Below are 288,358 nucleotides of genomic sequence, written 5' to 3'. Positions count from 1 at the left end.
TAGTAGCTTATTTTCCAGAAACAAATCATAAGTACTGAGTGGGTGGCCATAACAGCCTGGTCACCTGATTCTTTTGTGGAAGCGCTTTGTTCAGAAATTAAATGGTGGTAGCAGAGTTTAATTAGGGTGGGCCGCCTGCAGCATGGTGGGCAGAGATGGGACTCCTCTGCATTTTATTATTTACCTACAATGCCTGTAATTTACATTTATGTCATGATCCTTACCTGAGGATACCTATAAAGGCCAAGCAATCTGGCCATCAAAATGGTGTTAGTTGAACTGTAGTCTCCCACGATGCCTGCCACTTGAGACTTCATCTGGCACATGTAGTTTGGAACAGACTTTTGTTTTTGAGTCAGGATCCACATGGTGCCCTCCAGGGCCTTCGATGCAGCAGAGCAGGTGTCAAACAACCACAATCCCAGGGTGACATTTGGCAAGAAGCTGACATTCCTATTGATCTCCTCAATGGCAAACACCAAAGCCTGGAGCCACTGGTAGTTCTGGTAACCCAACCTGAAAAGCATATTCAGTATTTAGTTTAGACATTTACAGTAGTGGTAGGCAATGATTGAAAGTCTCTCTAGTCCCACACTGCATGGTATCCAGCTGTGTCTTTGCCCTCCACTGTCACAGACACTTCTGACATCTGTTAATAATGTTAGCCACACTACTACTGGAGGATGTCAGTTCAAAATATTAGTGAAAATCTATGCAAAAACAAACAATGTGATCCTGCAGAGACATCATCAACACTCCCTATGCCATGTACTTTGTTCTAGGACAGCTCTTTCACTGGCATACTGACCCCTTCTTCTGCTCTGTGCATACGCCTCATGCCATTTTGCTTTGGGGAGGAAGCCACACTCTTTTTTAGTGTCTTATGTTTCCCACCTATTTTGGATTTTCTCTATTTCATTTAATTGAGTTTTACTCAGTATATTTTTTTATAGGGATGTATAAATTTTACTTCCCTTAAATGCACCTAATTTTGATAATATCGTCTTTTATTATTCCGGTCTATTAACTTTGCTGTTTTTGTAGTGTGTTTGATATTTTAAAAGTATGTTCAGAATTTCTTTTTAGTAAATAAATGCAGTGATTCTATTCTGAATTTTAGGAGTTCACATATTTTCCACAAAAGAGTTTCTCACTCTAGCAAAAGATCCCCTCTTTCCCTTCTCCAAGTCTTCCCCATTTCCTTTGCTTCTGTCACCATCCTCCCTACATCTGCTCCCAACCTAACAAAACTATGAGCGTCGCAAGTTAGAGACAAATTCCAAAGGGACTTCTCTTCACAAAATGTGTCCATGCGGTGAAAGAGGAGAATCGGGAAGGGCTGAAAATCTGATCCTACCCTCCCTGACTAGCAACAGATTTCAGAAGTGTCAGGTGAGTGTTATCAGGATAGGAGCCAGGGGCAGTCATTGCTGTTCATAGACCCTCATCTGTCTCAGTCAACCAGAAGATACTCAATTGGACATTCGTGGCCAAGTGTGCACCTGTAGGCAAGTTGTAATCTGTTGGCTCAGTGGAGACATGTCAGGGGTCTACATATCTGTGAATATATGTGCCTGGTGCAAACATCACTCCGCCAACCACTGTATCAAGGGCCATAAAAAAAATATAATCTTAATGGCCAAACACCCAAGCCTGCTAGAGACTGCTCGAGCACTTCTGCACTTTATTTCAGCAGGAATCTAAATATCCAGGACTTAATGTTCAATAGGCACAAGACATAAGCCTAGGCAAGTCCAATATTAGGAAACAGAAATTGATGTGCACAAAGCACTTGCACTTTTGCGTTTTATACAATCAAATTGTGTTTGGCTTTTTGTGTTAGAAATGTTAAATCAATTTTAGCAATCACTTTGAAATTATGTCTTTTCATTGAATTGTTTTTTCTTTTAATTGAAATGATTTTAATTATTCATCAATAAGGCATATCATATTCATAGTGGCCAATCACCTACACTAACTAGTGATTTCCTAACTGGCTGGCTGCTATTTAGGTGGCCTACATCACCAGCAGAATGAGTTACACTACATCTGCCAGAAAGGTGTGCAGTGGATGGTTGGTAATTTTACATTGACAAATCAATTCCTGTTTTAACAATCACCATATGTGCTGAGAACAAATGGATGCCGATTGGCTGGTGTTGTAAAGTGCCCTTTTTGGGAGGTCATCCCCCCATTTGTTGCTGCTAGATGCTGTGGTAATTGATCTGAAAGTGTGCTGGATCCTGCTAACCAGGCCCAGCACCAGTGCTCTTTTCCTCAAACTTTAAGGGTTCGATTTCGATCCGGGGTGGACAGCTCTCCGAGAGCTGTCCATAGCCTTACCTTACGACCGACACGTCCCGGGAGCCGCTCCGTCTGAGCAATGAAGTATGATGCGCATAACTGACACAAATCCGACCGACACGTAGGCTGCCATTCAAGTCCCATTTTCCGTACGAGTCATAGCTCTGATCCCTGAACCGAGTCACCCGGAAGCAGTTCCAACAGCAGTTTACGACCATACAAGTACGATGCGCAAATCATACACGCTGGACGGCTCGCCATGTACAGCACGTCACAGCATACCAATGTACTGGTGCAGATGCAACATCACAAACAGGCAACCTCACACTGCACATTGGACACAACATGTGTGTGTGTGTCTCAGTATACCCAGGCAACTACACAACACATGAGGGGGGCTGAACCACAGTGAGACAGATGTGGACACAGTGCCATACAAAAGTAACCCATCAATGGGCCCCCCTTAGTGGGCAATCAGGCATTGTGAGATGAGAGGGAGCACAAACATTGCAGCCCTGAACCAGACAAGTGGGAACAGTCACACGCACATACACATGTCCCAATCACTGAAAGGTACCACCTAGGGACAACTACATGACATTGCGAACAAACAAGTGCCTTGGGGACCCCTGACTGTGTCCATCTGCGTCTGACAACATCATCACCACTCAGAACTGACAAATCTCAATGATGAAACACAAATTAACAGTAGTGTGTCATGCACCCACACATCTGGTAGACCATGGCAAAGTTGTGGGATGAACCCGTACCACTCAGCAAGCATCAACAACAGGAACATATCAAGGGAACACTGCCTGTGTATGAGAAGGAATGTGGACACACACACACATGCCCACACAACACACAACATGTGCCCTGGCAATGTGACTGAACAACAACCCTTCTTGAGGGGACTCAACTCCTGTGGAAGCTCAGCTGTGCCAAACATAGCCCCAGCAGGTCACAATCATGTCAGCAGACCACATGGTCAGTCAGCCATCAGTTACCACACAATGAAGGCTCTGGTCACAACAGCCTGGGTACGGGAGTGTCCCTTAAGTCATCTGCACATACTCAATACATATGTCCAGCAAGTTGCACAGAGGACCCAGTTGCTCCTACACCAATCATGCCCACATGTCCAGTGGAGATGCGCCCAAAGTCAGGGAAATAGACACATTGGACAATGGGAAGCACATCAAGTTTGCATGTGTGCAAGCCACAGATGTGATCATGCTAATGAAATGTGTACAGTGTCCACTAATTGCTAATCATGACACACCCATATAGCTGCAAGGATCATATGGATAATGAACAGATTAGGATACACATTTCATGTACCACATGGAGTACCTCACATCAACACCTCAGTATTCAAATTTTAAATACAGCATTACAACTGCCAGTTCATGCTAAACATCATCAACATGATATACAGCTAAATCAAATTCACAAGGATAAAGAAAAAAGCTTTATTCAGCAGATGACAAATTAAATCTCTGTTCAAACCTAAGGCCAATGGCCAGTCCATTATCAAATGACAGGAAGTGAAATTGAGTGACAACTGTCACACACGTTGCTTGCCTGCACTGCTAAGGACAGGGGACATCCCCTCAGAGGGGCATACATGGGGGCAGGCCAAGCACCGCAGGGACAGGATAAGGGCGCAGCAGAAGGAGGCAGTGAAGGGGTGGTGGATGTAGGAGAGTAACTGGCAACTGCAGTGGAGCTGACTGAAGTAGTGGGTGCAATCACAACTGTGGGGTCCAAGTCAGATGGGGTGTGTGCTGGCACAACTGCAGTGGGCAGGTCAGATGGAGTGGATTGGGTCCCCACTGCAGTGCCCAAGTCAGACGGGGTGGGCGTGGACTGCACTGCAGTGCTTAACTCAATGGGAGTGGAATGGGGTTCAGGTGAGGTCGGCAGGACAGAGGGGGACACGGTCCCCACATCAGTGGCACTATCTGTCTGACCAGGGGTGGAAGAGCAAGTGGCTGGGGGGAGCGCCTCAGCATTTTGGGGATGGTGTATCTGTGGGTGGAGGAACCTGGGGCAGGGTGTGGCAGGGTAACCTGTGGAGTGGTGGCCTGGGGGATGGAGGACGGAGACTTCGCTGTGCAGCTGCGGGGCGGGGTGGGGTCTTGCACTTCCGGATCCGGGGGGACTTGCGGTTGGGGCTGCAGTCTGACTGTGCCTGGGAGAGGGTGTCCAGGTGTGAAGGGCACTCCCCTCTGTGTGTGGGGACTTCCTCTTCCCCTTGTAATCTGGATCTGCTGGGTCGGTGGGGAAGAGGCCAAGGTCACAGAGGAAGAGCTTCTTGGGAGATGGGGTTGCAGGTGAGGCAAGGAAAGGGGGCTGGGAGGGAGAGGTATCGGAGGACTGCGGAGTGGTTGTGGATGGCTGTTTGTGTGTCTTCAAACCATCCCCTGTGGGTGTGATATCAGTCCCCTGCGCTTGCTTGTGTGCATGTCTAGACCTTGGTTTGGGTGTTTGTGTGCTGCCCGTGTCTGTGTGCTTGGGACTGGTAGGGTGCTAGGAATTTTGGGGGTGCAGGGGTAGGAGGGGTGCGGGACTGTTGGAGGAGGGACACTGCTGCCATCAGGGAGGAGACCACGCACTGATTGGTCCTCTGTAGGGCAGACATGCCCAATGAAATGCCCTCCATGAACGACACCAGTTGTGTCAACAGACTGGTGTGTGCATGGAGGACACTCAGCATTGATGTCTGCCCTACATGGATCTGTCTAAGTAAGTCCACAGACTCCTCACTCAGGGCAGCAGGGGACACAGGGGCAGGGGGTGTGGTGCCTGGCACAAAGGAGACATGCATCCAAACACGGGAGCCTCAACTGACCTCTGGGATGGGAGCCGATGGGAGGGTGGTGATGGTTGTGGTGGGAACCGTGGCGGGGACAGCCTCACTAGCTGGTGTTTGGTGGCTGCTGACACCCGCCTTCACAAGGGAGTCATCCTCCAAGCTGCTGTGGCCCTCAGCTGGGGAGGATGGTGCTGAGGACTCCTTGGTGTGGCTCCACTTGCCCTCCGTGCCACTGGCTCCCCCCGACTCCTCGCCTTCTGTCCCAGTCAGGCTCTGTGGCTCTTCCTGGTCCGTGGAGCTGTCCCCTCCTGTGGCCATGGATGTATATGTATAGAAATAGGAAAAAAAGGAACAACTTCAGTCACCTGCACCGACTGCACACACCTCAGTGAGTACATCGCATCACAGGGCAAGCCCTGGCATCATCAGCTGAACACTGCTCAAAGTACACACACAGTTTAGAATAAACCAATTGTCATTCTCACCATCAACCACGGCACCCATATCCCTCCTGGACTTTCACCCATATGTCTGTTGCATGCTGGATACTAATACCCCAATGTGCCGACATGCACCACCCACACATTTTTTGGACATGCAGGTGAACATGTAGGAGTATGTCACTAAACACACAGCACATCTCTTGCCACTGACTCAGTACAGGTGTCCAGATGAAGGGATGGGCAGAGACTCATTTCACATCCTTGTGATGCATGCCAACAACACACACTATGATGTTCCCATGTCCTGACAGTCAATGCCACAATGGGGTGCATGGAGCACACTTGGACACAATGCAGGATCACCCATAGCAAGTTACAGGCCATGGCACTGGCATGCGTGGAAGTCAGTCAACACTTTCTCCTATCACAGGGGCAGGGCATCCAGTCAAAAACAGTATGCACTGTGTCACAAACATAGCCCAGGGGTAAAGCATACTCTGCAGCTGACAAGTGCACATGCCCATCCCCTGCAAACAACATATCCCCGACCCAGAAGACCCCACATCCTAGAAATCAGACATATGAGTCTCTGCGAACACAACTCACTGTAAATTGGCACATCACAGTCTGCTGTGCATGTAACTCAGCTGCTTGAAGTGCACATTTGCATACACCATTGTGCACTGTCAAATGATTACACACCTATATGTCACACAGGTCTTGTCTCTCATAGTCACATCTCAGATGTCATGCTGACCCTCAAACTCATGAACACCCCAGTTTTACGTAACAGGAAGCCACACCACAATGACACAGAGGCAGACACCTGAAGGCACATGTCACTAAGCACAACCTGTAAGTTGATACACAGGAGTGGGATTACAGAGTGTTTCTAAATGCCCTTGAGTAGGCATGACTGCCCAGGTCTACGTGAAACAGTGTTTAGCCCCGGACAGTAGTCAGGTGGCTAAGCAAGTGTGACACACTTGATATACATACTCCTGAGCACCCAAATTGGAGTCCCCTGCTGCATGGGTGTCTTTGAAATACCCCAGCCACATGTGGCGAGTCAGAACAGAAATTGGAACACATATCAAGGGCGCACACAGATCCCATGTCAGATCCCAGGCATTAGGAAACCAATTGACCCACCCATGAAACACACAACAGAGTCACAGGAACAGATGCTGTCCGGAAGCTGAAGCATAGCTGACTGCAGGGACACAGTGTCCCAGTGACACAAGAAACAGACTGTAGGGGCCACACCTGTGGATCAGATGAGGATGGTGCATCACACAATTGAGGGACATTGGTATTGGACTACAAGACCTACGTAATGGGGAAGTGTGACCAAGCCAAAAGACTGCAATTAGCATGTCAGACATTGTACACAGATTAGGCATAAGACTTACCCCATCCTTGCTGCTGTCTGGCCTTCAGCTTCCCATCCAGGTCCAGGAAGATCACCACCAGTATCCGGAGCATGTGGGGGGGTCAGGGTCCGGTGTCCACCCCTCCTGTGAGGAGGTGACAGCTTCAGCTGGACCCTTGCGATCCTCCGGGTCCAGCCCCGAAGGTCCTGCCACCTCTTCTGGTAGTTGCAGATCCAATGCTTGTAGACCCCCACCGAACGAACAGCCCGGGCGATGGTCAGCCATATCTCCTGCTTCTGGTGGGCATCAACCTGTGAGGATGACAAAGTTAAAAGTCCATTAACACACAAGCCCCATATTTGTGCTGCACACATTAGGATATACATGGCATCATCACAAAGGGAAATGAGTGACACAGGTGGTGCACCCATGGAAAAGGAGAAATAGCCTGCATGTCTGACATGTTAACATTGCCTGGGAAGTTTAAGCTTGCACAAATGCTCTTTAGCTGCAGAACACCTGTCCATTACATGTACATACACACTTTGGGGAATGAAAGTACTCAGTGAGTAAGCTCGCCACTGGTGTACACACTGCCAGCACTGCTAGTCAAACAACATGCATAATTAGGAAGGCAGTGGACTGCACACTCACCTGCTCCCCTGGTTTCCCAAACAGCTTGCTGTACTGTGGAAGGAGCCCGTCCAGCAGGGCCTGGTTCTCCTCCTCAGTGAAGGCTGGGGCCCTCTCCAGAGTACGAGCCATAGCAGTAGCCAGAGGATGCAGAGACAGCAGCAGTGGTAGCAGGTATGTTGTCCAGTAGCATGTAGTGCATCGTTCAAATCTTCACCTTCACAAAACCCTAGGAATTTCAACATTGTTGTAGGCATCTAACTGAATTTCCAGTGCACAACTCGTACAAGTTTTGAATCTGCATCCGTCTCCATGACAGTCCAGAGCCAATGGGTGCGCCCGGCTCGGGTAACTGACTGTACAATGCGTATTTTGAAAGTACACATGCACCCGTCTCCATACGATTCAATGGCCAAGGCGTATGCCTGTCTGGGACCATGCCTACCCGACGCGCATGCTTGATAGTCACCCACGCCGGACCTCATTGCAGGCATTGGCAAAGCGTATGCACAGCTCGGGCATGACCCGTGCAATACGTACGCATTGTCACCCGCACCGGACCTCATTGCAGTCAATGGCAAAGCGTACGCACGGCTCGGTCATGACCCGTGCAATGCGTACGCATTGTCACCCGCACCGGACCTCATTGCAGGCATTGGTAAAGCATACGCACGGCTTGGTCATGACCCGTGCAATGCGTACGTATTGTCACCCGCACCGGATCGCATTGCAGTTAATGGCAAAGCTTACACACGGCTCGGTCATGACCCGTGCAATGCGTATGCATTGTCACCCGCACCGGACCTCATTGCAGGCTTTGGCAAAGTGTACGCATGGCTCGGTCATGACCCGTGCAATGCGTACGCATTGTCACCTGCACCGGACCTCATTGCAGTCAATGGCAAAGCATACGCACGGCTCGGTCATGACCCGTGCAATGCGTACGCATTGTCACCCACACCGGACCTCATTGCATGCATTGGCAAAGCGTACGCATGGCTCGCTCATGACCCGTGCAATGCGTACGCATTGTCGCCCACACCGGACCTCATTGCAGTCAATAGCAAAGCGTACACACTGCTCAGTCATGACCCGTGCAAAGCGTACGCATTGTCACCCGCACCGGACCTCATTGGTGTGACTATTTGATGTATTCTACACACAATTACTTGCCAGGGACACATGTGCACACCTACCACACTACAGCATTGGCCACACAGTGTCCAATGGCATGTAAGTCTGCATTCCCTGTGTGTTGGGGGGGCAACTTTTGGTTTGTTGGGTGGCACTTTTGTTCAGCCACTCCCAGGCTGTGCACGTGTTCATGCGGGCAGGATCCTTTGTGTGTTGTGCACATTACCACTGTGAAATGCAACTGTACAATTATGGGTATGAGTCATGGACACAGTTGCAGGTTGGATATGTTTCGGACATGTCACATACACCCTGAGTCCAGGGGATGATGGCATGTACATCACAGTGAGACCTGTAGCCACGATTCTGATGTACACCCACAGTCTATGTGCATGTTGTGTCTCAGATGTGGCTGGTCAAATGTGCCCAATGGGAGACAGTCTCCACATCCATGTGGTTTGTGCAGCAACCTTGATGTTGTGTGTGTGTCTAAGAGACATACATGTAGGGCCTGCAGAGACAACAGTGGCCACTATCTGTGGGACTTACACTTGCCTTGTGTCGTGTACGTGATACGCCATGTCATGCCAGTGTCGATGTGGCAATACAGGGACCCTGGGTATCTGCATGGCAAAGATCTGTGATGTCTAGGAGACATCAGGCCTCACGTTTCACTGTGGTGTGTGTTTGTAACGTCACTGCAGTACATAGGTAGGGTGACACAGCACAATGATTTGCTATTGCACTACCTGGGACTCATGTGGATATGTGGACTTGAGATGTGAGTCGAAGTCCATGTAGGTGACATATGTGTCCATGCCCAAAAGCACACGCCTCAGCCCATTGTGTACTGTCATGATGTACCATTTGATATTTTGCTTGGTCATGGCCACATGGGTGGATGAACTGACAATCTTCCTTTGTGCATCTCTGTACTGCAGGGCACCGGCTGTCCATAGACCATTCCTAGACCTTGCAACCATGCAGGAATGCAACTGCATCAGACGTTACCGCTTCACCAGGCCAGTGATTGAGGAGTTGGCGGAGCAGTTGGCGCCACATCTGCTACCTGGCCGGACAAACCCTACAGCACTGACCCCAGAGGTGAAGGTGATGTCATCCCTGCACTTCTTTGCTACTGGTACCTTCCAGTACACTGTGGCTACTGCTGGTCTCAAACAATGTTCAGTCGTGTGCTATGCGATGTCTTGGAGGGGATGTTGCATTTCCTTGACCGGTACATCAAGTTCCTGAGCCCAGGTCAACTGACGGACATTAAGGATGCGTTCTATACACTGGGGAGGATGCCGAACATCATCGGATCTATTGATGGTACCCATGTGGCCCTGGTACCACCACGGGCACATGAGCAGGCATACCGGAACAGGAAGCACTACCACTCCATCAATGCTCTTGTAGTATGTCTTGCAGACATGTGTATGGCACATGTGTGTGCACGTTTCCCCGGGTCTGCACATGATGCCTACATCATGAGGAGTAGTCGAATTGCAACGCAGATGTCACAGATGCCAGACCGGCGTGCCTGGCTTGTTGGTGTGTACTGACTGTTAACCATTGTGTGTGTTTAGCAAAGTTGTTTTCCACCCTCTTTCAAAACTCAGCTAATTGTACATTTGTTTGTGTGTAGGTGACTCGAGATACCCCAACATGCCGTGGTTGCCGACGCCCCTCCGTACCCCTGTGACACCAGCCGAGCTGCGCTACAATGAGGCACATGGTCGGAGAAGGCGGGTGATGAGGGGACATTTGGTCTCCTGAAGAGCAGCATCCGCTGCCTGGACAAGACCAGAGGGGCCCTCCCATATGACCCTGCAAAGGTGTGCAAAATTATCCTTGTGTGCTGCATGCTACACAACCTGGCAGTGCGGAAGAAGTAACCTCTCATACAGGATGATGCTGACCTACCTCCGCCACCTGTGGGGGATCCTGGCCTGGGCCACGATACCAGTGATGATGATGATGAGGGTGACGTCTGCACACAGCTCATCAACAACTTCTTATCCTGAATGTGAGTTTATAGGGTTGTTATGTCAATGTATTGAGTTAGCCTGAGATGTGTTGGGGCTGCTCTGTTCATGTTTGGGTGTGTCTGTGTGCTACTTGGCTGTATGCGTGCAGTGATGTGTCCTTTCAGGTGTTCTGTACTCCTCAATAGTGTCAAATTGCTAACTTTTTTCTTTGTAGTTTTCTTTTGACATGTTTTGTGCATGTGTATTGCATTTCACTCCTGTCCTGCTGTGCTTTTGACTGTGTCTTGTGTCTGTCCTTCCCAGGGTACTTTGACTGTTGTTTGGTCAACACTGACCCCCAACACCCAGAATCCAACACCAGTGTGGAAGTTGTCAATTCCCATCAAGTGATGTACCACACATCACTGAACTTCAATTCTCCGACACTTTGTGACCGTGTGTCCACTGTCACGCAGAATTACCTTGCAACTATTGTGGAATAAACATGTTGCTGATGTGTAATGAATCTGTGCTATGCCTTGTTATGTGCGTTGTCTGTCTTCCCACATCTGACTGACATTTGCGTACCTCACCTGTGGACTTGTTACCACTGACTGGGGTTGGTGTTGTGTCTGTGCATGCCAATGTGTTTCAGGTCAACATCATTGTGTGGGATGAGTAACATGGCCATGCTGAGTATGTGTTGTGGTGCCATAGTGGTGTGTCTCCCTCACATGTGTCACATCACCATGACTCACATAACGGTGGTCACATTGTTGTAGTATTTGGCATGCACTGTGTTGTTTTCAGATCAACATCTCCATGACACATGACAAGTTGGAATCACAACAGAGGCAAGTATGGTGTACTGGTGAGTTTATTTAAGTACATGTGTGAGGAAAGTGCACAGGATGGTGGGTGCTGTACATTGGGTTTTGAATCCAAAGTTCACAGTAGAGTTGGAAGTTTTGGTAGATGAAATGTCCAGAGTAAAGTCCACAGTCATCTGCTGCATTGGACCAACATGTACCCTCCATGTCATATGGGCGAGTTGTGTCCGATTGGACGAGGTGAACGGGTTGCGCACAAAGAACATTGTCCGGAACAGGTTTAGGGGCACTGGGGGATGTGCAGGGACATCTGCGTCTCACATGTCCCTCTTTTTCCTGGGGGGATCCTCAGGTGAAGGCCTCTGTGGTGCAGGGGACTCTCCGCCAGAGTCCTCCACCCTCCCTGTGGCACTGGCAGATGGTGTGGTTACAGACGTTGTGGCCACACAGGGAGGTGTGGACATGTGTGTGCTGATCTGGGGGAGGCATTGGAGTATTTTCCGATGCACCGTAGCAAGTGCATCCCACTTTGCCTCCATGCGGGCATGGTGGGCAGCCTGCTCCTGTTGTATGTCCTTGAGGATCCCCACTACCTGGCCAAATCCTCCGGTGCTATCCTGGTACGCATCTATGATGCGTGCCAGTTGGGGGTCATAATGCAGTCCAGACCCCTCTGCAAGGCCCACCCTCTGCCTCCCACCCCTCCCAGCACCCCTATCCACACGGTCAGGACCAGCGGCGGCACACACAGGTGACACTGGGACCCCTTGGGTGGTGTTGCTTGTGGTGTTGACTGTAGCTTCCGGAGGGTCCTGTGTCCCAATGCTGTTGGTGTTCTGTGGCCTTCATCTGTCCGTGTTGGCGGGGGTGCCCTGTCTGTTTCCAGATGCTGGAGGCGTGGATACAGGGGGTGCAGATGTTGGTGCTGCTGGTGCTGCATGATGTCTCAGCCCGGAGGTGCCAGGTTGTTCGTCGTCATCCGAAGAGGACAGAGACAGGGTCAAACCAAAGAGCTCAGTGTCCACCTGAGTCTGGGACTGGGAATCCTCTTCATTTGGTTCTATGTCCCCAGCACCACCTGTGTGTGGAAGAGACACGCAATGTAAGTTGGGTTTCTACAGGCATCAATGGTTCACACACATGACATTTTCTACTGTACGAACGGATGCCTGCCTGTATACTGCTTTGTTCCGGGTTGTCACGGACAGAGATTGATATTCTTTCTCTACATTGCTCAGCCAATATGAAACATTTCAATGTGCATGTCAAAGTGTGTGCATGCCCAGCTCATGGATAGATTTTCTGTACATGACCATTACTACTCAAGGGCCATCACGTTGCTGACACAGGTGTGTCATCCCTGTACACTTGTGAGATTTAACAGGGACATACGTGCTATTCCTTTTTAAATTAATTTTTTTTTTTATTAAAGAGTATCATGACACAGATATCATTCATCACAATGAGAATGTCACAAGAGAAAAAAGAAAAATACAGACATCTAACCACAACTTTCATCATCTACATCATCTGTATCATAACTCTTAATTTAACAATTTTAACCCTAAGGGCCCTCCCTGAAACCCACCCAACCCACCCTTGAGGGCTGAGGACAGGAGATAAACATAGGGAAGAAAAAAATAGAATTTTTTTTTTTTTCAATTAAACCGTAAATCAATTATTTCAATGAATTCATAGCCACAAAACACAATATATACAATATACATGATATATATACATTATCATCATACTTCACTAATTTCAAGAATCATTGATTTGCACGATCCAGCCAATTAATCAAAGGTGCCCAAATCAATTCCCCATTTCTGCGGGCCCTTGGGCCTCTCTTTCTGAAAACCAAAAGCTCCCACTTCCCAACATTTATAAATTTACTAAACCATTCATGTTCTGATGGAGGGGATGGATCTAGCCAAACGGTTGCTAAACATAATCTAAGTATAGCCATGGAAACAAAAAATAACTTTTGCTATGGGAGCGTCATATCCACATTGGTTATCCCTGATATAACTGCCTGAGAAGAAAGTTGAAGCGTACGGTGAAACAATATCTCTAACCATCGTTCCACTTTGTTTAACAGGGGAATTAAATTAGGACAAGAGGAGAACATATGAATAATATCAACCGCAAGCTCACCGCATCTGGGACAGTTAACTCCCATAGTCCCGCCCCATTGATGTATGCGCTGTGGGGTTATATACAAATTATGCCAGGTTTTAAAGCATTGGACTTGGAGATTTGCAGATAAGGTGGAGATATAACTAAGCCGTAATGACTTTTCACAGACCTCCTGTCCAACATGCAATCCTATATACCATTGGCCAAAGTGTTTATCTAAGTCATCTTTCCTTCTTTCGTTGATCATTTTATAAATTTAGGATATTGTGGAATGCCCACCTTTAATAGCCTCAAGTAACGAAAAAGAAGTCCAGCTAACAGTCTTCCGAGAGAGAAAATCCCGAATCTGTAGAAACTTAAAAAAATGTTGATTATCAAGATTAAATTTCTGTTTTAGATATTCAAAAGTCATTACCCCATCATCCGAAACTAAGTCCCCTAGCTTGTTTACACCATGGGCCCTCCATTGTCTAAAATATCCATCAGCAAAAATTTGTGGCAAGAGAATATTTCCATTAACTGGATTGTATATATGTATTCTACCTATATTAAATAATTTCAGGATAGAGGTCCAAATTTTGAAAGCGGCTAATAAACCTTTAAACCTCACACGTTTAAAGTATGCAAAATCTATATGCTTAAATAAAACCCCTGAAACTTCTTCTCCATAGACAAGTTTATATATTGAATTCTCCCGGTCCTCAAAATCAAGACAGTCAAGCAGCACAGAAATATGTCTCAAGGTGATAGCCCAATAATAGATCTGAAAGTTAGGCACAGACCAGCCACCCCTTTCTCTTGGTAGCGTCATAAATTTAAAGGCTCGTCTGAGTCTTCTTCCTGCCCAAAGAAACCATGAGACAATACGTTCTATTTTTTAAACCATATTGAATCGAACAAAATAGGGATGGCTCTGAGGAGATACAATATCTTTGGTAGAAAAAGCATCTTTACAACATTGCATCTCCCCATGAGTGTTAGGTGAAGATTATTCATCCTACGGGCATCTTTTTCGATCTTACACAACATAGGATTAAGATTAATCTCCACAATTACTTCTGGATTTGAATTTATTAGAATTCCAAGGTATTTTGCGGTCTCAGTAACCCTGGAGTCCACCATTAAGATCTTATCATTACAAACAATTTGGGTTTTGGATTAATTAAGATGATAACCAGACAATTTGCCAAATTGAGATGTCAATTTTTGAATTTTCAACAAAGCCAGTTCGGGCAAATCTGTTAAAATAGCAAGATCATCTGCATAGCCTAATATTTTAGTTTCACCACCCTTGGATCTCACTGGACTGATCAAATTGTTCAAAATAAATTTTTTAATTAAAGGATCTATATAAATGGCAAATAATAAAGGAGAACAGGGACAGCCCTGTCGAGTGCCTTGTGAGATATTAATAGTTCCCGACTGGGTCCCCATAATTGAAATTTGCGCTGTGGGTTGTCTATACATAATTTGTATTGCAGTAATGAATCCTTCTCCAAAACCATAATGTCTCAAAACCGCCCATAAAAAGTGCCAGGAGACCCTATCAAACGCCTTCTCCGCATCCAGCAGAATTAATGCCATAGGGTCCCCTGAAACGCTCGTGAAGTCAAATAATGTGATTGTACGACGAATGTGATTGATTGTCTCCCGTCCTGGGACAAAGCCATGTTGATGAACAGAAACCAACGACTTGATCACATCAGAGAATCTCCTAGCGAGCACCTTTGCATATATTTTAACATCGCTGTTGATAAGCGTAATTGGACGGTATGATCCCATGTCCGTTGGATTTTTATCTTTCTTTAGAAATGTAACAATTCGGGCCTTCTGCCAGGACTCAGTGGAAGATTCCCCCTTCTGCACTTTCTTAAATAAAGCCAACATAACAGGAGTAAGTTGAAGACGAAATATTTTATAGAATTCTCCTGGCAGATAGTCTGGACCAACAGCTTTCCCCCCCGGGAGAGAATCTATAGCTTGCAAGAGCTCTTCCATACTTATTTCAGCCTCTAATACATCACGTTCCTCCGGAGGTAGTGTATCAACACCTACCTCCCGCAAATACTCTTGTATTTCCACCTGATGCATATCATTATTGCTAATATCTTCGCTATACAGATGTTGATAAAACTTTTGGAAGGCAAGCAAAATATCCCCGTCCCCGGGCACCAAACCAACATCTGGATCTTGGATATTTTTAATACGCGTAGCTATTTCTCTCTCTTTGATTCTTGAGGCTAACAAATGCCCTGCTCGCTCACTATTTTCGAACATTTTAGATTTGCTGGCTGCCTTAGCCTGAGAAAGTTCGGTTATGGCTGATTTCGCTAAAATAAAATGGGTTTGAGCAGAGTCACTATCTCCACTCATCCGTATCTGAGTAACCAGGTTCTGCTCTGCTTCTGCCAGTGCTGTATATAATCGTTGCAGTTCGGCCTTTTCCTTCCTTTGAGATTCCCAACCAAACCGTGTTGTTTCACCCCTTACCCCTGCCTTTAATGTATCCCAGACATTCTGAATACCTGTACTATCGATATTTTCGTCCAAAAACCTAGTGATCCATAAAGACATATTATCAATATATTCTCTATCCTTAAGCAGGGCACGGTTAAACGTCCAGATGTTAGTTTGAATCCTACAGATCAGTGTGTTTATTTCAAGCAGGAGCGGATTATGGTCCGACATTACTCGCGGAAATCTAGTAATACCAGAACCTTGAAGTAAAACGGGTGAAACAAAGAAATAATCCAACCTTGAGCATATTCTATGAGGTGCAGAGAAATATGTAAAGCCGGGATCATCCGGATTAAAGAAAGCCCATACATCCGTTAAGCCATGCAAATCTATTAAGTGTTGTAAAGCACGGTATACCCTAGGCTTTCTCCCAGTATATACACTCCCTAATTGATTTAAGGTTCCACACTCTATATTGATGTTCAAATCTCCGCATATAATAAACGGGGATGGCCAGCCTATCAACTCTAAGCTAAGCCAATTAACTATGGTAGGGTCATCCAAAACAGGACCATAGATAGAACAAAGTGTAAAATTTTTGCCCTGAAAATTACCATAAACTATTACCCAGCGACCCAAGCTGTCCGCAGCGGAGCGGGTGATATTGACCTTTCCTCGTCTAGCTAAAATTGCAACACCCTTAGTCTTAGCCTCAAGTTTAGTCCAAGATACAAGCTGGAATCTCTCAATCTCCAAAAGTTTATGCTGACTGGATTCGACATGCGTTTCCTGCAGACAGAGAACATCTGCCCGCAGGAAGCGCAGATCTTCCCTTAACCGGCGTCGTTTGGACGAATTATTAAGTCCACAAATATTTATTGATACAATTCTTAAATTAGCCATACAGAAGAAAAAATACATCCAGTAGCCATTTCTGGACCCCTTGCACAAGTTCAAATTTAGTTGAGTTATCATAAAAATCGGTTCCTGACTCCTCCCAAAACCAATCTCCGTCCGCAGCCCCCCACCCCTCTAAAGCTCTTCCCTCCCCCCCAAACACAGGCAAAATAGGTCAATGGACCCATATGATGGCTTCCCTTGCCCGAGTGTCCCAAGGTCGCTCCCCGCCTCTAAAGTCCTTAATTCAGCATACCCACAAAAAGAGAGAAAAAAAGGAGAGAGAAAGAACCCCCTGTCTAATGCGCTAATTAAATCTTTAACCTTCCCCAAGTCCTTTAAGATATTCCTCAGCCTTAATCTCTGATGAGAATACCTCGCACCCTTTTTTTTGAAAGGGAGTAATCAGGGAGCGGAGTTGCCATCTCCTTTCCACTGTTGCATGGCAGAAATCCGGGCGAACAAAAAAAGTATGCCCTTCTAAAGATCTTTTGGCATCAGGACGAGCTTTCTCAAAAAATAGCTTGTCTCAATAAAAAGTTCCCAAAGAAAATCAGGATTGCTCTTGGTTCAGCTCCCGACTCTGGGCTCTTTTTCAAAGTTAGGGGAAACCGGTGGACTCTCTGAATCTCCGAATCCCATGACCATTGAGAGAGTTCTGGAAAGGCAGCTTTAAATAATTTCAAAACAAAACCTCTAATATCTGCCCCCTCTACATTCTCTTCTATTCCTAATAACCTAAGGTTATTTCTTCGGAGTCTATTCTCTGAGTCCTCGAGTTTCCACATTATATCAGCCAGTCTATCATCATTTGATGTGGTTTTAATATCAGTCTTTTGTAGGCCCGCCTCGAGATCGACAATTCTTTCCTCCAATGCCGTAGTCCGGGCAATGACCTCAGAGCATGCTTTTGTGTTTCTTCGAATTGCGCCCTGAATCTTCATTGTAGCAAGTTGAGCCCTTTTATGTTCTTGTCGTGCCTCCCCCTGTATTGATTTTAACAAGGCATAAATTGCAGAATTAGAGGGAGGAGAATTAAATTCCTCATGATCTTCTCTTTTTTTTTCTTTTTTGTGAGCACTAGGTTCCTCTAAAACTGCCAAACTCATTGCAGCCTGAGTATAATCCCACTGAAGTTTATTACTGGTTTCAGAGCCATCGCTGTCTTCGTCCTCTAGACCATGCTTTGAAGCAATTTTAGGATTATTACCTCGGGTGGAGGCCTTCTTAGAAGTGCTCGCCATTCGCGGGGGGCTATCAAACTCGCCACTTGAAGTTGAGTCATCGTTAATAAACCCTCCCTCAGACTCAATATCTGACTCTTCTGCCACAGAAAAGAAGCTGTCCCCATCGATCAGTTCCAGCAGAGGGCCCTTGTTCTTTTCTAGCCTCCCGCCAATGGGGGTTTGAAAAGTGTAGGAAGTTACAGCAGCGTCATTTGACCCCCCACAGGTTTCTCTCTGCTAATTGCTTCATCGCTTATTTGAGGAGATTTAGCATTTGGTAATTCCAAAGAACGTTCAATATTAACCAGATCCCCAGCAATTTTAGCGTCCCCTTCATTATTTTCGGTCACCACATCCAGAGAGCCTTCATTACCTTCCATTAGAGAACCTGCAGTATTTATTACAGATACTGAAGATACCTCTAACTGATTTTTAGCTACCCTGCCCTTTCCGGCAAACATCCCAGGGACCGTTAACATTTTGAACAGATCAGAACTGTCCGTAAAAGCTTTAGCAGGGTTGTTACAGGGCGGTCTCTCAAAGGCTTTGTCCGCCTTATCTCCTTGCTTCCCTCTAGCCAAGGCGGCTTTGTTTCCACTCACCGCTGGAATCCTTCCCACCGGCTTCCCCAGCTTCTCAGACTTGCCCGTGGTGTCCGCTTTGTCAGCGGCAGGATTCCTCTTTCCCCCGATACCAGGACCAACCACCGGCAGCTCTCCTGTCAATTTTGCTGCTGCAGAGCTTCCGCCTTTGCGGATAGGCATTCCGACAGACGCGGTATCCTCGTTCCTCCCTTCCACCGCGAACCACACCCGCCAGGCCCTCAGGTGTGCGCGGCTCAGAGAAGCAGAGAGTACCCGTAGCCAGGGCTGGCGAACACGAAAAACGGTGAGCATGGTTTTTTTTTCCCCCTCCTTCTTGATTTAGGACTGTTAAGGAGAGATAACTGGCTCCTTCAGTGGGCCCGGGTCAGGTCAGCGATGTATAGATCCGAGACAGACATGTCTTTTTAGCCCATAGACGAGTATGCGAGTATGCGAGTAACAGCTGTTCAGATCAGACAGAGGGAGCGACCTTCACTGGTATCAAGCGGCCGCCATCTTGCCAGCACTCCTCCCATATGTGCTATTCCATTGGGGATATGTTGTACTATTGGGGCATGTGTGGCTGCAGTGTTTGCTAGTCTTTATGTGCCACATTGGTGTATTGGTACGACATGGTCACAGTCCGGAATGCCTGTGATCGCTTTGGAGGAAGTGTTCTTTTTGCAGTGTTCCTAGTTCACATCTCATTTCATAAAAGTGTTGATGTCACCATCGTTAATGAGTCTGGTGCTGAGTTTTGTACGTGCATTTGTGATTTGACTTGTCAATGTCCTCCATGGTGACATGGATTGGGCAAGGTAGCACTCTGGCTTGTCAATGCTCATGACAGTGAGGAACGGTGGTGTGTGTGTTGCAGTTTGGCTGCTGTGAGTAGCATGTCTCCTCCAATGCTGTCCATGTTTGGCCTTGTGTCTACAGTGCTTATGTCAGTGAGTGGTGTGTTGTGTGAAGGATGCCTATGTTTCAGCACAATGTAGGAGTGGAATGCAGTTCACAACAGCCCGAGTGTAAATGCGAACATGCTATGGTGTTGGCTATATTGGTGCGTTCATTCGATTCACTGTCAGATGTCCCTTGTCAATGATGTATATGTGAGTTCCTGTGTGTTTCGCACAATGTACCATGTATGGCTCTACACATATGCAAGACACTGCATCTCCAGGCAATGATTTGGGACATATGGTTGCAATGGCTGTGTATGCGACCGGGTTTTGTTTGGGCAGTGCATATGTGTGATTGTCAGCCACATCATTTCTCAGGTCCAGTGTCAGACATCCTGTCAGTCCCTTCCCACTCCCTGTGAGGCAGCCATGGTTCACTGGGAGCTTGCTGGGCCATGTGGGTGGGTGTGGATTATCTGTGACTGCAACTCCCATCATGCTCTTGGCTACAACCCCCTTCCCAGCATGCCCATACTTCCTTCCTCTTGACTCTGCTTTCCTATGAGGGGCTGTGGCAGCAATGGCAGGATGGCTGACTGTGAGGTCCTGGTGTTTGTTGGTGCCCAGTTCCCAACACGGCCTTGTGCTCCCCACAACAGAGCCCAGTGTCAGACATCCTGTCAGTCCCTTCCCACTCCCTGAGAGGCAGCCATGGTTCAGTGTGAGCTTGCTGGGCAATGTGGGTGGGTGTGGATTGTCTGTGACTGCAACTCCCTTCATGCTCTTAGCTACACCCCCCTTCCCAGCATGCCCATACTTCCTTCCTCTTGACTCTTCTTCCCTGTGAGGGGGTGTGGCAGCAATGGCAAGATGGCTGACTGTGAGGTCCTGGTGTTTGTTTGGCTACAAGTCCAAGGAGGGCCCCTGTGCTTCACACAGTAGCACCCAGTACGGTGTATCTTTTGCAGATATTTCACTGAGGTGTGGGTCAATGCATTCTACCCAGTGAGTTGTGTGGAGTTTGTGTTGAGGAGGTGTGTGTCGACACATGCTGGTAAGTATGGTAAGAGCTGTCAGTCCTCCTTCCCACCCGGCCAGACATCCCACCATGAAACGTGCTTCCATTGGAGGGCGTGCAAGTTGTCTTTCAGGGTGTCAGTCAGTGGTGTCCTGCTTCGGATTTGCACACAGCCCCTACCAGCGCCTTGTGCTCCCCACCGCAGGACACAGTGTCAGCCATCTTTTCATTCATTTTCCACTCCCTGTGATTTGGGGATGTTTCAGAGAGGTCTTGATGGGCCAGTTTGGAGGGTGAGCATTATCTGTGACTACATACCCCATCATGCTTTTGGATACACTCACTTGCATACCCACTATACCTTCCTGTCAGTCAACTGCACTGTGAGGTAGTGTGTTTGGGTTGGCAAACTGTCTGACAGTGTTTATTTGGCTTAGTGCCACTGCCTTGCTCTATTTGTTGGTAGGTTTGTACATGTCATGATACAGTTCCAAGTCACTATGAGTTAGCATGTATTGTGTTTGTCTGATTAGCATACACATATTGGGATGATTATCTATTGGTTACTGTGGCTTTGCTAACGGTGCATGGTTTCACTGTCCCCTTGCCACACAATGTTGAGTATGTTGTTTGTGTACTCACCAGGCTCTGGTATGTCTGCTAGGCCATGGACGCTCTCTGGTGGTAGGATGTCCCGCACCTTCTCCTCCCAGGTCCTGAAGTAGACTGGTTTGGCAGGAGGGCCGCCACCAGTGTGCTGACTCGAGGCGTGATCCTTCTCGATGAGTTTCTTGACCCTCCTGCGCACGTCATAATATCTGTTCTGGATATTATCCTTTGTGCGCAACGTTGGTGCTTATGCGTACTCCTTGTCCACAATCCTCGCCCACATCTTTGTTTTCTGTGACATGGGGGGTCCTTTGGACCAATGTACCAAACAAATGTGGCTCTACTCTAATGATCTCGTCTACCAGCATTTCTAACTCATCATCTGTGAACTTTAGATTCTTCTTTGGGGGCATGGTGATGGCTAGAGGTGGTGAGTGATGTGTGTGTGAGGTTGCAAGTGTGGGTGAATTGGTGTTGGTTTTGTTAGCTGTATTTGTGTGTGCTTTTGGTGAGGTGCTGGTGGTGTGTGAGCTGTGTGATGGGTGAGTTGTGAGTGTGTCTGTGGTTGCTGTGTGATGGTGTTTGCTGCTGACTGTTGTCTCCTATTTGCAAAGGATCATGGTAGTGATTGATGTCCTATATATGGGTGGAGTTGTGGGTGTATCTTTGTCCCAGTTTTTTTGGGGGGGGTATTTATTGGCTTTGTCATTGCTTGTTTGGTCCTCTTTTTTCTCTTTTTTCCTTTGGGTTTTCTAGGCATGAAGGAGACGTTCATCTGACCAAGACGGTCGCTGTTGTTGGCTCGTGCGTGCTTCTCTGCCTCGTTCACGCTGGCTTTCTTCTGTGTTTCATACACGTCGGTCGTGGAGGTCTCTGTTGCTTGAGGGCCCTGTTTTCTGTGCGTGTCGGTCATGTGGCTTGGGCTCCGTGCGAGTCGGTCTGGGTTTACACCCATTGCATTGCATTGTGTGGATCAGACGTCGTGGGTACGTGTCGGACGGATACAAGGGGTACCAGGGCTGCAGCATGTATTGTGCCACCTTGAATGACCTGAGTAAAGTCGAGGTCTGCAGGTCTGCCATACCAGCCCTGCACGAGCAGCTTGCTAGCTCGAGTATGGCCCTGCGTAAACCATGTGTGACAGAGTCACCTCACTGTATTTAATATATGTCAGTCATCCCTAGGATAGGCCTGCTATAGCCCAGGAGGCAGGGTGCATTATATAATATGGGTGGAAGTGTATGTATACGCTTATACTGCCCTGTGGTAGCATTCCAAGCATACTTCTTCAGCAAGTGACCGGTGGTCCATAGGATACTATGGGCTGGCATTAGGATATTACCTACATGTACATCTCCATGATGGCTGGACCCACTTCTTTGGTGTTTGCTATCAAACATGGTGCTTTGTAACCCCCAACACATGGGTGGTGTCGTGGTTTAACCAGCGTGTACTCAGGTGGAACTTTAGACAGTGTCCACCTAGTTTAACCAGTGTCATCATGCCTTGGTGGCTTTTTTCAAAGCTTTGCCACCAAGACAGATGTCCGACCTCATGCTGGGAAGAGTGTGCTACTTCCAGAGGTGAGAGGCAAAGGGCCCGTGTGAGCAGGAGGTGAAGCATTCGCCCACACAGGATGCATAGTGAATCACACTGGTGTGACAGCGAGCTTCAAAGGCTTCACTTGCACCACTAGACAAAGGAACTGTCCCCTACTTGAGGACAAGGCTACTCCCTTCGTCAGGCACTGTTTTTGGTGGGCAGGTGGGAAATTAACTACGCAGGAGGTGTCCACCTCCACAAGGGTGACCACACCTCTAAGGGCTGGCAGCTGAGGTGTACGACTGAGGATGGTTTTAGCCATCTTAAATTTAGTCTTAAAAAGGTTTCTAACTAGTTTTTGTGACATACACCGACAGGATGTTGTCACTACTGGGGTGAATTAACTGCAAGTCCTCACACCCACTAATACCCCAGACATCAGAACCTCAGATTCGAAGTGATACAAAGAAGATACCCATTTCCATGAAAAGACAGGAATCCATAAAGATAGGCACTAAGCTCTGCACCTGAGGCAGCCACTCTGCACCCGCTGGATTTTGACTCAACCAATGCAAGAAACCGGTTACAAACGGAGGGTGAACCCCTCTGAAAACTCCAGACTTCACTAGAACTCCCTTGGACTAGAGGAACTATTCCCCTGAAGTCGGCAGGACCAAACCACAAAGTCAACGACCTTGAAGTCTTCCACCTCGAGCCACCCGGTGTGCCTTGGGAAACTGGCTTCTGGGAACTGTAGTCCTGACCCTCAGTGAGGTTGAGGTTCTACAACTTTCTCCTGACCCTCTGAGTAGCGATTTCCTCAACCAGAGTGCTTTCAGGTACCAAGGCTTGTTTGTGGTCAGTCCGACAACTGTCTGCTTTTTTCAACAGTTCAAGACAAGAGATTCATCTGCTAAAATGACCAACCACTCCTGTGGCTCCATTGTAATGATCCTGCATTTGTTTTTACCCTCTCCTGGTACTACTGCCAGCTCTTCTGGTTGCGGATCCAGTTCAGCACCATGGATAGCCAAGAGCACCTTGAGCCAGTTAGATTGGATCTGTCTGGAGATTCCTGGTCTAGGGCCAGCTCCTTGCTCTGTTTTCAAAGAGTTTTGCTCAACTCACCCCTTAGGTACCTTTTGCTAGGGTAACACTGCAAATCTGATTGACAGCTCGGTTTGACAGCTGAAGTGCACCTCTTTACCCCACTCCCCTGCGCCAGGTAAAATTGTGCTAGCTGTGAAATGGTCTTAGGACTCCTGAGACCTTAACTCTGAGTGGGTTCCATTGAATTCACCCTCTAAAGTATCGATTAGATATGTGTGTTTTTCCCATTGACCTCAATTTAATGTTTTTCACATTGCAAAGTATTCTTTTATTTATCGCTTGAAAATTGATAATTCCGGTAATACTGTATGTATTGATTTCATTTTGTTGTCTAAAAATATATAAACATCAAAGCTATTTTTCTAAATTGGTGTAGGATTTCTGTTGAGTCGTGTTAATTACTTATCGTCCATGTTGGTGATATTAAATGCCTAACACATGTTCCTCTAAGTACCCTGTCTGCTCTTTGTCACTCTACCAGGACTAAAATAAGGTGTATTGAGATAATATCCAGGATCCACCTTTGTGTATTGTGCTAGTATTACATGTTAATGCACCCCGCCATACACATATTACTTTCACCTTTCAACAGCTGGGATAAGGCTCAAGAACACACAGAGCACCTATACAAGAGATCCATAGACTCATAGAAATATTTACTCGTTAGTCCACTGCTGTGAATCATTCAGGTTCAAAATTGAGTCCAGCAGGCTTATCTAGAATGGCACTGGGGGAGAGAATGTTTCCAGAAAGAAAGAGTAGAACATGTGCTTGTGTGTTTTTTTAAGAGGTGGTCCTCAAGGGTAAGCGGGTGGATGTTGGGCATTCTAATACATATTTTCAGGAAGTTGTGTTGCAGTAAACCTGGGGAGGGCATATTTATGGGCCCCTTGTGCAGCCATAGCATCACTTTTTGTGAAGCTCCGGTGGGGCAACCCCTCCAATCATATATATTTGGCCATGCAACGCCACTTTCCATGGCTTTGAATGGCCTCATAGATATGGAGTAAGCAGCATAAATCACAGTGTTGCCTTACTGTGAGCTAGCAAGGCATTCCATGGGCATTGTGGTGGGTGTTCCCATGCAACATCCATAGATTTTAATGCTTCCTCAGATTTACAAGACCATGTAAACCTGGGGAAGTGCCAAAACCTTACGCCTTCGGAGGTGAGGTGTAACAAGGAGAAATAACTTTTTTTCTCATTGTCTTTTTCCTCTTTCTATGTGTGCTGCAGGAAAATGCCTCTTTGGGGTGTTCTTGTGCAGGAAGGTGCCCCTTCCTGCACTTAGAGAATCCTGCTGACAACACAGATAAAACAGAAAGGTTTGACCCACCTATGGAATTATATTAACACACTATGATCTTCCAATAAGTGCAAGAGGAAGGCGATTTCAGAGGCAGCCTGGATACGGCATGTCAACTCACAATATTGCAGTGAAACCCCAGGCATTACTGAAGCTCCCAGTCGGTAGTCAAACGAAAACACACCGAGGGAAACCCGTGCTCTGACTACTCCCTCCCAGGTCCAGAGATTTTTGAAATCCATGAAAAATGATTGAGCCCTTGGGCCCAACAGTCTCCCAGCTACTATATTCAAAAGTGCTCTGGAAGATTGGGCCAAGCTGCCACCTCCTCTCTATAACCACGTTTTCACCATGGAGAGGCTTGACCTTATGCCCAATATTTAAAAAGGGGACCACACGCTTCCTTCCAATTACGGACATATTACTTTATTAGAAGTAGAGGCCAAGGTATATGCTCAGTGCTTTCTCGCGTTATTGGAAGAATAGGTCACGGAAAATAACATCTTTCCCTATTTCCAAACGGGCTTTAATGCAGCCACCTCCATAATTAACAATAACACTGCCCTAGCCATCCTGAGTCACCGAGCAACCAAAGAAAGTAGTCTTCCTCTTTACTGCTATTTTATATACTATAGCACTGCCTTTGACAAAGTGGCTCCCAACACTCTTTGGCGGAAACTAGAAGCTTGGCGATTCCCGGGGACCTGCTTGGAGTTCTTATTTCCCTGCACAAGAATACTTGGGTGTGAGTAAGAACAGGCCCTTCAACCGTTTCTACAAATTTTTTCACCACAGAAGATCTGAAGCAAGGATGCGTTCTTGAACCCCCTCCTGTTCAATCTCTACATGGCTGACCTTGGAAAATTCTTAGAGCCAAGCAGTCTCCTCCACAACTGGGCCACTCGAAACTGCACATCTTCCAATACGCTGATGACCTCGTAATAATGGACCATGACAAATCTGGTCTCCAATGCGACCTGAGCAGGCTCGATGATTACAATAAAGCCAACTCCCTTAAAAATAATCAGGACAAGACCAAGGTCCTGATTTTTGGGCACTGCCAAAAAAAGAAACTTTAATTTGGTGAATTGGGCTCACCAAGATCAAATCCATACCCAAGTATAATTACCTGGGGGTATGGTTCAGCGAGTCCTCTAGATGATTAGTCCACCTAGCCATCCTGAAAAAGAGAGCTGGAGCCATAAAACATAGCTTGACAAGTCTTAACCAGACTTTGTCCAGTGCCTCAGCCACTCCCATACTGAAGTGGTAAGAGCCACTTGTCTTACCGCCCTAAGCTACGGCATCAGGCCTTCCCAGAGGCGAGTGCAGCCAGCCTGCACACCGCCCAAAATATGACTCACAAGGGAGCTCTTCAGCTCCCCAAATACATATGTAGGGCAATATTACAACTCAAGCTAGGCCTTTTGAGACAATCTCTTACAAGCGAGGCCGACATCATGAAATTCGATTTTGGGGTATTAAAAGCCACGGATGCAACCCTTAAAGCCCACCTAAAAGAAACCTTTGAGAGTTCCAGGAACCCATGGAACCGACAAACACAAAAGGCTATCAGTCATTTACAAATTGATGAACCAGCACTAAAGTTGGACACCATCTTCTATGCTGCCTGGAAAATGGTTATAAACAAGCAGGTGACAGCAGGACAAACGGTCATTAAAAACGTCAACTATTGTGTCTGTTCTGAATGATTCTTTTCAGCCAGGGATACTACAACCTTACCTTTCAGAAAGCTTAAACCCATTGGCTTGCAGGAATATTATGTTTCTGCGCCTCCTAGACCTGCGTACCATAGCCTTTTAACCAACGAGCCACACGTGGAGAGGAGGTGGCCTGCAGACTATGCATCTACAGGATCGAATCATGGCCCCACTTCTTGTGCTGCTGTCCTTCTCTCGATACCCCCTAAAAAGGGGCATCCACGCATGAGTGGAGGCATCAGCAGTTTGTTTCTCTCAAACAGACACTGAAATGCTCACAAGGTGTGGAAAATATGTTAGAATCTCGGAAGATCTACTGGTCCTTCCCCCAGCACTTTGCAAATCGGTAATCCTTTCTCAAAACTTGATAAATGATTATTTTATGGTGTGCCCCAGAGCTTTATCGACATACGAAATCTCTTTATACCTTTTTATCTTGATTCAATGGTTTTATTCTCAATAGGGACATTGTCTAAGAACACCTTTTACGAGTAATGATTTTATCCTAAATGTGATGTCGAGCATGACAACTGCTTTTAAGGTTGTATTGGCAACACTATTATTGCAATGGTTCAAAGTAACTGTGCAAAGAAATTAATAAATTACAATTACAATTACACAGTTTCCTTTGCACAAAAGATGCACGGGTGCCTGTGTTGGCGCCAGGGCAGGGGGAAAGAACAGGACAAATACGGTGCATTCCTGCCCTTTCATTTTGACTGAGGGCAGTGCAGTAAGGTGACTTGCTGCACTGCCCTATTCTAAATCCCCATAAATGAGGCCAGGGGTGTTTGTGATTGTTTCCAGGAAACATAACAGCTGGATTCAGATGGTGGAAGTGTTGGTTTCCCCAGAATAGTAGAAACAGAATCGGAAGCACCAGGTTTACAGGGTAAAAAATGTTGAATTTGGAGAGGGGAATGAATAAAATGGCTCCTTAAAGAGGAGACAGTAAGATGATTGTCCATTGGATGGAGCTGTGTGTCCGTGCTAACCCGTTTAACAAAATCATAGGTAATGGCTTCCAGATCAAATCCCTCCCATGACTCTGGACTCCCTCGTGCTTTCACTATAAAATGGTAAATATGTAAACACTCATCATTTGTACTCAAGAAACTAGGAGAAAAAAGTATTCTTCTCAAAAGTGGACTAGCAGAATTCACAATAGCAGCCAATACTGTCAAGTTTCAATCTATGTTCTGTTGTCCCTTATTCACGTATCCAATCTCCCCAAAATGTTGGAAAACTAGAAATAGTGGGCCTGATTCAAAAAAAAGTTTGCTATGAGTAGCTGTGACTTACTCTTGTAATACTCCAACCTTACTCATGATTTTTCGAAAGACAGCCAGCAGTAAGCTCTTCCCTGAAAAGAGCTGCATAGTGATTTGTCAATTGCACTACATGCATGTACCCACTACATAAATGTTCAGGCTGAAATTCTTCTACCAAATTGTTTTATGGCAAATAGAAGGTGATTGCCCATACTGTATTTATTTCTCTAGGTCCCCCTGCACAGCAGCATCTTCACCCCAAAGAATACTATCCTGTTTGCAGTGATCTACAGGTGAGTCCTTTTTGTACTATATACCCATTGCTGGACTGGCGACATATGGGATGAACTCCAGCAATGGGTAGGTGATATTTTTCCACATGTATCATGCATATGTGTAAATTCGACACGTGTAGTCGAAATATACACACATGCATCAATAGATACGGAAACACATTGCCCACCACCACAAGACCGCAGCAGCCATACTGCAGGCCCTGCAGTCAACTTGTGATACAGCAGTCTAAAGACCACCAGTGTTGTGGGCTACTGGAGGCTGCCAAACTTGTAATCAGGCCTATAAAATCAAAATCACAAATATTGTCCTATATAAATATCGAGACAAAAATATTGAACACATAAAAATTGTTTTGCTATGCTTATAATGTAAATGATAAAAAAATGTGAAAAATATATTTGTACACTAATATCAAATACAAAATTTATATAAATTTAATATATGAGAATACTTTAACAATATATATGAAGGTTACAATTATTTAAAGAAATACACACATATCTATGTATGTATGTAAGTTTATTTACATATATATATATACAATTTAAAACTAGTATTAAAAGAATAATTTTAATGTATGTTATAATTTTACACAATAAAGTAAGAGAGGTAACAAATAAACTGGAAACAATTTAAAGAACATATCAATTACATTACACATAAGAAAGTCAACAACATAATGAATTACATTTTACTAAAAATAAATTACATATTGCAAACATTACTAATTCAAATTTTAATTAGACTGAAACATCATACTTATATAATTGTAAACAATATAAACAAAATTGTATGAATAATACATATACTATTCACTCTCTAAGCTGTGCAACAGTAGGGAAATTGTTGGTTTCAGGAAGGGTAAAATGTAATAGTGCAACACAAAAAGATGATGGACAGAATGTTGAACATTGTCAAACATTCACCCACAGTCACTGATCTGGGTTTAATCCATGGTTATTTTGCTCACCACGCCACCCCAGTTCAGACCCTCATGGGAACAGTCCAGATTGAACTGCCAGGCCATGTCTTCCCTGGGCAGGAATCAAGCATCCTAGGACCAGTTCCGGGCTTTCAGCCCTCATCAGCCAGGATAGCTTGACTCCAGTGGCGTAGTGAGCACGGGACCCACATCTGGGCAACCACAACCCACACCAAATATATAACTTATTAAGTAAATTAATTACACCATTTACATAATTAATTATCGATTAAACTATATATAATATTTGAAATTAATCATTACTTAATTATAATTAAATTACTTCCCACCCTATACCCCTACAAACCCCACAATCTACACGTAAAACTTAACTTTTAAAGAATTATTTGCACAATTTACATAATTAAGTATCATCTAATTTAATTATTATGAATTAAAAATTAACTAGTAATTGTTTATAATCAATTTACTTCCCGCCCTGTACCCCTCAAAACCCCACATCCAGCTACACTACTAAAAATGAGTATAAACTGCAAAATTAAATTTTAAAACAACTAAAAATGGCTGAATGATATTGAAAAACAATAACAAAAATTATGCAAACAATTTATAACATATACAATTAACATTTATACTAAAATGCATAAAAATAATTAAAAAACAATATTATTAACAACAATATTTTTGTCGGCGCAGTCAGCCCCCTCCCACGTGAGGTTGTGCCGAGACCTAGATAGTGCCATGACGGCGGAGAGGGTGGTGTGCGCAAACAGAGGTTGCCCCCGGAGATGGCAGAGAATCTGGGGGAAATGGAACGCATTTAGAGGCAATATATGCGAACCCCCTGTAACGGACTCAGAGTCCGAGCTGAGCGAATGAAATAGAGCCATCATCATCACATAGGGTTCAACTCGGTGAAGGGTGGGTGTATGAGCGGAGGGCGACGGGTGGTGGATATATAGGCTCGGATATACCTGTATGACAGTTTCACTAAATGTCAGAAATTGACTAATATGACAGCAAAATGTACCACACGGCTGTACCATGTAATGACGAAAGGTGTACTTTTGTTCTCTGTTTGTATTAATAAAAATTGTTTTAAAAAAAAAAAACAATGTTTTTGTCAATGATATTACCAACATTGATATTTTTAACATCGATATTAACAACATCGATATTACTTACCTTAGAAAATCAATATTCTTGTCAACAATATTTTTGCACACAATATGTCTGCATCACGATATTTACAACATAATATTTCTGCTTCTCCATATTTTGTCTGCATACCGCACTTCCTTGGTGTAAATGAATAGAAATCACAGGCTTTTGAAAATGTAATGAAATGTTTAAAACAAGTGTTATTATTATTTTTTTTTAAGTTCTGTTGACTGGCATATGTTTTTATGTGGAATGATACAAATGCAGGTTGCGGAATCTACAATATTCTTTACATATCTGGCTTCCTCAAGATCTGAAGACAGCAGAGAATTGCGCTTTTTCACATCTAGTGACTCACATAGCACACAGGAAGAAGAATGGTCATACCAGATAATGATTAATTTAATGCAGAAGACCTATTTTTTGGGACAGGGGGCAGTAGGAATATCGATTCACAAAAATGACAAGTTTTGCACCAGCGAGACCAGGTACATTTTCTCACCAATGTTATTACAGCAGTGAGCCCTTATCCTGCCCTTAGCCCATCAATTGCCCCTTAGCTGATGTTCAGAACCAACAGACCCAGATGGATTGTGAGCACTTAACAAATTATGTCAGTTAGTCATTGAGGTGCTAATGGAAGGGCAATCAGTGAACACATCAGAAAAAAAACATGCTCTTTGAACCTGTTCATTTTATTTTCATTGTGGCCTGTTTTGTGAGCCTAATATCCATCAGGCACTGACAAAGCTACCGATATGTAAAGCAAGGGCACCCGCTGCAACCATGGAGACCTGTCCTCGACATCCATGGCCGGTTGACTATCAGTGATTAAATACGTTCTGTTTTCAGAACCAAAACATTTAGGGGCCTATTAGGATGGCAGGCGGACTTTAGTTCACCCACCATCCTCACGGTGCTGGGACCTGCTGCCAGACATGCAGCGGTCCTTCCCCGCTGATTAGGATGCAACCGCCACCCTGGCGGTCGCATTCCGCATATTTGACATTGCGGAGGGTGTTACTTAGAACATCACCTGCCGCAATGCCAAATCAACATGTTGTGTATTCCCATGCACAACGTGGCAGGCACCACGCATTGCCTGCCCCCTTGTACTTGGAATTGCAGAGGGGTACCATAAGTACCCCCCAAGTGCACCCCCCACCCTCCCTGGGGGCCCCACCAGCCTTTCCATGGCGGCATTGCTGCCATGGAAAGGCCTTTAAAACCGTACATTATAATATGGATGGCGGTGCCTTCTAGGCACCGCCACCATATTGTGCCACAGCTCCACCCAGCCGGCAATCGGCAAGTTGGGATGGTGGGTGGATCTCCACCGCTGGGCCGGCGCTGGCCATCTGCCCGCCATCCTAATGACCCCATTAATTTCTACTCATTTGGTATCTGCAGGAGTTTATCGATACCCAGAAGGTGACAATCCAGCCCAAACTGCCAGGCCAGGTGTGTCTTTTGTGTGTCTTTTGCAGTACCGGAATATACTGTCATACACTGATTGTTTTGTAGCATCTGTGGGGACCACATTCCATAGGGAAACCCATACATTGACTTCATTTTTAAGTTTGAAACGTTCCAAACAAACATATCAAAGTTTCTTTTACAAGATGCGTATTTGCCTATATGAGAATGTCATTGTCCTCTTTATGACAAAATATTTGGAATGAAACCATATGTTCCCATTGATGTTTTAGCTTTATGGCCAAGGATCTACATATTAAAGTGTTCCTTACACTGAAGAAAGACACAAACCAGGTTGTGGTGACATCCCTACAAGTAATTAATTATTCTGTTTAAATTACAAAATTGCAAATACGAAATAATCTTGATCTGGAGCAGAAGGATTACCTGAAAATTTTGCTTGACCAGTGAAATAATTGTGTATTTTGACCTCATTATGACATCAGAGCATTTGGACAAGTCAAAGGTTTGGCAATGGAAAGGAGGGAATTTATTCTAGTTAAAACATTTCAAGTGCAGTCAATGGTCCTAATTGAACAGCATCAACTAGTTTCAGTGTGGAACTGGAAACAGCTTGAATGTTTTCTGTTTGAAGGTGGTTTGTTAGTAGGTGCACGTGGTGCAGATTGGGGTGTACAAATTCTTCCTACTTCCACGGATAGAGTAATTTCACAGTTACACGCACATACACTCATCATACACTTGGGCCCATTTTACTAGCATACACTCGAATACTCTATCAGCACTAAACCTGTGGAAGAAAAAAACTCCTAAACACCCTGCATCTACACTGAGGTCGATAAGACCTAATTGTTACTGTCCTGAGTCATGATCTAAACAATTTATACAATAATAATCAAAATAGAGTACTCAATAATTGACAAGAAATAACCACCAACACTGTATTTAAAATTATGGTACTTTATCTAAAATTAATCAAAGAAATTCAATCAGAGTAAATCATTATTCTCATAATTACCTATTCTAGCTAAATGTCAGAATGGGTCAGGACAGGTCTCTCAGTAGAAGTCTCCCAAGTCGCCGTCCTTACAGCATCGATCCTCACCAACGCAAGTTCGGAAAGAAGTGGCCTCAAAATCCAAATGCAACGACCACAGACCCTCTCTAGTCTAGTATATTTATAATGAAAATTACAAAATAATAGCAACATAAAATGTTCTTGTTTTCCGTTGAGCCGCTGAGCAGAGCGAGCAGGAAAGGATGTAGCATCGCTACATTTGGAAAATCTCCGCTCAGAAAAATCACAAAAATAAAAAGACGGAAGAAGGAAACTCTAGGTTTACAAATGTTTCTTTTTCATTCACGTTTCCTCGGAACCAGTGCTGCAATCACAAAGTTCATTGTGGCTCCCTTGTCCTCCAAGGACATTTGGACATTCGCCCAGAGCTGCTGTCCTCACGGAAATTTTTAAACCAGGCGAAGACTGTGGTCAGATGACTCTCGACCATGTTCAGCAAGGCCTTTTCATCAGAGTTCGACTACTCAAATGCAGGCTTTAAACGGCAGCCATTTTTAATAGGCCAAAACGTACCATCTTAATTAAAAGAGACAAAAACAACATTACCACAGCATAGTGATTAAACAGTGTTAACCCCACTAATACCCTTATGTGTATGTAATTATCTAGCCTTTGCAACACAGAAAAGCATTAGCACACGACATTTCAAAAGCGTTTTGTGCTTTAAAACAAACAGCACTCAGCAACATTTATTTAATAAAACATGCACATTATTATTAAGCAACATGAATGCATCCCCACGTGTAGTTTTCTCTTGTTAATTCGTATTGATTAATCAGAACATTTACACAAAACAAATAATTAATAATTACAAATTAATATTTTTAATTATCGACAAATAGACAAACCAGAGCTTAAAAACCCAATAGATTTTCAACAGAAAACTCTGCTCCAGCAATCCCCCCTTTGGTGATATTATCACCAAATAAACAACCCAAAAAAAAAAATGTTGTAAAATGTAATCCCCATTTTAGGAGAAATTGGAAATGTATTTTTCTCCTTACACAATACTACACACCAGACACCCTTTCATCATCCCTCTTTGTTTCCAAGTAAACACTCTCCCTCAATTCTTCTAAATCTATTTCTTGTGGTTATCTCTTTTCAACCTTTTATTTCTCTTTTCAATATTTCTTTTGATTAATTTCTTTTTCCCTCCCCTGTTTTTACAACACAAACACACCAATCTCAGTATCAATAAAGCAACAATTATACAAGTCAAAGGAAACAATATCTTACCTATAATAGTACTACCTATTTTTGCAATAAAACTCTTAACAGCTATCACCTTATTAGCTAATTTAGTCCAGATATTCTCAGCTTCTAGTGGTAGTAATTCTTCATGCAAATCAGTAATATTTTTGATATAGACCTTCAGGTCTTTGCTTTCGTCTGGAATGTAAGTGCAACAATGTTGAACTTTCAGCATTCCACAGACTCCACCCTCCTTGGCCAATAGAATATCAAGGGCAAGTCGATTTTGCATAGACATGGCACGTACGGCAATCAATTCCGTATTTACCAAAAGAAACCCTCCAGCGGTACTTGTCGATAAGCGATCCACCACTGTTGACAGTTTCCGAATTCCATATGCATTTAAAGAAATTCCCACTGCTGGAATTAAAGCACCAAAAATATCACCAACAATTTCGGACCAAGTTTCTCTCTTAAAACGTGTTAGTAAATTAATATGTTCTACATCTTCTATTCTATCTATATGAAAGATCTTTGGAAAGACCAGGCCCACATAACACGTGCCATACCAATGGTCAGGAAACCTGTAATAAGCCTTGTTCCCACAAACATAATACACTCCTGGGAAAACTGGATCCTCTCCTCCCTTGAAACCCCATCCTGTCGCAATGAAGTATGTATCATGACACTCACTAGTCCCAACAAAATATGTATCATATTGGGATTTCTTCCTTGTAATGCATAGTTTACCCTTCTGTGGTGCATCTAGAGCTAAAGTTGGACTAGCCCCATTTTTCAACTCTTTCCCCATCTCAATGTCCCAAATTGTCTCACTCACTTTGTATTTCCTTGCCTTTTCATGCATGCTCATTCTCCTTTCTTCCACCATATTTAGGAAAGCCTTCTCCTCTTCTTTCAGACTACAAGTTAAATTATTCTTAAAAATGTAATCCAATGTTAATTCTTCTTTTTCAATAAAAATCTCACCAAAAATGTTAGCTTCTTTAGCTGGATTCAGCTTTTTGTTCATAGGCAATTGCCCAAAAATGTTATCTTTGTTAGACATCTCATAATCTATTTTCCCTAACAGATAAAAAACACTACTTAACACACTACAAGAAATTCCATACGTAGCTGGTAAATGGTGATCAGTAACACCCTCTGAAACGGATGCAGGTAACTGCATACATACGTAGCAATCCCTCACTTCCATTGTCTTCACATATTAGTACAACAACTTTGAAAAAACATTACTAGAAAAATCATTAATTGACCTATCTTTATGCATATAAGTATTACTAATTCTAGTTGGAACTACTTTTTGTGAATTCTTCTCTACATTAGTCTCATTCTCAGCATGTATTTCAAATGTACCTATTGTAACTCTAAATGTAACTAATAAAGCTAAAACACCCCATAGTAGCATTAATAATCCAGTAGAGCAACAACACATTCTACACCATCTTTTCAAAAAGGCACATCTACTTTGATTATTCTCTATGTTAGCCATTTTACTACTTTGACCGTGTCTTTTGACTTAGCCTCTACTACTCCACTTCTGTACTACTCTTTATTTCTGGATTACTTCAGACAGCTACATTTCAGACTTTCTCCTTTTCACTTTTCTCCAAGTGATTTCTTCAGTTCACTCAATTTGGATATTCATCACTTTTCACTCCTTCTTCAGCAACATCAAATTGTATCAGATCATCAACAACATCCTGTGCATCCGACTCTTCTCCAATGTCAGTCAAGATAACTTTTAAGATTCCAACAGATTTTTCCTTTTCCTCAACCACTTTTCTCAAGATCCCCTCCAGATTGTCTCGATTCACTGTTTCTTCTTCTTCTCCTCCTTCAGACAGTGCCACATAAGACCATTCCGGTGATCTGTACTTTTGGTTGGGTCTCCTAATTCTCTTTTTCTCCTCGGGTTCTCTTGACTCCTTTTGCTCCTTTCTTTTTACTTCATTTTGACTCGACACCTCATTCACTTGTTCAGCTTTCGAGGTATTTGCTCTTATCAGTCTGTATCTCAGCCTCTTTACTCTGTTGTTAGGCCAAAAATCTCCTCTTACAACCTTTTTCGGTCTTGTTTCTGTATTATTTCTTTCTCCAATCCAAGTTCTCTTTCTCAGAACTCAACCTTCTGATTTTTCATTCTCACTTTCATCCGATTCTGTTTCAAATGCCTCTTGCTCTTCAGCAGTTTCTTTCGCTCCACAGTCTTTTTCACCACTTTTTGAGACCTCCCTATTTCTGTCCCTCCTTGGGTCTCCGACACGCAATCTTCTTGCTGTCTACTTGTCCCTTCACCTAGCTTATCAGGAATGTTCCCTACACCTCCTCGGGGGTCTTCCGCAATCTGTCCCTCTCTATCTTCTTCTGACCCTACTTCTTCAGATATAATCACAAGTGGTTCTTCAATCTCCTCCTCTTCTGATTCAGGAGTAGTTTCTGTGGAACTGCTCTTTTCTCTTCTTTTTCCTCCACTGCTTGTTGGAACTTCAGGCTCTCTTACAGAATCTGATCTCTTTTCTGAGACTCTCAATGGTTCTCTCTCTGATTTTTTCTCACTGGTTCTGTATCTTCATCATCACTGGAATCTGACTCTTCAAAATACTCCTTACCAGTCCCATCCTTTGGGTTTGGAACTCTCAGACTATGACTCGCATGTACCCAGTTTTTCACACCAGCACACTTCACTGCAGTTGTCGTAGTCAGAATGACTTGTCTTGGCCTTCCCCACCTTGGAACCAAGCAATTTCTTCTTCTGTGTACTTTAATCCTCACCCAGTCCCCTGGACTCTGATCATGAGCTTGCTTCTTCTCAAGTGTGGTAGCTTCTTCTCCAACCTGGTGAAACACAGAATGAACTGCGTCAGCCAGGTCTTTACAGTAATCCAAAATCATGTCATCAGTTATTGTCATCAATTTATTGACAGGTACAAATGCATGACGCATTGCACGTCCCATCAAAATCTCATGTGGACTCAAACCAGTAGTTCTATCTGGAGTAGATCTAATAGTCATTAGCACTAGAGGCAAGACATCAGGCCATTTCATTCCAGTGGCTAAACACATCTTACCAATCCTGTTCTTGATCGTGCCATTTATCTGCTCAACAACGCCAGAAGCCTCTGGCCTGTATGCACAATGTAGCTTCTGCTGTATGCCCAATGCTTCACAAATCAAACTCATGAGCTCATTATAGAAGTGTCCACCTCTATCAGACTCAATCGTTAATGGAAACCCGTACCTAGGAATCAACTCTCTTAACAGTAACTTTGCCACTGTTATTCCATCATTTCTCCTAGTTGGATAGGCCTCCACCCATCTTGAGAACAAACAGACTACCACTAGAACATACCTCAGTCTGTTCACTTGGGGCATTTCAATAAAATCTATCTGCATTCTCGTGAAAGGACCACCTTCTCTGCCTATCGTTCCCAGACTCACCACTGTCTTTTTCCCAGTGTTAAATTGCTGGCAAATCAAACATCTCTGACAGATGCTCTCTGCAATCGTCCTGAACTTTGCATTGTACCAAGTTTGTTTAAAAGACCTGATCATCGCATCCCTTCCCAAATGTCCCTGGCCATGATACATCCTTGCCATTGTCGACAGCATAGAGTTAGGCATGACTGGTCTGCCATCTCTATAGACTCAAACATGGTCTGTTTCTCTTGGGGCACAACCTGCCTTGATCCAGTCTTTCTTTTCTTCCTTTCCTACCTCATCCTGCAACTGTTTCACCTCATCCCACGTTTCTAGGACATTAGTAAACATCACAGAATAAAAAGACATTTCTCCTTCTCGTTCCCTATTAATTGAATGATTGTTTTTCGCGCAATATTGTGCAATGTCGTTAGCAAATCTGTTGCCAACAGTTACAAAATCATCTCCTTGTCCATGAGCAGCACATTTCACAACTGCTAATTCTTTAGGCAGCTGTATCGCCTCAAGTAATTTTCCAATCACTTCAGCATTCTTTATCGGAGTCCCACTCGACGTCAAGAAACCTCTCTGCAGCCAAAGTTGGCCAAAATCATGCACAACTCCAAATCCATACTGACTATCAGTCATCACAGTCACTCTCAGATCTTTCCCAATTTCACAAGCTTTCGTCAATGCCACCAATTCAGCAACTTGTGCAGATTTCACTCCTTTTAATGGTGATGCTTCCATAACTTCTGAAACCTTGCACACTGCATATGCTGCACTCAGCACACCATCATCATTCCACAGACATGATCCATCCACAAACAGCACATGATCACTCTCAAATAATGGAAGATCCCTTATGTCTGGTCTCGGTTTTGTACAGTAATCCAGCACATCCAAACAATTGTGATCATCTTCTGTCTTCACACCCACATTTTCAATATCTGGCAACAATGTCGCTGGATTTACATTCACACATCTCTCAAGAGTCACATTTGATGCTCCCAGAATGACTTTCTCATATTTAGTCAGCCGACTATGTGACATATACTGAGTTCTGCTTCTTGTCAAAAGAATTGCCACATTATGAGGTACGAATACCCTTACAGGATATCCCATTATGATTCCCTCACTTTGTTCCAGGCTTCTGCATGTTGCAGCCACAGATTTCAGACAACCTGGTAAACCCACAGCTACAGGGTCAAGTGTCGATGAGAAGTACGCAATAGGCCTTCTCAGTAATCCATGCTTCTGAATTAACACTGAAAGTGCACATCCATTTCTCTCACTGCAGTACAACTCAAACTCCTTTTCATAGTCTGGCATACCCAAAGCAGGGGCTTCACACATTCTGCTCTTCAGCTCCTCAAATGCTGCCATTTGTTCTCCATCTAGTTCCAATGGGTCTTTTACCTCACTTTTTGTCAGCTTAATCAGTGGTCTTGCTATCAGAGAAAAGTTACTAATCCACTGACGACAATAACCCACCATCCCCAGGAACATTCTCACTTCCCTCTGGGTCGTTGGGGCCTTCATTCCCCTGATGATTCTAATCCTGTCATCAGTCACCTTTCTCAGACCTTTTTCAATATTGTGTCCAAGATAATGCACCTCTTTCTTGCAAAATTGCAATTTGGCTGGAGATACCTTTAACCCTCCATCTGCCAGATGATTTAGTAAAGCTATGGTATCTACTTCACAAGCTTCACGTGTCTTTGATGCCACGAGTAGGTCATCAATACACTGCACTAGTACTGAGTTTTCAGGCATAATCAAGCTCTCCAATGATTTTTTCAATAACTGATTGAATATCGAAGGACTCTCTGTATACCCCTGTGGGATACGACACCATGCTAAAATACGCTGGACAAACCTAAATGCAAAAATCGGCTGGCTGTCATGATGCAATGGAATCGAAAAGAAAGCATGACACAAATCAATCACTGTGTACCACTCAGCATCATGTGGAATCTGATACAAAATCACTGACGGATTTGCCACAATGGGACAACATGCCACCACAATTTGATTAACTTTTCTCAAATCCTGTACAATCCTGAACTTCCCATTAGGTTTCTTTAGCCCCATTATCGGGGAGTTACACGGGCTACTCAATAGTTCTCTCAAAACTCCTTGCTGAATCATTTTCTCAATTATAGGAGTTATTCCTTCAATTATTTCTGGTGTCATTTTGTACTGAGGAATGTTAGGATAAGTAATTCCCTCTTTCACTGAAATTTTCACTGGATCTACATTATTCATCAATCCCACATCCTCTCCAGTAAAATCCCAAACTGTCCTTTTCACTGTGTCTCTCAGCTCTTGAGGCAAATCCTCCGGATCAAACACAGCATATGCACCAACCAATTCACTCTCTCTATTTCCTAGAGTCATTCGGTACAAAACATCCTCATCTGGTGTCTCAAAAGCTATTCCATCCGGCGTACAAAAAATTGTACAGTTCATCTTACATAACAGATCCCTGCCTAACAGGTTCACTGGACTAGTGTCACAGACAATAAATCTGTGCATGTCTGAAAATGTCCCTATTTGTACCCTTACTGGTTCAGTAAGACGTGTCTTGATTTGTGTATTGGCTACACCAACTACTTGGATTGCTTCATCCGAGAGAGGAAGATTTCTAATATCTGTTGACCTGACAGTTGATCTTGTCGCACCTGTGTCTACTAAAAAAGTAACACTTTCTTCATTTATTTTCCCATCTACAAATGGTCCTGCCTGGTCTATTTCTAGAGTTGCACCAAGTATGCACTCTTCCTCCTCTCTTCGGCACCGTCAATAATCACTTTCAGACTCACTCCTTTCATTCTTTAACAAGTACTGCTGTACCTGGTTAGAACGCCTTTGTTTGTTTACCTGCTCATCATTGTAGAATCCTGAATCCTGATTGTACTTTTGTGACCCTCTATTCTGCGGCAAGGGCGGTTTTGGCTCTTGACTCTGCTGTCTCACAACCTTCTGTTGTTGCTGCTGTTGATTATTCCCCTCGTTCTGCACCTGTTGATTTAAGGTTTTACCCTCATTATTCGCTAATGGTGGATTGGTACATTCAGATCTCCAATGTCCCAGTTGGCCACAGTTGTGACAAGGGAACTTCTTCTTTGCTTCCTCAAGATTCCCCTTTCCTTTCCCTGCATATCTGGGCCTATTCCCTGAATTATTTGTCTGTTCCACCAACTGTGCTTCTTGTCTCTCCGCAACCTTCACTTGTGCCCACATTGCTTTCTCTTTCAGCTTTCTCTGTTTTGCTTCAATTTCATCACTGAAGTACTTTGCATGTCTCAGAATCTCATCTATTTTCTTACTCTGCCAATCCACTGTATGCTCACGAATTCTCTCACTAATCTCAGGTCTCAGGCCATATACAAATCTGTATACAAAATGACTCAAATCTTTGTCACCCAGGTGCTCATCCCCACTGAATTGTTTAAAAGCCAGTTTCAGCCTCTCATAAAAAGCATGAACTGATTCTTTTGCTTCCTGATGTGTTCGATCTATTTTAACCCAGTCTGTCTCTTTTGGAGGTACTTTACTTTTCAGGTATACGATCACCTGCTCATACTTTCTCATTACCTCTGGATCTGGTGCTCCTGTTCTCTGATCTCTTGGATATTCCTCAGTAGGCCAACTTACAACTATTTTACACTCAGCCCACAAGTCTGCTGGAACAATTATATCAAACAGACTATTCAGGTCAATCCACAGCACTTTTGACAGTTTCACAAACCTGTCTACCTGCCTATACCACTCGACGGGCTTTTCTCTCAATCGAGGGAAATCATTCATAAATGATAAAATATCCTGTCTGGTCCATGGAACATGTACATATCCACCTCCAGGTATTTCTCTCATAGGATAAGCATCCACTGTTTTCTCTTTTTCTCTCACAGGAAATGCTGAATAAGTCCTGTCCCCTGATTCTTCTCTTTTCTTGTACCACCTATCCTTCCACTTCTCTACATCACCCCATCTTCGCAACAATGCGACCATTTCCTTAATCTGTCCTGTTCTACCAGCACCATTCAGATTTTCAATGTCTTTGTCTGTGAAATCCATCCTGTAAGACTTCTGCAAAGCTTTCACTTTATCAATGTCAACTCCCTGCTCATTCGCTACTGCTCTTAACCTGTCATGTGTATTTCTTGCTCTCCAGGTGATGTTTTTGCACATAAATAACAGTTCACCATCATGATGATTTTTTAAAATTTCTGTAGGAATTGTCCCTGCAACAAGCTCCTCTAATTCTACACGTAACCTAGCCACATCAATTGCCTGTGAATCTTTATCCCTCTTTTGAAGGACTTTCATCCAATCATTCAAATCTTCAGCTGTTATTTCAGTAGTTTTTCTCACTGGAACCACTTTCTTCTGCGGTTCTAAAATCGGCATCCCTGAACAACTAGCTTCACTAGCATCTAATCTCAAATTAGATTGTACCTCTAATCCTTCACTACATGTATCATGTCTGGATTGTCTCAGATCACTACTTTCTGTCCTTTTCCCTGAATCTCCTGAGGGACCAGCCAAACTTGTTATCTTATTCCCAACATATGGAATCACCAAACCATTCTCACCTGTCCTCTGCTTATCAAAAACAGGCATAACCGGACCTATGGTTACAGGCACCGTAACAGCTTCCAGATTCTTTGTCAGCTCTATAATCTTTTCAGTCAGCTCTGATGTAGTTCTGGCTAATTCTCTCGTATTCTCGTCACCACATCGATTCTCTCTCTCCCTGAAAGGATTACCACTTCTTAACTCAGGTGTCACATTTTCTGTTTCAATAATACGCAATGTATCTCTTATCGGAGAAACAACTGGTGTGCTCTCCTCTGGTTCTGGTCTATATGGAGGTGGTCTCTTGTAAATCATGTCATTCAAGACCTCATCCTCATACTCATTAACTCCATATCTCCTCACTTCTGCCTCAGGAACCCTTTCCACACCCTTCCTTTCTTCCATCTCGTCAACTGTTCTCATAGGATATAATCCCTCTGACATACTAGCATCTTGCCATCTCTTCATTCTATCATTATGAGTTTCACGATCATGCCTTCTTCCAAACATGTATCTGTAATTTCCTCCAGACCTCTGCTTTTCTCGCTCATGTACTTCCTCTTCCCATTCTACTAAAGCCTCAAACTGTGTCGGCCTTGGTCTTGGGTCAAGACACAACATCTTTTCCCGTAAATTTTTCAACACGGCCAGATTAAATGAACCATGTTCTGGGAATGCTAGGACACCATCTTCCTTTGTATACCTTACCCAATTCTCCAACCATATACAGGTATGATACCTATATCTTGCAGCCATGAAGGATGCAGGCGTTTTCGTTGGAGGTAACAATTCACCTTTTCTTGTTTTAACATCTTTATCCTTGTCAAACCATCGCTTTATTTTTCCAAACAAAGATTTTTTCTTTTTCTCTTCTTGGTAATACATTTTAACGTTTACCAAAACTTTCTAATCCCTTCCGTATTACAACTGTACAATACGATTTTTCATCCAATAACAGCGCGACTCACACCAACGCACCAATCCTGGAGCGTTTACGTCACTCTGTACCTCTTCCAATCCTTGCGCGGCTCACACCAACGCACGAATCACAGCGCGAGCACTGTACTGATCTAGTATCCAATCAGAGCGCGGTCTGTTTGACGTCAGCAGTCGCTGCAGTCGCTCCTACTCCTGTCTCCTGTCACTCGTCTACCCCTCCTTTACAAAATTTCTCAGTAGACTTTGTGTCAAATTCTACAAAATCTATTAGTTACAACATATAAACATCTCCATTGTCTGCTTCGCTAACCATAGAATAGTAAAGAAAATCTATTTCACAAGAATCCCGTCTTTCACTCACTTCTGTTCCAGTACGGAATTAATACTCTCGTTGACACAGTAGCACATCCCTCTACTCTGCCCTTCTAACATGCATTCATTAACTGTTTCCTCTAGGACTGATCCAAAGAGTTTTACAACCAACTAAATGCTCGTACATTCACGCACATTCATACAAGAAAATGTAGTACATACACACAGAATCCTTCCCGAGAACAGCGAACAATCTGTCCCGCTACAGAATTATAATACACGTTAACCAAGTAGCTTTCCTCTGCCCAGTCCTTCAAACAAGCTCAGAAAATACCTATTACTTCTCCCGCGATAAGCTTTAACGGTGAACCTTACGGATCCCTGGGACTTAGGACCAGAGTTTCACAGATAACCTTCGCTACCATACGCACTCCTCAGAAATATTTCTAATAGTAACATACGACGATGTCACTGATTCCGAACCCAGACAATATGACGCGCAACTTCAATTGTCACACGTTTTTCCTGCATACGTACAGGACCAACAATCCCGTCTTTCCCGAGAGCAGTATATACTTCCCTCTGCCCTACTACGGAACTGCCACCAGCTCCCAAGTTCCAGAAGCACTACATAAAACTCAACACGACGACTCCAACATATAGTATGAGTACATATACCATCATCAATCAATAATCAATAAATCAAAGCCAATGTACAAGCAATCTAATCAGATCAAGACAATAATCAATAACCATCAAATTCTGCTACCAGGAAATTGGTGCAGATTGGGGTGTACAAATTCTTCCTACTTCCACGGATAGAGTAATTTCACAGTTACACGCACATACACTCATCATACACTTGGGCCCATTTTACTAGCATACACTCGAATACTCTATCAGCACTAAACCTGTGGAAGAAAAAAACTCCTAAACACCCTGCATCTACACTGAGGTCGATAAGACCTAATTGTTGCTGTCCTGAGTCATGATCTAAACAATCTATACAATAATAATCAAAATAGAGTACTCAATAATTGACAAGAAATAACCACCAACACTGTATTTAAAATTATGGTACTTTATCTAAAATTAATCAAAGAAATTCAATCAGAGTAAATCATTATTCTCATAATTACCTATTCTAGCTAAATGTCAGAATGGGTCAGGACAGGTCTCTCAGTAGAAGTCTCCCAAGTCGCCGTCCTTACAGCATCGATCCTCACCAACGCAAGTTCGGAAAGAAGTGGCCTCAAAATCCAAATGCAACGACCACAGACCCTCTCTAGTCTAGTATATTTATAATGAAAATTACAAAATAATAGCAACATAAAATGTTCTTGTTTTCCGTTGAGCCGCTGAGCAGAGCGAGCAGGAAAGGATGTAGCATCGCTACATTTGGAAAATCTCCGCTCAGAAAAATCACAAAAATAAAAAGACGGAAGAAGGAAACTCTAGGTTTACAAATGTTTCTTTTTCATTCACGTTTCCTCGGAACCAGTGCTGCAATCACAAAGTTCATTGTGGCTCCCTTGTCTTCCAAGGACATTTGGACATTCGCCCAGAGCTGCTGTCCTCACGGAAATTTTTAAACCAGGCGAAGACTGTGGTCAGATGACTCTCGACCATGTTCAGCAAGGCCTTTTCATCAGAGTTCGACTACTCAAATGCAGGCTTTAAACGGCAGCCATTTTTAATAGGCCAAAACGTACCATCTTAATTAAAAGAGACAAAAACAACATTACCACAGCATAGTGATTAAACAGTGTTAACCCCACTAATACCCTTATGTGTATGTAATTATCTAGCCTTTGCAACACAGAAAAGCATTAGTACACGACATTTCAAAAGCGTTTTGTGCTTTAAAACAAACAGCACTCAGCAACATTTATTTAATAAAACATGCACATTATTATTATGCAACATGAATGCATCCCCACGTGTAGTTTTCTCTTGTTAATTCGTATTGATTAATCAGAACATTTACACAAAACAAATAATTAATAATTACAAATTAATATTTTTAATTATCGACAAATAGACAAACCAGAGCTTAAAAACCCAATAGATTTTCAACAGAAAACTCTGCTCCAGCACACGTAGGTACCTACAGCTAGTTAATAACACAACAAATAAGGTCCAGTCGAGTCTATATAATTTCATCCTTGCTCAACCCTTAGTAGCTTGGCTGAAGAGCAGTCAGGCTTAACGTAGGAGACAGGTGTGGAAAGCATTTACTATCACCAAAAGAGTAAATAAGTAAGACACAATACGCAGTAAAACTCTAACTACTTCAATTTATAAACATAGGGGCATATGTATCAACATCTCCATTTGCGATTCTCAAATAGCGATTTTTTGAGAATCGCGATTTGAGAATTGCAAAACGGGATGTATTTAAAAAATTGCAAAACTTTTGCGATTTCTTAAAATTCCTCAATTGCGATTAGCAAATTGCGAAATCGCAATTAAGGAATACCTTCCCATTCATTCCTATGGGTTAGGAGGCCCATAGCAATGAATGGGAAGTCCTTCTCAATTTGCGATTCGCTATTTGCTAATTGCAAATTTAGAATAATTTCAAAGGTGCAAGGGTGTCATGATGACACCCTGATGCACCCCTGAAATCAGCATCTGTGCACATATGGCGCACATACATGCCCTAAGGGCATGTATGTGCACCACATGGCACTTTGAAATATGCAAAAAAGTGCATATTTAAAAGAAATCGCAATTTACCACCAACTTGAAGTTGGTGGTAATTTGCGATTTCTTAAGGAGAGATCGCACAACTTGGGTGCGTGTTACAATGCATTTAAGAAATCGCAATTTGCGATTTCTTAAATGCTTACGTAAACTTAAGAAATCGCAAACTTAGCGATTCCTTAAGATTGCGAGGCTGAAATGCCTCATACATCTCCTTTTGCGATTTTATATTCGCAAACGCTGTTTTTTTTTATTCGCAGCGTTTGCGAATTCAAAATCGGTTGATACATATGCCCCATAGAGAATATTTGTATCTTTATAATGACATCAAAATGACATAAAGCCAATGTAGAGAACCGGAGATATGAATTTTTAAAGATGAAATGTAAAAATGTGCTTCCTAGCTCCTAAATGTGAAAAGTGTCAACTGCAGCTATTTAGTTGCACTTAACTGGGACCAAGTCAAAGTTTCAGGCTGACAATGAAGAAGCATGGTTTGGATATGTTAGGTGGTTAAGGGCTGGCCAAGTGCTTACCTCCACATTTAGTCACTTTTTGGGAGCTTCTTCTCTCGAAATCGAGCAGTCTCCTCAGCAATCCTGCTTTTTTTTTTTTTTTGCAGAGTTTTATATAGCGCGAACTTGACCCGAAACCAATCAGGTATCAGAGCGCTTTACATAGCACCAGTTACGTTACCTGAGGAAACACATACAGGGAGATTAAGTGATTTGCCCAGAATCACAGGATGTTCACCGTCGTTACCAAGACTCGAACCCAGTTCCCCAGGTCCGAGGTCGAGCGCCCTAGCCGTTATGCCAACTCCTCAGCTTTCACTTCTACAATGGCGGTCACCTTCAGCACGCACCCTAGTTTATATGTGGAGGTCTTTGTCTTCATTGTTGATGTCAAAGAGCTCCAAACCAGAGCTTTAAGTGGGGCAAACCTGGAAGCCAGGTCAAGTCGCGGTTCGATGACGTTGGCTTTACTCTTGTTATGGAGGTCAGTGAAACTATGGAGCTTTTTCCAAAAAGTTGTCTAAACGTTCTCAAACATCTATATTTTCTTCCAGAAGGTCTCTTGGGGTCTTTGAGGGTCCACAAAACTAGTCAAGGGTCCAGAAGCTCTGAGTTGCCTCTTTGAGGTTTGGGACGACAATTCCCACATTGTACCTGCACAAATCCAGTAAAGTCTTGCTGAACTGGTCAGCTGGGCTTGTCCTTGATAGAGTTTATGCAGGTGATTTCTTTCAGCTCTTTTGGTCCTGCTGCTGATCAGGCAGTCTACTCCTTAATCTTGGAAGCCAAGCAAAGTCCTCTTTTGTGACGCCAAGAGTGTGCAGCAGGTGCAGTTCTTGTGAGTGCAACCCTCTCTTTGTGCAGGCCAGGACTTCAACAGGGAAGTCCTTCTTCTCAGGTCTTCAAGCAGGTGCTGAGCAGCTTTCTCAAATTTATTTTAGTTTCTGGGCTGGCAAGAGGGGGCACCCCTAACCAATTGGGTTCAAGTTTACACCCTTTCTTATGACCACCTCCTTAAAAGTGTTTCATGTATTTGTACCAGAAAGCACTCCTCACTTAAAATTAAAATGGTGAACATCTCTTCTGGGAGTTCAGGTCTGGCTAACCCAACTCACAGTTGTGGTTAACTTTTTCCTTCACCCCCTTTCCAGCCCCTCCCAACCCCTTCCAGCCCCTCTCCAAATTCAATTATAGGGGCTCCCACCAGGCTGGGGAGCAGGAAGGGAGTGGGTCTGGTTCCTGTACGATCTGTCTTTCTCCCTTTGAAGACCATCTTGGCCATCCAGCCTCCTTCCTGTTCTGGCATCTCCCACCAGATGGCTCCTTTGTTTCAGCCAATGCCATTAATCAGAAGCATCTTTGCTCAGCGTGTCAAATGCTAGGCAATCAGAAGAAGCTGCAACAGGACTGCTTTTGGTAACTTCAGTAAAGCAAGTTCTATAACTACTTTCCTGCAATAGTAATAATACATCTAATCCTAGCAAGTTGTTGGACTTTATTGCAACTATTACTTCGATACATTTAATTGTTGTTCTAACTCACTCCTGTAAAATGTTAGGCATTTTTATAGTTTAATAAAGCCTTCCAATGTTAGCCAATGGAGCTAGCACCATGCAATAGGGAGATAGAAGTAGATCGTTTCCCCTCATCAGGGCATATGCAACATATTTTATAATGTCCCTGCTTTTAATTACAAGGCACCCTACTCTTTTGGCACCTAGAGCATACCTTAGGGGTGACATACAGTGCTTAATTTGTAAAATATGAAGTCCAGGTGCCCAAATGTTTGTTGGAGGCCACACCCACTTCCTCCGGCTCCACCCACTTCCTTCACTAGCTCCACCCACATCCTCAACTGGCACTGCTGAAAGTCAGATGTAATACCCAATCTGAATTTCAGCAAGGGAGCCTTCTCCTGACCTGTAAAATGTTTGAAAAAGAGTAAATCAAAAGTGTATTTAAAGCACAATTTTGGAATAAATTAGCTAAAATGACTAATGCATTGAAATGGGACACGTGAAATATTCCAGTGCTCTATGTGCAGATTTGGGGAAAGAACAATTCTGGGGTAAGCCATTTTTAACTAATCTAGTCTAATTAGTCTAATTGTGTGTCATGAGTTAAGCAAGCACTCAAGCCCTAAACCGGGGAAATGACAGAAAGCATGGAAATATCACACATAAGCACGTAGGCCAGAAAGCATGGAAATGTCACACATAAGCACCCATGCAATAACCCATGGAAATGTCACACATAAGCATCCAGGCTAGGGCTTGGCCATAAACCGTGGAAATGTCACACATAGCATAGGCATCCATGATCCAGGCCATAAACTGTGGAAATGTCACATATAGGCATCCAGCCGGGGCGTGTACATATGCCCCATGATTGTCCCATTCCCTCAGATCTACAGATATTTGTTTTTTTTGGTTCTGTTTGGAACAGGTTGGTTCTCTCTTGTGTGTCTGTTCCTTGTATTGCACATCAACCGAGCATCAGCTCTATATTGTACACTCTAGATATATTGGCTGACCCAATATCCCTCCTGTGGATGGGAGAACTCAACTTGATGATCCCTAGCGGTCTTACATTCAAGAATCACCCGATCCCACAGAGTACTAGATGTTCCTCGCTGTTCCTGCAGTGTCTAAAGACTAGATTGTCCCTTCATCCCAGGATCTGCCATATCTGTCAACAGCTGCAAGTGAAGCCAAATCAGTTAATGTCAATGCTAGTCTGCTGGTGGGATTTCAGATGTTTCTGAGTTTCAAGATCAGCATATGGTCAGTGCTAGCCCATACCAAGGAATACACACCCATCGGGGGCTCAAGATCAGCTTATGGTCTGTGTTAATCAAAGTGTATTTAATGCTAGCCCTTAACAAGAGATCTGAATGCATCTGGGAAGCAAGAGGACTGAAAGGTCAAACAGGTGCAGATGCATCTAGGGGTCAAGAAGACCCAATGGTCAAAGCAAGTCTGTGGCGAGGAAAACATACACATGAATGTGGGAGCTCAAGGTCAGCTAATGGTCAATACCAGCCCTAGTGAAGAGCACAGGTGCATCTGGAGGTTTAATTTCAGTTTAGACAAATCCTAAACGGCAGAGGGTGTGCGGGAGTGTCCAGGTGATCAAGCTCACTCTTTTATTAATGCTGAACTGTTTAACAGTGCAAGTGTATCGGCGTGGGGATGAGCTCAGTTTACACCAATCATCAAATGCAGAAGGGGGGTCAGATGAAACTGAGGGCTCAAGCTCAATTTATAGTCAATGTAAATCTGTAGAGAGGGTGCAACAGTCTGAGCATTTGATTATCACTGCCTCCCCCTTATGTTTCCATCGCATCTGCCTTTAGGGTTGGCTAGATGTTTAATTCTGCCTGCGCCTCTTCCCCGTTTTCGAAATGTTTGTTGCAGGACAGGTCCACTAACCCCAACAGGAGTGAAGCGCGTTGGCCTAAATGAAGCACCTACTCAATCGAGTTAAACACGATATAGGTACACCTTTCTCAGACTCCTTCACCGACACATTTTGCTTATGTTTAATGGTACTGCAAGTCCTCATAAGAGCACCAGCTGAGTTGGTGCAACGCAGGAGAAAAGTGCCCTGAAAATGCTTTAGACAACAGTTCACTAAAGACGCTCAAGACTGAAAAGCTTGACAGACCAAACACCAACCAGGAGGAACCATAGCATGGGTGCGACAAACTTGCATCCGGCATGCTCTTCTGCTCTGGAACAGATAGGGAGTTCTAGGACTTAGCTAAGCCAAACTTTTGCTAGGGTATTTTTTATGAAGAATGATTTCAAAGCAAGGTTAAATGTTGTCATCTGTCCACCCGCCTTCTGCAGGGCAGCCTAATTCGCTCATGGCCCAGCCTACCCATATGGCTCACTCACTGTCACTATAAATAATACTTTCAGAGAGACACTATTATAGAGAAAAAACTGGTTAGAGAAATACTATCACAGATAAATATCTGAATAGAAACCTAAACAATTTGGTAACGTCAGAAAGATCCCTAAAGCAAAACTGCTGCAACAAATTCCTTTACACTGAAAACATTTCAGTCACTCTCCCCTAACTTGACCAGTGCTAAACCTAATTCAGTCCCCAGCATTACAATGGAACCTAACGCTAACTGTTGCGTGCACACAACTGCTTATGGCACCCAAAAAAGCTGCTTGTCTGACAGGAATTATTGCTTTACTTTTTTCAGCGCAAGCTTTTTTCTATGTATTTAAAGCCAGCATTAAAATGATGATGACAGTCTTTTTCTGATTTGCTATCATTTGGAATTCTCCGACCAACACTAGTTTTAAAGGTAGGGTAAGATGATCTGCCAGGTATGTATGTGCACAGACTTACGCATCATTTGTGCCTGCAATGTCAGTAATCTTGTAGTCCACACTTTGCCTTGCCTTCTGCCGCCACATTGCTGGTTGGAGTTCATGTTTTAATGAGGAATGGTTTCTAGTACATTGTTCCTCCTAAGAGTTGAAGAGTGTGGGTGAGTGGGGTGAACAACATGCTAATTTTACAGCCACAGTTTCTGCACTAACATAGCTTTTTTGCTTTTGTGGTGGAACTCCCCAAAATAGTGAGTGCATCGCAAACTCAATTTTGCTGCAAAACTTCAGTGCTAAAACAAGTAACGTCCGTTCTTTGTTGTGAAAACACACTTCTGTGCTACAGTCAGTATTTTTTGTCTCAAATGACTCAATATCCTTCAGAAGTGAAAGGTTGGGGCTTCTGAACGTCATTTTAAAACTCAGTTGTAAAATGCAATCTCTCAAAAGTGGTCATGCACAGCCTTACCATGCCAGTCATTTCACGGAGAAAAATAATCACTTCTTCTAGTGCCACCATGCAGAAGATCCGCCTCTGAGGAGGCGTCCGTGACCGTGAAGGTTCAGGTCAACTTGGAGAGAGAGGCCTTCTTTCCATCTCACCACTCGACGAATATCCTGTTCACTGCTCAGGGTTTGGCTGTGCATACATATAGTAAAGTGAGGCTAAGGCAGCATCCTTACCGCGCACCATTAAGTGGTGCCAAATTGCAATAAAAGTGCAAAACCGGGGGAGGGGGGTGCTCTCTAGCAGCCGCGGTGCGTCCATTGGGGCGTAGGGGCGTAGCCCCACCAGCCCTGGACCCGCGTTAAAGAATTAAAATAAATCAAGTTTTAAACTCGAAATAATTAATTACTTACCATTTTACACGGTGCCGGGCAGCACCCGACTTTATCGGGAGTGTGCAGGGGGGGGGGGGGGGCGGGCCGGGCTGGCTGGTGACGTCTGTGTTTAAAAAAACGTTTTTATCCCCGCATGTATGCTTCGGGCAGCAACTTGCCCGAGCATGCGCACCCAGGCCGGCCCCATTAGCTAGTAGGGGTGGGGGGGTGCAGGACCTGCTGGCGGCAGCGCTGGCAGCAAAAGGGCGACAGGGCGAGGAGTCACTGTGCCCTCCAAGCCAATCCTGGTGCTGCATGCAGCGCCACTGCGCCAGGATTGGCCGGTCACCGCAGGGGCGGGCAATCCACATTGGATGCCGAGAGCGTGACGTAAGTAACGGTCGGGTTCACTAACTTCACTCTGTCTCCACTCTCGACTGACTCGTGCGCGTCGCTGCCTGAGCCCAGCCTCGTGGTCGTGAGGGACGGTGTGTGTGCTGTGGCTACTGCTTGCGCAGGACCTTCATTAGTTCGTTCCCATAGGTAAGATACAAGTATTTATTATGGGAGAGAGTGAAAATGAGCCGTGAGGGCCGGGGTGCTGTCCGGATGTAGAAGTATGAGGCGGTGAAGGCAGGTTGGTTATAGGCCTGTGAAGGGACGGTGGCATGGGTGAGAGCCTGAGGTCTGCCAAGGGGGTGACCTAAGTGACAGCGGTCATCAGAAAATATATGCGGGGGCTGTTAAAATAGTGCTTGCTAAATATATTGAAGATGTATATATGTGTAAGCCCTTTCACGCTCACTCAGTTCCTCACCCATATCCCCCTCCCATTGAGTTTTCAGTGCCAAAAGGTGGGTGGCTCGTGGCTGTGCATGGTAAAAGTGGGGCATACAAACGTGAAATAAGTTTGCGCACTCCCCCCATGTCCGTCAGTGTTTGATTTAGTTCATGTGTCTCCGGCTCGTGTGGGAACCCTAGCCAGACCAGCAAATGCGAGGAAGCAGATACCTGCAACATCCCATTTAGCACAGAAGTCTGCATATCCCACCATCCTGCTATCTTCATATTAGTCCCCCGAGCAGTGTGAGCCACTTCCTTCCCCCTTTGCCTTAAGAATACAGGTATCATGGGGCTAATCACAGTACACCTGAGGACTAATTGTTGCATGTAGATATGCTCCTCATTTTCCTCCCGTGTTGTGCGGTCCCGGAAATTTAACAGTGTCCAAATTTGTTCTGGTAGGGCCATTTTGCATTTGTCCGTTGCCATTGGTAGCGCCATAAGCTTCCATGGCGGGCTCAGGTGAGCCAGCATTCCTGCTACCCCCCCCCCCCCCGAACAATGGTATTGTGTGTTGAAGGTGAGCTGTACAGTAATAAACCCTGAAATTCAGGGCCTGTAGTCCCCTGATGTCCCTTGGGAGTCGCGGAACCTCCAGGCTGATCCGCGTCCTCCCATGCCCCCAGCATAGCAGCCTAAGTAACTCATCCAATTTCCGAAAGCAGGACTCTGAGATATGCATTGGCATGTACTGTAGTACATGTAACACTCATCTCGCTTATGGCTATTCATCCCATTAAGGACATCAGGAATCGCAGCCATTTATGCACACTCCTTTCTGAGCTTTCAAAAGTACTCCCACATTTGAGGCATAGGTCTCGGACGTGTCTGAGCTCAGGTAGATCCCCAGGTACTTAACAGGTGTTTTCTGCACATTTGTATTAGACAAGTTCATCTCCTGCAGCCTTTGCCACCTGTATGGGAGAGAGAACTGACTTGTCGGCATTCAACCAGAACTCCGAGTGAGCCCCAACCTCTAGCAGTGTCTTGTAGTGCTCCCCATGTATCTTTTTGGTTTCTCAGTGTCCGCAATATGTCACCTGCATACAGCGGGAGGACCTCACGCTTGCCTCCCACCAGGGAACCTCTGTCTGGAGATGGACTGGGATTGAGGATGGAGGTTTGCAGAGCAGACCTCAGTGAATACTCAGCCCCTCCCCAGTCACGCGAAATAGATTTCCAATTCGGTTTCCAGCAATGTCTGACTTGGAATTTCCCATTCTCCTCGGTATAAATGGGGGAATGGTGATTGATCCTTAGCTCTGAGCAATTACTGTGGAGGTGAGATGAGTGAGTCTGCAATTACTGCTATTTAGCATGTTATGAGCGATGCAATGTGTGAGGTCACAGGCATGGCAGGGACGCAAGATAGATTTAGCTCAATAAACTGTAAAGGGTGATTTTCAGTGGCTTTTCCATTTTTGCGCGTAGTTTTTGTATTATTTCAACACCTAACTATAAAACCACTTTAACTCACGAAAGGCAAAGACTAAAATGCATCATAAGTCCCCCGCCCCCACCCCCCTCTCCACCGCCCTGTTAACAAGTGCAGAGCAATTTACGCAATGGGTACATGACATCTATTCTTTCTTTATTTTTATGTTTGTCCCTTGACAGTGATTAATAATTGTGCATACTTCACCATATGTGATACATCGAGTAGTGACAATTTTCATCCAGAGGAACCCCGCACTTCGTATAGTGTTTAAATTCTAACCCATATGCTTCCTCCTAATGAAGAGTACAGTAATTGATACCTAAAATAAACAAAATATGAAGACTAGTAAAGTGTGATCGAAATACAAAAACTGCGAATATAAAATAAGACTGAGGTGTGTAACAAAACACGAGGATAAAACACCCGAGGCAACCCTTCTTTTTAGGGAAGATTGTCTATTTAATACACCATGCATGAAAGAACTGACCACCGTCGCCATCTTGCCAAGATTGTTGTGGGAAGCAGAGAGCTGGGCTGCTGTGCCCTAAAACACACTGTCGCAGCTTCCGAGCCTGCCTTTATTGTTTTGTGAATTGTAATGGGTATTGTTAATATTAATGCTTATTGGAGCGTTATGTTTTTTCCCCACAGTCTTTGTTTCATTACCCTACTGTTTCAAAAATAAATTGTTATCTTTTCATTTTCAGCACCTGACAACCTGAAACATTACCGCATTTTGGGGCAATTTTCCAGCAAACAACAAGAGGACCCCAACCTCCTTTGCTGCTCTCTCACCCGACCCCGGCTACAACCCAGCAAACACCAGTGTTAAAGGTAAGGCAACTGATGCTATATATTTTTTTACATCGTAGTTAGAGCATGTATGTCATGTGGTCACTCTCAAGGCCCTCAAGCAGTGTCTTTCAGTGCCTCCAGCAACACTATGGCACAGAGAGGCAGGAGGCAGTACGGCTCTATTTTTAGCAGTCATTTGAGATGTATTAGGATAATGCACAATATATATGTATAATGTATTTATACTGAAATTTGATATTATTGCACTGCACCTTATACGTTGTACTTTGATTATTGACAGGTTTCTTTAATATATATATATATATATATATATATTGGTAAGGCCAGCAACACCCGACACCCCATCATGAATACAGTACAAGAGCTGATTACAAAGTCATTCCAGTCACGGCCACTTGAACAAAAACTGAAGTTAAAAGAATTGGGACCTCATCAGCCTGAAATAAACCTACAGCAAACTACCCAGGACAGAGGAAAAATGTCAAAACGTACATTCTCAAATGCCTGGTACACAAAAGCTGATTGGCTTACAGGCTGCCCTATACGCAATTCTCTGTTCTGCTTCCCCTGCTTGCTGTTTGGCGGTGACTTTTCTTGGACACGGCAAGGAATGGTCGACCTGAAGCACATCGCTGAAAAAATAAAGAAGCATGCGCTCACAAGAAATCATCTGGAAAACCTGACAAGACTGGGAATGTTGGGGGAAGACGCACCAATTGAGCAGCAGATAAATGATGCGTATCGCAAATCCATTCAAAAACACAATGAAGCTGTGGATAAGAACAGACAAAATCTATCCAAGATCATTGATTGCATTCGTTTCTGTGGTGCTTTCGAACTGGCATTGCGAGGCCATAATGAATCGGAAACTTCCTCAAAACCTGGGATCTTCCGAGGCCTAGTGGATTTAATGTCAACCATAGACCAGGATTTGGAAAGACATTTAGCACATGCTACAGTCTTTAAGGGCACCTCTAATACAATACAAAATGACCTCCTTGACTGTATGCTCGAAATTATAAGAAGCCATATTGTGCAAGAGTTGCGAAACACAGACTTTGTGGCTATTCAGGCTGATGACACCACTGATGTGTCCACTCAAACACAGTCCGTGTTAGTGTTTCGGTACCTTGACAGTGACAGAAACATTGTGGAAAGATTTTATGGCTTCACGCATTTAAGTGACTCTAGTGCAGCAACCATCACTGAAGCAATACTGTGTCAACTGGACTTAATTTTCCCGGACCTGCCTCAAAAACAAAAGCTTATCGCACAAAGCTATGACGGTGCATCCGTAATGAGTGGGAGCCTTAGTGGAGTTCAGAAGAGAATTCGAGATGTGTACCCTAATGCTCATTTTGTGCACTGTTACGCCCACCAACTCAATCTTATTATGCAACAGGCGGTATCAAAGATCAGAGAGACAAGAGTCTTCTTTCAGGATATCGGAGCCATAGCAGCATTCTTCACACGTTCCCCCAAAAGAACAGAAGCCCTTCATGAGATTGTGGACAAAAGCGTACCAAGGGGATCCTCAACTCGTTGGAACTTTCACATTCGTACAGTCAACTTAATCTTTGAACAGAGGGAGGGCCTTGAGAAATGTTTTGTCGCCATAGCATCCAGAGCAGACTTTGATCACACAAGTCAGAATGAAGCCCATGGCTTTATTAGAACACTACAAGACAAAGAGTTTCAGTTCTTACTGTTTTTATTTCATGACATAATGATTCCTGTTGATGTGTTATACGATCAGTTGCAAAGAAAAGACCTAGATACTGTCTCTGTGAAAGCCAATACATCTGCATTTGTACAACAGATTATGAAAGTGAGAGATGGGGTTGAAGATTTAGAGAGCAAACTGCCGCAGCATTCTGTTTTTGCAAACCGCAGACAAAACATCACCTCTCTGGTTCGAATTGGAAAGGAGATATGTGACATTGTAATTGTGCAGGCGAAAGAACGCTTTTCGTTCACAAAACATTTGGTGAGTGCGACTTTATTGCAAGGTAAAGAGTTTGCACAATATGATGAATCCTTCCCTGAGCGTGCTCTGAATCAGGCTGTGGAAGCGTATCCTATGCTCAAAAAAGAGCAGCTGAGAACTGAGTTAACTGTACTCTACGGAATGCCTGTGTACCGGAAGGCCACAAGCGCCTTGACTTTGCTGAGTTTAATTCATAAACTGCATATGGAAAACTCACTTACAGAGACAGTGACTTTACTAAAAATTGTGATTACGACTCCAATGACAACAGTAGAAGCTGAACGATGTTTTTCAGCCTTAAAGCGCATAAAGACATTCCTCAGGAACACCATGCTAGAGGAAAGACTAAATGCTTTGGCGATGCTATCTGTAGAGAGCAAGCTAGTCCAAAAGATACCGGACTTCAACATGAAAGTAATTGACAAGTTTGCTACACTGAAAGAGAGACGTGCGGATTTCATCTACAAAAAGTGAATGCTGCTACTTGTTTGAATACAAAAAATTCTGATTGAGGTAAGAAATGCATTGTTATCTCTGTTTTTAAAAGTTTTGTAGTGTTTGTTCTATTTGGAGACTACACAGATTTGCTCACCTTTGTTCACTGGCCGGACCTGTCTCCCGCAGGGTGAACGATTCGTTGCTTGTGTTGCCTATCAAACCTTTCCCCTTGGCAAATTGCGAAAACCTTTATACCAGTGGTTCCCAAACTGTTTACTCCTGAGGACCCCAATTGAGTCACCACTGGAAGCCGGGGACCCCCAAGCAATTTGTATGACTTAAATTTCAAACATTAAAACAGTAATTCGAAAACAATAAACACACGTGTGCACACAAAACGGATACTCGAATTACTAAGGATTTTAGTATTTTATATTGAAAGAATTAGCAAAAAACAGGAGGGTTAGCGCTGCATCTCCATGACTAACTTTTAAATGGTTGGTTTTATTTTGCAGTATGAGACTCCTGCCAGGGCCAGACTGGAAACCCAAAGCAGCCCAGGCAAATGTTTTCAGACCAGTCCCCATACAGTGCACACCTAGTGCAGTGAGTGCGCCTGACCACTACAAAGGGGGCTTTGGGAGGCTCTCCCCCCAAGACAATTTAGGAAACAATGGTGCAGTCTACAACAAATGTATCATTATATATTGAATTGTATCAGCTTTTAAAGAGTAGTAAATGATGACCTTACTATGCACCAGGATATGACAATCTTTGTTGGGGTTCTTCAATGATTCCCATATTATCCTCCTCCAACAGTGCCTCTCATCTCTCCATAGCCCCTCTGTCACATGTATTTCATTTGTTTTATAACATCTCTCATACCATTGAAGGATGTCAGAGCACCTTAAATCACACACATATAGGGGCTGATTTACAAGCCCCTTGCGCCACAGGTGCGTCACAAAAAGTGATGCACCAGTGACGCATTTTAGTGCCCCATATTTCCAAGGCAGGAAAAGCAACCCTGCGTGACTTTTACTGGTCTTGTAAATATGGCCCAATTGCACACAGCACTTTACGTGAAAGGGACGTTCCATGAGTGTTGCTGTGGGTGTTCCCACGCATAACCCATGGAACCAGACACATTTCCAGATTTACGAGGAATCGTAAATCTGGAAATGTGTCTGAATGCTACGCCACCCCAGGGGAGGCGTAGGGAGGGGCAACTTGGAGAAATTTATTAATTTCTCCTCTTTCTATGCATGTTGCATTCTGCAGCACGCATAGAAACAGGATATTACCTCTGGTGATTGTTTATGTACAGGAAGGTGTCCCTTCCTGCACATAAACAATCAGTAAAACAATGACGTTTTGCAAGTTCTATGTGTGCTAATGCAGCACACTTAGAAGTTGAAAAACGCCATTTCTGATTGTTTACATGCAGGAAGGGTTACTTCCTGCACATAAACAATCTCCCCACGACACAGGCATCCTTGCACCATGGTGCAAATGTGCCTGTGCAGGCGTATGGCAGCAGTTTGTGCGCCAGCACAGGGGGAAGCACAGAGATGCAACATATTGTTGTAAATATGTCGCATCCCTGTGCTTCGAAAGTGACTCAGTGCGGCGCAGCCAAATGGCTTGCGACACACACAGTCAATTTTCTTGCAAATCTGCCCCATGGAGACAATGATTCATACGTGTAAATCAGTGTATAGAAAATGTTACATAAGGCAAATGCGACTACAGGGTGTAGGATTCACATGTTATTCATACTGGTAGGCATTTTTAAAGAGTGCTTGGTCTGGAGAAGCACAAACTCAGGATTCAGAACATAACAGTGGTTAGCATTGACTTTAACAATAAAAATGTATTTCCACCCAAATAAACCTTTTTAGCAGGATTAGGATAATGAAAGACTTGAAACAAACATATGTTTCTAACTTGTATCATGCAGCTTGCAAGCAGCTCTTTGATGACAGTTTATAGGTCACTGTGCTAGATTACTATTGTCACTTATGAACTGCACAGTAACAAAAGAATCTGTGACTAAAGCAGTAACCCACTAACCTAGGCACATAAAAAATGTTTTTCAAAATGCATGGTACACGTTCTTTGCAGTAGGCATATTAACCCTCTGTGCTACATTAGATAAGTCAAAGCTGCCACTTGACACAACTCTCATCTCTCTCCAGCAGGTACATTAATCACCGACGTAATCTTGACACTTTTATTGTTGCTGGAAAACTGCTGATTCTACAAGGAACTTTTTTGTGCTTTTAAAATTACTGCCTGAGGACCCCCCTGGGAATGTGACCACAGTTTGGGAAACACTGCTTTATACCATTTATATTTGGGGTACTTGCGTGGACCTATGTGAAGTGTGTGTACAAAGTTCAGCTCAACCAGAATCACGGTAACAGCGCATTGCGCTGCCTCTTTTATATTCAGTATATTGTAAGACTGTTTTTCTTCCCCCGCCTTTCCTTGTTTTGTTTCCCTGTTTTCCCCTTGCTTGCCATTCGTTACTCTAGAGTCTAATATTCAGTATGTTGTAAGACTGTTTTTCTTCCCCCGCCTTTCCTTGTTTTGTTTCCCTGTTTTCCCCTTGCGTGCCATTCGTTACTCTAGAGTCTATTCTAATAGAGTCGGAAGGCCGTAGGGGAAGACTGTGGACTTTTCTTCAAGTTCCTGACGCTCCTGCGGAACGAGCCTGGCAACCATTACACTGCTGTGCAACTTCTTCTACTCTTAGAGCTGAGATTTCCATGAGTCTTATAGTCTGAATTCAGCACCTGAGCATAATAGGACAGAATGTATGAAGCTCTGTGGTAATACTGAATAAGCAGCTACCTATGTTATGCCATCTATTAATGTAATAACTGCACTTTCACAATTGCTTTATTAACCTTCCTGCTTTCTCAAATTTGCTTGAAAATGCACGATTTTTCTTCTTTTTTTCCAAAATTTTCTTGGGGGTGGTAACCCCCCAAACCCCCCTTTTGGGGTTCGGGCTCGCAAGCTGCGCTCGCTCGCTACGGTGCTGTATGCTAATTCGGTTGCGCCCCACCACTTTCAAATCTCACCCACCGCCCCTGCTCTCTAGCCTGGTGGTGCATGGCTAACCCTAGAACAGACAGGCATGAGACTGGCATCTGTGCTGGCACCATTTGATGCAAGAAATCAAAGTAACCTCCTGCAGAGACATTTAGCAGCAGCAAGCTATTTTCACAAGGGAGAGAGTTAACAGCGGGCATTTAGACTCTACGGGTTATGCTAATTAGTAGTTCCCGTTTTTTTTTTTTGCACTACTCCTGACTAGAAACAAAGCTGAAATGGTGCTTGCTCGTGTTTTAGGTCCTCTGCTCCCACCAACTTTGATCAGGTGATTAAACAGCGAGAGTAAAATTTTTGAAAAAATGTAAATTGAAAGTGCCGGTACCACTGATGGACATTATTCCCTATTATTACCCTGGCGCCTAATTGGCAACAAATAGCTCACTACCTGGTACCTGCTATAAAGTGTGATTTGTGCCAGAGAGTTTTTGCACTCACACTTTACACTGGGGTCTCAGTAAAGCGCTATGTGCACTGCAAGTGCTAACATATTTCACAAGCCACCTGCTGCGCTTTAAACTCGGAATGGAAAGGCGCACTTGTCAGCAGGTAAACACGAAAGGGTTCATTTTAGCACCACTTCTGAAGTAACCCGGCACGCACTATGTTTCTTGTTTTGCCCGGCGCCGGTCGCATTCTTGCTCGGGTCTCAGTTCAGATCTTCCTCATAATAATACATACAGTAAAGCAGTGGTCGAAGTGGGGAAAAAAAGTAGGGGAACTGTGGGCAGAGAATCAGAGGGCGGGAATAACCTGAGGATTGGATCAGGGGGCGGCTTGAGAGGTGTGGCCAGGATGCGCAAAACATCCCAATCTTTAGTATTTGTTTGGCAGTTCACTGACCAGTTACAGCTTAATATGTTATTTAATTTAACCAATGGATACACGTGATTATTTAACGATTAATATGAGTCATTGACATTAAAATAAATTCACAAAGTGGGATAGGTTTCTAAATACAGAATGTCCCAAATATGCTGAAAAGTGGAAGCACAAGCCATTTGTTTCTGAGCCACGGAATTTCTGTCATCAGCAATATACACAGAGACAATCAATTTTACATGTGTAAATCACTGTACAATATATGTTACATAAGACCAAGGACTACAAGGTGTAGGAGTCACATGAGAACCATACTAGTAGACAGTATAGTTTAATAGTGATTGATCTGGAGAAACACAAACTCAGAATATAAAACTTAATACCATGATTGGGGGTTCTCTTTAATAATCATAATCGATTTCTATCCAAATGAACACTTTTTGCAACATTAGGATAAACAAAGGCTTAGGGAAAAAACCATAACGCTCTAGTGTATACCTTGCAGTTTGTATTCAGCTCTTAGATGACAGTCAATAGCTCACTGTTCTTTGTTAGGATTTTAACTTATAAACTGCAAGTAACAAAAGGATCTCACTGACAAAAGCAGTAACCCACTGACCTATTTACATTATGTGCACTTTGTGATGGGCATGGTCCATTTATTTGCAGCAGGCACATTAACCCTCTGCGCTATCTTTCCATGAGTCAAAACTTCCACTGGACAAAACTCTGATCTCGCTCTAGGAAGAAGTTTTTTCACCGGAGTTATCATGACATTTTTATAATTGCCGGAAATTGCTGGAGGCCAGGAAAGAGGCAGCGAGTGCATTTTAAACCATACTATACTTGCAAACATGATGGCCCCACCCGAAGTCAGTGCCCAGTGCGATTGCCCCGCCCTAGAGCCGCCCTGCTCAAAGGCCCTGTGACCTCAGTGACAGAGTCACTGCTGCTTCCTAGGCCTGTCCGCAAGACTGGAGATGAGCTTCAGTATGGATTGTGGTGGACAGGCCTTCAAGGTTGACCCACACTTGCCACCACTAGGGTCAAGCTGCTGGTGCTAAGACACCTGGGTATCCAAAGTCTTGCAAGGCCTTCTAAGGTCTGGCACGGGAATGTGCTCCCTCAGGAGAATGGTCTGGGGGACTGGTCATAAAGGCTGAACCTGGTTCCCCCAGTTCTAAATTCGGCAGCTCTGACCACAGTCCTACATCCACTTCCCCGCTGAACACCATACTGCCCCACTGAGAGAAAATCACACTGCCTTCAACTACAATCCAATTTGACCTGCTATAAACAACTGGATGCAACTCAATTCAAATTACGCACTAGGCAAGAGCAATATGCTGCCTAAAAGAAAAAGTAACAACATCCTGGAAAAAGCAAACAATCATAGGGTATGAAAGATTAAATAAAGCATGTGAAATGTAAGCAGGAACAACATGGTGAACTTAACGCTTTTACACTCATTATTCAGAAATCAACGAGTATTTTTGCCTGAAAATTTAAGGACATAACTACAGGGCCCAGAAAGGACCCATTTCAATGTCCACTTCTCAAATGCTTACAAAACGTTAGCAGTATGGTTTGAAAAGACCAAATTAGTGAATTCAAAGCCGCCGTACACATTTTGTTTTCCAATCCTCCCATCAACGAGGTATTGCAGTACCTCCAACACTGGTGCACTTCCCCACCCGGGGAAAACAATGCTGTTAAAAGAAAGACAAGAAAACAAACGTAGCGCTTCACTGGCAAACTCTGTAAAGTGACACTAATGTGTTTGAACACTCTGTCTTGCTTTTAGGTATTTATTTTCATAATTTGAACCGTTCATTTCCGAGGCTGCATGTTGGAATAGAAAAATGTCAAAAACGGCATTTCCAGGACATTTTTTGCATCCATTTCACAGGGGTACAAATGAACGACAGGAAGAAAGGGTGAGAACCATTTCTTGAGTCATGGATTTGGTGAGTGAGGAGGGGCTAGACAGAAAGAGAGGGAATAAGAGTAAGAAAGAGAGGGGGGAAGGGAGAGGGGCAGGAAGCAAGAGACGGAGACATTTCTTTTCCTTCTCTGCTCCCTGCCCGTCCCTGAACAGTCACTAATGCCGAGCCCTCTCTGCCGGCCTTGGATATTTCTGAGGTCCAGGGATGCATGTTCAAAATAAAAAAGTAGGGGAACGGAATGTGTAGAATTAAAGAAGTAGGGGCACACCGTGCCCTGCTGATCCCGCCCACTTCGACCACTGCAGTAAAGTCACAACGCTCGAGAAAAAGCAGCGTTGAATGGTTTGGTTTTCATTTTTACTTACAGGTTTACTTTGCTGGTGGCACTGCCTTTCTTTTTAAGAGGCCTGCTAAATGCTGTTGCTGCTTCAATAACAGTGCCTGCCTTGACGTCGTGCTGAACTCTGGCTGCAGTGACTCGTGCGGTGTGTGAGTGCCGGGGCATGGTCACATGCAATTTAATTTGAAATAAAAGGTTACACAGGCTGCTGTAGATTGCCCCTACCCATCACATGACCAAATACAGCCCAGGCCCGCCCACCAGCAACACTGAACCGAAGCAGGCCAGCCAAATATGAATGGGTGATGTGGAGGATTTAATATCGGCACTGTCAAACTCTCTGAATGAGCAGGCAGCATAGCAACTCTCTTCAACAGGAAGACTAGTTTGAATAACACTGCAGTGAGTCAGTTATTTACTTTGTATGACGGCACATGCAGTGAGTTTAATAGCTTCCTGCTTCATGTGAGTTAAAGTTGGCAGTAGCGGTGTAGACCCGGCCCTGACAAATAAATGCTGGTGCTAAGCACCGGAAAGCACCCGCACAAATTAAGCACTGCATATGTAATTAAAAGGTAGTTTTAGACTTTGGAAGTACTTTTAATTCTAAAGTGGAATTTGGACACAAAGCAGGGTGGGCTTTAAAATGACAGCAGAGACCAGGGCCCCTAAACTACATGCCCTACCATATACTAGGGACTTACAGGTAGGTTGTCAGAACCAATTGTAATTACACCTAATTACCTTATACCTTTTAAACAGAGCACTGGCCTTGGGCCTAGTTAGTCGAGCCGAGGGTACAATGAGAGTCAGTAACCACCAGTATCAGACAAAAATGCGGAAACAAGGTTGACTTTCTCACATTTTCCATTGCAGGTCAAACAATGCCCAAAATCAATGTACTCTTCATTGGATGTAGTTTAATCCATTTGAAATTGGACAATTGGAATCTCCACCAACAATAACAAACAGTGGGAAGAGTCACTCAATGGCTTTCAAAATATTGATCTACAACCACAACTGACATGAGAAAGATACATTTTTTCATCACAATATTATGGCAAAAATATTGGGTATATCTATACTCACCTATATGCCTACCTTGATGATACAATGGCAGTTGATATTGTTGATATGATATTTAGCAGGTAGCCATTCAAGCACAAATGACAGAAGAGTCTAATACTTATCAGCATAGTAAAACAACAAGAATACAGCATAACTTACCCGTGACAAGTGACTCTGGAAGGTGCTGAAGTGAAGGGCAGTTCGGGGAATATCCGCTGAGTGAGGATTGGAATGACTGCTCCGATGAGGACATCGCCAGGAAGGATAACCCCACTGGCATCTGGCCTGGTGATCTGACAAGATGTTTCTACCCTCTGATTGGCCAAAAAAAGGATCAGGCATGACAGTAGAATGTCCAGAACTTGCATCTGAGCTGAGAGCACTGCTGGCATCCTACTTAACAAGGATAGGCTCGACAATTAAAAGGAAGGCATTGCGCGGCAAGCTCTTTCACTAGAATAAAGACAGTGTTTTGTGCAGCTCTTGCCAAAATATTGTTTGCCTCTAAAACTGGTCTCTAATATGGACTACTCCCAGAAATCAAGGTTAGATCATTTGTGATGTTCAATGCTTACAATATTTTTATATACTTAGTTGTATTTCCTGGAATTTACTTCACTAATGCTAATTATTTGTCATTCTCTGACAATTACCTGCTTTAGAAGCAGCCCTCATATGACTTGCAGTTTACTGCATGATGTCCCTGACACACAGTCTTGGCTGCTCTACTCCAGATATGAGGTTCCTCTGCTTTTATAGACATCTGTCTCTGGGAGACATGTTTACATTTCCCTCAATTAGATTAATTAGCAACCCATTACTGCCTCAGAGAGACTGACTCCTAGATGCTACAAGGGAAGGAAACAATTAACTGCAGCTGGTTATCCAGGGAGAACATGTGTGGCTCACATCTGGACACGGTTCTGTTTCCTTTGAAACTGTCACCTTAGCAAAATACCTATCCATTTCATGCAAATAATATCAAGGAGTGTCCAAGGTAGAATAAAAAGGATTGGAAGCCCTGACAGATTTTCAACATAGAAACCATTTGATTAAGTTATATTTAGATTCTCTGTGGATATCCTGAAACTCCAGCATGGGTTCACCCCCTTCCTGATCTTTTTAGGAAAACTGGTAGACACTGGGCCACTTTATTAGACATTTATTCTGATACAAGAGCCACACCGGAAAACCACCATGCTGTGGATGCGTATTTATTACATGGTGTCCAACATAGGCAAGGGAAGGCCAGTTCTGTGCCAGATTTCCAGTACTACCATTGTTTACATCACTGGACTTCATGTAGATTCATTTAGATTTTTACTGATTCACTGAAAATGTGGCATAATATTCTTGGACTTTTGTTAGACATTGTATGTAGAAGCCAACAGAAAAAATCGCAGTGATTGAAAAAATATGCATATATTATTTTGCAGAACTTCTAGAAAAAGTGCTATAAAGAACAACATAAATCAGAACACTAATTCCCTCTTCTCTAATTCAAAACAGCAAAGTTTTATACTTCCCCCATTGCATGGATAGAGTTATGGATTCTTCGTTGGCAATGTGAATTGTGTAGTCTCTGAGGTTGCTACATTTCTACCTGCAAAGATTTGACTTACCGCAACATGAAACAGTCCAGCTGACTGCCATCTTACATATGCCCCTATCTTTGACAACCTGTCAACACTCTAGTTTTCTTTTAAGGAACAGAGATCCTTATTTTTGATTGTGCAACATGATTGCCTACAAAGGGGGAGGGTCAGGATATAGCATGGGAGGGTCCCTGGGAAAGACCACTTTCTTTCGTGTCTCCCCTAGCACAACCGGGTATATAGGAATACATGGAGCAAGGGAGGGCTAGTAACGGGGGGCCCAGGCTTCCCGTGAGAGGTCCTATTGGGGGAGAGGTCACAGTGAGAGGTGGGAAGGGATGAAAGAAGGGGGAGGATTGAGATAAAAGAGAATATTCTTTATTGTCAGTTTAGGTAGGTAGGCCTGTGTGTCCAAGCTGGAGGGGAAAAGTGGGACTTGTATGATGGCACATTTTCCTACTAGTAGAGTATGGTGTTATGGTGTCATTGTGTGCTGGCTTCCAGTTGCAGGAAGAGAGACCAGATGGTTTAAAAAATGGCGTCATTCTTTTGGAGTTTCCAGAAAATTTCTCATAGGACACTACCCTCTTCATCTTGGCTAACAATTCATTGTGTTTGGGTAGGTGAAGCTTGTGCCACTTGCACAGTATGCAGAGCTTCGCTGTGGTTAATGTCATTAATGGCAGCCACCTGTCATGGTTTGAGATCAGATAGGTTTGTATAATTATGTAACATGATCAGGTTTCTCTGTCGTGGGGAGAGGAGGTCAAGTACGAGGCTGAATGTGTCGTCCATGTGGTCCCATAGTAGGAAGATGGCTGGGCAGTCACATCAGATGTGTGTGATGTCGCAGTCCGGTTGTGCACATCTTCAGCATCTTGAATGATGGCGTAGGCCTGAGGCCGCAAGCTTCTGAGGGGTCCATTACTAATTTTATACCTTCTTCTCTGCAACACTAAATCCATTTCAGAGGTCCTTCGCTAAACGGGTATCTGACTTCGTGGAACTGTCTTCGGCTACAGCTCTCTGCTTCATCCCACTGAAGGTTTTCAACTTCCATTTTAGTGATTAAGTCTGAACATAGAAATCTTCTCCACGGCTTCGACCCAAGGCCTTCCGGCGACAGGGCTCCCTACTCAGAAAACTGATGCAGCCTTGCTCCATTGAGCTTTACCTTCTCAGACATTTTTCTTCAAGAATTTTTCTAAGTCCGATGATAATCGCTGACCAGGCCCAATCCACTTCTTGTATCCAAACCTCGCTCCATCTTGGTTGGTTCTCTCACAGCTAGATATCCGTGGCTGGTGCTTTGATCCTTTATGTGCTAGTTTTTACTAAAAACATAAAAAATTAGTAACTCTGGTTCCGCTGATTGTTTTTCTGTGATTTTGGTGTCAAATATTTTATAAAAAGTTACTCTATATCTCTAAATATATTTTACTGTAAGGACAGGTTCAACATTAACTTTTTTACATGTCCTCCCTTCAATGCCAAACACCCTTCCTTTGAGAGCAATAAGGCCTACATAGGGGAGATATTAATTTGTGAAAGGGATGTTCAGGCCTGGTAAAATAGGTTGTTTTGACAAGCTTAACTTGCAGTTTGAAGCTGCTGCAGGCAGTCTACCTTTGTGCTACTACCTGGCAGCACACAACAGTTGTTTCTCAGGTGCTGCCCGCACTTGTACGCACATGCCTGTGCACATATGTTCAAATGTAGCCAGCCCCATTCCCATTACCATAGCAGCACCACAGCCCCCTTATCTGAGGTGGCAGACACTGATGGTAAACCCGCTCCATCTAATTACCATTAAATTAACATGAGTGAGACTTAGGTAGCGAGAGTCACTGGCAGCAAAGGTTTTAAAACCAGGTGATTAAAAGCATAAATTCCTGGTTGACTAAATGGGTGGAACCCATTTTCAACAGCCACCTTCTGAAGGATTTCCAATACTTAATAACCTTTTCTTTTAACATCTTCTCAATTGTTGTGAAATGTATTCCCAGCTAAAATAACCAATACATCGATTGAGCATGATAAAACGCTCTACTTCCTCAAATTTTGAACTTTCTTTACGGTATTCAAATTTTATCACCTCTCCTTTCTTATATTTGTAAGTAAGTTCTACTAATACCCCAGACAAATTTAATATTCATTGTACATCACTGCAAAAAGGTTAGGTCTTACTTTCACACTAGGCAAAATTGAGGAAAGATAGACGGAGAATCTGCTTGGTCGCAGGTTGGTGATTTTGTTAACATACATTGCAGTGGCAATGAAGCATGGCCTGCTGAAGATTCGACCAGCTATAGCTGGTCTCAACTTGGTCTGTGCAAGCAGGGGACTCTTGCTACTTTTCCAAAGGAGTATGGACATATGAAGGTGTCACGCATGTTCTTATGAACACATTGAGTGACCCCAAAGTATCAGACATTTTCATCAGGCATTTTATGGGGCATTGGAAGGCAATGACTGGGCAGGTTTTAAATTGAACACCTTGCCCTTTTCCTGCCTACCTCTGCAGCAATCATGTATTGATGTATCTGATTATGTAATACAAAAATGTTGTCTATTCCATTTGAGTAATATTATTAGGATAATTTTCATAATCTTAGAATTAAAGTCAAACAGAATTAAAATAAAGACAAAGGTTATGCCATCTTACACGAATGAAAGCTAGTTTGCTTTCATAGCCACTATTATCTAATTAGTTTGAAACCTTTACTTACTTTAAGGAATTTCCTTAAGATACCTGTAGCATTTAAACCAAAAAATAGACTGCAAACCCACTTTTTGAAATTAATGAGGCCTCTTTTGTCTTCCATGTACCAGCTATTAGGTTCCAGATTAAGGCACATAACCAAAGCATATTGTACTAAGATCTGATTGACAGTGTCTTCAGGTTATCAAATTCAAAACCTTAGAAATATTATCCCCTAAGACTTTACCTACAAATAAATCACATACATATGTACTTCCTCGATGACGGCGCCCTACACCTCGGAAATCAAATGACTTCTATTTTGATATCCTGGAATCAGTACTGTAAAGCCCTTTACTGAATTCCTATTAATAGATAGGGATCTATGTTGATGTCGGTCGGAAAGCCTCCGACTGCAGGTCGGAGGCTTTCCAACCAACATCTTCGGTTTCACTTTGGACCGCTGCATTACAATGCTGGCAGTCGAAAATGAAACCAACCAGTCATTCCGGCTGGATTTGATAGGGTCAAGGAGCCTGTCGGCCAGTTGGAGGCCCCACAGTATTCCCTGAAGTCTGCATTTCTGCTATCAGGATTATGATGTCAGTTTCTGACAGGCTTTCCATGTTGGGCTTTCTGACAAGGAAAGCTGGTTGGAAAGGGAATTTGGGGGCCCCACTCCTCCATGGCCTCTGCTTATGAGTCGAGGGGTCACCTATGAAGCCCCCCTCTTAATCCCTGCACCGTGGGCAGGCACTTTGAGGTGCCTGCCACGTGGCCCAGGGATTAAAAGAATCTCCCAATGTCCGAGGGAGCTTGTGCTATGGCTGGTTTACGGCCGCAGCACAGGCTCCCATAGAGAAATGGGAGTATGCAACCACAGCATGTGCGGTCGCATTGTAATGGCGGTGTTGGGACCGCCGACTGGAGGTCGGTCATTCCTGAGACCACGGCTATCTCCGGTGGACATGAGTCCACCCATCATCGTAATCAGGCCCATAGTGTTAATCTTAGAGGGACCCAACACCCATGGAACACCTCCCTGGCACCCTCCCAGATACTATAGCTTTTCTCACCATTCTAGTGACGCCTGACTGCATACCTCCCACACCAATATCTGTGATTTGGCCTGACTGAGGTTTCCACCACCAACCACCCTCAAGCTTACAGCTAGTTTTTCTGTCACCTGTAATGTCTCCTTCCCGTCTGTAGTACATAATATGTTTCATCGTCAGCATGCACTGTAATGTTGACCTGACAGCCATACAAAGGACAAAAACAGCAGCGTGGTTGTGCCCCCCTTCCAGTTTTGTCTGTAGAGATAAAGGAAGCCATTGTTCAGCACTCTTGCCTGTTATGAGGCGTAGATTGGCTGAACCCAAACATGAAAGGTAAAACCTGTGTTCATCCTCTGAGTCGCTTTCCGTAGGAACCGTTAGGATACCCAGTCGAAAGCCTACTCCCATCTAGCAATGTGATTGCTGCTAGGATTGTATGGGCGGTGATGTCTCATTCAATCCATACTTAAAGTGTGAAGCCAACGATTCTTGATCCACCACCTTCCTCTCAGTCAAAATATTAGAGCATAGTTTTAAATCAGAAGGCAACTAAGATATAAATTGATATGAATGACAGTCCTACAGGCATTTTTTTCCTTTTTTTAAAAAGAAAGAAGTTGTGGCTCCTGTTCAGGATGCAAGCATGTTTGTAACCATAGTTGTTTTTTTGTTTTTTTTAATAATAAGGAATCCTATGTTTCTAATGGTATTTTGCATATCTAAGCTCATATTTAAGGGGGTTGGTCTGATTTTCTTACTTAAGTATGTAAAGGCAAATTTGTAATTAGGCTAGGAAAATTCACATAAGTCACAAATTTCGCATTGCATGAAATGAATTAAATGTCTTAGAATTTGTGAAACTTTTGTTAAATGACCATGCACCTTGAATAAAAAGTTTGAAGAAATATTTGTGGAGGCTCGACCCCACAGAAAATGTCTCTGCAATCTAATGTTTTTTCTTTTTAATATTTTAGTCTGCTGGGCTATTGCTGCCAAATATATTCATCCACGACTTCTTACGGTTGGTCTGCTGTCGCAATTGACTGGCTTTCACTACATTCATTACTATAGAAAGTTATGTTTCATATAGGTACTCTAATATAGGTCCAGGGAACATCGTACCCTTTCATCTACATCATCACCCCTACATTTCACATGAATGAGCCTTTTAGGGACATAACGCCTTATATGGGCAGAACGCCTTAGGGACAGAATGCCTTATAAGGATTGAAAGCCTTTTATGGACTAAACCTTTCACCTAGTTCCATGCAGAGGGAGGGTGTTTCCCAATCAATACTGCTTGGACGTCATCCTTAGTACATATGAATAATTTATGAGGATACTACCCATTGGGTATACTTCACCTTCCTCCTATCTCCGCAAAAGGTTTATCCCATATGTCATCCTCATACTAAACAATGGTTAACACACGCACAAGGGACAAAGGAATTCTGTATAAATACAGAACCTCTTGCTCTCAGTAGTTGGAGGGAACTGAGACTTCAAGACCAACACACAGACCAGAGACGCTGAGGCTCCTGCATGCAGTCGCTCCAGCTGACAGTGGCATAAACATCCCTTGCTGGGTGTCCAACTCGAGACCAGGACGAGGTCCCACACTCTCACTATTCAGGTAATGGGGTTTCACTAAATCCTAGCGGGATTCTTGGCTCCTAGGCTTATTAGCTCTTTCGCACCTACTCACATGCTAGGTACACTTAGGTACATCTAGACAGGCATCGTAGGAGTATGCACTTTATTTTATAAATGCATTTTACATTAATGTATTTGTTCATGAATATTGCAAAATGGTAGAACTGTACTATTCCTTTTTATTCACTGTACTGCTGATCCTATATTTCTGCTACTGTGTAACTGTTGTAGCAGCACAAATATTTTACACTGGAAGAACAATGGTGCAATGACTTCTTATTATAAACACGCTCAACTGTTTTTCTGTGTAACTCTCTAAGACCAAATGAGCAAGCACAAGTGACTGGGTGAAAAGTAGTATATTGTTTCCACGAGTCTGAGCAATCAGGATTGTTATGTTCTGAGGTTGCCAAAAACTAATCTCTCTGATAAAAGGAGATTCTAGTGGCACTGTGAGCTAGCTAATGCAAACAAGGCTAATATACGTGGTGGGGGTGCACAGAATCAGTCTACCACCTGACCCACAGTGTACGTTATCCAAAAGCGCAGGTCCTGTAGGGGTACTATAGGAACTACACTACAAGGATGTGAGTGTTTTTCCAGAATAGGTATTAATTGTTGTCAAAGCTTAAGCTCATATGTCCTTTCCGAACTACTGGACTTACCCGAGAATTCTCTATGCTGTAGTTTAGATCTTCAGTATATTCAAGAAAATATGGCCAGGTACACCCTAAACCCCCTCCTCCCCATAAAAGACCCGTGACAGGGGAGAAGTTTTTGGAAGGCAGGGGGCGTGACACCCCCCGGCCATATTTAATTTACAAAATTAATAAACATTATAATTTCACTTTTACAAAACACAGCAGAAAATATACTTGACACAGATTACAATTGACAAGTACAGATATCAAATGGCGAACCTTAACACAACTCTAATACAAAGGTTTCCTGTCCATATCTAAATATATCTTTAACAATCTTTACAAACTTTATTTTCTGCGTACCTAAAGGGGCCTACGGCAAGGTCACTAACTGGTGTCAGATCCTTATCAAATTATAACCACGCCCTCCAGCCAGAGTGCGCATGCGCAGAGGGCCCGTTCACCGTGAGGTAACTTCCCCCCCCCGGTTACCCCCGTACGCTCTATACCTGATCTCCATAAAGGGGCCCTTGCAGCCGTTGTGCACGTGCAGAATGGCCAATCAGCCTAGAGAAAGCGTGACTCCCTCCTCCCCCGCACCCAACTGCCCCTGGAGTTCTAGGAGAGACCACTTGTCCCTCCCACTTGGGCGACACCATTCGGGAATGGCGCCGCCCTCTAAGGACCTTAAATTTACTGCTCATCAATCATGACCTTACCGTCACAGGCTAGCATGGGCTAGCATAGTTGACTGACTATCTAGCCCATCCCCTGCGACTAAGGCCCCGCAACCATGCCAACATATTCTCCAGGAACACCTCGTTGCCTATCTGGGATAAGTGAACACCATCTTTTAAGAAGCACGGCTCACCCCTAATGCATCCATGGGCGATGGTCTGTAAGTGGGGAGCCCTGAAAAGTCTCTCAAGCTTGTTGTTGATTCTCCTTGCAGAGTGATTCAAAGCCTTTACAGATTCACGCCCTCTCCATTCGAATCGGGGTATCATCTGAGACCACCCAATAGTGCAGCCCTGACAAGTCTTAGCTAACCAGCCTATTTCAGTGACTATCTTTTCCAACAACCCTCTTCTTCCCAGTCTTGCTAAATCATTCCCCCCCAAGTGCAGAATGACTATGTCAGGGGGTGGACCCCCTTTCCTTAACAGGTCCAGTATGATACCCCTAAACCGATCAAAACATAGCCCCCCTTTTCCATGACATGCTACTTCAAAACCTGCCTGCCGCGCTCTTTCCCTGTAATCACCTGTAGAAAAAAGGTTAGACAGACGCCTTACATATGAATGGCCTATGATCCACACAATCTGAAGCGTTTCCTTTCGTGGTGATGATATCCGTGTTGCCGATTGTTGCTGGTGCAGTGTCCTGAGTTTCTCCCCTGCGTGACAGGCTTGAGAAACTGTAATGGAAGCAGAAAACAATGCGTCAGTGCTGTGTGCCTCTCACACTCACAGCATGTGTAGGCGCACATAACGTTTGTAACAATTGGACACCCATCTCCCTATCCTCTGTACGTCGCTGCTTGATAGACCCCTGGCCGTTGCTTCGGTGGCAGCCCCTATCCTAAAGGAGTGGGTACCAAAACTCTCTGGATTCTGACCTGCCTTCAGAATTGCCATGTGCAACACCCTTTTAAATTGAAAGCGTGTCAGCGGGACCCCATCCGCATGGATCAAGAAAGGCCCCCCTACGTTAAGTGGTCTAACCTGTAAGTAGCTCTCAACGTGTGATACAGGACAGCCTGGGTAACCCTGTGCCCGGTGGAGAACCACCCCATCACCCCGCGCCTCCTGATCGATCTTGGACTTCCTGACCGATATTAATAGGGTATCGGCCCTGACCTTAATGCATCGAAACTGCAGGCTGCCATGTATGTCTGGTTTGTTTTGAGCCACCAACTCCCCAATACGAAGAGCGCCGTAGAAGGCCAATGAAAAGGCCACAGTGAATAACAGGACTTCCCCTGATGTGTTGCAAATTGCGGGGAGGGCTGCTAGTATGGACGTCAGAAGCTCCACTCCAATTGGCTGCCTTGTGTCTGGGGCCGACCCCTGGAGGCTTTGCGACCCTTTTAGAGCCTTCCTTACTGTGAAACTGTTAGTGGGGTCACCCCTGTCGCTGATCTGAGCGAAGAAGGAAATCGCTGCCACCTGTCTCCTAGCTGCGGCCGCCGAACGCCCGTTGGTCCTTAAACAACCTAAGTATGCAATGAATGCTCCCGTGTCGTGCCACCGCTCAGCCCACCCCTCACCCAAGAAAGAACAATATTGCCAGAACGCCCCTTCGTATGCTTTCCTGGTCCTGGGTGCTAGACTCGCTGCCACGAGGTCTGGTAAGCGGGGGCACCAATCTGCCAAAGTCGTTCTGGGAAGGGGGTGGCACACTCTGCCGCTGCTGGGAGGTTAGCCCTGAACACCTGCATCTTAAAGCGAGAAAGTGCGTCAGCCGCATGATTAAGTACACCAGGCACGTGTTTCGCTCTAAATTGTACATTCAATTTCGTACATGTCAGAACAATCTCCTTCAAGAGGCAGAGAATCATCTTACACCGGGCTGCCTGCTGGTTGATGCATTCAACCACGGTCATGTTATCTGACCAGAAAATCACAGATTGCCAATGTTCCCTGTTAGGCTGCTCTCCACCCACCACGTCGGCCAATGTTGAGCCACCCACTCGGTACCGAGTATGGCGCCAAATCCCTCACTGCCAGCGTTGTCAGTCATTAAACCCAACTCTGCGGACGCAATGGGTGGACCGGGCCACACTACCCTGCCATTGAAATCCTGCAGGAATGCCATCCAAATCTGCATGTCCTGCCGAACCTCAGCTGACAGCCTCGTGTGGTGATGTTTTTCTTTGAGGCCAGTCATGGTTTGGGAGATGAATCTGGAGATGGGTCTAGCCATTGGAATGACCCGTAGTGCAAAATTGAGTTGCCCTACTGTCTGCTGCAATTGATGTAGTGTGACCTTCTGCTTACCCAAGCATAGTTGTAAAGATGCCCTGAATTTGTTGACCTTGTCCAAGGGTAACCTAAAACACTTCTGAATAGAATCCAGCTCAATGCCCAGGAACTCTATTGTAGATGCTGGGCCAACCGTCTTCCCCGGAGCCAAAGGAACCCCCAAAGCCTGCATGAGCGCGCAAAATTCCTGCAGCGCACACCCACATTCCCGGGAGCCCCTTGACCCCAGGATAAGAAAGTCATCCAGGTAATGCATGACCCACTGGTGCCCTGTCTTCTGTCTGAAAACCCATTCCAAGAATGAACTGAATTTTTCAAAATATGCGCATGAAACAGAGCAGCCCAATGGCATACACATATCCATATAAAAATTTCCTTGAAATCTAAAACCAAGCAGATGATAATCGTCCGGATGCACCGGAAGTAACCGAAAGGCTGATTCTATGTCTGATTTAGCCATCAGTGCTCCCGGGCCCAAACCCCTGAGGATCTCCACTGCTTGGTCAAATGATGCATATTTCACACTGCAGAACTCGTCGTTAATAGCATCATTCAGAGAGTTACCCTTGGGAGCGGACAAGTAGTGTATGAGTCTGAATTCCCCTTCTACCTTCTTGGGAACTACGCCCAAAGGGGAGCATACAAAGTTCTCAACAGGCACAGACATAAAAGGGCCGGCCACCCTACCCAGGCGCAACTCCTTGGCAATCTTTGTGGAGACTATGTCCAGATTGGTCCGAGCGGAGAGTTGGTTCTGGCACTCAGATGCCCCCACATAATTAGGAGCTGGTATCCTAAAACCGTCCCTGAAACCCTCCAACAGAATTCTTGCTGTCAAGTGTTGAGCCATGGAGTCAGTGCCGTCACATCAATGGGGGAGCACGCATTGAGCGGGGACCCCACCTCCCTCCTGTCTCTTCCTGCCCTTATCCTTTGATCTTTTAAGACATTTAGATTCAGGGTGGGATGGGTTGGCGCAAATGGAACACGCGTGCTTGAACCTGCACTGACCCTGTGGTCTGGTGCAAGTCCGCCTGTTGAAGTCCCAGCACGTCCCTTTCCTTCCACTATTATTGCTTGAACTCGTGGTGTAGCTTGTGTTACCCTGTGACCGAAAGGGCTGAAAAGGCTGAGCTGGCTGAGGGGACTGACTCTTTATGTTTCCATGCCCCTCGCCACCAAAGAGATCCAACCAAGATACTGTGTAAATTCGGTCCCATGACAGGGTTGGGTCCGCTGCCTTAGCCACCTGGAAATTTTTGTCATACACTAACCACCCCCCGCCCGCAAATTTTTCATGGGCCAACACTATGCCATCTGCGCCTGCAAGTTTGGGAAACGCTCAGCTGTGACTGCCATAAATATGGAAAAGGCTCTAATCCAATTAAGTAAGTTCTCTTCCACCCTATATTTCTGCATCTCACTAGCCCATTCCCTTGGGAGCATGTAATCTTTGTTCTTCCTGACTCCTCCCTTTCCCTCTCGCAGATCAGTAGCGAAAACATATTAATATATTCACCAGCCCAAATTCTGTTTTTCAACTCCTGCGACACATGCCTGCCCAAGAACTCACGCTCGGAGCTGATCTCGCCCACACCCAACATTGGCAATGTAGGCAGTTTACCTGTTACCGTTGTCCCTGGTGCCTCCGGTGGAATCACAGTTGTCGCACTGGGGACTGACGCCCCTTTGTTCTCCAGAGTGGCGGTACCCCCCCCTGAAATGATAGGTAACGAAGCGACAGGCCCAGTAATGATCTGCTCCTTGCGCCCTGCATTGAACTCACACACAATTCGCATTGCTTCTGCTAACGCATCGGTACCCAACTCCTTTACTCCCACCGCCGGGGCCAAAATGCCTGCCTTCCCCAACCAAGGCAGAATTGCCGCCAGATGTGACACTACATATTGAGGGACATCCCCCCCCACCGGTGGTGCATCCCCCCCAAAGGTATTGGTAATGGGACGGGGCCCGGGGTCGCTGGGACTGGCACCCCTTGGGGGGCGGGTTGGGGCACTGGGACCACAGGAATCACCGGCGGCCCTGGATGCAGGTACCGGTGGTGCTGTTGCCGGTACTGGTACCAAGGGGCTCCCTGGGCCTGGTACTGGGACAGGGACAGGGGTAGGTGACCCCTGATCGTTGCCCCCTGGGGTCTGGGGGGTGGGTGAAGGTATTCCCTTTGTCGCGCGCTTCTTGGTTCTCACCCTTTCGGGGATTGCTGGAAAAGCAGTCTTGGGGGGCACATGTGGGCGCCTAGGCCTCTCACCCTCCTGTCCTTCCACCTTCTCCCTGAGGTTAGCAAGATCCTGCCCCATCTCTGTCACCTTCCGCATCATCTCTTCCATCAGCCTCTCCATACGTGAGCTCTGCTCCCCCCTCTTAGCTTTCCCTGCCATAGGGCAAATATATCGCAATAAACCACCAACCACCCAAAACTTAACTTAACTTGAGCCTACTGTAGTCGCCCAAATGCGTACGGAGGGTAGCCCACGCAGATTGCTTAAGATCAAATCTTGCACCAATATGCTTAGAAAATTCACACACCCTCAAACCCAGCCAACAGTTATAGAACCAAACGTCTGCATTGAGCAATATCTGTTCACGAAACAATTGTTTGGCAAAATTGGCATACGAAATAATGATATGTCATTGAACGTGTACAATGGACATCAGGGAGTGATTGGCAACAACTCGAGCAACTCCAACAACTCCAGCTCTCTACTATGATGCGCCGCTTTGACGCTACTTAAATGAGGGCGCGAGGAAGAAAAAGGGGGATCTTAAGAACCCCGGGCCGCTGACCCAGCAACTGCGCGTTCAGTAAACAAATTAACGCACTATTTCTCTACCTTGGCAAAGGCAAACCAATGCCTACACTTTAGACTGAGGAGATAATGGCATTGAAAGACCAGGGCTTGCACCACCTAACCTTCCGAGTAAGAATCTAAGACCTTAACCATTAGGCCAGAGCGACTCTGTCCGTGCGCATGTAATCTTCACAGAGCGCGCGATGTGGAACGCCTAAACAAAACCACGATGCACTTTCGTTGATCGAAACCGGAGGGGTGAGCACCGTTACCGGCCTTGCACAACCCCAACCGGGTACCTCAATCTGGACACTCCTGCTTCGACCCCCGTGCGCGGAAAGCGGCTTCGCCGATTCGGCCGATCTCCTGGCAGCAAGCGACGGCTCCCTCTCCCGGCCTCTGACGCCGCCGGGAGTTACCCTGAAGTCGACGGCTTCCCCTCTTCCGGCCTTCAACGATCCGAGGCTTCGCTCGAAGTCTGACGCCCGTCCTCGCTGCAGGAAACCGACCTGTAAATAAAAACAAAACAAAGGTTAATGCCTCCTAGCAAGGCTTGCGGGGGGCAAGCTGGGGAGCCAGGAACCAAAAGGCGGCTTCCCGGGCTCCCCAGCCCTTTATACCCCTGGACGGACGAGATCCTATTGGCGCGACCCGGAAGTGATTCCAATCACTTCCGGGTCACGCCCACGCCCGGGACCTATGAGGGTAGAGGGGGGGGCGAGGCTGCCGCGTCACTAGGGTGCGCGAAAGGCACGCCCCCCCCACCATTGCGGAGGGGGCCGGCTCGACCGCCATACCTTTGGCGTGGCCGATGCCGGCCCCGCCGTTCTATTATATATGTGATTGAATTGACATTACTTGTGATGAACCCTATAACTTGACTTTTATGGTGTCCAAAAATATCCTCACATTTTATTGGTTAGATGGGCTTTGTCTCCTACTTTCACCTCATGTGTGACCACCAGGAATTCTAAGTCACCTGTGAGTTAAAATATTGTTGAAGCGCTGTTTCCGAGAGCCATGGTGATTCCAAGTAGATCTTCATGGAGCTGTGGATGGCGTGGAGCAGAATAAAATATATAACTCCTTCAATAGGATGGTACTTCCTTCACAAGTAGGCCTAATATTCCCCTTATATGTTTTACAGTAGCTTACGTGTTCCATGCAGTCCATATGGAATGGTATCAAGTTGAGTGTTCAATGTACAATTCAAGTTGAAACTCACCAAGAATGGGTTACCCCAATCTTATAATTATAGTATTGTTTCCTAATAAAATCCTGGCTCCTCTACAAGAGAGGCACACAAAGAGCAACTAGCATAGTGTGTCAAATCTCTCCAAGTAAGCTCTATATTCCACCCTCCAGCTATATCTCCCTTAGATTGTTCAGTAGATTACCTCTCTACAGATGTAGAACCACACTCATAGTAACTACACCTGCTAAAGCCCATGGCTCTTAAGAGTGTATTTACTTCTGCTCTATGTAAGAGCACCTGCTAAAGTCATAAAATATCAAGGGAGAATGCTTTTGGTTCACGGTTATCTTTTGTCCTTTCAGTTTGGAATTTAGGGCCTTAACATTCCATGTAAAAGACATTAATAATGTATGGGTTTATTGTCTGCCATTTTCTGTTGCATAGCATCAAAGTTAAAGTTTCATGATGATTATTCTTAATTTTTCTCCATACTGTCACCTTCAATCCCACCAACCACATGATTTCCTTCCCCCTCAATGCCACCTCTGGGCAACATCATCTTCCTCACCCTTTGAAACCCCTGTCGATTGACGTCAACCACACCCTGTAAGCACTTCTGAAAAGTGTGCACGTTGACCCATAAAAAGTAGAGTAGGTGGTTCATCCGCATATCTAATTGTTCTGATATGTACACTAGACTCAACTACCTAACCTTCTTCTACAGGACTGTATTGCATTTCAATGTAGTCTGATAAGGACCTATCACTTTTTAGGATAGATATGCTCATATAATTTTTATCGTCTGACTAAGTCAGTTTGCCAGTAATATTCTGGTCGCACTATAACTAAACTTGCTGTATACCAATTAATACTAACATGTTTAAATCTAAACTAAGTTCCTAGCAATGCTGACTCCTTAAGCCACATGAAGTCTAAAGCTTACCCCCTCTATAAAATTGACAAAACAAGAGAGCCACATAAAACCAATGAAATATGCATCCACTTCCCACCATATTGCTTCAAGTACCCATTCTTGTAATGGAGGGGAACAGGCATGCACACAATTAACTTGAAACAATACATATATTTTGGCTTTCCTGAATCCATTTACGAGGTGCCTTGCTGCACTCTCTTTCTCGCTTCTTTTACTTAAGGCAGTAGACAGATCGGCAGTATGGATACCTTTCAGCCTCCATGCTTCTTTCAGTATAGGCTGTAATTACTTAAACATGTTAAAGATCTCTACCATTCTCGGCAGGTGGATTATTAGTAGAAGTAAGCATGCACCTACATCTAGCAATACGACCACCAACATAATATTAAGCACAGACAGGGTCTCAATAAATTATTTCCTTGCTCAACACTTGGTAGCTGGCAAAGGGTAAGCAGGCATACCTTGGAAAACAGGTGTGCAAAGCATTTAAAAACAACAATACATTAAAAAGTAGGACACAACACACAATAAAAAATCCCACACCAATTTATAAAAATAGGAAATGTTGTTAACTTGAAAACAAAACGACAAAGAATAAAAAGTTTCTAGTGCCTAAAAACACACGGTGTCAACTTGGGACATCTGATCACTCTTGATCGGGTCAAAGTCAAATTTTGAGGCTGATCGTAATACAGCCCTGGTTGGCTACACTTAGGGGCTTATTAGGATGGAGGATGGACCGCCACCACCGGCCATGCAGTGGCGGTCCTTCCGTCCTCTGAGCATGATTTTCCCCCGCCAAATTAGGATGGCGGGTGGAATCTCACTGCGACCGTGATGGTCGTAAAGACCGTCCACCGTGGAACCACCACAGGCAATCCTTACGATTGCCTGGTGGAGCGGTCTTCATTAGTATAATGGCGGCCGGACCTAGCAGGCACCATCTGCCAAATTACGATGTTGGCTGTAAACAGCCTTTCCATGGCGGTGGAACCACCATGGAAAGGCTGGCGGGGATTGGGTTTGGGTGCCTGTTGTGTGCCCCCCTTGTGTTGGGGGAGGTGAGGGTGCACTTGGGGGGTACCCATGGTACCTTCTTACATTTCACAGCAATACCTGGCAGGCACCATGTGGTGCCTGCCAGGTAGTGCTGTGAAATGCACAACATAGCATTTTAGCATCGCGGCGGGTGCTGCTGTCAGCACCAACCGCTGCAATGCTAAAATGTAGGATCCGACCGCCACGCTGGCGGTCGCATCCTGATCCGGTGTGCGGGACCGCCTCATGCATAAGGGGCGGTCCCGGTTCACACTGACTTCAGTACGTTCACCATCCTAATGAGCCCCTTAGTGGTTGGCATTGGTTAAAAATGTACCTTCAAACTTAGAAACTTTTCTGGACTATTTTCTCTTGTCGTTGAGAAAGGCTCCTCTTCAGGTCGGGATTAGAGTCAACAGTGGTGGCTTGGCTCAGTCTGAGGCCTTCGTGCTCCAAAGGAGGTGCTTCCTGAAGTTCCTTTGAGGGTTCAAAGTGTCCACAAACACAATGTAATGTTCAGAATCTCCGAGTTGCTCCTGGAAGGTTGGAACTTCCATTCCCACAATGCACCTGGCCAAATCCTTTAACGTCCAGCTGTAAATGGTCAGCTGGGTTCTTTTTGCTGGAGATGATGCAGATGGAGCTCTTTTAACCTGTTGCTTTCAGGGAGTCCACTCCTTCTCTTTTCAAAACAAGGCAAATAACTGAGGGCTGTTGTTCCTTAGTGTGCAGCCGGTGTTGTCATTCAGATTGCAGTCCTCTTGGTGCTGGCCAGGTTTCCAGCAGGGCAGTCCTTCTTCTTCTTGGAGTTTCAGGCAGGGAATCTGAGCCGATGTGCAGCTCCCCCATATTTATCCAGTGTTCTGGGTTGACAAGCAGGGGGAACCGCTGACCAATGGGGTCTAGCTCGCCACCCAAAAATATGATAGCTTCCTCCAAAGTGTGGCATATTCTTGTTTAGCAAGGTGCCATACTTTCAAATTCAAAATGTAAATACGTTCTCCTTGGGTTTATGATCTGGCTAAGCCAACTTACTGGTGTGGCTCATTTCCCCTAACAAATTCCTAACATTTCTTACTAATTCCATTCCGTGGCTACCATCTGGCTGGGTGGGGGTGGTACAGGACGAAGGGATAAGCTTCACTTGCATCCTTACTCTCCTACTCTCTTTGAAGACCAGTTTGTTCACCCAACCCACTTCCTGGCCTCTTCCTTGCAGCTTCAGATCTCTTGCCACCTGATAAGCTCTGTCTCTATGCAGGCCACTTACCACCTCATTAAAACAGTTTGGCTCAGCCTGTCAGGTTTTGCCAATCAGGTGAGGCTATTAGAAGACTGGATTTTGGCTCACAGAAAAGTAAGGTCCATTACTTATTTTCTGTACCAGTTATGATAAATTAAACAGTGGCAAGCTATTGGAATTTTGATTACCAATCTTTTCAATCCTTGAAATATTATTTTATCTCACTCAGGTCAACAGGTAAACTTTATTAAAGTACACTCATGTTAGCCTATGGAGTTAAAATGCTTCTATGGGGAAAACACAATTGGTAGTGTTTCCTTCATGAGGGCATAAAAAACATATTTTAAATGTCCCTGCTTATTTTTACATGGCACTCTACCCATGGAGACACCTAGGGTAGACCTTAGGGGTGACCAATATGTAAAAATAAGGTAGTGTATTAATTTGGAAGTACCTTTAAATCCAAAGTAGAATCTACATATAATTTCAATTTAAAAGCAGCTTGCAAAGCAGGGCTGACTTTTAAAATGACAGCAGGCAACACAGTATTTCTCACTTAAGTGCATGGCATCTGCTGGGCCTTTAAATCTACACACCATACCCTATACTAGGGACTTAAAGGTAGGTTGGCAGAACCAATTATAATTTCACCTAATTTCCATATGCCTTTTAATCAGATAACTGGCCCTGGTTAGCAGGGCCCATTGCACAGTCATACCTAGTCAGTGAAACCAGACGAGGCTGCTGCAGGTAAGAGAGGTGAGGCGGTTGGGCAGGCTGGGGGGATTTCGGGAGACGACCACAACGGAAAATGAAATAAATAATACATTTTCCCTTGTGGCCATCTCCCAAATTCCCCCACAGCTGGCCCCACTGCTCTTACCCCCTGTGGCTGCAGCTGAGTGAAACTGCTCTCCTCCTGTGCAGCTCCACCAGCTGAGTGCTGCCCCTAAGCGCGCTTTGATCTCTGTGTCAGGGTGTTCGAGGCCCTCCTCCACCGGCAGGCTCCCGCATGTGCCTCATCCTTGGTGGTCCAGTAGGAGAGCATTCTGCTGTTCTCCTGCTCAGCCCTCTGTCTTTCTTCTCTGCCTTTTTTCTTTTTGCCTTTTCTCCTTCTCTGTGCCTTTTTTCTGTTTTGCCTGTTTTTCTTTTGTTACTGTTTCCTTTTTCTGTGCCCCTTTTTCTTTTCCCCCACACCTCCTTTGGCCTTTTCCCACTGCTGCTGCCCCCGCAGCCACTCAATTGCGCCATTCCCGCTCCCTGCCTCCTGCCTCCCAGCTGAGCACCCTCACCCTACTTATTGGCAGCTGCAGCATGGCAAGAAAAGCAATTTCGCTGAGCTAGTCAGTAAAACTGCTCTCCTCCCACGCAGCTCCACCAGCTAAGTGCTGCCTCGAGTATGCTGTGACCTCTGTGTCAGGGTGCTCAAAGCCCTTCTCCACCTGCTGGCTCCCACGTGCGGCACATACCTGGTGGTCCAGTGGGAGAGCATTCTGCTCTTCTGCTGTTCTGCCCTCTGTCTTTCTTCTAGGCCTTTTTTTTCCTTTTCCCTTTTCTCCACTATGTCATTTTTTCAGCTTTTGCTGTTTTACTGTTTTCCCTTTTTTACTGTTTCCTCTATTTGTGCCCCCTTTTCTTTTCCCATATGCCTCCTTTGGCCTTTTCCCGCTGCTGTTGCCCGCGCTGCCCCTCCCTTCTCCCTTGCACCTTTCCTGCTCCCTGTCTCCTGTCTCTCACCTGACCCACCCTCCCCCTCACCCTACTTAATGACAGCGGTGCAGCAGGCAATCCGCTGGTGCACCGAAGTCGCACTAAATGCAAGCACATCTGCGCCCCAGTGCCCTGACCGCACATATCGTCAGGAACCCTGGCCTCCTGAACTGCCTCTACTACGACTCCAGCAGCATCCTCAATATCAACCGTGGATGCAAAAAGCTCTCAACTCTTAGCAACACCCATGGGCCTCTCTCCTGCTTTCACTGCCACACCACCTTCAATCATCTCTGAACACCACTCAAACTGTTCAACTGCATCTTCCTCAACATACGGTCCCTCCACAAACATGCCACAGAGATCTGCAATTTCCTTGACTCTGCCTGACTGGACGTCATCTTCCTAATGGAAATGTGGATGAATGCCAGCCCAGCACAAGTCACCGCCATCGCCATCTCCGATGGCTACAAGATCATCCGCAAGGACCGCTCCAACTGGCCAAGAGTAGGCATCACCATTTTCCACAAAAGCACCCTCTGCCTGACCACCCACCCAACAACACACATGGAGCACCTGCACAGATCTAGACAACCTGAAAACCACCCTCCGTGGCACCCTCATGTACAGACCACCCACCCTACACTTCATTCACCAATGCCATCATCGACCTCATCACACCCCAGGCCCTCACATCCACATACTACATCCTACTCTGAGACCTCAACATTCACCTGGAAAACCACAACAATCCGAACACCTCCTCCTTCCTAGAGAATTTTGAGAATGTAGGACTGAAACAGCTAGTCACCGCCACAGCGCACACAGCAGGGCACACACTCGCCCTCATCTTTGCCACAGGAAACAGTGTCTCCTACAGCCACACCACGGAACTTCTCTGGACGGACCATCACTGTATCCACTTCTCCTTCAACAAATCCAACGCAAACATGCATGCCCACTGTTTCCCCCACAGAAGCTGGAACAAGGTCACTGAGGACCAGCTCACTACCTCCCTCAACAGCACCTCACCACCATCAACTTCTGATGCCAACACTGCAGCACACAACCTTCACCAATGGATCGCAAACTGCACTGACACCCTGGCCCCCCTCAAGAAAGCCACGGCAAACACATCAAGAAAGCTAGCTGGTTCACGCCTGACCTCAAAGAATCCAGACGCTCCTGCAGCTGACTCGAAAAGACATGGAGGAACCACAAAACCTCGGAAGCCCACACCGCCTTCAAAGCAGCCACCACCGCACACCACCACCTCATCAAAAACACAAGGAAGAAGGCCCTCCAAGATAGAATCAACACCAACGTAACCCAACAACAAGGAACTCTTCACCATCATCAAGGAATTTGCCAAACCCAACAGCGAAACCACAGACACTCCATCCTCCCAAGGCTCTGCAACAGACTAAGTACCTTCTTCAACCACAAGATCAAGACAATCCATGTCAATTTTGAAACACAGGACCACCCCACCCCACCGCACCAGCAGTCTCCTAAACAGTCGCCCTGATAGACCCTGCTCTGTTAGACCCCACTCACCATGGATTTCACCTTAAAGACCATGAAAAGCATCCACTCTGTAGAACCATCAGACCCCTACCCACGCTGCATCTTCCACAAAGCTGCCCCCACCATCGCACCCGAGCTACACCGAACCATCAACTGCTCCCGATAGATCGCCTCCTTCCCTGATGACTGGAAACACACCAAAATCACCCCTTCGCAGATCTGACAGACCTTACAAACTTTAGGCCCATCTCCCTGCTCCCCTTCCCAGCCAAAGTCATTGAAAAAGCCAACAACCAACTAACCATCTTTCTCAAAACAAACAACATCCTTCACATCTCCCAATATGGTTTCTGAAGCAATCACAGCCCAGAGACTGCCCTCCTTACTGCCACCAATGACATCCACCCCCTCCTTGATCGGGCCAAAACTGCAGCCCTCATCCCCCTCGACCTCTCAGCAGCATTCAAGACCATCTCCCACCGCACCCTAACCACTAGACTACACGTCACCGGCATCTGCCACAAGGCCCTCGACTGGATCTCATCCTTCCTCACAAGCAGAACACAATGGGTCAGACTTCCACCATACCTCTCGGAACTGACAGAGATCAACAACGGGGTGCCCCAGGGCTCCTCTCTCAGCCCCACCCTGTTCAATATCTACATGCCCCCCATTGCAACCATCGTCAGGAACCCCAGACTCAATATTGTCTCCTACTTCGATGACACAATGCTGATCAACTCCCTTACCAATGAACCCAATGCCACCAGGCACAATTTCCAAGAAGTGATGAAAGCTGTCACCACCTGGATAAAGAGCATCTGCCTTCAGCTCAACTCAGATAAGACAGAAGTCCTCATTCTGAATTCTACCCCCTCCGCATGGAATGATACCTGGTGGCCCTCTGTGCTAGGAACTTCCCTCTCCCCGACAGACCGCGCAAAACCGGGGCATCATAGTATACGCATCACTCACTATGGACCGCCAGATCAACTCAGTATCCTCAGCCTGTTTCAATACCCTCTGCCTGCTGCAAAAGACCTTCAGATGGATTCCCAGAGAATCCAGAAAGACTATCACCCATGCCCTCATCAGCAACAGACTCGACTACGGCAATGCACTCTACACCGTTGTTACTGAGAAAAACCTCTGCAAGCTCCAGAACGTCCAGAACACTACAGCCAGACTGGTCCTCGACCTCCCTCAGCATAGCCACTTCACTTAATACCTCCGTGAACTCCACTGGCACCTGGTAGACAGAAGAATAACACTCAAACTCCTCACCATGCTTACAAGACCCTCCACAGCACTGGACCAGCATACCTGAACAGCTGCCTTTCCTCCCATACACCCAAAAGACACCCCTGCTCTGCTCAGCTCACCCTGGCCACCGTCTCATAGATCCGCAAAACCAGAATTGGAGGAAAGTCCTTCTCCTTCCTCGCTACCAAGACCCGGAAAACCACATTCCTCCACCTCAGACTATCTCCCATGCTACCGAACTTCAGGAAGGACCTCAAGACCTGGCTCTTCCAATGACTCCAATACTTAGATGGATCTGCTCCCCATCTCCCCCAGCACCTTGAGACCCTCACTGGTAAGTAGTTGCACTTTACCAACCCTTGGTTGATTGATTGATTGATTGAGAGTCAGTTACCACCACTGACAGTCAAAAAAGGATTGTGATTCAGGCAAAAAGGATGAATTTCTCACAATCATAAACTCCGGAGAATTTTTTCATTCATCATTGTGAATTTATTAACTACGTTCAGCAATCGGAGACTTGTGCCTGAATTCCTACATCCCCATTTGACTAAGGGGCCTATTTATGAGAGGCCTGTGCCACCGGAGCATCACTTTTTTTGATGCTACAGCGGTGCAATCCTCACAACCAATGTGACTTTGCATGGCCTCATAGATATGGAGTAAGACAAAGCAGAGCAAGTCACTGCATTGCCTTACTCTGCACCAGGGAGGCATTCCATGGGTGTTGCAGTGGGTGTTCCCACGCAACACCCATGGATTTTGACACTGCCCCAGATTTACTTAATCATGTAAACCTGGGACAGTGGGTCTTAAGCCTCATCAGATCACAGTAACAAGGAGAAATATTTTAATTTCTTCTCATGTTTTCCTTTGCCCATGTGTGCTGCATTCTGCAGCACACATAGGAAGAGGAAAATGATTCTCTGGATTGTTTTTGTGCAGGATGGTGCTCCTTCCTGCACATAAACAATCCTTCATGCAACACAAACATGCAGGGTTCCTGTGTTGGTGATAGGCCGCAAATTATGTGCCAGCACAGGGGGAAAGGACGGGAATGCACTGTATTTTCTACATACGGTGCATTACTACCCTTTCACATTGGTGCAGGGCAGTGCTGCCCTATAACATTTCCCCATAAATAAGGAGGGCCAGATGTACTAAGGTTTTTTGCGGGTGCAAATGGGTTTTAGACCAGTTTTGCCCGCAAAAAATGTGTGGCCCATGTACTAATCCTATTTTGCGAGTCGCAAATCAATTTGCAACTCGCAAAATACAATTAGCGACTCACTATTAGGAAGGGGTGTTCCAAGGGTGTCCCTTCCTAAAAGCAACTCCTTAAGCTATGTATGACTGTTTTGCGACTGCAGTTGCAGTCGCAAAGCAGTCACACTTTACCACCCTTCACAGAAAAGTGGTAAACCACTAGCAAACAGGAAGGGGTCCGCAGGAGACCCCTTCCCCTTTGTGAGTGGCTCTCAAAATATTTTTTAAGGGCAAGCAACTGAAAAGTTTCATTTTTATTTTTGAAATGCATCCTGTTTTCATTTAAGGATAAAGGGCTGCATTTAGAAAAATTAAATCTGCTTTATTTAAAAGCAGTCCCAGACATAGTGGGCCACCATCCCTGGGAGCGCCAGCCATTCACAATGGGGTTGCAAATTGCTCTTGCTTCATTGATATGCATAAGGCATACAATTTGGGACCCCATTGGGAATCACAAACAGTGTCTCAGACACTGTTGTGCATCCCAATTTGCGAGTCGCAATTTGGGAGTCACAAATACGATGCAATTTGAGACTAGCATGTGTGATCTTTGGCAAAAAATGTTGTATCAGTTATCAGAATGATACACATTTAATACATTTTGCACCAGGGAGGCATTCCATGGGTGTTGCAGTGGGTGTTCCCACGCAACACCCATGGATTTTGACACTGCCCCAGATTTACTTAATCATGTAAACCTGGGACAGTGGGTCTTAAGCCTCATCAGATCACAGTAACAAGGAGAAATATTTTAATTTCTTCTCATGTTTTTCTTTGCCCATGTGTGCTGCATTCTGCAGCACACATAGGAAGAGGAAAATGACTCTCTGGATTGTTTTTGTGCAGGATGGTGCTCCTTCCTGCACATAAACAATCCTTCATGCAACACAAACATGCAGGGTTCCTGTGTTGGTGCTAGGCAGCAAATTATGTGCCAGCACAGGGGGAAAGGACGGGAATGCACTGTATTTTCTACATACGGTGCATTACCACCCTTTCACATTGGTGCAGGGCAGTGCTGCCCTATAACATTTCCCCATAAATAAGGAGGGCCAGATGTACTAAGGTTTTTTGCGGGTGCAAATGGGTTTTAGACCAGTTTTGCCCGCAAAAAATGTGTGGCCCATGTACTAATCCTATTTTGCGAGTCGCAAATCAATTTGCAACTCGCAAAATACAATTAGCGACTCACTATTAGGAAGGGGTGTTCCAAGGGTGTCCCTTCCTAATAGCAACTCCTTAAGCTATGTATGACTGTTTTGCGACTGCAGTTGCAGTCGCAAAGCAGTCACACTTTACCACCCTTCACAGAAAAGTGGTAAACCACTAGCAAACAGGAAGGGGTCCACAGGAGACCCCTTCCCCTTTGTGAGTGGCTCTCAAAATATTTTTTAAGGGCAAGCAACTGAAAAGTTTCATTTTTATTTTTGAAATGCATCCTGTTTTCATTTAAGGATAAAGGGCTGCATTTAAAAAAATTAAATCTGCTTTATTTAAAAGCAGTCCCAGACATAGTGGGCCACCATCCCTGGGAGCGCCAGCCATTCACAATGGGGTTGCAAATTGCTCTTGCTTCATTGATATGCATAAGGCATTCAATTTGGGACCCCATTGGGAATCACAAACAGTGTCTCAGACACTGTTGTGCATCCCAATTTGCGAGTCGCAATTTGTGAGTCACAAATACGATGCAATTTGAGACTAGCATGTGTGATCTTTGGCAAAAAATGTTATATCAGTTATCAGAATGATACACATTTAATACATTTTGCACTGCATTCTTTTTGAAAAACGATTTAGAATAATTCATAGTGAAGTAATAGATAAGAGATTTGTTGCAAATATATTAGCCAGTAGAAAAATAAAAAGGCAATTCAAAACATGTTTCTGGAGGCATTTGTTTTGAATAATAAAAGTACATTTTCTCATACACAAATTGAAACAAAGGATGAACATGATGCAGAGAATCACAAAGAGTACAAAACTAGGGGAATTCTGCTTTCCTCAGCCTGATACACACGAAGGAAAGAGACCACATGTCAAAGACGGCATTCCATTATGATGCAAGTTTGTAGGTTTAACTCACTCCAAGGACGTTTCACTACCCTGCTCTCAATATTTTTGAACTCCCGAAAGGAAGTTAAGGAAGCACCTCTTGAAGTTTGGAGAAGTTTGGAGCATCTTTTGGAAAAAGTTCCATAAGGAAACTGACCAGTTGACGAGAGTCAAGTCGCCATCTTCGAACCGTGACCCTGCCCGGATTTCAGCTTTGCCCTGCTAAAGGTTTTATAGCTCAAAACTTCTAAGATTTCACCAAGGCCTCGTGCTGAGTCAAACCACTGTCGTCAACTAAAAACCCAGGCTGAAGAGGACCCTCACTCAAAAATGAGGGAAAATCCTCCAGAAATGTTTCTAGGTGTGAAGGTAAAATTTTGATTGAGGCCTCTCGCTTAGTGTATCCGACCAAGGCTCCATCACGGTCGGTCTCATACCTTGACTTTGTCCCGATCAAGTGCGACCAAATGTCCCAAGTTGGCGGTATATGTTTTTAAGCACTAGAAAGTGTTTATTATTTAAAAATGTATAACTCCAGATCCCTACACTGGAGTTGTTTCTTTTTGGTGACATTTTAAAGATAAAAATATTTCCTATTTTTTTATAAATTGGTGGGGGATTTTATTATTGTATGATGTGCCCTACTTTTTTAATGTATTTTTGTTTTTAAATGCTTTGCACACCTGTCTCCTAAGGTAAGCCTGCCTGCTCGTTGCCAGCTACCAAGGGCTGAGCAAGGGAATACATTATTGAGAACTTGTCTGAGCCTTATAGTGTGTTGGTGGCCTTATTGCCAGTGATAGGTGCATATGTATCTCTACTACTAATACACCTTCTAACATTTGCTGGCAGCTGTGGGATACATACTTGTGTTTAAATTACACCAAACAGTAATAAAGTTAAGGTCTTTCAAAATCCTCTACATTTTGATGTGTGTATTGTCAAAATTGAGACTAAACTGTTTTTAATTACATTTTCCAAATTGGTCTATGTCTGTATGCAAAGTTCTTTTGACCCAAAAGGGAGACTATGGAGTTGGATCTGGCTAATCTAAGTAACCTCACAGTTGCTGAGCTTTGGGGAGAGTGTAGGGCCAGGGGGCTATCTGCTGCTTATAGAATCTGAAAGACAGAGATGGTTAGGTCAATTAAGGCCTGGGTAGAGTCCTCTCCACAGAATAAAGGGGAGGTGGAGTGGGAGGAGGATCCATCTAACAACCTCCAGGAGGAGGGAAATTACAAAAAGTGTCCCTTGCCTCTAGTACCATGTCGAGACACTCAGCTAATGGAAGGAGGGGAGGCTTGCCCACAGAGGACCCAGAGAGGGCCCAAACAAGGCAGGAACGTGAGGCTCAACTGTCATAAATAGGCGTACAGAAGGAGAAGCTGGACCTTGCTAAGAAGAAGTGAGTAAGGGAGGAAGAGAATAGACTTGGAAGTAGCAAAGTAGAATGAAATAAAAAGATGTCCATGGCTGGTGGGATTGATCCTAGGGTTCAAATGCAGATGGTTCCCCCATATGCAGAGGGGGTGACATTGATAAATGGCTGACTGCATTTGAAAAGGCCCTTATGAGAAGGGTCCATTCCAAGACCCAGGTTTCACTCTTGTTAGAGTTGATCCCAGTAGTTGTTAGGGATAGACTTCTGACCTTCAATGAGGCAGATGCAGAATCATACCCACACATCAGGAAATGTCTAGTCAGGAAATTTGGTCTCACCTCAGAGCAGTACAGAGTGAAGCTCAGGGTCACCCAGAAGGTAAATACACAATCTAGAGTGCACTTTGTGGATACTTTAGTGAAAGTGCTAGAGGACTGGATTCAAAGGAACCAAGTGAGTACTTATGAGGCGCTGTACAATTTATTTATTAAAAAAGCATATCCTGCCGTCATTGTACACATGAGAAGATATGCCAGCACTTAGAGGACACTAAGCTGTCTAGCTCTAGGGAGCTGGGGAAGGCAGTTGACGAGTGGTAGAGATCAACAACAGGGAGGTGATCTGAAAAAAGGAGGACAGGTCTCCCCAAGGGTAAAGCCCAGGGGAAAAAGATAAAAAACCAAAAGAGTCTTTATAAGTCCCACATAAGCCTACACAAGGAGGGGGGCCTGGTCCCCTCCTACTTAAATGGGAGAGGATATTAAGAGAAGTCTTGGGACCCTGCAAAGGTAGTAAAGGGCTTTGATCCCTCAAAGGTAGGGAGGTGTTTTAACTGTTATCAGTCAGGGCACAAAAGAGGAGATGCTGTCTGCACAAAGAAGCCCCCCACTGGTGGGCAGTCCATGGGGATCGTCAGTATAAGTGTGGGGATGGAAGTTATTCAAGAGATGGGGGAAGGGTTCACATAAGCAACCTTCGTTTCCCTGGGTGGGGTAAAAATTGCAGCCCTGGCGGCCTTACCTCCCAGAATGTAGAGGTATAGGCAGCAGTTTATAATCAATGTGTCAGAAGTGGAAGCGCAGAGAGATTCAAAAGCCAGTGTGATCATGGTCACAGTAAAAAATGGTTTCTCGAGAGCAGATCATATTTGGTGAGTAACCTATGCAGACAACAGAACCAAACTCTATCCCATGGTAAAGCTGAGTTTGGAATGGGGAGGTGTGACAGGCCTTAAGAAGCTAGTCGTGTCTCCTGTACTCCCAGCAGAGTGTCTACTGGGAAATGATCTTGAAGTGTAAGACTGGTCAGGCATGCAGAGAATGGTCCATGCAAGGATACTGGATCTCCCTGAATGGGTATGTGCTGTGACTAGATCACAGACTGCTAAGAAAGGAAATGCTGGACAATTGGACCCTGAAACAATGGACCAAACATCCAATGACAAGAGAAAGGGCTCAGGGTCTGAGGAGCCAGCCCAAAGAACTTCAGAGGGGCAGGAGGAATCTAACCCTGTGAAGGAGGATCTGACCTGATAGGTAGGAATTCCACCCGGTGCTAAAATGACCCTGGGAAGGGGGGCTTTCAGCCCCATTCCCCTAATAAAAATAAGTAATCTACAAAATGCTGGCCCTGGGGAAGCTACCAGAGGCCCTGGCCCCTTTCTCAAACAATCTGCAAAGGGTCCTCCTGGCGCATATATTGTTGGGGAATGAAGTCCCCATAGCTGCTAATGGTCCTTGGGTGCCAACAATGCCTCATATTACCCCAGTAAGTCCCACGCACTTGGATTGCTGAGAGGTTGTTGGAAGCCCTACCTTTCATCACACTCTGCCAACATGCTTTCTAGCACACTAATAACTGGGTGATGAAGTCCCCTTGGCTCCAGAGGGTCCTTGGAGGCCAACAACCCCTCCTGTTACTTCTAGTAAGTCCCACACATCAGAATTGCTGGGAGGTCACCAGATGGTCTGCACCCTTTCTCCACCATCTGAAAATGTGCCTCCTGGCCCACTACTGATTGGGGGATGGAGTCCCCTTGGATTTTGAGAGTTCTTGGGGGCTAACAACCCCTCCTGTTACCTCCAGTAAGTCCGACACAGCAGGATTGCTAAGAGTTCTTCGCAGGCCACACATCATTTATCCACCACTCTGCAAATGTGCCTCCTGGTACACTACTGGTTGGAGAATGAAATTGCACTTTGGGTGCTGAGGGTTCTGGGTGGCAAAGAACCCCTCCTGTTACCTCCGGTAAGTCCCAGACAGTGGGATGCTAAGAGCTGGTTGGAGGCCCTGTCCCCTTTCTCTACCACTCTGCAAATGTTACTACTAGTTTAAAAAAACACAAAAAAATTGAGTAAAAAACAAAGGTTACAGAGACATTACAGTTGGAAAATAGAATTTAAGAAACCATAGAAATTCACTTAAAAATAACAAATGTTACATGGACGATATTGTTAAGCCCAGATTTCACTCATACAGAACCATAGAAATTCAGCAGTTATAGTTACCTGAGCGAACTATAAATTATGCCCCTGCAATGCACTGTTTGTGACCTCACATATTACATCACTCATGACAGGTTCAGTGACAGCCTTTATTACATCACTGATGACATCTCAAATGACATTACTGATGACATCATCCACAGAGCCACTCATATATCCACTCATACCCCAATACAACCTCTATTCCACACAACCACTCACATATAGATTCACAGACCCATACTAGTACTCACACACCCACTCACTCTACCATAGAGCAACTCAATCACCTACTTACTCAGTCACTTATACAGCTACTCACACTATCATATACTCACCCATAAAGCCACTCACACAACCAGTCACTTGACCTCACAGCCACTCATGCAGCTATACACTCACCCATACAGCTACTCACACACCGACATATTCACCTATGTAACCACTCAAACACCCATGCAGTCTTGCAACAAAGCCACTCACTCATCATACAAACACTCACTCACACACTCACTCACACACCCACATACCATCACAATCACTGGCATTCCCATTCACACATACAGACCAGCACTCTCCTATCTGCTCACTCACCCATCCAGTCAGTCACACAGATACTTACTCTCCAATACAACCATTCACACACCAACTCAAACAAACATTTACTCACCATAAAGTCACTTACCCAGTCAGTCACTCCTACAATCATTCACACACCCTCTTACTCACCTATACAGTCACTCACACAGCCACTCGCTCACCAATATAGGCACTGACACAACTATACACTGAACAGCATAGTCACTCACATACCAACTCACTCACCCTGACAGCTACTCACATACCCACTTATGCACCCTCACACATCCTTATAACTACTCATATTCCCACTCACACACCCACACAGCCACTAATATGACCACTCACACACCTGCAGACCTAGTCAGAAATCCACTCATTCACCCATACAGTCACTCATGCATGCACTCTCATACCCTTATAGCCACTGAGACACCCACTTACACACTGATACAGACAGTCAGATCACACATGTTAGAGATAGCATCATTCATTAGTAGCATAACTAGTATACTAATCTAACTTATGTAGTGGGTTAGTATACATGGTTAGCATCCATTAACTCTTAAAACCACTTTCACTCACTGAGTGATGTCATCAGGACATTTGAGATTAGGGGTGGGCGGCAAATTCCGTTTCGCTCACGGAACTTGAGAAATGTCTGCATTTCCGCGTTCTGCGTGGAACGCGAAAATGTCGAAACTTCTGCGATCCGTGGCGGAACATAATTCGGGGGGGCATGAGGTATTTTTAAACCTCACCAGGAAGCACTTGCAGGAGCCAAAGTGTCCACTTCTCTGCCTCCCTGTCTCCCTCCCTCCCTCCCTGTCTCTCTTTCTTTCTGTCCGTCTCTACCTCGATCTCGATCCTACTGACTTGCTGGAAAACTTCCTCCATTTGATCTCCAGTGAAATGGATCCAAAATCGAATGAAACTCTGTTGCTGGAAAAGCAAACTGTGGCTAGTTAGAAGAACTGCAGATTTTTGCAGTTGTGTGCTCCTGGACAAATCGCCCTTTTGCCCTCAGCCTTTTCATAGCTGCCGAAATCGGGAGGGCATTAAGACATTCTGCCCAACGATAGGCGCTATAGTAAGAAAAATTGGCATCCTGGCCGTTGTTTATTTGTTTAGTTGATTTTGAACTGAGAAAAACGCCTGGAAACCTTGCTTACTGGTATTTTGCAGCGCTACAAAGTCATTGCAGGGTGAGGGGCCGGTGGTGAGTACGACATTCAAGTGAAATGGAGGCGTGAGTGGGCGAGTGTCTGTCTAGCAAGGGTGGCACCTTGTTAGCTGTCTCTTTTTGCAGAAAGATAGATAGACAGTGACACATGTTCTAGGCTCTTTATGTTCTCTGCGTAGAGCTCGACACGGATGCTGAGATTCGCAGGAGAAGCAGAACTCTTTGGCAGGAAGTATTTTTTGCAGACGTATTTAGTAAGTGCGTGACTCCCGTTTCCAGCATTACTTCTGCCCAAAGACAGGGAGGCAGTTCAAGAGTGGACGAGCTAAAACAAGAGAGATAAGGGCAGGGAACTCCGCGCTAAGGGCAGTGAACCACAGGGTGAGCTGAGAGCAGTGCATTAAGAGCTGTTCGTGGTGAGCTTAGGACTGTCAACTAAGGGGCAGTGAGCTAAGTAGCAGTGAAACAACAGGGGTGAGCTGAGGGCAGTGCGCTAAGAGCTATTGGTGGCGAGCTTGGAACTGTCAGGTAAGTGGGCAGTGAGCTAAGTGCAGTCAGCGAAGGGCAAAGAGTAAAGGGCAGTGAGCCAAGCGCTACAGGCAGTGTGATCACAGCGAGCTTAGAACTATAGGGTTGTGTACTAAGGGCAGGGAGAGTAGAGCTGTGGGTGTGAGCTAAGGGTAGGGAGTTTGCAGGCGGTACTTTCGAAGGGTGCAGCAAAATCTCTGAGAGAAGGAAAAATTTCGCGTGTTCGCGGAGATTTATTACCGTTTCGTGGAATTTGCAAACAGCAGGTTCGCAAATTCTGCCCACCCCTATTTGAGATATCATCAGTGATATCACTGACCATGACATGAGTGATGTAATATGTGAGATCATAAGTAGTGCATTGCGGGGGCGTAAGTTATAATTAGCTCGGGTAACTAGAACTGTTGAATTACATATGGTTTTGTAGAGTGAAATCTGAGCCTAACTATAACGACCCTGTAACTCTTGTTTTTTTCAGTAATTTTCTGTTTTTTATCCTATTTCCGAACTATAACGTCCCTGTAACCTTTGTTTTTTTCAGTGAATTTCTATGTTTTTTTTAAATGCTATTTCCTAACTCTAAGGTACCGCTAACCTTTGTTTTTTCATTTGTATTTCCTAACCATAATCTGCTTCCTCTGTGACTGAGTGTGTGACTGACTGCATGAGTTTCTCAGTGGGTGTGTGAGTGAGAATTTTAATGGGTGTGTGAATGTCTGTATGGATCTAAAATATAAAACTACAATTTTGATAATCAATTTTGACCTACAAGCTTGGAAGATTAATTATAAATATTAAGTTTGAAGGATTCCTTACGTAGGAAAGTACATTGTCTATGTCTATGCATGACTTTCTTTTTATTGTAGGTGTGTACTAGCAATTTGAATTTGACAAAGGCTACTGTGTATATACACCAAACTTCGTCACTGGTAATGAGAAGAAAAGGAGGCACACTCACATTGCAAATTTCATTCAGTTTTTATTATTCACAAGGTGTGTTAATCTCTATTTGTTTAAGTCCTCCTAGGACCTTGTCAAGTGAGCTAAACGAGTCCTTCTTTCCTTTTTAGTGACCACTTATATATCTGCATTTATCCATTCAGTTGTTGATCAATCCAATGCAATTTGTTTTTGTATGTCATGCCATTTTTAAAATGGTCACTATTTTTCAAAGTTATTATGAGGCATAGCATCATGTATTCATTTACATCCCTTCCATGGGCCAGCGTTCATACCTGCTGTATGCTTTGTGTCAATAAACAATTCATTACAGCTGTAACTGTTCCATGTTGCATAGCTTTCAATGAAGACAGGACCACTAACCTCTACATTCAATAGGAGGTGGCAGCTCTCGCCCAATTTCACATCAAAGCACAATGGCACTTTGTGGGCAAGATAACGCTCTTTGTCATGGTGGTGCAAGCTCCAGTGGCAAGCCACGCCACTTTGACATTCACCAAACTCCGCCACTGGCAGAGGATTTTGTATTCATAGGACTGCCACCCTAGCTGATATGCTGGGGTGGAAATATTTTACAGCTTAAGAAGTTATAAAGACCAAAACAATGGATAGAGTCTGTAGATTTATGGTAGGCAAGCAGACAGTGAAGAATGGCCTGGATGTTTTACAACTGCCTGGTTGTAATGACCGAGGAACTTGGGAGAAGCTAAGAAGATAGAGAATTGTGCTTGGCATAAATTTTTTAAAAATAATTCTGTGTAATTAGATCAAATATTTGTAGAAAAGAGCTTTAAAGAGCTTCAGTGTGAGCAGGGTGAGCAAGGACACACCTGCCAATTGCTCTTTTGATTAGATATTTATTCTTTGCCAGATACGATATACTGCAATGAAAAGTAGCTACACAAATCTGAAAGACAACTTTGAGAACTAGACAAGCTGGAACAGGCCAACAAGTAAAAGACAGTTTTACTTCTGTAGAGGATTTAAAAAGCTAAATCTAATCCTTTGTATACAACAAGCAGTACTGAATGCAATAGCAGGGTACGAAATTAAGGAAAGAGATCAGCAGGTTTTCACTGTTAATTAGGAAATGTTAATTGCAATTACTCAATCAACATTTTTGAGACATTTCCTCTTGTTTGCCAAAATATTCTTAGTATTCTTGTCCGGTCTTAGCAAAATTATGTAACACTTTGGAAAAAATATACAGGCAACCAAAGCAAAACTGGATGACAAGATGGCGAAAATCTCCATGGCAACCATGTACTTGCCCTTAGTGCTGAGATAAGCTGGAATGAATGAGAGCCACACGCTTAGGAAGGCAAGCATGCTGAAGGTGATGAACTTTGCCTCGTTGAAGCTATCAGGCAATTTTCTGGCAAGGAAGGCCACTATGAAGCTGATGGCGGCTAGAAGTCCAAGATATCCCAGCATGCACCAGAAAGCAATTGGAGATCCTTCATTGCATTCAACTATTATCTTTCCTGGCTGAGAGTGGGTATTATAGTCTGAGAACGATGGCAAGTGACTCAACCAAGATACACAAAGAATAACTTGAATGAGTGTACAGATAGTTACAATCATATAGACCAACTGGAGCCCAATCCATTGCTTTAAGTTACTTTTGGGATTGATAGCCTTAAAGGCAACAACCACCATAATGGTTTTAGCCAACACACAAGAGACGCAGAGAGCAAATATTACCCCAAAGGCAGCCTGACGGAGGAGGCATTTCTCTGAACTTGGGAAGCCAATGAAAAACAAGGAGCTGAGGAAACAAAGAGCAAGTGCCAGTAATAGAAGGTAGCTGAGAAATCTGTTATTGGCTTTGACGATTGGGGTGTTCCTAAAATAAATAAATAGTGTCAGGATACCAGAAGGTATTGAGGAGAGACTGATGCTAATCACTGCTAGGGTGGCTCCTAGAGGTTCTTCGTACGACAGAAACTCTATAGTCTTTGGGATGCATCGGTTGTGTTTCTCATTGGGCCACAGGTCCCAGGGACACTTGGAACACTTCAGAGAATCTGCAAGAGAAAGTGAACAATAATCTGGCCCTGCATCACCTTCACCATATGAGTATTTGCTGGATGATCAGAGATGCTAATCTACTCACCAGTTTGATTGCTTATTTCTTCCAGTGGACATAGGATACACATGAAGCAGCAGTCAGGCTCACCTTTTTTTGCTGCTTTCCAAAAACCAGGAGGGCAGCTGGGACTGCACAGAGAGAGAGGGACCTGTGTGATTAAAGAATAACATTAAATCATCCATACAAGTGTTAATATAAACTTCTCGCAATCATTTACAAGTGAAGCCTTCATTTTCAGTTATTTTGTATCCCCAGGATTTTCCGGTAGTTATATTATGAGTAGTTATACTATATAATACTATGTAGTAATACTACTTCTAACCCTCTACTTCTTATATTAATAATAATAATATTAATCTTAACAATGCTACTACTAGTACTACTACTTACTGCTTACAATAATAATGATGCTAGTAATGCTACTCCTACTACTATTATTAATAATAACAATAATCATAATAATGAGAAGAAGAAGAAGATGAAGAACAGCAACAACTTGATTTATATTTAGCATTTCGTATATACTCCAGCATAAATGCTTTAAGTAGACTCCAACATTGCCTTCAAACAATATATTATTGAACAATTTCGTCTGGAAAAATCATTGCAAACATACTCACAAGCACATACCAAAAACAGACTCCATGCCTCAAAAGGAAGAACATGACTCAAAGTCTCCAATGAATACCATTCAAGTTCATGCCAGAAAATATCTGAAATTTTACACACATGTATAAAGCCACATTAGGTTATTTGAGTTAGAGCTTTCCACCCTCCAGATAAGCAGGTAAATGAGAAGGGACATATGTGAGAAAGTTGAACTTCTACAGATAAAAGTTGTGACAAGCATTTGATATGTTGGCTATTTCTAGTAACTCTATAAACACAATAATATTGGCCTTTTGCATTTACACTGAAGGAGAGTCTCAACATGTGTGATTGTGGTCTCAAATATGTAACTCATCTGTCTTTTCCATTTCTCAAATCTTTTACTATCCTGTCTTTCCATTGTCTCTTTCACAAAAGCCTCAATTCTGTCAGTCTTTCATCTTTCACTTACCAGTGACTTTCCCACCTCTCTTATTCTTCCTTGCTCTCTTTTTTCCTTCTTGCAGTTCTGAGCATGTTATTATATGACATAAATTCAGCCTTCGGAGAACTGAGCAGATGGTGGTTGTGATAGATCTTGAATAGTATACAGATATAGGTGTATTTGCATTGGTTTCATTAATGGTCTATGGATAAGACTGCCTCATGACTCTACTTTGTTTCATTGTGCAGTGCACTGAGACTATATCAGTAGAGTGGTACCTTAATTTTATGCCTGAGCTATGACATTGAAATACGTCCATCCAGTTGTATATCGAGGCAAATCAATGCAAATGTTCTTAACCATCTGTAAACTGAATGTGCTAGATGAAGTGTTTGACAATTCACTCAAACATTATCCCTCAGCTCAACTCATACTAATCACCATGCCACATATAATAGCATGAGTCATATATATGACATTTGCTGCTTAAGAAAAAGCTTTGCTACACAGTCACCTTTTGTAATATAAAAATAGTGCTTACTACCAAAATGCTCCTATTGAATGTTAGGCAAGAAACATCAAAGTGCATGTCCTGCAAACACAGCATCAGTGGTTGAAAGAATTATCAAAAGGGTGGCACACTTTATTGATTAGACATATGACAGGAAACTCTGTGAACCACCATCTACTTCAATGGTCATTCAGAGAGGACTGTTGGCCTTATTTAAATTGTGTGGTAATCGAAAATCCTCAAATTTAAAAAAAATCTCTAAATGTGGAGTAGAATTCACTAGCTGGGTTTTCTCACAATATTACCCATATGATAGAGCAAATTCATTCTTAATACTGTTCTTATGATTAGGGATTTGGAGTGAAGAAAGGTCCTATGTGTTACTCAGGGGATCTTTTGCTGCTCCTTCAAATTCACAGTGGCAAGCTCAATGACTTCTACCTCCTCACATATGACAATAGTGCATGTGCTCTGTTAATGCTTTTTGTGATATGGATTAAGACCGAGGCTCTATGTTGCAGGGGTCACCATATTCACCCTCCTTTAGATCAGTGTATCTTCTGTCAGCTCACTGGTCTGTAGAGGACCTACTGTGCTGATAGAGATATGACTCCAGTAGCAAAGCAAGTCTTTTTACCGTTTGCCTGCTATGAGGAATGGTCAACCAGCCTCTCTTCCTGGGTTTTTGAATTGGTCTGCCAGTATCAGAACCATTACCCATCCATGTGTGGTGTGGCTGTTGGATGCATGTACACATTGGTTTGTGCATAGATTTGAATGTGTGTGACAGAGGTGGCCATAGCCACACTGGAATCCATCATGTATTTGCTACATTCTAGTTGAAGCTAAGATGGCTGATTGGAGAGAGAGTCCAGACAGAAGATGTAAATTGCAGGGCTCCATCCAGAACATTTCAGAGATCCTTTATTCTGGGTCACACTGAGGAGTGTTTAGGAAAGAGAGTGAGGATGCCTTTGAAGCTCAAGGTTTTTTCCATGCCCTTTCCTGACTCATTGTTCTCTGGAAGGGCTAACCCTCACAGGATAACAAGTGGGACAGCCACCCTAGCCTAACTTGTCCTTGCCTTGGTGCATTTGACCTGGGTTTCATATGAGAGCTGCCTGTAAGCTCCACCCCACCATCCTGCTCACACCCTGTGACAAAGAATTTGACTGCATCAGAATGAGTAGAATAAACAAAAGGACAGAATTTCCCAGAAACGATTTCAGAGCTGCCTGTTGGATTACACAACTACTGTTTTTAACTTTATTATAAATAGGGGATAGAAACGTCTAGACATTATCCCAATATTTCTCCAGCAAAATCCAAAGTGCCACACCTGTGCCTGCAAAGAAAATCTTTTGTGCACCAGGATCGGTGCATTTACCACTAATTCCCACTGTCAGGTTTGGGACCAGAACCTGTGGACATTCAATAGCTTGCCTCAGATCCTGCCTTTGAGGGAGAAGATGACCAAGGGGGATTGACAGGGCCCTTGCATGAGCAGGATTTTGCATGGAAGAAGATAGTAAAGGTACTGAGGTGGAGAGAAATTGTGATGGCCTCTGTGACTCAGCGAGGATCTATACAAGACATGATGGCAAGTGAGGTCCGGGTGTCCTTAGTGTCACTCTAGAGTATGTTGTATCTTGGAAGTGCCTGAAAACTCTGGGCCTTACTGAAGCTCCATGAAGTGTATGGTGGACAATTTCACAAGAACTAGAGACTGGAACTGCATGGCACTGAACAGTTATAACAGCAGTTGCAACAGAATGACCTCTGACTGGAGAGAAGATGATCTTTCTTCTCAGATAAGGGCATTGTTTGACTCATCATTCCCCCTTGAGTAGGCTGCAAGCTATATGTGGGTGGGTGTTGCTGTAAGTGCTCCATAAAAGGCCCAGCAAAGCAAGGTCACTGACACAACAAGTGACAGCTTAGGTCAGGATGAGGGACCGATCAATCAATCAATCAGGCGTTTGTTAAGCACGCCTACTCACCCGTAAGTGTCTCAAGGCGCTGGGGGTAGGGGGTTAGCAGGCTCTAGTCCATCAAGGGGGGGTCTGTCGAAGAGCCAGGTTCTGAGGTTTCTTGCGAAGATGGTGAGCAATGTTGTCTGTATGAGGTGGAGCGGCAGGGCGTTCCAGGCTCGGGCCATGAGGAAGGAGAAGGAGCAGCCTCCCGATCTGGCCTTTCAGGTGCGGGGGACCACAACATAGGAGAGCTCGGCAGATCGTAGGGGCTTGTGGGGTACGTGGAATTTGAGTCGGCTGTACAGGTATGCTGGTCCGGTGTCGTGAACGGCCTTGTGGGCGTGGGTGAGTATCTTGAAGGTGACTCTAGCTTCGATGGGGAGCCAGTGGAGTGTGCGCAGGTGCTGGGAGATGTGGCAGTGTCTTGGTAGGTCAAGGACCAGTCTTGCGGCGGCGTTCTGGATGTTCTGTAGCTTGCGAGTAAGGTTTTTGTTTATTCAGGCGTAGAGTGCGTTGCCGTAGTCGAGTCTGCTGGTGACCAGGAAGTGAGTGACGGTATTTCTGTGTTTGAGGGGGATTCATTTTAAGGTCTTACGTAGGAGGCAGAGGGTGTGGAAGCAAGAGGACAAGACGGAGTTGATCTGGCGGTCCATTTTGAGCTCGGAGTCCAGGATGATTCCCAGGTAACATGTGTGGTCCGTGACGGTGGGCGGGCTTCCGAGGACGGGGGCCACCAGGTGTCATTCCATGCATCTGGGTTTGGGCCCATGATGAGTACTTCTGTTTTGTTGGTGTTTAGTTGTAGGCAGCTGTTTTTCATCCATTTGGCAATGGCTTCCATGCCTTCTCTAAAATTGTGTCTGGCGGTATTGGGTTTGTTGGATAGGTAGAGGATGAGCTGGGTGTTGTCTGCATATGACACAATGTCGAGTCCATAGGTTCTGACGATGGGGGCGAGCGGAGCCATGTAGATGTTGAATAGTGTAGGGCTGAGGGAGGACCCCTGGGGGACTTTGCAGGTGGTAGGTTTGGGTCGGAGAGCAATGGGGGAGTCTGACCTGCTGCGTTCTGCCAGAGAGGAAGAAGCAGATCCAGTTGAGGGCCTTGTCTTGGATCCCTGCATCGTGGAGTCTGCATATTACGGTGCGGTGAGATACTCTGTTGAACGCCGCTGAGAGGTCGAGGAGGATGAGGGCTGCTGTTTTTCCTTTGTCCAGTAGTGTGCGGATGTCATCTGTTGCAGCGAGGAGGGCGGTTTCCGTACTGTGTTTTTTTCTGAAGCCAGATTGGGAGGAGTCGAGGATGTTGTGCACTTCGATGAATGTGGCGAGTTGACTGTTGATGGCTTTCACTGGGAACGGGAGCAGAGAGATGGGTCTGTAGTTTTGGAGGTCGGTGGGGTCCGCCGAAGGTTTCTACAGGAGGGGGTTGACCTCGGCGTGTTTCCAGTCGTCGGGGAACGTGACGGTTGCCAGGGAGCGGTTGTTGGTGTGGCAGAGCATGGGTGCGATGGTGTCGGCAGCTCTGTTGAAAATGTGGTGGGGCAGGGGTTCGTGGGGGCCCTGGAGTGGATTGACTTCATCCTCTCCTGTGTGTCTTCGGTGGTGAGGGCTGTCTAGTTGTCGATCGCTGTCATCAGGGTGTCGGGGGTGGTTGGTGAGGGTTCAGTGTGTTGGTTGTCTTCGTCGAAGTTGTCGTAGATGCTCTTGATTTTGTGGTGGAAAAAGGTGCTGAGTTTATTGCAGAGGTCTTGTGAGGGAGGGATGTCGGTGGACTCGCTGGTGGATTGGGCGAACTCCTTGATGATGTTGAAGAGTTCTTTGATGTTGTGTGTGTGAGTGGAGATTCTGTCTTCAATCACTTTTTTCCTCATTTTTCTGATGAGTTGGTGGTGGGCGTTGGTGGCGGCTCGGAAGTTGTTGAAGGCTTCGGTGGATTTGGTGTTCCTCCAGGCCTTTTTGAGTCGGCGGCAAGTGCATCTGACTCTCGAAGTTCGGTGGTAAACCATTTGGCTTTCTTGGCGTGGGTGTTTTTCTTGAGGGGGCTATGGTGCTGGCGCTGATGGAGATCCATCTGTGCAGGGTTTGTGTTGCAGTGCGGTGGTCATCATTTTCCGAAATGGTTGGGGTGGAGTTGCTGAGTGATGAGGTTAGCTGGTGGTCAGTGATTCTGGTCCAGTTTCTTCGTGGGAGCAGGTGCAGGTGCCTGTGGATGGTGGGTGTTCTGAGGGTGAAGTGGACGCATCGATGGTCAGTCCATGGGAGTTCGGTGGTGTGGCTGAAGGTGATGGAGTTATCTGTTGTGAAGAGGGGGTCGAGGGTGTGTCCTGCTGAGTGCGTGGGTTCGGTCACGATTTGGTGGAGTCCAATGTTGTGGAGGTTGTCCAGGAGGGATGTGCTGCTGGGATCCAGTTGGTTGTCGAGGTGGAAGTTGAGGTCTCCCAGTAGGGTGTAGTTGGTGGACGCGATGGCATGCGGGGAGCTGATGTCTGTGATGGAGTTGGCAAAAAGTCCACAGGGTCCAGGGGGTCGGTAGATGAGGCTTCCTCGGAGGGTGGTGGTAGGGCTGGTCAGTATCTTGAAGTGAAGGTGTTCCATCAGGTCTGTCGGCTCGTCAGGGAGTGTGCTCAGGCAGAGGTTGGATTTGTGGACGATGGTGATTCCTCCTCCCGGGCGGGTGGGGCGGTCCTTCCCGGAGATCTTGGATCCTTGGGGAATGGCGATGGCAATGTCCAGTCCCGAGGTGGTGTTGGTCCATGTTTCGGTGAAGAACGGTACATCCGGGGTGGGGCTGACGAGGAGTTCCCACATTTCACTGGTGTATTTGTGGAGGGATCGGACGTTGAGGAGGATGCATTGCAGGGTCTTCGGTTGGTTTGTGGTTTTGCGGGCGGGTTGTGCCGGGTCCTTGGTCTTGGCGGTGCTGCAGGTGTGCCGGCAGCGGTGACAGTTGAAGGGTCTGTGGGTGTTGGCTGGTGATGCTAGTTTGCAGTTGTTGTTGCGTCATGGGTTTTGAGCGTGGAGTGCCACTGGCTCATGGCGTTGGCGTTGAGGAGGTCCAGGGTTCCTGGCGCTGGTCGCGGACAGGCGTAGACGAGCTTGCCTTTGAAGCACCAGCAGCGCGGGCGCGCAGCGGCCACCATTAAGTAGGGGTCGGGGAGGGCTGGACAGCTGGAAGGCGGGAACGGGGAGCTGGATTGGGCCGGTTGCGTTGGTCGTACTGGGGGGAGGGGTCGCAGGGGCAGCAGCGGCAGAGAAAAATGGGCAGAAAAGGCAAAACGAGAGGAAAGAGTGGAAATGAGGCAGTGAAAGGTGCAAGAAAAGTGGGGGAAAGACACAGAAGGAGAGTAAGAGGGGAAGATTAAATCAGTGAAAAACTAGTGAAAATGGAGTAAAGACACAGAAGGGGAAGTGAAAGGAGGAGGTTGAAATCAGTAAAAAGCGAGTGAAAACAGAGGAGAGACACAGAGGGGGAGTGAAAGGGGGAGATTGAAATCAGTGAAAAATAAGTGACAATGGAGAGAGAGAGAGCGGAGCGAGAGAAAGGAGACAGTGGTCCACTGGACCACCAGGGATAAGGCGTAGGTAAAACCTGCAGGTGGAGGAGGGCCTCGAACACCAGCACTCAAGAGTGCAGGGGCTCAGGGGAAGGCCTCTCTTGATGGTGGAGCTGCGAGGGGGAGATCAATTTCACTGACAAGGAACAGGTGAGCCCCACTCAATAGTCATACATGTAGGACACCTTCTCAAGCAGTGAGCCCTTCACCAATAAACTGCAGACAGTTTCTGAATATGTGTGAGGAGCACTTGCCAGGCAAGAGGCAACTTGTGAGTAAAATTCAGAAAAAACAAAAAGGACCCTGTATCCACATTAAGTTCGTAACAATGGCGTGCCTTCTACCACACCTTTGGTTGTGAAGGAGGCAGTTGCAAACATAATATAGAACTCCGGCATCTGAGATTGCAATATGTGAAGCATTTTGAAGCCAGGATTCAATAGCAATTAGTACTTTAAAGCACTCATTATGAGTTCAGTGAAATTTGGTGAGGGGATAACTGGGGGTCCAAATCTCCACGTCTGGCTGGCATCCCTGCACCTATATCCAGTAGTTATGAATTATGAGGAACGAACCTAGGAGTCCTAACTGTGTGTTTATCGCCATTTTGTAGGGAGTAAAGGGCCAAAATCTGTTTCTATTTACAATCTCCCCGAGCAGGTGGTAAATACGTGCAGATTTGTTTGGCTGGCAGTGCAAGTTAATAAAGTTTGTAAAATGCATTTTATAACCAATTTATTTTGATCATATTTGATTTCATTAACTACTATTTTAATGTTAGCATTGTTTTATTTATTCTTTCATTACATTATTTTGGTGTTTATATTTTCTTCAGAAATAGGGAATTCATTGTATTGATTTTGTTTTTTATTTAATAACTTATTATGTATTACTTTTTTTAAACATTTACTTTTTTATTCCTATAGTATTTTTTAATTAGTATATGTTTTAATATTTATTATTATTATTTATTTCATGTTTTTTTTAAATGATTAAGAGTTGGAATGGTATATATAAATCTTCCAAAGTCCAACACCTTTCCTTTTTTTTTTCTTATGTTGGAATAGGAATAGTAAAATAACTCCTCTGAGGTCCAACATGTTCCCTCATTTAGTTTATATTGGAGTAAGAATAGTAAATCTCACCCCTCCAAAGTTTCCTTAATTTTGTTATGCTGAAGTACGAATAGTAAATCTAAATAATTCCAAGACTAGTATCTTGTGAATTATTGCTTACACTAGAGTGGGAATAGTAAATATGACCCCTCCAAAGGCCAACACTTTCCGAATCGTTGTTCAGACTGGAAGTAGAACGGGAGTTTGACTCCTTTGATGACAAACACTTTACTTTTTAATTAAATGTTACATTTTTCTGTATCTTAGTTCAACGTTTTTACTCAAGTGTCATATATCCACTGAAAAAAACAAGGTTATAGGAACGTTATAGTTAGGCTCTCACAAAACCAGTGAAATTCAGCATTTATAGTTAACTGATCTAACTATAACCTGAACTAACTATAATGTATGCCCCCTGCAATGCACTGCTTATGACCTCACATATTACATCACTCATGAAATGGCCAGTGACATCACTGATGACATCACGGAGGACGCCACTGATGACATCATCACATGACTATTTCCATACATGTTTCTCGGGCTTACAGATATATACTAAGCTGCAGTATAAGCTAAATTACTATTCCTTCTGTACTTGTATTTAGCCATGCTATTTCTAGCATATCTAATCTGTGTAGCTTTGTGACTATATGTATTAGTGTGTGAGTGGATGTCCAAGTGACTATATTGGTCTCTGAGTGGTTGTGTGAGTTCCTGTATGGATGCGTCAGTGGTTATATGAATAGCTGTATGGGTGGATGAGTGGCTGTATGAGTGGCAGCATATGTGTCAGAGTGGGTGTGTAAGTGGCTGTATGAGTGATTGAGTGGCTGTTTGGGTCTGTGAGTGGTTGTATGGGTGAGTGAGTAGCTGTTTTAGTAGCTGTATGAATGGCTGCATACATGTCAGAGTGGGTTTGTGAGTGGTTATATTGCAGACTGAATGTCTGTGTGAGTGGTTATAAGGGTGGGTGCGTGTGTCTTAGTGGTTGTATAGATGTGTGAATGGGCATGTAAGTGGTTCTGTGGGTGTGTGAGTAGTTGTATTGCTGAGTGTAAGACTGTCAGTGGCTGTATGGGTAGGTGAGTGGGTACGTAACTAACTATTGGTGAGTGAGTGCTATTATGAGTGGCTGTATGGGTGAACATGTGGGTGTGTGAGTACCTGTATGGATGACTGAGTAGCTGTATGAGTTTCTGTATGGGTGATTGAGAGGGTGTGAGAGTGGCAGTATGAGTGAGTGGGTGTCTGTGTAGCACTATGTATGAGTGATTGATTGTGTGAGTACTGGTATGGGTCTGTGATCAGCTATGTGAGGGGTTGTCTGAGAGTGGGTATATGAAAGGTTCTATGAGGTGTGAGTCAGTGTGTTAGTGGGTCTGTGGATGATCTCATCAGTGATGTTATTTGAGATGTCACCAATGATGTCAGTGACCATGTCATGAGTGATGTAAAATATGAGGACATAAGCAGTACATTCGTGGGCGTAAGTTATAGTTAGCTCAGGTAACAATAACTGCTGAATTCCTCCGGTTTTGTACGAGTGAAATCTGAGCCTAACTATATATCCTTGAAACCTTTGCTTTTTTCAATGAATTTCTATTTTTTTTAATTCTATTTCCTAACTCTACTGTCACTGTAACCTTTGAATTTTTAAGTGAATTTGTAAGATTTCTTAATTTTAAATGTCCTAAGTGTAACCTGTGAACTTGAGAGTGTGACTGAGTGTCACAGTGTAGTGTGAGTGGGTGTGTGAGTGTCTAAGTGGGTCTGAGAGTGGGTGCATGAGTATCTGAGTGAGTACTTGAGTCTCATAGTGGGTCTGTGAGTGGATCTGTGAGGCTGAAAGGGTCTGTGAGTGGGTGCATGTGTCTGTGTGGGTCTATTAGTGGATGCATGAGTGTCTAAGTGGGTCTGTGAGTGAGTGCATGAGTGTGTGAGTGGTTGCATGAGTCTCTGAGTAGGTTTATGAGGGGGTATATGAGTGTCTCATTGGGTCTGTGAGTGGGTGCATGAGTCTCTGAGTGGGTATGTGAGTGTGTGAGTGAGTTCTCCATGCTTCTGCTCTGTTTTTCCTTTTGTGCTTTTTTCTGCCTTCTGTTTTGCCTTTCCTGCTCATTTTTCTCCCCGCTTTTTTGCCCTGTTCTGCTCTGTTTTGCCTTTCTTGCTCATTTCTCTAACCTCTGTTTTGCCTTTTCTTCTAATTTTTCCGCTCTCTGTTTTGCTTTTTCTGCTTGCTTTTCTGGCCTCTGTTTTGCCTTTCCAACTTAAATGCCTCCGGGACCACCACCCTCACTGGGGCTTTACTGATATTAAGGAGGGAGCCTTGGGGTCCCCCTCCAATTAGCTATAAGAGCCCCGGGGACCACCACCTCCCGGGGACTTCATTTTAACCAAAGGAGGGGGGCTGCACACCCCCCTTTGGGGCTTTCCTATGCCCTGGGAACCACCACCTCCCCTGGGTTAACTTAAAAATGATGCGGGGGCTGCGGGGACTGCCAAGGACCTGGGGACCTCTACCTCCCTGGAGCCAAAAGTTTTATTTAATTTGTGTCGACTTCAGCATTGGGGACCCCATCTCCCAGAGCCTGGTCACAAACAAATGATAAGGGCCACATGAACTCTCCCTCCTGGGTTTCCATATACCCCAGGGACCACCATCTCCCCGGGGCTATCTTAAAGTTTTTACGGGTGGCTGCACGTGGACCCCCCTGGCCCTGGGGACCACCACATCCCCAGCGCCAATAGCTTTATTTAAAGTGGGAGGGGGGCGATGTGGCACCCCTCCCCAGACTAATGTTTTATATATATATATATCAGACAAATACTTTTATCCTGTCTGGGACCGAGATGTGTAGCATGGAGGTCCCAGACAGGAAAAGATTAAAAGTGTCTCCCACACATATGGAGAACATTCCACACTTGCCTCTAATATCTTTTTCTGCTTTTTTGTAATTTCTAGATCAAAACCCCATGCTTTGGAGGTTTATCTTTGGAAAATATAATTGTGCTGACTGATCTGTTAGGCTGCTGTTGCATCGCGGGCCAGCATTCACTATTTTTTTAGTTGAAGTGTCCATTGCTATGTCCAAAGAACCAGAGCTAGCATTAAAACCCCACCATTAATGTTGCACACCTAATCATGAAGGAATGCCATAGGTGATCTGGGCAGAGGCAGTGGTGTGAGTTTACCACAGAAGCAGTTCCAAAAATAATTTTTTTCATGTCTAGTGTTTAAAAAGCATAGAAACTGACCTCCCACATGTAAGTGATTTGCTATCATTTTAATAATCTGTATAATGATCATTCTAATATAGTGGAAATAAAAGGGCACATATTACCCATTTCCTAATACCAAAACCTGCCCCTGTGCATGTTTGTTGTAAGAGAACCCTAGCAGTACAAATGTGATGGGCGTGGTATTCACATTAAATAGAAAAAAAAATGTTCAAGAACCGAAGAATGCAAATCTTTTTTAGAAACTGAAATACATTAATCTAAATGTTTATGGCTATCCTATCACACGAAAGAGAATGGCTTTGGAAAATTTCTGCAGTTGATAGCAATTTAAACAAACACCAATTTCTCTCATTATTTGAGCCTTCTTCACATATTAAGGTATGAACATAAAGATGGTTTACTTGTAGTTCAAGATATCAAGAGCTCTTGAGATTTCAAGCTCCTTGGAACACTCTTCAAATCTTTTGAAATATTTTGAATTGACTTGCAGAATTGCCTGGTGGCTGAGTGGAATACTGCATCCCCTGAAGGTATCTATGCTGACCTCATGCTCACCGATTTAAATCTTGGTCGGCCCTCCCAGCCTTTATAAATACTTTGAGTAGGATAGCAATAATCTTTGATCATTTAACACAAAGCTGGCCTTCATGGTAAAAATCTGGTTTACAAATGTGTGGGTTCTCTTATTGAAATCCCTTTGGGACCCTTGCATTTTTTTTATTGTTCAGTTACTTAAAGCCATTAAAGATTAAAACACCATAAATTTCATATCCATAACCTTTGAGGCATTTACATTTATCAGTAGTACTCCATAGTGAATCAAATAATATTGCTTCGATTGTGAGGCTCAGGAACCAATTTACTTTGCAGCCAACTCCAATGTTGATGGTTATATTTAGAGAAGAAAGAGAATTGTTGTTAAAGGAAAGAGAAAAAAACAATTCAATAGATGATGAGTACAAATTGCAAAGAGCGGAATAGCAGTAAATCTTTGCCAGCAGTAGTTAGCTGCAAAGGCCAATTGTTCCATTTTAAACTGAAGAATAGTTTGGCTCAGTGTGCCTTCAATAAATATATAAAAAAAACTCAGAGTACGCAACACAAACCTATTCCCATGACACTTTAAAATGGGAATTTCATAAACTGGTCTCACTGTAAATTAAACAATAACATTGGTGTGGGAGGCGGACTCATTAAAGCGGGGTTCAGCAAAGTACACATTTCTTAACACATTGAAAGGTCCTTAGGCAAGCACAATGACAACGTACCTCAACAGCACTTCTGGCTGGCCATTCGTTTGAACCAAACCCACTATTCTTAGATCACTTAACTGGACAAGTTTGCCTCTATGTGCTGTAGGGTTGAATGTCAGGTCCACGTAGGCCTTTACAATGCATGCCTCAACAACGCAGCTCAAAGCATGAATGCGTCTTTATAAAGCATTCTTTTTCCAGGCAAGTCGCTACAGCGAAAGCACTGGACTTTGAATACTATAATTTACTATTCCAATTCCAGTCTACGCAACAGTAAGGAAAGTGTTGGACTTAAAGCACAACATCAGACCAACAACGTTTTACTTAAGGCAAGCCATTGTAACAACTTGTATGGTAAAAGAATGCATTGTAAAGACACATTCGTGGTTCGTACCTCGTTGATAAGGCAATGCGTGGTTCAAGCAATGATGTAATGGCTGTTTCCTGTGCTGTAGAGAAGACACTCCATTATAGAAGGTGTTTGAGCTTGTGACTGATGCCATAGCACGGGTTGTGTTCTCTCTTCTTTATGATGTTTATTAACAGCTAGGGCAACAAACTTGACCAATGAGATATTCAAAGTGGTGTTTTCCAGGATTAAGTGTGTAAATAATGGCCTGCCAGCACATACGGATGCCTAGTTGGTTCCATTCTGTCCTTAGGAGTTCTTTCCATTCCTCTGAGAGAGCAGGGCATCTCCAAAGGATACGCTGGAGCGATTCCTCATACACACTGCAGCCCCACTCATGTTATTGCTTCAGAAGAACTGGCTAGGTGTCTCAGAAATGGCCAGTACCATTAACTAAGAACTATAAACTTTCATTTTTGGTGTTTAGAGTACATGCCTCAGCTGGGAGGAATTGATAAGTGCCAATGACTGACTATACTTTGCCGGAGTGTCCATAGCAGCCTTCCATAGCAGCCTGGCATAAGAAAAGTCATACTTGCCTTATGATGCTTTGCTTGAAGGCGTTTTGGAACACATGTGAGGGTCAGAGCACTCTGGCATTCAGAAGGTTGCAGCATTCCTCGAAGCACAGGGAGTGAGGTTGTCTGGCATTGCCTGATTGAATTTCATTCCATAGTGGGGTCTCCAAACATCTTACCCAGGCAAGTCCAACATGACCGGAAGCAGAGCACTCACGTAGGAGTGTGGCTGCAGGTCAGTGTTAAAACGCTAATTCTGTGATATCCTGCACGCAATAGAAGTTCTGAGACATTTTTAACTTTTAATAATCTTGCTGTTTTGCACGTGTTTTTATGACATTTGTGACCTCTTGAACGGATGTATTTACTTTGTATAAAATATCACTGTGATTAGAGCTGTGTTCAGTGCTCTAGGGGGGGCGGAACACTCACTTCCGCATCTCACAGCGCCGGGTCAGCATTCTAGTAGCTGAACCCGGGCGGGGGCATCCTATATAACACTCGCTGATGCGACCGCGCTTCACCGACTTTAGACCGGAAGCAGAGCACTCACGTAGGAGTGTGGCTGCAGGTCAGTGTTAAAACGCTAATTCTGTGATATCCTGCACGCAATAGAAGTTCTGAGACAGTTTTTAACTTTTAATAATCTTGATGTTTTGCACGTGTTTTTATGACATTTGTGACCTCTTGAACGGATGTATTTACTTTCTTGCTGGAGGCTACTATTAAACTAGCGAGTGCCTCAAGCAATTTCACAATCTTAGGAGACCTTAACCTCCATTTTGATGCGCCCCTGGCCACTAATGCCGTCGAGCTCTCTAATGATCTCTCCTCTCTTAATCTACCCCACTTAATTAAAAAACCTACTCACATTGGAGGCCACCTGATTGATCAAGTGTTCTCTAACTTACCGGATCTGGAGGCGAGTGAATCCACCCCACTTCCCTGGACAGACCACTTTCTCATAAAACTCCTTTGGTCTCCTCAAACAGTCAGGCCCAAGATACAACCATCTTGGACACTTGGACGCCGCTGGAATAAGCTTTCTATGGATAAGTGGTCTCGGGAACTGGAAAAAGGAAAACCTACCATATCCCTATGTCCCATTTAGGCTAACGAGGACTTCAACTGTTGGATTGAGCACTCACTTAATACGGTCCTGCCTAAAACTAGGATAAAGAAGCCAGTAGGGACACGAGATACACCTTGGTTCACACCTGAACTACGTGTCCTCTAGCAGCAATGTAAAGTCAAAGAAAGGCAATGGAGGAAAGACTTCCTACCATTAAAAAAACAGGAATACAGACTATCTATCAGCACCTATAAAAAAGAACTCAGGAAAGCCCAAGCCTTATACTATGAAAACAAAATTCTAGCGGCACCCAATTCCTCGAGAGAAACTTTTAAGATTATAAAGAGTTTTCTTAAAGTCCCTCCGCCCAGAGCAGCCCCCGATATTTCAGGCGAACAATGTAATAAACTCGCCGAATTTTTTAGCAATAAAGTCCAGCTTATTGTAAAATCTCTTCCGATTAAGATAGAGGAAGACCCCTCACCTATTTGGACCCTCAAACAGATCTCATTCTGAAAGATTTTCCTTTGGTAACCCAGGAAATTTTCGACTCCCTATGGACCACGCTAAAAAGCAGCTCCCCAGCTGATCCAGCACCAATGAACATTTTAAAGCAAGTCGCTCCCATTATAGCCCCTCACATAATAAATCTGATTAACATCTCTCTTACCTCTGGAGTAGTTCCACCTGGGTGGAAAGAGGCGAGGGTAAAGGCTTTGCTAAAGAAACCCAACCTGGATCCCTCTGACTCAGGCAACTATCGCCCCATTTCTCTCCTCCCTGCCATTAGTAAGATCACTGAAAAACTCGTAAATGGAGCGCTGTCAGGTTTTCTTGAAGAACATGGCCTCCTCCACCCCTCCCAGACTGGCTTCCGCCCACGCCAAGGTACCGAGACGGCGCTTCTAGCAGTGATGGAGGAAAGCAAAAAGATCCTGGATTCTGGAGGGTCAGCTGCCATTATTTTCCTTGACCTGAGCGCCGCCTTTGATACGGTGAACCACCGGACTTTAATCCGGCGGCTAAGGAACATTGGTATCAGGGGCACAGCACTCCACTGGCTATCCTCCTTTTTGGAGGATAGAACCTTTCAAGTTTTCAATGACAATGTGGTTTCCAAATCCATACAGCTGCCGAACGGGGTGTCTCAGGGCTCCTCTCTTAGCCCAACGTTATTTAACGTATATATGTCTCCCCTGGCAGCTAAGATAGAACCCTATGGCATCCGCATTATTACCTATGCTGATGACACCCAGCTAGTGGTTGGACTCACCCAAACTAACCAAGAATTCCACACCATCCATGCCTGCCTGAAAGACATCTCAAGCTGGATGGATGATTCACAACTCAGGCTCAACGGTAAAAAAACTGAGATTATGGTTTTGGGTAACTCCCTTCACTACACTCCGACCAAGTTATGGCCACTATGCATGGGCCCAGCCCCCACTCCAAAATCAGAAATCAAGAGTTTGGAGCTATGGCTGGATCAGGACCTAAGCCTAAAAACTCAAGCTAGGAAAACAGCAGCCCTCTGCTACGGCCTACTCAAAATGGCCCGAAAAGTTTTACCTTTGCTCCCTCCATTGGCTAGGAAAGTAATGATTCAGTCATTAATTTTTTCTAGGCTGGATTATGGGAATGCTCTGTACCTGGGCTCCCCCCTCTCAGTAATCAAGAAACTTCAATCGGTACAAAACAGCGCAGCAAGACTCTTATTAAGAGTCCCCAATAGACTGTCAGCAGTACCGGCTCTTCGAGCCCTTCATTGGCTCCCAGTGCAGGAACGTATCAAGTTCAAATGCCTATGCTTAGTGCACAAAGATATGCAGGGACTTGGTCCTCCATCTATCTCTAACTTGATTTGCCCATACAAAGCCAATCGTAGACTCAGATCAGATGATCTGCATCTGATTGAGGTTCCCAGGATCAAGAAGGCCAGAAGTGGCGGCAGACTTTTCTCTTACAATGCACCCAGACTCTGGAATGGCCTGCCCCTTCATCTACGTACCACCCCTGATCACATGTCCTTCCGGAAACAAATAAAAACGTATCTCTTTCCGTAAGCTCTGTCTTCCTCCCTCTATTGTCGGTACTAGCGCTGGGATGCTTCCGGGTAGCCATGCGCTCTACAAATGCTTTTCCATTCCATTAATCAAATGCAGTACTTTAAATGGGCAAGTATTGTCAGAAGCTGAGTAGTGCACTTCCTTACTTTGAAAAGGAGAATACCAGAATTTAGGAATGGGTCAAGACTCTCCATGAGAGACTACAAGCACTTCTCAGACATGGAGCAAAACTTTGAGGGCCTCATTAACAGGCTTGGGCTGACTTTTTCTCACACTCCAAAAAATCCGACTCCATTGAGTTGTAACTTATTGGGTGAAAAAAAAATCACGTAAACACCAGTGTTTCTTCTATAATGGGAATTAATTAGCAGATTTTGATGCCTAATGCACCAACATCCCCACATGTTTCTTCCAGAAATGTTTCTCCCTATACATTTTGGCAGGGTTACCCTCCAGAAAGTTAACCAGGGATAACTGTGGGAGTGTAGCGGCAGCTGCCAACATTATAATCCCTCTATTTGCAGGTAACAGAAGTTACAGCACACACAGGAATTATACAGATCACTCATAAAGAAGGCATACATGAAGGAGCACCAGAACATCTTAATAGCAAAGAGATACTGTGGGATATTGTGTACCTGCATTTCTATATTTAAATATTAAAAAACACTGATCAGATGTCAGCCATCTCACACATCCCTAGTGTAATACACAATCAATGCTTGGAAGAGAAGAACGCCATCTAGTAGGTGACATAAGAGGGCTACGTTACCCAAGGCTGGACTGGCTGGGCCGGGTATTAGGCATGTCCCTGGGAGGCTTGAAGGTTAGGGGGCTGGTTTAGTTAGTAGGGGCAGTTTTGTAGCAGTGCAGCAGTTTTAAAAGCACTGCAAATTCCCTTGAATATCTAGCAGGTTTCAGGTAACAATAAAAATGTCAAGAAAACTCTGGTGATTAATGTGCCTGCTGAAGAGATGTGAGAGTTTTGTCTAGTGGCAGTTGTGACTCATCTGTGCAGAGGGTAGATATATGCCTGCTGCAAAGAACGTGTACTAGGCATAGCAAAGAACAGTAGTTTAAGTGCATAGCTCAGTGAGTTACTGCTTTGTCACAGAGATTCTTTTGTTACTGTGCAGTTCATGAGTTACAATCGTAATCTAGCACAGTGAGCTATGACCTACCATGAAAGAGCTGCATGCAAACTGCATGGTACAGGTTAAAAAGTTATGTTTTTCCCTAGTCTTTCATTATCCTGATTTAGATAAAAAAGTTTTTTTTTTGGTAGAAGTGAATTCCGAATAATAAAGTCAACCCTATCCATTGTGTTATGTTCTGGATCCTGAATTTGTGCTTCTCCAGACCTATCACTCTTAAACAATACTGACCAGCATGAATGAAATGTGAATCCTACACCTTGTAGTCTCCATTGCCTATGTAACATTTTCTATTCACTGATTTGCACATGTGTGATTCATTGTCTCTCTATGTGTGTTGATGTAAAGTACTCCAACATCATCCACTGTTATGAGAGGAGCTATAAACTAAACTAAATACATGGGAGAGAGGGGCTATAGAGAGATCGGAGGGTAATAATGAGGCGATTATTGAAGAGCCCCAACAAAGATTGTTGTATCCTGGTACACTATAAAGTCATCATTAACTATGCTTTAAACTAATACAATTCAATATATAATGAAAAATGTGTTCTAGAATGCACCATGTTTTTCCAAATTTCCTTTGTGGGGGAAACCCCCCAAGCACCCTTTGGTAGTGGTCAGGCTCACTCGCCGCTCTCGCCATGCACCGTACAGGGGCTGGTTTGGCATAATTTCCAGGGCTGCTTTTGGTTCCCAATCTGGCCTTGGCGCTACTTCTGCCATTTTGATAGATTCACGCAGAGGTGGCATACCTGAGTGCTCCCATCTGCCCAGATGATGGAGCTGGCATTGATGATGAGTTTCTGAGTTTCAGTCGAGTCGTACATGCCCACCTTCACATGTCGAGTGGTGCCCATTGTATCTCGCTGCCAATTCACAATGTCGTACGATGCCGGCGGATTGCCGTGACGATCAAACGAAAAGTCAGCGCCATCGGCAGACTGAAAATGGACGTTATGAACGTAGTGGAGAAGCTGCAGGGTGAGGGGGAGGGCAAAGAACATGCATCAGCATCAGAATAAATGAAAGCTACAGTATTGAAACATGGCAATACAATATATAAGGGATAAGTCATTTGCTACTGGTAACTTCTTTTTATCTCCTGAATCAACTCGGCATTTGGAAACAAAATTGCGATTGGTCACAATGAGCCCTATTAGCTTACAAAAGTTTTTCAAGTGTGCTCAAATTTTGGGTGATTTTGGGTAAATCATATATGAATGCTGTATCAGAAGGTCATATATATTGTATGGTCATATGATCATAGGAAGTGCAAATCCAATGTACAGTCTGCTCCTGTCAATAGTATATCTTCCATACAATGTTTAATTAAATAACTAATCCAAATATGTATAACATTCTACTTTTTATTAAGTCAAAATATTTGCATATATTTGCTTGAAACATGCTCTTATCAGGTACACTTCTATACATTGCTGGATTTCCATCACTCATCTTTATACCAGATTCAGATGCTAATCAGTTTAAGACCTGTGGAAATGTAGGATTCCCAGATGCATTCTTTGAAGAAGAAGGTACGTTTATAGTTTGACCAGGATTTATGTGTGAATCAAGCTTTGGAGGTGGTGACATTCATAAATGTCCCACTACCATTTGCAAAGAACATCCAGAAAAGAGTCTCCAACCATGTTAGATCATCACTTTAAGGACTACAATTTTCCTAAGAGTAAGTCTGCTGTGACTGGGTTATACCAACACAATACACAGCTGCATTCCTGTCTGTATGTGGAACTGATGAGCATGTCTCCTCTAGTGACTGCAGATGAGCAACTGTTCTGGTAGAGGTGATGCTGACAAATGTATTAGACCCAGATTTACTACTTTTTCATATAGCGCTTCCCAGCAGACACATTAACTGCACTGTGTTGGACAAGGAAGAAACTCAGGACCGACCCATATTTGCTAAGATTGGCCTCCTGCTGCTGTGTGTGATGCACAGCCTCACAACATGGCACAGAGATAATTCTGCGCTATCTACATAGGATTTGAACTGAAATCACAAATCCTACCCCTATTCATGCTTGGAAGGATCCAGTGCATTGCATGTATGCCGTGAACTGTAACTCACAAGCAATGTGATGTTTTTCAATTTGTTTACATCTGTCTCACGTAGGGGTCAGTTTTTTATTTACAGCCTGATCTGTCTGTTTTAAGATTGGGCTTTCGTTCAGAAACTGTGGGTATTTGTTTTTTTTACCTAGTTAATACCACCTTGCTTTAAAGCATTGCAAAGCCAGGTCTGGGTGCGGCCAGGACGATGGAGGGGGTTAGGTGAGACCAATGTGTCCTGGCCTCCAATCCTGGGCCCCTTACAATGATTGTGAACCTCCGCCTCTCTTGAGAAGCATTATCCAACCTCTATGGAGGTGGAATAATAGGCCGGTATTCCCGATGAGACAAGCTGGTCAACTTCATTAGGTCATCCCCTATTAGAGGGAGACCCAAACCCCCAGACAGGTGCATGCCACACTCACTTCTGGTCCTGACGAAGTGTTGCCCGACTTAGCGGCCTACAAGGCACGAAACATGTTGACAACACCCAATTAGAAACTATCCTGGTACTTGATGACCATATGATAGCACCACTCTTTTTAGTGAGACCTGGTATCTACTCCCTATAAAACTTTGGGGCATATTAACAAGGCGGCGATATGAAATTATCGCCGCTTTTGCGTCCGTTTTCGGGCGAAAAGCGGCGATAATTCAATCACCTTATCAGCAAAGACACACTATCGCGTGTCTTGCTGACTTAGCGCCTGTTTGCAGCACGCCTCCGATCGCATCGCTAATGAGATGCAAAGGAGGCGTGCCTGACAAGACTCCCTTGGGAAAATATCACGAAGGCAGCTTCGCGATATTAACAAGGGAGGGTAGCGAGTTTTTAAAATCGCGTTAAGTATGCCTTAACGCAGGAATTTAACGTCTGTTAAATTCCTGACTAAGGCATACTTAACATGGGGGGTGGATTTTGTGGCTAAGACCACAGGCCCTATCATCTAGGATATCGCCGTTTTCCACCATGGAAAACAGCGACATCCCAACTATCTCTGGAATTTTTATCGCCTCGGCGATGCGCGTTGTTAATAACGCGCAAACCGGGCGATAAATTCCAGAGATAGCCGGCGATAAATATGCAAGCGCTAAGCTCGCTTTGCGATATTTATCGCCGGCCCTTGTTAATATGCCCCTAAGTTCTTTGGATACCAGAGCCAATTTTAACCGCCGCTCACACTTTTAACTACTTACACTCCTCACTTGCATCCATCTTGACAGCATCCACAGATCAGAAAGATCTCCGACAAAGAGCCCCCAGGCCCATCGGGCATTGCAGCGCCAGCCTGATGAGGAGCGCCCAATGATGAAGCATGACACCCTAATGGGTGTGTGAGGGCTCCAAGATCTGACTTACAGGTTTTCCTACGACAGGACTATTAGCCACATTGGTCTAACTTTAGGAACGCCCTTTGGCTAAAGAGGAACTAACCCCATCTTGAGATTCATGGTATTTTTCCAGGGACGAGCTTGGGTTTAGGACCTCGTTAAAACATTTTGCTCTTTCTTCCCTCTTTTGATTTTTGCAGAAGAACGAAAACCAGCAGAAAAAAACCATACTTAAATCACGTGTGTCTGTTGAAAAACACAAACACTTAACATATCTGCTAGCAACCAGCGGATCGGAGCCAGCAGAGTCAGTGAAGCTAGCGGAGTCAGGGGCGGTTCTTTCCAGCCCCCCCTCGGCCCAACAGTAGGGTTTGTACTGGCTTCGAGGTTTCGAGGCCCAGGCAGTCTGCACCGGCTCCAATTCTTCAGCTCTGCATAGCGCAACAGCAGGAGGTAGGGAGGTGATCGGGAGGGGCCCTGACAGCAGCGGCGTAGCAGCCGGCAAAGTTTGAGCCGGGTGCTGCAGAAGCGGCCCAGCCAGGTCTGAGTGCGGCTTGCAGCGGCTCTGAAAGCTCCTGATCGGGCCTCCCCTACTCTCCCTTCGCTGTTTCCCCCCCAGGTACCAGGATTCTTTTAGGCGACTCTTCTCAGGCTGGTGCTCCTCCCCCTCCTGCAGGCCCTTCCTCTCAGGAACTCCTTGTGTTGGAGGGTGAGGGCTTTTCCCACATTACAGTGGGTCCTCAAACCCCAAGCCACAGCGCTGGGAACCAGCTGCACAGCCATTCTATGACCAATGGGTAATGACCCTTCGCAAAACATGCGGACACGTGGATTCAGTGCCCACCCACCACTTCGCAGCATCTGGTCTTGTTTTCTGGCAGGGTGGGAGCAGAATTGAGAAGACTTCGCCTCTCCTCCCAAAACCTTAGGCGGAGTATGAGGTCAGGGAAAGAAAGGCGGTCAGTCACCACTGTAATTAACAAAAGGAAAAGGAAGAACAAAATGCTGAGCGAACCTAACAAGGCCCAGGCTAAGACAGGAGCCCATGACATAACGGACCATACTATTCTGGTAGAGATTGATGGGGATGCACCAGCGAAGATAACAGAAACTGGCTACCAGCCCAAAATATATTCAAAATTCTCATTTGTGAAGGACGGCAGAGTTGTACTGAATTCTGTAGTAATGAACTCAGGGGGCTCCATCCCCACTGCCCCCAGAGGTAATTGGTCAAACAGAAACACCAGCAGCAACAACAACAACGACAAGGGACAAAACATGAAACAAGATCCAGTCAAGAAAGCACGAGTCACAGAAGGCAATGCCGGAGATATAGCGCATGAAGGGGAAAGGCATGAACAGGCAAGGGGTGTCCTAAAATACGTCCATACAAACAGCAAATGTGGCAGCAAGTACATCGACACCTGGCACAGATTATGAAGGCGCCACATTTCCATATACGCAAGAAGCCCCAAAGACCCAAGGACACCGCTGGAGCCAAAAATCACAATCATCTCTAACTTGCGCTCAAAGCCTTATCAGTCCCAGGATCCAAAACCTAATATGCAATGTGCAAGAAGCTCAGATATCGCTTTAAGTAATCAACGGAGAAGGATCCCGTCTGCCTGCTAGCGCTGACCCTCCAGCCCAAGCTCAAAACAACATCAAAGATAAATAACAAGAGGACTGGAAAGAAGAAAAGGTAATCAACAAAACCATGGTTCCAGACCCGGATACAACAGATTTACAGCCAGAAAATGTACATGAAGAAATGGACTGAGGCACAGAGATGACAGACACCAAACAAGCATAAAATTTAAAAGCTGAAACAAGCAACACATCTTACTTTACTACAGAAGAGTGGGAAAAGTTGGTAGCCTCATACTCACCTGAGGCACCCCTGGACAAAGACAACAAAACTCAGCGAGGTATGGAAACTGAGGACACTCCAATTGAAGCAACAAATGTATGGTCATACCTCCTAAACACTATGCAGCTCTCAATAACAGCTATGCAGTACCACTCAGAATAAATGGATATTGAATTATCCCTTCTCAACTTTCTGGTGATACACGTCTGAAATATTGATAGCAAACTGACTTAGATGAGCATCCTCATAAAGAGAGCCTAAACTGAATCTCAAATAATCCAACCGAGTTGCACCTGCTTTACAATCATTGACAAACTCTCAATATTACCATCACTGATGGGGGAGCTTCTCACCGACTTAAAAAAGACAAAAAACACTGCAAGAACGGAAAACCCAACCAGCCAAGACAAAAACACTGAAAGATTAAACCCTAGCAGAGGAAAACAAGGGTGTCATTACTAGAGAAGGGGACCGAAACAGAAGCACAGTTGGCACATCAAGCACAGTAGGGACTGAAGCACACTTAACCCCGGAGCAGATAAATCCCCAGAATCATGAAGAACCACAAGTCACAGGAACTAATTACAGCAGTTACTGGCAGGAGGAATCTAAGATATTTCTGTTCATTCCGGAGTATGAATCAAAAGGCAGAAGAGACATCCTGACCAGAGGAAACATCCTGAGATTACTAACTTCCATCAGCAACCTGGCTGAGGTAGACTCACGTGATCTGGAGTTCGTAGAATTTGAAGACCATAAGCATCTGTCAGCGCAAGAGATAATAAAGACAACCTAGGCCACACAGGAAATAGCTGCAAAAATTATGGAGGAGGAAAGCCAATTAAACGCCTGGGCGATCCGATTAAAAATGTAGCAGAAAATCGGTTATCCAGAGCCTCTGCTCCGAGACCGCAGGAAGTGCAGGCCCAGAAATATGAACAACGCAGAGAAAACCCAATCGGTGCTTAAAGGGGCTCACAGCACCTCAGTCTTGGCAACAGAGTCCAATACTTGGAGCCCTTAGCAAGCAGGCAAAACCAACAGATGAAACAATTTTTCCTGGATAACAAGAACTATAAATAGTCAGACCAAGAACACCTGACAGGGCATGAAACAACTCAAAAAAGACTCTCAGTTGAGACTCTGCTCCAGGAACATGAATGGACTAGGAACCAAAACCATGGACAAGGAGCTTCTGCTGTATTTTCAACAATTTGATCTCATCTTACTTATTTCAAGAAACCTGGTTGGATGAACCATTTCAACTACAAGGCTACAAATCATACCCTCTTCCGGCATGTTAAAGTGCCAAATTTGGGCACTTAAGTGGAGGTCTTACAACCTATACCTCAATCAAGTGCATAAACACTGTTAAGGAACTGGCCATCAAAACGACGGCAACAAATGACATAAAAGCAATTAAGTTGGATATAGCAGGTCTCGACAATAATCAAGAAATCAATACTCATAAATATCTATCTCTATCCACGCGATTGGAAATCTGGTGCGAATCTCCTGGTAGCTGAGCTGACGAGGCTACTCACAGAAGAGGTAACCTTGTACCTCATTGTCTCAGGCTATTTCAATATGCACCTCTCAGGGCCTTTGGACAGGGACCAACCAGTGGAAAAACTCCTTTTGGCATGGGGTTTTTCGCACCAGGAAGTTTGCAAGTGGAGCAAACAAACCAGGCCAACTTAAGAACTTCTTAAGGACTTAGAAAATCTGAGTATGGTAGCACTAAATGGACGTTTCTTGGGAGATTGCCCGCCAAAGGCAACTTTTCACAACGCTTCACCAAACACAAAAATAGATTACACCTTTTCTTCAATACAATTTTTCCACAAAATTGCAGACTTCTGGATAGGAACATCAGACTACAGCGACCACTTACCACAAGATCTTACATTGGACTCATAAGGGACAGCACCTACCCATCCCATGTATGGTGTAAACAGTCAATTGCAAAAGAATCAAATGCAAAACACGCAATCTGGAAAAATTCTTGGCTGAGGCAAAAACCCTGTGAGAGGAAAATAAGTTACTGAACATAAACATCTTAACATCTTAAATTCACTAAAAGCCTCGGGAAGCTCACACCAACAAAGAAGCAACAAGTGGAACATCAGGAGTAAACGCCCAACAGAAGATACACATCATGCCTTCTAGCATGCAAAGAAACCAACTCTCAACAATCCAAACTACCCAATTAAGGCGAATAAAGAGAGAAATAAATAAATAGAGCAGTATGAAAACTTCCTCAAACGGGTCCAGATGATAACACTCAAAAAGAATTAGGGTTGTTTAAAATTAGCAAGAAGAAACTCATCTGGTTAGCAAAATGAGAAAATGCAGATAAGGCATGGGCCAAACTTCTATATAATGCAAAAGCCAATAACAGCTCCAGATTCTGGCGCACAATGAACTGTTTACAGAACCCAAGGGCCCCTGGAATCAATTCTCACCTGACCAACGTAGCCTGGGCTAACTGTCTCTGGCATCATTTCAACAGCGAACAAGATGAAATTGTACACGATGTTCAGGGGAGCGTAAGATACTGGCCGGGTCAAGGAAAGCAAGTTGGGAAGATTAAGTAATCCTTCTCGACTAAACGGATTGTGAACAGAATCACAAAAGGCAGAGCAGAGGGTGAGACGGGCCCCAATGTTATACCACCAATTTTATATAAGCAAGACCCGGTTTACTGGTCGGCAGCATTATTGCAATTTTTCAGGCATATTTTGGGAGCAGAAAGAATTCCAGACTCCTGGAAGGGATCAATCATTTCCTCTATTCATAAGAAAGGCAGCAAAAATTAAGCCGAAAACATACAGGCTAGTCGCATTAATAGATAACAATGCCAAATACTACGTGGGCCTTCTACTGGAAGAACTCATAGACTGGGCATCCGAAACTGCATTATTCCCATCAATCAAACAGGATTCCAAAAACTTATGGGGATATCGACAAATATACTTGCCTTATCGCTTCTAATCGATTCCGTCAAAAACATCAATAAAACGCTTTTTGTTTGCTTCATAGATTATACATCTGCCTACGATAACTATCTAAAATGAAAATCTCTCCAAGATTCCTGTCCCAGTTGATTTTACTCCATACTGGCACATATATACCAATAAGGTTGGGTGCCAGCGATTGCATATCCAGGAGAATACCAACAACTAAGGAACTGAAGCAAGGTTGCGTCTTGGCCCCAGCACTGTTTAACCTATTCATGTCAGATCTCTCATCTGAACTAGGCAACTGCAATCACCACGCTCTGAATTTGGGAGGTTTCACCCTCTCGAATTTAATTTATGCTGACCACCTCATACTAATAAGCTGTACACAGATAGGCTTGCAGCACTTGATAAACAAAACAAGCAACTTCTCTGCCAAGAATGGAATTAGTATAATCAGACAAATCCAAAGTGATGGTAATAAACCAAAAAAAGACCACACACCGGTATCGCTGGGAATTGGGGGGGACTCCAACTCGATACTGTAGAAGAATTTAAATACCTGGGCATTATATTGGACAGCAAAGGCATGTTCTTCCAACAAAAAGCAGCCATAGCAGGTGTTGTAGGGATTCTGCGTATGCTCAGAACTATGCGCAGGAAACCAGAACCTCAGAGAATTGTGGTGTACCAGAAACTCCCCTCAGAACTAAGAACCCCTTATCCGACTAGCTTAGTGTCACATTCGTTATCCGAGATTTAGCTCGGCGGTCCCAATGTATAGACAACCCAGAACAAGCGACTTAGTTATTCTCAGGAATGGTGGGAACCCGAAATACCCGTTTGCACATATATATCAGTCCACAACAGAATAACTAAGACACAGTAAAGTTTAAAGAATTTATTCATAAACCTCGAGTCCTGTTAAACAATACTTTGGCTAACATAAGTAGACAAATGGTTAAGATCATTACCATTAACATTGTTACAATACCATAGAATATAAAAGGAGCGATCATATTATAATGACAGTGGAAAATAACCACCCTCCTTTCTCTAGTTACTAATAAAATATTATTAGACTATTAGAAGGTCTCATAGGCTTGCATAGGGGACCCCATACCGTATAGATCAGCTCAGATGTATCACATCACAGGATCAGCTCAGTGTTCTCTGCAACAGCTCTTCTATCGAATGCTCTAACAATATGCTGCGCTGTGATATTAAAGCACAAGACTTTCTGGTATTTGCAGCTACGTGCATGTTGTGACTAAACAGTGGTACGATCACCCTGAACACAATCAGCCGGCACCGTCTAGTGTCCTAGAACAGTTCTTTACTCGATGTACAGACCAAGGGCACTAGCAACTGTTAAGGATGTATAAATAACATTCCCTTGAGACAAGAGCGAGTCTGCATTTCTCAAAGTAATAACATGTAACAACAGTGTCGGGTGCAAAGTCAGCAAAAGCAACAAGATGGCTTTCTAACAGCTAACGCGATTAAGCTAACTTAGCACTGTAAATAGGGAGTGGCCTTAATCCACGTGACATCCCCCTTTGATCGAACCACTGTTTAACCAGGGGCGAGTAAGTCTACAGAACGCAGAGTTCAAGATCAATGAAGCAGACTAAAGAGCTTGAAGTGTGAGTTCAGTAAATCAGAGAAAGAAGGAAAAAAATATAAAAACACAATCCATCGTTTGTGTGAAGGTAAAAAAATTAACTCCATGCAGCTTGTCGTCAGGCAGTTAATGTTGGAAAGTATAAGCAGCATATGCGGCTGCAGCTTCCAGTAGCAGATCATTTGAGTCATCAGCAAAATTGGCTGACATCCAATCCAGCAAAGAAAAAGAACACACGTGTTCCACAGGGAATTGAGCATCCAGCACTCCACGTGGACAAGAAGCAGGCATCTCGATGTAACTGCGTGTCAGGAAGTCAATGGCTGCTTTCTCTATATCCCATAACCCAAGGACTCCTTGCGCCGCACCCAAGGCCATAAACCCGACTCCAGAACAGTCAAACTCATGTACCACTAAGGGATACATCAGTTGATCAAAATCCAGGTCCGGTGACACCAAGTTTGACAGACACATATTCAGAGCCCATTGGAACGGACATTCGAGGCAGTGAAAGACAGGCTGTATACAAGTGAAAAACGGGAATCTGAAGGATAATCCATAAGCGATGCTCAAGGTAGCCAGCGGTAAAGTCCCATAGGCTTCCCACATTCGGCTACGCAGATGGAACATGTTGAAGCCGTGGTCGAGAAGCGCAAGTCGTGCAGCCATAGCGTAGTGCGCAGACCAACAGCAGTATGCCAGCAATTAATGCGAGAATCAGAGGAAACCCTCCGAAAACCCCAGAAAAAATAGAATGAAAAATAGCTGGTATTATACCAAAAATAGACTGGAAAGACGTCACAAGGCCAGAGCCTACAATTTTAAAAAAGTGTACCAGACCAGTCGTAGAAGAAGCATTGAAGATAGTGTGTATTAGTGTGCCAAAATGCAGGGGGAGGTCAGTATTCAAAAGCGCTTGAACTTCCGTGCGAGTGTTCGCAACTTGAAGGAGAAATGTTTCTCGTGACGAAGTCAATGCTACCTCCTTTTGAGACAAAAGAGCCCTTATTCTGCTCATCCTATTGAACTCTGCTTTCAAGGTTGGAATCGTCGGCCAGATGGATATATCAAGCCGGCCTTGCGGGGGTGGGAAAAGCACGTTATTACAGCAAACTACTCTTCGTGAAACTGAAACAATATAAGGAATTCCAGCTAACATCCCACAGCAAGCCTCACTATTTAAAAGCAGATAACTACCATTAGCAAGCAACGTAAATGATGGCGTTATAACTTGTACAGGAATGCCCTTCAACACGCAAGCTAAATTAGGGGCATTCATGTTACATGATCCATGTAATTGGATATGTCTACACACTATCGAATGATCAGGAGCAGTCGTACACTCCTCACCCTTCAAATAAACTTCTTTGCCGTCTCTCTCACATCGATATGTAAATGGGAGAGACCAGACCTCATGCAAAAACGCAGAACCAAGTTTTTCAAATCTGCCTAATGCATAATGTTTCATGCAAGAACTAAACTTATACATAGAAATCGGTAAAGTTACCATTCCATGTACGAGCCAAACTTTATAATCCGACTCAGCAACAGAAAAAGGCAAAGGTTCTAACTTTTCTATACGTAATAGGGAATATGTAGCATCTTTCATGGACATGAATTGTTGTTTTGCTGACAGATTAAATGGGCGGAATAAAGACGAAACATTCATGTAATCCCATGGTACTTTCCCCGCCTTTAACGTCTGCAAAGTCCAAGCAAATTGCATAATCGATCGTAATTGATTTTGACCATGATACAACACAGACACATCGTCCTGGACAATATCTACAACAGATGAAACAATGTTATCCAATGTATATATTCTTGAAGATAAGGTATTAATACTATTATCTATTACTGCCAAAACTTTTTCCATATTGGCTTGGTCAATAGCACGGAGCCTGGAGGCAGCCTCAATTTGTGACAACTTCCAAACCTCGTTGTAAACAGCATACACCCATCTTTTGGATCTTCCTAATGCGGGACCCTTAACAAAATCATTCAAATCAATGTTGTCATGCAAACGTGACAAGTGAAGTTTAACAGAATCTAATGTGGAATGTTGTAACCATGTCTGACATAATTTACCAACCGAGTAAGTAGTGACAGTATGTGATGACAGAAAACGTGGGTCTACTCTATCCTGTATGTACCCAGGATTTACTCCCAAAAATCTACGTTGACAGGTGTCCGAATTTTTCTGCCATATCAACCAACCAGTAGGGTCCAATGCACTAATATTGAAGGTGGAATTGGAAATAAAAGACTGCAACATAGTAAGGGACATATCTGTGTGATTCTCCCAACCAGGATAAGCTCCCAGATCCGGGATCGAGGGGGACTTTAAGTTTTTAGAGATAGCCAATCCAAAACAGGTTGTCTGGAAAACAGTAGAATTTAAAAACAGCATGTGGTTAGGGATCAGGCAGGCATGATGTAAAGCTTCTGTACCCTGCACCTGCCAAGATTTAGTACCCCAAACTGATTTGAGATCAATAGCCTGTTTCCAAACGTCATACCCACCAATTGCCAAATCATCCATGAAGGATTTAGAAAACAACAATTTAGTGTGGGTCAAACGCACCTTTGAAACAGGGTCATTATTAAGCTTAAAATAAAAAGAAGCATTATTAGTTACACTAAAATCTGAAAAATATGAAAACTTTGCGATCAATGTTTTTGAACTTCCAATCTTTGGGGCCGGGCAATGTTCCCACTGTGTAAAGTTAACCAAACTACGAAATGAGTTTGCCCTATGGAGAAAATGTGTGCCATAATGTTGATAACAAAATTGCTCTGCATAGTTCTCATTATTCAAATACAAATCCTCAGCATCAAAAGCGGCATAGTATTTTAAATCAGAAAACAGTGTCTCTATAGTTTTAACATCCCAATCATCAGATCGAATGTCTTGCTTTACCACATCACCCATAGAGACACGATATACAGACGGCACATTAATCACTTCCGTGGGGCCATGAATTTTAAATTTAACAGCATCCCATGCTATTCCATCACGGACAGGCCAGGCGGTGATATTAACAAAGGTCTGGTCCCTCTTCATGATGTGCGATGATGAATGTGGGGCCAAAGTTCCATTAATTAATCCAATCGTAGAACGTTCATGCAGGTAGTGTCCATTTATCAATCTAAAAAACACCACCACAAAACCAATGGACATGAACAAAAAAATGCAAATGAGCACCAACCAGATGTAAATCCAGGGGGGAACCAAAAATTGTCTCTTGAACCAGGCAAAAATTGTAGAAAATTTGGAAGGGGCAGTGGAAGTCAATGATTCAGTTCCAAAGGAAGAATTAGACTGGACAATGTCAGTTGAATGCAAAAGGGGCAATGGGACATCAGTAGGATATGAATATTCAGCATCATCAGGTAAAGCACTATCCGCAGGTGAAACAGCAGAATCAGAAAGTACTTGCATTTCAATGGCAACCTCAGGTACTACGTCAGATGGTCGCACCACAACAGCACTGCGCATCATTGAAGGGCAAGAAACTGAAGGTGTCAGACTATGAAGTATCGGCCACCCTGTGTAGCTTGACATTGTCAACCGAAATGTACCTGTTGTCTCTGTGACCAGGAAGGGGAGGCAAAACAATTGTGCGGGTACCCTCAACTCCAAGCACCGGCACTGGTGCACGATAAGAGGGTCCAAACTCCTTCTTCTTCTCCACCTTCTCACGGACCAGATCACCAACTCGGGGTAGCCAGCCGACTACCGGAATCTGCAGTCCAGCCTCGGTCGCAGAAGACACGTGCTCTTTTGCTAGAGTATCTCTTGTTTCTTGAAGATTCTGTAAAACAGTACAGTGGTCATCTAAGTCAAAAGGCGCGGCCGCCGCCGCCATGTCGAGACCCTCCAGGTCAGGGACAAACATTCGAACTCCGAAGAGCATCATGTACGGGGTCCTCCCACCCAGAGACCTTCTAGGGAGATTATTAAGTGCACGTTGGACGTCATACAAATGGGATAGCCAGTTTTTGCCAGTACCTAACACCCGGGCCGTCAATGATTGCTTTAGGTCACGGTTCATTCGTTCCACAACACTATTGCCCTCAGGCCGATATGGAGACGAAAATTTGACTTGTACCCCCAAACTTTTCATGGCTTCTTTGTAAGCCTTAGAGGCAAACGCAGGGCCCTGATCAGAGTGAAGGGTGCCACATGCAAAACTCCCTATAAAGACACGCAATGCTTTGATAACAGTCCTGGCGTCAGCACTCCTTTGTGGCCACACCCAAAGAAAACGTGTGCACGAATCTACTGCAACCAAGATATACTTGTACGCAGTGTCTGAGGAAAAAGGACCGCAGTGATCTAAATAAACACACGCAAGTGGTTGATTAGATATATGCAGCTGCGTTTGTGGTGGACGTGCCACCGTTGATGGCTTAATTTGTTGGCAAATTCCACAATTTAGGACATAAGTCCGTGTATGTTTGTACAAACCGTACCACCAATAACGCTGTTGCAACAGTGACACAGTTGCGGACACTCCGGCGTGCGCTGACGCAACACCCTCATGCGCAGCTTGAACCAAAGCAGGTCTGCAGTCCGAATTGGGAATAACCCTATCCCCAACTTCATTAATCCTCACTAACGGGACGTTATCAGGACTTAAGTGATAATGGTATCGAGAAGGGAAACCTCTAGGGAAGTTTGTCCCAGTCTCTGTTGCAGCAATAGCTGCCAAGATGTCATCATCTATTTTAGTTTTGGATCTTGTAACTGCTGCTACTAAGTATGTTGCCACTGCTGTTTTAGCTGCCTCGTCAGCCAAACTGTTACCGACAGCATGGACACCAACTCGTTGGTGACCAAGAGTGTGAATAACACTCACAAGGGGTAGACTGCCTTTTAGTTCAGCCACCCTAGCCCAAAGCGTTTTATGCTTTACTGTGCTACCTTTTGAATCACGAAAACCATTCGTGATCCAAAACAGCAGATTGTCGTTGTAAGATTGTACACAATAGTAAGAATCACTCACTATAAGAGTTGTGACTTTATAATCAGCAAACTCCAGTGCAAGCACCAGAGCTCTAAGCTCCGCCAATTGTGCGGTACAATCACCCAAAGTCTGCGTATGCACCGCATCCTGGACGAATTCTCCATTCACGAAAGTACCAACCACAATTGCGCAAGCCGCAGAATAAGCGTGCCTTGATCCAGTTGCGGGTTGCGCAGACCCGTCAGTGTAAATGACACAATGGAAGTCCTCCAACGGGCGCAATGTAAGTGGAGCCGGATGAACTAATTCATACTCCAAACTCTCCTGAGTCTGAAGTCCTGCGTCAAAAATGTATTCGACATCAGGTGAGGCTAAGGAGGTCGCCCATTGTATCCACCGTGGATGCAAAGCTTTAGAATTCGGCACACTTGCTTTAGTGACTGCCTCTAGGGCAGGAAATGGAGTTACCACCATCATGCGTTTCCCCTGTGATAGCGCCCGTTCTTTCAGGATTGCCATCTGAACTGCTGTCAAAACCTTTTCGACAGTGGAGAAACGCATTTCAGCCGAAGTATATAAATGAGACTTGTAAGCAATGGGGACTGTATCGCCTTCATTGTAAGTTAAGTACGTGAACCCCTCAGCACACGGCACAATTCTAATGACCAGGTTTGTGTGGTTATCACGAGTTTGTAAATATATCGCAGTAAGAAGGTCAGACTGCAAAGAGTGTAATGCAGCTGAATGTTCTGGCAGCCAGCAAGATTTGATAAAAGTAGGTTGTACCAAGGCATATAGTGTCTTGATACGCTGGGCATATTCAGGAATGTAGGTACGACCGAAATTCAGAAAGCCCAGCAATGATTGAAGTTGTTTCAGTGTCGTAGGGATACGAAGGCGTGCGCATTTCTCAAGGAACTGCGGAGCCAAGCCTCGGCCCTCATTGTTGAGTTCGTACCCCAAGAATAAAACTGTGTACTCGGCAATGTGGGACTTCTTAAAGTTAAACTTGTAACCAAAGTCCGCAAACATACAAATTATGTTGTCCACGCGAGCAAGGTGAGGAAGCAACTCGTCATCTGTTAAGTAGATGTCATCAACGTACGAGTATGCCTCTGGGTCTACCATCTCTAAGAGAGAGACCACACGGGCAGCAAAAACTCCCTAGAAGGTCTCTTGAATACTTTTTGTTTACCACCCGAAGTAAAAGCGGTCCACTCATAACTATGAGGGGATATGTTATGGCAATAAAAACCATTGGACAAGTCAAGTGTGGTTTTGAACCTTTTTCTCACAAGACTATCAACGAGAGCCGAACTATGGGTATTTTGCACCGCACAATTCCGGCAGTGTGAGTTTAAGTGCCGGTAATCCAAAACTAGGCGGTACTATCCGTCAGGCTTCGTTACAGTGAATAAAGGATTATTCATGGATGACACACACGTTTCAATTACACCCTGATATTCCAATTGTTCAAGGATAGCCGCGACGTGAGACCTAGCCTCACGTCGCATAGGGTATTGGGGTTGTGGCTGGGGGTCGGACCGCAATGGAAAATCGTGGAGGGTAGAACTTTTATCCCACCCCACCTGATTACGATACAACGCAGGTGCAAGCACCCGCGCCCACTCCTCGGCTAACTTCTCAGACTCCTCCCTGGGCACTACGTGTCCAAAAGAAGGAAGAATAACTTCTTCCCCCCTTGGAGCGTTTAGAACGAAAGCCGGGGGCCAATCTTTCTCCGCCAAAAGTATATCATAGGTGGTCGTTAGATTATCCCAAAATACCGCGTTAATTTTTCGTTGTATGTCACCCTCAATATTTAGAACTACGTCAAATAATCTCTCAGGGGGGGCTACGCGAGTATCAGCAGTTTCTACTGTTACATAGATTTTAGTTGCTGTCGCCTCCAGAAATGGACGCAGTGCTCCCCGCACTACTGTAACTTCCGCCGCGCTGTCTAGCAGCGTCAAAGCCCATTTCATGTTCAGAAGTTGCGTCCGCACCATCTGAGGCATACTTCGCTGAGATAGCAGCAACTTTCTTTTTCTGAAACGGAGGACGCGGACGTGCAGAATCCTCCTGCTTGCTTTTTACGTCCGCTTGTCTGGGTTGCTCACGTCCTTGAGCACTCCGGCCTCTCCCACGGTCTCCTCCACCAAAGTGTGAAGCCGCTGTTTCCTGTGAAGAACGAGGAGAGCGCTGGTCAGGAACCTGAAACCTTTCAGGTGATTTAATACGAGAACGATCACGCAAATCATAAGTGCGTTCAACATACGCCTGAACTGGGGACGCGGAACGAGTCTCCTGTTTCTGTTGCTGTTTATCCTGTTTTTTATTTCTCCAATTTTGTTTTGGAAAGTTGGGTTTATCATCTTTTGTAGACGAACTCACTTTAGCATGCTGTACTACATCAGGAATCTTGATGACGGGTTTCACGCCTAGGGCACTACGTCCAACCATCCTATAGGCTTTTGCAATAACTTTTGCAAACTCCCTCGGCTTATCTTCATCCGCAATAAGCTCCATCATGTTTCCTACTTGAAACTGCATGGCATCTCCTTTGAGATTTCCCATGATCATGGAACATACTACATCGAAGTTGTCGATAAGCCGCATTCCCAACTCAATAGCTGCTTCCGCCCCATGGTCCTCCTGGACTTTCTTGATAACGGAAGGTAGTACCGACATAGACGTAGTGCCGAAGCACTTCGAATAGGTCGCTGCAAAGACCTTGCCCCAATTGTCACAGTCGACAATGTCTGGGACTAGTTCTTTTGGCAAAGTAATAGTGAGTATCCTGTGTTTATCCACAGGACTAGTGTTAGGAAACACGGCTTCTAGTTGATCGAATTTCTCTGCAAGCCAATAAGGATACTCATCCTTATTCTGGGGGCGCTTGCCAACAACCGCGTTTACCATTACAGGACTTATCACAACCGCATGATGGTGATCAGCCCCGTGTCCCGCCACTGTAGGTCCCCCCACCTGTACAGTGCGCGACACATACTGCACTAACGCCCTATGGACCGTAATCAGGGTCGTGTGCAGTACACGTAAGCTATCCACTCCTACCGTCATGTAGCGTGGATGAGGTGTATGTCCGGCCAGCACCGGCCAAGTAGCTCCTTCAATAGACAAAGGACCCAGTCTCGCCGGGGCGACCGTGTGGGGGAGGGCGCCATTAAACCAAATAGTGTGTTGCCAGGTAGAAATAGGAATTTCTAATGCCATATATGGGGTATAATGTAGAGGCACCTGAGTAGCAGTGTATTTGTGGAACGTTTTATCAACGTCTTCCACAGCCTCAAAGGTAACCCAAGAGTAAAACAACTCATAAGGGTAAGTAGCACTTGCACTTACGACAAATACCACTGCCAGCCCGTCATCGGGTACCCCGTACGTCCTCAAATGAGCACGTAGAGACACCCTACTATGAGCGGGAATTTCTACCGCCATAAGGACATAAAATAAAAGATACAACGAGATCTTTAGTAGCACTTGGGCTTATATTAGTATAACCTTTTTTATTATCAAGCTTGAAAGAACCTATAGCCTAAAACCTAGGTAGGTTAAGCCGTCACTCCCGTTATCCGGAAACCAGAGTGAGGGCGTTGTGGACTAATAAAAAGCACTACTAAGGCATCTCAGATATTAAGACCAAACGTTAGGTGCGCCATGTTGTAGGGATTCTGCGTATGCTCAGAACTATGCGCAGGAAACCAGAACCTCAGAGAATTGTGGTGTACCAGAAACTCCCCTCAGAACTAAGAACCCCTTATCCGACTAGCTTAGTGTCACATTCGTTATCCGAGATTTAGCTCGGCGGTCCCAATGTATAGACAACCCAGAACAAGCGACTTAGTTATTCTCAGGAATGGTGGGAACCCGAAATACCCGTTTGCACATATATATCAGTCCACAACAGAATAACTAAGACACAGTAAAGTTTAAAGAATTTATTCATAAACCTCGAGTCCTGTTAAACAATACTTTGGCTAACATAAGTAGACAAATGGTTAAGATCATTACCATTAACATTGTTACAATACCATAGAATATAAAAGGAGCGATCATATTATAATGACAGTGGAAAATAACCACCCTCCTTTCTCTAGTTACTAATAAAATATTATTAGACTATTAGAAGGTCTCATAGGCTTGCATAGGGGACCCCATACCGTATAGATCAGCTCAGATGTATCACATCACAGGATCAGCTCAGTGTTCTCTGCAACAGCTCTTCTATCGAATGCTCTAACAATATGCTGCGCTGTGATATTAAAGCACAAGACTTTCTGGTATTTGCAGCTACGTGCATGTTGTGACTAAACAGTGGTACGATCACCCTGAACACAATCAGCCGGCACCGTCTAGTGTCCTAGAACAGTTCTTTACTCGATGTACAGACCAAGGGCACTAGCAACTGTTAAGGATGTATAAATAACATTCCCTTGAGACAAGAGCGAGTCTGCATTTCTCAAAGTAATAACATGTAACAACAGTGTCGGGTGCAAAGTCAGCAAAAGCAACAAGATGGCTTTCTAACAGCTAACGCGATTAAGCTAACTTAGCACTGTAAATAGGGAGTGGCCTTAATCCACGTGACACAGGAAGAGGGACTGCTTTGGAGGTTGCATTGAAAAACATCAAGCCTGAAATAAGTGGCCCAAGCCTTACCCCTTTACTACAGGTGATTCAAACGAGGTTCCTCCCCACTATCACCTACGGAAGCGAGTGCCTAAAAGGAAGAGATGCAGGCATTCTGGACAGCACGGTGTCCAGGACAATGAGAATAATATTTAACCTCCCACAGTACACATCGCCGGCACAAATAAGATTAGAGTTTGGTTTACAAAAGCAACAAATAGCACGCAAGGGTTTCTACGTTAAATGCTGGCACAAAATAAAGGGAGCGGATTTAGGGACATTGGATGCGTACCTATGGAACAAGTTAAGTCAGAAAAAAGACAGCGCAGCCATGACCTATTTACAAGCTTCACTAGTTTGTTTGGCCTTACAGGAACCTTGGAATACCATTGGGTCCCTCAAAAGCTTCAAAGAACTTGTAAATAAAAAGTTAAAAATAGTGTCCCTTGTGGAGGAGAACGCTGCATTAAAGTAGAGGGAGCACAGCTGTTTCATCACACAGAGCTTTTCTAGATTCTCCCCCTACCATAGTTAGGTGCAGGCTTTACTAGAACAAAGAAGGAAAAATACCTGCACCTGAGGCTAGGCATTCTGCCATCAATCCTGCATCTGCCCCCATGGAAACGGCCACAGTCAACATCACTGTGCAGATTATGCGCAAAGGCAAAAGAAGACGTGCTACATTTATTGAATAGAGGAGGAATGATGAATCATACTAAGACCTGCCCTGAATAGAAAACAGATAAGAACTTATAGGCAGGCATCGAAAGCATGCTTCCAAGAAGGGGATATCCAGCTAGTTTTTTGCCTGGTCCGATTCATGGGCGCTGCAGGGATAAAGCTAAACACCAGCATTTAGCTGACTTATTGAACATAAATCCTCGGTCTCTGCTTCTGTTAAAATTAACTACAAGTGCAGGCTAAAGGTTTTATTATGGACAATTTAGATATTGCTGCTTTACATAATTAAAGTATACAGCAAACTGCAATCTCTGGCACACGACTAAAGGTTTTAATATAGACAATTTGCATATTGTTGTTTTATACATAATGGCCTCATTTAGGGCCATATGTAGGTAATTTCTATTTACCGATTCCTAAATACCGAATTTTACTGATTCGGTATTTAAGAATCGGTAAATAGAATGTAGGTAAAAAATCGGTAAATTTTACCGATTCGGTAATATCCGTTATTACCGATTCGGTAATATTCGTTATTACCGATTCGGTATTTACCGAATCGGTAATAAGGAATACCTTCCTAGTCATTCCTATGGGCCTGGAGGCCCATAGGAATGAATGGGAAGCCATTCACTATTACCGATTCGGTAAATACCGAATCGGGAATAGGGGGAGCATATTCAAGGGTGGCAGGGTGTCACATTGACACCCTGTTGCAACCCTGAATTGTGCATGTGTGCACATGTGGCGCATATACATGCCCTAAGGGCATGTATGTCTGCCACATGGCATTTCTAGAAAATCACACAATTGCTTTTTAAAAGGTATTCGGTATTTACCACCAACCTGTAGTTAGTGGTAGCCTCCTACATCTCAATTGCCTAAATACCGGTCGGTAATGAGAAATTTACCGATTTTCGGCCGTTACCGACCGGTATTTAGCTACCTACATATGGCCCTTAGAGTTAAATTATGGTTTTATGAATTTGAAGAGAATTTAACACGGCTGCTTCTCTGTCCAATGGTTTTAAGTAATCATGCAAATAAAGATTTTTTTACTTACTTACAAATAATAAAAAAATCTTTCTTATCCTTAAAGCCTTGTTTACATTTTAACAAGTGTTTATGATTATTTTGTATATTTTATTTCTTAAAGTGAATTCTTTTGAATTTTTTAACAGGTTTACAACGGCTGCATCACACATGGTAATGCAATTAGTGATTGTTCAAAACTTCATCACTCTTCAACAGGTAAAAAACATTTCAACACCAATCAGTCACATTCCGGATGACCACATAAGAAATTACCTCACTAAGGGCCTTATGTAGGTGGGCTGGCATTTACCACTTCATAAATACCGAATCATACCGATTCGGTATTTATGAAGTGGTAAATGCAATGTAGGTAATGAGTCGGTAAATATTACCGATTCGGAAAAATTTGGTAATTACCGAATCGGTATTTACCGATTCGGTAATGAGGCATACCTTCCCATTGATGGGAAGGTATGCCTCATTACCGAATCGGTAAATACCGATTCGGTAATGGGGGAGCACATGCAAGGGTGGCAGGGTGTCACATTGACACCCTGTTGCACCCCTGATTCGGCCATGTGTGCACATGTGGCGCACATACATGCCCTAAGGGCATGTATGTCTGCCACATTGCACACTTAAACGTGCACAAAAATGCTTTTTTTCACCTATTCGTCATTTACCACCAACCTTTAGTTGGTGGTAAATAACGAATCCCCACACCCACCACACACTCCCCCTACATCTCATTTTATGATTCGGTATTTACCGAATCGGTAAATTTACAGAATCGGTAATATTACCGATTCGGTAATTTTACCGATTCGGTAAATACCGAATCATGAAATTCTCCCCCTACATCTCAAAAGCCAAAATACCGGTCGGTAACGGTATAATTACCGAAAATCGGCCGTTACCGACCGGTATTTGGCTTCCTACATGAGGCCCTTAGCCACTTTACTGATTTCACCATGAGAGTTAATGTGTTTATTTATAGCCACTCATTTTGAAGAATACATATTTGCAGAGGAGAAAGAGGAGTTACAGGTAAAGGATGAATAGCTTTGGGGTGTTCAAGGGAGCAGTCATTGTCATATGCCACTTCTCAGCCAAAGTGAGATTTGACATGGTTGCAGACTGGGAGAAGAAGCTTGATTCCCATACAACCCACTCCTTAGCTATCCCTACCTATGTCAACATTCTGACTGTGCTCCATTTTATAGCAACTGAGTCTTTCTGGAGGGTCAACTCTGACTATGTGAGCATCTCACAGGCAAATCAGCCTGGATGCTTGCATCAGGCGCTCCGATACATCAACAGAAGAGTACATCAGTTTATCACCATGGCATAGTCATTGGTGAAAAAGCAAAGAGTCGCCAGGGAATTGTATGCATTTGCCCACTTCTTTCATGTCCTATGTGGCATTAACTCCACACACTTGGCACTTCAACCACATCAAAACAAAGCAATATTGTTTCTACAACAGACTCCACTGATAATCCAGCAATGTTCAAGCTGGCTGTATTGCCAGGGGATGCTTCAATGATGTGCAGGCAGCCGTTTCTGGAAAAACACACAACAACTATATCTTGCATGTTCCCTTAATGGTGGTGATTGTGAAGAAATGTGGCTCATTGGTAAATAACAGCATCTTACACTGGGGCTACTTGTGCATCTCGTGAATGGCATCACAAGTATACTCTTTAATCACTACAACACAATATACACTAACTACCCAGCCACTCACTGCATATATGTAGACATTATTCATTACATGTAAACTAAAGCCCCTTTTTAAGATATATCATGTAATTGTTGCAGGTGATGCAGGGTATGCTCTCTCTCTCCCCTTCTCCTTACAGCCTACAGATGTCCAGCCACACTTCCTCAACAGAGCTGCAATTGAGTACCCATAGGTACACAAGCCATTATTGAGCACACTATTGGCATCCTTAAGTTGGGATTCAGAAGTCTTGGCCATACGGGGGTGTGGGGCGGTGTCCTCCCTATCCCCAATGACACCACTGTATAGGAGAGTCCTGAGAGTAGCATTCTTAACCCTCCATGCTCAGCTGGAAGAGTTTACACAGCAGACTGGCAGTATGTATTATTTGTATGGTCACCTAAGAGGACATGGTGTTTTGTTCTGTGTGCAGTTAGAACTTTGTTCTAACCTTCCATATTGTATTTTATTTGTGTTATTTGTGTTTTATGAAAGGGATGAAAGTTTAAAAATACTAACATGTATGTAATATAGTAGTTTTGGTTGGATTGAATGATCTTAACATGACATAATGGAAATAGTTTCCACACTTTATCTTTTCTGACAACATAACAGTTAAAACACAACTTTACATTTAGTATATGTAGCCATTCCATTTTGCCAAATGTTATTTATTGGGGACATTGAGTACCTTTACCTTACTCTGAAACCATTGTACTTCTACATGACATATACAAACTTCACAACATTTGTAAAATATTTTTTAAAAGCTTTATACAAAAATCAAAAATAGGAAATTCTTTAGAAAGATTTTTTGCCTTGTAAAAATACTTACTAAAACTAAAATATGAGCCCCCTACACACAAACCTTTCCACTCCTTTCTGTGCCTGATTAAAATTAATCTATTTTTTATTAATATTTAGCACAGTTTGAAAGCTTGTAAACATTAATAAAGAAACATTGACTTGCTAAAGCTTTGGTAAAGAATGCACAATGTAATTTTATGTATTTGTGGCTATTGCATCCCTTTTCAATAACGTTAGCTTGATATGCAGTATTAAACATAAGAATGCAAAATAATTCTACTTTTTTTTTTTGCTTTACTTTTCACAGGACTAGGTGCCAACCATCACCACAGCAGGACCTGGAGCACATAAACATCCTTAACTACAAGTTAGGCATCATGGTTATCCATGGCTTATGGAAATGATGAAGCTCATACAAGCAGGAAGAGTGTACCTGCTCAAAGACAAACAACATCAGTTACAAAAAGATTCTTTGTGGAGACTGTAGAGTCAACTGTGGGGACAACGGATGTTGTCCCTACCAGCCAGGAGGAGGCAGATGTTATGGCTCCTGCTGGCCTTGAGTAAGATTAACCTGTGGTGGCAGAATTGCAGGCCTTATTACCATCTGGCCCTGCACCCATGCCCCTCCTTAACCGCAGAGCCCCTATACTATCCAGGCCGTCAGCTGCACCTTCTGCACAGCCTTCTTCACTTCCTCTAAATTCCTGCGTATACCAACACCAGCAGTCGGGGGACATATTTCCCCCTTTGACACTACAGAGCCCTCACCTGTAGACCACTACTTTCACCCAGACTATTCCTCATTGGCTGCTATCAGAAAGGTCCTGATACCAGTCAAAAAGATTCAGGGATCAATTTCTCTAGATATCCATTACTTACCTAGAGAGGATCAGATATTCCAAGAGTCGGTTGTGAACAACTCAAAATGATATGTAGCCTCATACCTTCCTTGCTAGCACATCTAACATCTTGCATGCCTTCGCAAGCCAGCCACTTCTCTTGTCCCATCTACTAATATGTCTTGCATTCCTGCTTTGCTACTGCCAGCCATTTAACATCCACAATGGAGGAGGGCTTTAAAATCCCTCTGGTAAGTAGTGAAACAGAAGACAGTCAAGACATTTCGTCCCCAAACCAGAAACTTGACCACAACACCCCCTCTAGCTTGGGGCATGGCTTGATTGTAGGATTGGACAATAGACTTCTTTGTTGAAGTTTGTATTTTGTTTTACACATTTAGAATTTTTCTGGACTTAAAATAGGCATTTTGTGTCAAATTAGCTTCTCGATATATAGTTTGCTTCCTTGACATTTCCTAACATGTTTTTATTATTTGCCCACTCTGTCCACGTTTCGTTTATCCCTGAAAATCTAGAATCCATTTTATTTCATTTGACCCATCCCTAGCACAGTCTGTTTTTACAAATCATTATTTTGTATTTTTTTTTTTAAATAGTCTGTATATTATATAGACAATATTTTCAAACCTTAATGTCTTTCTTGCTTTTTATAAGAATGCAGATTAATGCATTGGATGTCATGCAAAAGAAAAGTTTAACAGCAGTAAAGTTACTCATAGGTGTATGAACAAATTTGAACATATAAATTTACCTTTGTGACCAGGTTTAAACTAAACAAATTTTAGGAATATTAAAGTTATAGTTATAAATTTCATTTATAATCTATCCACCACCTTCAAATTATTAGTATTAGCAGGCCTCGTTACTGTTGTACACTACAGTAACATTGTTTAATCTTTATGTGCATCCATTAGCAGACGTGGTGGAGAGCTATGGTCTGACACTATTTTCATATGCAGATGACACCCAAATTATAATCTTGCTGTCATCCCCACAGAAGCACCAGGCTTACATAATTAATTGTGCTCTTAAACGGATTGCCTACTGTATGGATGGCAATCTGCTTGAATTGAACAGTGACAGAACCGAGGTTTTGATCGTGGGTAGAAACCCTCAATTGTGGGGCCGGGAGAACTGGCCTGCTTCTTTAGGTTCTGTTCTTACTCCTTCTATCAAAAGTGAAAAACCAGGGGCTCTGGCTTGATGCAACTTTGTCTATTCGCCCTCAAGCTGCTATAATAGCATCCACCTGCTTTGCAGTTTTGAAATGGGTGAAGAAGATTATTTGGATTAATCCTCACTCGGCACTGAGAATACTAATTCAGTTCCTCATCCTTTCAAGACTGGATTATGGGAATGGTCTCTATCTGGTTGCGGACAAGGCGGCTACCCGTCATCTCCAGGTGTTGCAAAATTTGGCAGCTAGGCTTCTTACTCGACTTCCGAGTAGAACTGCTGCCTCCCCCATTCTCAGAGAGCTACATTGGCTACTGATCAGAAAAAGAGTGTCATTTAAAGCTCTTTGCTTTATGTTTAAAACTTGGCCCAAAATATATACAAGATCTGGTCTCTCCTTAAATTACTTCCGAAGATTTAAGATCAGCCAACCAGGTTTGATACTGTGTGCCCAGAGTCTAAAGGGTATGATCAGGCGGATGTTTTCCTGCTTATTTAGGGCTGAAACTGTGGAACGCCCTGACTCAGTACATAAGAAACTGCACTTTGCTAATGCTGTCTCACAAACTTTTAGAAACATGGCTCTTCTAAAGGTGGTATCTTCAGTAGCTCCTTGCAGTGCTCAGTGCTGGGAAACCCGATGGTCAGCTGTGCGCTTTACAAATGTCAAATAATAATAATGCTAATTACACACTCTTTTCAGCTTGCTAACCAGACAACACTAAGTATAACTGGCCACGCTACAATGCACTGTGTTGTGACTAATAATGTCATTTGAGAAGTTATAAGTGTAGGTATGAATGATATGATTTCACTTACTATAAGTGATTTACTATGCAAGGGTATAAACAAGGCATGGAAAAGATATCAGTTATAGTTACTGTAGGATGGCGAGTGAGGTGACACAACTATGTTCGGAGGAGCGCAACTTATAGTAATTTGAAGGTGGTGCGTTAGTTATAAATTTAAGTTATAATTTGAATTTTTCAATTTTTGTAGCCCAGTACAGTGAAAGAGAGTTTCATAGAGTGGAGTATTATAGAGTGGAATAAAGTGGAGTTGAGTAGAGTGGAGTAACATAGTGTACAGTGAAGTAAATTGTTATACAGTGCAGTGGTGTGCTGTGTCATATTGTGGAGTGGAGTATCATTGAGTGAAGCAGCATATTGTACAGTGCAGTGGCATGTCATACAATAGAGGTGAGTATTGTACAGTGCAGTGTAATCAACTTGAGTGTCATGAATTGGTGTGTGATGGAGTGGAGTGCTGTAGAGTACCATAGAGTGTAGTATTGTGTTGTAGAGCAAGTTGCATAGAGTGGAGTTCAGTGCAGTAGAGTGTTGTATAGTTCAGTGTTGTCGAATGCAGCTTCATGTAGCAGAGTGGCAGAGAGTCTTGAACAGTGCAATGATGTATACTGGATTATCATTATTTGTACTTAAGAGAACTCAGTGCATGGTAGAGTGGCGAGTTATAGTTAATGGTGTCTGGTTAGCGAGTTGAAAAGAGTATGTAACGAGGTCTGCTACTTAGAATAATTTTAAGGTGGTGGGTGAATTGGAAATGAAAGTTATAACTATGACTTTGAAATGTTTAAAGTTTGTGTACTTTAAGTCTGGTTTGTATAGGGAAAATACATTTCCCTAACCATAATTAAGCTTAATGTTTTATTATTTCATTGAGTTTGAATGTTTTTTTAAAAAATGCTTTCATAAAATGTGTTATAAGCAGTGTCGCAAGTGAAGAGTTGTTATGTGGAGTGTTGTGCTGCACAGTGGAGGAGAGGGTTTTAAAGTCCATTTTCTTAGACTGGAGTATTAGTGATTGTAATTGAGAGGAGTAGAGTAGAGTAGAATAGAGTGTAGTAGCGTATTGTACAGTATAGCAAAGTCTTACATAGTGTAGTGACATGGTGTCTCTTATACTGGAGTCAAGTATAGTAGACTGGAGCAGTGAGTTGTACAGTAGAATGTTCTGTCAAACAGTAGAGTAGGGCGTCGTATACTGTCAGAAAGGAGTAGGGTGTTTTAGAGTGGAGTAGATTGAAGTAGTGTCATAGAGTGGATTATCGTCAAGTGGAGTGTCATAGATTACAGTAGATGAAAGTGTTGTATAGTGAAGGGCAGTGTCATATAGTGAAGATGGTATTGTAGAGTGCCATAGACTATAGTACATTGTTGTAGAGTAGAGTTGCATACAGTGGAGTAGAGTGTCGGACAGTGGCGGATTACAGAGCAGAATATAGTACTGTGGCGTAGAGTATGATGAAGTGTAGTAGAGTGTAGTACAGTGGAGTGGAGTACACTGAAATTGGGTATTGTAGAGAGAAGTAAATTGTCATAGAGTGGAATTGCCATAGACTAAACTGGCAGGGAGTGCATTAGAGTAGACTGGCATAGCACAGTTGAGTAAAGCGTCTACACTGGAGTACCGTGTTGTCATTGGAAAGTGATGTAAACTACAGTAGAGTAAAGTGGCAAACAATCTAGTTGATTTTTCTAGTATGCAGTGGTGTACAGTACAGTGTTGTAGAATGTGGTACAGTGGATAGGCAGACAATGCTATTGAGTACAATGGCATTGAGGAGTGTAGAGTGGAGTGATATACAGTGGAGTAGTGGAGAAAAGTGGGGTGCACTGCCAGACAAAGAGTTGCGTACAATGTCATATGGTGGACTACAGTATCATAGAGTAAAGTGGAGTAGAGGGAGTGATATGCAGTATAGTATAGTGTTTTACAGTAGAGTGAAGGGGTATAGACAGGAGTAAAGTGTTGAAGAGTATATTGGTGTGTTGTAGAATAGAGTGACACAGAGTTGAGTGTATGGTATAGAGTAGGTAATAAACTATAAATTGCAGTGAGGTTTCATACATTTGAGTGGAGTGCTGCATCATGATGTGCCAAAAGCTTCCCAGCTTTATTCCTGCCTTCATCGTAGCACTGTTTAATGTGCAAGAGGGCATACTCAGCTTGGTCATAATCCAGAGCCTTGAATTGCTTTCACGCAGTGGTAAGTTGGAGCCTGGCTAGGACCGAGCCTGTGCGACGATGAACCCCTTCCAATTCTTTAATTTGTAATTCCAAGTGATCCCTTTTATCTCTCCTATCCTTGTTCAGTGTGGCTGCTATGGCTAAAATCTGCCCCCTTATAACTGCCTTTATTGTGTCCCAGAGCAGGGAAACAGGGGTTGAGCAGTCATCATTAATCGTATGGCCTTCCGGATATTTTTTATGTGAGCAGTTTATGGTTGAGCCTCCATTTTTTCTGACATGTGGGTTCCCCAGCTAGCTGTAACACAAGGGAAATTGAAGAGTGGTCAGAGTGATCTGCCGCCCCTATTATGACCTCCTGAGTATTCCATATGACACGCAGGGATGTCAAGAAGAGATCTATGTGTGCATAGCTTTGGTGAGCCGCTGAGAAAAGGTGTATTCCCAAGCGGTGGGATAGCAATGCCTCCAGGCGTCCTCCAAACCGATTTCTCTAAGCCCCCGCTTCATAGATTCCAAGAGCGAACCAGAGTGTACATCCGTTGCATGGACCTATCCAGACGGGGTCAGGTACTATGTTGAGATCTCCTCCCAATATAAGGTCCTCATCCGGAGATTCTAGAATGGTAGTTAGCGTTTCCCCAAAGAGTGTTTCCTGCTGTTCATTTGGACTGTATATGGAGGTGATAGTATAGGTGCGACTACCCATTCCTACCCACAGCCCTATTATTCTACCCGGCATTTCTGCAGGTGTACTTAGTACCCTCCCCGTGAAGTGTGTTGCTAAGAAGATGGCCACTCCCACCCTCTTCTCAGCTACAGAGGAGAAGTATTGTCGGTCAAACCTCTTCGACCGGAGGCGTTTCCAGTCAGTTTGCATGAGATGAGTCTCCTGCAGTAGACACATGTTACAGTGGGATCTCCAAGCAGTACTAGGAGCATGCGTCTTTTGGTAGGTGAGTTCAGGCCCCAGACATCAAAATTCAGTATCACTACCTTAAGGGGAGCCATGGGAAAAAATCAATACATTGCCAAGGGGTGTGTCGGGCCAGACTTATGGGGGGGCCCATGACATCCCTCCCGCAACCAGTACCATAGGGGGAAGGCGGTGGTTGTCAGTGACATGAGGACCTGACTCCTCTTCTATCTCCACCTCATGAGAACTAGGATAACAATCTGGTGCTGCCAAGGGGAGAGAACTGCAATAGCCTTGGCATTATTGCCCAGTGTGCAGGCCCCTGTGTTAACACCTTTCATAGTTCTAGTTCCCTTGGAGTACCCAAGAAATATGTCCACCAGGAAGAGGTTCCCCTGTGACTTTTGGAAATTACCACTGTGATTCTGTGACCTTTTTAAAAGCAGCTCTTCCTGTGTCCCCAGAATGTCGAGCTGATTCTCAGTCTCTAACTGTGGCGGAAGTGCTTTCAGGTAACCCAGAGGTAGAAAGAAAGAGAAAAGATCAAGAAACATGAACAAGAAAACAGCCCTCAGACGGGCATTGGTATCTACATAGTGAATGGGTCCATATGGCCGGCAGTCAGTCTTCATCTAGGTAGGGGTTAGCTCCATCCACCAAGGCCGATTTTGTATTTCCCCAGGGGACTCACCAGCTCCCATCGGTTGAGCGTGAGCGATGTGAGGGATGCATTGCTTTTGGTTCAGTCATTAGAGGTCTCCCCACTGCCGTCTCAATTCTGCATTTGAAGAAGGAGGGCTTCTCTTTCTTTCAGGCTTTCAAACTCGTAGGTTTGTAAGCGCTTTTCCTTGCCGGTCCCACACCACCTTCCTGGTTTCAGCAGTGTCTCCAGGGTCACTGCATCTTCATTCTGATACTACAGAGTTCTTCCTTCCTCTAGGTTGACCCAGAACACTTCCTGTGCTTCTTTTAGAGACCGTATCGCATGTCTCTCCTTGTTCCAGACAAAAGTCCATCTGAATGGATGCACACAGCTGTAGTGGAATCCTTCCTCTCAAAGGTAAGCAGTGGCCGGTTTCAGGGCTTTGTGCTGCTGCAGAGTGAGGGGAGAGAGGTCCTGGTAGATGCCCACTTCAAGCCCCTCAAATGGATGGTTGTTTTATCTCAGGTTGCATTCATAATGACTTCTTTCTGTTTGTATGAATGAAGGCATGTGAGGATGTTTTGTGGTTGGCTCGGGCCTGAGGCTGGTCTTCCAGCTCGGTGAGTATGCTCCAGGGTAATCTCCTTGTATCTCACTACCAGTGCAACATGCTGGAAGTGAATCACCAATCCTCCAGTTTCCTACCATCAGCCTGAAGCGGCACTCCCTTGATGCGAATGTTGGACTGTCTTCACTGATTTTCAAGGTCCTTAAGGTGGAGGCAAAGTTCTTCATTGTGATCCCGGAGTGCTAACAGTTCCTGAGCATGTCGGAGAGCTCCCCTTCACTATGGTCCCCAGACCTCTCTAGAGAGTCCATGCGGTTGCCCAGTTCCAGGATTTCCATTCGGATCTGCTTTATGTCGGAGGTCACATCCTGCCTTAGACCCACATAGTCTTCCCGGAGGGTGCAGAAGAGTTGTTCCAAGAATTGACGAGTGATTGGTTCCTCTGTGTTCGAACATGTGGTGTCTGTGTCTTTCTCTTGGGGAGGGTCTGGCAACTGATCAGAGCCATTTCTGTCCGCTTTCTTAGTGCCTGGTTTTTGTAGGAGATCTTTGATAGTGGCCTCTTTCTTTGTACGGTGGGACATCATCTCAAGGGGGCTAACCGGCAGTGGGGCCAAAAGACCCTCTCTCAGTTAGCAGGGTGAGTCTGGGTCACTAGTAGAACAACAGAGGGTATCTGTTCACCTATTAAAGTAAGAAGTACGGACTCAGGTTGCTATTTCCTAGATGGGGTAAGGAGCACGCAGCACACAGTCTCTTTTCCCTATTAATGAGTGAGGTCCCTCTACTCAGGCTCTTCACCCAAAACCCCATAGTGTTTCATTAATTTTGGGGGTCCTACTGTGGCTAGTAGAGACCCGGTGCTCAGTTCCTCGATTGCCTTCGGAGAAGAATGTTCTTACCGCCCTCACAGGTTCCTGCAGTCTTCCTGCTCTGCCGCAGTGGCCCTCACCATCTCCCAGTCAGTGCAAAATTGGGCCTACCTTGGACTGGCCCACGTTGCTGCTTCTAGAGGGCTGTACTCTGCAGGCCTCCTGCATGGATATGAAGGAGGTTCCGGGCCTCCACCAGGAACTTCGGTGTCCCCAAGAGTCTCCTGGGCAAGGTCCCTCACCAGGTGTCCACATCCCAACACAGGGCTCTAGCCACACAAATGTTCTGCCTCCAACTGGGGCCCACTCAAGGCCCGACTTCAAAGATGGCCACCGAGTCTCAGCGACCTCTCGTGAGTGAATCCCGGTGTATCCGTCCAGACTCAGGTCGTCCCCGGCAGTCGGGACCCAAGTGTTGCTCCAAAAGGCAATCTGGCACTCTGCCACACTGCCCGGGGTTCCAGTTTGTGCTGGTTGACTGTCTCTTTGGGTTGGGACAGCAGCCCACGTCAGCTCGGCAGCTCAACTGGCCACCTCCGGAGATGCCAGTCTGTGTCTCTGCCGCACGGCTCCGCCGTCCATCAGAGATCAGAAAACTCATGTCTGAGTCAGGATCTCTGCTTCCCCAGCATGCTGGGCTCCAGAATGGATGTGTTGTAGCTATTTATCGGCCATGGCGAGCGGTGCTCTGTGGTGTTGTTGTTACTCTGCCGCCATCTTGGCCACACCCCAGGTCTTTTATTTAAAAGTTAAATTGCATAGTGCTTCAGTTCTTCACCTCTGTGGCCCACCCCCAGTCTGGGTCATAAATCTGACTGAGCACTGATCATTATCAGGCACGGCTATTTGCAGCCTGATGATAATATGGAAAATAAACAATTCCTTCCGTTAACTTTAAAAGGAAAATGTGACCCTGTGCTTATTTAAAAATTAATTCAAGGCTTCAAGCTAGTCTGAAGGTGTCTGGGAACTACTGGTAGCTCATGATCAACTGGTTGGAGACGCATGGTCTGGTGGGATCATATGGGGCGAAACAGAAAAAAAGAGACCGGGTTATATTAAGGTTGTCCAATAGGTAATATTATTATTACATGGTTAAAGAAATGCTGTGAAGTGATTCGCTGCACAACTGGATATAGCTGAGATTGTGCTTGGTGGTGTGGAGGAGAAGAAGGTCTCTTTGACGTGGGCTCAGCAGAGGTGATTTAACAGATTGGTGCCTTCAGATGCAATAAAGAAACAATTTCAAATTTAGGTAATTAAAAATGGTTTAAGTACTTTGCTGAGAAGTACACTTTTGTTATAAGCTTATTGTACATCATGTTTACTGAGTGAAAAGATGTTCGTAGAGGTGTAGGTTTGTCAGTATAGTTTTTTTAAGTTCACTTTAGAATGTAGAGTTATGTCAGCAGACATTTTGTACAAATATGAAGTGTTCACTCTGTATACAGTTGTAAGTAAAAAACACAGTGTTTTCAAATTATAAACCAAAGTATATGGGCACCAGCAGTCAGTCCAGATTGAACTATCCACTCCGAACACCATGATCTGTTTTCTACCCATTCACTTTAAGCCAGTTCTCCATCACTCACCTGCTAATCTCTGGTATACAAGCCCTAAACCTTTCCACTACCTCTGCCCAGTCATTGAAGATGGGAATGATGATCTGGGTGTCATCTGCATAGGATGATACCTGGAAACTGAAAGAGTGTATCAGTTTTGCCAGAGGGGTGCCATACAAGATAAACAGAGTGGGGCTTAGGGATGACCCTTGGAGAACCCCACAGGGAAGCTGAAAGGGAGCTGCTCTGAAGTCACCGCAACCAACAGTGATTGATCTGTCATACAGGAAAAACTCCCACAACTTAAGGGCCATATCCTTCAGCCACACCCGGCCTGCCACAGCTTTTGCACCAACAGCGATGAAGATATAGTGTCAAAGGCTGCTGACAGGTCTAGCAAAACCAGAATAACTGCACCTCCCTGATCCAAGTGCCTGCAAATAGAATACGCGGTGCCAATAAGTGCCGATTTGGTGCTATGATTTTACCTGAACCCATTCTGTGAAGGGTCCAGGAGTTCTTGATCAAGGAGATATTTTGCTAGCTCCTGGTTTATATACTTCTCCAAGAACTTTGCAGGAGCAGGAAACATAGAGATCGGGCACAAGTTTTTCAGATCGATGAAGTCACCATCAGGCTTCTTTTTCAGGGGGTATTAACTGCCTCCTTCCAGCCCTGTGGGTACATCCCGGTCTCTAGGACCTCCAAATAGATATTCCCCATAGTTTCAGGCATGAGGTCCAAAACCAACTGTAGGACCCTGCATGGATGTGGCTCATCTGGTGAGACTGAGGTGGTACCATTTAACAGGGTCTTGATCTTAGACACAGGTAGTGGGGAGAACCATACTAAAAAAAGTGGGGGGTGAGATGTTCTAAAGCTGCCTGTCCTTACCACAGAATGACTGAATACCAGCATAAATGGGAACATCAGCAGGAGCTGGGAAATCTGTGTGGATCTTCATAATTTTTTATTTATAGAACTTGGTTACTTTGTTACAAAACGTCTGTAAGTTCTCAGCCTCTAGCAATGTTGGAGGTGACATGAGAGTGTGTAATGTGTTGAAGAGTTCTTTTAGGACATTAATGGCTGACCTTATCCTCTGGGAGAAGTATGCTACTTCTGCTTGTTTGATTGCCCTTTTGTATTTGAGAGTGAGGTCCCTAAGTGTGAGTTTCTCTTTCGGCTCAAGAGACAATTTCCATTTCCGCTTCTGCCTCCTGCACTGCTTTTGGAGATTCTCTGAAAAATATGGGCAGATGGTTTCTCCCTACCCTTTGCTCATACTCTTATCAGGGGGGGGAAATCTCTTCTACAGCCAACCAAACCCAATTATTAAAATTCTCTACAGGTAAGCACAGACCCAAAATGTCCTTTTCCTTAAATTTATCCAGGGCATGAGCGAACTCCCCCACTATCTACCACTATATGTGTCCTACCACTATGAGTGATAGAACACATACAGAGCACTGCTCTTAGCAGTGCTCCGTATGTGTTCTACCACACATAACTCATGGACCTTAAATGAAACCAGCCAATGATCAATCCTGACTAACTGTGAGAACTCACTTATAATCAAGGTCTCTTGACTGGAAAAATTCCATCTGGTATGTGTCCTGCTTTATGAGTTGAGAACTTGACCTATTGGGTGAAGCTAAAACTGAGCACGAAATCCCAAAAATCTCTGGCGTCCCAGTCCTGCTCTTCGTCTAAGTGAAGATTGAAGTCCCCCAGAATAGTAAGGTGGTTACAAGAAATAAAGCGCTCAAGCACTACGTGCCAATTAGAAGTTATAAGCTTTTTTGGATCAGGTGGGCAGTAGATCACCAAACCCTTCAAACTTACTGAATTCTTATTTTAAATTTTGAAGTATCCTACCTTGCAGCCCTCAATGGATGTGTTAATGTGCTCTAACGTGCAACTCAGTTGTTCTCCAACAATAATGCCTAGGCCTCCCCTCTCCAAGCAGTTCTGTTGAGTCTCACCACACCACAACATGGTGGTGTGGTGATAGCAAAATCAGGGCCCGACTCCTCCTTGGCCCAGGTCTCCATGACGAACAGACAGCCCAACTGGGGTGTCTCAATCATCTCACTAATTTCAAGGCTCTGTTTAATCAGAGAGCGGGCATTCAAAAAAGCACAGCAAAGGGATTTCTGGTCCCTAAGACTTCCCCAACATGCTCTTCACAAGAGTTCCTGGGGGAGTTGTATCTTAAAACATCATTTCCTCCCATAAGGGTTCCAAATGTCCAGTTACAACAGTCACCACAGCACCACCCGCACCTCAGATCTAGCGATTCGACTCCCTCACATCTTACCTTAGACACTAGAGTATGTCAGGCGATGGAAGCACCTGAAGAGCTCTCCAGTTCAGCAGCAAGAGTTAACTCTACTTAAGCTACTCTTTGTGGATGAATGGATCTTAAATGCCTCCACATTCCTGTAGTGCTTATACTGTACTGCTGCGTAGTTCTTCCCAGCTGAACTCTTTTTTACAAAATTCGCACATGAGAAATTTTCTTGAGAATTATTTGCCACCTGGCCTCATATAAAAAAACTGCTACAACAAAGATTCTTTGACAGGCCGGGTGGTTGACATGTTGCAACTGCACCAGGCTGCGAGTCAGAATCTGAAGAAGACATTTCACCTTTGCCAAAAAGAAAATAATTGCTCAAGGGAAACAGAGCAGGCCAAGAAGGTCTGCTCCCACTAAAGTCCAATGGACACATGATGCAAAAAGGATGTAGTCTTCATTTTTCAAACAACACATTCATATGAATTAATGACAACCCTTCTTTGGGGGTGTGGTTTCTCTTGCAATCCTCTCACAAGGGACCTTTTATTATTCCAGCTTTTCTTTTGGAAATGTGTCAAACAGGAGGCTCTTTTACAGGTTCAGCAGTGTGTGTTGCTGGAACTCCTTTTGCCTGCTCATCAGAGTCAGAAGAAGTCATTATAAATGAGTGAAGTTGGTTGTTTTGTTTGTTTTACAGTTGAAGTGGGTAGACAAAATTGGAAGGCGCACTGCTAGATTACTGTTGGTAAAAGACCTATACCTGAAAAGACAATAGTTTCCTCTCTGCCTGGCCTATGCTGTTACTATTCACAAATCTCAAGTATGAAGTTTAGATGCAGCAATGATAAATATAGGACACACAGTGTTTAAAGAAGGTATGTATTTTGTTGCTTAATCATGAGTGAGGTCGTTGTCAGGGTTGTAGCATCTTGATTTTGATGAGAACAAAGCCAATGCTCACTCATCATGTGTGATAGAATACAATTGTTTGTGAGGGCTGTATGCTCCTCATTTCAGCTGATATCCTGTTGTTGACAGCACCCAAAAGCTCTGAGAGTGTAGATTTTTCCAAAGTTTCAAAACTAAGTGAAGTATCTACAAAGAAATCCAAAGAGGAAAACATTTAAAGAATTTGATGTGATAGAGTTTCAATTTTTTAACATTTCTGGAGTTTCATGTTACTGCAATGTAGTACTTAAGGGCCGATTTCGATGTTGGGTGGAATTCCTTCCACTCAACACCGACTCGAACCTGGGACTGACTGACACCTGGTCAGTGGTACCGCCCTGCCTAATTTAGATGAAACGAATCACTGTTCAGTTGCATTCCTACATTTCACTATGGAAACATTCATTACGGCCATAAACTGCCCATAATGCATGCTCCCATAGGGAAATGGGAGGGGTGGTTCATCCCTGCAAAGGGGGCATAAAAGGTGCCTCCTCAACCCTTAACGAGTGGCCGTGCACCAAATGGGGCCCTGCTCTTGGCCCCCAAACACTCTTTCCAACATGGTTTCCATGTCAGACAGGCTGGCATGGAAACCATGATAGAAACTGTGCATTGTAATTTCAAGTGGGGAAAGGCCCATCCTTGAGATTACTGGCCAGCCTTCGACTGGCCGAGGGGCTCCTGGAGCCCATCGTAAGCCAGCCGGAATGTCCGGCTGGTTTACTTTCCGACCGCCTAGATCATAATTAGTCGGTCCGAAAGTAAACTGAGTGCCCCATTATGATGCAGCCCTGAAGGCTCCGACCGTCCGTTTGAGCCTTATGGGCTGCATCATAATCGGCCCCTTAATGTTCTATTCCATCTACAACCAGTGGTTGAAGAAATTCTACAAAAAAAGGTGAAACCTTTATGTCAAGCTTTGACAACTCAGTTCACTTTAGTACACACTGAAAACCCCACGTGTAATTCAACCTTATTTATATGTAATACAATTGATCACCGTATTGGTGGTACACAGTTCACTTTGAATATACAACAAGATGCCCAGGAGTTCTTCTTAACCCCTTCGATGCTCATGACGGAACGGTTCCGTCATGAGCATCGGTTGGGCTGTGCTCATGACGGAACCGTTCCGTCATGAGGACAGCCCCTGGGGGAAGCGCTGGCGCTCCCCCCCTTGTGCCTCGATCTTGCCCCCCTTTACGTGGGTGGCAGCGGAAGAGCTTCCGCTGCCACCCCCGAGCCCCCCCGAGCCCCCCCACGCTTTCTGATGACGTCAGCGCGCACAGCGCGCGCCGGCGTCATCAGGAAGCGTTGGACGCGCTGGAATCCATTTCTTCCAGCGCGTCCAAGGCAGCAAGAGGTAGGTTCCCTTGTCCGGTGGGGGCCGCGGGGGTGATTTCTTTTGTATTGAGGCATCGGGGGAGAGGAAAGAGTATTTCCTCTCCCCCGATGTCTCAATACTGGGCATTCCTGCTCCACGATCGCGCACAGCGTCGCGATCGTGGAGTAGGGATGCCCCACTAGACACCAGGGATTTGTTTATTTGAATTTGGGAAGCGACCCCTTAGGCAAGGGTCGCTTCCTGGGGGGCAAAATTTTTCGAAGTCTTTTCTGCCCCCCCTGGGGACAGATCGGTTCGCTTTCTGCGCGTTTCTGCCCCCAGGGGGGGCAGAAAAGCCCACTAGACACCAGGGATTTGTTTATTTGAATTTGGGAAGCGACCCCTTAGGCAAGGGTCGCTTCCTGGGGGGCAAAATTTTTCGAAGTCTTTTCTGCCCCCCCTGGGGGCAGATCGGTCCGCTTTCTGCGCGTTTCTGCCCCCAGGGGGGGCAGAAAAGCCCACTAGACACCAGGGATGTCGTTTATGCTATGTAGGAAGCGACCCCTTAGGCAAGGGTCGCTTCCTTGGGGGGCCCAATAATTCGAAGACTTTTCTGCCCCCCCTGGGGGCAGATCGGTCTTCTTTCTGCCCGTTTCTGCCCCCAGGGGGGGCAGAAAAGCCCACTAGACACTAGGGATGTCTATTTCGTTATGTAGGAAGCGACCCCTTGGGCAAGGGTCGCTTCCTTGGGGGGCAAAATAATTCGAAGACTTTTCTGCCCCCCCTGGGGGCATATCGGTCTTCTTTCTGCCCGTTTATGCCCCCAGGGGGGGAAGAAAAGCCCACTAGACACCAGGGATGTCTTTTATGTTATGTAGGAAGTGACCCCTTGGGCAAGGGTCGCTTCCTTGGGGGGCAAAATAATTCGAAGACTTTTCTGCCCCCCCTGGGGGCATATCGGTCTTCTTTCTGCCCGTTTATGCCCCCAGGGGGGGAAGAAAAGCCCACTAGACACCAGGGATGTCTTTTATGTTATGTAGGAAGTGACCCCTTGGGCAAGGGTCACTTCCTAGGGTGGCAAAATAATTAGAAGACTTTTCTGCCCCCCCTGGGGGCAGATCGGTCGTCTTTCTGCCCGTTTCTGCCCCCAGGGGGGGGCAGAAAAGCCCACTAGACACCAGGGATATAAATATTATTGTAGGAAGCGACCCCTTGGGCAAGGGTCGCTTCCTTGGGCCCCTAAATTTTTTGAAGACTTTTCTGCCCCCTCTGGGGGCAGATCGGTTTTATTTTTTTGCCGTTTCTGCTCCCATTGGGGGCAGAAAAGCCCACTAGACACCAGGGAATTAGTTCAATTAGAAATAGAAGTGACCCCTCGCTTCCAGGGTGCAATTTGTTATATGTATTTGGCTCACCCGCCCCGGGACTGAGTAGCCTTTTTGTTCCTGCTGTTTTCTGCCCCACCTGGCACACAACCCGATTGACCATTTGGGTAGTGACATGGCATGTTATAATGTTTATTGTTATATTTTTTGTGATTTCCAATTGTAATGTTTTTTTTTGTTTACTTTTTTGTTCTAGGTGAAGGCTTTTCTTCTTTTCACGTTGACGTTTTGGTACTGGTGGTTCTGCTGTTTGTGTAGTTTGGTAAGAGACTGTTTTTTTGTACAATGCAAATGTGTTTGATTTCTCTGCCTGTTTTTTTTTTGCAAATGGTGTAATAATAGCAGTATGTTGGGTTTTTGAGTGTCAAAAACTTTTTGCATTGGTGCTCGATGTGTATTTTGTTGTCTTGTGAGTAATTTGTTTTTTTCTTCTTTCTAGTTTGATATCGTTGGTCTTTGCTGTGTCACTGCAGAGTTTGTTTCTGGTGAGTGCAGCTGTCTCTTGTAATTGGATTGTATAGTTTTTGAGTACATTGATCTTTGTGATAAAAGGTACACATTTCTTTACTTACTTGGTTTGCACATTGTTGGTTGTTGTTGACTTGTTTGTGCAGTCTTCTATCTTAGTAAGTATAATGGCTAGCCGCAGGATGACTGCTCAGCAGGTTGTTGGTTTGCTGTTTGAGTCTTCCTCTGATATTGGGTCAGAGACTGACTCTGCTTCTGAGGGAGAGGAGGCAGGGGACGATTCTGGCAGTGAGTTTTCTCTCCGTATGGGGTCATCGGATGATGAAGATACTCTTAGTGCGGATGAAGTGCCTGTGTTAGAGGAGGAGACTGATGTGCCGATAGTGCGGCAAGAGGCATCTGGGCTGCAGCCTGCGGCTGCAAGGCTTCCCGTTGGTGTAGTGCGGCAAGAGACATCTGGGCTGCAGGCTGGAGCTGCAAGGCTTCCCGTTGGTGTAGTGCGGCAAGAGGCATCTGGGCTGCAGGCTGGGGCTGCAAGCCTTCCCGTTGGTGTAGTGCGGCAAGAGACATCTGGGCTGCAGGCTGGGGCTGCAAGTCTTCCCGTTGAAAGTGATGACCTCTGGGTTGCCCCTGGCATGGTGCAGCCGGAATTTCCAGAGTTTACTGGTGTTCCAGGGTCTAGAGTGAATACTGAGAACTTTTTGCCTGTAAATTTTTTTCAGTTGTTTATGGACGATGTGTTTTTGGCAGAGATTGTTGAGCAGACTAATTTGTATGCCGAACAGTTTTTGAGGGACAACAGTGCCAGTCTTAAGCCACACTCTAGAGCTACCCGGTGGACTCCCACAAATGTTGAAGAGATGAAGAAGTTCTTGGGTTTAACTTTTTTGATGGGCTTGCTAAGGAAGCCATCATTGGCTTCATATTGGTCTAGCAGTCCCTTGATGGCAACGTCTATTTTTCCGGCAGTCATGAGTCGTGACAGGTATTTGCTTCTGCTTCGGATGATGCACTTTGTTGATAATGGTTTAGCGTTGCCACGAGATCACCCTGATTGTGACCGTCTTTTTAAGATTAGGCCTGTCCTTGATCACTTTGTTGATCGATTTTCTGAGATTTATGCCCCTGGTAGAGAAATTGCAGTGGATGAGTCTTTGGTGTTGTTCAAGGGCCGCTTGGTTTTTAGGCAATACATTCCTAGTAAGAGGGCACGCTATGGAATAAAGCTGTATATGCTGTGTGACAGTAGGACTGGATATGTCTCTAATTTCAGGGTGTACACCGGTAAGGAATCTAGGTTTAACCTCCCTGGTTGTCCGTCCACTTTTGGAGTGACTGAGAAAATTGTTTGGGAACTTGGTAGAGGATTTTTTAACAAAGGCCACCATTTATATGTAGATAACTTCTACACTGGTGTGCGGTTGTTCAGGGAATTGGCCAAAGTGGACACTTTTGCTTGTGGCACAATCCGCTGTAACCGTAAAGGTTTTCCAAAAGAACTTGTTTGTCAAAAGCTTGTGCGGGGACAGTGCAGTGCGTTGCGTTGCCAGGAGCTTCTTGCTGTGAAGTTTACAGACAGGAGAGATGTCTACATGCTGACTTCCATCCATGATGAAAGCACTGCACCTGTGACTGTTTGGGGTCAGGTCGCTGAAGTGCGCAAACCTGTGTGCGTTTTAGACTATAATAGGCACATGGGTGGTGTTGACAGAGTAGATCAGAGGTTGGAACCTTACGCTGCTCTTCGTAAGGCTTACATTTCGTACAAGAAGTTGGCTATCCATCTTTTCCACTTGGCAATGTTTAATGCTTTTGTTGTGTTCCAGGATTCTTGCCCTGAGTCAAAGATGACTTTTGCTAAGTTTCAGGAGTCTGTAATAGGCAGCCTTGTTGTAGTGGAACAGGCAAGTGTTCCTAGAGTTGGACTGGTGGAGGATGTTGCTAGATTGAAAGAACGCCACTTTCCAGATCACATTCCTCCCACACCCGCAAAAGATTTTCCCAGTAGGAGATGTAGAGTCTGTTGGCGAAGAGGTTTGTGGAAGGAGAGTCGTATGTACTGCCCCGATTGTCCCTCTCATCCTGCACTGTGTCTCCCTGCTTGTTTCAGAGCGTACCACACGCGAAAAAACTTTTGGGAACATTCATGAGTGGTAAAGTGAACTGGCTGGTCTGTATTCTTTGGAAAATATGATTCTGTTTCAAGGTTGGTGTTAGTGAAATGTATTTAGTTGCTGATTTTCTGTTAGAAGATTTGTATCTATTTGCAATTTGTTTTTTTTTTTTTTTTTCTAAAAAAATCCAAAATGTGATGGTGGTGTGTGTAGGCTTGCACTTGGCTGTTGGTGTGTGTGGACTGGCACTTGGTTGGTGGTGTGCGTGGAATGGTGCTTGGCTGACAGTGTGCGTGGACTGGCGGTGTGCATGGACTGGCGGTGTGCGTGGACTGGTGCGTGGCTGGTGGTGTGCGTGGAGTGGTGCTTTGCTGGCGGTGTGCGTGGAATGGTGCTTGGCTGGCGGTGTGCGTGGAATGGTGCTTGGCTGGCGGTGTGCGTGGACTGGTACTTGGCTGGCGGTGTGTGTGGACTGGTGGTGTGTGCGGATTGGTGTTTGGCTGGTGGTGTCCGTGGACTGGAGCTTGGCTGGTGGTGTCCGTGGACTGGAGCTTGTCTGGTGGTGTGCGTGGACTGGAGCTTGGCTGGCGGTGTGCGTGGAATGGTGCTTGGCTGGCGGTGTGCGTGGACTGGTACTTGGCTGGCGGTGTGCGTGGACTGGTGGTGTGCGCTGACTGGTGCTTGGCTGGTGGTGTCTGTGGACTGGAGCTTGGCTGGCGGTGTAGGTGGATTGGCGATTGGCTGCCGGTGTGCCTGGACTGGCGATTGGATGGCGGTGTGCCTGGACTGGCGCTTGGCTAGCGGTGTGCGTGGACTGGCGTTTGGCTAGCGGTGTGTGTCGACTGGTGCTTGGCTGGCTGTGTGTGAGTAGTGACTTTCTGCTGGTCACTACACACACTGCTAGCTGAGTGCCACTCCACGCAATCCTTCAGCCTGTGTAGTTGCTGTGTCTGGATTGTGGGCGTGTGAAAGTGATGGGCCCTTGAATGGCGCTGTGTGCTGGTGTGAGTTTTGTTATGTGATGGGCCCGCGGCTGGCGGTGTGAATGGTTTTGTATGTCTCACACGTATGAAAGGTGTATGAATGGCCTGTAAAGAGGTTGGTGCCTTGTCGTGGCTTTACAGCTCACGAGCTGTGAGTCAATGGTTCAGTTTCTTGCCCTTTCAATTATTACCAGTGCATTTCATGTTTTGTGAAATCACTTGCTAATACAATTTTATCTACTGAACCATCACTCACCCTCGTGCCAAATCCAACCAGTATGTGTGTGTGCTTGCGGGTTAGATGGCTGTGCAGTAATATTTGTCTTTCTGAAGCAGGGTGTACCTTGTCCCTTTTTGGTGATTTTTGTACTGTGTTGCTTTTGTACCTGGTGGTGCGAATGGTCTTGTTTGTATCACGTATGAAAGGTGTGTGAATGGCCTGTAAAGTGGTTGGTGCCTTGACGTGGCTTTACAGCTCACGAGCTGCGAGTCATTGGTTTGGTTTTTTGTGAATTTAATTATTGGCAGTGCATTTAATTTTTGTGAAATCTCTTGTTAATAAAATTTAATACACTGAACCATGACTCGCCCTCGTGCCAAATCCAACCAGTATGTGTGTGTGTTTGAGGAATAGATGGTTGTGCAGGAATCTTTGTCTTTAGTTTCTCTGCCAAGGTACACTTTCCATGTAAGAATAACCCACCAACTGTAGATATTGTCGAAAACCCTTGGGAGTTCATGGTGATGTCTCTCTAGTGATTTGAAAAATATTTTTTATCCCCATTGTCCTGTAAACCTCAAACTGTCTGCCACATTTTCTTTGCAGTATTATTCCTAAATTCTCACGCTGTAGTAACAATAGTTAATCTGGTTTTGCAAGGGGGGTTACTTTGGTTTTTTGCCCAGGGCTCGGCGGCCATCTAGGGAAACCTTTCAAACCCACGCATTTCTGAAAACTAGACACCCGGCGGCTTCCAGGGAGGTATGGCTTGCGTGGATCCCCCAACGTTTCCTTACCCAGAATCCCCTGCAAACCTAAATTTTTGCCCAAAAAATCACTTTTTTCACACATTTTGGGGTGGGAAAGTAGTGGCATTACCGGGCTCACACAAATTTACCACCACCCAGCGTTCCCCCAGGTCTCCCGGTAAAAATGGTGCCTCACTTGTGTGGGAGGCCCAAGTACCCGCGGCAGGCAAGGACAACAAACGTAGTGAGGCGACATCAAGATGGCCTATCGCCAAACCACCTGGTTTTGCAAGGGGGGTCACTTTGGTTTTTGGCCTGGTGCGCGGCGGCCATCTAGGGAAACCTACCAAACCCAGGCATTTTTGAAAACTAGACACCCGGCGGCTTCCAGGGAGGTATGGCTTGCGTGGATCCCCCAACGTTTCCTTACCCAGAATCCCCTGCAAACCTCATTTTTTGCTCAAAAAATCACTTTTTTCACACATTTTGGGGTGGGAAAGTAGTGGCATCACCGGGCTCACACAAATTTACCACCACCCAGCGTTCCCCCAGGTCTCCTGGTAAAAATGGTGCCTCACTTTTGTGGGAGGCCCAAGTACCCGCGGCAGGCAAGGGCCCAAAACGTAGTGAGGCGACATCAAAATGGCCTATCGCCAAACCACCTGGTTTTGCAAGGGGGGTCACTTTGGTTTTTGGCCCGGTGCGCGGCGGCCATCTAGGGAAACCTAGCAAACCCACGCATTTCTGAAAACTAGACACCCGGCAGCTTCCAGGGAGGTATGGCTTGCGTGGATCCCCCAACGTTTCCTTACCCAGAATCCCCTGCAAACCTCAATATTTGCTCAAAAAATCACTTTTTTCACACATTTTGAGGTGGGAAAGTAGTGGCATCACCGGGCTCACACAAATTTACCACCACCCAGCGTTCCCCCAGGTCTCCCGGTAAAAATGGTGCCTCACTAGTGTGGGAGGCCTAGTACCCGCGGCAGGCAAGGACAACAAACGTAGTGAGGCGACATCACAATGGCCTATCGCCAAACCACCTGGTTTTGCAAGGGGGGTCACTTTGGTTTTTGGCCCGGTGCGCGGCGGCCATCTAGGGAAACCTAGCAGACCCACGCATTTCTGAAAACTAGACACCCGGCAGCTTCCAGGGAGGTATGGCTTGCGTGGATCCCCCAACGTTTCCTTACCCAGAATCCCCTGCAAACCTCATTTTTTGCTCAAAAAATCACTTTTTTCACACATTTTGGGGTGGGAAAGTAGTGGCATCACCGGGCTCACACAAATTTACCACCACCCAGCGTTCCCCCAGGTCTCCCGGTAAAAATGGTGCCTCACTTGTGTGGGAGGCCCAAGTACCCGCGGCAGGCAAGGGCCCAAAACGTAGTGAGGCGACATCAAAATGGCCTATCGCCAAACCACCTGGTTTTGCAAGGGGGGTCACTTTGGTTTTTGGCCCGGTGCGCGGCGGCCATCTAGGGAAACCTAGCAAACCCATGCATTTCTGAAAACTAGACACCCGGCAGCTTCCAGGGAGGTATGGCTTGCGTGGATCCCCCAACGTTTCCTTACCCAGAATCCCCTGCAAACCTCAATATTTGCTCAAAAAATCACTTTTTTCACACATTTTGGGGTGGGAAAGTAGTGGCATCACCGGGCTCACACAAATTTACCACCACCCAGCGTTCCCCCAGGTCTCCCGGTAAAAATGGTGCCTCACTTGTGTGGGAGGCCCAAGTACCCGCGGCAGGCAAGGACAACAAACGTAGTGAGGCGACATCACAATGGCCTATCGCCAAACCACCTGGTTTTGCAAGGGGGGTCACTTTGGTTTTTGGCCCGGTGCGCGGCGGCCATCTAGGGAAACCTAGCAAACCCATGCATTTCTGAAAACTAGACACCCGGCAGCTTCCAGGGAGGTATGGCTTGCGTGGATCCCCCAACGTTTCCTTACCCAGAATCCCCTGCAAACCTCATTTTTTGCTCAAAAAATCACTTTTTTTACACATTTTGGGGTGGGAAAGTAGTGGCATCACCGGGCTCACACAAATTTACCACCACCCAGCGTTCCCCCAGGTCTCCCGGTAAAAATGGTGCCTCACTTGTGTGGGAGGCCCAAGTACCCGCGGCAGGCAAGGGCTCAAAACGTAGTGAGGCGACATCACAATGGCCTATCGCCAAACCACCTGGTTTTGCAAGGGGGGTCACTTTGGTTTTTGGCCCGGTGCGCGGCGGCCATCTAGGGAAACCTAGTAAACCCACGCATTTCTGAAAACTAGACACCCGGCAGCTTCCAGGGAGGTATGGCTTGCGTGGATCCCCCAACGTTTCCTTACCCAGAATCCCCTGCAAACCTCATTTTTTGCTCAAAAAATCACTTTTTTCACACATTTTGTGGTGGGAAAGTAGTGGCATCACCGGGCTCACACAAATTTACCACCACCCAGCGTTCCCCCAGGTCTCCCGGTAAAAATGGTGCCTCACTTGTGTGGGAGGCCCAAGTACCCGCGGCAGGCAAGGGCCCAAAACGTAGTGAGGCGACATCAAAATAGCCTATCGCCAAACCACCTGGTTTTGCAAGGGGGGTCACTTTGGTTTTTGGCCCGGTGCGCGGCGGCCATCTAGGGAAACCTAGCAAACCCACGCATTTCTGAAAACTAGACACCCGGCAGCTTCCAGGGAGGTATAGCTTGCGTGGATCCCCCAACGTTTCCTTACCCAGAATCCCCTGCAAACCTCAATATTTGCTCAAAAAATCACTTTTTTCACACATTTTGGGGTGGGAAAGTAGTGGCATCACCGGGCTCACACAAATTTACCACCACCCAGCGTTCCCCCAGGTCTCCCGGTAAAAATGGTGCCTCACTTGTGTGGGAGGCCCAAGTACCCGCGGCAGGCAAGGACAACAAACGTAGTGAGGCGACATCAACATTGCCTATCCCAAATGTCGCCTCACTACGTTTGTTGTCCTTGCCTGCCGCGGGTACTTGGGCCTCCCACACAAGTGAGGCACCATTTTTACCGGGAGACCTGGGGGAACGCTGGGTGGTGGTAAATTTGTGTGAGCCCGGTGATGCCACTACTTTCCCACCCCAAAATGTGTGAAAAAAGTGATTTTTTGAGCAAATATTGAGGTTTGCAGGGGATTCTGGGTAAGGAAACGTTGGGGGATCCACGCAAGCCATACCTCCCTGGAAGCTGCCGGGTGTCTAGTTTTCAGAAATGCGTGGGTTTGCTAGGTTTCCCTAGATGGCCGCCGCGCACCGGGCCAAAAACCAAAGTGACCCCCCTTGCAAAACCAGGTGGTTTGGCGATAGGCCATTTTGATGTCGCCTCACTACGTTTGTTGTCCTTGCCTGCCGCGGGTACTTGGGCCTCCCACACAAGTGAGGAACCATTTTTACCGGGAGACCTGGGGGAACGCTGGGTGGTGGTAAATTTGTGTGAGCCCGGTGATGCCACTACTTTCCCACCCCAAAATGTGTGAAAAAAGTGATTTTTTGAGCAAACATTGAGGTTTGCAGGGGATTCTGGGTAAGGAAACGTTGGGGGATCCACGCAAGCCATACCTCCCTGGAAGCTGCCGGGTGTCTAGTTTTCAGAAATGCGTGGGTTTGCTAGGTTTCCCTAGATGGCCGCCGCGCACCGGGCCAAAAACCAAAGTGATCCCCCTTGCAAAACCAGGTGGTTTGGCGATAGGCCATTGTGATGTCGCCTCGCTACGTTTGTTGTCCTTGCCTGCCGCGGGTACTTGGGCCTCCCACACAAGTGAGGCACCATTTTTACCGGGAGACCTGGGGGAACGCTGGGTGGTGGTAAATTTGTGTGAGCCCGGTGATGCCACTACTTTCCCACCCCAAAATGTGTGAAAAAAGTGATTTTTTGAGCAAACATTGAGGTTTGCAGGGGATTCTGGGTAAGGAAACGTTGGGGGATCCACGCAAGCCATACCTCCCTGGAAGCCGCCGGGTGTCTAGTTTTCAGAAATGCGTGGGTTTGCTAGGTTTCCCTAGGTGCCAGCAGGGCTAGGGTTCAAAATCTACAGCTAGTCACTTTGCCAAAAAAAGGGTCATTTTTCGCTGCAAAACCACGTTGCGTTTTGCGCCGTTTCCTGTCGCGGGCACTAGGCCGACCCGCACAAGTGAGGTACCATTTTTCTCGTAGGACTTTGGGGAACGCGGGGTGGGTGGAAATTTGTGGATCCACGCAGATTCCAGAACTTTCCATCACAGAAATGTGGGGAAAATGTGTTTTTTTTGTCAATTTTTTACGTTTGCAAGGGATTCTGGGTAACAGACCATGGTGGGAGGCAGTCAAGTCACCCCATCCTGGATTCCCCTGGGTGTCTAGTTTTCAAAAATGTATAGGTTTGCTAGGTTTCCCTAGGTGCCGGCAGGGCTAGGGTTCAAAATCTACAGCTAGTCACTTTGCCAAAAAAAGGGTCAATTTTCACTGCAAAACCACGTTGCGTTTTGCGCCGTTTCCTGTCGCGGGCACTAGGCCGACCCGCACAAGTGAGGTACCATTTTTCTCGTAGGACTTTGGGGAACGCGGGGTGGGTGGAAATTTGTGGATCCACGCAGATTCCAGAACTTTCCACCACAGAAATGTGGGGAAAATGTGTTTTTTTTGTCAATTTTTTACGTTTGCAAGGGATTCTGGGTAACAGACCATAGTGGGAGGCAGTCAAGTCACCCCATCCTGGATTCCCCTGGGTGTCTAGTTTTCAAAAATGTATAGGTTTGCTAGGTTTCCCTAGGTGCCGGCAGGGCTAGGGTTCAAAATCTACAGCTAGTCACTTTGCCAAAAAAAGGGTCATTTTTCGCTGCAAAACCATGTTGCGTTTTGCGCCGTTTCCTGTCGCGGGCACTAGGCCGACCCGCACAAGTGAGGTACCATTTTTCTCGTAGGACTTTGGGGAACGCGGGGTGGGTGGAAATTTGTGGATCCACGCAGATTCCAGAACTTTCCATCACAGAAATGTGGGGAAAATGTGTTTTTTTGTCAATTTTTTACGTTTGCAAGGGATTCTGGGTAACAGACCATGGTGGGAGGCAGTCAAGTCACCCCATCCTGGATTCCCCTGGGTGTCTAGTTTTCAAAAATGTATAGGTTTGCTAGGTTTCCCTAGGTGCCGGCAGGGCTAGGGTACAAAATCTACAGCTAGTCACTTTGCCAAAAAAAGGGTCATTTTTCACTGCAAAACCACGTTGCGTTTTGCGCCGTTTCCTGTCGCGGGCACTAGGCCGACCCGCACAAGTGAGGTACCATTTTTCTGGTAGGACTTTGGGGAACGCGGGGTGGGTGGAAATTTGTGGATCCACGCAGATTCCAGAACTTTCTATCACAGAAATGTGGGGAAAATGTGTTTTTTTTGTCAATTTTTTACGTTTGCAAGGGATTCTGGGTAACAGACCATGGTGGGAGGCAATCAAGTCACCCCATCCTGGATTCCCCTGGGATTCTAGTTTTCAAAAATGTATAGGTTTGCTAGGTTTCCCTAGGTGCCGGCAGGGCTAGGGTTCAAAATCTACAGCTAGTCACTTTGCCAAAAAAAGGGTCATTTTTCGCTGCAAAACCACGTTGCGTTTTGCACCGTTTCCTGTCGCGGGCACTAGGCCGACCCGCGCAAGTGAGGTACCATTTTTCTCGTAGGACTTTGGGGAACGCGGGGTGGGTGGAAATTTGTGGATCCACGCAGATTCCAGAACTTTCCATCCCAGAAATGTGGGGAAAATGTGTTTTTTTTGTCAATTTTTTACGTTTGCAAGGGATTCTGGGTAACAGACCATGGTGGGAGGCAGTCAAGTCACCCCATCCTGGATTACCCTGGGTGTCTAGTTTTCAAAAATGTATAGGTTTGCAAAGTTTCCCTAGGTGCCGGCAGGGCTAGGGTTCAAAATCTACAGCTAGTCACTTTGCCAAAAAAAGGGTCATTTTTCGCTGCAAAACCACGTTGCGTTTTGCGCCGTTTCCTGTCGCGGGCACTATGCCGACCCGCACAAGTGAGGTACCATTTTTCTCGTAGGACTTTGGGGAACGCGGGGTGGGTGGAAATTTGTGGATCCACGCAGATTCCAGAACTTTCCATCACAGAAATGTGGGGAAAATGTGTTTTTTTTGTCAATTTTTTACGTTTGCAAGGGATTCTGGGTAACAGACCATGGTGGGAGGCAGTCAAGTCACCCCATCCTGGATTCCCCTGGGTGTCTAGTTTTCAAAAATGTATAGGTTTGCTAGGTTTCCCTAGGTGCCGGCAGGGCTAGGGTTCAAAAACTACAGCTAGACTCTTCGCAAAAAAAGTGTAAATTTTCAGTGTGAAAATGTGGTGTGTTCACCTTAGGTTTTGAGCCACTTCCTGTCGTGGGCACTATGCCTACCCACACAAGTGAGGTACCATTTTTATCGGGAGACTTAGGGTAGTTCAAATTTGTAAAGCAACTGTTATTACCTATTGATTTTTGATGCATTTCTCCCTTCCAAATGAAAGACATTGTGTAAAAAAAAAGTCATTTTGAAAAATGACCAATAATTGTCATGCAAATATGAGTATTCCCAATTTCGAAAATGTGCAAATATGCACTGTTTCTAAACTCTGTAATTTGTTCCCATTTCAGAAATACATAGGTGACTTTCATACCGATTTTTCCATGTATACATTTTCCCACAATAATTGCTATATACCAGGACCAAAAAAAAAAAACATTACAAAATGCTGCTCATTTTTCTACTCTGGGTTCGTTGGGCTCTTGGTGAACCTACAAGTCCTATATGTCCCCACAACCAGGAAGGTCTACCGGATGTAACGGTACATTGCTTTCAAAGAGATGTCATAATTCGAAGAAGTTACAGGTGAAAACGTTGACTCAAAAGGCTGCTTTTTTCAACAAATTTTTAATTTTTCCTATATTTGCCTGTAAATTTCTATAAAGAAACCTTGATGGATCTACACAAATGACCCCTTGCTGAATTCAGAATTTTGTCTACTTTTCAAAAATGTATAGCTTTCCAGGATCCATTATTGTTTTTGTACCCATTTCTACCGTTAACTGGAAGGAGGTTGAAAGCACAAAAAATAGCAAAAATAGGGTATGTCCCAGAAAAATGCCAAAACTGTGTAAAAAATGTTGGTTTTCTAACAAAATTCTGTCATTCCCTAAAAGCTGGAGAAATGGTGATTTCAGCCCCACAAACCCTTTTTTGATACCATTTGCAGAGAAAAACCCAGAAGCTTTCATTTGCAGCCCGTTTTTCACATTTTTCACAAAAAAAAAAAAATTGCTGTATTTTGACTAATTTCTGGGAACCCTCTAGGAGAATCCACAAACCCTGGGTACCTTTAGAATCCCCAAGATGTTGGAAGAAAAGGACGCAAATTTGGCGTGGATACCTAATGTGGTCAAAAAGTTACAGTGGCCTAAGCGCGCACTACCTCAAATAGCCCAAAAAAGGTTTAGCACAGGAGGGGAAAAGGCCTAGCAGCGAAGGGGTTAATGGGAGTGTTAAATGTGTTAGAAAATGAGGGAATTGCAATTAATTACCTCTTTATATCAAACTATTAATTGAACCCTAAGTATGTCAATTGTCCCTATTCAGGCAGAACAGACATTGAATCAGAACGATTTGTCTACCTGATTGCAAGTGAGATTCTTTCAAAAATCCTTTTGTGAAAGCTGTACAAAATGACTCCTGTTCAGACTGCACATCAGAACTACTATCTATATTAAAGGTAAGATATAGTTCAAAATATCTTATTCTCATGTTACAAGGATGTAGAACCAAAATCAACACTGCTGGTCAAATATCAATTTAGAAGATAACGTATATTGCTGCTGCCATTATTTTTCATCATGGGCAGTCAATCAACCCTGGCCACTACATAGTCTACCTTAAAAGTTCATCTGGCTGGACTGAACGTGATGGCCTCGGACCACCTCTCAGCAATCCCACTGTGTGGGGATTACTGGAGGTTCCTGGTGGCCTAGTTCGCCCCCAGGGACCCTCACTAGCAATGGGGACTTAATCCCCCAACGCTGAGCGCGCCAGGAGGTGCGTTTGCAGAGTCATGCAGAGAGGGGGCACGGCCTCCGGCGAGTTGCCTTTTTTTTTGTTGGTTTATTTTATTTTATGGGGGTCCGCATGGCCCCCATTCCCTGGGCCACTTCTGGCCCTGGGGACCCCATCTCCTGGGGTATGGTTTGACTGTACGTTTTTTTAAAGATGTGGGAGGGGGACACATGGCCCCCCGCCTGAGGCCAGTTATGGCCCCAAGGACCCCAGGGACCCCATCCCCCTGGCCTGGCCTACCGTGTTGTTTTAAAAAAAATAGTTTTAGAGGGGGGCCGCTTGGCCTCCTCCAGAGGCCAATTATGGCCCTGGGGACCCCATCCCCTGAGGCCGGACTTCCGTATTACCCCCCAAAAAATGTAATTAAAGGGGAGCAGGACTGAGTGGGCCCTCTTGTGGGCCACTTTTGGCCCCGGGGATCCCATCCCCAGGTGCCAGCTCTCAAGTTGGTGACCATGGGGGAGCCCCAATGCCCAACAGTCCCAGTCGGCTCCCCGCCTCCTGTGGGAGCTGGTGTTGCTTTTGGGGAAGGGGAACTTCTAACATGCAGCTCCCCTTGCCCAAAAGCAATTCTGCTTTGCTTTTTGGAAGCAAGAGCAGGTTTTCTGCTTTCGCTTCCAAAAAGCAAGAAGTGTTTGCTATGGCAGGGCAGGAGCCGGCCCTGGGGGGAGGCAGTCCCTAGGCCCATTGAGGGCCCCAGGAGGGAGGCTGCTCAGCCCTCCTCCCAACTGTTTAAAACCTCTGCAACGGACTCCCGTGTTCAATATACTGAATGCCCCAGGGAGGTGGTGGTCCCCAGGGCAGCGTGGAGGGGCAGGAGCCCCACACGCCTTGAATATAAAAAAGCCCCTGGGAGGTGGTGGTCCCCAGGGCTGCGGGGGTCCGCAATGTCCCCCGCACTTAATGATTAAAGGCCCAGGGAGGTGGTGGTCCCTAGGGCTGTGTGGGGATGCAAGAGCCCCGCCACGCTTCTTTTTTCTTAATAAAGCCCCGGGGAGGTGGGGCTACCCGGGATAGCGGGGGGCTGCGAGCGCCACACAGTTGAATAAGGATAACCCCGGGTAGGGGCGTCCCCAGGGCTGCAGGAGCCCTATGGCCCCTGCACCATTATTATGTATTGCCCCGGGACCTGGCCCACCCGCGGGGCATTAATAAAACGAAGTGCAGGAGACCGTACTTTGTTTTTTTCTTAAATTTTCTCCTGGATTCGTGCACCCAGGGGGTCAGGGGGTTTCTACCCTGCCCCCTTTTCTTCATTTTTCACTTTGTTTTCCATTTTCTTGTGACTCAGTTACCAAGTCACACATTCTGCTTTGGAGTGTTGGCAGCCAATCAGAATAAAGCTCGTGCTCGAGGGTTCGCGGCTCCTCCTCGGTGCTCACATATATACATTTTTGTTTTTTTAATTTCTCTGCAACTACTGAATGGATTTACACAATTTTTTTAAAAAAAAGGTCGCTTTCTGGACCAAGAGCTACCTTTTTGCTAAATTTGGTGTCATAACGTCCCTGAAATCTATGTTTTTTTCAGTAAATTTCAAAAGGTTTTTTAAATGATAATTTCCAACTACGCCAACAGAGGTAGGACATGTGAAGAGGAAGAAAGGCACAGAAAGAAGCAAGAGAAATTCATAAAGAGGCAACAGAAGTCCAGACAGATGAAGAAAAGTGCAGGAAAAGCGAGAGAAATGCAGAAAGAACCAACAGAGGTGTAGGAAAAGGCCTTGTTGCAAAGTCATCCTGGCCCCAATTTGTTACTAACTGCTACTGGTGGTAACTGACTCTGACTAACCAGGCCTGGAGCCAGTACAATGCTGAAAGACACTTAGAATAGAGTAAAAACACCTACATACACTAGGGTACACTATGGGTTGTGGTACCCCTTTGATTGGCATGACCTCCCCTGTAAGGCCCTTGTACATAATAGAGCAGGGGGATTAAAACTACCTCTAACTCAGAGGTGCAGAAAGAGGCAAAAGAAGTGCATACACAGGCAGGAAAGGTGCAGAAACAGGGAACAGGGGTGCCGAAAGAAGCAAGTGAGGTACAGAAAGAAGTAAGAGCAGTGCAGAAAGAACCAATAGAGGTTTAAAAAGAGGCAAGAGAGGTACAGAAAGAGGCAGGAGGGGTGCAGAAAGAAGGAAGAGTAGTGCTGAAAGAGGCAAGAGAAATGCTGAAAGAAACAACAGAGGTTTAAAAAGAAGCAAGATAAGTGCAGAAAGATGCAAGTGAGGTGCAGAAAGAAGCAAGAGCAGTGCAGAATGAACCAACAGAGGTGCAAATTGATGCAAGATGAGTAAAGAAAGAGGTAGGCGAGGTGCACAAAGAGGCAAGAGAGATACAGAATGAGACAGGAGGGGTCTAAAAAGAAGTAAGAGAAGTGCAGAAACAGGAAAAAGAATTGCTGAAAGAAGCAACAGATGTGTAGAAAGAAGCAAGAGAAGCAAGAGAAGTGCAGAAAGAGGCAAGTGAGGTGCAGAAAGAGGCAACAGAGGTGCAGAAAGAAGGAAGAGGAGTGCAGACAGAAGCAACAGAGGTGCAGAAAGAGGCAATAGAAGTGGAAAAAGAAGCAACAGAGGTACAAAAAGAGGCAAGACTGGTGCAGAAAGAGGGAAGAGAGGTGTAGAAAGAGGCTGGAGAGTTGTACAAATAGGGAAGATGGGTGCAGAAAGAGGCAAGAGGGGTGTAGAAACAGGTAAGAGAACTTCATAAAGAGGCAAGAGAATTGCTGAAAGAAGCCACATAGAACATAGAAACAAGCAAGAAAAGTGCAGACAGAGGAAACTGAGATGCAGAAACAGGCAAGAAAGGTACAGGAAGAGAGAAGACGACTGCAGAAAGAGACAACTGGGGTGCAGAAAGAAGCAAGACAGGTGCAGAAAGAAGCATGGAAAGTGCAGAATTAAGCAACAGGGGTGTTGAAAGAGACAAGAGAAGGGCCGCAAGAAGCAACAGAGGTGCAGAAGGAGGCAAAAGAACTCTAGAAAGAGGCAAGAGAGGTGCAGAAACAGGTAAAAAGGGTGCAGAACGAGGCAAGAGGGGTGCTGAAATGTGCAAGAGAGGTGCAGAAAGAACAAGAGCAGTGCAAAAGAACCAACAGAGGTGCAAAAAGAGGCAAGTGAGGCACAGAAGGAGGCAAGAGAACTGCAGAAAGAGGCAAGAGAGTTGCAGAAACAGGCAAAAGAGGTACATAAAGAGGGAACAGGTGGGTAGACTGAGGCAGGAGAGGTGCAAAAAAGAGGAAAGAGGGGTGCAGAAAAAAGCAAGAGGTATGAAGAAATTTGGAACAGGTGCAGGAAGAAGCCAGAGCAGTGCAGAAAGAACCAACAGAGGTGCAGAAAGAGACAAGAGGGGTACAGAAAGAGGCAAGTGAAGTTGTTGTAAATAAAACAGCGATATGATTAAGCATTCACTGAAGACATGTGCTCTTCATCTCTAAATTACGTTTTCTGGTTATATTGACTAATGTTTGGACTCCATTTTGTTTAGCTGTCCGCCATCTTGTATGGCCATGAAGCCATGTGCTTTGCACGAGAAGAGTCCTACCTCTTCGCCAGTCACTCCTGAGATCTGCCTAGCAACAGTCTATAAATAGCCCCTTGTACGTTTGGTGCATGTTCAAGACTGACCACATCTGTTACTAATTAGGCTTTGCTCGAATGTGTTTTCGCGGGTCTTAGGAACTGTTAACTCCGCCCATGTATTGATCATGTATTGAACATGTCTATATAAGGTCACAAATCTTGCTTCATGTTGTATCCGCCTACTTATGAGCCCCTCTATTGTGTATAAAAGGGGACCATGCGCACAAGTTCTGTGTGCTACTCTGTGCAATACTGTAGAGTGTTGCGTAGGTTGTAGGACCACCTTTGAAGGTTAATAAACTTTGTCTTTGTATTTGCAGTTTCCGTGCCAACTTCCTTCTAGTATTTGTACGCAGAAGGGCAAACCCTTTGTATTTGCGGGCCTAGCTGGGGCCTGTATTCATCAATTGGTGCCCGTCACGTGGGGCTCATCGGCGACTCGGATACTCGAAGGACTGGTCGTGACGAAGGAGTGGAACCTTGCCGGGGACGTGATCACTGCCAGCGGCGTCTTTAGTCCTGGCATCCCGAGGCTTTCTTCCTTCCCTTCCGAGCTGACCATCTGGGTGGTGCCGGTCCTCGACTGAGACCCCTTCTGTCGGTTTTGCCGTGCAATAGCCGTTTGGGCGAATTTGGAACTTGGCAGTTGGAACCTGTACGCTCTTGATTGGTAAGAACCGCTGTACGGTTCTTGCTGCGAGCTTTTGAAGCCTGGGTTGGTAAGGCTATTTGATTAGATTTGTGATGACCGGTCATATTTTGAAAATGAATAATGTGAAAATATATGCGTTGCAACACATATAGGCAGGTAATGTGGAGATATTTCTCCGGGGTTGTTTGAATTTGAACGGCGCAACGTTTAAGTGCCACTTTTTGATAATATTGCATATTTTGCACTATTCTTGAACATGCCTGCTTTGAGCGCACTCCGTCAGTGGTGCTGCTGTTTTGGGAACCGGTTAAGTCTTGAGGAATCTGAGCCAGCCCCCCCAGAGGGGACTCCTAATAGGGATATGTACGTGAAGCACGGTCTTTCCCCTATAATGTACAGCACATTGTGGAGGAAATATACCAAGAAGGATCCTGAGTTGCGATGGCCTTTGTATGGATCGTTTGATATGCGTAAGATTGAGTATGTAGAGCAGTGTATATGTAAGCGGCGTGCGAGACAAGATATGTTTGAATGTATACGATTGTGGGTGAAAGAAGTGCGTGAGCGCGAGAAACGTGAAAAAGCGCTGAGTGATAAAGAGCAACGGAAAAAGGACCATGTGAAAGCGCGGGAAGCGAAACAGCGTGAGGAAATAGACCTGGCGGAAAAACAGAAGAAAGAGCACAGGTTGCAAATATCGGGTCAATATGCTGTTCGGCTCCCTCTTTATCCTGTCCTTACTAATCTTGAAGATGATTTTTCTCTATTAGATCGTTTTCCGCCACCTTATGTTGGCCTGTCCGCTCCGGGAGTCAAGGATTCTGGATTGCTCAAGGAGAAGGTAGACACGCGGTCCATGTTATCAACTGATCGTATGGGTGAGCTTCGGAAAGTTTCTTTTCGTGCGCTCAAAGATAAACTATCTCTCGTTGAATTATTGTCGTCTTTGGAAGGATGGCAGCATAGGGAAAAATTATATTTTGCTGAAACTTTTTCAGATGAAGTGGTTACTGCTTTTCGAAAATATTCTGATGTTTTTGAGCCTGATGATGTAGTGTTAGATTCTAAAGCATTATGTAACGGTGTCCTTTCTCCCTCTAAGGTACCCGATGCGGTTCGACGGCTGTTTGCGTTACGGGACGCGATGTTTGAACTCAAAGAGAGAGCGCGCCAAAAGAGAGAGGAGGAGGAGCAATCGAATCCGAATACAGGCGGAAAGCAGTCGTCTATCATTCACTCAGATAAGATTGAATTAGTGCATACTAAGCCGATGCGAGAGGCAGCGCCTCTGTACGTTCCTCCTAAGGGAGCGGGAACTAGTTCGGATATGTCTTCCCCCGATGCTAGAGGATATTTTGTGTACAATTGGGTTTACACTCCTTGGCATAGGGCTGATGTTATGGCATTAAAGAAAGCACTACCCGATCCCCGAAAGAATCCTGCCGCCTTTTATGAGGAAGTTGAGGGGGCCTTAAATTCTTGTACCATGACCTTAGCAGACATAGATTTGTTCTTTGGGCTTATTTTACCACCGGATATGTGGAGATCCGTATGGAAAGTAGATGATCAAGCAGCCTTTAAGGCGAAATGGTCTGATATAGAAGATGAGGATAGGGAAAGAAAACCCGCGCAAAAGCCACCTCAGCTTATTTTAGACCTCCCAGCTGCTATTTTGACTAAGTTGAAAACGATTATCCCGCCTAAAAAGATTGATTGGAACATGTTAGCCTCATGCAAACAGAACGTTGATGAATCCGTTTCTGATTTCTTTACGCGATTCGAGGAAACGTTTCATGATTTTAGCGGTCAGTCACTCACGGATGATACGGGTCGACATCTTTTTGTTGATAAATATGTGTCGAATTTATTACCAGGAGTAGCAGCTCGATTAAAAGCGAGTGAAAGCTCTTGGACCACATCGTCTCCGGCATCCCTCCTGACGATGGCTCAGTATTATGAGCGTCAGGATCAAGAAGCGAGGAGTAACGAAGAAAAGAAGTCAAAAGACTTAAAAACGAAGGTGATGTTAGCGCAAGTGTATGGACCGCCTCGCCGGGGTGCTGAGAGAGGTGGAAGAGGGTCTTATGGTCCCCCTTTTGGTCGCCCAGATGTAACTAAGGATCAATGTGCATATTGCAAACAGTTGGGTCATTGGGCCCGGGATTATCCGGTATTGCAGGCACAGCGCCAGGGGCGTGGCCAGGGGCCGATGAGAGGTAGAGGAGGTTTCTCGGGACCTAGAGGATATTTAACTGATCGTGCTCGATTTGATTCTAATATGCGGCCCCGTGATGGGCCTAATGTGTTTGATTGACAAAACCAGTATCAAATGTCCGATTGTGAACGCCCTGGGTATCACGATTCACAGCATGCATAGGAGTGCGTAGGATGGGAGGAGGAATCAGTTGAAGTGCCAGTAGATCAGAGGGGTCCTTATGTTACAGCACAGGTTTTGGGCTCTACGGATCGGTTTCTGCTTGATACAGGAGCTACTCGTAGCGCTTTGTCCAAACAATTGGTTCCGAGGGCTCCCCTGTCTGGCTTAACGGTTACATCGATAGGGTTCTATGGCACACCTTCACTTAGCCCATTATCACAACCCCTTGCATTTCATGTTAATAAGTTTTCTACACCTTGTCCGTTTTTGCTTTCCCCGAACACGCCTGATAACATTGTGGGACTGGATATGCTTAAACAGTTCAGAGCTACAATCCGTTGCTCCCCTGAGGGAGTGCGTGTGATTCTAAACGATAACTATCCGAGGACAGGAAGGATGTGTGTGGTTGTGGAGGATACCGTATTGGCTTCTCTACCCCGCACTCGGTGGGCCACCTCGGATACTGATGTGGGACGGATGGTTATCCCCCCGGTACACATTAGGGTAAAGGAGGGAGCTGTATTACCACGCCTAACTCAATATCGTATTTCGCAGGAGGGGGAGGAGGCACTCATGCAGATAGTGCAAGATCTCATTAAGGTGGGGGTAGTGGAGGAAGTTCCATACAATGTCTGCAATAGTCCTATACTTCCGATTTTGAAAAAAGACACTGATACTAGGGTTTATTGTTTTATTATTGATTTGAGGGAAGTGAATAAGATAGTGATACCTCAATACCCAGTGGTTTCTGACATCACGGCATTGCTTACCTTTGTCCCGCCCACGGCAACCACGTTCTCTGTTATTGATTTAAAAAATGCTTTCTTTTCGATTCCTATTCATCCTGATAGTCGATACCTTTTCGGCAATCGTTCATACCGATTTTGTAGAGTTCCTCAAGGGTACACAGAAAGTCCTAGTATTTAAAGCCAAGCATTGAAAAGGCAGTTGGATTCCTTTGTTTTACCTGAAGGGGTGGCCCTCATACAATATGTCGATGACATCTTGTTGGCGGCCGATACTCCTGAACAATGTGAGAAGTGCACGTTATCTTTGCTCTCCTTTTTGGCCTTACATAATCACAAGGTTTCGAAGAAAAAATTACAATTCTGTAGACCAAAGGTAACCTATCTCGGTCACCTTTTGTCTAAGGAGGGGCATGCACTAACACTAGATCGCATTCAAGCCATTTTGGACACGCCAGTACCTTCCACGCAGAAGGATGTGCGTGCATTTTTGGGACTCACTTCTTTCTGTAGGCAATGGATACTGGGTTTTTCACACATAGTTAAACCACTGTTGGCACTTTTGACGAAAGACACTCCAACTCCCCTTCCCTGGTCAGACGAGTGTGGGAGCGCTTTTCAACAATTACAACAAGCCCTTTGTTCAGCACCAGTGTTAGGCGCCCCTGATTATACAAAGCCCTTTACATTGTATGTACATGAAAGAGATGGATGTGCGTTATCAGTTTTAGTACAGATGCACGGCGACAAGCAGCGCCCTTGTGCATATTTCTCGGCAGTACTTGATCCTGTTGCCCGAGCGTTGCCTGGTTGTTTTCGCTCGGTCGCGGCGACAGCTGTGTCAATACGCCAAAGCGAAGGAATTGTATTATCTCATAAGCTATTAGTGCTGGTCCCCCATGCTGTTGACGCCCTGTTGAATCAGACAAAGACGCAGCACTTAACTAGTGCTCGTCTAACAGGATATGAGCTGACGTTGTTGGCTCCTCATATCACATTGAAGAGATGCGCAACACTAAATCCGGCCACATTATTGCCGTTTCCGGAGACTCAGTCTGAGGCACAGGAAACACATGATTGCATTTTTGTAACTGAGGAACAGACAAAGGGTCGTATTGATCTCCAGGATACGCCCTTTACAGATGTAGATGGAGAATTGTGGGTAGATGGGTCGTGCCTGAAGCTACCAGATGGTACGACTTCAGCAGCGTACGCAATCACCACGCTACAAACAATAGTGGAGACAGCAAGCATACCGCAGAAATCAGCTCAAGCAGCGGAACTGATAGCTTTAACACGAGCATGAGAGCTTAGTTCAGGATTGTGTGTAAACGTCTATACGGATAGCCGCTATGCCTTCGGGGTAGCGCATGACCTTGGGTTGCTTTGGAAGGAGAGAGGGGTTCTAACGTCACATGGAGCACAGATAATGAACGGAGAGTTAGTTCACAATCTCTTGACTGCATTAACATATCCTAAGAAGATTGCCATAGTTAAATGCAGAGCACATAAGAAGGTGGTAGATAGAGTGGGAGTAGGGAATGCTCTGGCGGATCGAGTAGCACGGGACACTGCGATGCAGCCTGACACTACTGCAAAGTATGTTGTGAAGTTGCAGGCAGAAAGATGGCACGATGCTAGGAGAGAAGTGTTAGAGATACAGAGGACAGCTTCCGACAAAGAACGGGAGCAATGGTCTACTGACGGAGAACTGGATGATGAAGGTTGTTGAAGAAATAAGCAAATGGATAAATGGAAGTTACCCATAGCTTTTGTACAACCTATGGTTCAGATGGCACATGGGCTAGCACATGTTGGAGCTTCCGCAATTGTAAAATTGCTTACCTAAGTTTGGGAGCATCCAGCGATTGCTTGCATGGCAAAGAGAGTGGTGCAAACTTGTATGATTTGCCTAAAGTACAATCCAGGAAAAGGGACGCGAACTCCAGCAGGAGGATTTGCAACACCCACTGCACCTTTTGAAGTTTTGCAAATGGATTATATTCAGCTTGAACGCTGTAATAATCTGAAGTAAGTTCTAGTAGTGGTTTGTGCCTTCAGTAAATGGATTGAGGCATACCCTACGAAAGACAATACTGCAATTACTACAGCTAAGGTGTTATTGAAGGAGTTCTTCCCTCGGTATGGTGTTTGTAGATTGTTGTGGAGTGATAACGGACCTCATTTTATAGCGGACGTTATCAAGTATGTCCTGAAAGGATTGGGAATTACTCAAAAATTCCACGCAGTGTTTCACCCTCAGTCTGCGGGATTGGTTGAGAAGTATAATGGTATTTTGAAACTTAAAATAGCGAAAATACTAGCTTCCACTTCTCTGACTTGGCCGGATGCTTTACCCCTGGCATTATTGTCAATCAGATCAGTGCCACATTCTCGAACCGGTCTCACGCCATATGAGATCGTGTTTGGACGTCCGATGAACATTTGGGGCCCACCGAAACCGAAGTCAGTGTATGATGTACCTTGTGTAATGATGAGTGATTATTTGGCACAGTTAACTGATAAGTTGGTCTCTATTCATCAACAGGTTCGAGAAGCGCTCCCTGACCGGTCCACAGGTGAAGGCCACGATCTTCGGCCCGGCGATCTAGTCCTGATAAAGGCATTTGAAAGGACGAGCAGCTTAGAACCAAGGTGGTGCGGTCCTGAGCAGGTTTTGCTTGCAACGAGAATGGCTGTCCGGGTCTCTAACCGCAAGAATTGGATTCACTCCATACATTGTCGTAGAGTGCCACCCGGATTGGTGGAGCCTGCTGTATTGACCGACCATCGAGACATCCTGACTGCGAAGAAAGGCCATGCTGTGGACCCGGACGATGCTGAGGAGCTCTTCCCGGACCAATCGACCCCTGGAGTAAGAAGATATCACCTCAGACCGAGGAAGTGAATTTCTGAAGTATATAAATATGTTTTCAGAGCAGCCCCTGGGTTAGTGAAACGGAGAGCCAATGAGGCAAGGGGTGGGGATCAGCCCTGCATTAGTGTAGTGACACCCGTCTTGGCCCGATGGTGAAGAAATCAACCGCTGCCTAGGGGGAAGAGTTGTGACAACCCTTTAGTTTCAGGAAGATATGGACACTTATTTGAAAATGGAGAAGAAGAAAAATGTTTGTGCAATATGGTTCATTGTTGCTATAGTGATTACTGCCATAACCACGTGGTTTGTTGAGGATGTAATTCCTGCCCGTGAGTTGCTTGTTGTGTCTACTCCAGTTCCTGAGGAGCACTATTTCTACACCCTTCCATATCAAGAATTGAAGCATCGGCAATCCTATCTGAATAATACTTTCATCCAGATGCTGCATCATACCCACGTTGCCACGAATGCTACCAATTGTTGGATATGTGGAATGATGCCAGCACATCAGAAGAAAGGGGGAACACCGTTTATACCTCTCCCTTTCTCACATAACGGCTCTCGTAGAGCATGGTACACTTTGCTTTTTGCCACACGGAAACCTACAGTGGGACGATTACTCTTCAGACTTAACAAAGAGTGTCATCAGGATAAAGAAGGTTACCCACAAGCCAATGGAACAATATGGGAATGGGAAGAATATCGACCAGACAATGAATCAATTCCCTACATCTTTACGAATACTAGAGACATTCAGGGAAATGAGAAATTTGTAATTTCAGTGGCACAAGCCCAAGCGGACATGTGTATCCAAAGTGTTGGTTATATTCCTGTTGGTGTCAGTGATTGCATTGTTGTACTAAACATAGATGGATTAAATAACAGTACCTTTTTGGCCTCCCACAATACCTATTTTGTATGTGGTAATAAAGGTTACTATCGTTTGCCAGCCGGATGGTCCGGGGTATGGTATGTGGCCTTTTTATTACCCCCTGTATTCTTAGCACCCGCGTCTTATCATAAAGACTTGAAGTTATTAAACAATGTAACTGTAAATAGGTATAAACTCACTTTATCTGTTGATGATGTTGACCAGACGGATACTAGTTTGCAACAGTATATTGATTTTAATCTAGGATTGTTTTTCTTTGTTGGAGCTGCCCTGAATAGTAGGAAGATTCGACGATTAACTAGGGTTGTAGAGGCTGTGACAAATCAAACTGCTGCTGCTCTTGGGAATATTACGGAAGAATTGCAGATCACTAGAATTGTTACATTACAGAATCGTATGGTATTAGATGTTATGTTAGCAGATAGAGGTGGAGCATGTAGAATTATAGGAAGTAGTTGTTGTGTGTTCATCCCTGATCACACGCCATCAGATTATCAAGCCATTAATAAATTGCATAACATTGCTGCTGACATTCATACAGAAAATGGTACTTGGACCTTTTCTGGATGGTTTTGGACCTTAATTACTACATGGGGATGGAAAGTCCTTACTGGTTTATGTGTTATTGTAGCAATTTTGTTCACATGTTGTATGTGTATTCAATGTGGTCCTATGATATGTTCTTTATGTGTTTCATTCTGTATCCCCAATAAGGAAGCTGTTGCTGATGTCACCTATCAAAAGAGCATAAATAAAGAAATCACTGAAATGTTGAGAATCGATATAAATGATGATTATCTTGATTATCCTGGCAAGCCGAATGTCTTCAGCAAATGCTGAAAGGGTCGTCTGTTGTAAATAAAACAGCGATATGATTAAGCATTCACTGAAGACATGTGCTCTTCATCTCTAAATTACGTTTTCTGCTTATATTGACTAATGTTCAGACTCCATTTTGTTTAGCTGTCCGCCATCTTGTATGGCCATGAAGCCATGTGCTTTGCACGAGAAGAGTCCTACCTCTTCGCCAGTCACTCCTGAGATCTGCCTAGCAACAGTCTATAAATAGCCCCTTGTACGTTTGGTGCATGTTCAAGACTGACCACATCTGTTACTAATTAGGCTTTGCTCGAATGTGTTTTCGCGGGTCTTAGGAACTGTTAACTCCGCCCATTTATTGATCATGTATTGAACATGTCTATATAAGGTCACAAATCTTGCTTCATGTTGTATCCGCCTACTTATGAGCCCCTCTATTGTGTATAAAAGGGGACCATGCGCACAAGTTCTGTGTGCTACTCTGTGCAATACTGTAGAGTGTTGCGTAGGTTGTAGGACCACCTTTGAAGGTTAATAAACTTTGTCTTTGTATTTGCAGTTTCCGTGCCAACTTCCTTCTAGTATTTGTACGCAGAAGGGCGAATCCTTTGTACTTGCGGGCCTAGCTGGGGCCTGTATTCATCAAAGTGCAAAACAAAGCAAAAGAGGTGCGGAAAGGGGTAGGAGAGGTACACAAAGAGGCAAGAGGGATACAGAAAGAGATAGGAGGGGTGCAGAAAGAGGAAGAAAACTGCAGAAAGAAGCAACAGAGGTGCTGAAAGAGGCACAAAGGGTGCAGGAAGAAGGAACAGAGGTACAGAATGAGGCAAGAGGGGTGCAGAAAGAGGGAACAGAGGTGTAGAAATAGGCAAGAGAGTTGCATAAACAGGCAAAAGGGGTACAGAAAGAACCAAGTGAGGTACAGAAAGAAGCAAGAGAGTTACATAAAGAGGCAAGTGAAGTGCAGAAGGAGGCAAGAGAACTGCAGAACGAGGTAATAGAGGTGCAGAAAGAGGCAAGTGAGGTGCAGAAAGAAGCAAGATAAGTACAGAAAGAAACAACAGAAGTGCAGAAAGAGGCAAGAGGGGTGGAGAGAGAGACAAGAGGGGTACAGAAAGAAGCAAGACAGGTTCAGAAAGAAACAAAAGAAGTGCAGAACGAAGGAATAGAGGTGCAGAAAGAGGCAAAAATTGTGCAGAAAGATATAAGAGGAGTACAGAAAGAAGTAAATGAGGTGCAGAAAGAGGCAACAGACGTGCAGAAAGAGGAAAGAAAGGTACAGAAAGTACAAGAGATTTGCAGAATGAGGTCAAGAGAAGTTTAGAAAAAGAAAGAAACTTGCAGAATGAAGCAACAGAAATGCAGAAAGAGGCAAGAGAGGCGCAGAGGGAATCAAGAGTGGCTTGCAAACCATTAGTACTAATTTAACACCCACATTTAGCAATAAGTAAAAGTTGACAATTCTATGTTTGCAAAGGGCCTTCCACCACGCTGTAACACTTGTCGCTGCATTTTTCGTAACGTTTGAGCTAGAAACAAGGCTTTTTCTGTTCAAATCAGCAGTTTAGGGTGCAGATGATGAATTATGTGGCTAATGCAGAAAATGTATAATTGTGCGAAAGTCGGTGCAACCAAACAGTCACATAATTCCAGTGGCCCTGCTCATCCCTTTGACTATATCCACAAGTGCTCCATAGTGATTCCATATGTTTTTGTCTCACTGAGTTCATAGTTGAGCTTCTATGGAAATGAGGAAGACTAAACCTGAGGTTACTACTCCACAACACAGACTACCATACCACATAATTACTCTCCATAACACATAATCGCACTCTACATAATTACTATACACTAAATACCACATACTTACTATCCACATAATTTTACTGCACAACATACCACATAATTCCACTACAACCAACGTACATCCACTCCACTCCAAAAAACATTAGTAAACACTTTGTATTTCCAAAGCCAATAGCTCTAAATCTCGCAAATGCGAAACCTATTACATTGCAAACCCTTCTTTAACTAATAGTCGCGTTTGCAGGGTGGTGGAGAAAGGGTGCTGGGCCTCCAACCAGCACTCAGGAATTCCTCTATGTAGGGCTTCCAGGAGGTACCAGTAGGGATTCTTGGCCCCCAAAGCCCCTCAGGAGTAAATAGGACTTCATCCCCCATCCCGTAGTCTGCCAGGAGGCGCATTTGCAGTGTGGTAAAGAAAGGGGGGCATGGCCTCCGAAGACGTCTTAGCAATCCTACTGTGTGGGACTTACTGGAGGTAACAAGAGGGGTAGTTGGCCCCCAAGGACATCCTTGGGGTCCAACTACCTCTCCTATTACCTCCAGTAAGTCCCACACAGCAGGACTGCTAAGTTCTAAGAGCAGGCCATGCCCCCTTTGCCCACCACTCTACAAATGCACTCCCTGATGCGCTCTTGGATGGGGATTGAAGTCCCCTTCACTGCTGGAGGTCCTTCAGGGGCCAACTAGCCTACCTCCTACCTCTAGTAAAAACCCCACACAGTGGGATTGCTGAGAAGTGGAAAAAGGCCATGCCCCCTTTCTCCAGCACTCCTCAAACACGCCCTTTGGTGTGTTCTAATTTGGGGGATTAAGTCCCCTTGAATACTGAGGGTCCCTGGGGGCCAACTAGCCCACCAGGCACCTCCAGTAAGCGCCACACATCTAGATTGCAGAGAGGTGGTCCAATGCCACGCCCCCTTTTTACACCACTTTGCAAACACGCCTCTTGGCGCACTTCTGCACGGGGGATGAAGTCCACTTGTGTCCTGAAGGGCATGGCCTCCGGTGAGATGCCGGATTTAAAAAAAATATTTTTTTACAAGGGGGGCTGTGTGGCCACCTTCTTTTACATTTCCGAGTCACAAGATGGCTGCAAACACTTCCTGGTTTGGAGTGTTGACAACCAATCAGAGTGAAGCTCTTTTTTAATTTCTCAGGAACTACTGAACGGATTTACATCATTTAAAAAAAGGTCACTTTCTGGACCAAGACATACCTTTTTGCAAATTTGGTGTAATTCCGCGTTTTGGGACGGCACTTTTTTCTCCGCCCCCCCCCTTGACAAATCATCCTGAAGCTTTCAAGACAGGAGCTGACTGGATTTTGAATTTTTCACGAAGATTTGTCAAACGGCGCCAAAGATATTGGCAAATCAATAAACGCTTTTCCTATGGAAATTAGGTCCTACCTATAACTACCTACTGGTGATTGCCAGTAGGTAATATATATATATAGGACTTTGCCTTAATTGCTGGCATCAGCGTGCTTTTCGCCAACCGGGCATCCTTTGAGCATTGAAGATATTAGCCTTGCCGCTGAAAGTGCACCACCCCGGCATCCCTGGGGGCCACAGGGTTGATATATATCAGCCTTGCTATGTGGGGTGCCAACATTGGATGGAGGGTGCTTCTTCGTACTGAGGCTCATCTGTGAGCTTTTAATTTACCAGCGGAAAATTTTCACGAATACAGCGGAACTAATTTCCGGCCGGGACTTCAACGCCTAGAACACCTTGCGCTGACTAATCCATAGCAGCCAGCCAGGGGGCGCGCACTAGCATGTACTTAAGGAGCTGTAAAGTCCCGGATTGTGCTTTTCTTCCCCACCACCCGCCTTTGAGAAAGGAGTTGATAAACTTTGAAACGCGTTAGGCACAAGTGGTATGAAGACCGTGAAAGGATTCAGTAAGCTGTGAGCACCCATACCAATAAAAGGACTTTGCCTTAATTGCTGGCGTCAGAGTGCTTTTCGCCTACCGGGCACCTTTTGGGCATTGAATATATATTTATTTATATATATTTATATATATATATCTCCGTATCTATATATATACCATGCACTGCTTTTGATACTCACATATGACACTACTCATGAAATATTTTATGACACCATTTATGACATTACTGATGACATCCCAAATGACATCAGCGTGACCTAAAGTAACGTTTTTAGTTTTTAGCGCAACTTACTTCTAAGTGCTTTTCGGCTTCTGTTTGTGGTGTTTTAACAAAAATGTAGTGATGAAAATCTATATTAAGGGAAATATTGTACTGTTCCCGGTCAAATATCTTTTTTATCATGATGACTGCCAGCAAATCAGTCCTTAGTGCATCACTATTATCAGGTCTGCTAAGATTAGGCCGCATGTAAGATAATATTTTAACCCATCACAACCAAGGGTGCACCACATTCAACATATTTTAGGATGAAACACGTTTGCTCTCTTTTACAGTGCTAAAAAGAAGTATGAATAAAGGAGGAATACTCTGGATTTACAAAAATCATCATGGCTAATTGCTATTTTTTTAAATGAACATGAATATGTTGAATGTGGTGCAACGTTGTTTATCATGGTTTAAATTATTTCACTTGTAGAGGGTAGCTTACTTCGAACAGAGTGTGCATATACGGTAGTCCTGGGTCAACTGTCCATTCGTTGTTTGGGTTTCTCATGTAGGACAATAATGTTTATCTAAATTATGTTACAAAAAATATTATTAATACAGCACATTCTTTGGAAGCATTAGGATTGTTCATAACAGGGTGTACACTATGCACTTGAGGGCAGGGTAAATACTAGATCTGATTCTGATATGATGCCACATGACACTTGGGCACCTTCAGGCTTAAAACATGTAGACTAGAGCATCTAGACTAGAGCAGGAGACCACCAAACAACTGTTCTCTCGGTCCTCTTGATTGTTTTTAATCTTGGCACGAATTCCCACGACACAAAGTGAGAGCATGGGGGATTTCTAAGACAATTTTAATTTGCACAACTATTTCACTAATTTTTCACATACACCCATTACATAATTTATGCACCAAATACGGTAATGGTCAGTGAAAAGAACTTTCATTTAAAGTGCCCTCACACCTTCTGCGATTATTGGGCCCACTAAACATTGCATCACCCACCCAGCGTGAAGCTGAACCCAAAAACAAAGCATGCCAACTAGGTAAGTGAGGGCTCTAAAATACTAATTTTGGGATGCCCTTGAAGAACATATGTGGTAAACAGTAGGAGATGGAATATAAGATACCTCTTTTTATTAGCTTCTCTGTTAGGTTGAATCTAATACTGTGAAACACCACATCTTTTTCATTTTTGTAGCTACTGAATGCCTTTTTTATTAATCATTCAATAACTTTCTTGAACAAGGCATCATGCATACATTTCTTAACTTCTAACAGATATTCCTACTTGCCAAGGTGGGAACTCCTTGACATCTCCACAGGTATTGTGGTTGAATGGTCCTCTTCCGCTCTTGCAGGACATCAGATCCTTCAAAGCTGAAGCAATAGCATACACTGAAGTGTAAGCATTGTATTCTGCTCTAAAACTGGAGGCATCATTGTAGTTAGTGTGAAGACTCTCCAAATTCTCATCTCCCGTGCATAGCTTTATTGTGTTGTTCGAAGAATGCAAAATATTTTTGTTGTTCAACCACCTACAGCCGAAAACTTCCTCCCAAAATAGTAGCATAAAAGTGTCCTCTGGATACCTTGATGGGTGAATGCTATTCAGATGCTCTTTAAATCCAGGCATTGCTCCACTGCGGATTGCAAACCCAATCGTCCCAGCCAGGATTTGTTGGTATTTTGCTATAGACAGGAGAGCAAAGGTTGACCAAGACTCACTGGCAATCCAGATCCTCCCAGTGACATTCTGCCTCAACATTTCATCAACAATAGGTAGAAGGTGAATTTCAGAAGAAAAGATAACAATGGCCCTAGCAGATGAGTGTTTAATCACCTGGACAATGTGATAGGCATTCCTGTGAGCTATAGATGTGAGAATTGTCTCAGAAAAGGCAAAGCACACCCCAGCATTTGCCAATTCTTCCTTCAGGGTTTGAACACCTAGTTGGCCGTAGTCATTGTCCATGGCAAGCAGACCCACCCAAGTCCATCCAAAGTTTATCACTAGCTGTGCCAGCCCCTTTGACTGGGATTCATCACTGGGGATGGTCCGGAAAAAGGAAGGGAACTGGTTCCGGTCACTCAGGATTCCACTGGTTGAGAAATAACTGACCTGCATTTTTTGTGAAAATCAAACAACAATGTATTTACCAAACATAAATTCTGTGATATCTAAAGTAATAATAGATGAGAAATATTTCCAAGTGTAATGAAAGATTAACAGTTTGTGCGTAAAATCCATAACACAACAATACAGATGTCATCTGGGTGAAAGCAAATATCATTGTTTATAGCTTCCATATCCAGTTACTTAAAAATATATTTTCTCTCATTTTGAAAGCAACAATGATTCCAATAACCAACATTTTTAATAGATGATACATCTTAATTCCAATTTCCCAAAAGCTGCTTTTGCAATGAAAATGGATCAAATAACCCAACCTGTATGACCATATATAAACCTGTTTTAGAAGAAAGTACTGTAATCTCATAAAGCTGGCATATTCAACTTTGTGCCTCTAGCTAGATCAATGATTTCAAATACATGAGTACAAAGTAGCACTGTCTTTAAACAAACCTTCAATGTGTGTAAACGTTTCTGCATCTATTTTACCAGTGCAGTACTCTTCTTGACAGTTTAACCTGTGTCCAATATATTTGAAAAAGGATACTTTATTATTTGTATCTTACTTCTGAATCAAGTTTGGATCTAGCCATCCCTTCTTATATGCTTTTTAAATGTTTTCATCATTTTAAGTACTATCCTTAAACTCATTTATGTCATGTATGATCCCTTAAAGACATTAGTGAAAAAAAAGGCTGTGCTAAATTCAACCAAATTGTGTGTAAAAGACAAGGCACTTTGGGAATTCTCCTACCAAACGTTTATGATATTCTAATAAATATGAGAGTAGATTGGACCTATAGTTAATAGTTTTGCTGTTTGTGCCTAAATTTAGGAAGTCAAAATCCAATTTGAATTCACACCACGCCTCCTATGTTAAAAATCCTCATTCGGCACACTTTCCAATATAATATTTTATGAACACATTATTGTGGTCTGTACTATATTTCCTTGGGTATGATGCCTGCATGAGGTCTGTTACTAATTCTGGTTATCATTTTCCTATAGAATTAGTTTTAAATAAATACGTTTGACAAAAGCATCATATTTTTTAATAATATTTTAACTTGCAACATGCCTTATCTTTACTTACATTTGTACACCCTGTATTTTACATTTAGATTTAGTGAAAGAAAAAAAGTTGTATTTGGAATGTGTACCCTAACGATGACATGAATGGGCCCTGGTGCCCGACTTCAATTTAACATTAACGTTGTATTTTTACTTGGTGCACATCAACCTTCGCTCTGTTCAGGCACCAGAATCAATTGTAAAATCATTTTTACTTTGAAGTGTGAAGGTCATTTTTGTTGCATTTAATTGGCTGGATGATGATTCTCTGCACTTGCACGCGATGGCAGACAGAGGAGGTGGATCCTGCTTTGCGAGACATTGTGAAGGCCCAATGATGGAAGAATCTGGCATGGTATTATCAGTGAGAAGGAGGTTGACACCATACACATAGAGCACACAGATATATGATTAGTTCTTACTCTGTGAGAATCTGTGGAATGTATTTCTCAGATAGAATGTCATGTTTTAATTGTGTGAAATGATTTTAGTTAGTCAGACCTGCCCCTGTCTCCCTATGCAGGTGGATATCCCGTCTCTATCCAGTGTGAGATCCAAAGAACTTTCTATTCTTGATCATAGAAGTACTTTCTAGAGCAAGTGCATTTCTACTTTTTTTTATTAGAGCCTTCATTTGGTTCTACTTTCATTGCTACATTTGCTGACATGTGCTGCTTCAAAAGAGTTCCAAACTTTCCCTCAACCTTAGCTTAACATTGGGGAGTTCCCTTTGAAGAGAAAAGAATATTATCTCACTTTGCATTTTCTGTCCTTATGAGCATGTACCTGGATTTGCTGAATTGAATTTCGTGAATTATATTCATGTTGTATTCAAATGACAATTTATTTATCTTTAAACGATTTGGTTTGAGATTATAACTTTACCAATTTGTTAATAAACCTTCATGGTTTGCAAAATTTCTCTTCTCTGATTTTAGCCTCAGTTTGAGACAAAGGCCATCAATATGGACATAGTGGAAACTCAAGTTTGTGTGGTGCAAAAACCATCCTTAACTTTTGCATTATCAATACACACAAGCAGGAATTATCTTTGAAGGGTGTAATATTAAGATTTCACAGCATGCTCATTATCACTTTTGTTTTACACTGTCTGGAACTGAAATGTTGTTACAAATAAGCTGCATAAATTCTGTTAACTAAAAGATTTTCTAGAAACTAATGTGTGCTCCAAGGGAATGTTCTAAAACGTTGTTGTACGTGTGCCTGGGTATGCAAAGCACTTGCATAACAAGCTTGATTTCATGCAGCCATATTAAAGGGAGCACAAATGAAATAATTTATTTTGAGTTTGGTCGCCGAAAGTAAGATGTGACAATGTCTGAGCATTTGAGAATGCAAAAGGAATTCACCTAACACTTTGAGCCCTTTGACTTTAAAACCAACCTTTTATTATAAGGCCCATTACCAATTTCAGAACATAACGTTTATATGTAAAGAGACAGATAATGTGCATTAGTCCCCTGAGCTATCATACCTTGCAGAACAAGTCTGATACGAAAGAACATATCCACACTTGCCTGTTTTATCAAACACTACATGGAAGAATGGGATAAGCGTAGGAACTCATGTTCAATATTTTCTCATAATATACTTACAAAGCATTGTATGAATATAAACCAGGCTACAGTAATACATTGGGTGCACGGTCTCAGTTTACGCAATCAAAAGTGCAGCCTTATCTCAATCTGTCCAGTGCCGACCATGACTGTGTGTTCGATTACACATACAATACTCTGGGCCCAATGCACACACGTAAAATGAGAGAAAAGTCTAACTTTACAACTACTCATAAATGCCCGTTGTGAAAACTCATAGTTGTAAAGTTCAAATTTTGGTATTCACAAAGGGCATTTACGAGTAGTAAATGCCCTTTGTGAATACCGATAGTCGTAAAGTTAGACTTTCCTCTCCAGTGTACCTTTGTGACTCAGACCCATTGTCTTCAACATAGTTGTGAATCTGATAGCATGTGTTGTCACTGAGGAGAGATCATGTTTGAAAACAAGTGCCCTAATTTGAGTCCACAGTATGATATATTTCACTTGAGGCAGATTGGTCACAGCTTCAAGTGGAGGCAGCGGATGCAGGCAGTTTCTCTGGAAGTCCCATAAACTCCAGGCCTCCTCCCAAAAAGCACATGAGGGACACACTGAAACAGTGCCAAGAGGTATGTTGTGCTCCATCAGTTTGGCTCCGGACAGCTCCTTTAGCATTCATCCATGTCTGTAATACAGTGAGGGTATAATGGCTATGGGTTGCCTCAATTGCATGTAGCCACATCTCTGCAAATGAGGGAATATTCCCTCACGATTGTGCTGGTGCACATCTTGCTTTTCCATGATCCAGATTACAGATGTCGGTGCCCACTTCTGTAACAGCAAAGTGTCCTATAGTCGGAAGCAGTTGGCACACAGGCCCGTTGCATTCCAGGGCACTTTGTTTGATATGGCCTTTGATGTGCATTTTCTTGTGATAGGTGGGTTTTGGTTTTTGCAACAACTTATTAGAAGTGAAGCTAGATGTCTACTAAGCTATTGTTTTTAAATGGCTTTCTGAAGGCACTGGACCTTTCAACAAAGACACTAAGAGGTGACCAATTGAACAGAAACTCTATGCATCTGTAGCACAGAGATTTATTTTTACCTTTTCAAGAGAAATATTTTTATGGGGTATCACAACCATCTTCACAAACTGTGAGGAAGCTGCAATCTGCTAGTTGCCTCAAGTCCTGTGACCTTCTTCATCATGCTGATAATTTGGAATTTTACAGGGAGAGCTCTGTTTTCCAGACTACCTTCGGAAAGCAGTGGTTCTGCCATGCCTCGAACTGAACATAGCAAAGTAGCTGCAACTTGAACTGTGTGCTGGAATAATAACAAAGGAGAGAGCATGAGAAGAGAGAAGATGGAAGGTAGAGTGGTGTGTGGTGAAACTTAAAAGGTATTGATAAAATGTTAAGAAGATAGGAGAAGAGGGAGGGGAGTGACAAGATTAGTGGAAATGGGAAGAAAAAATAGAGGAAGAGAAGATAGTAGGGCACCCATAATTACAGACCTATCTATGTTCCTTTTTTATGATTACGGCAACTGTTTTGGTACTGGATATTGAATTAAAATTGATGTTACGTAGCACGTGACAGTCAGGTACTGGGTCGTTCACATGATCAATTTAAGCTGCTTTACTGGCCAATTGGAGAAATCCTGAGCTTCCTTTCATCTAGTGTTCGAGTCTCCTGCACAGGAGTCCTACAGCCTCAGAGCCGCTGCATTCTATATACCCATTTGCAGCACAATGCCTCTTGCTAGGACTAACAGACACAATGTCATAGAGAAACCCAAACTCAAAAATGTCCACAAATCCAGCCCACTCCATTTGAGACAACTAGAATAACATACCAGAAAACATAGATACATGCATAGAAATGCTTTAACTGGTGGCATGTTGCCATTCAACATAACCAATCATCCCTACCGCACTTGCAGCTTTTCCTCCAGTGCCCCTTGAATATAGAGGTTCTTATCAGGCCCTACTATGAGTATGGTTAAGCCACCAAGATCACAAGCACACTGCCAATTGCCACAGTGTCTCACATACCATGGCCCAAATGGTGAACAGGTCTGCAGCCTTGGGAAGCATGCAGGATGGAAGAAGACTGGGATTGCCTCAGGTAACACTTATGTCTTAGTCTAAGATCATCAGGAAATGGTCTAGTGGTGGGTGGCAGACATGATAGCAAGGGAAATAGCAGGGGCATAGCATGTCAGAGAGGCAGGTGGTTAATGGTGATGGAGGGAAGGGTTATTCTAAAGGAACAGGCATTTTGCAGTTTTGCCCACATTTTTTAACCCCATTTTAACTAGCTGCTGCTTTTTCAAAACTGAGAGTGCACTGAGGACTTCTAAACAGACCTCAGTACCAGTGTTCTGGCCCATCCAAATGGTATGTTAAACTGGATGTACCTTATTGTCAGTTGCTGACTTTCTTATAAGTCCCTAGTATATGGTACCCAGGTTACGCAGGGCATGTAAGACGGGGGGGCATATTTATGAAACTATTGTGTAGGGCAGCGCAGCAAGTCATCTTTCTGAACTGCACCATAGGGAAAGGGCAGGAATGTGCCATGTGTAAGGCGATATGGCACATTTCTGCCTTTTCGCCTGTGCTGGAGCACTTTAGGCAACTTAGTGCCAATGCAGGCACCCTTGCACCGTTGTTCAAGGGTGTCTGTGTTGTAGGATACCTTACTGCACAAAAACAATCCCGGAAGGCATATTCCTCTATCTATGTTTATGTATAGATGTCTATCTATATTAAAACCAATAGCTAAGCCACCACTACCCTTAACCCTATATGTATGTCTTCCCTAAGGAAAGGAAGCCCTATGGAACCCTATGGCAGGGAGCAATATTTTGTTAAGTAAGACATATATTGTATACATGTCTTTGCAGCAAAACCCTTAAAGTTTATGTTTTTGCAAAGAAAGTTAGTAGCCATTGCAAAGTCGTCCATACTGAAGCACAGTTTTGAGACCATGACCTTGAATAGCAGTCTGAAAAGACAGGACGATAGGAGCACACCTTGAAGAGACAACCCAACACGATCATGTATTGTTGAGAATATATGTTGAGGATGTTTGTTGGAAGTTCAGCTTGAACAGATGACAAGTCTATGTTCAGGGCCATCTCTAGGCTGCTCTGCTTGAAGCTTGTTACTTGGCATATGACTGAGCCCTCACCACTTCCATCTCCCAGTAGACAGAGATACCCCCTAGGCACCTGGAGTCTGTCTTTGGAGCGCTGTACTGGAATACTCAAAGTTGGTTGTGGCAGCTCACAGTGCCAGATGGTGGTTGGTGTTACAGACAGTATCATTTGAGAAGTGTCTCCAGGACTATTGTAATAGTTGACTCTGGGTGGATGGCAGCAGCACCAGGTGTAAGACTATGTGAACTGTGGATGTTGATGCCAGTTGCAAAGATGCTAGAATCTTTATCTTACAACTGAGCCCTATAATTCTAGTTATCCCCCATGCACCCCACAAAGATTTCAGCAAGGCTGAAGGATAAGCAATGTTGCCTGTTGCCTCCGCTCAGCAGGAGCCAGATTGGAGCAGTGCTTGGCCCGGTGATCAGCATGCATCATCGGCCCTATGCTGAGTACAAATGAGAGAACAAATGAGTATCAGTATCACTGCAGTGCAAGCACACCTTATCATGCATGCATTGCAAAGCAACTGGGTAGAGGCTTGTGAAAAGAAATACTGCAATGTGTCAAGGCTGACACTTGAAACTCACTGTGGGTGTCATGTGGGTTGATCCAAAGTGAGATTAACACATCTAAAAAGCAATGACTAAGATTCCTGATGCATTTCACTTCCTTTATTTACTGTTTATTGAGCAGCCTTACTAGAAACAAGTAAATCGTGATTGACAATGTTGTTGTTTACTGATGATAGAATCTGTCACAGACAGCTAAATGTGTTCCAGAGTTAAAATGAGTAGGGTTGTTGTCTAGAAACATGTTAATCTTAATTGAGAATATTGATGTAATGCCTTTTGTCTGTGTAAACTATGTGAGACTGAAACCTAAAGGTATGAATGTGATTTCACAATAATAGAGGATCCCTTAATCAAGTTTGCAGTCAGAACTGAAATATCAAAAAGGGCTTTACTTAGGTTAATGCATCTCCTGAGCTCTACCTAAAACTGTTGGGCCTCCAGCCATGCTTAGCCTCTGGGTAATGGAAGGTGGAGCCTCCACCCCCCTCTGCCAGTGGGTAATAAATTCAATTTCCCTTCTGCCACAGAGACACTATAGTTGATGTGCTGGGAGGTCTGGCCCCTTGAGAGTGGTCTTCTATAACCATATTTTCCCTACAAAATTCGCATGCGAGGTGTGAAGGAATCCGACAGGAAAAATCAGTAACTGTCCCATTATCAAGGAGGTAACAAGGGCTTTTGTTGGTTTTTCTGAGGAACAAATCCCCTGCTCTTGTGGTTTATTTTCCAGAAAGACAAAAGGAAACGCTGAGTGGGTATTCATGACATTGCAGCCTGTTTGCTATTCATTTCTGACAAAAATGATTGCCCTGCGTGGGTTGAAGTTTTTTTGTAAGAAATAAAACTATGGTACTAAACTTTAATTATGGTGAGCAGCCTTCAGCAAGATGGGTGGAGGTGGAGCTCTCTCTGCTATGACGACCTCAGCATTTTATCATTTCAAACTAATACCTGTAAATCACCTTTATGTCCTGATCCTTACCTGAGGATACCTGTAAAGGCCAAGCAATCTGGCCATCAAAATGGTGTTAGATGAACTGTAGTCTCCTATGATGCCTGCCACTTGAGCCTTCATCTGACACATGTAGTTTGGAACAGACTTTTGTTTTTGAGTCAGGATCCACATGGTGCCCTCCAGGGCCTTCGATACAGCAGAGCAGGTGTCAAACAACCACAATCCCAGGGTGACGTTTGGCAAGAGGTTGACGTTCCTATTGATCTCCTCAATAGCAAACACCAATGCCTGGAACCACTGGTAGTTCTGGGAGGCCAACCTGTGGAGCATATAGGGTATTTAGATTAGACATTTACAGTAGTGAAGGCAATGGCTGCAAGTCGTTCTAGTCCTTCACTGCCCAGTCTCCATCTGTGTCTTTGCCCTCCAACATTATATGATTTTTTTTATTCTGTTAGTGATTTTACCCACACCCCTACTGGAGGAAATCAGTTAAAAACATTAAAGAAACTTTATCCATAAAACAGTTAACGTGTTACTGAACAGGCCACACCAACACTCCCTGTGTCATGTACCTTTGTTCCAGAATGGGAGCTCACTGACATCTTATATCATTCTGGGTTCAGAAGGAATATTCTATTCCATTCTTTGTGCATTTCTAAAGTGCATGTCTACCCATTGGCATCCCAGCGCTGGAAACGAAACACAGAGTGCGCCAGTGAGCTCAGGGGGAAATTATTTGTTAAACAGACAAGTTTTTAGGAGTTTGCGGAAGCCAAGTTCATTGTCTGTGAGTCTCATCGTGAGGTGGATGGTCTTCCATAGTTTGGCCACATTGTAGCCAAAGGGCCGCCCTCTGCTTCATGCTCTTAAAATGGAAGGAACAGTGGCCAAGCAGGCATTGGTGGATCAGAGGGCTCTGTTTAGTGTCCAGGGCCTTTTGTTCAGAGTGCCCTATGAGCAATCTATAAGGCTTTAAAATTGACCCTCTGTTGGAAAGGTGGCCAGTGGAGGGTGGCCATGGCCTGCTGGGCAGAGTTGCATCTGGGGACAATAAGCAGAGCTCAGGCTGATGCATTCTGCACTACTTGCAGTTATTTGCTAACAGTTTTTGAGCTCCTAGGTATAGCCAATTCTTGCAGTCCAAGCGGGAGAGAATTAATGCCTGGACCACGAGTGGAAAAGAAGGGGAGCAGGTGTAATATTTTAGAGAGCCTTCTAAGAATGTCCATAGCAGCATGGGGAGAGTTTTGTGGCCAAGGTTTCCATGCCTAATGTGTGTCCAACCATAACCCCAGGTTCTTAATACCTGCCTTGGGATTTTGCCTCTTTTTTCTGTGCCTCTCTTTCTTCTCTTTTGCCTCTTTTCCCTTTTTTCCTTCTCGCTCCCTCTTCCTGCCCTCCCCTCGACTGCTGTCCCCGCAGCCCCTCTACCCCCAGCGTGTCGCTCCCATCTCCCAGCTGATTGTCCTCCCCTGACCCCTACTTAATTGTGACCCGCTACAGGGTAAGAAGAGCAAGACCTCTGACCTTCCTTGTCAGTGTCCCTGCTATTCCCCTGCACAGCTCCACCCTTAAGGGACTGCCCTTGAGCCTGAGCTTCTTGCCAGGTAGGTGTTCGAGCCTCTCCTCTATCTGCAGGCTCCTGTCTGCGCCTCATCCATGGTGGTCTAGTGGAAGGGCACCCTGCTCTTCTGTTCTGCTATTCCGCTCTGCTCTGTGTCCTCTGGTCTCTTCTCTCTGCCTCTTTTCTTTTTGCCTCTTTATCTCATTCTTCCTCTTGTTCCTTTTGCCTCTTTTTTCCCTTTCTGCCTCTTTTTCTCTTTCTGCATCTTTTCTCTTTGCCTCTCGTTCTCTTTGCCTCTTTTTTCACTTTCTGCCTCTTTTTATCTTTTTTCTCTTTGCCTCTCTTTCTTCTCTTTTGCCTCTTTTCCCTTTTGCCCCTCTCACTCCCTCTTTCTGTGCTTCCCGCCACAGCACCTTCCCCCAGCGTGTCACTGCCACTTCTCAGCTGATCACCCTCCCCAACCCCTACTCAATGGTGGCCGCTGCATTGCCGGGCCGCCGGCATGCCGAAGGCGCACCAAAGGCGAGCCTGTCTTTAATCGTCTGTGCCTGTCTGTGACCTGTCTGCGACCAGCGCCAGGGAACAGGTCCCCCGATCCCCTGCCTCTCTAGACCTCACCACTCTTCATACACTCAATCCCAGATGCAACAACAGCTTCCAGCTCTCGACACCGAGCAACACCCAAGTCCCAATCTCCTACTGACACTGCTGCTGCACCTTGACCCACCTATGGACTCCAACAGCAATCCCCAGCCCACTGGACACCAGCACACACAAACCACTGCACTTCATCCTCCTCAATGTGCGCTCCCACACGCCACAGAAATCTGGGACCTCCTCAACACTACACAAAAGTGCATGAGGATTAATTCCTTCTGCTGGCGTGAGCACTGTTGCATAAGCAAATAAATTGCTATCTTCCAATTAATCTTGTAGATCTCTATAAATCACTCTTAAGGCAAATATTCAATAACTTCAGTAGTTTTATTCCCAATTCGGGGGCATTAAACTCCATGCGAAATTCATTCTTGGCAATTCAATTACAACGTCAATGTTTGCAAACCCAATGCATTTCGGGTCCAATCAAGACCCTTCATCAGGGGTCTTAAAAGGGGTCTTAAAAGCCAATACTGTAATTGTAAAAAGGCATTTCATCTTACAGTCCTTGCTAAATCAACGAACAAACTGTTATTTTAAAACGTGAAACAATTAATTGGTGCTCAGAATCAAGAAAACGAGAAACAGAGACGTGTTGTTTAAAAGAAAAATGCATGCTCATGGCCAGTGAATAGAGAAATAGATCATTGCAGTCAAACTGCATGTGAGTGAATCAATGGAAAGCGCAACTTGATTTAAACGGAGAAAAGAACAAATGTTAGTAATGTACAGGAGACTACGTGAATGTTCACGGTTGGATAAAAAGAGTAGTAACAGCCAAACACCACGTGCTTTACGAGCTAGTGAATAAATTGAGGGAAGTGTTGGTGCTATTAAGAACAAATTTAGTCTAAGTCTTGCTGATAAACGGTGAGAACACCGGTACTGGTGCTGATTTTCTCGGCATATTTCAGAGACAAACGAAACCACGCGCGTCTTATTCTAAGTGGAAAAGTGTGCAACAGAACAGATATGGTGATTTAAGTACAGTGCAGTGCAAGAAAAGGCTACTCGATTACTCATAGAAAAAACATTAGTGAATTACGCGAGTTATTCCAGCCAAAGTCAACGAGCGTTACGAGCTTACCGAGTCAGGTTGTTATGCGTGGCTTTCTCAACCATGGATACGTCAGTGACTCATAAGACGTGACTATTTAAACTTACTGGGATTTTTTAAAGTGATAGTGACTAGAGGTGCTAAAAAGCGAAAATAGTGAGTGTAGAGGAAATGTGAGCAATAAACATAGAAAGAGTAAAAATAAAACAGATTAGATGTGTTATAAGATTAAACTGAAAAATCAAGGTAAAAACGAAAAATCGGCCAGAGTGGCTCTATATTGAGCATTAACAGATACTAGATACTTATTTATTTACAAAGTCGATGATGCCACAAAACATGTTAACATCAGCAACTTATTGAGAATTGAATAAACACTGTAAAGCAATATGATAAACAAATGTAAATGGGAATCTGCAATCCTATTAAGACAAATCAGCCGCAAATTGTACGCTTTACTTAAATCACCATATCCGTTCTGAAATAATTCTCTTCACTTTGACAGTTTTCATTAACCCACATTAAAAAAAATCTACCTTACTCTCAATTCATTCGATTAAAAAGAATTACTTCTGATCCACAAGATACTGTTGACATCATCCACAAAGTCATGGACAGATTCCAAAAGAGAGGTTATCTGGAACCTATCTTAGAGGAGACGAAACAAAGGCTTGCATTAGTAGATCGCACCAGTTTACTAAGCCACACAAATAAACAACAATCCAATCCATTAGTGTGCGTATTGAAGCTTTCCACGCAAGCCTCCATGATTAAATCCATCATAATGAAACACTGGGACATCATACAAACTGAACCTGATCTCAATTCTTTATTTCCGCAACGTCCAACCTTTGCGATGCAACGATCAAAAAATCTTAAAGAATTATTGACAAAAGTATCCAGAGACCCCAGTAAAAAAGGAATGCAAAAATGCATGAACTGTGTACATTGTAGTAATGTGATGGTAGGAGACTATTTCATCCATCCTACCAAAGGCAACAAAATTAAATTGAGACACTCCAGCACTTGCGATACCTCTAATGTGATTTATGCATTGAAATGTCCTTGTGACAAAATCTATGTGGGTAGGACAGAAAGAAAAGTGAAAACACGCATAGGAGAACATAAAAGTAATATTCGTACCAACAATGAAAGATCAACAGTAGCATCACATTGGAAGGAAGCGAGACACAATATAGCACAACTACGCTTTACAATCTTGGAGGCACAAAAGCCCACTAAAGACATAGATCCTTCAAAATCATTAGCCCGATCAAACTACAATCTCTACAACCCCTGGGGATGAACGACCGAATTGAATTTAATTGTTTTTTGTAAAGTATATAGCCATTTCATGTCTGTGTACAATTTGCGGCTGATTTGTCTCAATAGGATTGCAGATCCCCATTTACATTTGTTTATCATATTGCATTAAAGTGTTTATTCAATGCTCAATACGGTGCTGATGTTTACATGTTTTGTGGCATCATCGACTTTGTAAATAGATAAGTATCTAGTATCTGTTAATGCGCAATATAGAGCCACTCTGGCCGATTTTTCATTTTTACCTTGTTTTTTCCGTTTAATCTTAAAACGCGTCTAATCTTTTTTTTTTTTTACTCTTTCTATGTTTATTGCTCACATTTCCTCTACGCTCACCATCTTCACTTTTTAGCACCGCTAGTCACTATCACTTTAAAACATCCCAGTAAGTTTAAATAGTCACGTCTTATGCGTCACCAACGTATCCATGGCTGAGAAAGCCACGCATAACAACCTTACTCGGTAAGCTCATAACGCTTGTTGCCTTTGGCTGGAATAACTTGCGTAATTCACTAATGTTTTTTCTATGAGTAATCGGGTAGCCTTTTCTTGCACTGCACTTTACTTAAATCACCATATCCGTTCTGCTGCACACTTTTCCACTTAGAATAAGACGCGCGTGGTTTTGTTTGTCTCTGAAATATGCTGAGTAAATCAGCACCAGTACCAGTGTTCTCACCATTTATCAGCAAGACTTAGACTTGATTTGTTCTTAATAGCACCAACACTTCCATCACTTTATTCACTAGCTCGTAACGCATGTGGTGTTTGGCTGTTACTACTTTTTTAATCCAACCGTGAACATTCACGTAGTCTCCTGTAAATAACTAACATTTGTTCTTTTCTCCGTTTAAACCAAGTTGCGCGTTTTCCATTGCTTCACTCACATGCAGTTTGACTGCAATGATCTATTACTCTATTCACTGGCCATGCGCAGGCATTTTTCTTTTAAACAACACATCTCTGTTTCTTGTTTTCTTGATTCTGAGCACCAATTAATTGTTTCACGTTTTAAAATAACAGTTTGTTAGTTGATTTAGCAAGGACTGTAAGATGAAATGCCTTTTGTTCTTTTTGCATTTACAGTATTGGCATTTAATACCCCTGATGAAGGGTCTTGATTGGACCCGAAATGCATTGGGTTTGCAAACATTGATGTTGTAATTGGATTGCCAAGAATGAATTTCGCATGGAGTTTAATGCACCTGAATTGGGAATAAAACTACTGAAGTTATTGAACATTTGCATAAGAGTGATTTATAGAGATCTACAAGATTAATTGGAAGATAGCAATTTTTTTGATTATGCAACAGTGCTCATGCTAGCAGAGGAATTATTCCTCATGCACTTTCGTATGGATGTCACCCTAGGGACGCCAATGGACAGGCGCCATGGTGTTTGAAACACACTATTAAAAATGTTGTCAACTTAATTTTTTTCATAAACCGTGTGCACGTTGGCATCAAATTGGTACCTCCTCAACACTCACACACCTGATGTCACTTTCCTCACAGAGACCTAGACCAACACCACCTCCAGACCCAAGATTGCAACCGCCATCCCCAACAGATACAGGATCCTGAGTAAAGACTGCCCCACCCACCCAGGAAAAGGCCTCGCCATCTTCCACAAAAACTCTGCACTGACCACCACTGCATCCATTTCCCCTTTACAAAACCCATCGCTCACAAGCACACATGCTGCCCCCTTGCAGAATCTGGAACTAAGTCTCCAAAGAACAGCTCACCTCCGCCCTCACTTGCACACCACACCCAACTAAAACAGACACCACCACCGCAGCAAGCAACCTTCACTGACGGATCGGAAACTGTGCCAACACACTCGCCCCCCTCCAGAAGACCATATGATGACACAACAAGAAAGCAAACTGGTTCATCGTGGTACTCCAAGAATCCAAGCGCTCCTGTTGATGACTGGCAAAGATGTGGAGAAACAGCAAAACTCTGGAAACACACCCCACCGACAAAACAGCCACCACAGCACACTACCAACTCATCAAATCCACTATGAAGAATTTTCTCAAAGACTGAATCCTCTCCAATGCCGACAACTCCAAGGAACTCTTCTCAATCCTACAGGAATTTGCCAAACCCAGCAGCGAAACAATAGATGTCCCCCACTCCCAAGACCTCTACAACAGACTCAGCTCCTTCCTTCACCTCAAGATCAAGAAGCGATATGACAACTTCAATGACCAAGACCTCCTCACCACCCCAACCCCCACCCCAAGCAATGCCCCTCAACAGACTTTACTCACATGGGTCCTACTCATGACAGAAGACATCCTAAAGACCACGATGAGCATCCACTCTGGAGCACCTTTAGACCCCTGCCCGCCACACATCTTCCACAGGGCCGCCATCACACCCGAGCTATGTCGAACCATCAATTGCTCCCTTTCCCCGACAACTGGAAGTGTGCCAAAGTCAATTACCTCCTAAAGAAGACCTCTGCAAACTTTACAGACCTCAAGAATTTCAGGCCCATCTCGCAGTTTGCTTTCACAGCCAAGGTCATCAAAAAGGCTGTCAACACCCAGCTGGAACACTTAATTGAATCCAACAACATCCTAGACACCTCCTAATCCGGATTCTGCAACAATAACAGGAAAGAGACTGCCCTCCTCACCGCCACAGATAGCATCCATGCCTTCCTTAACAAAGGCCAAATGGCAGCCCTCATCCTCCTGGACCTATCAGCAGCCTTTGACACCATCTCCCACAGCACTCTAGCCACCAGACTTCATGACGCCACATCCAAGGAAAGGCCCTAGACTGGATACATTCATTCCTCACTGGCAGAACATAGAGAATAGGACTACCGCCCTTCCTATCAGAACCAAAAGTGACCAGATGCAGAGTACCCCATGGATCCTCCCTCATTTCCACCCACTTCAACTTCTACATGGCCCCCCTAGCAACCATTGTCGGAAACCACGGGCTCAACATCATCTCCTATACCGATGATACCCAACTCTTCCTCTCCCTCACCAAGGAACCTGACATCACCAGGCACAAGTTCCAAGAAGGGAAGAAGGCCATTGCAACCTGGATGAAGAACAGCTGCCCGAAACTCAACTCAGAGAGAACAGAAGTCCTCATTCTCGCTCCACCCCCCACATGGGACAACACCCCCCACCCTCGGAAACCCACCCACCCTGACATACCATGCACCTAAGTCGGCATCACACTGGACTCTTCACTCACTATAAATCACCAGATCAAAGCTGTCTCCTCCACATTCTTCAGCACCCTCCGTAAACTATGAAAAACATTCAAATGAATACCCTCCGACTCCAGGTAAACAGTCACTCGTTCACTCATCATCAGCAGATTGGACTACGACAACGCCGTCTACGCCGGAATAAAATAAAATCCTCTGCAAACTCTAGCCCTTCCAGAACGCCGAAGCCAGACTAATCCTCTATATTCCAAGGCACAACCACTTCACGAAAACACATCTGCAACCTCCAGTGGCTCCCTGTCGAAAGAAGAATAACTTTTAAGTTGCTCACGCACGCCTACAAGGCCCTCTACAATATCAAACCACAATACCTCAACAAACGCCTCTCCTTCCATGCCCCCAAGAGAAACGTCCGCTCAGTAAACCTCTCCCTAGCCACCATCCCATGTTTCCACAGGAACAGAGTGGAAGGTCCTTCTCCTACCTTGCGGCCAAGACCTGGGACAAGCTCCCCCTCCACCTCCGGCAAAGCCCAGCACTGCCCCAATTCAGGAAAGACCTAAAGACCTGGCTCTTAGAATGACCCAACGGAGCTTCACAGACCCCCCGCAGCGCATTGAGACCATAACGGGTGAGTAGTGCACTTTACAAACCCCTGATTAATTGATTGATTGATTAATTGGTTGATTGATTGACATGCCTAAGCAATCTGGCCAGCCTAGGTGCAACTGGGGATTTGTATTGTTGCCTAGTACTATGAGCTCTATTTTCACCACATTTAGTTTGAGGCAGGATTCTGAACACACATTTCTCTGATGAAAAGCATTCTCCTGTGTATCATCATAGCTATCAATGTCCAAGCCCGGGTTTTTTCACTGAATCTGTATTTTGACCTAGCAAGACACTAATTTAGAATAGCCAGATTATCACATTGGTGACAGCACTGACATTTATAGGACTTTTGTGTTTGTGATTTTTTATTATAATTCCCTAAGGAGAAAGGGAGGTTCCACCTCAAGTATATTCTCCCAAAAATATGCAATACAAAAGAGAGACTTGAGGATGTTTAGAGTCAACTAGGTCCTATTAGTTTTTTATTACTTCTCCTGGGTGTGGGTCATCAAAAGATTTTTGAGCTGTCGTCTCACCCTGATCTTATTGAGGCATGCTTCATCGTTTGATGACCTTTCACACCATGGTAAGGAGCAATGCCAACCCGGCGGACTCAACCGAGGGGAGCTAATGTAACCCTGGGTGTTATTATAAATTTATGCTCAGGACAATATACTGGGTCGTGATTGTTTTATGGCAAGAGTAAATCTAAAATATACCTAGAGGTATACTCTACCAGTCCCTCTATTAATTTAGCGGATCCTCTGTTAATTCAGTGAATACCACAGTCATATTAAACTGCAGTTCCATAGCCAAGTGTGCAGGGAGCCTCCTCCATAGTCACACTTTCGTCAGAAGGTCAGCATGGCAGAATCATCTATTCTGTCCTTGTTCATTGCCATAATATGTGATTTTTTATTGCCATTTTTCCATTTTTTGTTGAATATTTTTTTTAATATTATTTCACCTTGAAATTGTTGAGGGCATGGAGTTGGCTCTTTCTACCTTCTCAAACCTTGTCAAGCCTGGCAGTAATGAAGATTAAGGGGATTTGGTGTAAAAAAGGACTGAGGATGAGCAACAATTCACGCTTGGAGAAAGGCACCTGGGCTTGAGAAGGGCCTGGTAAACACAGACTATCTCAGAAGAAGGAGGAGAACCAGGTCAAGTTGTTTAGGGACAGAGGATGATACATCAAGGAGGAGGCCTCTCCCCTACAATTTACAAAGCTGGGAGAGACATGTCAGCTGACAGCTTGTTCCCATATGAGCTGGAAATGAATACATTGTAGTGTGAGGACACAAGCACTGAGTGGAGGTTGACATTGATACTGGCTACCTTAGCCCTGGAGGAAAGAATATTGGTCCATAAGGAGAAAAAGCCTACTGCAGACCTTGCCTTTGAAAGAAAAAAACATGCTTTGAAGGAGGAAAGGGCCATAGAGGCTCATGCGGAGAGCCAGAGTAAGGTAGAACTCAAGGGTAGGTGGGTCCCAGGCCCTAGTATTGGTGGTGTTAGAAAATAGTGTTGAGAGAAGAATCAGTATTGCTACCTAGCTTTGTGTGGGTATAACAGAAAAGTGGTTTATTTCATTTTAATTTGCATTACTTAAGCACAAGGTAGATGAGAAACACGGGGGAGGAAGTCTTTTACGCTGGTTAGACTTATGAATTTCACATGATATGAATTCTATTTAGCAGCATATTAAATAATACTTTTTTATCACAATATTTTGGAAAAGCTATGAGAAATTACAAGAACATTGTTGGAAAGTGGGTTATTGGCAGGGGTAAGTGTACACCTACCACCAGTAATAAGGCCACCAACACGGTATAGGGTCCAGAAAAGGTCTCAGTAAATTAGCCCCTTGTTCAACCCTTGGTGGCTGACAAAGATCAGTCAGGCCTAACTAAGGAGACAGGAGTGTAAAGCATACACTAAAACAAACAAATCTAATGTAGGGAACCATAGATATGAATTTTTAATAGAAAAATATACAACAACACTCTGGGACACCTGGTCCCACTTGACAGGGACAATGTCAAAGTTTGAGGCCAACCACGATGGAGCCCTAGTCAGATCCACTATGCGGGCGGGCCCTGTCAATATTTTACCTTCACACTTAGAAACGTTTCTGGAGCTTTTTCTTTCGAAGTCGCCCGACCTTCCACAGCAGGCCAGATTCAGCTAAGGGTTCACCGGCTTGACTTTCTGCGAGGCCCCAGTCAAATCCTGGAACTAGGGAGCTCTAGAGCTTTCAGATGGACAAACCTGAAATCCTGGCCGGGAGGCGTTTGAAGGTAGTCAGCTTAACTCTCAATGTCGTGTCAGTCACCTCATGAACAATTTTCACAAAAGTTCTCCAAACTTCAGGAGGTGCTTCCTGAAGGTATCCTTGTAGGTTCCAAGTGTCCAAAACACCAATCCGAAGGTCTCAAATCTCCAAGATGGTCTCTGGGATGTCTGGACTACAATCTCCAAAATGCACCAGGCCAAATCCTTAAAAGTCCTTAGGGTGCACTCCAAGATGGGGACTTTGGTGGAGATGATGCAAGTGGGCTCTGTTAACGTGCAGCTTTCAGGGAGTCCACTCTTTAAGCAAGGCACAGTCCCCAGGGCTGTAGTACCAGATTGTGCGGCAGACACAGTCATTCCGAGTGCAGGACTTCGGGTGCAGAACCAGATTCCAGCAGGGCATACCTTCTTCTCCTAGTTTCAGGCAGCAGATATGAGAAACTATTCTGCTTTCACATATTTATTCAGTGTCCTGGAGTGACAAGCAGCGGGCACCTCTGTCCAATGAAATGCTGAGTGCCATCCAAAAGTATGACAACTTCCTCCAAAGTGTGGAATCTTCTTGTCCCACAAAGCACTGCACTTTAAAAAGTCCAACATGGATGATTCCTCTCCAGACGAGTACCAGCGGGCTAAACCAACCAACAGAGTGACACAGTTCCATTAGCTCCCCTCCCCCTGACCTCTGCAAATTCCTCCTAAGGCTGCAGTCTGTAGGTACACCTAGCATTCCTTACTGGTCTGCTCTTTTTTTGAACTAAGTTTGATGTACCCAGCCCCCTCTTTATGACATATCCTCCTCAGCTACAGAGCTCTCTCCATCAGATAACCTCTGCTCCGGCAAGGCCACTTATTACCTATTCAAAGCAGCCTGGCGAAGCCTGCTACTGCTGATCAATCATCAGACACCACTGGAAGGCTGGATTATGGCTCACAGAAAAAAAAATTCTCTAACTTCTCTTCTGTACTAGTTATGATACATTCATGAGTGGCAAGTTGTTGACATTATCAATACCAATTTGGAAGTCCTTGAATGAAATGTTACTCCTTTCCTAGCAATAGATCTACTTAAGTAAAATATTGCAATGTTGGCCTGTGGAGCTAAGTATTTACAAGGGGGAAACAGAATGGGGAATGTTTCCCCACCAGGCACACACAAAATATTTTATAATGTCCCTGTTTATAGTTACATGCCCCCCTACCTCTAGGACCCCTAGCAGGGACCTTGGGGGTGCCTAATATGTAAAAATAGGATAGATTATCATTTTTCAAGTGCCAATTCCACCAAAGTCGAATTTACTTTTAAAGACAGTCTACAAAGCAGAGCTGCCTTCAACATAACAGCAGGCACTCAGCAGTACACACATGCAAGTGCAGGAAATCTGCTGGGCCTCTAAACCTTCATACCACATAATATACTAGTTAGCTATAGGTAGATTGCACCCCTTGGCCCTATTATCTATTAGGGACCTATAGAATCTGGTATTACCAATTGTAGGTGTACCCTATTAAATGTATCTTTTTAAAAATAGCACTGGCCCTGGCCTGCTTAGCAGAGCCCAGGGTACAGACAGAGTCAGTTACCAACAGTATCATTCATCAAAACATGGGGTGAACAGGGCAAAAGGATATCTTTCTTACATGCCCCCCACATGAAAGGCGATGGATAACTAACCTGCACCCTTGTAGTCCTCATCAGCTAAGTGGAAAAACCATCTACATTTGTATTCTTCGATGATGTGCATCCCTATAGAGAAGTTCACTACCTCAATAGCTTGGGATTCTCCTCTCACATATACATGAGCCACCTGAGAGGTCTGTGGTCTGTTTGAACATGAAAGTGAGTACCAATCAAGTATGGTTTCAACTTTTTCAGGGACCAAACCACAGCAAAGACCTCCCTCAAATGGCACTCCATATTTGTTCTCTGGGGAGAAGTTGACTGCTAATAAAGGCAACTGGCTGATCAAGGCCCTCCTCATTTGTTTACACCAACCCTGCCCCAACCCCTTGTTCTGAAACATCTGTTTGAACCACAAATTCCTTTGTAGAGTCAGGGGCCAGTAACACTGGTGCTGAACACATAGCCTCTTCAGAATGTTAAAGTCCTTCTGAGACTCTGGGGTCCACATTATTGTCTTTGTCCACTTCTTAGAAGTATGTTCTATCAGGGGAGCCACAATGGTCCCATCATTGTGAACAAACCCTCTATAATACCCAGTAAGACCATGGAATGTCCTGACCTGTGCCTGGGTAGTAGGAGCTGTCCAATGCAAAATGGTTGGGATTTTGGCCTGGAGATGTTGTACATGGCCCCCACCTACTAGGTGGCCCAAGTACACCACATAACTCTGCCCTATTTGGCACGTGCTGGCCTTAAAAGTCAGGCCTGTGTGCTGCAGGGACTAAAGCACTTTTTTCAGGAGACTTTAGTGATCCTCCCAGGTAGCACTATACACAGCTACATCATCAAGATAATCTGCACTGAACTGATTTAACCCAGACAGGACCCTATTCACCAACCTTTGTAAGGTGGCTGGGGCATTCATTAAGCCAAAGGGCATTACTTTTAACTGGTACTGTCCCATTGGTGTGGAGAATGCTGACCTCTCCTTTGCTCCTTTAGTGAAGGAAATGTCCCAGTAACCTGAAGTCAAATCAAAGGTATTCAGATTCTTAGCAGCCCCTAATCTATCAATGAGATCATCAGCTCCAAGTATAAGGTGAGCCTCAGTCTTCGTGACTGCATTCAGTCCTATGTAGTACATGCAGAACCTTAACTCCTTCTTTCCCCCCCAGGGGATTAGGCTTGGGCAACAGCACCACTCGGCTGGCCCATGGGCTATCAGAGGGCTCAATTACGCCCAACTCTTGCAACTTAGCCATCTTAGCCTTGATGTTGGCTTTGCCCTGGTCAACATGTTTAGTCTATTTTTGACAGGTGAGCTGTCACCAGTGTCAATGTGGTGCACATACCAATCAGGGATTGCTTGGATCAAAGAGGACAGACCAGCAAACTGTCTCAGCACCTGCATGTAGTCTCTGTGCTGCAGGTCTGACAATTCTGGGGAGAGTATAACTTCCTCCACTGACCCATCTTGCACATTGTTAGAGAGGGTGTCGGGCACTGGTTCAGTTTCTTCCTCTTCTCCCTCATCTATGACCAGTAACATGGTCATGTCTGCCCTCTCATGGTAGGGGGTCAATCTATTGACACTAAGGACCCTATGAGGATTCCTGGAGGTGTTAAGGTCGACTAGGTAGGTAACCTTACCCTTTTTCTCAATGATTGTATAGGGCCCAGTCCACTTGTCATGGAGCACTGTAGGAGCTTAAGGCTCTAACACCCACATCAACTGTCCTGGAGTATACTAAGCCATTGTAGCCTTTTGATCACACCAGTACTTCATGAGCTCCTGGCTGGCCTCCAGTTTCCTTCCTGCCTTGTGCATGCAAGATCTGAGGTGTAACACATAGTCAAGCATAGTGTCCTTCTCTTCCATGAGAGGCTTCTCCAAAGATTCTCTCAGCAGGCACAATGGTCCCCTCACGAAGTGCCCTGCAACAGCTCAAAGGGACTGAAACCAACCCCTTTTTATGGGACCTCCCTGAGCAAAGGTTAGGTCTGTGAAGAAAACATCATGCCCTTCAGGATCTTATTGAACCTTTCCACCAGACCATTAGCCTGGGGGTGATATGGGATGGTGAACGTCTAAGTAACACCACATTCATCCCACATCCCTTTCAGGTAGCTGGGCATGAAGTTTGTGTCCCTATATGAAACAAACTCCTTTGGTACACCCACTCTGTTGAACACACCAAGTAAGGCCTTTAGGGGAAGTGACTGTTTTAAGGGGTATTACCTCTGGGTATCTTATGGCATGGTCCACTAGCACCAATATTTACTTATTTCCTGATGTAGTTAGTGGCTCTAGATGACCGACAATGTCCACTCCATCCTCTCAAAGGGAGTCCCAACCACTGGAGTAGTATCAAGGGAGCCATTGACTTGCACCCTATCTTGACTCTGGCCTGGCAGATGACACAGGAGCTACAGAGATCCTTTACCTTCTCAGACATATGGGGCCAGTAGAAATGGTTCACTAACCAGTTCCAAGTCTTGTTCTAACCCAAATGACCTGCCAAGGGCATATCATGACTCAAAGTCAGGATGAACTCCCTGTACCTGTGGGGCACCACCAATCTCCTAGTAGCACCCTCCTTGAGGTTTCTGACATCAGTGTAGAGAACTCCATCTTTCCAATAAATTCTGTGGAATTCACGGTCATCCCCCTCCACTTGCTATCAGGCAATCCGTCTCAAGTCCTCAAAGCTGGGACAGTCTCTCTGTCCCTGACAAAACTCCTCTCAGGAGGGTCCACCGGCTCCTGTCAGTTATGCCAAGTCTGAGAGCTCTGGCAGGAATGGAGTCCCTTCCTCAGAGGCTAGATCTTCCCCCTCAGGGTCAGATTCCTGCTGAGCCCCTGAAGTTCCCTGGGCTGGCTCACCAGACCCGTTGCCCTTGTCCATGGATTCTTGGCCCATTGTTCCAGGGTCCAAGTGTCCTTCATTTCCCTTCTGGCGAGTCTGTGACCTGGTCACAGCACCTACCCACTCTGGGAGCTCCCATATTCTCATCTGAAGATCTCTCTCCACCTCAGACCATTAAAATGCTTTGTGATAATTTCACAGAAAACAGTGAACTGTAGTGCAGGAGACTCATCTATCTTCCTAGAGCCTGTCACACCTCCCCATTCCAAGCCTGAGCCCTCCAATGTCAGCCAGGAGGAGGGTGATGATGATACCGCCTCAATTACTTCTAGTACTAGGGTTGTCATTCACAAATATTTGCATAATTTCACAGCCATAAATATTTTCACCATGGTCTAAATTAGTAGGTTTGGTATGATCACTTAGAAGTATCTTGGGAAGTTTACAGACATGACCATAGTGTCTCTGAGAGGATTTTAGCCTTCCTGAAGACAATGTAAATACATTAAATGCCACTCATAGTTTGAAGATGGATCACATCATGAAAAATTGTTTTGTGAAGCTACACCAGCATCTAATGGATACCATCCCCATTGAGCTTGAGAGAGAAGCTAACATGGGGATCAGGATCAAGGTGCCTCAGAAGATACAAGGGAAGATCACAAGAAGAGTGTGTCAGGCCAAAGAGTAAAGGTAAACAATTGTCTCATAGGGCGCCAATCTACAGCTAAGGGAGGGGCATCCCACACCACCTCAGATGAAAAAGAGATTGGGCATCATAGGGTAAGAGGCCTCGTGAGAAGGGTGGGTGCTTTGGCTATTTCCAGCTGTTCCTAATATGTAAATGCTTAGGTTCAGCATACTGTCCATGGTATTTGTTATTTTAATTTACAACATGCAAAAATAACCACAGGATGGGTATATCAGCACAGAAACAGATCACAGGCAAAAGAAACAGCTAAGTTAGTACAGTACTGCCTTGAGTGATTTCCTGAATTGAAAGTGATCAGTACAAGTTTGAATGTGAAGTGGCAGCTCTTCCAGTAAAAGGGGTTAGGTAAGAATTTGACCTGCCCCCAGATCAGGAGCTTTTGACCTGTGGAATACTGAGCATGGCTTTGTCACTGGATCTTAGGGGTCTGGGAGGGTGATAATAAGCAAACTTCGAAGATAGGTAACTGGGACGCCTCCCTATTAGAGCATTGTGTGTTACGCAGCAGACTTTGAAAATAATTCTTTTCTGGATCAGTAGTCAATGTAGTGAATGCAGCAAAGAAGAATATGAAGCCCCCGATGGAATATTGCAAATGAGACAGGCCGTGGTGTTCTTAATAGGACATTGCCATAATCCAAATAGCTAATGACAAAAGCCTGAACCAAAGTTTTCCTCCCTGTAAGTGGGAGAAATGAGAAGGCTCTTCTGACCAGGTGTATCGCATGAAAGCAGTAACCTATGATGGACAAAACCTGCTCTTTCATAGTGAGGGGTGTGTCCAGGCGGACTCCCAATTTCTTGACTACTTGTTTTGATGCTGGAGTTGTGCCACGTTCTGCCCTTGAGTAGTTAAATGTCAATACAGAGGGTTATTGCCCATGCTGTGCTTGTGATACAAAATGCAGGCAGGATGAAGTGTATTTTTATAGTATTTCTTTAATTTTTTCGGATATTTGACCTAGTTGCTTGAGGCCATCCTTGAGAGACTGTGATGTTTGAACAAGTTTTGATACAGTCAGATGTTGAAGGAATCCTATGGCATTAAAATGCAATCTTTTACCACAAAATCCCCCAAAAGATCATGTAAACTGATTGTTATTGACTGCTATTTTCTAGGGATTGAAGAGTGCGCGGGGTGTGAGAGCTACAGCAATTATTGGCAATTATTGCAAAATGTGTATTGATCATGTTCGTACTATTTTTATACCAATGGTTAAATGGTGACACAATTTGTATTTGTTGTTTTTAGTTTTGAAGAATTTTATGCATTGTGATATTATATTATTGTTGTTTTGTGATGCACCTGTATTTGTTTATGTCATGTTTTTATAGGGATATCCTAATAAATCCTAATTGAATTGAATTGTGTTGCCATAGTAGACTTTCAATTGGTGTTATGCGAGAATATATTTCCACAAAGTCTTTTTGGTGGGAAAAGCAATAGTATCATTCTATAGGCAAAAAAATAGGGTATGGTGCTTGTTGATGAAGATAGGCTCTACCTAATTTCTGTGTTCTCTGGTACAACATTTATGGTGTAAAAAACACATGCCTCCATTCTAAACTGCAGAATTTAGATTGCAGATCAAATGTCTAAAAGGAAGGGGCTGTGTCTTGCACACCAATCAAGATGATGTCAATTTTGTGAGCTCCATTGAGGAGCATTTTCCTGCTTTGAGTTGTGACAAGGAAGCGGAACCCTCCTATTGATCCACTGTAGATGTTCGCCACAGTTTCCAGAATGCAGAGGTCTTCCTGCATCCTGTTTTCTCAGCGGTTTTCAGGGACAAGGAGCTGCAGCGGTGATATCAGGGAAAAGCACGGGTGGGCGCCAATTTTTGTGCAATGTGCTGCGGCTCTCCTCGGTGAAATTTGGCCACATACTATTTGCCATTTTTTTATCTTTTTTATCTTCAAATGTAAACAGAAATATGATGATTAATCACTTTTCTCCTGCATGCATTACTCTTTTGGCTCCCTTCTGTAATTGTAATTGCATTTATAAAACACTTACTATCCTTGACGAGGTGTTGAATCACTTTTCGGAGAGTAGCACGCTACTCCAGAACCCAAAAAGGATTAGTGGTGAGTTTGTATAGGGAAATATGACTTTCTTTGAGTGTTGGACATGTGAGTAAGCCTGGGCGTTGAACTACGCTCTGTTCGCGGAGCTTGCGAAGTTTAGGTAACTTCGCGATTCGCGTAGAGCGCGAAGTTGCAGATTGCTACGCAATCTAGCGTGTAGCATAGTCGTTTTGCTTCCTCGCACGCTCAATATTCATTCTCGCGCGCGCGGTAACATCTTACCGTGATTCTGCGATCGCCAACTTGCTTTTCTGTCCGTTCGCGAGCGGCACGAGATTTGTAATATGGCTGTTCAAGCCCGCGAGAGTGTGCGAATGCGAACACGTTATTCTGGCGCGCAAGCTGAATTCCGGTGGCTGTATTGGTAAGGCGCAACCTCCTCCGATTCCAGCCTGACGTCTGCAGACAGCGGCTCTAGAGGACCCTCTCTTCCGCGGTTCATTGGAGACTGCGGTAGCCAGTTATTTTGCACTCAATACGGCTTCCACGGTTCTCACCAAATGGGAGGCCTTTAAAGTAGTGATTAGAGGCCATTGTCTGCGGCAGACTTGGAGTATCCGCAGACAACTCGACACTTCACTATCCAACATTGATAAGCAGCTGCTTCCACTTGTGACGCAGGTCATCACCTGCCCGGATCAACAGCAGCACTTGGACGCTGCACATATCAAGCGGGAGGCACTACTGGAGAGACTGAGGTGCCATAATTATTTGGCGCATTCGGCCCGTTCTCACTCTGCAGCTGACAAGGCCGGGTGGTTGCTGGCTTATTTGATCCAGCAGGAACCCCTCCAGCGCCCCATACAGTTGCCAATCGATGACCTGGGCCAGGAGCGAAGACACTCACACACAGATGACGGAACACTACACTTCGACTGTGTGAGACTTGACTGGTGGGTAACACCCAAAATGTGGATTCCTTTCTGGACACAGTGGAGTTGCCACTCTTACAGTTGACCAGTTCCTGGAGCTAGACTCCCCCCTAACGGAGGGCAAAATACGAGATGCGCTGCGCTCCTTGTCCTCTGGTAAAACGCCGGGTCCAGGTGGCCTCCCGGCTGAGTTCTTCAAAACTTACACAAAACATTTAGTACCTCAACTCCATATGCTGTTTACAGAGGCAATTTCGCATGGGGCTTTAGCCCCGACAATGCATACTGCTAATGTAGTTTCTTTGCTGAAAACGTAGTAAAGACCCCATGTCTCCTGGCTCTTATCAGCCAATTGCAATATTGAACACAGATTATAAGATTCTAGCAAAAGTCTTGGCCAATCGGCTGACCCCGTTTATATTGCTTTGAACATAAGATGTTACTTTCGGGTGGCGGAGTATGCCCTGATCGACTGGCCTTGCTCGGGCTGCATGGTATTAACCTTGAGAAGGCCTTCAATTCACTGGATTGGCATTTCCTCTTTGCCGTTCTGGCCCGTTTTGGAGTCAGACCCTACTTCCTTAGTTTGGTGCGACTGCTATACCTCGATCCGTCAGTCTGGGTTCATAAGGGGCCCTATGTCTCAGATTCAATTCGGGTACGACGTGGGACCTGGCAGGGGTGCCTGTTGTCCCCTATTTTGTTCGCGTTGGCATTGGAGCCACTGGCGGTCCATGTTCGCACCCATGTCGACATGGGTATTACACTGGGTGATGGCACCCACACCATTTTGCTATACTCAGATGACCTTCTGATATATGCTTGAGATCTTCATAACACCCTCTTTACACTTGACCAAGTCCTCAGCCATTTTGCACATGCTTCGGGATTGTGAGTCAATGCAGCGAAATCTATACTTTCCCCATTTTTGAAGGAGACTCCTGATCAAGTATACGTACTTGGGGGAACCCCCGTAGCCTGGTGCAGGGACCCTTTCCGCTATTTGGGGGGCCGAGTTTACCATACCAGAATTGACCTTTTAGATGGGAACGTACTCCGGGCCACCACGGCGATTCGGTCACAGATGGGTTTCTGGAAGACTCTTCCCTTGGCGATCTTTGGGAGGATTGCCCTTATTAAAATGATAGTCCTTCTCTACTTCTTTGCCGCTCTACCCCTTATCATCTCCCCCCCTTTCTTCAGGCAATGGGAAAAGGTTGTGCGAGACTTTATATGGGGAACATCATGCCACAGAGTGTCCATGGGAAAACATTACTTGCCTACCGAACTGGGTGGCCTAGCAGTACCTAACTTTGAGCATTACTACTTAGCTTCCCAGCTGCAATGGGTTGCCAGGTGGCTATCATCCCATTGTTTACCAGACACAGCTTCTTTACAGCCCCACTGACGCAGGGTAGCCTTTTACAAATTTTTCATCCATGCTCCAAATCCAGGCCCCCCAATACACTTCCACTCAACGTAGCATACAGGTGCTTCTATAGGAGTCTTTTCTTACTAGAGCCACCATCCTATGCGCACCTGCTATCCCATTGTTGGGAACTCCATGAGGGAACACCTACACGACTGTGGCTGAGCTACAACACTGGGCCTCGGAGGGAATACAGGACATGGGAGACCTTTTCCAGGATGGCTCCCTCATCCCATACCGGGAACTCATAGCGGAAGGGAACCTGCGCCCTGGGCAGTTTTTACTGCATAGAACAATTATAGCCTTGTTATCATCTAAATGGGTTACACTCACATACACCACACATTGCAATACCTTCACGTGATGGGGACAGGGAGACACCTGACTCACTGGTTCGCATCTTTCATCAGGCAGCATACGGAGGCTGACCTCCCTTGGCTTTGGCAGCATTAGGAGGGGGCCTTGGGGAGGGCATTCACAGATAGAGAGTGGACTGTAGTTCGAGGCAGCCCGACATACATTTTGCGTAATCAGCAGTTCAAACAAATTCAATTCTTCATACTGCATCGGACTTACCTTACCCCAGCTCAAATCAACAGGTACTTCTTCCGCATAGACGCGGCCTGCCCCCACTGCCGGCAGTTAGATGGCGACATTCTCCATATGCTCTGGCACTGTTTGGTCTTAAAGGAGTACTGGAGCAATGTGACAGTAACACTGATAACTTGCACCTCCCGAGCCATTCCACCCAGTTGGGAAGCCATGTATTACACCTCTTTAGCAGAAACAAAAAATATAGATCCATCACACGATTTCTCGACCTGGGTCTAATAACAGCCAACCAATTGCTCACCAAGCAAAGGAAATCCCTTCTGTTGCCTCACCCACTTGCCTGGCACTGATCCTTGCTTAATTGGGCTAAGGCGGAAGGTGTGGCGCTACATAGGGAGGACCTACTAGGCATTCGTACATTTCCCCTAGCGCCTCAGTGGGACACAATGGTTTCCAAGCTCCAAGAATTTGTCACTAACACAGGGGACTCGAATACGCTATCTGGAGCTGGTACCCATAGTTCGTCCCCCACCGGCAGGGGTGTTGAATAGCACTGACCTTCAGACTGACTTGACTCTCCTGTTCCAGAACTTCATTGCCACTGGGTTCTGACAGCTCTGGCTCCCCTGACTACACTAGATGCGGCAGCAGGTCTCAAGCGACTCCCCTTTCCCTTCCTTGACTTATGTTGTCCTCATTTTGCTGTACCCTATGTCCCCAGTTTGGTTCGAACTGCACTATCGCAAACCATTTGCATGCCACCCTGTGGCGCGACTCGTCAGCACTGATCTGTCCTGCCTATGGGTGCTATCCCATAACCTCTTGCGGTCATTGTGAGCTACTCATCTGTCTCTCCTTTTGCTGTTGGGTACTGCATAATGTGCTGTTGGCACTCACTTTTCTTTTCTTTCTTTCTCGATGCATGAGCACTGCCTCAACTGTATGCTTAAAATGTGCAAAAATGTTAATCAATAAAAAGATTTTTTTTTTAAATGAATATGGCTAGGATGAGAAATGTCCATGCTGAGATCGCAGTGGGCTAACCCTTTCTTCTATGTCTTTGATAAATTCAAGTGCTGCACAAGTGGCTAATGATTGGAGTGCTAGGTGGGGCGTGCATTCACCCACAGTCGGGGGTCTGGGTTGGATCCATCTTTCTTTTGCTCCCTGTGCCAACCCGGCTTGGGCCCAGCCGTGTGCGGGTCGGTCTTGGTCCTGCTCCTCGTGGGGAAGGTCCATCCCGTATTGTCAATACAGTCCCTTCTGGACCAGGGACGGGTGGCATGGGACCGGTTTCAAATCGGCCGGGCTTGCTTGAATCTAGAGGCGCAGTGGGCGAGGGACCCACATCTGGGTATACCTATCCCACTTAGAGATTAAAGCGCTACGCAAACAACTGATGGACGGAATGCTGATTAAATCATACATTGCCCCCAGTCAAGAGATCTCGGTTAAATCCATCGTTCATTTGCTCACTTGCTCGCTTGGGCCGCAGAGTTCAGGCTAGCCTGGCTGATAAGGGGTGTTACCCCAAGGCAGTCCCAGTGTGCTCGTTTGCAGTCCAGGGGACCTGGCTTGGCGGATCGGGCTGGACTGTTCCTGTGGGGAGCGGGTTCGGGACTGGTTTGCTTGTGGCTGGGTCCGGCCTAGGGTGGCATCGTGGGCGGGGGTTTGATGGATTTGGCCCAGATCTCTTGACTGGGGGTGGGTGTTTGGTTCGTTCAACATTCCATCCATCATTTGTTGCAGCAGCACAATTGAATAAATTCAAGACATTATTTTAATAACTGATTAGGAGAATAGGCCTTTTATTGCAGTACAGAAAGATTCTATTGTATTTTTGGAGCACATTGCCAGCAGTCAAAGAAAAATAAATCGCTGGTTTGCAATAAACTTAGAAGGTATTATCTTAAAAAAGAAAAAGTAAGTACACATAAATTAGTACAAAAGTATAAACTCACCCAAATACAGAGCAAAAAAATACCTAATAACCTCATCGTTTACAAACTAACAACTAATTAACCCCTTCGATGCTCATGACGGAGCGGTTCCGTCATGAGCATCGGTTGGGCTGTGCTCATGACGGAACCGCTCCGTCATGAGCCCAGCCCTCGGGGGAAGCGCTGGCGCTCCCCCCCTGGGGCATCGATCGTGCCCCCACAGAGGGGGAGTTTCCGCTGCCACCCCCGAGCCCCCCCACGCTTCCCCATGACGTCAGCGCGCACAGCGCGCGCCGGCGTCATCAGAAAGCGCTGGGACGCCTGGAAGCCCTTTGCTTCCAGGCGTCCAGGCAAGGAGCAGGTTAGTTTTGTGCTCCGGTGGGGCTGTGGGGGGGGGGGATTTTCTAAGTATTGAGGCATCGGGGGAGAGGAAAGAGTATTTCCTCTCTCCTGATGTCTCAATAAAGGGCATTCTTGCAGCACGATCGCGCACAGCGTCGCGATCGTGCTGCAGGAATGCCACCACTAGGCACCAGGGATGCTTTGATGATGAAAAGGAAGTGACCCCTTGGGCAAGGGTCGCTTTCTGGGGACCCATAATACTTTCAAGACTTTTCTGCCCCCTCTGGGGGCAGATCGGTTTATTTTTTCGCCGTTTCTGCTCCCAAGGGGGGCAGAAAAGCCCACTAGACACCAGGGATATTATTATTATTGTAGGAAGCGACCCCTTGGGGAAGGGTCGCTTCCTTGGGCCCCTAAATTTATTTGAAGACTTTTCTGCCCCCTCTGGGGGCAGATCGGTTTTATTTTTTCACCGTTTCTGCTCCCAGGAGGGGCAGAAAAGCCCACTAGACACCAGGGATATTATTATTATTGTAGGAAGCGACCCCTTGGGGAAGGGTCGCTTCCTTGGGCCCCTAAATTTATCGGAAGTCTTTTCTGCCCCCTCTGGGGGCAGATCGGTTTTATTTTTTCGCCGTTTCTGCTCCCAGGGGGGGCAGAAAAGCCCACTAGACACAAGGGATCTAATTATTATTGTAGGAAGTGACCCCTTGGGCAAGGGTCACTTCCTAGGCCCCCTAATTTTTTTGAAGACTTTTCTGCCCCCTCTGGGGGCAGATCGGTTTTATTTTTTCGCCGTTTCTCCTCCCAGGGTGGGCAGAAAAGCCCACTAGACACAAGGGATCTGATTATCATTGTAGGAAGCGACCCCTTGGGCAAGGGTCGCTTCCTGGGCCCCCTAATTTATTTGAAGACTTTTCTGCTCCCTCTGGGGGCAGATCGGTTTTATTTTTTCGCCGTTTCTGCTCCCAGGGGGGGCAGAAAAGCCCACTAGACACCAGGGAATTAGTTTAAATAAAAATAGAAGTGACCCCTCGCTTCCAGGGTGCAATTTTTTATAATATGTATTTGGCTCACCCGCCCCGGGACTGAGTAGCCTTTTTTATCCTGCTGTTTTCTGCCCCACCTGGCACACAACCCGATTGACCATTTGGGTAGTGACATAGCATGTTATAATGTTTATTGTTATATTTTTTGTGAATTTCAATTGTAATGTTTTTTTTTTTTACTTTTTTGTTCTAGGTGAAGGCTTTTGCTCTTTTCAGTTTGCCGTTTTGTTCTGCTGTTTGATTTGTTTGGTAAGAGACTTTTTTTTGTACAATGTAAATGTGTTTGATTTCTCTGCCTGTTTTTTTTTTTGCAAATGGTGTAATAATAGCAGTATGTTAGGTTTTTGAGTGTCAAAAACTTTTTGCATTGTTGCTCGATGTGTATTTTGTTGTCTTGTGAGTAATTTGTTTTTTTTTCTTCTTTCTAGTTGCATATCGTTGGTTTTTGCTGTGTCACTGCAGAGTTGGTTTCTGGTGAGTGCAGCTGTCTCTTGTAATTGGATTGTATAGTTTTTGAGTACATTGATCTTTGTGATAAAGGTACACATTTCTTTACTTACTTGGTTTGCACATTGTTGGTTGTTGTTGACTTGTTTGTGCAGTCTTCTATCTTAGTAAGTATAATGGCTGTCTGCAGGATTACTGCTCAGCAGGTTGTTGGTTTGCTGTTTGAGTCTTCCTCTGACCATGGTTCAGAGACTGACTCTGCATCTGAGGGAGAGGAGGCAGGGGACGATTCTGGCAGTGAGTTGTCTCTCTGTATGGGGTCATCGGATGATGAAGATACTCTTAGTGCGGATGAAGTGCATGTGTTAGAGGAGGAGACTGATGTGCCGATAGTGCGGCAAGAGGCATCTGGGCTGCAGCCTGGGGCTGCAAGGCTTCCCGTTGGTGTAGTGCGGCAAGAGGCATCTGGGCTGCAGGCTGGGGCTGCAAGGCTTCCCCTTGAAAGTGATGACCTCTGGGTTGCCTCTGGCATGGTGCAGCCGGCATTGCCAGAGTTTACTGGTGTTCAAGGGTCTAGAGTGAATACTGAAAACTTTTTGCCAGTAAATTTTTTTCAGTTGTTTATGGACGATGTGTTTTTGGCAGATATTGTTGAGCAGACTAATTTGTATGCCGAACAGTTTTTGAGGGACAACAGTGCCAGACTTAGGCCCTACTCTAGAGCTACCCGGTGGACTCCCACAAATGTTGAAGAGATGAAGAAGTTCTTGGGTTTAACTTTTTTGATGGGCTTGCTAAGGAAGCCATCAATGTCTTCATATTGGTCTAGCAGTCCCTTGATGGCAACGTCTATTTTTCCGGCAGTCATGAGTCGTGACAGGTATTTGCTTCTGCTTCGGATGATGCATTTTGTTGATAATGGTTTAGCGTTGCCACGAGATCACCCTGATTGTGACCGTCTTTTTAAGATTAGGCCTGTCCTTGATCACTTTGTGGATCGATTTTCTGAGATTTATGCCCCTGGGAAAGAAATTGCAGTGGATGAGTCTTTGGTGTTGTTCAAGGGCCGCTTGGTTTTTAGGCAATACATTCCTAGTAAGAGGGCACGCTATGGAATAAAGCTGTATATGCTGTGTGACAGTAGGACTGGATATGTGTCTAATTTCAGGGTGTACACCAGTAAGGAATCTAGGATTAACCTCCCTGGTTGTCCGTCCACTTTTGGAGTGACTGAGAAACTTCTTTGGGAACTTGGTAGAGGATTTTTCACCAAAGGCCACCATTTATATGTATATAACTTCTACACTCGTGTGCGGTTGTTCAGGGAATTGGCCAAAGTGGACACTTTTGCTTGTGGCACAATCCGCTCTAACCGTAAAGGTTTCCCGAAAGAACTTGTTTGTCAAAAGCTTGTGCGGGGACAGTGCAGTGCGTTGCGTTGCCAGGAGCTTCTTGCTGTGAAGTTTTCAGACAGGAGAGATGTCTACATGCTGACTACCATCCATGATGAAAGCACTGCACCTGTGACTGTTTGGGGTCAGGTCGCTGAAGCGCGCAAACCTGTGTGCATTTTAGACTATAATAGGCACATGGGTGGTGTTGACAGAGTAGATCAGAGGTTGGAACCTTACACTGCTCTTCGTAAGGCTTACATTTGGTACAAGAAGTTGGCTATCCATCTTTTCCACTTGGCAATGTTTAATGCTTTTGTTGTGTTCCAGGATTCTTGCCCTGAGTCAAAGATGACTTTTGCTAAGTTTCAGGAGTCTGTAATAGGCAGCCTTGTTGTAGTGGAACAGGCAAGTGTTCCTAGAGTTGGAGTGGTGGAGGATGTTGCTAGACTGAAAGATCGCCACTTTCCAGATCACATTCCTCCCACACCCTCAAAAGATTTTACCAGTGGGAGATGTAGAGTCTGTTGGCGAAGAGGTACGCGGAAGGAGAGTCGTATGTACTGCCCCGACTGTCCTTCTCATCCTGCACTGTGTCTTCCTGCTTGTTTTAGAGCGTATCACACGCGAAAGAATTATTGGGAGCATTCATGAGTGGTAAAGTGAACTGCCTGGTCTGTATTCTTTGGATAATTTGATTCTGTTTCAAGGTTGGTGTTAGTGCAATGTATTTAGTTGCTGATTTTCTGTTAGAAGATTTGTATCTATTTGTGATTTGTTTGTGTTTTTATTTTTTTCTAAAAAAATCCTAAATGTGATGGCGGTGTGTGTAGGCTTGCGCTTGGCTGTTGGTGTGTGTGGACTGGCACTTGGTTGGTGGTGTGCGTGGAATGGTGCTTGGCTGGCGGTGAGCGTGGACTGGCGGTGTGCATGGACTGGCGGTGTGCGTGGACTGGTGCGTGGCTGGTGGTGTGCGTGGACTGGAGCTTGGCTTGCGGTGTGCGTGGAATGGTGCTTGGCTGGCGGTGTGCGTGGAATGGTGCTTGGCTGGCGGTGTGCGTGAACTGGTACTTGGCTGGTGGTGTGTGTGGACTGGTGGTGTGTGCGGACTGGTGCTTGGCTGGTGGTGTGTGCGGACTGGTGCTTGGCTGTTGGTGTCCGTGGACTGGAGCTTGGCTGGTGGTGTGCGTGGACTGGAGCTTGGCAGGCAGTGTGCGTGGAATGGTGCTTGGCTGGCGGTGTGCGTGAACTGGTACTTGGCTGGCGGTGTGCGTGGACTGGTGGTGTGTGCGGACTGGTGCTTGGCTAGAGGTGTCAGTGGACTGGAGCTTGGCTGGCAGTGTGCGTGGATTGGCGATTGGCTGCCGGTGTGCCTGGACTGGCGATTGGCTGGCGGTGTGCCTGGACTGGCGCTTGGCTGGCGGTGTGCCTGGACTGGCGCTTGGCTAGCGGTGTGCATGGACTGGCGCTCTGCTAGCGGCGTGTGTGGACTGGCGCTCTGCTAGCAGTGTGTGTGGACTGGAGCTCGGCTGGCTGTGTGTGAGTAGTGACTTTCTGCTGGTCACTTCAGACACTGCTAGCTGAGTGCCACTCCACGCAATCCATCAGCATGTGTAGTTGCTGTGTCTGGATTGTGGGTGTGTGAAAGTGATGGGCCCTTGAATGGCGCTGTGTTCTGGTGTGAGTTTTGTTATGTGATGGGCCCGCGGCTGGCGGTGTGAATGGTTTTGTATGTCTCACACATATGAAAGGTGTATGAATGGCCTGTAAAGAGGTTGGTGACTTGTCGTGGCTTTACAGCTCACGAGCTGTGAGTCAATGGTTCAGTTTCTCGCCCTTTCAATTATTACCAGTGCATTTCATGTTTAGTGAAATCACTTGGTAATACAATTGTATCTACTGAACCACCACTCACCCTCGTGCCAAATCCAACCAGTATGTGTGTGTGCTTGCGGATTAGATGGCTGTGCAGTAATATTTGTCTTTCTGAAGCAGGGTGTACCTTGTCCCTTTTTGGTGAGTTTTGTACTGTGTTGCTTTTGTACCTGGTGGTGCGAATGGTCTTGTTTGTATCACGTATGAAAGGTTTGTGAATGGCCTGTAAAGTGGTTGGTGCCTTGACGTGGCTTTACAGCTCACAAGCTGCGAGTCATTGGTTTGGTTTTTTGTGAATTTAATTATTGACAGTGCATTTCATTTTTGTGAAATCTCTAGTTAATAAAATTTAATACACTGAACCATGACTCGCCCTCGTGCCAAATCCAACCAGTATGTGTGTGTGTTTGAGGAATAAATGGTTGTGCAGCAATCTTTGTCTTTAGTTTCTCTGCCAAGGTACACTTTCCATGTAAGAATAACCCACCAACAGTAGATATTGTCTAAAACCCATGGGAGTTCATGGTGATGTCTCTCTTGTGAATTCAATTTTTTTTTTTTATCCCCAATGTCCTGCAAACCTCAAAATGTCTGCCACATTTTCTTTGCAATTTTACTCCAAAATTCTCACACTGTAGCAACAATAGTTAATCTGGTTTTGCAAGGGGGGTCACTTTGGTTTTTGACCCGGTGCTCGGCGGCCATCTAGGGAAACCTACCAAACCCATGCATTTCTGAAAACGAGACACCCGGCGTCTTCCAGGGAGGTATGGCTTGCGTGGATCCCCCAACGTTTCCTTACCCAGAATCTCCTGCAAACCTCAATTTTAGCTGAAAAAATCACTTTTTTCACACATTTTGGAGTGGGAAAGTTGTGGCATCACTGGGCTCACACACATTTACCACCACCCAGCGTTCCCCCAGGTCTCCCGGTAAAAATGGTGCCTCACTTGTGTGGGAGGCCCAAGTACCCGCGGCAGGCAAGGGCCCAAAACGTAGTGAGGTGACATCAAAATGGCCTATCGCAAAACCACCTGGTTTTGCAAGGGGGGGTTACTTTGGTTTTTGACCCGGTGCTCGGCGTCCATCTAGGGAAACCTACCAAACCCATGCATTTCTGAAAACTAGACACCCGTCGGCTTCCAGGGAGGTATAGCTTGCGTGGATCCACCAACGTTTCCTTACCCAGAATCCCCTGCAAACCTCAATTTTAGCTGAAAAAATCACTTTTTTCACACATTTTGGCGTGAGAAAGTTGTGGCATCACCGGGCTCACACAAATTTACCACCACCACGCGTTCCCCCGGGTCTCCCGGTAAAAATGGTGCCTCACTTGTGTGGGAGGCCCAAGTACCCGCGGCAGGCAAGGGCCCAAAACGTAGTGAGGCGACATCAAAATGGCCTATCGCAAAACCACCTGGTTTTGCAAGGGGGTTCACTTTGGTTTTTGACCCGGTGCTCGGCGGCCATCAAGGGAAACCTACCAAACCCATGCATTTCTGAAAACTAGACACCCGGCGGCTTCCAGGGAGGTATGGCTTGCGTGGATCCCCCAACGTTTCCTTACCCAGAATCCCCTGCAAACCTCAATTTTAGCTGAAAAAATCACTTTTTTCACACATTTTGGGGTGGGAAAGTTGTGGCATCACCAGGCTCACACAAATTTACCACCACCACGCGTTCCCCCAGGTCTCCCAGTAAAAATGGTGCCTCACTTGTGTGGGAGGCCCAAGTACCCGCGGCAGGCAAGGGCCCAAAACGTAGTGAGGCGACATCAAAATGGCCTATCGCAAAACCACCTGGTTTTGCAAGGGGGGTCACTTTGGTTTTTGACCCGGTGCTCAGCGGCCATCTAGGGAAACGTACAAAACCCATGCATTTCTGAAAACTAGACACCTGGCGGCTACCAGGGAGGTATGGCTTGCGTGGATCCCCCAACGTTTCCTTACCCAGAATCCCCTGCAAACCTCAATTTTAGCTGAAAAAATCACTTTTTTCACACATTTTGGGGTGGGAAAGTTGTGGCATCACCGGTCTCACACAAATTTACCACCACCCAGCGTTCCCCCAGGTCTCCCGGTAAAAATGGTGCCTCACTTGTGTGGGAGGCCCATGTACCCGCGGCAGGCAAGGGCCCAAAACGTAGTGAGGCGACATCAAAATGGCCTATCGCAAAACCACCTGGTTTTGCAAGGGGGGTCACTTTGGTTTTTGACCCTGTGCTCGGCCGCCATCTAGGGAAACCTACCAAACCCACACATTTCTGAAAACTAGACACCCGGCGGCTTCCAGGGAGGTATGGCTTGCGTGGATCCCCCAACGTTTCCTTACCCAGAATCCCCTGCAAACCTCGATTTTAGCTGAAAACATCACTTTTTTCACACATTTTGGGGTGGGAAAGTTGTGGCATCACCGGGCTCACACAAATTTACCACCACCCAGCGTTCCCCCAGGTCTCCCGGTAAAAATGGTGCCTCACTTGTGTGGGAGGCCCAGGTACCCGCGGCAGGCAAGGGCCCAAAACGTAGTGAGGCGACATCAAAATGGCCTATCGCAAAACCACCTGGTTTTGCAAGGGGGGTCACTTTGGTTTTTGACCCGGTGCTCGGCGGCCATCTAGGGAAACCTACCAAACCCATGCATTTATGAAAACTAGATACCCGGCGGCTTCCAGGGAGGTATGGCTTGCATGGATCCCCTAACGTTTCCTTACCCAGAATCCCCTGCAAACCTAAATTTTAGCTGAAAAAATCACTTTTTTCACTCATTTTGGGGTGGGAAAGTTGTGGCATCACCGGGCTCACACAAATTTACCACCACCCAGCGTTCCCCCAGGTCTCCCGGTAAAAATGGTGCCTCACTTGTGTGGGAGGCCCAAGTACCCGCGGCAGGCAAGGGCCCAAAACGTAGTGAGGCGACATCAAAATGGCCTATCGCAAAACCACCTGGTTTTGCAAGGGGGGTCACTTTGGTTTTTGACCCGGTGCTCGGCGGCCATCTAGGGAAACCTACCAAACCCACGCATTTCTGAAAACTAGACACCCGGCGGCTTCCAGGGAGGTATGGCTTGCGTGGATCCCCTAACGTTTCCTTACCCAGAATCCCCTGCAAACCTCAATTTTAGCTGAAAAAATCACTTTTTTTCACACATTTTGGGGTGGGAAAGTTGTGGCATCACCGGGCTCACACAAATTTACCACCACCCAGCGTTCCCCCAGGTCTCCCGGTAAAAATGGTGCCTCACTTGTGTTTGAGGCCCAAGTACCCGCGGCAGGCAAGGGCCCATCCTGGATTCCCCTGGGTGTCTAGTTTTCAAAAATGTATAGGTTTGCTAGGTTTCCCTAGGTGCCGGCAGGGCTAGGGTTCAAAAACTACAGCTAGTCACTTTGCCAAAAAAGGGTCATTTTTCACTGCAAAATTGAGGTGTGACCACGTTGCGTTTTGTGCCGTTTCCTGTCGCGGGCACTAGGCCGACCTGCACAAGTGAGGTACCATTTTTCTCGTAGGACTTTGGGGAACGCGGGGTGGGTGGAAATTTGTGGATCCACGCAGATTCCAGAACTTTCCATCCCAGAAATGTGGGGAAAATGTGGTTTTTTTGTCATTTTTTAACGTTTGCAAGGGATTCTGGGTAACAGACCATGGTGGGAGGCAGTCAAGTCACCCCATCCTGGATTCCCCTGGGTGTCTAGTTTTCAACAATGTATAGGTTTGCTAGGTTTCCCTAGGTGCCGGCAGGGCTAGGGTTCAAAAACCACAGCTAGTCACTTTGCCAAAAAGGGGTAATTTTTCACTGCAAAATTGAGGTGTGACCACGTTGCGTTTTGCACCGTTTCCTGTCGCGGGCACTAGTCCGACCCGCACAAGTGAGGTACCATTTTTCTCGTAGGACTTTGGGGAACGCGGGGTGGGTGGAAATTTGTGGATTGACGCAGATTCCAGAACTTTCCATCCCAAAAATGTGGGGAAAATGTGTTTTTGTTGTCATTTTTTTACGTTTGCAAGGTATTCTGGGTAACAGACCATGGTGGGAGGCAGTCAAGTCACCCCATCTTGGATTCCCCTGGGTGTCTAGTTTTAAAAAATGTATAGGTTTGCTAGGTTTCCCTAGGTTCCGGCAGGGCTAGGGTTCAAAAACTACAGCTAGACTCTTCGCAAAAAAAGTGTAAATTTTCAGTGTGAAAATGTGGTGCGTTCACCTTAGGTTTTGAGCCACTTCCTGTCGTGGGCACTATGCCTACCCACACAAGTGAGGTACCATTTTTATCGGGAGACTTAGGGTAGTTCAGATTTGTAAAGCAACTGTTATTACCTATTGATTTTTGATGCATTTCTCCCTTCCAAATGAAAGACATTGTGTAAAAAAAAAGTCATTTTGAAAAATGACCAATAATTGTCATGCAAGTATGAGCATTCCCAATTTCGAAAATGTGCAAATATGCACTGTTTCTAAACTCTGTAATTTGTTCCCATTTCAGAAATACATAGGTGTCTTTCATACCGATTTTTCCATGTATACATTTTCCCACAATAATTGCTATATACCCGGAACAAAAAAAAAAAACATTACAAAATGCTGCTCAGTTTTTTACTCTGGGTTCGTTGGGCTCTTGGTGAACCTACAAGTCCTATATATCCCCACAACCAGGAAGGTCCACCGGATGTAATGGTACATTGCTTTCAAAGAGATGTCATAATTCGAAGACGTTACAGGTGAAAACGTTGACTCAAACGGCTGCTTTTTTCAACAAATTTTAATTTTTCCTATATTTACCTGTTAGTTTCTATAAAGAAACCTTGATGGATCTACACAAATGACCCCTTGCTGAATTCAGAATTTTGTCTACTTTTTAAAAATGTATAGCTTTCCAGGATCCATTATTGCTTTTCTACCCATTTTTACCATTATCTGGAAGGAGGTTCAAAGCACAAAAAATAGCAAAAATAGGGTATGTCCCAGAAAAATGTCAAAACTGTGTAAAAAATGTTGGATTTCTGACAAAAATCTGTCATTCCCTAAAAGCTGGAGAAATTGTGATTTCAGCCCCACAAACCCTTTTTTGATATCATTTGCAGAGAAAACCCCAGACGCTTTCATTTGCAGCCACTTTTCCCCATTTTTCACAAAAAAAACAAAATTTTGCTGTATTTTGACTAATTTCTGGGAACCCTCTAGGAGAATCCACAAACCCTGGGTACCTTTAGAATCCCCATGATGTTGGAAGAAAAGGACGCAAATTTGGCGTGGATACCTAATGTGGTGAAAAAGTTACAGGGGCCTAAGCGCGCACTACCCGAAATAGCCCAAAAAAGGCTTAGCACAGGAGGGGAAAAGGCCTAGCAGCGAAGGGGTTAACATAGCAGATGATGGATAGCATGCAAGCGGAAGATGACAATGCATCCATCCAGGCACTGGTGTGTCTGATTCTTTCTGCAGCGGCAGACCATGGAGAGGCCACTGGGCTGAGAGGCCCGGCGGTCAATTGGATCATCTCCTTCTTAAGAGACCGCTCCCAGTCTGTTCTCCTGACTCAGTTTACCTCATCCCAAGTCGATTTAGACGGCGGAGACTCTCAGGGATATTCTCTATCCCCCATCTCTTTAGCAAATACATTCACCTCCCTAGTCCACATGCTCGAAAAGATGAACTGTACAATTTAAAACTATGCAGATGACATGCAATTATCCTTCAAATGAGATAATTCCTCTGAATCCAAAGAGCACTTTTAAGCCACAATGCTGTTCATCTAAGACTGAATGAACAGCAACCACTTGAAATTACACACTGGAAAAACAGAAGTTATTATCACCAAAAATAAGCTCGAATACTAGACCAAATCATTCTGGCCACTCAAGCTGAGAGCTCCCCTATCTATAAAAAAGCAGTAAAAAGTCTTGTGGTGGCCATTGATGCTAAATTATCCATGAAGCCACAAATCCACTCAGTAATCTCTTCATATTTTCTAATGCTCTGCAAAATCAAGAAAATTGCTAAATTCCTCACCTCTGATTCCCTTGTCCAAGCTGTCATTGCCCTCGTCCTTTCAAGGATATATTATGCCAACTTCCTATATGTTGACTTGCCCAAATGCCGCATCAAAAGGCTCCAAATTGTACAGAACTAGGCAGCCCATCTATTTTAGAAAAAACCCAAATGATGCCATATCACCCCCTTGTAGAAAGACCTCCTCTGACTCCCTGTAGAACAAAGAACAACCTTCAAAGTGGGCACCATCATTTTGAAAAGGCTCCACAACAAATGGCTCACTTCCATCACCTCCCAAATCCAGACGTGCACCCCTAAGTATTCACTACGCTCTGCTCACAAGAACATATCCGTTCCCAGTTTCAAGCAGAAAAGGCTGGCTGGTGCCAGGCTTTCGGTCATCGTCCCCAAACTCTGGAACCCGATCTCCCTTGAGATAAAATCTGCATCTCCATACTCGGACTTCAGGGAATCATTAGAAACTCGGCTATTTAGAGAAGCACTCTGCCTATCTGTATCTCGCCTCCTTGATCCCCCCCAGAGTGCCATGAAACCTATCCGTGTACACATGCTTTATAAACTTCAGCAACATAACTAAAAACAATACTTTTACATCCAATATTCCCGTCGACAATATTTTTGATGTCACGATATTCTTGACATGATATCTTTGTATCACGATATTTTTTCTCGTTGTTCTGTCCACTGTTAAAACCTCTTCTTGAATCTGCCATCCGCAATACAGTGTGTGCTCGCGAAACACGCAGAGCAGAATTGTTCAATTCTGAACAGTGAGACAAAGTCCTTAGTCCAGTCAGTGAGCCAGCACCTTTTGTTTATCTTTTTGTGGTGATTTTCTGCCACAAATACGCTGCGTTGTTCCAACTGTCCTATTTATTGCCATATTATTTTTAGGGAATGATGCAAACTCAAACTCCAAATCTTACAAAATTATATACATCCCAGGCTTCGTTGAGATCCCAAGCTAGCAGGGAACTGCACTTAGCCACCCCCAGTGAGACATATAGTGCGAAGGAGGCAGAATATACATACCAGGTAATGTCAACTTTAATGCACAAAACACATTTGTAGGGATGTTGGGCGGCAGGGATATCGATTCACCAAAATGTGACGGGTAGCACAGTGGGACCGGGTAACCTTTCACCCCAGTGCTGTGACAGTGGTGAGCCCTCATTAGCTCATCAATGGCTCCTTGGCTGATGCCTAGCGCCAACAGACCCTGGTGAGTGGTGGCCGCTTTAGGAATGATGTTAGTCAGTCAGGGGCCAGGAGAAGGGCACTGAGTGAAAACGACAGAAAATAACCCGTGCTCTTGGGCCCTGGTTCCTTCCTTTTTCTGTGGCCACCTTTGTGAGCGTTGTGCCCTGGGACAGTGGCACAGCTTCCTGTGTGTAAGCCAAGGGCCACTACTGCAACCCATGGCTACCTCTCCTTAATGTGAATGGCGGGTTCACGATCAGCGATGGAACCAGTTTCAGTGGCTGCAGAAGCAAAATATGTCATTTCAACTCGTTTGGTACCTTCTGGGATTGACTGAGAGTCAAAAGGAAACCAATTGTTCTCTGAAAATCTACAGACACGCATACATTTGTAAGTATTGCTGCTGTGGACTCTGAACCTTACACACACCCACATATGGCAGATATTGCTATGGTTGGTACACACCAGACTACGTCTGAGGTGCACTAGCCTTTGTGGTGGTCGCAAACTCTTCAATTGCGAAGTTTGCAAATGTAAAATATTGTATCCCTGTGCACAAATTTCATTTTAAGAGTCATTAAAAGTTTACCAGCTCCTACAAGAGGATTTTGAATGCATACCGAATCACTACTTGGAAGTAACGTCCCTTCAAGAAACCAACTGGGTACACTATGTATCAAGGGTTTTGATTGAAAGGTTATAACTCCCAAGGAGGGGTGTTAACCTATTCGCATCCCCTCAATAGCAATTACAGTTTGCGACCTACCTCATTAGTAATAATGAGGTAGGTCAGATTATGACCCACTCCTAGTCCGAATTTTCAATAACCGACATAGTAATGCAGAGGTCGGTTCTTAAAATTCTTTACTTTTCACAAAAATACTGGTTGCCAATTGCCACATATTTTTTGCAACCAGATCTTCATACATCTGCCTCTGAGTCCACATCTCCCTGTGCGGAGTAAGTCGTTCTAACCCGAAATGAGACGTTTTCATCCCACGTGTTGAGTCCTTGGGATGCTCAGAATCAGAGATCAGATTGTTTACAGCCCAGGCTTCTTATCCCCGTCCCAGGGACGGGCGATTCACACAGGTAGGACGTCGGAATATTCGGAGTCACTCCGATTGTTCTGTGGCAGGTGTGCGGACTGTAATCCACATGGAAACCCGTGCACTGACGGACTTTCCATGTTTGAAACATTCTGAAAATACATATACAAGTTTCTATTACAAAATGGATCTCTCCCTGGCTGAGAAATTCATCACCCACTATTTTTTTTTTTTCAAAAGGACACACGTATTCCACGCACTGTTTTCACTTGACGGTCAAAGTGGTACACTTAAAGTGCCCCTTTCGCAGAAAAATGTCACCAAGCAGGTTGTTGAGAGATTCCTACAAGGAATTAAATAATCTTTTTAAACGACATCAGTGAAAACACGGAAGAAATCTAACACATGGAGTAATAGGAACTCTTTGAAAGCTCCAAGTGGCCAGAAAAAATGTCTTTGTAATGAATGCTGTTGTAACATGGCGTTAGGACGTCGCAAAGATGTGGGAAGAGGAAGGAGGCAATTTCTTCCGGATAAAAAGTACCAAGGGGCATATTATCAAGACACGGCGTTGAAATTATCGCCGGATTAGCGGTAGAAAACTGACACTAAAGAGGCCATAGTGGGCTTGATAATATGCCCTTGAGATTTCCCATAGAAGCCCATGCTCTGGTGTCAACATGGGCTTCTATGGGAATTCTCTGCGGCATATTATCAAGGCCACTATCGCCGCTTTAGCGATCCGGCGATAATTTTAACGCCGCGTCTTGATAATATGCCCCCAAGTGAGTTTAATGGTCGCCCTTAGGCATCAACAACCAGTTCAGCGTGAAACTGGAAACTGCTGGAATGTTTTCCATTGCGGTTTAAACTGTGGCCCAAAAAAACCCATAAACCACCCCTTTGGGGGGGCTGAAATGCATTTATTTATTAATGGTCAATTGGAAGTTCCATCAACTTTAACAAACGGTGAGTAGAATCACTCGAAATATCGACCTAGGATATTCACCGACAATATCGCCTACACTTTACTGCCGGGCTATGGAGATGTGGAGTTAAAAATAGTATGATTTAACTCATCTATAATCTATACATTTTACCTTGATGATATGGTAGTAGTTAATATTGTTGATGTAATAATTGGTAGGACGACATTTCTACATTCAACCTCAACTGAAAGAAGAGAGTTTAAAACTTTGGAGCACAATAAAATAAAATAAAAATACAGCATGACTTACTCCTGGCAGGTGACTCCGGAAGGTGGTGCCGTGAAGGACAGCTCGGGGAACACCCGCTGAGTGAGGACCGGAATGACAGCTCCGATGAGGACATCTCCAGGAAAGACAACCCCGCTGTGCTCTGGCCTGGGAAACTGGCAAGACGTGCCTGCCCTCTGATTGGCCGAAAACAGGATCTGGCATGTCAGCAGAATGCACTGGACTCGCATCTGGGCGGAGAGCCCTGCTGGCATCCCACTTCACAAGGCCGGGCGCAGCAATCAGAAAGAAGGCATTGTGCGGCGAGCCCCTTCCCTAGAAGAAAGGCGATGCTTTGTGCAGCTCTTGGGGAAATATTGTTGGGAGTGTAAAACCGGTCTCTAATACTGACTACTGCCAGAAATCAAAGTTACATAATTTGTGATGTTAAGTGCCTAAAATACATTTATATATCTAGCTTTATTTCCTGGGATTGAACTCACTAATGCTAAATATCTGTCGTTCTCCGACAATGCCTTCCTTAAAGAGCACCCCCCATATGACCCAAGCACTCAGTCTTGGGTCCTGTCCTCCAGCTGTGCAGCGAAGGCTCCTCTGCTTTTATGAACATCTGTCCCTGGGAGACACGTTCACTTTTCCCTCGGGGACATTAATTACCAAACCATCACTGCTCCAGAGAGACTGGCTCCCAGATGCTACAAGGGAAGGAAACAATTAACTGCAGCCGGCTATCCCGGGAGAACCCGGGCCTGGCTCACATCTGGACACTCTTCTGTGTCTTTCAACCTCTGTCACCTTTGTGAGGTACTTTTCCATTTCATGTAAATCACAATCAGGTGTGTCCAACCAAGGGATCTTCATCCAAGTATGGACAACAATGGTTCCAATAAATGATATATTTAACTGGGAGGCTAATAAATACCCTCACACCGGGATATATCACTCAGCACGCTTTCGCCCCCACTGGTCATGGTGACTCCCCGGCCGGGTGAACCCTATATTGTCTATCAAAGTTAGCATCACTTCATAAATATAACATATGGTGCCCCATAAGTGGTGAAACAGAAGCAGTATTTGTGCAGTGTGAATTCAGAGCACAAAGGCATATAGGAGATTACAAGGACATTTTATTACATAAATGACATCGGAGTCTACCTCCATTACAGGGAAATTATAAATGTGGGCAAAGGAATTCTGCTTTTGTATTAAAAGCAAATATTTAGAACATGAAAACACAAAATATATGCTCAAGGAATTGATGAGCTGTAATAGCACTGACGCCGTTTATGACATGAACGGTCCTTGTAATCTTTTATATGTTTGTCAGACTAATCAACATTGCAGCCATATCAGGGGCTGCATCATAGAAGTGCCGGGGGGGGCAACGGGCATTTGTGCCCGCTTTGCGCGCCCCTGGGCACTTTGGTATTACAGAAGGAGCCGCAGACGCTTGCGCTCCTCCTATTGTAATACTGAAAGCGCGGTGCACATGCAGCAACAGCTCTCCCTCAAGAGGGCGTTACCACATGTGCATGTGGATGTTGCCCCATGCAAATGAGAGCATCTCTTTGCCTCTGCACCCGCGCCATATTACAGATGCAGAGGCAGAGAAGCTCTCAGGAGTCACACTGACAGTGCGCCACCTAAAAGGTGGTGCGCTATCAGTTCACCCCCGGACTGCAGCCCTCTGGAGGGGGGAAAGGGGGTCCCATGGACCCTCCCAGACATCCCCTTGCAGGCGGGTGCTGTCAGTCACTGCACCCGCCTGCAAGGGGATCACTAATCCCCTTTAAAAGTGCAGGCAGGTGCTGCCTGCAATGTGAAAACACAGAGCAGCTTCAAAGCAGCCGCTCCATTTTTCACATGAATGTGCAGCACCCAGGGCAGCGTGAGTTTGTCGCTTTCCTGGGGGCAGTTCATTCACCCTAATCCGGCGCATTTTCCTTGACTGCGTCGGGTGCACTTTTTAAAAGGTGCACCCGGCGCAATCAAGGAAAATGCGGCGTATGTATAATATGGCCCTAGGTGCTGTACACCATGAGCTCCGGTGCTGGAACACTTCAGAACAGTGAACCACACTGCACAGGATGTGAGATGGCAGGTTCTGGAGGAAGTGGAAAAAAAACCATGAGGAGCTCAAATCGCATCAATACTCCATCTGAGAGAATGCAAACTGGTACTTCTATTGAGGTCTATTCATGAGGGACTTAATGAGTATGAAGAACTGGACGGACAAAAGGATGGCACATTTTACCGGTGGTTAATGTGGTATAACTATTTGACGAGACTGCTTATACACATACCATCAGGTTTTCCCATCTCTGCATCACTATAAGTTACTATAACCGCACACAATTTCTTCTATGTCTATGTAATTTAATTATATGTTTTTTCCACATATTTCAGGGCCTGCCAGGAAAATCTGTTGTATGTGTGTTTCAGTGATAACCCTGAGAGAATCCCAAGATGCTATATGTATCTCCCCAGATTTTGTCAGTGTGCATGCTGATGTGCGTTCTCACTCCATACTTTTGATCATTTCTGACATTTGCATGCTTTAAGTAGCTGGAGTGTGCAAGTGCAGGGTAGGCCTGACTGCTCACTTTGGCCCTCATTTATGGGGACGTAGATTAGGGCAGCACAGCAGGTTGCCAAAGCTAAAGGGCAGGAATGCACCGTATTTATGCAATACAGTGCATTCCTGTCCCTTTTCCCTGTGCTTCTGCCATTTTAGATGCCTGGCACTAATGTGGACACCCTTGCACCATGGTACAAGGGTGCCTCCGTTGCATGCAGGATGGTTTTTGTGCAGGAAACAGCATCTTCTCTTTCTAGGTGTGCTGAAGAATGCTGTCTGCTATATCACTAAGACCAAGTGGATAAATGTTATCCCAGCAAGCAATCTGCCTATGCTGAAGGCGCGGTGGAGGTCCTACCTCTGTCTTACCCTGGCAAGACACCTTTCTCGGGTTGTCTGCCAAATTGGTGGACCTTTTCTGATGAAAGATCTTCTGTCAACAGAGTGAGAGCATATTCTTCAGAAATTGATGCCTAGCAAGCCTCAATGTTTCATATTTGGGTCTGGGTTCATTTTGGATTTCAGAAACAAAATGCAAAATTAAAAGTCTAAGGTGCTTGATGGGTTTTCTCCCCGCATGCCGTTGACATTCATGCCTTTTCTTGCCCAAGACTGCAAGGTAAAAGTAACATCAGAAGGTCCCCCTCTTAGCTGGTCTGCTCACTTTCAGCGATCGGCAGCATGTGGCAGATGGGCCACCAGACACATGTTTCAGATTGTGGAACTAGATGAAGCTCCACCATCACAAACTAGTGGTTTCCTCATCTCTATAAGAGGTGGGGGAATCACACGCCTGGCCGAGAGGGAGACTACCGAATTAGATCAGGGTATCCATAGTGTCACTCTTTGAATGGGCCCCTAATTTGTAATGTTTTTTACTGCTATCTCAAATATTCTGCAATGTATTGCCTTCTTTTTTGTGCCCCATTGAGAAATAATTAATGCGTCGTCTGGGAGTGAGGAACATGCACTACTTCCTCAAATTTAGAAATTTCTTTACATTGCTCAAATTTGATCACATCTCACTTCCAAAGTTCTACTAGTCCCCTGAGCCAATTGTAATATTCATTGGCTGTCACTGCAAAAAGAGGAGGTTGCTCTCAGCTAGCAGTAGACAAGCTACAGGCAGGTGGGTGCCATTTCCCCATATAGTAATCTGAAACAGAGTGTCATGACCACCAATGTGGGGCTGAAAGCACAAATTCCTCCTGCCTTCCAATAGCTTAATAAACCTGAATGGATGGTGAAAACCAGTGAGGCACATCATGCTTAGGGGAAACAGGAAAAAGTGGAGAAAGAGGAGGAACACTTGATTCGTACCTGAGTGTACACCTATATTAAAATTCACTGAAAAAACATAGGTTTTAGGGAAAGTTATAGTTAGTTGGACATTTCACTCGTACAAAACAATAGAAATTCCCCCGTTATAGTTAGTTCAGCTAACTATAACTTGCGCCCCCGCAATGCACTGCTGATGACGTCACATATTACATCACTCATGACATGGTCAGTGACATCACTCATGACATCACTGATGATATCTCAAATGACATCACTGATTACATCACTGATGACATCATCCAGTGACTGTGTGTTTCTGTAAAGTTTAAATATGTTTAATATATATAGGAAAAGAAGTATTGAAGAATGAGTGGGTGTATAAGTGTCTGAATGGATGATTTAGTAGGTGCGTGACTGACTCTCTAAGTGAGTGATTAAATGTATCTTACTGAATGCATGGGTTAGTGACTAAACTGCGTGAATGTCTGTATCCGTCTGTCTGTTGGTGTGTAAGCGGCTAAGTGTGTTTCTGAATAGCTACATGAGTGTCTATATGGGTTATAGATTGGTTGTCTGAGTAGCTGTATGGGTGCTTGAGTCTTTATGTGGGTGGGGTGTGTGTGACTCTGTGCATAGATGCGTGAGTGGGTGATTCACTGGGTGCATGGTTTCAAGAGTGTATATGTGATGGGCTGTATGGGTGGGTGAGTGTGTGTATGGGTGTGTTAGTGAGTGAATTTATATCTCAGTGGTACATGTGTGAGTAACTGCATATGTGAAAGGCAGTATATATATGTGTTGGAGCATATAAATGGCTATAAGTGAGAGTGTGTGATTGTGAGAGTGGCTGTATGGATGAGTGTGTGCTTGTATCTGTGATTGCATAAGAGCGTAAGAATGTGTTAGTATTTGTATGAGTGATAGAGCTGGTGTGTGTATAACTGTATAGGTGAGTAAATGGCATTGTGATTAATTATTTGCATGACTGACTAGGTGAGTGAGTACCTCTATGGATGAGTGGTGGCGTGTGAGTGTCTATATAGGTGTATGAGTGCATATGATAGTCCTGTACTGAGTGACCATAAGTATGAGTGACTGTGCGGGTGAGTGAGTGGATGTGTGTGTAAACATAAGAATCAGTGAGTGTGTATGTAGTTATTGCTGTTGGAGTGTCTATGGTTTTGAGAATGGCAGTCTGTAATTTAGAGTGGGAGTATCAAAGGTTATATTCGGGTGTGAGAAGATGCATCAAATTATTACATGGATGATGTCATCAGTGATGTCATTTGAGATGTCATCAGTGATGTCATCAGTGATGTCCCTGTCCATGTCATGAGTGATGTAATATGTGACGTCATCAGCAGTGCATTGCGGGGGCGCGAGTTATAGTCAGCTGAACTAACTTTAGCGGGGGAAATTCTATGGTTTTGTACGAGAGAAATGTCCAACTAACTATAAATATCCGTAAAAGCTATGGTTTTTTCAGTCTATTTCTAAGGCTTTTTAAATGCAAATTTCTAACTATAACGTGCCTGAAACCTATGGTTTTTTCAGTGAATTTCAAAGGTTTTTTAAATGCTAATTTCTAACTGTAATGTGCCTGAAACCTATGGTTTTTTCAGTGAATTTCAAAGGTTTTTCAAATGCTAGTTTCTAACTATTCCTACAGAGGTAGGACATGTGAAGAAAGAAGAAAAAACGCACAGAAAGAAGCAAAAGAAATGTAGAAAGAAGCAACAGAAGTTCACAAAGACGAAGAAAAGTGCAGGAAGAAGCAAGACATGTGCAGAAAGAACCAACAGAGGAGCAGAAAGAGGCATTGTTGCAAAATCATCCTGTGCCCACAACTTTTTCAGTCGGGTACTGGTGGTAACTGACTCTGACCAACCAGGCCTAGAGCCAGTGCTATGCTAAAAGACACTTAGAATACAGTGAAAACACCTACATACACTAGGGAACACTATGCGTTGGGGTACCCCTGTGATTAGCATGACCTCCTCTGTAAGGCCCTAGTACATAATAGGGATGGGGGATTAAAACTACCTCTTAAAACGTGCTAGAGGGCGCGTTCGCACAGTGGTGAAGGGATGGGGGGCCTGAGGTGACATGTGTGCAAACACGCCCTGTGGCCGTTTTAAGTTGGGAGATTAAGTCCCCTTGAATTGTGACGGCCCAGTGGCACATTTTAAGTTGGGGGATTAAGTCCCCTTGAATCCAGATGGTCCCTGGGGTCCAACTAGCTCACCAGGTACCTCCAGTAAGCGCCACAGAGCTGCGTTGCAGATATGTGTAAAAAGGGGCATGACCTGGACCACCTCTCTGCAACGCAGCAATGTGGTGCTTACTAGAAGCACCTGGTGTGCTCGTTGGCCCCCAGGGGCCCTCAGAGTTAAAAGGGAATGACTTCCCCAACTTTAAACACGCCAAAGGGCGTGTTTGCCCACATGTCATCTCAGGCCCTGCCCCCTCTCTTCACCACTGTGCAAACGCGCCCTCTGGCACGTTTTAAGTTGAGGGATAAAGTCCCCTTCAATCCTGAGGGCCGCTGGGGCCAACTAGCCTACCAGGTACCTCCAATAAGCGCCACGGAGCTACATTGCAGAGAGGTGTAAAAAGGGGCGTGGCCTGGACCACCTCTCTGCAAAGCAGCGCAGTGGCGCTTACTAGAAGCACCTGGTGGGCTCGTTGGCCCCCAGGGGCCCTCAGGATTGAAAGGGAATTAATTCCCCAACTTTAAAAGCGCCACAGGGCGTGTTTGCACACATGTCACCTCAGTCCCCGCCCCCTCCCTTCACTACTGTTCAAACGCGCCTGTGGCGCCGTTTAAGTTGGGAGATTAAGTCCCCTTGAATCCTGAGGGTCCCTGGGGTCCAACTATCCCATGAGGTACCTCCAGTAAGCGCCACAGAGCTGCATTGCAGAGAGGTGTAAAAAGGGGCGTGGCCTCTGAACACCTCTCTGCAACGCAGCTCCCTGGCACATACTGGAGGTACCTGGTGGGCTAGTTGGCCCAAATTACAACACGCCAGGGGGCGCATTTGCACATTGGTGAAGGGAGGGGGTGGGGTCAGAGGTGACATGTGTGCAAACACGTCCTGTGGCGCGTTTTAAGTTTGGGAAATAATTCCTCTTCAATCCTGAGGGTCCCTGGGGGCCAACTAGCCCACCATGTACCTCCAGTAAGCGCCACTGCACTGCGTTGCAGAGAGGTGGTCCAGGCCATGCCCCTTTTTACACCACTCTGCAACGCAGTTCTGTGGTGCCTACTGGAGGTACGTGGTGGGCTAGTTGGACCCCAGGGACACTCAGGATTGAAGAGGAATTAATTCCCCTTTCAGGATAGGAGCTGACCGGAGTGCCCCACCAGTTTTGAAAATTTCGCGAAGATTCGTTTTCCGGCGCCAAAGTTATTGGGAAACAAAAAACGCTTTTCCAATAAAAACTAGGTCCTACCTATAACTACCTAATGGCAACCACCAGTAGGTATTATTGGTTATTAAACATATGTCAGCACAGTCACCAATTTTATACTTGTCTCCTAGTACCACTCATCATCATGGAAGTAAAGCACAGCAGCCCCAGGAGTTGCGTGCCAGAGGACGCGGACTCCAGTTAGAGAGTAGATTTGATCAGCATTTCAATACAAACCACACCAGTGATATTCAATGTGTGGTCCGGGGCCTCTTGCGTCCCACTTGTCCTTTACATGTTGCACACCAGTTGAGCATCAGCACAAGCAGCTGATTACTTGCTGAGCACTAATATTCAGGAAAAATGTAAATAAATGGGCAAGCGTTTATTTGCAAGTTAAAGTAAGTTATGAAGTAACTACTGTGGTGTCCTGCACCTCTTACATTTAGTTAACCTTCTAATAAATGCTGGCCCGTTTATTTAACATTTTTGTAGACCTCCTTACACAATACCTGATCCACCCAGACCCCCTACCACCACCTTGTTGGCATCAGTACTGCCCTCAGTCACACCGCAGACCACACTTTGTGGTACCCGAGCAAATGTTTGCCAGTACCCAGACCATCCATCAAAGGTACGTTCACTCAGCAGAAGAACTTAAATAGAAAGGGGACCAGAGGGTGGCGAAAACAACATGTGGCCTTACGTTAGAGCAGTCGACATTGAAGCTAGGGAACCTTGTTCAAGTCTCAGCAGGGACGCTCACCATCCTGTGATTCTGAGCAAACAACGTAATCTCCCTGTGCCTAACAAACCAAAATGAATGTGTCTGTCTGTAGCGCAACCGTTGCTCATATATAGCGCTCTGATACCCTCGGGTCGAGTTCATGCTATATAAAACAAAACAAAAAAATGTGTTATTGAAAGGAAATCCAGGTGTGAACTAAGAGTGATAGCAAAAAAACAACCTGCATGCTCAGTTGCCTGCAAAGAAGTGAAGCATTGATTACCCTTTAAGCTTCTTTGCCATTCTGAACTTACCGAAGAGGAAGTAAATCCTTGCAGAGGGCCATATTGGAAGGGTTTGTCTCGATCCCAGGTCTGACAGTGTGGGCCATTTTGGAAACATGCTACTTTCTCCACCAATCATGTTGCCCCTAGCATCTCATCTGCTATGAATCCCATGGACATTAATGCCTCTGGCTTCCACTCTATTGCCCATACCACTGCCCATCGAGTCCACCAGCGTACATCTCCACATCCCATGGTATTTCCCCACTGAATGCGGTTTATATTCTGAATAATATTTCAGTTGAGTCTTGACACAAGAGTGGACAAGAACTCTGCTTTGTAGCTGGTTGGGGATTGTGGCCACATTTATAGGTTGTTACAACAAACAAATAATGGATGGAATGCTGACAATGCAAACATTCTCCCCAGTCAAGAATCTGGGTTAAATCCATCGTTCTTTTGCCCACTATGCCACCCCAGTTTGGACCCAGCCATATGCAAATCAGTCTTGACCCTGTGCCCCATGGGAACAGTCCAGACCAAACTGCCAGGCCAGGTCCTCCCTAAACCAGAAGCAAGCATCCTGGGAACGGTTTCAGGGTATGTCTCCCTTCTTCAGCCATTCTAGCTTGAATCAAGTGGGGCAGTGAGCAAGGGACCCCCGTCTGGGCATACCCATCTCACTTAGGGCGAAAAGTGTTACAGCAAACAAATGATGGACGGAATGCTGACAATGCAATCATTCTCCCCCAGTCAAAAGATCTGGGTTAAATCCATTGTTCTTTTGCCCACTACGCCACCCCAGTTTGGACCCAGCCATATGCAAATCAGTCTTGACCCTGTGCGCCATGGGGACAGTCCAGACCGTACTGCCAGGCCAGGTCCTCTCTGGACCGGAAACAAGCATACTGGGACCGGTTTCAGGGTATATCACCCTTCTTCAGCCAGGCTAGCTTGAATCAAGTGGGGCAGTGAGCAAGGGACCCACGTCTGGGCATACCCATCCCACTTAGGGTGAAAGTGTTACAGCAAACAAATGATGGACGGAATGCTGATAAGCAAACATTCTCCCCCGGTCAAAAGATCTGGGTTAAATCCATCATTCTCCATCGTGGCTGTGTTCAAACTGGAATTTCATGGAGAGCAAACAAACGATGGATTTAGGCCCAGATATCTGTACTGGGGTGAATGTATGACATTGTTCTACATTTTGTCCATCAACTGTTCTTTTTGCATTTGTCACCCCGAGTGGGATGCGTATGCCCAGACGTGGGTCCCGTGCTCTCCATGCCACTGGAGTCAAGCTATTCTGCCTGAAGAGGTGTGAAACCCCGGAACCGGTTCTAGGATGCTTGTTTCCTGTCCAGGGAGGACCTAGCCTGGCAGTTCGGGCTGGACTATTCCCATTGGGCGCAGGATCAAGACTGATTTGCAAATGGCTGGGTTCAAACTGGAATGGCATGGTGAGCAAAAAAACGATTGATTTAGGCCCAGATCTCTGTACTGGGGTGAATGTATGACATTTGTCTGCATTCTGTCCATCAACTGTTGTATTGCATTTGTCACCCCGAGTGGGACGGGTATGCCCAGACGTGGGTCCTGTGCTCTCCATGCCACTGGAGTCAAGCTTTCCTGGCTGAAGAGGGGTGAAACCCCAAAACCGGTCCTAGGATGCTTGTTTCCAGTCCAGGGAGGAACTAGCCTGGCAGTTCGGGCTGGACTGTGCCCATTGGGTGCAGGATCAACACTGATTTGCATATGGCTGGGTTCAAACTGGAATGGCATGGAGAGCAAAAAAATGATGGATTTGGGCCAAGACATCTGTACTGGGGTGAATGTATGACATTGTTCTGCATTTTGTCCATCAACTGTTCTTTTTGCATTTGTCACCGCAAGTGGGACGGGTATGCCCAGACGTGGGTCCTGTGCTCTCCATGCCATTGGAGTCAAGCTATCCTGGCTGAAGAGAGGTAAAACCCCGAAATTGGTCTTAGGATGCTTGTATCCAGTCCAGGGAGGACCTGGCCTGGCATTTATGGGTTGACTGTTCCCATTGGGCACAGGATCAAGACTGAGTTGCAAACGGCTGGGTTCAAACTGGAATGGCATGGTGAGCAAAAAAACGATGGATTTAGGCCCAGATCTCTGTACTGGGGTGAATGTATAACATTGTTCTGCATTCTGTCCTTCAACTGTTCTCTTTTCATATTTGAATGTTGACATTTGTATTCAATAGATGTCTCACATTCTGTCAGCACATTCATGCCAAATCACCAAGCATTCCTATGGTGGAAATGATGCATTACTCAAGATTAGAACAGCATGATCTATGAATAACGGGGATACTGGTTGGTCTCCCCGAGAAATAAGGGCATGTCCGGGTGTTCTACAGCATCCCTTCCATGCTCATAGAAGGTCCACAATGGATGCGATATTTTCATAAGCCCTTTTTGTGGCCGTTGCGTGTAAAAGGACGGACTGGTTGGAAACTGTCCATCCAGCCATTTTTTCTACCTTCCACTGGAGAGATGACCTTATTCAATCCCATTGGGGTGGAGCAGGATAAAAACACAGTTCACCTAGGAGTACACTGTTTTTCCTTGTTCATTTGTATTTTGTATTGATTCACGAGATGAGGTAATACAAATATATGGTCTATTCAATGTAATCAACTCAAATAAGACCAATTTCATATTTTTACACAGAGAAGCAAAGCCAAATGGAAGTAAATTAAAGACAAGGGTTATGCTATCTTAAACAAGTGAAACATAGGGGCTTATTTACAAGCCCCTTGCGCCACCAGTGCGTCACTTTTAATATGGGAAAAAGTGACACAACAGTGGCGTAAGGTAGCCCTGCCAAGCACCATGCATCAGCCGTTAGACTAACGCATTTTAATGTGGTGGTCCGCATCACCGCATTAAAATGCATTAAACACGCATTTTTAGCACATTGACCACCTGAGTGCTGTTAGGGTGAAGCAGGTAGAGTTATATCAGCGCAGCCTCCGAGCGCTCAGTGAGCTGCAGCAGCCATGGCGGGCCTGCATAGCTAGCCCCCGCCACAGGGTGGCTCTGAAGGAAAGAGAGGAACATTGGCCAGTCCTGGAGTCGGTCCCTGGAGCAACGGCACGGAGGGCGCTTCCAGCCTTCCGCCCACTGCTGCCTACCCCTTGTAAAGCCACTACCACCTGCCAACCCGAAAGTGACAGTGGGATGCTAGCTATTTATCGGACTGAAGCAGAGGAGCTGAGGGTGAGGCTGATGTCTCATTGCTCCCACGGCTTCATCGCACCCACTCACGGCTTCCGGAGAAGGCGCTTACAGCCTGCCACGCCACTGCACTGCTGTGGTGCGCGTGTCTGCCAGTCTCAGTGTGGATCCGCTCCCCCCTCCAGCAGTTTCCAATGCCACCTTTATTATAGCAGCCCACCTGTAGTTTTCAGGCAGGCTCCCTGAGCTTTCATTTGGAATTACTTTTAAAGTCTAAAACAGCAAGATGCTTTTGCAGGTTTCGATGTGAGGCAGATGGTAAACACTCGTCTTTTGTGACGGCAAGAATCCAACGACAAGTGCTGAGTTAGACAGTGGCTGGTCTGGCTGATGGTTTCATCCTATGTGTGCCTGGAGGTGGGTGTTTCGGATTCTGGTCTTCATGGGGCACTCACAGCACATCGGAGACTTTTTACTAGAGGCAGAAATGCAAAGCAATTGTTTAATAAATTAGAATAGAATGCTTGAGTAAATGTGATGTCATTTGTACTGTCAGTATGACTTCTGTATCATAGTTTAACTAAACATTGTAAGCACCTCTTCCGCTTGCTAGTCCCATCCCTGACTAACTCATACACTTCGGGGTTTTCTTTGCATCCTGGGACTTGTAGTCCTAACTTTATAACGATATAGCCAAGACTAAAAGTCTCAAAAGACATAGAAAATATGTGGCTTGGATTAGCTACTCAGACATAAAACAAGGAGACTTTTAGCTCCAAAACGACTGTACATTAAAAGTGCATGATTAAAAAAGGACTAGCCTTAATTTAAACAAATAAATCAGTGCTTTATTTGACTGGGAATGGGTCAGTGGAAGAGTGCTCACTTGGTGGAACACAGGTCACTAACATCCATTCTCTAAACAGTGTATGAATTCCACAAATGCCAAATCAGCCTTCTGGTCTTTCTGTGAATTCAAGGTAATTGATTTTAGTAAGGGCTATAGCAACTCTCAGAAATATCAAAAGTGTGCTATGTGAAGAAATAAGTAAACACACAGTACTGTTTAAAACAACATGAATTGGGCTGTCAGCTATTTGTGCTGCACACATTTTCTTTTATAATTACGCATAACAAAGAGGCACTCAAAGTGTCACACATGAGGATGCAGATGTCACTCGTAGGCACGCCCGAAAATAGAAATGTCACACATATGCATACCGAAAACGTGGCAGCTAGGCTTTTAAATAGTTTGTTAACAAAGTCAGTATTATCAAACGGAAGGGATCACTTTTCCATTTAGGCGTTAACCGGTTTGAATACACAATCTGGTTTAAGGCTGTTGCATATTTTAGGGATTTCCACGAGTTACCTCTAGCCCAGGAACCAAGACAACCTATCGTACATCTGCTCTTCACAAAGTAATGGAGGCCTCTTTTTGCTTCCTTTTCCTTGGGTAATTGCGTTCCAGTCCATGGCAAATACATAAAAATAGAGACCATCTTAACCAGATTTATTCGAAAGCTTCTTTCAGTCTTCAAATTTGAAACCTTAGGAGATCTTTTGCCAGTAAGGCTTCACGGTCGAACAAGTCACAAAAGTGCTTTTAAACGATACAAAGATTGTGCCACCACCTTGGACACGCATCCGGAAGGATTAATTCTGTTTTGCCATTGTGGAGTTATATCAAATTAAAGATGGGGCAGTGCTTGGAAAGCCATTAAGAGAACTGATGACAAGTCATAGTGTAAAGTTTGAAGGGCTTGTTATATATACAGTGGGTCATTGGATGTTCCCAGCCAGTTTTCCCACCTACCTCCACTTCTTCAAACGCAGTGTACTCATTAGAAATAGAATTCAATTTCAAAACATGTAGTCATAAAATGAGACTCCCACATTTACTATAATGTGTATTGCTGTAGCATGATCTGGTGGTCGGTGTGCTGCTCCGTTGTCTTCTAGTGGTTGTTGATAAGTATTGTTACTTGAAGTGGTACATGGAAGATGTAGTGTAAGATGGTTTGGGGTGTTCACATAGAGTGTTGTGGTGCTTTAAGTTGTGATGGGTTGCAGCAAGCTGCCAATATCAACAGTGCTTTTTTGAAGTGCGGGACAGTATGTTCCTAGTTTATGTGCAGCGGTGATCTGTGGTATTGTATAGCATGGCGGGTAAGTGCAATGTGTAGTCTGGTGTGATGGGGTATGGTTAAAGGTATTGTATTATGAGGTGTGGTCAGATTAATTGTAATGTGGTCATACCAGTGTATTGTAAGGTGTAGCCATGTGCAACATGGTGTAAAGTACTATAAGGACAAGAGACAGATAAGAAAGGGATGTTGTTATGGATGCTGTAATGTAGAATGAGTTTGAATAGGAAAGTCTACTCTTATCAGATGTAATGTGATGCAAGGCTAACTTTGGTGGGGAGCGACGTGGGATAGTGCTGTGTGATATCTTTTATCCTAAACTGTGTGGACGTGGTGTGTGGAGAGAAGTGGTGCCGTAAGTTGCGTAATGCATTATACATTATGGTAGTAGTGATTGAATAGCTTGATCTGATGTGCCTTGATGGTATTTTATTTATTTATTTAGGGAGTTTAGTATCACACTGGACACATCCCCTCACAACCACTTCAGAGCACGTGGTAGATGATGGTGAGAACCATTAGCATCCTCTCACTTTTCTGATCACGTAGGAGGAAGATGAATGGATCAAAGATTGGTTGGCAGTCCTCCAACTGGCAGATCACATGAACCACTCATGGAACAGTTCCAAAATCTTCAAGCCAAAAGCATATCAGAGATGCTGAGATCCTTGATAGTGTAGCCTAGTCACTGGGATGCGGTACATTAGGCATGTTTCCGCAGTGGTGCAACAAATGCATCCTTGAAAAGAGTGGTTTTCAGACATTTGATGAACTTGAAGTACTTTGTATGACATCTTCCATCATTAACTTTATTTGGCTCAAATGAACAAGTAAAAGTACATAAAAGAAACATCAATATAACTCTAAGCTCAGCTTTTAATTCTGTAAAACAGAACAGAGCTGCGGAGCATTATGTTAGATCTTGGGGTGGAGCAGGATATTGTCACATTCTTGAGAGACCTGCATTTGAGGTGATGGCCTGTGTTAGATATGGCTGTTGGGGAGGGTAAACAACTATCCCTTTTAAACACCCCGGAAGTGTATGCCAGGGATGCGTCCTGTCCCCTTCCTCTTTTCTTTATATATAAATGGTTAAGAGAAACAACTGGTTGACCTCAATGTTGATTGCCCGTGCAAAGGCAATTGTAGTGTCCCTGCCCTAATTTATGCTGATGACATGGTTCTAATAGCAAGAACGACAATTGGCCTACAGCAAATGATGGACTGTTTTTGCAATTTCATGGTCAGTCTGGATCTGACGAATGGCATGATCACCACTGGGCACAACAAATACCCCTCCTAACTGATTGTTGAAACTCTGCTTTTGGAACGTGAACGGCCTCAAAAACAAGGTGGGGGAGCCAGACTTTATCTAGTTTTTACAAGAGTTTGACATCCTCCTCCTCCAAGAAACTTGGGCCGAGGAACCTACACCAATCATAGGCTTCAAAGAGTACCAACAACTAACAACAAAATAATCTAAAGAGGGTAGAGCAGCAGGAGGCCTCTCAATATACATAGCAACCGACCTCCAGCTGTGTCAGGATAGCATAGACTCCTCACTAGTATCAATACTAAAACCACTCCAGAAGACATTTCTACAATACAAAATCATATTGTCTGGAGATATAAACATGCACTTACCACAAATAGGCTCCCAAAATGCAAACCAACTTTTCCTCGGGACAACCACAAAACAATTACCTTTGGTAATAACAAAACATCAAAAAAACGATCATCTCGGGAAATCGTGCATAAAAGCCTTAGAAGTAATCGGCCTGTGTGCTCTTAACAGCCGCCGTCCACAAGACCAACCAGCTGTGTTGACAAGGAGCTCCAATAAAACCACCTTCACTTTAGATTACACATTTGTGGACTCAAAGTCCTTCGACAAAATCTGGTCTTTCTCCATAAACCAGGAATAGAAAGCAACCACTTCCCCCAGCAGGTCGAACTTCTTATATCCAACAAGAGTCCCACAACGCAACGACCTAATGACCCACCCTTGTGCCTAAAATCAAAAACGCCTAGCCTGGAATGGAAGGATGGCAGCCATCTTAATGAGCTTTATTATCACATTCACTTCTCAAACAAATACTGAACAACAGGTGACGTGGACCAACTGGGAATTTCTCACAGGAGGACTGGTCACCAACTGGCTAGCAAATACTCCACATACCCTCAAATCAACAACTAAAGGGGCCTCTGGTTTACTGCAGCTCTTCGGAGATAGAAAAGAGCCATGAACAGGAAATTAAGCAACTGAGCAAAAGCAACTCAATGCCTAGTCATTCCATCACAGAGCAAACCGCGGCCCAAAGGCACACCTATAAGAAGGCACTCTTGGTGGCAAAAAGATCCTAACATGAAAACATATGGATAAAACTGTTACACACAAGCAAAACAAAAAACAGTAAAAAGTTTGGTGCAGAAAGCAACACACTTGCAAATGGCAGTTATTGTCATCATAATGCCGGCATTTCAGAATTGGTCTGGATAGAGCACCTTGAGGCAGCCCGCCCAGAGAAATCCATTCATAGTGCCACGCCAAAAGGTGTACCCACCAAGGACACATTGTTCAAAGTAAAATCGCCAGACGCAAATTAGCTAATTGGCTAGAAGTGCAGGTTGGGCAATTCTTGAGAAAACTGAGACCAGGCGGGGCACCGGGACCGAACGGTCTCCCCAACGCTGTATTCAATATGACCAGGCCTTTTGGGCATTGTATCTTACCCACCTATTCAACTTGGCATTTAACACCAACACAATTCCACGGTCATGGAGAGGTAGAGTTCTTCACCCCATCTTTAAATCAGGCTCAAGGACAAATCCTGCAAACTAAAAGATTAATCGCCTTGATTGATGTTGAAGCAAAACTCTAAACCACCAATCTTTTGACAGACCTGGAAGCATGGGCATCGGACGAAAAAATTATTCCGGCTACCCAAACGGGGACCAGGGCAGGCATGGGTACAACCACTAACCTCCTGGCTCTCACTCTCGTGATCGAAAAAGCCACCCATAAGGCCTCCAATTTATATACCTGCTTTGTCGATTTAAAATGAGAATTCAACATGGTCCCGAGAGGCCTCTTATGGGCAAAATTGGCCAGATGGAGTGTGCCCCCAAACCTTCTCAAAGCCATCATCTATCTATACTTCCATACCTGGGTATAAATTAAAATAGGCAAGGGCAATAGAATGACCAGAAAGATCTCCACATACATTGGCCTCAAACAGGGATGTGTACTCACCCCTTGCCTTTTTAACATTTATACAGCAGACCTGGATACACTGCTATCTGAAGTCTTGAGTGATCCACCAGAACTCACACAAAGACCAGTGCGTAGCTTACAATATGCAGATGACATTGTTTTATGCAGCCAGACTCACATCGGGCTGGGGAGCCAAACAACCACCCTATACAGCATAACTGAATCTTTAGGCCTGAAGCTAAACTACAGCAAAACCAAGGTCATCTGCATCTTGACAAAAAACAGACAGCAAAACTTCAAATTCAAATGGAAAGTTGCTGGTAATAAGATCGACCGGGCGGGCATCTATAAATACCTAGAGTTGGAACTGGACTCTAGATTAAACTTCAAAAAGTTTCTTGCCCAATGAAGGGCCTTAGCAAACAAACTGTTCTTAGCCCTCAACTAAATAAACAAAAAAATGGGGAGTTTGTCTCAGTCATATTTACTGCAGATCATCAGTGCCAAATGTTTACCATCATTGATCTATTGCTCAGAACTCCTTAAGGGCAAAGACGTAATGACTCTTAACACTCTACAGTCTGTCCTGTTCAAAAGCATCTACCGCATACCACGACACACCTGCCAATCTCAAGTGCACCTGGATTTTGGACTACAGCACCAGCTCCCGGTAAGAATGGTCGCCCTACTCAAACTGTGCCGGAAGTTGGGAGCCGCCCAACCTGAGTCTTTGTCCGCTTTGTGTTGGTCTGAAATGGAAAGCCAACACACAATCAAAAACAGCTGGCCAACTGTGCTCCGCCAAGCTTTGTCATCCCTCAACTTTCATGAGGTCTGGGAGATAAACATTAGCCACACAGCATTAAAAAAAAAAGTGAACAAAGCTGCCAAATTAAAATCGTGGTCGATGGATAAAGCAGAATTGGCAAGAAAAAAACCAGCTGGTCAGTTTTACAATCTTGGGGCCCCAACCATACCTCACGAGTCACATCTCTCAAACCATCCTGCATTTTTATCTAAAAATACAAATGGAGCCTTTTATTCCAAAGATCAGGTGCCGCCCTGAGAACAAAGATGGTCGAAAACTCTTTGCCGACTTTTTGGGTCAATTTGATGAAAGTTTAGTACACTTTTTCTGCATCTGCCCAGCCGTAAACTGATCAAGGCAGAAATTACTTTGTCCCGCCTTTCGGGCACTCAATCTAAGATCATCCCGTACTGCAGTGCTGACATTACTGAACAGCTAATCAGTTCAGCTCTCTTGCAGGGCCGCTAAACTCCTTCTACAAGTGAATAACCTATTCACGTCAACTCGGTCACTCCAGATAAACAATGGCATCGCAGGGCGGGGAACCTTGAAGCAAAGATGTTGCCAATCGCCAGTTGAACTGTGCGCTTATTCTTCATTATTGCTAAACTCCTCGGCGTCAAATCCCACGGGTGTACCCACGCACAGAGCACGTGATGGACCATTGCTTTTAGACTATCACTTTTTGCAATGTAATGACATTTTAACTATGAATTCCTTTTAATCCATAATGCTTTCTTAACAAGATATTTATATTCTATATTATTTGTATGGCTTAAAAAATTGCAATGATTTTACCTAATCTGCAAATAAAAAAATACTTACTGACTGGTTGTTAATCAGGCGAAAACCCATGTAATGGTCTCTGGATCTAGCAAGAAGGAAAGCACTGCTTTTAGAGTAAATGGCAAGAAAGTCACGACCCTCCCTGCTTTTTACCATATATTGGGATATTATTCAATGAAACATCTTACCTGGGGCCTGCTGGAGGTTGGGAGGACTGTGGCTCTTGCAAAGACTACAGAGGCATTCTTCAGCTTTGGAACTGAAATCAGAAGCAAGCCTGATAGAGAGATTGTCACCATACACAGAGCAAAACGTTGCACAAAGGCCGGTTATGAGGCTGGTGTACGGGGATATAGTGATCAAATGTGGCTTGAGAGGCTCGAGAATGGTTTTATTAGGAGGCTTTTAGCCGTCCCAAAATGAATAAGTTCCTTTCCTCCCACTTGGAAAATGTGCCATGATTTATCAGTGACATTACAAAGCTGCAGCCAATCCTCTTATGATTCAAAATCTGGACATGGACCCAAACTACCTTCAACCGAGCAGTAGTCTCTGGCCATCGCCTGAAAATCCCTTGAAGGAGGCCTTCCAATGCCTGTGATAGGCAAGTTGGTCGACACTTGGGCTGAAAAACAAGCACGCCTTGCTACAGAGCAATATTGAGAAACGTGAATCGAGGGGAACAGGGGCAGAAAAAGGCTGTCTCACGTTCCTTCTGATTATCATGGAAATTAATCAATCGTTTGTTAATGCTCCTAGCTTTTTAAAGCAATGAAAGGTTACAGACTGCTTTCGACAGTAAATATTGATTCAGTAAGTGGAAGCTGTCCATAATGGATGCCTTAAACTATTTAATCAGCTGCCAATGTGAGCACTGGGGGGAGTTTGTAGTGGTTCAGTGACATTGAAAAATAGATTTCAATAAGGAGTGGGGTTTGCAATAATTTCACTTCGTGATATGGATGGAATTCTGTTCTCTAATGCAGGACTCAATCTCTGCATGTGCAGCAGGTCTCAAGGAGTTGTGCCGCATGAATACTGATGAAAGAATTATTTGTGAATCCTTGTGAAGAGCCACTCTGTAATCTTTTGGATTGATAAAGCTGGTACAACACAAACACACTCCCCAGTTCACATGGTAGACACCAAGGAATGCTGTGATATGACCTGCCAATGATACACTTGCCAAACTAGAGTGCCCAAGCCTCCTAGGCCCAATCTTACAGTGCCAAGACAAGGCTTGGGCACAATATAGCTCCCACAATATAGCTAGTCCCGCGGTCGTGGTCCATGTCATTTCAACCATACCATCTTACATCTTTAGATAGGGTGTGGAATGGTGCTTGTGGGTCAGTGAGTGAGTAGGTGTCAGAAGGGCAAGGACCAGAGAGAAACAGGACTTGTTGAAGGTTGTCATCTGAAGCTTGTTTGGCTTTTTATTTTGGCACTTATGCGTTGATCCCTATAGAAGGGCAAATATGAAAAAGCTGTGTAGAGTAAGGTAACCTTCTGCCAATAAATCCCTGCCAGGCATCACCCTACAAGCTTCTGGGAGATGAACATGGAGTAATCAGATTGAGATTGCATATTTAGTTCAAAGCAGTTATCTTAAAGAATTCTGGGGCATATCAGTAAGCAGGCGATAAAAAAATTTCGCCGCTTTTGCGTCCGTTTTCGGACGAAAAGCGGCGATAATTTTATCACCTTATCAGCAAGGTCACGCTATGGCATGAAACCTTGCCTTATCGCCATTTCCCTTAACGCCCATCTTTGCATCTCTAATGAGGTGCAAAGTGGGCGTTCCTCCCCAGAATAACGGGAGAAATGTCGCTAAGCGACATTTCTCCTATTATCAAGCTTCACGCAAAGCAGCATAGCGACAAGAAAAGTAGCGATAACCTCTGTTATCGCTACTTTCCTTACACCTGCTTTGAAACTAACTTAGCCATGATATCCTATGGAAGGTGGATATCATGGCTAAGTATGTGAGGCCCTATCAGCAAGCTATCGCCAAACTTCGTGGGATTATCGCTGGGTTTCCAGCGATAATCTCACGTTTGGCAGTTAGCGCTAGGATTTTTCCGCTTTTGAGATAAGCGTTGCTAATAGCACGCTATCTCAGCAATAAAAAACCACGCTAGTCGGCGATAATTATCCTAGCGCTATGTGCGCTTAGCGATAATTATTGCCGGTTGTTGCTGATATGCCCCTCTTTCTTTTATTCTGGAGCAGCATCATTTAGTCACCACCCCTGTTATGTGTGGCTTATACACTCAGCATGTGTTTAATTGCATTCATTTGTGTGCATGTTTTGAGTCAACAGTAGAAAGTGGCTATATATTCACTGTATTCAGGGCCACTTGTACATTCAGCTGAGATATTATAACCTATTCATCATGAAAGTAAACATATGCTCTTTTTAAACCTGATTTGATATAATCATTTATGCTAACTGTATCAATGTAAACCTGTTGTGCATCTAATGTTGGCCTAACTCATAAGGCCTAACTCATAACCAGGCCTTAGATGGCATGTTATGTTTTATGAAATGTCTGCCAGTGTCATGTTTCTCTCTTTTCCGCAAGTACCTTACCAATATACTCATTATGTTAGAATAGGCTTATTGATACGTTTGCTAGACTTGGGAGAACTGGTTCTCTTAATTAGGATTTGATGTCAGATATGGAGACTTAGACAGTGGGAGAAGCCATCATGTACCAGGCCGATCGGACTGATGTTTCATTCAAGGTCGTCCAGATGATTGCTCCTTTATTAAAACCTAGGAAAGGTACGGAGCCTACCTGCTCCTTGAGAACAATGTCTTATTATTGGCTCTTTGGGCAGAAAGAGATACAGAGAATGCTTCTAGAATCTTCTTTCATGCTTTAATTGTATGCTCTCCAGAACAGCAGACCAGACCCTATCCTCATTTTCACTGAGCGAAGACCTGTTCTCAACTCTGCTGATTTCCCTTGCCCAGAGTGTTAAGCTTTATGCTTGAATACTAATTTTCTTTCCATGGAATCTTAATTCCCGTTCATCAGATGTTGATACCTTCCTCATAGGATTTCCGCTTTCCACTTTTGCTACTATATTTAGAATAGAGAAGTTACTTTATGGAACGTGCTTGGGTGATAGTTTGTATGCTGTACATAATACTATTTTCTTCCTTATCATAGAAAAGTTTAGATGGCATGATCATTTTTAATATGTACAGACTTATGATATGCTTTCTTCAGTTTTTCTGATTGATTTAATATGGGATCTGAATTAAATTTAGATTACTCTGCTGTTTCTGTGGATCCACATTGGTTTCACTGTAATTGAGATGCATTGCTGATGTGATCAAAGGTCCCTACAGCCAGTGGGGGATTCTGTTTGATGACTTCACTAAGAGATTGAGATTTAATTACCCTGCTCTATCAATTCTTCATGAGCCTTTCAAGGAAACTTCCATTTAAGTTATGGGTGCACAGATGGAGAGCCTTGGAATAGGACAATGGTACTATACTCCAAATGCTATAGGCTTTTGGCAGAAGAGCACCCAATTGCATTTCCTGTGCTGTCTGGGAAGTCTTGAAATTCTCCTAAAGCATCATCACCAATTCTTCTCGCTGCCTTCTGTGAAAGAAACACAGTGGCTAATTTTGAGGTGTCATCAGACTTTTAATATACATTTCATTGTATGATTCCACAAAACAATATCCAGGCCTTCTTTATTAATCCATTTATATAAGCAATACAATGCCCTAAATCTTCTGTCAGTGCATTTTGAAATATTGTGCTTTTTCAAGGGAATATCTGTAATAGGTGGAAATCATAGCATATCACTAAATTCCTTTATTGTTGGTAAGATTGCTAACATTTAATTTAAGAAATAATAGGCCTCGTGAGTTAGATGGTATCCAGTTATTATTCAGTGATTTTTGTGTTTATCAACTCCAGAGATACCCAAAGAGACTATTGGAGAGGGTCACTGTAGGGTCTGGAAATTATGAGACAGCGTCAATTGGAAAAGCGTAAATATTATTCAAAGCAAGGGAAGACAGAGCAAGAAATTTAAGGTTTCAATTTGATGACTGCTGGGGCACCACCTCTGTTAAACCTTGTCATAAGCGTGACCTGAGAAGCATAAAGCAACAGGCTCAAGAATGATATGTGCATCGAAAAAGATGCAAATCCCTCGGCAGCAATTACAGCATGTTTGCCGTGATTTCCACTATCAGTGAAAGTTACGTAGCAGACTACAGCATTCTCCCCCCTACTGTTACCTCTCCATGATCCAGCTAGAGACTATTCTTTAGATATGTAATGCTGTTAGACCTGACAGCCTTAGGGTGGTCTTCCCCCACCTTTTTGCAAGCCTTCCTCAGTTTTCTGACCTTAGTTATGCCGGCTTTAGGACTCTGTGCACTTTACCACTGCTGACCAGTGCTAAAGTACTTGTGCTTACTCCTCTAAACATGGTAATAATGCCTTAACCCCAATTGGCATATTTAATGTACTTAAATGCTACTAATGGGCCTGCAGCACTCACTGTATCATCTTCATAAGTAGCCCTCTAGCCATGACCCAGGCCTGTCACTGTAGAGCCTGCATGTGCAGTGAAAAGCTGTGACATTGACATGGCAAGATAAACCTCTTGCCAGACGTACATCTTCCCTTTTGATACATACAAGCCACCCCTAAGGTAGACCCTGTATGACCCACAGTGCAGGGTGCAATGTATTTAACAGTCAGGACATGTGATTTAAGTTTTACATGTCTTGTTAGTGAAAAACCCCTGATTTCATTTTTCACTGCTGGAGGGTGTATCTCTCTCATTGTATAACATTGTGATTACCTTATTACATATTTTAAGTACAATTGTGGAGAGGCAGATTTTTCAAGTTTGATACCATTAGACTAACAATTCAGAATCACAGCTTATAGTGAAGTTTTATTTTAAATTACAATAATGCCACTTTTAGAGAGTTGCCATTAACTTACTTTAACCATACTGTGCCTGATGCTTGTCTCCGAATACACAACTGGGGTGAGTGACAGCTGGTATTTGTGCATACCCTCTAGACAGCCATGCACAAAGGGAGCTTAGATGTAAATGATGGGCCATCTACATCCTGATGGTATATCCTGCCAGGATAGAAGGAAGGGACTGACACTTACACCGACTGGGCTGGGTCCTTTCCCAACACAAAGGGTTACATTTCCCCCTGTAGTGAGGCTGAAACAAGGGCAGAAAGGGAGGACCTCTTTGCACTTCACAGCTTTTTTTGAAGTTTCCCTTACTTTAAAGACACAACTGAGTATAAGTACAGAACATCTGACATCATGACTTCAGTACACGTCTGGACCTGTGACTAGTCTGCCAAGTAGAAAAAGTGCTGTGCTGTTGGAAGGATTGCTGTTTTGCTGGACTCTTGCCTTGCTGTGCTCTTGACTTGCTGAGCGGCCCTGCTGCCTGCTGTTCTTCTGCCTGTGCGAGAAGGACTGCACCTGCATCACTTGAAACCGGAGTGACTCCAAGGGCTTAATGGCTTGCCTCCTGTTCTAAGTCTCAGCGATATCAAAGACTTCAACTACCTGCATCTTCATCTGACTCTACAAGCTGGGTGTCTGGCCTGCCAAGTAGTGCCACCCCAGTCCTGGTCCTCTTGGAAGTGAGGCCTAAGGTGCTTCTTCACTCAGAACCCAAGCATCCCCATTGGAACTGGAGCATGTTTGCCTTTGGGTGAGACGAAACCAAACGCATCCTTGTCATTGTGTCGTGTGGACCCGGCACAATGTCTTCAGAACCATGGCATAGCCTTTGAAATCGACGCATCACCTACTAAGTAAGCAGCAGCCCTGCATTGCATTCCAAACAAGAGCCTCACACTTGAAACCAAAACATCAGCGCAGTTGCATGGAGAAAATTGGCACATGTTGTCCACTGTGTGGTTCCACACCGATGCATCGCTTCGGCTGCACCTCGCATCCTCATTGATGATAACGCATCCTAGATCAATGTACTTCAGTTAAGCCGGCCCAAGATTCCAGTCCCCTCTTCATAGTGGTTGGCCTGAACTTTTGACTTTGCCCCGGTCCATATCCAATTTAAGCGCTTATAGCTTCAAAGCACTATTTTGCATTTAGTCTTAAAACATGATATCTCAACTTCTAATTGTTGGAGTTTTGTCATTGTGGTCTGGCTTATTCATATAATTAAGCTCTATATTTCTAGCCTGGAATGGAGTCTTTTGTGGTGTTTTCACTGTGTTACTGTTGGAAGTTTTGCACAAATACTGTACACATTGCCTCTTCAGTTAATCCCGACTGCTATTTTCAAGCTACCAGAAGGTCAGTACAGACTAATTTAGGGTGTGTTGTGATTATCCTGAGTGGGATTGAAGTTCCTGCTTGGACAGGGTGTACACCTCTGCCAACCAGAAACCCAATTTCTAACAACTGCCATGAGCTGCTTTGTATATCATCCTGGGAAGGAAGCAACCCCATCCAGACAATGGTGGGGCAGAAGCCGTACTACATTGACATCTCTCCACTTCCTCTGTGATAGTGCACCACAAGTCAATTGCTAGCTGTTTCAACAGAGCTGTAATAGAGAGTTCAACTTACAGTGGTTTAAATGTTTGTCACAGGAACAACTCAATCCTTATCTAGCCTCCTTTTAGCTCCTCCTTTTATCAGACTCGTTGTGGGCTTCCACTTCCTTGGAATTCTTTAGCACTCTGATCACTATGTTATGCCATTAACATGCAGTTGATCATACCATTCAACGGAGAACATAATGAGACATTTAAATGTCTAAATGAATATTTTTAAGCCGTGCAAGTCTGGATAATGATTTACAAATCTCTGAAGGTGAACTCTGAAATGATTGATTATTTGTGCTAAACATCTCACCTGGTCACCCAAAATATGGCCTCAATAGGGGAATTGGCTGTCTTTGTCAGCCATTTTATAATCTAAACAATGTGAGTAAACAGCAAATATTTTAGAAACAAGCAGAACTGCGGGTGGAACCTCTTAGTAAATGTGATCATGTTACTGAAGCTTGACAGCCCCTCCATTGGTGGATGGTTATGCAGATGGCTCAGCTCAAGATGCTATGTCCCACCCAGCAAGCTACCATAAAAATCAGCCTTCATTAGTGGCCATGTATTCTCTTACCTCACTCATAAAGTCTGGAAACATCTGCCGCAGCGCTTCAGAGCCTCCACAGTTCTAAGTTTGACACACATAGTTAAAAAGTAGTAATGGTTATGAATTAAAAACGATAAACTACTGAAATTAGCAAATTATATTTAGGATCATTCACAATCCTTATCTTGCACAACAGCCATGCAAACCATAACTCGCACACCAAATGCAACGCTTATGACCTCAACCTAGATTAATTAGAAGCAATTGCAAATATTGTGAATCACTTGACAGATGAAATTATTACATAAAACATTACCCTTCCCATTTTGAGAGGTGACCATTAATGTACAATCATTTATTGGTTTGATCATGTGTTGTTTAACTAGTTTTTGATTTTAGGTGCTGTATCTATTGGTATAAATATTAAGTAGTCATATAATTGCATTTAATGTGTAAGTAATGGTGTGCATGGCTGTTGGGTGACTGAGTCCATGCACTTTAAAGACGGGCACAACATTTGTCTGATACTTTTGTGGCTACACAATCATATTGTTGCAGTTGTGAAGACCTGCCTCTGGATCCAAAAACCCAATATGACTGCAGGAGCTTTCAATCAGATGCAAGTATTTTATTAATTTGTGGATTCATGGAACTCAATGAATTAACAGTCCAGAGAGATCTAAAATGTAATCTCTTTAGCTCAATTCAACTGTTTTGATGCTACTTTTTAAACTACTGAATGAGCTTACACAAAACCAAGCAAAGGCCCTTCATTGAGTTAACTTCTAACTTCATGCCAAATTTGGTGTAATTCCATTCAGCTGATTTTCTGTTTTGGGGAGAAAAGAATCCTGAGCGAATTCAAATTGAAAACTGCACTGTTGCCCCCCCCCCCTCTCCATTATCTTAGCCCACCCTTAATGGATCTGCATGAAACATGCCTTGAAGAGCTTAAAGCAGATGCACTTTGGTTTTGAAAAGGTTTGTGCAGATTTGTGGATCTGTGCTAGATTTATTGAGAAAACAAAAAATTCCTTTTCTTTTTTTGCAACATATCTTTATTTATTTTTTAGCAGTGCAAGAGGATGTACTTAGGGAACAACACAATACAGTATGGCCAGAACAATGCCAACATTCCAATAGGTATTTTCAAAAGTTAGCATCTAGTTCCTGGGAAGGGTTCTCCAGGAATGAACAGCGGAAAGAGTCTGCAAGAACAACATGTCTTTCAATGGAAACTATGACTTAACCATAGCTACAGGAGTGCTATTACCATTTCTAAAATATATACAGATGTCCATGGTGTAATATAGTATTCATTACCATTGTTGAGAGTAGGGGAAGCTGTAATTCACAATGGGTTCTGTCCCCTCCCTATCTCAACATTGGTAAAAAAAAGGTATAACACTCTTTGTATCTGTACTTAAGGTTTATGTCATGCTGTTGTATTCTCATACAACAGTTGAAATATTCGCATGTAACCATATCCAGAACTAAAGGGATTACAGTTTTGTCAGTGAGAAAGAATCACAGTGGTAATAAAGTGTGATTTGACCTGTGCACTGTTGTTGTAAATGTGTGAATGTGCATTTCCTACTACAGTTTCTCAAAATACCATGAGTTATTGGGACACATTTATTTTCACTGCCATGGAATAAAGGGACATGTTACTTACCTTTGGTAATTCCTTTTCTGCATTATGCTCCATTTCTCACCTTTAGAATATCCCTGGTGACACACTGGATCTGGAAAATTTGATAGCAGTGCTCTTGTGTGTCATCAGGTGTATATAAGTGCAACCTTTGTGCACCAAAGTCAGTTTATTGTTTGACTCTTTCTGCACCATCGGACGTGGAGGACAAAATCTATTGCAGTACCAGTGTGCGGATTTCTTTGTTGGAACACTTTTAGATAGCAAAAAGAGACTGTTCCACAGAACTAGGAGGTGGAAACATAGTGTGGAATCTGTGGTTAGAGAGAGTCCTCCAGAAAGTGCATTAGTGAAGGTAAGTAACTTTTTCTTCTGATGTATACTTCTAACCACAGATTCCTCACATTAGAATATATACCAAAGCAGTACCTTCTGAGGTGGAGGGAATGCAGAGAGGGATCAGCCAAAAATATCCTGCAGGACAAAATGGGTAAAATGCCTTTCCAATTGGACATGGCTGTTAAGGAAGTAGTGCTTCGAGAATATATGCACTGACACCCATGCTCCAGCCTTGCAGATATTAAATACAGGCACTCTGTATGTCAATGCAGTTGTAGCAGCCTTGGCCCTAGGGGAAGTAGCCCTCAGTTCTTCTGGAAGTGGCTTCTTGGTCAATTCATATCAGATCTTAATGCAGGGGACTAGCCACCTTGATAAATTCACTTTCTCCACGCCTTCCCTTGCCCAGAAGAACTCCTCAAAAAACTGACCATCCACGCAATGGTCTTTGGAACATTTAATATAAAACATTAGGGCTCTTTTGAGGCCCAGCCAATTAAGTAGCTCCTCTTCTGAGGGGTAAGATAGGGCAAAGCATGTTGGGAGGCTGATAGTTTGCCAAAAGTGAAAACGAGTGTGAACTTTTGGCCAAAAAGTCACTCTAATCCTCAAAACTAGATTTCCTGTAAAAAAAGTAATGTAAGGCAGCTGCACTGAGAGAGTGTGGAACTCACTCACATGATGCAATGAAATGATCAGAGTGAGGAAGACAGTTTGTGAGTTAAAAGACTCAAAGAGCAGATATGCATTGGCTAGAATGGGGTGCACATGAAGGACCCAATTTAGATTCCACTTTGGCATCACAAACGGTTTGGAAAGAAACAAGTGTGTCAAACATTTCACGAATCACAACACAATAGGTGACTTAAACAAAGACGGTTGGTATAGCGAATGCAAAAAGGCTAAAAAGAATGATAAATAAAATGTAAATAGTGTCCATTGCAAGTCATTAAAGGGTCAAAGACAAATTAAACAATAAAACATCTAATAGTTTGTCTTGCAAATCAATCAATCAATCAGACATTTGTAGAGCGCACTACTCACTCGCGAGGGTCTCAAGGCGCTAAGGGGAAGGGGGGGAGCTGCTACTGCTCGAACAGCCAGGTCTTGAGAAGTCTCCTGAAGGTCAGCAGGTCCTGGGTCTGGCACAGGTTGATGGGGATGGTGTTCCATGTCTTGGCAGCGAGGTGGGAGAAGGATCTGCCACCGGTGGTCATTCGGTGGATGCGTGAAACAGTGCCGAGGGCGAGGTCAGCAGAGCGGAGCTGGCGGTTGGGGGTGTAGAAGGTGAGTTGGTTGTTGAGGTATGCTGGTCCGGCGTCGTAGAGTGCATTGTGAGCATAGGTGAGGATCTTGAAGGTGATCTTCTTGTTGACGGGAAGCCAGTGCAGGTCCCTCAGGTGGACAGTGATGTGTCTGTGGCGGGGGATGTCGAGGATGAGGCGTGCGGAGGCGTTCTGTATGCGTTTAAGTCATTTCAGGAGTTTGGCCATGATTCCCGCGTGGAGGGCATTGCCGTAATCCAGCCTGCTGGTGATGAGGGCCTGGGTGACCATCCTTCTGGTTCCGGTGGGGATCCATCTGTAGATTTTGGGGAGGGTGTGAAGCAGAAGGAGTAGACGGCGTTAACTTGCTGGCTCATTGACAGTGCTGAGTCCAGGATGAACCCCAGGTTGCTTGTGTGGTCGGTGGGTGTCAGTGCAGCTCCCAGCAAGGCCGGCCACCAGGAGTCGTCCCAGGCGGAGGGGGTGGAGCCGAGGATGAGGACCTCTGTTTTGTCCGAGTTTAGTTTCAGGCGACTGTTCTTCATCCATTCGGCGATGGCCTTCATTCCTTCGTGGAAGTTGGTTTTGGCGGTGGCGGGGTCCTTGGTGAGGGAGAGGATCAGCTGAGTGTCGTTGGGGTATGAGACGATGTTGAGCTCTAGTGATCGGACGATGTTGGCGTGTGGTGTCATGCAGCCGCGGTCCGTGGAGGGAGTTCCGTGGGGTGGTAAGGTGGGGCGCAGGAGGGGCAGGGTGGGGGTTCTAAATACTGGAATATGGATAATTACAGGTAAGTAAACAATTAAATAAATAAAACGAATTTCGTAGCGCGCGCCGCATCGCATTTTGCGATGCAGCGTGCGCTATGAAATTCGTTTTATTTATTTAATTGTTTACGTACCTGCAATTATCCATATTCCGGTTTTTAGAAGCCCCCACCCTGCCCCTCCCTTACCGCCCCATGGAACTCCCTCCACGGGCCGCAGCTGGTGTCATGTAGATGTTGAAGAGGGTCGGGCTGGGGGATGATCCTTGGGCTACGCCGCAGGTGATCTTGGTGGCTTCGGATCGAAATGGGGGAGACGGACTCTTTGGGTTCTGTCGGTGAGGAAGGAGGTGATCCAATCCAGGGCTTTGTTGTGGATTCCTGTGTTGTGGAGGGTGTGCGTAGGGTGTAGTGGCAGACGGTGTCGAAGGAGGCCGAGAGGTCTATGAGGATGAGGGCTGCGGTTTCGCCGTTGTCCAGCAAGGTCCTGATTTCGTCTGTGGCGGCAATGAGGATGGTTACGGTGCTGTGGTTGCTGCGGAATCTGGGTTGGGATGAGTCCAGGGTGTTGGTCTCTTCGAGGAAGCAGGTCAGTTTTCTATTGATGATCTTCTTGATGACTTTCGCCGGGAGCAGGGAGATGGGCCGGAAGTTCTTGAGGTCCTTTGGGTCTGCCTTGGGTTTCTTTAGTAGGGCATTGATCTCGGCATGTTTCCAGCTCTTCCGGAGTTGGGGTGCGATGATGGAGCTCGCTTTGTTGAAGATGTGGTGAGGGCAGGGGTCTGATGGTGAGCCGGAGTGGATGGTGTTCATGGTTTGGGTGGTGTCTTCGTCATTGACGTGGTTCCAGGAGAGCAAGAGGACAGTGTGGCTGGGGGGCAGTGGGTCTGCGGGGTCAGTGGCTGTCGGGGGGGTCTGAGTGTTGAAGTTGTCTTGGATGTCTATGATCTTGCAGTGGAAGAAGGTGGTTAGAGAGTCGCCGAGGTCCTGTGACAGCGGGATAACGTTGGAGCTGGAGCTGGGGTTGGCAAGTTCCTTCACGATGTTGAAGAGCTGTTTGCTGTTGTGTGCATTGTTGTCGATGCATTCCTTGATGGAGGTCCTTTTGGTGGTTCGAATGAGTTGGTGGTGCCTGCGGCTGGCGTTCTTGAGGGCTGCATGGTTGTCCGGTGTCTGTTTGTGGCGCCACTTCTTCTCGAGCATTCGGCAGGTCTGCTTGGATGCCTCGAGGTCCGTGGTGAACCAGATGGCCCTTCTGTCCGTGCATCTGTTTGAGGGTTTCTTGATCGGGACATGGGTGTTGGCGCAGTCGTCGATCCACTCCCTGAGGTTAGGATGGTCGGTGTAGTCGGTTGGTGGGTCTCAGGCGAGGGTGGTGATTGGCTGGTTTTCGGTGACCTTGTTTCAGCTGCGGCATTTGTTGCGGGTGGTTGTGTGCGGCGTTTTTCTTGAAGGAGAAGTGGATGCAGCGGCGGTCGGTCCAGTGGAGTACGGTGGTGTGACTGAAGGTGACGTGGTTGCTGGCGGAGAAGATGGGGTTGAGTGTGTGTCTGGCAGAGTGTGTGGGTGTCGTGATGAATTGATTGAGTCCGAGGTTGGCGAGGTTTTCCGCAGGGTGGTGGAGTTGGTGTCTTTGGCATTCTCGAGGTGGAAGTTCAGGTCTCTGAGGAGGATGTAGTTTGTGGAGGCCAAGGCATGCAAGCTGACGCTGTTGGTTATGGAGACGCCAAACTGTGGCTGGGGTCCGGGGGTCTGTAGACAAGGGTTCCTCTGAGGGTGGTGTTGGGATTGATGTGGATCTGGAAGTGCAGGTGTTCGGCGGAGCTGAGCGTGTCTTTGGTGCTGGTCGATATTCTGAGGGTGTTCCTGTGAACGATGGCGATTCCTCCTCCCGGTTTGTTGGTGTGGTCCCTGCGGGTGATCTTGTAGCCATCCGGGATGGCTATGGAAACGTCGGGTGCTGATGAGGTGTTCATCCAGGTCTCTGTCAGGAAGGCGACGTCTGGGGAGGATGAGTCGAGCAGGTCCCAGAGTTCGTCAGCTTGCCTGTGGATGGAGCGGGTGTTGAGTAGTATGCATCTGAGAATGTTGAGGCCTGCCCTGTTGGGAGGGGCAGGTCATGCTGGTGTACGCTGGCTGGTGAAGCTGCAGTTTCGGCAGGTGAAGGGTCCATGGATGTGCTTCAGGGTGGTCTGGAAGCAGGTAAATGAATGGCTGGTGTTGAGTGCATGGAGGAGGTTGGCGTCCTAGTGGTGACTGGTGTTGTGGTGCTCGTGGGGGCCAGGGGGTCTGGCGCTGGGTGCGGTCCAGACGTGCACGCACCAGCGCACACCCCACTGCACACGGCCGTGCGGCGGCTGCCAGAAGAAGGGGAGGTGGGAGGGAGGAGCAGCTGGGAGGCGGGAGCGATTGGGCGAGCGAGGGGGGCAGGGACTCAGGGGACGCAGCGGCGGGACAGGAGAAGGCTAAAATGCAAGGAAGGGCTACAGGGGAAAACAGGCAGAAGACAAAATACAAAATGGGATACAGTAGCACAAAAACAGACTACAACAGTGTTAAACAACAGCAGTAACAGAATGCAATAGTGTAATACAACAGCAGAGACAGAATACAATACAATAGTAGACAAGTCAAGCAGGCAAAAGGAACAGAGCGAGAAAGACAGATACTTACGGCTCACCACTGGGCCACCAGGGATGAGGTGCTCGAGGGAGCCTGCGGGTGGAGGAGGGCCTCAAACTTGTAGCAGCAGCGAGATCAGGGAGCAGGTACACGGGCACAACAGGTGGAGCTGTGCGGCGTGGGGAGCGACCTGCCTGGAACAGGGTCAAGGGTCGCTCTCTTCACCACGCAGTGGCCGCCATAAGAAGGGGAGGTGGGAGGGAGGAGCAGCTGGGAGGCGGGAGTGATTGGGCGAGCGAGGGGACGGGGCTGTAAGGGACGCAGCGGCAGAAGAGGAGAAGGCTGCAATGCTAGGAAGGGCTACAGGGGAAAACAGGCAGAAGACGAAATACAAAATGGGGTACAGTAGCAGAAAAACAGACAACAGTGTTATACAACAGCAGTAACAGAATGCAACAGTGTAATACAACAGCACAGACAGAATACAATACAATAGTAGACAAGTCAAGCAGGCAAAAGGAACAGAGCGAGCAGACAGATGCTTACAGCTCACCACTGGGCCACCAGGGATGAGGCGCAGGCGGGAGCCTGAGGGTGGAGGAGGGCCTCAAACTCGCAGTAGCAGTGAGATCAGGGAGCAGGGGCACGGGCACAACAGGTGGAGCTGTGTGGCTTGGGGAGCGACCTGCCTGGAACAGCAAAGGGTCTGTTTTGCATGCTCCACGCCATGCCACAACTTTGATTCAATGGGCAGCATGACAGGACTTTGTAGACACCTACAGCACAGATGACATCCACAACTTGAGGTGCTAGATTGAACACATTCAACTGCTGCCGCTCAATTTTCATGCAAGCACTTGTATATTGTGCAGGTTTGGATGCTGAACCTTTCCCTGCTGCTGCAACAGAAAATCCTCCCAAACCAAAAGCCTGGTTGGAGGACAGATCATTATGCCCAGAGCTTCTGGTATCACACTTTCTTTTGGCTATCTAGAGCCACTAAGATGACTCGAGCATGGTCATTCCTAATGTTCAGAACTCAGGGCATGACATGCAGAGGCTGAAAGGTGTACAGAAACCTGTGCTGCACTCCAGCCTGAATGTGTCTCCTAGAGAAAGCATTCTTGAAAAATCCAAAGCACAGAAATGTTGGCACAGCGCATTCATAACTTCGACACAAAAAGATTGAGCTAGGGTTATCCCCACTGTAGGAAGATGTCCTGTACCACTTCGGGGTGAAAACACATTTGCAATTTGCCAAGCGTCAGTGAGCTCATCTGCTCAGGTGATTTGCACTCAGGGATATGCCATCATGGCCCAGCTAATTACAGAGGCACAGTGTCTCTTCAATGCCAAGCAGAAGGCCCGCTGTTCCAACAGATTTATGTGGAGCGAGGACTTCTCTGTAGAGCAGCATCCTCTGATGTCCTCCTCTACCAGGTGACCCCCCCAACACATCAGAGATACATCTATCACCACGTCCGCTCTAGGGTGGGGATGGAAGAGGAGTCTGCCAGTGGTCTGGCACTGCAGATCTCTGAAGAAACGATGATCATGGCTGCCACGTTGTCTTGATGTTGGACCTATTGAGACTTCTGATATCTCTTCAGATATGCCACTGGGCCAAGTGAACAACCAGGATGCATAAGACTAATAGGCCAAGAAGCCTCAGAGCTACTTTCACTGAGATTCAGGACTGAGGCTGAAATATTGGGATCATAGCCTGAATGTCCTGGAATTGTTGAGACAGACAACAGGCCCTGAAATAGCTCCAATAAAAGAAGCCTCTACAAAGGAGTCAGGTGTGACTTTGACTCATTGGTTGTGAACTCCAATGATATCAGGAGGTTTGCTGTAGTCTTGAGGTGGTCTGTGAGTGTCTTTGTTGAGAGCTCCTTTTACAGACAGTTATCGGGGTAGAGGAAACTGGTATCCCCAACCTCTCAAGATTTTCATGAACACATGTGGAGTATACGTAATGGGAGTAAAGACACATCTTTATTCATAAGCCAGGCATTCTATCAATGGCACCTTTGGGCAGTAGGATGTTAGGCCACTCACCTGGAGCACGTGTTCGTAAAGGCGATGCTTCCGACACAGTGTCCAAACAAGGATGAAACCTTGCATCAAAGACTGCCCCAGAACTTGCATCTCTGATGCGGTGTCTGGTGCGATGTCTGGTTCGGCGAGCTAGACTTTCTACCAGAACTCTAGCATGTCCACTCTGGTAGTACAGCTTCTATGCTACCTCACAGATTACTATGAATGAGTAAAAACAACAGAGGTTAACAACAACCCTGTGCATACAATTGATATTTTGCATATACGTCAACTGGTCTTGATATACAATACACTCACATTAGTCTCTCTCTAAGAAAGCAGTTCCTATGCACTGTGGGCAACATATGGAGTTCAAGCACTCCAGGGCCATAAATCTAGTCTGGTGCACTGTGGTTTATGTACGGAGTTCAATCACTCCATATTCCAACAAGCACAAGATAAAGAGTTGCTGTAAGCATGCGGAAACATGGAGTTCTCTCACTCCAGACCAGGAGACTGCAAGATGCAACCTCTACATATGTCTAAAAATAGCATGACTGAGGCCGGCGCGTGTGATTCGTTCCACCGACTGAAGTAACCCTTGAACAGCTGTCTGAGCTCTTGTGATTCAATTATACGCTGCTCCATCCCCACACCTTCATCTATTATCCCTGGACATCCCATGTCCACCTAGATGAAGCCTGCACTCAATCCTCGACACTGCTAAGTCAATATTACGTAACCCGGACCTTATGATGGCATAACTTGACTACAGGCCTGAAACGCCGTCGACTTCCACAGCAAAATTCCTGGCGCCTTTATATACCGGATACCCTTTCTTACTTGTCTTTATTCATGTACCATTAATTGCCTGGGTATCTTGGAATGTGAATTTTTTTTTAACATCACTTACCTTTGTTGCGCCCACCACAATCGCTGTATATACCACATCATGTGTTACTTGCGTCGCCACTAAAATTTCACGAGCACTTGTGCACAGTATGTTATTGGTTACATGTCATTTAATATAACGCAGTGCTACCGCCTCATGTGCGTGTACATATGAAGTTTAGTATGTCCAACATGATCAGCATTTGAAATACAGATTATCTCTTGTCTCCCTGGCTTTCTCCCCTTTTGATTTAATTCATGGTAATTAACTGTGCCCATTATACTTGTACGCAAATTAATACCGTTGTTTTGAGACACTGTTGTTTGTCACATAACAATAACATGAAACTTACTTGCCCAAGTTTGTTCTTGTTCCAGAGTCACTGTATTAGTTCAAGCGTCCCATCTTGTTGTGATGAGAATTCCTGTTGTTACAGCAATGTAGTGTAAAAGTAAAGGTATAGTTCACTAACCTTATTTCAATCTTACATGTCCTTTCTTTGTGTTCACAGAGATGACGTCAGCCATCCTAGACACTGTATCATGTGTATCTTACATGGCCCATTGTAGTTTTCCCTATGCTAGACGAAATGTACGCGTTGTAGGCCTCATTTTCCTTTGCATATGTTACTATATACACGTTTTGCTTTTGTGCCATGTTGTACTTTCGTATGGATCCTGCATGTTTTCCCATTCTGTTCTTTTCCTGGGATTTAGTATGAACGCCATAGACAAGGTCAAACAATGTCCTTTGTTATTCTTTATGGCCAGGCAGTAGCACGTAGACATAACACAAGAATGCAGCTGTTGTTTATGTGCACACATGTGCAATCATATAGATAAGTACAAGAGCCACAAAGACGGACATGGAACAAGAGTTCAGAGACAAGAGCAATGCATCCGCTGAGATGTAGTGCGTCCATCTGTGCATTCTGAGGTGCGGGGTCTGCTGATAATACCAAATATCTTTTATATAATCATTTAGCTCTAGTAGCAAAGGGAGAGTTAGGTCACATTGTATTATAAAATGACAGCACTTTTTATGGTATATGGATTATTAACCATGCTAACAGTATTTGTATTATGCATTTGTTTTCTAATTGTGTCCCGTGTACTGCATTTTTAGAGCTTGATAGTTTGAAAAAATATTCTAAGCTTTCTTTGTGTCTCCTGCTTATCTTTTTGTTGACAGGTATGATTGCGAGAGCAAAAGGGTGTGTCCTGTTACCATGACCCCTGAGAGGGTCGACGGTGTCGTGTTCTGGGTGTGCTAAGTTGCTTGTTTCTCTGGTAAGGTTAGCAGGGCAAGTGAGGCATTATAGCTAATCAGACTCGGATTCATGGACACTGAGGTGGTATGGTGACTCAGTCCCTACATACTGATGTTCTGTGAATCCAAGCATAGTTCTGTTCCAGAGCAGAATCCCTGCAACATGGCGCCACCAACATTTGTTCTTGTACTTACTTGCAGGAGCCCCAAGTAGTGCTTGTGCTTGTCCACAATACTCTAGCACCTTTTGCCGGATATGTACGTGGTGTTAGGTATTTCTTCTCCACAGTTATTAGACAGTACCTAGCTCTGTTGCTTTTTCAAGCTTGAATATTAAAAGGTGTATTCCCTGTTTGTGCTACACTTTGAATTATTTTCTGATTAGGTATGGCTCAGACGGTAGCAATTGCTGGTTATTGACGCCCAGCAATTACTCAACATTTACTTCAACATGGAGTCCCTAATGCGGGAGCTCTTGTCATTTTTGTAGTTGAGGCGGATGGAGGATTCCGCATTCCGCTTTGAGTTTTTTTTTTCCTCGGTCACCGTTCCGGCTGCGGATGCTAATGATAATACTTTTCATGACTACACAGTGCCTCAGGCACCGGCTGCATATCATCCTTATGCACTTCTAGAGATTCTTCTTATAGTTAATGAACACTAAACTTGGTTTAGTGGCACCCTTCCCTATGTCCTTGAAAATGTTTGAATGGGCCCCTTAAGTAATGATGGGGCCAAATGGCTGGCATTGGCGGGCTATACGCCGTATCATGATTTAAATGCACTCAATTCAGTTCAGGCGCATGCTTTTTATAATATTCTAGTTGGCCTCCATAGACATCTTACACAATACATTTCTCCCACTTTGCTAGCTGGTCCAGCCAGGATTGGCCTGCAGGTGCTGGCACCGTAGCCAGCTTGACCCATATTTAGTCCCGTAGATGTTTAATTCAGTTTTGGGCAAAATTCCCACTAATCGGGATGAAATCCACTTTTGGATTACCCAGAAAATAGATCAACTCAAAGTTGTGTTCCCCTTACGGGACCACAAGACAAGAAGAGGATTCTTACTATGTGCTTACCCAATGGTCTGTTTTCCACTATGGCTGACAGCAACACCTATGGGGACCATTTTTTCCACAGTTTATTTTGTCAGGGCATTCTCGATGGCCTTTCTTCCAAACATTCTCAAACAGATACAGACTGAGCATGAGGCAGGTCCTGCCCTCTATTTGGGGATGAAACTTGTCCGAAATGTTCCTGTTGTCTCAGAAATTATTCTTTCTAATGTTAAAGGAGAAGTAGCATTTTTGGCGATACGCCAATGACTTGCCACAGTAGCCGACCGCGAACGGGGTTTGCTCTCATTATTGATTATGTGCATACATCTTTAGAACACAATAGTTTGGAAATCAGACCTGCAGTTCTACCTCTTGGCAACCCTAGTTATGACAAGGATGACAGGCCAACACATGATTTTCCAAAGAAAGCATGGGATAAATCTAAGCAACAACAAAAACATAAACAAAGTGGTGGTTCTCCGCTCTGGACTCAGGATCACACAAAAATTAAAACTCCTGATAGATATCTAATTCCTGATCCCCGTTCTCCCCTTTCCTTTCAGAAATCATCAGATAAACAGTCCGACAGAGGAGGACAATCTGATCACAGATGAGTAGAGTACGTGCAACCAAAAAGAGAGACACAACACTCATCTGAATTGGAGAAAAAGAAAGAGGATCGACCTCCTCCTTACAAATCCCCTTTTCAGAAAAAGAAAGTTTCAGCTTTAACAGCTAAATATGCCACAGACAGTGGCATGGGCAAGAGTTGGCTGGTGACTCTCCTCAACAACGCACTAGAGGTCACCATAGTATGCGGGAATCTCCAACAATTCCTGGTGGCAATAGCATCTGATAGCTTTATTGCAGTTGAAACCACGGACACCCACGTGGCCCCATCGGACTGATTATATCTTTTTGATATTCAAATCGAAGGTGATGTTAAACGCATCATTAAAGCAATTTTCTGGGATGATTTATCTATGTCTTATGATATTCTCTTGGCAGAGGTCAACTTGCCCCCACTTTTTGTTCTTGGTGCCCCCAGGGAGAGGATTTCATTCTCCCGTCTTTCTCATTTCATGTCCCTGATAAAGTCAAACAGGCTTATGCCCCTGAATGGGCCCTTGCATTGGCCCCTGCACTTTATTGTAGCCATATGGGTTGGGATAGGTATTCCCCTTACCATGTTATTCCTATACGGTCAACACCTCAAGTACAACTGCATTATCCTATTAAATGGGAGGGCAGAAAGACTGAAAGTGTCCAAAATAGTTGGGGGTGGCAAAGGCCTTTGGCCATCTGGCCGCGTTCTCCTTCCCTGGTGTCTAGTAGTGGATCCCTGGTTGAGGATCAACCTCCTCTGGCCATCCCTGTGTAGGTATCCATTAGGAAGGGGATATTCTCTTCTTTCCAGTGATACCTCTCCTATGTGTTTCAGTGCTCAGGGACTGAGATAGCCCCACGAGCAAAGTAATGGTGTCAGCACGCCATGAGCGGGATCGTCATTACATTGAAAAAAATCCCACAGCAGAGGGATTTCTTGCTTGTGTGCAGAGGAGTTAACGGTCATGTCCTTGGCAGCCACAGCCAAGGATGTAAACATTATGTCCCCCGCATACCAATGGTCAAATATGTCAGTTATGGAATAGTTAAATCTTTAGTTATAAGTGCAGTCTGCTAAGTTTTTGGGAGTACATGGTGAGAAGTTTATTAATTAACAATTGATAAACAATTATTTATTAGCTGATCATTTTTCATGGATTAGCAAGTATGTAGATTGATCGATTGCTTTCAGTTTTTTAAATACATATATGTTTTATAATAACTAATGTTGTTTTGCTAAGTATGTAATATTTTTTCTATATTTATTGGGTTACTCATATATGTAATGTGTATGAAGTGCAGTGTTTTCCCTACTCTTGCACAGACTGGAGTGTAAAAGGCAAATTTCATCCCTCCAAAATCCAACTCTTTCCCTAATTTTTCAAAGACTGGAATGTGAATAGTACATTATATCCCTCCAAGGTCCAAATGTTCAACACTTCCCCTGCTGGGAAAAGTAAATGTCACCCCTCTGAAATGTAATGCTTTCCCTACTGTTCCACAGGCTTGAGTGGGAATAGTAAGTTGGGCCTGCCAAATTCCAACACATTCCCTACTGTTGTGCTGTTTGGAGTAGGAATAGTACATTTTACCTCTCTGAAATCCAATGCCTTCCTTGCTTTTGCCCTGTTTGGAGTGACAATAGTACATTTCACTCCTCTAAAATCCAATGCTTTCCCTACTGTTACACAGACTGGACTCAGAATACTAAATGTTACTCCTCCAAAGTTCAATAATGTTCTTTCTGTTGCACTTACTGGAGTGGAATAGTACATTTTACTTCTCCAAAATCCAATGTTTTTGCTCCTGTTGCCCTGTTTAGAGTGAGAATAGTAAAACAAACACCTCCGAAGTTCAATACTTTGCCTACTATTGTGTTGTTTGTAGTGGGAATAGTAAATTGAACCCCTTCAAACTCCAACACTTTCCCTACTGTTGCTAAGACTGGAGTGGGATTAGTAAATTGCCCTTGGAGTGACTCTGGTAGTCCAGGGTTCATGTGAAGCAGCAGGGCTCAAACAGTAGGGTAGGCCTCTGAGGGTTTAATGCAGGCTGTTTGGAGGTGACCATGCAGAGAGGGCGAAGTCCAACACTAACTATAACTAATCTTAATCCTTTGTTTTTTTCACTTGTTTGGGGTTTTTCGTAAAAATAAAATTCTAATAAAATAGCATTTATTATGGTAAGATTTTTTTTACATTTTTTACGTACAACTGTACTTTGAGAAAGGTCAAAGGTCTTTATCAGCATCAGTGTTCCACTTGCCCTTCCTTGAAAGTACAGCGGTACCGCTATAATTTTTTTAAATGATATTTACACGAAGGAAATATCTTCTTTTTTATTATGGCTTTAGGGATTCATGGCTATTTATGATTTATAAATGAGATATGTGTTAGTACTATAATTGTAGTTCATGTTTGCGAACTATATGGGTACTGCAATAGTATTGAGATACTATCATAATACTTTCATAAAACAGCATTTTCATTGGCTTAGAACTCCTTCAATTGTAGTGTATATCTCTTACCCTAATTAAATTTGATATATTCAAAAGAGAAGGCTGTGCTCTTAGACAGAGGGAATACTTTTTGTTCTGAAGCCACCTTTGAACTTTTGGAGAGCTGCAATGACTAAAGAAGATGATCCTGTGCTGTTGCAGGAGGAGGAAGCAGAAGTGGAATGGAGGTAAATATTAAAGGAATCCATTGTATGGGATTTATTTTCATTGCCACCTGGAGGGAAAAAAGTGAATTCAAACTTGTCACTTGTGACCTATGAAAAAAGGTATATCCTGTGGGAACGGGAAACCATACTCATTCTGTACCAAGAGAATGAGAAAACACCACTTTTTGTTACTGTAATGACTTCTGCTTCATCAGCACCTTCACCATCTGTCCCTCCAGTAGCACCTTTAATTATTTTGCTCCACCAATAACTGGTGCATCTGTTCCTCCACCAGTACCTGCTCATGGTACCGCAATGCCAATACATCTTTAGAGGCAGAATCAGGAAGTTATAGAGAACTATGTCAGGTAAGTGACATACTGTCACCTCTGCCATACTTATTGTTGCAGGAGAGTAAAATGTGAACATTCTTTGTGAGCTTGTCATGGCTCACCATTGTCCTCCCACAGCCTTAGATTTTTTTTGCCTTTATTGTCCTCATGTTCCCTTTTGAGACTATTGCATTCAATGATCATGTTGGCCTTTTTTATTAGAAACAAGGTTATTTTGAGAACTAACCAAATATATCAAAAGATAAATAGCTCCTATCAATATTACCCTTATTTTTTTAAGGTATCAGAAATAACAAATTGTAAATAATATAGAGACAAATGGTACGCTTAAGGCAGGTTAACCACGTGTCTTATAGTCACTTCATAGTAGATGGTAACTTATTGATAAACTACTACATTGATATCTGATTGTATTTCATAAATTCAACAAGTCAATCCGTCATTGTTTTTCTTTTTATGTGTTTTCAAAAACAAAAATATCATTTCTGTTATTCTACTATTTCATAAATTGGAGCATTTACAGTTCAAGATGATCATATGGTAGTAGTTATCATGAACATTTAATTTTCTAAGTAGTCTACCAAGTTCTTGGAATGTGATAGTATTTAACTTTAAGTCAGCAATTTTGGGTCATCATGCTCCACACGTACTAAGGGCCAGATGTACAACCATAGGAAATTGCGACTCGAAAATTGCGCAAAATTGTGAGTCATAATTTGTGAATCGCAATTTTGTATGTACAACACTGTTAGCGATTCCCAATGGGGTTGCAAATTGCATGCCTCATGCATATTAATGAGGCTGTCACAATTTGCAGCCCCATTGGGAATGGCTGGCACGCCCAGTGATGGTGGACTGCTGGTGTCAGCAGACCTCCATGTCTGGGACTGCTTTTAAATAGAGCAGTTTTTTTTAATGCAGCCTGATTTCCTTAAAGAAAAACGGGATGCATTTAAAAAAAAATGAAACGTTTTTTTTCATTTTTTAAGAGCAGGTTGTGGTCTCTGGGACCACTGCCTAATCTTAAAACATGTTTGTGCACCCATTCACAAAAGGGAAGGGGTCCCCTGGGGACCCCTTCCCATTTGTGAATAGTTTACCAACCTCTTGAAGAGGGTGGTAAACTTGGTGTGTTTTGCGACTGCAATTGTGGTCGCAAAACATTCTTACATAGGGTGCAGACTCGATATTAGGAAGGGACACCATTGAAATGCCCCTTCCTAATAGCGAGTCGCTAACCCAATTTTGCGAGTTGCTATTTAATTAGAGCCAGTACTTTGCATACAGTTCCCCGCCGGCACCAGCAGCAGCACTTGGCCTCGTGGGGACAACATCCCCTATTATCCAACACGCCAGGAGGTGCCAGGACCATTTTTTCCGCGCCTGGGAGTGCATAAAGGCAGCCTCGGGCTCCCGCAGCGCGGGCCGCACGCAGGTGTGCCCGGGCCGCACCCAGGCGAAGCCCAGGCCAAAGGCGGGCCAGTCTACACCCGTCAGCGGCCAGAAGAGGCCGTACTGGGCGAGGCCCCTTGGCCCCAGTACAGAATCTTATGGTTGGGCCTGGTTGTTTTCAGAATACAGTTATTTAGACTGAACTTTGAAGACTAGGAACAGTATTGTTTCATGAATTTGTGGATATGATTATTTCAAACATAAAGAAATTTGAATACAAAATTTAAAAGATAAAGAGATTTTAATACATCCTTGACTATAATCGTAATTTGCTTACTGTTTGGTTTACATTTGTGACCAAGATAAATGTGAAGTATTGATGCAAATAACTCCTCAAGGTATACTTTGTATATGCACTCCACTAACACAAGGCACTAAGGAAACCTCTTTGGACCTTATCCACAAGACCACCCATTGGTGCAACAACAATGTGGTTAATGGATTTAATTTATCTTCTGACATTATTATAGGGGTGGGTGGAATTTGCGTAGTTGTGCTACGCAAATCTCCGCGAAACGGTAAAAAATCTCCGCGAACACGCAGAAATTCCACGAACACGCGGAATTGCTTGTTCACAATGCTTTTTTCCGGTTCGCGATGCTTTTTTCCTGTTCACGATTGCTTTTTGCGTGCTCGGGAGAAATCTCGCCAACACGCATTTTGGGAACGCGAACGCGGAACGCAGAGTTATGGGTAATTTTGCGTTCTCTAATTACCCAAATTTCGCAAATTCTGCGAGCGGAACGGAATTTAACGCCCAGGCCTACATTATTATGGCCAGAAAAGTGCGTTGGATTGCCCCTAGGACTAGGAAAAACATCGAAGGGGATTGTATAATTGTTCATTTTAAGCACACTGCGCAGTCCAAAGTGTTAGTTAGATGCCACTATATGGATGGCACCAAAACTAAATTTAGTACTGTTTCTTTACAGCCTTTTTATTCTTCTAAACAACCTCCAGTAAACCTTCACTGGCAGCCAACCCCAAGCTGGCCAAGCCTGTCCATGATATAAACGTGGTTTCGATATTACTCTTGACCTTAAATATCTACCTCTAACAAGCCCACAGGGTCTTGATGAAACTGACTGGCTAATGCCGGTGGCGGGAAAAATGCGGTACAATAAGTTGATATCTAATGCTCACTCCAATGCAACCCTACTGCAGACCATCCCCGAAGACACCAGCATCATCATAAAAACAGCCAATAAATGCGGTGCCATAGTTATCCAGGATGTAGACACATATGATGCAGAGTGTCGCCGACAACTTACCGACACCAAATACTATCTCGCCATTGCGGAAGACCCCATGGCCCGGTTGACTACCAGGATCAAGGGCATAGTTATTGAAGCAGAAACGGAAGGATGGATTTCCTCACAGGAAGCAGCATTTCTCACCAATGACGATCCCTGGATCCCTTACTACTATACTCTAGCAAAGATCCACAAGAGGATCAATCCCCACCACGATGCCCAATTGTGTCTGGGATCAACTAATTGCTGGACCAACTGAGAAAGTTCTGCGATTTCTACCATTAGTCACCAAAACACCTTCCTACATTAGGGACACAACCAAAGTCCTAAATCTGATCGAAAACTTCCCCAAACCTGAAACCATCAACCTTTTGGTTACCTTGGATGTGGAAGCGCTCTGCACGAATTTCCCCCAAGATGCCACCCTGGAAGTTTTGGAGTCCACGCTACGGAGTATCGAGCCATGGCCATATGAGACACCTATCTCGTTCATCTGTGAATGTGCCTCCATAGCCCTAAAATAACATTTCTTTGCCTTCTAGACACAGCTGTACCACCAGATCAAAGGCACCAGCATGGGGAGCTCCTTTTCTCCAAGTCTGGCATGTCTTTATATGGCTAATTTTGAGGACAAGTTCATCCTAGAGGAGAACAATCCCTATAGGAACAAAATTTTGCTATGGCGGCGCTACATCGATGACATCCTCCTCTTTTGGAAGGGTGATGAGGAACAGTGCATGGCATTTTGTGGGTAGATTAACACTCTGGACCCTTTTCCCAGGTTTTCCGGTACCAGATCACAAGAAAGTATACCCTTCCGGGACCTCCGAATCTCCCTTCACAATGGCTCCTTTCATACAACCAACTACAGAAAACTGACTGATAGAAACAGTCTCCTTATGTATGAGAGCCACAAGCCGAAAGCACTGCAGAATAATCTTCCATTAGTCCAGTTTCTACACCTCTGTAGGAATTGAAACACCTTAAGCGAGTTTGAGGCACAATCAAAAATTATTCTGTCAGACAACCTATCAGAGCGCCACTATCCTAAGAGAATAATACGACAAGCACAGAAACGGGCTAGGAACAACCATAGAGAAGCCCTCCTGGATATCAGGGCTAGACCAGAGACAGAGGCAATCACATGTGTGACAACGTTCACTACAAATTCCAACAAGATCCATAAAGTGATTAGGAAACATTGGGGCATTTTGGAGTTGGGTAATTTTACCCCAGGGCCACTCCCTCTCTTTGCATTTAAACCCACCCAAAATTTGAAAGACATCTTGGTCCACACACGTCCCAAAGTAACTCCCACCACACAATCTACCCTATGGGCTTTACCCCCGATAGAGGGTCACTACCCATGTGGGACTTGCTCTCTCTGTCCCCTCACGTCAGTGTCAAAACAGATTGACCTACGTCTGGCCAGAGCTTGGCACCAAAAAAACCATACTAATTGCAATACAAAAAACTGTACATAACTCATCACTTGCCCGTGATATATATACACATAGTGATCAATATACAAGAATAGCAACACTGCAACTACCCAATCAATCCCATATGATGCGTCTATTTGTTATGGGATTGGTGGTAATAAACACCCTCTTACCAACAAATATTATGGTCAGTGCAAAGAACAATCCATGTATATTGTTCAATTCTTGATATTTCACACGACTTAACATCAACTCAAATCAAGAAATTAAAGAGGCAAGGAGGGTGTGCTGTCGACGTTTCGGTCTTTTTAAGGTCACCCGGGTCAACAAGACCATCCTCAGGACTCAGTGTTGCGAAATAGGGAGACTCCTGTGAATATGGAATCTCACTTTCAAATGTTGAATATTTAACCAGAAGATATATGAATTGACCATCACCACTTGATCATGGAAACGTCTTATTTTCAAAAAAGAGAATCAATCTCCAAACAAAGGGCGTCCAACTAATCAAAGAGGTCCGTATGTTAGTGGAGGGAACCCTAATAGAACAGCGACTATGGGTGCTGATTCGGGGGTGAGATCTAGTGTACATTGGTTTTCAGCTGAGGCCGATATAGGGTGAGGCAAAAAACATATAGGTGATGGGCCCTCTTTGGATATAGGCCACCTGGGGTACAATATTCACCCCCAATGTACTATTGATTTTAGTATTACAGGGCAAAGCCGTGCCCACTGGTTCTTGGGTACCATTCGCCTGGGGGACTTGGGTCAAACCACCAGAGACCATGCGAGAAACCCCTCCAGTCTCCTATTTTAGGACATATGAGGCAATTATTATACGTAGGACCGAAAGAGTTAAGTCTCTTCTCAACCCCTTCCAGTTATGAAATTATAGGTGCTAAAAGGTCTTTAGTCATAGTCTCTAGACTTACAAAGAGAGTATACAGCAGCAGTTTCAGATTATGATCAACTGGTGGTAAGGTTTTCGTCCATGTCAGCTTCGTCAAGAATCTGTTATCACCAGTGTGCTTTTTCTTGGTGGGCGGACAGTCCAAGGTCTAAGGTTAGGTCATCAACCACTGCGGGAGTACATGAAGACAAAACCGGCCCAACCATAGTGCCTTCCGTTGGTAATGAAACAAGCATAGGAGATGTCCTGGCCCCCACTGGGTCCCTAATTTCCTCTGGCACCTCTCCTTTCCTTGCTGTGGCAGTGCCCATGACTAATTTCTCGCTTTCCATGGAGAGTCTTCTCTCAGTAAGAGCTATGTCCTTCATGATAGTGCTTGCCGCTCTCGTTAGGAAGGAATCTATGTTAGCTACTGTATTGCCTGCTGGGGGAGCCCCTTGGGCAGTAGCCAATTTTATTTTCCCCATTACTGTGTGGGCTAGAGACACTAGAGACGCTTTATCTTATTATACTACAAACACAGTACAAGAGTCAGGCCACTTCAAGAGTCATTAGAAATCCTGGACACGCTTCCTAGACTGTGATTTTAAGAGATTGAAAAACAAAAAAACAGGAAATACAGTCATAAAACACCATAAAAACAGAAATGTGCAAAGTACCTTGTGGCAGAAATTCCCCCCAAATGTGCCACAGAACAGGTAAGTAGACAATGCATGCACCCCGCCATCTCTCTCAAATAGCATGGAGCCATATGACCCCAGCAGCCCTCACATCCCACCAAACGTAGCATAGATCAAATTGCCACTTACAGTGTGCAGACAGTCAAGCGTATGTAACTGTCACAGAAAGCAAAGTGTGACTCACCAAATAACATGTTGAAGAAAATCAGGGCACAATCATGCACAGAACTGAATGCTATCTGTAAGTGCCATGGGGGTAGAGCATCAAGGCCCATATGAAAACAAAACAAGCATGGTCAGTAGTAAAAAGAAAGCAAAGCACATGACATGACAAAGGTAGGCATGAGATTACAAAGGCTAGTTCATGCTCAGATGTAACTTCTTTCATGCAGAGTAATCAACAAAGATGCTTCACATAAAGTTGTTGTGCTGCTAGTCGTTAGATTACAAAATGCCCTTGTAATCACACCATGGACAAGTAATGTATGTACCTCCACATCATGTCATGATGCACAGTGCTGTGCAGACATACAATGTGATATTAATGTAAACTGTATGGTGTATAACATGTAACAACAAAACATCTAACACCAAGCTTGAGGGGTGCTCTTCAATGCACCATTTCTCTTCTGTTCCACAGGTGACCATGAACTGACAGCTGCAGATGACCACGCCAACCTACAGAGCCAGTCTCCCCCCCCCCGGAACATGGACTCTGTAATGCAGACTCTCTAGATTTCTTGGATGCGGAGCCAGAAGGCGGCCCATCAGGCATGCCAGGGCGCAACAGGTCCCAGGACCACACTGTCCCCACCGCCACCACCTCAGCATTAACAACTATGCTGAACCCTGCTGTAACGACTTGTGCAGCTTCCATCACCACCACCAGTGCTGCCTGCAACACTGTCCCTGACTCAGAGGATGACCACACCACACCACAATCTGAGGAAGACAGGGAGAGTACACGGCTGCATTGAGTGGTGACGCCACAGGTCTGGGACAGCAGAGCAGGTGGTGGTGCAACTGGGCGTCAAAACTAACCAGACACTGGGACCGAAGCCCTGGTCAACATCACCAGAGTCTTTGGGGCCTATGAACCAGCCCAGGGACACACGGGCCAGGCTCTTGAAGATTCACGTGAGCTCCGCCTGCTGCTGTGGTCCATAGTCAAACGCATGGGCCAAATCGTGGACCTCTTGGACCAGCTTGTGGGTGTCCTGAGAGACAGGCCTGTGGCCCAAACAACAGCTCAACCTACCTCGAGTGGCCCACAGGATGACAGTTCCCCCACCTCCCCTGCGGCCACAGAGAGGGGTGAGTCCTCAGACCCCGCTGAGCCCACAGCAGAGGCCCCCTCTGCCAAACGCTCAAGGGGCCATCCAAAGAAATCCCAGGGAGGATCACGTGGCAAAGCACCAGCCAAACACCACTCAAGGAGTCAGCCATGATGGCACCCCTCTTCACCTTGCCATTGACTTTGTTGGCTGCCCTTACCCACACTGACAGGTTAATGGCATGCATCTGTTGGACTGGGTCACCACTCATTGATTCCCTTTTCACCATTTTGTAAATATTCACTTCCCTGTCACATATACCCATGTAAATAAACACTCCTTACACACCTATGTTTTCGTATCAGCTCCATGTTTATCACAGGATGTACAATGTTCACTCTGTTTGCAATGTACCAGGAGCACTGATTGTTCGGAGTCATTGTTCGGTTGAAGAGACCTAGGAAAACACAAGAGAACACAATTCACTTGTCAGGTGATGGCATCACAGCCATTACAACACTTGTCAGCAAGGTACTCCAATCTGCACACATTACAATGAGCAACAGTACCGATAAAGGCATCCTGTATCTGTGCTAAACTACTCTGTCCCAGAAACATTAGCAGCCAGCACAGAGCCAACAACAGGCAGCAGTCACAAAGCTCACCTAGGCCTTTTCACCAACAACAAAATCAGCAGACAATGGCAACGTTGTACGTTTTCACTCGCCTTCGAGGGAAGTAGCGGTTGATGAGCTGTTGACGCAGGTCAAGACCTTCCTCATCTCCACTATCCTCGTCACTGGACATGTGTGGGTTTGCAGGTGGGGGCCTCGGCTGCTCATCATCGTCCAGGAGCAGGGGGATCTCCTTGCGCATGGCCAGGTTGTGGAGCATGCAGCATGCAACTACGATATGATACACCTTTTGGGGAGAGTACATCAGTGCACCTCCGGTCTTGTCCAGGCAGCAAAATCGTGACTTAAGTAGACCAAAAGTACGCTCCACCACATGACGTGTCCTGCCATGCACATCATTGCATCGGACATCACCCGGGGCCCTTGGATTCCTCAGTGGGCTCAGTAACAAAGGCTGGTTGGGATATGCAGAGTCATATAGGTCACCAGTACTGGCCAGGTTCCAAGCAAGCATTCTCATGGCAGGAAGGAGTTCCCACATCCCCTTCTTCAAATCTCGCATGTTCCAGCCTTTATCTTGGCGAAGCTCACAAAGCCTTCCGGGTACATTAAATAATCTCTCACAAAAACAATCCTAGAACGTGATTAACCCAAACAATTTGCAATCGCTGCTGTGCACACAGAAAAAGCTGAAGCAAGGCAGAGTCAGAATTCAGGATGATATGAGGCCATGTCAAAGCCAATAGTAAGAACTGCATAATTCTCATCAATGTACAACACAATGCACACCCGCTTATAGATTCACATACTTCATCTCTCAATGTCCTATAGCATCACATACGTCATCTCTCAATGTACAACACCGAGCACATGTGTGCATCACTGCCCACAACACTGCACTTCAAGACCAAAAAGTGCATTCCACACCTCTCTCTCCCTCTCACGCTTTCAAATGCATATCCCACATGCTCTGTTCTTGGCAAAGCTTTCCTACTCCGTAACAGCTCCCACTGAAAGACAGCAAGATTACAAGAAATAAACCTGTAAGAGAAGCAAAGCATATGCAGGACATCGTACATTCAGGCTAGAATAAAATAACACACCAAAGTCAATTAAAATAATGGTAGTCAAAGGTCATCACAGGGTGTCAGACCACAAAAGTGCCTCTAGCACTACATTCCACCCCATGACCTTTGACTATCATCACAAACATATATAAAAAATGAATTTCTTAACTGAAGGCACAACTATGATTGAAGCACATGTTAAAACAGTAAAATCATAAAAGCATGTGATAATCATTTCAAAGCATGTAAAAAAAGCTCATGCATATCTAGATATTCAGTAAGAATAAATGTATGATGGATACAGAAAATAAATGCACAAATAGAATCAAGCGTATTACCTCAGTAATGCTCCTAATGTCTCAGATGGCTGATTCTGGAACTTCTTCTGATGAAGCAGGCAAACTTATATATTTTGTGATTGAAAATAAAGGCAACATCATCATCTTCTTTTTATCTTTAACTCAATAACATCTTCTTCAATTTCACAAATTTTTGTTGTTCTTTTTCCTTTCAAACAAATAATGAACTTTTGTGTGAAAGACACATAGCCTTCTTGCATTCAAAATTATAACTGTGTTTTACTTCATGTTTATGATATCAGTTCATGGTTTTTGGCTTGGTAGGTCTGTCTGGTTTGTTCAGCCACAGGATGTCAGCTTGCACCGTCCGGTGATCACTCCAGGGTTGGGGGGAGGGGAGGGGTCCCATACCCACACGGGGCACACAGACACAGGCAGGGACATCAGGTACACCAACACGTTGCAGTATGATGACCTGGAAAAGAAACAAGCATCACTCTATTTGCAAAAAACATTTTTTTTTAAAGTACACGTTTTCCTTTCAATGTTTTGAGTTTGAAGGCACAATATTATCATTCCTATCTGCACAGTTCTCTGCTGGCTCTGGGGAAATATCTGAGAATCCTACCCATGCAATATCCTCTGAATTCTTGGTATTAGGATGAAACTCTCCTTTTCCCTGCACAGTAAGAAGGGCTGGGGCAGTCTCCTTCCTGACTATTTTTCCACTCACTGCTGAATACGTGCTCCCTTTATCAAATGGCAGAAGCCCAAGGCAATCCATCTGCTCTGTCTGCTCTGGTAATTTTCTTTCTTCAACTAGCCCCTCACCATCAGTGAGACTGGTCTGGCTTGTGCATACTGACACATAAGAATCACAGTTGTAGGTAAATCTAGGGAGATATGCATCCCTTCATTCTCGGCTCACCTGTGTGTATGGTCTTTCTCTCCTAGGTGCTCGCATTTAGTCATGCACACCAAATCTGAATTGTGTGTCACCACCTCAGTCTCCAAGATTTTAGCCTTTTCATCTGTAAGGGAATTAAAGGTTCTGTCTAGTGAATGTTTAGGACCATGAGCATTCACAGTAGCTGCGCTTTGCAGTACAATCTGCCACTTCACTGGGGAATCCTGTGTCTCAATCACCACCCCTGGACTTCCTATTGGGACCTGCAGCAACTGTTCATGCAAAACTTCAGTTTCTGTCTGTATTTGCCACTTGATAACATTTGCTTTTTCTCATTGCATTTGAATAAATTCAAAAGTGAAAATCACATTATGTTTTATTGTCATCTGCCCAGTGTCTTTCAATGCGCAAAAGCACAAAAACATCTGTATTTGTCCAGCATTTGAAAATGTTTCAGTCCACAACTTTAAAAGCATACTTTTCTTTCCCGGTTCTTCACAATAACTAAAAATAGCAAACTGCATCTGAACTGGCATACATGATACATTGTCTCCTTTCTGAATTGACTCCACTTTTAAAACATACTGCACAGTCTGTTGTGCATATTCAACAGCACATTGCTGCATTTCTTTTTTCAAAATAGCGTCTTTCCATGTAGAGCAAGATTCAGCATTCACTGACATGTCTGATTTATGCCTGCAACCAACGATTGCTAATTGTAACAGACTGGTCTGTTTATCTTCCTGCACATTCACAATTTCTCGGTTCAAATTCATTTCTGGCTGAGCAACATCTCAAAAGAATTAATTAAAACTTATTGTGAAACCAGCAGATTAACTGGCAATCTCTAAGTTCACATATTTCACATATAACTCATCCTGGCTATCTGAACAGTTCAGCAAAACAAACGGCTTTGGAGCTTGATACATGTTTAACCCTTTTTCAAAGACTTGATTTCAAACTGAGCGTCAGCCAACTCTTGTCTCAGCTCACTACATTCTTTTTCTACATGTTCAAATTTTGATACATGCTAAACAATGCATTCAAAATGATACCACTGTTTCTGTCTGAAATACCAAGTTGCTTTCCCTCTTTAAGAGAGGCAAACTCCCTCTCAAATAACTCAGTTGGCATCTGGCACTCTGCATCTGGAAACATAGGTATTTTAGAGAGCATTTTCCCCTTTTAATTTTCTTTTTGAATCCTGGGAATTGATGCCAAATGTTTTGCTTTTACCTCTCAAATAATATAGAATCTTCCACGCGATGGCTCAACACTCGGCGAAGCAGGAGACATAACACAAAACAAACAACACCTTTAGAAAAGGGTTTTATTTTACAAAATGCAAGGATTCTCTCTGTTAGAATAAGGCTTGGGGTTTTATTTTCCACAATGCTCTCTTACAAAAACGTTTTCCCAGATGCCAAATACAGACCATTAAAATACACAAAAAGATATACATGTTTATATGCAAGCAATGATATCAATAAGCAGCAAAGAATATGTGATAAGACTCAAGCAAGAATACTGGGACATCCTGCAAGAGATCAGAAGGATATATATATGCATCAAATGATTACTTTTGATGTGCACCTCAACTCACTCACACACCACAAAGAAAACACCTCAAATGATCAGAGCCACTGGCCAAACATCACAATGGCAATATCCAAAACTCAACACTTCAAATGACCACAGTCACTGGAATCACGCATCACAATGGCACTAGTCAAAACTCAATACTTCACCTGGTGCAAACACTGCATCTTAGTCCAATCCTGACTGGGGAAGTTAAACAGCCTGGGTTCAGAGCCTCAGCAACCAGGGTTCCACACTCCGAAGTAGATGCGTCTGTCCCCGCTCGGATTCAAATCTCCCGGTTTCTAAGTCAACAACCCTCAGCTTTATAATCTCAAAACACACTAGAAGATTTGAGAGAGACCTCTCCCCTCACCAGAGGAATCTTACCAGAACTGGCCAGGTTCCAAGTAAGCATTCCCATGGCAGGAAGGAGTTGCCACGCCCCCTTCTCCAATTCTCGCATGTTCCAGCCTTTATCTTGACGAAGCTCACAAAGCCTTCCGGGTACATTAAACAATCTTTCACAAAAACATTCCTTGAACGTGATTAACCCAAACAATTTGCAAGCGCTGCTGTGCACGCAGAAAAAAAGCTGAAGCAAGGCAGAGTCAGAATTCAGGATGACATGAGGCCATGTCAAAGCCAATAGTAAGAACTTCATAATTCTCATCAATGTACAACACAATGCACAATTGTGAACAACCGCTTATAGATTCACATACTTCATCTCTCAATGTCCTATTGCATCACATACGTCATCTCTCAATGTACAACACCGAGCACATGTGTGCATCACTACCCACAACACTGCACTTCAAGACCAAAAAGTAAATTCCACACCTCTCTCTCCCTCTCATGCTTTCAAATGCACATCTCACATGCTCTGTTCTTGGCAAGGCTGTCCTACTACGTGACAGCTCCCACTGAAAGACAGCAAGATTTCAAGAAATAAACCTGTAAGAGAAGCAAGGCATATGCAGGACAGCGTACATTCAGGCTAGGATAAAATAACACACCAAAGTCAATTAAAATAATGGTAGTCAAAGGTCATCACAGGGTGTCAGACCACAAGAGTGCCTCTAGCACTGCAGCATGTCACACATACAGCACACTACTTGATTCTGCGTACTCAACCACAATCCACGCATGCTCTGGATGCAGATTTGCCATCAGCTGTGGTACGATGCTGTTACACAGGATGGAGGAGTCATGGGCTGCTCCCAGAATTTTGGCACAGACATGAAATTATCATATCCGCCTGGCATACCACTTGCACATTAATGGAATAGAAATGCTTCCTGTTCCTGTAGATGTGCTCATGTGCCTCAGGTGGAACCAGGCCAACATGTGTGCAGTCAATAGCACCAACAACATTAGGGATGTGACCAAGGACATAAAAATCACCCTTCACAGCCGCCACTTCATGCCTCCAGGGGAAATGGATGTATCTGTCCTTGTAGGTCATCATAGCGAACAGGACATCACGTAGCACCAAGCTGAACATAGGTTGCAACATCCCACCTGCGCTGGACACCGTGTACTGGAATGAACCAGAAGCAAAGAAATGCAGGGCCGCCATCACCTTACACGATGGTGTTAAAGCAGTCGGATAGGTTCTGCAAGGCCTTAGATGGGGCTCCAACAGAGCACATAGGTCTTGAAGGGTAGTTTGATCCAGACGGAATTTCCATATGATGTCCTCATCCTCCATGTCCGCCAGCACTGTGAATGGACGGTTCACATTTGGACGTCTCCTAGGTGAGATGAAAGAGTACACATGTCAATTCAATCCCCCTATGTGATGTGTCCAACATTTTATGTGTTGACTGAGATAGCGCCAACAATGACTGGCAAAAACACTTCAGATTACAGCACAACTCACATGTATGTGTCCGAAGGTGCCATAAGCGTGCACTGCCACCACAATCACGGCCATAGGCACCAATATCAAGTGGCCAAATCATGGTAGCGACCACCTGGCCCCTGCGGTGTGTCACCGTCAATACCCATGCCCTCACAGCCAATGTGAACCGCAATCACGGTAGTGATATACACATTGCATAATGGTGGTTGGCTGGCTCCGCCACCATAATCACGGCTATAGGCACCAATATCAACCAGACAAATCACGGTAGCGACCGCCTGGCCCCTGTGGTGTGTCACCGCCACTGCCCATGCCCTCACATCCAATGTGAACAGCAATCACGGTAGTGATATACACATTGGATAGTGGCGGTTGGCGTGCTCCGCCACCACAATCACGGCCATAGGCACCAATATCAAGCAGACAAATCACAGTAGCAACAGCCTGGCCCCTGAGGTGTGTCACCGTCAATGCCCATGTCCTCACAGCCAATGTGAACCGCAATCACAGTAGTGATATACACATTGGATAATGGCGGTTGGCGTGCTCCGCCACCAGAATCACGGCGATAGGCACCAATATCAAGTGGACAAATCACTGTAGCGACCGCCTGGCCCCTGCAGTGTGTCACTACCAATGCCCATGCCCCTACAGCCATTGGGATCCGCAATCGCGGTAGCCAAATGCAATTTTGAAAATAGCGATAGGCCTGCTCCGCTACCGCGGGCCGGTCATTGGATGCAATTGTAGGATGCACGATCGCGCCAGCAACCACCTGGCCCCTGTGGTGTGTCACCACCAATGCCCATGCCCATACAGCCAATGGGATCCGCAATCGTGGTAGCCAAATGCAATTTTGAAAATAGCGGTAGGCGTGCTCAGCAACCGCGGGGCTGGTCATTGGATGCAATTGTAAGATGCACGATCGCGGTAGCAACCGCCTGGCCCCTGCGGTGTGTCACCGCCAATGCCCATGTCCATACAGCCAATGGGAACCGCAATCGCGGTAGACAAATGCAATTTTGAAAATTGCGGTAGGCGTGCTCCGCTACCGCGGGGCCGTCATTGGACGCATTTGAAAAAAGCTGACATGGAACACCAATTGCAGCAGCTTAGTACCACTAAACAACCACAGGGGGCTATATATGTGTGGGAGAGAGCCACACATTTCCACTGCTTCCAGACACTGCTGACTGACACACTTCGCCACCAACTGCTGCTGTTCCTGTCCCTGGACCCAGTGATGGTGAGGACTGAGAACATCAGGGCCCGTCCCTTCACCATAAAGGAGCTGGAGGTCCTGGTGGACGAGGTGCTCACACAGTATGGGAGGCTATATAGTGCTCCTGATGTCATGGTAAGTGTTTCAGAGTGAAAGTAGGGGAGGGCTGGGAGTGGAAAATGAAATAGATCTGCTGCAGTATGGGCCTAAGAGTAAGGGTTTGTGTGATACACTGCCTAGCATGCTGACTTCAGGGGAAAGGGGTTTGTAGCCTATTTTGCACATTTCCCTGGCTGCATATCAGGATGGGATGGACATGCAGTGTGTTTGCAGCCATACAGTGACACTGCAAGTTTGGTAAGTGGGAGTCAGGACAGAAATTGCCTGTGCTAAT

At 44.8% G+C, this 288,358-nt stretch overlaps 1 protein-coding gene across 1 annotated transcript; it reads right to left on the bottom strand.

The window, feature by feature from the left end:
* Positions 1-98,099: 98,099 nt before the first annotated feature.
* LOC146782716 (extracellular calcium-sensing receptor-like) lies at positions 98,100-232,489 on the bottom strand. The gene is made up of 6 exons (XM_085637204.1): positions 232,281-232,489; positions 194,911-195,202; positions 186,716-187,546; positions 118,415-118,636; positions 99,781-99,904; positions 98,100-99,691 (listed from the first exon to the last, which is right to left on the bottom strand). The coding sequence occupies exons 1-6, from the start codon at positions 232,487-232,489 to the stop codon at positions 98,772-98,774; spliced, it is 2,598 nt and encodes an 865-aa protein (XP_085493330.1). The 3' UTR covers positions 98,100-98,771.
* Between the last annotated feature and the right edge of the window lie 55,869 nt (positions 232,490-288,358).

The sequence above is a fragment of the Triturus cristatus genome, chromosome 12 (genome assembly GCF_964204655.1).
Source record: "Triturus cristatus chromosome 12, aTriCri1.1, whole genome shotgun sequence".
Classification (NCBI taxonomy): domain Eukaryota; kingdom Metazoa; phylum Chordata; class Amphibia; order Caudata; family Salamandridae; genus Triturus; species Triturus cristatus.
The sequence above is the reverse complement of the archived record's forward strand: the minus strand, read 5'-3'. Positions and strand labels throughout refer to the sequence as shown.

What these genes read in the sequence shown, in the direction of transcription:
- LOC146782716 (XM_085637204.1), bottom strand. Translation starts at nt 232,489, where the DNA reads ATGCGAGTCCAGTGCATTCTGCTGACATGCCAGATCCTGTTTTCGGCC. An exon ending in AGGAGTTCCCACCTTGGCAA is followed by an intron (nt 118,637 to 186,715) that starts GTAGGAATATCT and finishes CTCACCCTGCAG; the next exon opens with CTTCTCCACTACGTTCATAA. An exon ending in GGGCAGATGGGAGCACTCAG is followed by an intron (nt 99,905 to 118,414) that starts GTATGCCACCTC and finishes TTAATCACACAG; the next exon opens with GTCCCTCTCTCTCTGTGCAG.